The sequence below is a fragment of the Ictalurus furcatus genome, chromosome 29 (genome assembly GCF_023375685.1).
Source record: "Ictalurus furcatus strain D&B chromosome 29, Billie_1.0, whole genome shotgun sequence".
NCBI classification, from domain to species: Eukaryota; Metazoa; Chordata; class Actinopteri; order Siluriformes; family Ictaluridae; genus Ictalurus; species Ictalurus furcatus.
In genome coordinates this window covers 4,649,986-4,938,343 of record NC_071283.1, presented here as the reverse complement: position 1 = coordinate 4,938,343, position 288,358 = coordinate 4,649,986, and the positions used below count along the sequence as shown (strand labels likewise).

Sequence of the window (288,358 nt, the reverse complement as noted above, 5' to 3'; positions counted from 1 at the left end):
ACAGTCCAGACACCAGAGAATCAGACAACAAAAACGTCTTCACATATTTTCCTCAAAACATAAACACTTGTACACAGCAGCTAATGACAGAGAGCTGGAAGAATTAAAACCCTTAGTGTGATGCTTACTACTTTGCAATCGTAAGCACGCGGACGTCGAATCGATTAGCGTCTCGTTTGATGAACGTCTAGACCGAATGCCTTCTCAAAGGATTTCATGCCACCTTTTAATTGCTTTGTCTTCAGAAAGTGAAATGCATGCATGCATGTATGTTCAATAGGGTTCAAGTCATCCCAGAATTTTACAGCCCATTATGTACATTTTTAAGCAGACTGCAGCCTGGCTTTTATGTTCTTAAGGTTCACCAGGTGTTTTGCATCTTGTGGCAAACTCTTAAAAAGGACCTACTGGTGTAATGTTCTATCAATAGGAGCTCACCAGCGTGTTCTTGCTAGTCAGTACCGTACCGAAAGTCTGATTTAGACTAGAATGATGTTAAAACACCTCGATTGCCTTCGTCGTTGACCCGATCTCAAGCCTGTGCGATACCCCGGCACACTGAAATGTCAAAGAGATGCGAATACCGAATAATCGCACCTTTTTACATTGGTGATTGAACGATCAGAGTGCACACAGGTCACATAAAGAAGTCAAAACACGTTTTAAGTGCCGTAATATCTGACCAGATGAGCAAGGCAGGTCAGAGGGATGCAGGTTTTGCTTGCCAGGAGCGTGTAGATGAAGTCCAGGTAGTAAAATTCATTCTGATTTGCCAGTGCCAGCAAACTGACACTTTAAGCCAGCTTCAAAATCTGCTGACTAATAAGATGCCAGTTTGGAAACAGCACAGCTAGCCAAGAACCCAACTCAGAGGTTAGACTTAGTTGACACATCTAGGCAATCGGGTTATGTTTTTGTGCGTTAACTACAACACGGTCTAACATGTACACCTCTAGATCTAGGCAGTATACGATCTAGGTAGTTAATAATCGTAGCTAATTTGTGTTTTCTATCGAAAAATGGCTAGTTAGCTAGAACAACTAGCTTCGAATATGCTGCGTTGAATACTAACAGGAAAATCATTTTTTTAAAGATATCCGCAGCACCATAGCCGTCAACTGATGCTTGATTGTTTTTTTTTTTTTTTTAAATCTGACATTGCTTTACTAACTACAGCCACTTGTAATGTAATACATCAGCGCTTTTATTCAAGATATTTTTAGCTTACCGGTTAGCCAAATACATTCTTAGCTAGCCAGCGGCTTTGTCCCTAAACTCACTCGATAATACACAGCCATAACAAAAAAAAAAAAAAAAGGGTTCGTTAAACGAATCGCTACATGTGATCTGATCAGCTGGCTCTAGGCCCTAAAAGTTAGTGTTAATAATACTTGCCAACTAAGTAATAACAACGGCGAGCACTCGAATGCAAGCCAAGGCCTTGTTATGTAGACCGAGGTATTTAAAAATTCACAGCTGATCACACAGCCCCCACCCGTTCAACGCCAGCTAGCTAATGTTAGCTAATGTTAGCTAGCTTTGCAGGACATCGGCCCCCTTTCCCCTGGCTCTACCTGAGGCGGTGTACCAGCTGCCGGCGTGGCTCGCTTCTCTGCACACCATTCGGTTCGACATCTTGGTACCCGAGCCGCCTATCTTGGTCAGATTAAAAAAAAAAAAAAAAAAAAATTTAAAAAAAAAATAAAACTCTGATTTGTCAGTAGGGAGGAAACTCAATAATACTTGGGGAACAATAGCCAAACCGCTAGCTAGCAACAGAATGAACAAAGTAGTTTGGGAAAAGCCGCACACGAACGCAGAGGATGTCAGAAAACCTAACAAGTACTTTTACGTGGAAAAAGAAAACAGGAAGGTCATATCAAAAAGCCGAAAGAAAGGTCACTTGATATAATTGATGGCTTTGTAGAACAAAGCACGGAGTAGTTCATCCCCTCGCAAGCAAGTTCGAGCGGTATCCGGATGGGTTGGTTTGCCAACACTCTACTGAGGTCCTGTCAGAAAGACTGCGAATCTTATTGGGCCATGAAGTTAAAGACATACTGACTTCTGATTGGTCGACGAAAGTAAAAGGGCGTATCGGAGTGTTGTTGAATACCCAATCAGCGCTTTCGTGAGACCCCGAATAGCCGGAATCTATTATAGGTCTTTTTTTTTTTTATACTTATTTAAAAGAAGGGCTCACAGGAACTATGAAAGTAAAAAGTAATATATATATATATATATATATATATATATATATATATATATATATATATATATATATATATATATATATATATATATATATATTGCATTTATATATATAAATTGCATTCCTTTGTTTAATTACATTTTATTATCTGATAAGAAACGGGATTACCCAATTGGGATATATTTATCCTACTACTGTTTGAAAGCTAAACAAGACATATAGCTAAACAAGACACATAAACACAGACATATAGAGGTGAGAGCTGGTGAAGTAGTTTGCTAAAGTTTACTGCAAAGAAAAGTATATCATGGTAATATAAGGTGTAGTTTTTCCTTATTATTAACGTTCTTTTAGGTTCCCTGGTGGACTAGTGGCCAGCACGCGGCATTCTCACAGTTGCGGCCCCGGCTCGAGCCCCACTGCATGCGCTAGTCCCAAACCCGGAAACGTGGAGGGTTACGCCAGGAAGTGCATCCGGTGTAAAACTTCTGCCATTATCAAAATATTCGGACGGGTGATGGATGATCAGCTGTGGTGACGCCGAACGGGAGAATCCGGTGCGGGAAATGATGTCACTCATTTTGAACGAATCTTTAATATGACTCGGGAACAACGTGTCGTCTCAGAGAGTGATTCGTTCATTTTTGAACGCGCATGCGCAGCAACATCCCCATAGGTTCTGTACAGGAAACATAAATGATTAGTTCATCTCTCGAGTCTTCGTCGTTCGGTCTTCCCGTGACCGCCCCATACCCCCAGCACAGTATACCGTATATAAAACCTTTAATCAGTTGAACAGTTTCTGTTCATGTCCTATTCTACTGTCATGACAACATGTGCTAAATACTTCTGACATACATAAATACTTCTATCATACCTCCTAGAGTGGGATGTCATGGTAGATGCTGGGCATTCAGCTCATCTGGAGGAGAAATCCACCACATGATTGTCCAGTCTTTGACAGATGAACAGTTGGTCTCAGGTGCATAGCAGACAAAACAAGAAATACACTGTAGGCTTACCTTCATAGAAAGCTGCAAGGTCAATCAATTGATTTACAAACTTGCATGCTATGAATTGGGCAGAAATCCTGAGTAACACAAGGTCACCCCAGTCATCTGGCCACAAACACATGCAAGGAGAGCTTAGTGCCAGAGCATGCAATTTTCTCACTCTTTTCACTGAAGTAAGTAATAAAAAGACAGTTTTTAGAGACATTAATTCCGGATCAAATCTTGCATAAACGAGCAGTAAGGGGTAGATTCCATGCTAGGCTCTTAGATAAACATTGTGGACACGTGCCATGCCTCTTTCAGAAAAGTTCTTGAGTTTATGAGACCCAAGAGAGATGCCATCCTTGGGAACTTGTGTGTGTGTGTGTGTATATATGTGTATATGTGTGTGTGTGTGTATATATATATATATATATATATATATACACACACACACACACACACACACACATATATATATATATATATATATATATATATATATATATATATATATATATATGGGGGTCGTGGACTAGCAGTCACTATTGATAGATTAATTAACTGCAAAAACATAAAACCACATTGTTGCATGTATACTGGTATGACTGGTATACTTTGCTTTTGTTATCTAAAGGAAAAAGACTCTCGTGTTGAAAGCAGTGACTTCCTTGTGCTGGAATCAAAACTACAGTCTAGATAACATGTATCATCATGTTTATTTCATCTTTGTTGTTTGTTAAGGTCCCCTGGTAGACAGTTTACTTCTGTATTTTCTGGTGCAAAGTCCAGGAGATTATTGAGTTATTGTCATCCTTGGTGTGATTAAATTGAAATTCTGGAAGATGTGTACAAATATACATGCAAATAATTGTCGTGTTATGGCACGTAATGGGGGTTAGGACGGATGCCAATGCAGATAAGAGCCTCATTAGAGTAGAGAGAGGCGGACAAATCCAAAACGTGAGAAAATAGCGTGGTCAAAAACAGGTAATGGGTCAGGCGATCTGCAAACGGGCATTAAACAGGCAAGGCAACAGCATGAAACGAGAAATGAGAAGCAAGATCACAGAATATGAAACAAAACGAGGAACAAGGTACAGAGGCTTGGTACGTGGAAATCTCACGCAATACTTTGCGACGAACAAAGAGACACGAAGGGTTTAAATACCAAACATAATCAGGGGTGAAACACAAAACAGCTGAGACTAATTACACATACAGGAAACAACAAATGACAATACATGGGTGGAGTCAGGACATAAATCATAACAGATGCACGTGTAGACAGTAAACAAAGCCAATGTCACTGAAAACACAGAAGTGCGTGCTTGCTCTTCGGCTCGCACTGTGTGCTCCAGCACTTAGCACGAGGGGAAATCGTGACAATAACGAATGAACAGATTGCATTTAAAGTAGTCACAGTCAATCAGTATGTTTTAATTTCTACTTCCATCTTTGATAGACATAAAATTATGGTTTACAATGACTTAGATGTGTGTAATGTTTTCTGGGAACACATATTTCACTGTTGGCATGTATAATAATATACGTATATATATATATATATATATATATATATATATATATATATATATATATATATATATATATAAAATAGGTATAATAATTATGTGGGTTACTGTCTGCTCCATTAGTCTTCTCTAAGCCTCTATTTGCATTCCTGTATGCAGAATCCATGTCTTGAATTTTATGTTGCACTGGAGGAAGCATGTTACTTCCTTACACTGTTTGTGTACATTTATAGATCATCTGTAATACTCCTTGGTGTTAAATGTTTGCTCAATTAGTAAAAACATAAACAGTTAGATTCAGTTGCCTGGTAATGTAATCTGTGTGAAACATCTACAGTAGGTGCTATTCCAGCTCTATCATTAATAATTAATACTTTATCGTCATGTTTATTCACCCTGCCATCTACACTCAACCTCAACTTCAACAATCCTCACCCTCCCTTAATCTCTTACCACACACTGGTAAAGAATGCCTGATACAAGACTGCTCCTATTATAAGTTCTTATATCAAGTGAAAGCAAAGCAAAAAAAAAAGAGTGATCTGCATTAGAGTGACTTTTCCCTTTCAAAGCAAGTGAAGTTCCAACTATACTCAGCAAAAAAAGAAACGTCCCTTTTTCAGGAGTCTGTATTTTAAAGATAATTTTGTAAAATCTAAATAAGTTTTACAGATCTTTATTGGAAAGGGTTTAAACGATGTTGTTCATGCTTGTTCAATGAACCATAAACAATTTTTGCACATGCACCTGTAGAACAGTCCTTAAGACACTAACAGTTTACAGGCAGTTGGTGATTAAGATTGCAGTTACAATAAGTTAGGACACTAAAGAGACCTTTCTACTGACTCTGAAAAACACCAGAAGAAAGATGTCTAGGGTTCCTGCTCACCTGCGTGAACATGCCATAATCCTGCTGCAGGGAGGCATGAGGACTGCAGATGTGTCCAGAGCAATAAACTGCAATGTCTGTAATGTAAGATGACTAAGACAGTGCTACAGGGAGACAGGAAGGACAGCTGATTGTCCTTGCAGTGGAAAATTGCAGGTATGCATGTGTCCCCAGACGTGATCGAGAACTTGCAAATGTCTTGGTGGAAGAGTGGAGAAACATCTCACAGCAAGAACTGACAAATCTGGTGCAGTTCATGAGGATGAGATGCACTGTAGTACTTAAAGCAGCTGGTGGAAGCACCACATACTGACTGTTGCTTTTGATATTGACCCCCCCCCCCACCTTTGTTCAGGGATTTCATTTCTGTTCGTCAAATGTATGTGAAACTTCTTCAGTTTATGTTTCGGTTGTTGAACATTTTTATGTTAATACAAATATTGACACGTTAAGAAATTTGCTGGAAATAAAAGCAGTTGAATGTGAGAGGACGTTTCTTTTTTTTTTTTTTTTGCTGAGTATATATGACATGAAAAGTCATCGTGCTACATGTACATTTTACTTGTATTGCTGGAACTCTAATTCACTTTTTATTATTGAGCGTGATGTTTGTCTTTTAAATGTGTTAGATGTTCACATCGGTCTTTAATGTGTTTATTAGATTTTAACATTCAGGTTTAATATGGAAAGATATTTGACCTAGATCTTACTATACTGATGTAGTATTAAATGCATACAGTCAGCATGTGTATAAATTAGTCTACAAATCTTTATTCAAGGAACAATGTAATAAAAAATAGTGAGGCATAAAAATGACAAGATTTAACAAAAGACTAAACAGGAGGCTTGGAAACCAAACCCAAAATATATTTGCAAATCTGATATATTACTACCCATCCATAAAGTACGAACACTGGCAAATGGCCTATTGGCTTAAAATCATTTCAAAACAATCTTTGGTTTATTACCTAACAGATGTATATGACTTGCAGTGTGCATCCTATTATAGTTTGGAAAATAGTGACTATAAAAGTTCTTCCAAGAAATAACACAACAAAATACAGATGGTGTGCCTTAAAACTCACATTCTATCTCACATTGTGGTGGACATACTAATCAAGCACTGAATGTATACATAGAACTGTGTATACATAGAACTGTTTAATGCATATTTAAAAGAAAGAAAATAATAGTTACTATTAAAATTTCAAATGTCTGTAGTTGGTGTAAACAAATAAATAATTATATACAATATCCTGCAACATCTAGACATATTCTCATGAAATTGCCACATAAATAATTTACAAAAGAAAAAAAATCTTAATATTAACATCTCCAGTGCAAAAGGCACTACAATATTCATAAGGTCCTTGCTAGAATGTACATGCTCCCAAACTTACAAAATAATGTAAACTACAAACTAAAAAAATCTAGATTAACCTAAAAAAACCCGAAAATTTCTAATACAAAAACATCTTGTGAGTAGTGTGGCGACTGATTTGCTTAGTTCGGCCTGAGCAGGCAGAAACTAAAACCTGACACTTCATTGACACTTTGAACTTGAAAGCCCAATCTACTGAATATTTGCCCTTTAGAAAAATCTCATAAAGCCTGTTGCAGCAAGTTGGAAAAACAGATGTGCTGTAAACATAATACTGACTCAAAAAACAACCTTTTTCTTTTAATAAACACATTTTAATTATTATTCAGGTGTTTATTAGATGACTAGTTTATGAATAATTTAATGATACAGATTATGGATACAACATGAAAACATAATTCAGAAATGCTATTGGCCTATAAACTAGCAATTTACATGTATTTTCAGTGGCAAACAGGTGAAAGAACCATATAACACATAAAAATAGATCTGAAGCAAGAAAAACTTGCTTCATGTGCTCAAGACTGGATGTGAAGAAGAATACTGATTTTTTTTATGGGTGCTGATTTGAAGGTTTGTAAAGATGGTGTAGTAGTGGTGCAAGTTTCTATGTCCTGTGTGAATTTTGGTTCCATCGCATTGTACTTCACCTCTTTCCATCAGTTCTACTGATATAAACACAGACATTTCATGTAGCTGAAAAAAATCCTTAGTAACCATAACTTGTCGTCTTCAATTATCTAGGGAGAAAAAGAGCTCTATGTTTATATTGCAATTGTTGGCATAATGAATTATGGCTCATACTGAAATGTTCTTGATTATTAGCAGACAGGAAGCCCTTTAAATTTGTGAACCCTTGTGGAGTTTTCTATATTTCTGCATAAATATGACCTAAAACATCATCAAATGTCAGATGACATTTCACACAAATCTATAGACAAAGAGAACCCAATTAAATAAATGAGACAAAAATATTATACTTCATCATTTATTAATTGAGGAAAATGCTCCAATGTTACATATCTGTGAGTGACGAAAGTATGTGAACTTCTAGGATTAGCAGTAAATTTGAAGATGAAATTAGAGTCAGGTGTTTTCAATCAATGGGATGACAATCAGGTGTGATTGAGATTAAAATCCTGTTTAATTCAAAGAACAGGATCGATCAAAGTCTGATCTTCACAACACATGTTTGGGTTGTATCATTATGTATCATGGCATGAATAAAGGAGATTTCTGAGGACCTCAGAAAAAGAGTTGTTGATTCTCATCAGGCTGGAAAAAAGTTACAAAACCATCTCTAAAGAGTTTGGACTCCACCAATCTACAACCAGACAGATTATGTACAAATGGAGGAAATTCAAGACCATTCTTTCCCTCCTAGGAGTGGTTGCACAACAAAGATCACTCTAAAAGCAGATGTGTAATAATCCATGAGGTCACAAAGGAACCCACGGTAACATCTAAACAACTAAAGGCCTCTCTCACGTTGGCAAATGTTAATGTTCATGAGTCCACCATCAGGAGAACACGGAACAACAACGGTGTGCCTGGCAGGGTTGCTAGGCCACTGTTCTTCAAGAAGAATGCTGCTGCCTGTTAGCAGTATACTAAAGGTCGCATGGACAAGGCTATTGTAAAAATGTTTTGTGGATGGTTGAGACCAAAATGGAAGATTTTGGTTTAAATGAGAAATATTTGGAGAAAGGAAAACACTGCATTCCAGCTTAAGAACCTTATCCCGTCTGTGAAACATGGTTTGGGCCTGTTTTGCTGTGTCTTGGCCAGGACGACTTGCCATCATTGATGGAACAATGAATTCTGAATTATTCCAACGAATTCTAAAGGAAAATTTCAGGACATCTGTTCATGAGCTGAATCTCAAGAGAAAGTGGATCATGCAGCATGACAACGACCCTAAACACACAAGCCGTTCTACCAAAGAATGGTTAAAGAAGAATAAAGTTAATGTTTTGGAATAGCCAAGTCAAAGTACTGACCTTAATCCAATAGAAATGTTGTGGAAGGACCTGAAGCAAGCAGTTCATGTGAGGAAACCCACCAACATCCCAGAGTTGAAGCTGTTCTGAACAGTGGGCTAAAATTCCTCCAAGCCAATTTGCAGGACTGAACAACAGTTACCATAAACTTTTAGTTGTAGTTACTACTGCACAAGGGGGTCACACCAGATACTGAAAGCCAAGGTTCACATACTTTTGCCACTCACAGATATGTAATATTGGATAATTTTCCTCAAATAAATAAATGACCAAGTATAATATTTTTGTCTCATTTGTTTAATTGGGTTCTCTTTATCTACTTTTAGAACATGTGTGAAAACCTAGTGATGTTTTAGGTCATATTTATGCAGAAATATAGAAAACTCAACATGGGTTCACAAACTTTCGAGCACTACTGCATGTCTGATGGACATGTAAAGGTTTGAAAATTTTAAACATCCCTCAGTTTTCTCCATTTTTACTCCATGCAGGTATGTATCAATGCTGGGACTGTTACATGCTTAAAATTATCTTAATATTACATTACTCAGATATAATGGCAAGGTAGTGAATTACTTACCTTGACATTCATATTTAAGGTCAGAAAAGAAAACCAGTTCCTGCGAGAAGACAAATAACCCCAATCGTCCTCCTGCAAATGTCTTATCATAGACTGGGCCAGAGTCTGCCATGATCTGTTTCCCCTCATATACTACCACTCTGAAAAAAGGCATAAATAATGTTTTTGAAAAAAAAAAAAAAGTTTAAAAAAATAAAATAAAATAAAATTTTTAAAAAATTCCTCAAACCATTCCTGTACAATTTTTACAGTGTGGCAGGGCACATTATACTGTTGAAAGAGGCCACTGCCATTAGGGAATACCGTTGCCATGAAGGGGTATACTTGGTCTGCAACAATGTTTAGGTAGGTAGTATGTGTCAAACATCCACATGAATGCCTGGACCCAAAGATTCCCAGCATAACATTGCCCAGAGCATCACAATGCCTCTACTGGCTTGCCTTCTTCCCATAGTGTATCCTGTTCCCATCTCTTCCCCAGGTAAGCAACGTGCACACACCCAGCTGTCCGTATGATGTAAAAGAAAACATGATTCATGGCGTTTTCGGAAGTGGACAGGGGTCAGCATAGACACTCTGTTCACTTTCTGCCTACTATATCCCACCCCTTGACAGATGCCATTGAATAACATGTTATTGAATAACATGTTATTCACGTTACCTTTCACTAGTTTTAATGTTATGACTGATTGGTGTGTGTGTGTGTGTGTGTGTGTGTGTGTGTGTATAAAAAGTATAGCAAAATATATATGTATATGCAAAAAAGTTATCCAATACCAACTGGGCCTGTGTGAAAATGTATTTGGCCCATAGTTACTAATTCCCCAAATCTATGAAACTGCATTCATAATGGGATTCAGCTGGACTAGAGACAACCAGACCTGATTACTGCAAACCCTGTTCAATCAAATGAACCTTTAACTAGAACATTTTCAACAGCATGAAGTCGGTTAAAAGGTCTTACCCAGTAACACACTATGCCAAAATTTTTAGAAATTCCAGAAAAGATGAGGAAGAAGGTGATTGAAATACATCAGTCTGGGAAGGGTTATAAAGCTATTTCAAAGGCTCTGGGACTCCAAAGGACAACAGTGAGAGACATTATCTCCAAATGTAAAAACCCGGCACAGTAGTGAACCTTCCCAGAAGTGGCTGACCTTCCAAAATTACTCCAAGAGCACAGCAATGACTCATCCAGGAAGTCACAAAAGAGCCAAGGACATCATCAAAAGATGTACATCAATAAAGGTCACTGTTCATGACTCCACTATCAGAAAGACACTGGGCAAAAATGGCATCCATGGAAGAGTGGCGAGGTGAAAACCACTGCTAACCCAGAAGAACATTAAGGCTCGTCTGAATTTTGCCAAAACACACCTTGATAATCCTCAAACCTTTTGGGAGAATGTTCTGTGGATTAACGAGTCGAAAGTGGAACTGTTTGGAAGACAGGGGTCCCGTTACATCTGGTGTAAACCAGACACAGAATTCCACAAACAGAACATCATACCTTCAGTCAAGCATGACTTGAGCACGGTGGAAGAGTGATGGTGTGGGGATGTTTTGCTGCTTCAGGGCCTGGGCAACTTGCAATAATTGAGGGAAACATGAATTCTGCTCTCTACCAGAAAATCCTAAAGGAGAATATCCAGTCTTCAGTCCGTCAGTTGAAACTCAAGCGCAACTGGATTAAGTAAGTGAAAGACTATTGGAAAGACTTTCTCAGTTATTGGAAGCGTTTGGTTGCAGTTATTGCTGCTAAAAGTGGCACAACCAGATTTTAAGATTAAGGGGGCAATTAGTTTTGTACATGGTTGATAGATATTGGATCGCTTGGATATATATATATATATATATATATATATATATATATATATATATATATATATATATATATATATATATTACATTGACATTTATGGCAGTTGGCAGACGTGCTTATCCAGAGCAACTTACAGAAGTGCTTTGAAGTCATTATCAATAAATACATCCCGATACTAGTTCACGGACTAAGAATATCTTCAGTCTAAAAACTTTGTTTGGAGGTAATATAGTAAGAAAAACACACAAACAGCACAACTTTTTTTTAAATGAAAAGTGCTAATTTAAAGTTGAAAACAAGTTTAGCAGCTGCATTCTGGATCATTTGCAGAGGTCAAATGGCGCTACTTGGAGGGAGTTGCAGTAGTCCAGTCTCGAAATGACAAGAGACTGAACCAGCACCTGAGTGGTCTGTATGGATAGAAATGGACGAATCCTTCTGGTGTTGTAAAGGAGAAATCGACATGAGCATGTCAGATTAGCAGTGTGGTGGGATCAGAGAGTTGTCCAGGGAGATCAGAAGATCCTGACATGGTGATGAATCACCTGGGATGAACAGCAGTTCAGTTTTGCTGGGATTCATTTTTAACCGATGAGCTGCCATCCATAATGAGATGTCTGCTAGACATGCTGAGATCTGAGCAGAAACAAGAAGATCTGAGGGAGGGAACGAGAGGATGAGTTGAGTGTCATCCACATAGCAGTGGTACGAGAACCCATTTGAGGATATGACTTCACCAAGAGATCGAGTATAGAGGGATAACAGAAGAGGACTGAGCCTTGTGGGACACCAGTGGAGAGTCTGTGGGGAGCAGATGTGGATCCCATCCACGTCAACTGGTATGAGTGACCGTTCAGGTAGGAAGCAAACCACTGCCATGCTGCACCCTGAATTCCGAGACTCATGAGGGTGGACAAGAGAGTCTTGTGGTTGCCTGTGTCAAACACTGCTCAAAGGTCGAGGAGGATGAGGACTGATGACAGCTTGGCTAATCTAGCAGCATGTAGCTTCTCAGTGACAGCCAAAAGGGCAGTCTCTGTGGAATGTGCCGCTTTGAAGCTGGACTGGTTAGGATCTTGGAGGTTGTTATGTGAGAGGTAGAAAGACAGTTGATTGTACACAATGCATTTGAGGATTTTAGAAAGAAAAGAGAGAAGTGATACCGGTTGGTAGTTGCCGATGTCAGAAAGATCCAGAGTGGGTTTCTTCTGGATGGGGATGACCCTTGCTCCCTTGAATGCAGTTGATACATGACCAGATGATATGGAGCCATTGATGATAGTCGTGATGAAGGGGAGGAGATCTTGTAAGATGGTCTGGAGCAATGTGGAAGGGATTGGCTCCAACGGGCAGGTGGTAGGATTGCAGGACAAGATGACCTGCAGGATCTCTTCTGCTATTAGATTAGAAAAATGTGCCAGTGAAGGAGAAGGGGAAACCTCAGTGGGTAATGTAGGAGTTGTGGTAGAAGTGAAGGTCTTCCCATCATAAAAGGCAGCAAAGTCTTCAGCAGTCAGGTCAGATGGAGCAGGAGGAGCTGGTGGGTTGAGTAGTGAAGAAAAGATGTTGTGAAGCTTGCAAGGGTCTTGTGTAGAAGTTTCCAGCTTGTAGAAGGCAGTCTTATCAGAAGTAACTTCAGATGAGATTTTGGACAGGAGAGTGTGGTAAGACTCAAGATCTGTGTTGAGTTGTGATTTCTTCCACTTTCTCTCTGCTGCTCTTTGTTCTCTCTGACTGCAGCATAACACATCCGACAGCCAAGGAACAGGGAAAGAAATCTTCCAGGGTTTAGAACATAGAGTTCAGAGGAGGTCCATGGATGAGAAAGTGAGGAGAGGAAAGTGTCTGTGGCTAACTGCAATAGAGTCAGGGTCTGGAAGGGATGATAAGGTGTACGAAGCTATGGAGGAAGGAGAGATAGAATGGAGGTTTTCACGAGTACTAGAGAAGCATTGATAGCTGGTTTTAGCCAGGATGGGGAGGGTGATGGTGAAGGATACCAAGTGATTATTGGAGGTGTGGAGTGGGCTAGCATTGATGTCTGTAGCCTGAGAGGGGTGGCTAAAGAACAGGTCCAGGACATTTCCTCCCTTGTGTGTGGGTGGGCAGCTGTTGAATGTCAAGAAGGTATGCAGAAGAGGGAGAAGGCACAAGGACTCGAGCTTGTCAGTGGGGAGGTTGAAGTCTCCAAAGACTGTGAGAGGGGTGCTGTCAGTAAGGAAAAGGCTGAGGAGCATGTCCATTTCTTCAAGAAAGTCTCCTAAGGGGACCAGAAGGGCGGTAGATAACAATGATGAGAAAGTTGATCTGGGAGGTAACTTTAACTGCATGGAATTCGAAGGATGAGATGTTGCAATAAGACTGGGAGAGAGGTATGAAGCACCATCTCCGAGACAACAGCAGACCTGTACCACCACCCCTGCCAGTTTCTCATGGAGTGTAAAAGAAAGCATAAGCAGAGGATAAAGCAGCCAGTGTAGTTGAGTTTTGTGGAGATATCCAGGTCTCAGTTATCTAAAGCTGAGATGAAATCAGATTTCTTTACAACAGACTGGCAATTCCAGAGCTGACCTACCACTGCTGTTTGAGACTGAGACAACAGAGGAGGGTAGATGAGGTTACTGGTAGTTCAGCCTCTGGTTTGTTGATGAAAGCTTCTAGGTCTGAGAGAGGTGACAGAGATAGGTTGTCTGCAGCCTAGTCAGGAATGAAGTTAGTGAAGATAGTGCTGAGAGGGAACTGGTAAAACTTGAACAAAAAGAAATAAATGCTACTAAACTTGATACTTTATCTAAATTTATGCTTATAACCACTACAGACACTAGATAACCTTTTTGATATATCTTAATAAACCCTGCTCACAATTCACACCTTAAGGGAGACTGAAATTACTCTTGATTAACCAACTGAGATAACTAATTAGCATAGACTAAAACAATTCCAAACAACACTACATAATCAACAATACTATACAATATAACAATTCTAGTGGCAATAATCTAGATTCAACTGAGTCAAGTAGATAGTACACAAAGTCAGAATCCTACCTTACCAGTAGAGAATACAAGATAGAACAACTTAAAGCACACACACACACACACACACACACACACACGTACACACACATTATATACATATACAGTGCCATCTACTAATACTGACACCTTTGGGGTAAATATGAGCAAAGAATGCTGTGGAAAAAATTCTTTATTGTTTAACCTTTTGATGTTTTCAAGTTTTAAAAATTTCAACAAAAATACTCTGTTCTCATGAATATCAAACAATTGCAAACACAACACAGGTTTATAAACAAATATCTTAAACAAATGTAGGTGTACACCAATTCTTGGCACCCCTATGAATTCATATGATAAAAGTATATTTGAATTATATACCCATTGATATTTAATCATCTTTAGTACACCTGGGTGACTAGGAACATGAAATTGTTCAACCATGACTTCCTGTTTCACAGGGGTATAAATATGAGATAACACATAGGCCAAATTCCCTTAGTCATTCATAACAATGGGTAAGGCCAAGGAATATAGCTGTGCTGTGTGGCAAAATGTTATTCAGCTTCACAAAATGGGAAGTGGCTATAAGAAAATAGCACAAGCAGTGAAAATGGCAATTTCCACCATCAGGGCAATAATTAAGAAGTTCCAGTCAACCGGTAATGTTATGAATCAAACTGGAAGAGGACGTTTGTCTATACTGTCTTGACACACTAAGAGGATGGTTCGAGTGGCCAAAATATCTCCACAGATCACAGCTGGAGAATTGCAGAAGTTAGTTGCGTCTTGGGGTCAGAAAGTCTCCAAAACTACAATACGAACTCACCTACATCACCACAAGTTGTTTGGAAGGGTTTCAAGAAAAAAGCCTCTACTCTCATCCAAAACAAACTCAAGGATCTTCAGTTTGCAGACACTACTGGAACTTCAAATGGGATCGGGTTCTATGGTCAGATGAAACAAAAATAGTGCTTTTTGACAATGAACACCAGAGGTGGTTTTGGCACACAAAGAGAGGTAGCCATATGGAAAAGTACCTCATGTCCACAGTTAAATATGGTGGTGACTCTTTAATATTTTGGGGCTGTTTTTCTGCCAGAGGATCTGGACATTTTGTCAGGACACATGGCATCATGGACTCTATCAAATATCAACAGATATTAAATGAAAACCTGTCTGCCTCTGCCAGAAAGCTTAAAATAGGCCATGGTTGGATCTTCCAGCAGGACAATGATGCAAAACATACATCAAAATCAACACAAAAATGGTTTACTGACCACAAAATCAAGGTCCTGCCCTGGCCATCCCAGTCCCCTTGTTACTTAACGTAGACTGGAGGCAGATGCAGGTGCAGGTCAAAGTCTTTATTAACAGTAGACAAACAAACACAGGAAACACGGTCTTCACCAGGAAAACAAGAAACTGGTATCGTGGCTTGAAACTAGAGCAGGGCATGAAACCAGACCGCTTAACATGCTAACGCATTCACTATCGTACTCAAACATAAATGGGAACCGCATCAGACGTTTGGTACAAACTATACCAACTATAATACTGCGCGAAGTGCGCAGTCACACGGGGGGTTTAAATAGCAAACCTAATCAAACCAAAACATGGACACCTGAGGCAAATCAGAGACATGATCAAACTTAATTCAATGTCCAAGCGGGAAGCGAACGAAAACAAAAGAGTCACGTGACCAGTCAGAAGCCGTGCTGCAGTGCCATCTGCTGGCCGTGGCGTAACAGAACCCCCCTCCAAAGGGTGCTCCTCCCGGAGCACCAAGAACCCCCCTCCGACGGGGGTCCCGGGCCCCTGTGCGAGCTGTCTCTCGCTGCCACGGAACGCGAGGCAGCCTCCGTCGGGCAGCAGAGGGGCGGAGCAGCACCCCCACCGGGGTTGAAAGTCAGAGCACCGCCCCCGGCGGCGCTGAAAGTGGAATGCAGAGCGCCGCCCCCGGCCGCTCTGGAACGCAGGGCGCTGGCTCTGGAATGCAGGGCGCCGCCCCCGGCAGCTCAGGAACTGAAACACTGGGCGCCGCCCCCGACAGCACTGGAACGTTGGGCGACGTCCCCAGTGGGGCTGAAGGGCTGGGCGGCGTCCCCAGCGGGACTGGAGGGCTGGGCGGCGTCCCCAGTGGGACTGGAGGGCTGGGCGGCGTCTCCAGCGGGACTGGAGGGCTGGGCAGCGTCTCCAGCAGGACTGGAGGGCTGGGCGGCCTCCTTGGCCGGGCAAGGCAGCAGGACAGCTTCCTCGGCTGTGCAGGGCAGCGGGACGACCTCCTCGGCTAGGCTGGACAGCAGGACAGCTTCCTCAGCCGTGCAGGACTGCAGGACGGCCTCCTCTGTTGGGATGGACAGCAGGACAGCTTCCTCGGCCGTGCAGGGCAGCGGGACGACCTCCTCGGCTGGGCTGGACAGCAGGACAGCTTCCTCAGCCGTGCAGGGCAGCAGGACGGCCTCCTCTGTTGGGCTGGACAGCAGGACAGCTTCCTCGGCCGGGCAGGGCAGCGGGACGGCCTCCTCAGCCGCCTCAAGCTGTCGCTCTGAGGTCGCCATGTTGACCTCAGGTGGGAGCTCCACAGCTGAGACCTCCCCGTAGGCCTCAGGCTGGAGCTCTGCTGTCCTCGTTGCCCCCCCCCAAAAAAATTTCTGGGCCAGCCTTCACCTCTGGACTGCGCAGCATGGTGCACCTCCCCTGCAGCGGGAAGCCCCAGATGCTCACGTCACTTTGCTGGCTGCGTGGCGCTGTACAGTTCCCCTGCCATGGGAAGCCCCAGATGCTCAGATCATTTTGCTGGCTGCATTGCACGGCGTCGCTCTTCGGCGGTGGGGATGGGGTAAATGGCGCGAGGGACGACGCGGCACGCAGCTCGGCTTTGCACTGAGCAATTTCCTCTTCTAGCTGTTTACTCATCTCCAGGGACAAACGGCAAAGTGCCCAAATCCTGGCCTCTTCGGCAGCGCTCATGGTTACTTGCTGCCTCCGCATTTTGGGTGCAGTATCCTGTTACGAACGTAGACTGGAGGCGGATGCAGGTGCAGGTCAAAGTCTTTATTAACAGTAGAAAAACAAACACAGGAAACACGGTCTTCACCAGGAAAACAAGAAACTGGTATCGTGGCTTGAAACTAGAGCAGGGCATGAAACCAGACCGCTTAACATGCTAACGCATTCACTATCATACTCAAACATAAACGGTAACCGCATCAGACATTTGGTACCAACTATACCAACTATACCAACTATAAGACTGCGCGAAGTGCGCAGTCACACGGGGGGTTTAAATAGCAAACCTAATCAAACCAAAACACGGACACCTGAGGCAAATCAGAGACATGATCAAACTTAATTCAATGTCCAAGCGGGAAACGAACGAAAACAAAAGAGTCAGTGACCAGTCAGAAGCTGTGCCGCAGTGCCATCTGCTGGCCGTGGCATAACACCCCTGACTTGAACCACATAGAAAACCGGTGGGGTGAACTGAAGAGGAGAGTCCACCAGCGTGGACCTCGAAATGTGAAGGATCTGGAGAGATTCTGTATGGAGGAACGGTCTCAGATCCCTTGCCATGTATTCTCCAACCTCATCAGGCATTATAGGAGAAGACTCAGAGCTGTTATCTTCGCAAAGTAAGGTTGCACAAAGTATTGCCTAAAAGGGTGCCAATAATTGTTGCACACCTATATTTAACAAAGATATATATTTTTTGATAAACCTGTGTTTTGTTTGCAATTGTTTGATATCCATGAGAGCAGAGTATTTTTTTCACAATCTTCTTTGCTTATATATACACCAAGGGTGCCAATATTAGTGGAGAGCACCATATATATGATATTAATGAGATATTATTTGGTGTTGTTTTTCTCACCTAATGAATCCAGTCTTAGGTCTATGAATGAGATGCCACCTATATGCAGTATAGTCCTTCCAGCCAATGTTCTTAGGGTCATGCCACAGTGTGTGAACCTGGAAGAATTTGATTATCATTTATTAAACAACATTTTTACTTCTAATGATCTAATGATATTCAGTCTATTAAGCACATGAATAATAAGTCATGAATAAAGTTAAACACACATACACACACACAGTCATAAGTAGTCCATAAGTAGTTGGTGGACAGTGACTCAATGTTTGCACAATGGATTTGAAATAAAGCAATCAAGATTTCATTGAAGTGTATACTTTAAGCTTTAATTCAAGGAGTTAACAAAAATATTTCATTAACTGTTTAAGAATTACAGCCATTTTTTCAGAGTCCCTCCATTTTCACAGACTCAAAAGTAATTGGACAATCTACTGATAAGCAGTTTCATGGCCAGGTGTGGCTGGTTTCCATGTTATTTTTTATCTACAAATTAAGTAGATAAAAGGTATGGAGTTGATTCCAAGCCTTGAAATTGCATTTGGGAGCTGTTCCTGTGAACTCTCAATATACAGTCCAAAGAGATGTTGATCGTGACAGAGGCCATCATTAAGCTGAAAAAAACAAAACAGACCTATGAGAGATCATCAATTTGGTACATTCTTAAAAAGCAGGAGTGCACTGGCGAGCTCAGCAACACCAAAAGGCCTGGCAGATCATGGAGACAATTAAAGTCGATGAATGCTGAATTCTTTCCATGTTGAAGAAAAAAGTTTCACAACATCTATCCAAGTCAAGAGCACTCTGGAATAGGTAGGTGTACCTTCATGAATGTAAATACAGTTGGTTTACCTCAAGATGCAAACCACTGGTAACAAGAGCAGATTAGACTTTGCTAAAAAAAAAAAAAAATAGAGCCTGACCAGTTCTGATGCAAGATTAACTTGTACAAGAATGATGGGAAGGAAGATTATGGAGAAGGACTGGAAGGGCTCATGTTCCAAAGCATACCACATCATCTGTCAAACACGTTGAGTCAGTGTTATGGCATGGTCATCTATGGCTGCCAATGGAACTGGGTCACTGGTGTTTATTGGTGAGGTGACTGCTGATAGAATTAGCAGGATGAACTCTAAAGTGTATAGAACTATACTTTCTGCTCAGATTCAATCAAATGCTGCAAAACTGAGAGGACGGTACTTCACAGTACAGATGGGCAATGACCCAAAACATACTGTGAAAGCAACCCACTGGCTTCTTAAGGCAAAAAAAAAAATGTTCTTAAATATCCAATGACCTCAACCGCATTGGGCATGCTTTTCACTTACTGAAGACAAAACTGAAGACAGAAAGACCCACAAACAAGCAGCAACTGAAGGCAGCTGCAGTGAAAGCCTGGCAAAGCATCTCAAGGGAGGAAACTCAACATTTGGTAAAGTCCATGTGTTCCAGATTTCAGTGCAAAGGATTTGCATCCAATTATTAAAAATAATCCTAATATTTATGATTGTTAGTTTGTCCAGTTACTTTTGAGCCTGTGAAAATGGAGGGACTCCATAATTCCTACACGGTTAATGCAATATTTTTGTTAAACTCCTTGAATTAAGGTGAAAGTCTACACTGCAATCACATCTTGAAGTGGCTAGGTCATTCAAAAACATTGACTTCTTTTGATTAAGCCATTCATTTGGTCTAATCAGAAATTAACACATTTTGCCACAGGGTTTGGAATGATTTAGTTGCGCTTGGAAGTTTTTTTGTGAGAGAGGGCTTCCGTCTAGCCACCCTACCCCATATCCCAGACATGTGAGAGACTGTTGTCACATGCAGAGCATAATCAGTACTTGTCAGATATTCCTGCAGCTCCTTTAATGTTGCCATAAGTCTCTTAGCAGCCTCCCTAGGAAGTTTTTGTCTTGTCATTTTATAAATTTTGAAAAGACACCTGTTCTTGGTGATGTTACTGTAGTGCTCTCTGTATTTCTTTGCAAATTCTAATCTGCCTTTCCGATTCTTACTGTTGATCAGTGGTTGCATCTTGTGGTATTACCTCTATATTTCTGCTCTCAAAGTCTTTTCGATCGGTGCATTGTGATACCTTCACCCCTGCCCTGTGGAGGTTCTGGGTGATATCACTGACTGTTGTTTTTGGATTTTTCTTTACAGCTCTCACAATGTGTCTGTCATCAGCTGTTGCTTGTGTCCTTGACCTACCCATTCAGTGTCTGTACATCAGTGTTTTCTTTCTTTTTCAGATCATTCCAAATTGTTGTTTTGGCCATGCCCAATGTTTGTGCAACGTCTCTGATTTTCCATCTTTTCTCAGCTTCAAATGGCTTGCTTTTCTCCCATAGACAGCTCTCTGGTCTTCATGTTGGCTTATCCTTTTAAACAACAAATGCAGTCTTCACTGGTGAAACTGAAGGCTAAAACCAAGAGTAGATGTTCAAACCCATTATTAGAAGTAGGCACAACATTTCTTCCAGATGAAAGAAAATTCGGTTTTATCTTTACAAAAAAAAAACCCTTTCACAAGGCTTTCATATGAAGAAAAAGAGGATAAAGGCGCTTGGTCCAGATTGATCCAACAAGTGACAAGTGATCACGGATGAGCTTACACCCAGGGTTTCTCCTGCACTTGTTATGGGAGATGGAGTTGGCTAGCTGGATGCGATATAAGTCATGCATTTTATTGTTTTCCTTGTTTGCCGTTTCAAAGTCCTGGCACCGAACGTCGTGGACAACAACGGGGGTACGAGACTTAAAACATCTTTCTGAAAAATACAAACTATGTAAAAGTAGCCGCAGCCATCTTGACAATGCTATGAGGCTAATTTTTTTGGGAAGCTTAGCATTGCTGAAAAGCTAGCTGTAGGCTACAGGATTAGCATTAGAAGTCAAGGGCAAAATTTATTTTCAAGTAGTGCGGCTATTGTTTAGGCAACATTACAGTGTTTATTTGAGTGATTACCTTGATTACTTTATTACTGATAATAAACCCACATTAAACTCAAATTCACTGATTTGTGGTACCTTATTGCATGCTTTAACAGTTGAATTTTCATCGCATGCTGCCATGGCTGGGGGTTCAATTCCCGTCGCTTCCCTGTGTGTGAGGAGTTTGCATGTTCAACCCGTGCTGTAGGGTTTCCTCTGGGTACTCTGGTTTCCTCCCACAGTCCAAAAACATGCATGGTAGGCTGATTGGCATGTCCAAATTGTCCATAGTGTATGAATAGGTGTGTGAATGTGTATGTGTTTGTGCCCTGTGATGGATTGGCAGCCTGTCCAGAGTGTACCCCACCTTGTGCCCCATGCCTCCTGGGATAGGCTCCAGGTTCATGCGACCCAGAAGGATAAGAGGTATAGAAGATGGATGGATGGAGCTAAGCAGTGATGATACATTGTTATATCACCTGTTAAATTGCTATTTAACAATTATATTCAGTCCCACATTACTAATGGTGTTATTTTCAGTTTGTTTGCACCCAAAATTTTTAGCACCAGCCACCACTGATCTCAAATCCAAATGTCTTCAGTCTACAGCAAAAACAATTGGCTTTGCCATCTTAATAGTTTTGGAAGGGACTATAGGACAATATATATATATATATATATATATATATATATATATATATATATATATATATATATATATATATTTGTCCTATAGTCCCTTCCAAAACTATTAAGATATATATATATATATATATATATATATATATATATATATATATATACAGTGCATCTGGAAAGTATTCACAGCGCTTCACTTTTTCCACATTTTGTTATGTTACAGCCTTATTCCAAAATGGATTAAGTTCATTATTTTCCTCAAAATTCTACAAACAATACCCCATAATGACAACGTGAAAGAAGTTTGTTTGAAATCTTTGAAATTTATTAAAAATAAAAACAAAAAAAGCACTTGTACATAAGTATTCACAGCCTTTGCCATGACACCCAAAATTGAGCTCAGGTGCATCCTGTTTCCACTGATCATCCTTGAGATGTTTCTACAATTTGATTGGAGTCCACCTGTGGTGAATTCAGTTGACTGGACATGATTTGGAAAGGCACACACCTGTCTATATAAGGTCCCACAGTTAACAATGCATGTCAGAGTACAAACCAAGCCATGAAATCCAAGGAACTGTCTGGAGACCTCCGAGACAGGATTGTATCAAGGCACAGATCTGGCGAAGGGTACAGAAACATTTCTGCAGCATTGAAGGTCCCAGTGAGCACAGTGGCCTCCATCATCCGTAAATGGAAGAAGTTTGGAACCACCAGGACTCTTCCTAGAGTTGGCCGCCCAGCCAAACTGAGCGACCAGGGGAGAAGGGCCTTAGTCAGGGAGGTGACCAAAAACCCGATGGTCACTCTGACAGAGCTCCAGCGTGTCTCTGTGGAGAGAGGAGAACCTTCCAGAAGAACAACCGTCTCTGCAGCACTCCACCAATCAGGCCTGTATGGTAAAGCGGCCAAACGGAAGCCACTCCTCAGTAAAAGGCACATGACAGCCCGCCTGGAGTTTGCCAAAAGGCACCTGAAGGACTCTCAGACCATGATGAAACAAAGATTGAACTCTTTGGCCTGAATGGCAAGCGTCATGTCTGGAGGAAACCAGGCACCACTCATCACCTGGCCAATACCATCCCTACAGTGAAGCATGGTGGTGGCAGCATCATGCTGTGGGGGTGTTTTTCAGTGGCAGGAACTGGGAGACTAGTCAGGATCGAGGAAAAGATGAATGCAGCAATGTACAGAGACATCCTTGATGAAAACCTGCTCCAGAGCGCTCTGGACTTCAGACTGGGGCGAAGGTTCATCTTCCAACAGGACAACGACCCTAAGCACACAGCCAAGATATCAAAGGAGTGGCTACAGGACAACTCTGTGAATGTCCTTGAGTGGCCCAGCCAGAGTCCAGACTTGAACCTGATTGAACATCTCTGGAGAGATCTGAAAATGGCTGTGCACTGACGCTCCCCATCCAACCTGATGGAGCTTGAGAGGTCCTGCAAAGAAGAATGGGAGAAACTGCCCAAAAATATGTGTGCCAAGCTTGTAGCATCATTCTCAAAAAGACTTGAGGCTGTAATTGGTGCCAAAAGGTGCTTCAACAAAGTATTGAGCAAAGGCTGTGAATACTTATGTACATGTGCTTTTTTGTTTTTTATTTTTAATAAATTTGCAAAGATTTCAAACAAACTTCTTTCATGTTGTCATTATGGGGTATTGTTTGTAGAATTTTGAGGAAAATAATGAATTTAATCCATTTTGGAATGAGGCTGTAACATAACAAAATGTGGGAAAAGCGCTGTGAATACTTTCTGGATGCACTGTATATATAAACTACTAAAATTTCCATGAGTCATTTTCACACTTGATTACTTTAAGTATAACGTACTGTCTTCATATGCTAGCTGTCCTCTATAATGTTGCTGGTCTATAATACCAGGGGCTGTATTTAGAGGAGTTAATACTGAAATTGTGCATATCAGTATTTAGACCTCAGACATTACTACAGTGAATTTAACAAATCTACATACCTCTGTTAAAATTGTAGGTTTTTGTGATTTAAAAAGTTAAACCAAGATAAATCATGCCAGATCTTTTTCTACGTTTACTATCGTTAACCAAAAAAATCAAGTTTAAAAAATCAAAAAACAAAACACTTATGAGGGGAAAAACCCCTACAATAACCTGGTTGCACAAGTGTGCACACCCCTTAACTAATACTTTGTTAAAACACCTTTTACTTGTAATGTAACACTCTTTTTGGGTAAGGGTCTACCAATTTAGCAGAAATCTTGATTTGGCAATTTTATTCCACTCTTCCTTGCTTCAGATCTATCAAATTGCAGGGGGATCTTCTGTGCACAGCCCTCTTCAAGTAATTCCACAGGACTGGAGTCAGTGTGCTTGGGGAACCAGCATACTGGCTGGCCTAGACTGGAGTCAGGGTGCTTGGCGAGAGGCAGGACAATGACAGCATCCGCAAAGTCAGCATGAAGTGGGGCAATGGCATTATCCACAAAGTCAGCAGGAAGTGGGGCAATGGCATTATCCACAAAGTCAGCAGGAAGTGGGGCAATGGCATTATCCACAAAGTCAGCAGGTGTTGGCGTGATGACATCCTCTGTAAAGTCAGCCACTGTAAAAGCGACAACTTTCTCCATGGCATCAGAGAGGGCAAAATGATGACTGCTTTTCCCAAAGTCAGAAGACAGAGCCAGGGACATGGGAAGGCATTTTACATTGGGGGTGCTGGAATTTTAAGCACCAGACATGTGGTGTGTTCTATGACATCACAACCAAATGATAGTCAAATCATTTTTCTTTTAACAGAGAATGTGTTGATTACAATGATATATACCACAGCATGCTTAAATTATCGAATCAGAAGGCATGAATTAATTTTATATAAGAGCACAGCACTGACAATAGCATGGAGGTTAGTTCCTGTTCTTGATTGTTATAGTAGCTATGCACAGTCATTCCCTCATCTTTTTTCTCTCTCTTGAATTTAAAGAGATAAAAAAAGGCATCTTGTCATGTTACTAAGAAACTGGAAAGCACAAACTGTGTACAGGGGCACTATCGTGCAGGAACATGTTTGGGCTATACCCCATAGTTCCAGTGAAGGGAAATTGTAGTGCTACACCATGCAGAGGCATCCTACACATTGTTTGCTTCCAAATTTGTGGCAACAGTTAGGGGATGGTCCACATATGGGTGCGTATGATCAGGTGTCCACAAATGTTTTTGGCTATATAGTGTTGGTTCAGGTGTTTTCTTTGAAATTGTTTCTATTACTAAACACAACAAATTTTTTGCTATACCAATACAAATTATGGCAGAGGTGTCAAACTCAAATTCTGCCTGGGCCAAATCAGCATTTTATGAAACCTTCAAGGGTCATAATCACAGTCTATAATTTATTATTTTTCTTTACTTATTCTATCAATTAATGCCAATAACCTAGGCTCTAAATCTGCTGTGAATACTAGATAGTGTAAAAAAAAAATTGAGCAGTAGTGTACTACAGTCTGTTTCAGTATTATTTTTTTCAAATTCATGCAGGTCGAATGAAACAAGGCTGCAGGCAGCATTTGGCCTTGTCTTTGACACATGTATTATGACATTCCATAAACACTAAAAGGGCTTTTAGATTAACAAATATACCAAGACAAAAAAATCAGATAATTTGAATTTTCAGTGTAATTTCTGTCTTGAGAAAATGAGTACATATGGCTCACCTGGCCAGGGGTGTCACCAGTGTGCCAGAGGGCATTGCGTAAGTTTTCCCCACTGCCTGTGGTGGAGTTAACCACTTTGAGGGAGACACCTGAGATTCCAAAGGCCTTTGATGGCTTCTCTTCCCAGTATGTTTGGGTGATCTGCTTCCACATAACCACATAGAAGCGCCCACTTGACTGGTAACCAAACACAAAGCCAGCATAGTCATCATCTCTGTCTGTGTTCACATAGAAGGTGCCGCTGAAGTCCACAGCATTGAACTCATCATAGCCTAGAGAAGAAATCCCACCATTTGAAGATACCAGCCCACATTGAGGCTATGAGGTGCTATTTGAGGACTTTTGAACTTACCTACTGCAATTCCAGGGTCTGAATTGGCAGTCTGGACCAGTTCCTTACCCTGATGCTTGACTACCCAGTTTGGATCAATTTGAGTGGTCCCTTTGGGATCCAAATGCACCATCTGGAACTTTCTGAAGTCGGTTATACTTATAGCATTGTTCTCTGGGCACATGTCCAAAATGTCAGGGATGCTGTCATTATCAAAATCATCCTGGCAGACATCACCTCGACCATCACCTATAAAAAGTTACATTTTGTCAAACTATATTGTCATAATATTATAAATGATATAGTTGTTAAATGCTTAAACAAAAAAAATTAATACACTAAAATGAAATTCCTGGATCAACTACACTAACAAAAAATATGCCATTAGCCAAAATCATAATAGGTCCAGAGCTTGACATCAAGTTAGATAAGGTATTATAGGTTAAAATGACACGAAATTCTTGAAAACATAGTGCCTCTATAGAAACTATTTTCCTCATCAGACATTTTGTGGCAGCAGGGATATGGTTGAGCATCAGCTGTGGACTGAGAGGAGGTGAGTTATGATTCTGACCTGTGTCTTTTTACCATCAGGCTATATATTTGTGTCTGTTTGTGCTTTCAGGGCAAGAGAGTGGCATAGCTGCCAGAGCTTGCAAGACATGCTCACAGACACACAGCGTGAATATGAACCTTGAACTTGAATGAAGCGAAAGCTGTGAGCGGCCCGTAGTGACGGCCCGTTTTGTATTGGTCCCATTTTGATGATTTTTGGAAAGTCCGCTGACAATAATCGTGAGCCCTGAACTCTACCCAAGTCTTGGTCCCCACATATCCACACCGGGGTTCTACAGTGGTGCCAAAACCCAGGCTCTGGCATTGGCACTTCCCTACTGGGTGAGATTGTCATTGTCAGCCTCCACCAAACCCAACACCAAATGCTTCTCAACCTGCACCACAAGCAGGAGTTGCACTTCAAAGCCCTCATGCAGGAGTAAGCCGAGAGCTAGTGGGCACTCCAGAAGTTTCTGTAGCCCACCATGTCTCCAGCTGTGTCCCCTGCAACAGTGCTACATGTGACCCTCTTGGATGATCCGGATGCATTCTCGGAGCCATTCGAGGATGTGGCAGCTGTGTGGGAATGGCCAGAGGAGGAATGGACTCTGCAACTCCTCCACTTGCTATTGGGAGAAGCCCAGATTGCCGCCCAACAGCTGCTGCCTCAGACACAGCTGGAGTATTCAAGCATCAAGAGGGCAGTCCTGTAGTGCTTCGGCTGGACACTTGAGGAACACCACTGACAATTCCGATCGCTGTTGCTCCCTGAAGTTGGCCACCTGTTCATGCACCAGCTGAAAGACTCCTGTCACTGGTGGCTGATGGCAGAGGAGCGGGACATGGAACAGATCATCAATCTGGTGGTACTGGAGCAATTTGTCACTTGACTCCCAACATGAACAGCGGTATGGGGCCAGTGCCATCATCCCACATCTCTGGATGAAGCCATTCAGTTGGCGGAGGATCACCTGGTGGCAGTTGTGGTCCAGCTGTCTCCCCCCCTCTTCTACTTCTCCCTCAGTTCCAGCTTCCCAGAACAGAGGTGCAGGGACCACAAAACCGGCCCCAAACCCAGTTTCCTCCCTGCTTTTCCTCTCCCCCTTCCACTTCACCTCTGATATCTCTTTCAAATGAATTTGAATAGACCTCATCGGGCCATTAGAATTGACTGCAGGAGCACATCCCTTTGTGTTTTAGTGGACTACACAACGCAATACCCAGAAGCCGTGGCTCTTTGCAACATCTCAGCATGCAGCATTGCAGAGGCACTCATCCGTGTTACCGAGTCTGGATCCCAAAAGAGACCCTTACTGACCAGGGCCTGTCCTTTACGTTAAGCACTATTCACAAATTGACTGAATTATAAGGGATTTAAAAAATTTGCACCAGTGTTTACTATCTGAAGACGACAGGGCATGTCAAATGGTTTAATCGAATGCTTAAAAATATGATTTGTAAGTTTGTTCACAATAATGCTCAGAATTGGGATAAATGGCTCAAACCTCTGTTGTTTGAGTATTAGAGGTTCTACTTTCCCAATTTGAATTATTGTATTGGCACAAGCCTTGTGGCATGTTAGATAACATCAAGGAACACTGGGAGGAGGTACTTTCTAAAAGCAAAAACAAAATTCTGTACCTTCTGGACCTGAGTGCAAAACTTCATACCTTAAGTCAACTAACACAGGAGAATTTGTGTCAAGCCCAAAAAATGACATCTCTGACTGTACGACAGAGGTACTCAAATATGGAGAAGTCGACTATGAGGTCAGGTAAACAGATAGAAGTGAAGAACATCAAATGTACACACACAGACATGTGTGGAGTGTGAAAGTGAATCTTGTGTTATAGCCATAGACTTACACTGAATGTCTAACTTAAAGCTCATAGAGCTAATCATTTATAGTCCATAGAGTTATGCTATGATTGTTTTAGACAATTTTTTAAAGTTAAGCCTTTATGGAACTGCTAATGCTGTGAATAATAGAAGGATTGCTGAAAGTCTAGATGACACTTTGACCCACCATCTGAGTCCATCTGTTCTTTGTTGGCTACCAGCCTGCAGTTGTCTTTGTCATCAGGAATTCCATCATTATCATCATCAAAGTCACAAGCATCTCCTTTTCCATCCTTGTCATGATCTGCCTGGTTGGCATTAGGAACATAAGGGCAATTGTCTAGGTTGTTCTGATGGCCGTCCTCATCAATATCCTGGTTGTTGTCACACTGATCTCCTACAAGGTCATTATCTGTATCAGCCTGTTGGGCATTAAAAATACATTAGCTAAAGTGGTCATATCTCACTTCTGTGAGAATGTACATACAAAAAATATAACAATTTTCAAAACTAATAACTATTACATAAGAATATTTTACATATTACAATCTAATGATCAGCCATAACATTAAAACCACTGGCAGGTGAAGTGAACAAAATTGATTATCTCATTACAGTGGCACCTGTCAAAGGGTGGGATATATTAAGCAGCAAGTTAAGTAATTTCTCAAAGTTGATATGTTAGAAGCAGGAAAAATGGCCAAGCGTAAGTATCTGAGCGACCTTGACAAGGCTCAAATTGTGATGGCTAGATGACTGTTAAAGCATCTCTAAAATGGCCGGTCTTGTGGGGATTTCCCAGTTTGCAGTGGTTAGTACCTACCAAAAGTGGTCCAAGGAACTGGCGACAGGGTCATGGGCACCCAAGGCTCATTGCAAGGCACATTATTCTGCTGATAATGCCATTAATACCTAAAAAAACATCTGCAACAAAGTTTATGTAAGTGATGCATACACACCTGGCCTTCCACATGACATAAAAGAAAATGTGATTTGTCAGACCAAGCCACCTTCTTCCATTGCTCCATGGTCTAGTTCTGATGCTCACATGGTCAGTGTAGGCGCTTTCATGGGTGGACAGGGGTCAACATGGGCACTCTGACCACTCTGTGACTACTCAACCCAAAATGCAGCAAGCTGCAATGCACTGTGTATTCTGAAACCTTTCTATCATGGTCAGCATGAACTATTTCAGCAGTTTGTGCTACAGTAGCTCTTCTGTGGGATCGGATCAGACAGGCTAGCCTTTGCACCCTACACACATCAATGAACCTTGGATGTCACCGGTTCACTGGTTGTGCTTCCTCGGACCACTTTTGGTAGGTACAAACCCCTGCAAACCGGGAACACTCCCCCAGAAGTTGAGCCATCACAACTCTGCCCTTGTCAATGTTACTCAGCTCTTTCCGCTTGTCCATTTTTAATGCTTCCAACACATCAACCTCAAGAACTGACTGTTCACTTGCTGCCTGATATATCTCACCCTAATATAATATATTATATTACATTCCATCCATCCATCCATCCATCTCCTATAACTATGTACCATTAGTACCTGATCAGGGTTATGAAGCAGAGGACAATTGTCACACTGGTCTCCCACTCCATCCATGTCGGTGTCCTTCTGATCACTGTTGTATCCATACACGCAGTTGTCATTTTCATTTAGGATGCCTGGAATACAAAGAGTAAGAGTCCACATGCAATAAAGATTTTCTTTGTCATACTCATAGATGAAGTTCAAGCTTTAGGGATATCATAACCAAAGCTGTCTGTAATCTTGGCAATGCTTCTAAAGCCAGTTTTAGATTGTGTAATTACAGCTGACTTTTAAGATTTATTACTTGTAACAGTGTATGTGATTATAGTAATAATTCAATAACAAACTGGGCGATAATCTGTTCCCCATGTCAGATTATACGCTGAAGACCCTCTAATGACAAACCTGTGATTAAAGAAAATTCTTTAGTTACATTGCATAAAACTATGTCCTTTTTACATCATCAATCAGTAATACGAATTGTTTCTGTGCATTACCATGCGTAGTAACATTGCAATACACTGTTTAAGGGGCCAGACATATAGGCTGGTAAGATTATATAAATTAATGTGATTAATTTGTACTTGTATTTGCAGTTTGCCCATGAGTTTCATGTCATCCTTTGCCATTCTCCTTTTGACTTTTACACAAGCATCATAGCAGTGGTTACACTCTTTGATTTTAATTTTTAAAAAAAATACTGTAGAACTTTGCTCTCCTTGGATGCAATGCTAATAAATTGGCTGTCAATGTGCATGTCACAGAACTAAAGACCCAGTGTTGTAAAATGAATATTTAAAATCGAAATTTTTTTTTACAAATGTTGGTTTCCCAATTATATTGGACTTTATTGTAAATTACAGGGTTAGGCCATACCATCCCCATCAATGTCAACAGCACAGGCATCTCCTTCTCCATTGTTATCTGTATCTATTTGAGCTGGATTGTGTTCATATGGGCAGTTATCACACCGATCACCCACATCATCCTTATCATAATCAAACTGCCTGGGATTAAACAGCAGAGGGCAGTTGTCCTGTTGGGAGCAAGAAATTTCAGTTCACAAACAGAGGAAAGACAGATTTACTGAGCTGAAGGAAAGATCATATTAAAGTATCATGACTAGAAACTGGGTGACTTGCTGACAGTCTTCAATACTTGATGTAGGTAAGTAATTTGTAAGTAATAAAAATGGCAAACAGTTCTGAGGGTTATAAAGCAAAATATATTCCTAGGCTTTACCCATTCCATGCATGCACATCTTGGAATTATGTAATAGCAGTGCGCTAACATTACAATTGAATTAAAACACATTTATATCTTTAAAAGACTAGCTGACAAGATCTCTCACCCTCTCATCCATAATTCCATCGTTATCATCATCCTTGTCACATGCATCGCCTTGTCCATCCTTGTCAAAGTCCTCCTGGCCAGAATTTGGAAGGCTGGGACAATTATCCTAGAGGATAAAAGGCAACAAGTAATCAAAACCATCAGTGAATCATATCTCCTCAAAATCAGTATATTGTTATGTATCATGTATTATCCACTTACCTTCTTGCAATGGTAGGTGGCATTAGCTCTACACACCAAGTTCTGGTTGGGCCAACCATCCAGATCAGAATCTTCTCCACAGATAAAGCCATCTCCTGCGTAGCCAATCTTACAGTGACATTTATACATAGGATCACTGAAGTGGCTAAGGTAGATGCATTCAGCAAATCTATGACAATTATGTGTCTTGTCCTTGCAAGGGTTGTCAGGTTCACAAATCTGTGGGATTAAAAAGATGTCAGGTGTTAGGTCTACTCACATCATGAACTCCACTTCCAGCCTGCACCGCGGTCTACACTCTTACACTCTCACCTTCATTTTAATCACCTGCATCCAATTCACATCACAGTCACAGCCACAGTATAAAAGGACTTTCATTTCACTCACTTTTTGTGAAGCATACGCTTCATTCATTGTGTTTGTGACGATACTAAGCCTGCTTTTCTCTCTGTTCACATTTTCGTTATTGACCCTGTGTTGCCTCGTGTTTTTGATATTGTCTTGCACTCAATAAACTCCCCAACCTGCATTTGCATCCGTCTGCCTGTTCATCACATGACATGAATACTACGCCTCTCCTGTGGATGCAGCAGGCGAGCCGAGCTGGTGGTGGCTCACGGCTACCTTACAAGAGTGCAGCGCCTACTCATCATAGAGCTCAACGCCAAGGTAAATTGTTATTGATCGTTATTTGCTGAGTGTTTTTGATAGTGTCTTGCCTCTGACTCTAGCCTTTAATCTCTAGTTGGATTAAAAGTGAAGAATAGCCAGGTCAGTTGAAATATTTATTAAACAACTTTTAATATACCTTATTAGTAAAACAGTCCAAAGCTCAGATTTTTTAAACACATAATATGAACGTTTTCTGTTAATAAATGCACAAAAAGTTTGTGTTAATATCAGAAGAAAACGCACCATAGTCTGAACACACGGAAGTTGGACATGTTAGTCTGTGACTTGAGGAGAAAGAAAGCCGCAGACAATATGGACTATGTCCATACTGTGGAAGAAATGTATATTTTTGGAGCCAATTGCATTTTGAGACCTGAAAACAAACAACATGGCAAGGTGACCACTTGATAACCCCCATGCTAGAAAATTTCAAAATCATGTTGCTTGTTTTTTTTTTTTTTTGTCCTGGTGTTTACAATCTAATTTCTTCCCACCACTCATCGATTTTTGAATTGGCAGGCAACTTCTTGAATGAAAAAAATGTTGATTCACAAATGAAATTCTTCTTGTCCCACTCAAAGGTTCAACAGTAATGCATACACTGGATGGTTTGCCACTGGGTCCAGGAAATAATACCTAAAGTACCATTCCTCTACTGAACCATCTCATTCATGATCACCAAGTCTTCCCAGAACCTGGTGATCCTATGCTCACCTTGGCTCACAATGCACAACCCAAATCATCTCCTGGAAACATGGTGAGCTAGCATCATGGTGAGCTAACATCATCCACATTGTTTTAATTCCTGTCTATCTCTCCTTTGCCATGCAACCCAGATTGAATGTCCTGAAGTTGCAAATATGGTGGAGTTTCTCAAACTCTATTAGATTCTGGCAGAGTCCACCGAATTACCACCTCAGTGCTCTTGTAATTGCATGACATTAGAGAAGGTGATGAATAGATGTCCACCATATGGCCATGCCATATGGACTCACAAAGGTTCCTTCAGTTTTCCAGGTATTCATTAACGAGGTGTCTTCCAGATTAATTCCTCACCCTGTTTGTGATAGCGTACATTTACATTATTCAATTTTTTTTTTAATCCTCAGAAAAGAAGTCATGTATGTCATGAAATTCAGGGAGAATCAGGTCTTCATAAGGCAGGAGTGAGTTTCATCATCCCTCAGTATAGTCCTGTGGTTATATCCTCTCCAAGAATGGAGTGGAGATGGACAAATTGAAGGTCAATATTCTAACATCTCAGTCTCAACCCATCACCTGAAGGAACGTCAAAAATTCCTGGGGTGTGCCAACTTTTACTGAGGTTTCAGCTCGGTGATCACTCTGTTGACTTTATTCCTAAAGGGTTTAGCGAGAACTTTGAGATGGACCAAAGAAGCCATGTAAGCATTCAAGAATCTGAAGGAATTATTTACCAGCCCCAATTCTCCATCACCCAGATCCTTTGCTCCTATTTATTGTCAAAGTAGATGACTCCAAAAGTGGAATTGGAGCCATCCTCCCAAGACAAGACAATCTGCACAAAAATCATCCATTTGAGTCCTGCAGAAAGAAATTATGAAACTCCTAGCAATCAAAGAAGAACTCCTGGTAATCAAAGCCTTCAAAATCTGGAAATCTGTCTGAATATCTTCCAAAACACTGAATCCTCAACAAGACAGGTGGACCCTCTTTTTTACTTACTTTAAGTTTCTTCTTACTTACAGACCATGATGTAAGAATATTAAAGCTTCCATCATCATTTATCATGGAGCACATCCAACATGCACAACAAGAGGACCCAGCCTCCTCAGGGCGAGGCGATACCTCACTCGTTTTGGACACCCAAGCATTCATAGAAACATCAAGTTCATTTAAAACAAATTAGGTTGTTATGATTTCTCAAGGTTTTCAAGAATGTCTCAAGATTTGCCAAGCCTTGCACACTTGGATTACTGTCACGTACCCCCAAGGACTCCTGGAACCTCTACCCATCCCACAGCAGCCTTGGTCTTACATACACTATATGCCCAAGAAGTTTGTGGCCACCTGACCACCATACTCGTATGTGCGTTTTGAACATCTCATTTCAGATTTGGAGCCCCTTTGCTGTTATAATAACCTCCACTCTTCTGAGAAGGCTTTCCACTAGATTTTGGAGAGTGGCTGTGGGGACTTTCCCATTGAGCCACAAGAGGATTAGTGAGGTCAGGCACTGATGCCAGTCAAGAAGGGGTGCAGTCCAGAGAAGCAAATTAGTAAATGAATCACATGTAAATGAATCATACGTAAATGAATCTCATGAAAATGTATCACTTGAATATGAATCTCATGAAAATGAATCATACGTAAATGAATCACATGTAAATGAACCATATGAAAATGAATAAATAAATTAAAGACAAGAAGGGGTGCAGTCAACATTCCAAATTATCCCAAAGGTATTTAGTGGGGTTTAGTGGGGTTGACTTCTTCCACTCCGACCTTGGCAAACCATGTCTTCACAGGCCTTGCTTTATGCACAGGGCCATTATCATGCTGGAAGATGTTTGGGGTAGCCCCCACACAGGTCTCTTTAACAAACAAAAGTAAAAAATTAAAATAAATAAATAAACTAATAAATATAGCTGCAAGAGGCAATCCGTGGGGTCCAAGCACTCCTCGCAAATAGCACCCACAGTGGCCAGTTCTTGCCAAGACACTGGAGACCATGCAGTGCTGTGAAGTATTTTTTCCTGATTTTTTTCCCATTTTTTGTGTATATCTCATACTAAATAGTATTAGATTTTCAAATGAAATACAACATAAACCAAAGGCAACCTGAGTAAATACATAATACAGTTTTTATTCAGTTATTTATTTATTTTATTGATGCAAAAAAAGTTATCCAACACCCATCACCTATGTGAAAAACTAATTTCCCCCATAAACTTAAAATCTGATTGTGCCACCTTTAGCAGCAATACCTACAACCAAATGCTTCCGATAACTGGAGATCAGTCTTTCACAGCGCTGTGGTGGAATTTTGGCCCACACTTCTTTGCAGAACTGCTTTAGTTCTGAAGACTTTAAGAAGACTTTAAGAAGACTTTAAGAAGACTTTAAGACTTCATTCTCCTTTAGGATTTTCTGGTAGAGAGCAGAATTCATATTTCCCTCAATTATTGCAAGTTGCCCAGGCCCTGAAATAGCAAAGCATCCCCACACCATTACACTGCCACCATCATGCTTGACTGCTTATATATATATATATATATAGGATAGAAAGCACATGCTGTAGACTCGAACACAGATCTCAAAGCCTTGCTGTTTGTTCTCAGTCATGTAAGTTCTGAGCCACTGAATTTTACCTTGCTCTATGTGTATGACCTTGCTTTGTTTCTCTGATATCCCATTTGGATTATCCTTCGGGATTTAGCAATTTGTCTGTGTTTATGGTGTTTTGACCTGTGCCCGGCTTCTGACTATTTTTTTGGATCTCCCTGTTGGTACAGTTTACTCTGAGATATATCTGTGTATGTTTTCATTTTAAAACACTCTCCATCTACACTGGCGTTTTCATTTTCCAAAAACTGCTCATCCACACTGAAATGTGCAAGAACACTTAAACACTTCCCTATACTGCTCATAAAAACGTAAGAAGCTTTGGCCTGCGTCATTTCCATCAGGCATTTAAAAATGCAATCTGAAGGTTGTATAAAGTGACATTAATCTTTAACAATGCTATCAAACTGGATAGCAGGCACAACAAGTGCAGTACAACATCGTCCACTATCTTGTTTGTTTTGAGTTTGAATGGGTCACATGACTGCATCAAATGATTAAAAATACTTTTTTTTTTTTTTTTTTTTTTTTTTTTTAAATATCTCAGTTTTCTCAAACGGAGAATGGCATTTTCAAATTCATCCACTTGGGAGAGCGTTTTTGAAAAGCTCTGTTTTCATTGGACAAAAATTCGCAACATGGATAGAAGGCCAAAACGTAGAGAACAGATGAATTTTCAAATTTATCTGAATTAATATGGATGTAGCCTTAGATTGTGCATTTATGGATCATAATCTTGCCCCTGAGTCCTCTACATTACACTATCCTTGTGCCAAGGGTTTTCCAGGAAAGAAACCATTTTCAAGTAAGTGGAATCTTTTATATTGTTAAATATCACTAAATAACACTGTTTCCGCTGACCACACACTGTCAACCATCATGAAATCTGATATGCTATCTAACCATTCTACCATTGTCAACTATCAATCATATTAACTGATTGTCAAAATCAGAAAATTACTTTCATAGCTCAAAATAAGTCTTTTGACAATAAATACTTCAGAGCTGTGATTAAGTTGCTGTTCTTTTGTAGAAGAACAGATTAAGCTACTGAACATGTGCAGTGTCACCACTGTCGTTTTGCTGATTGGAGCAATTGCTAATGTTATAACAGGTGTTACAGGTGACCCCACTCTCCCCTACTTGACAACCACTGTAAAAGATGAACCATATAAAATAACATTCAGCTGTAAATTGTAATCTCTGGATTATTCAAAGTAAATTCTTGTCTTTTGTCTATAAAAATGGCGAGGTAGGGCCCTTGTTGCCTTCTTTTTAAACACGGGACCGCTACTGAGGCTTAAACCACAAGTATGTGCTTGTTAATTTTTTAATTGCTTCTGTCTTCAGTTAATTCAATTTTATTTGTACAGACATTGTCATAAACCAGCTTTAAAGAAGTCTGAAAGTATATTTATATCCCTAATGAGCAATCATTACTTTTTCACAATTGTATGCGATGGAGTCAAGCAATACTGAGTGTGTTAACTTGGAAGGATGTTCAGTATGAAGCATGATGGTCTTTATGATTAAAGAAACAGTTTGGTTACAGGTGTACAGGTAAAAAAAAACAAAAAAACAAAAAAAAAAAAACCTGAGAAAACAAAGCTGTTAATACTGAAAAACTATTATACCTTCATTGTTTTAATAAAACTATTCAAATAGCATTTGTATTTAATTAGAGTTCCAACCTGCCCCTTATAATATAGGAATTGTATTTGGTGTCATTTTTATGCATCTGTTCTAGCAAATTTATCCATTAGAAACTCAGTTTATATTTGGAAATGCACTTGGTTTATCACACCATTACTATATTTTGTACATTTTTAAATGTTTTCTATATTGATATGCAAAGTGCTAACATATATTGCTAGTGTACTTTTATGTGTAATGAAAACTGATTAGGGAATAAAATATTTTTACTTACATGTGTACATACACACTAAGAAACATTTTTAATCCTTCAAGTTATTTTCTTTATGTGCAAGTGTATACCCTGTAGTAAACTGTATATTTTATATAATTTGTGACAGCATATTAATCCCTTTAATAATTTCCTTTGGAGTGCTATTTTACGAATGTATTTAAAAAATTTAATTTTATTTATAACCATATTAAAAAAAATAATGGATTATTTAGCAAGGGATGGTTATTAGGGGGAAGTGAAAATATGACACAGTAGTGCCAAAAGACGCATGTTTGGATTGGTTTCTTCTCTTACCTGAGGGCCTTTAACAGCTTACCCACTCATGAGTGGAAATTCAAGATTCTAACAGTACAGTCACCTGCAGTGAAAGTCCAGTTACTACCGCTATACAATGGTGCCAAGGCGTTCCTAACCTGCTTATTGTTCCTGGCAAATTCCACTCCCATGCCAAAGGGCTGGTTTCCTTTGTAACGGGCAGGACAAGGAAGGCAGTGGAATCCTGGGTCAGTGTTCATGCAGCGCTGTTTCCCAGTGACTTTAAAGCACAAATCAGGCACCAGATCACACTACAGATGAAACACATGCATGCGCACACACACACACACACACACACGGAGATGGCAGTGAAATCAGGAACATTTTGGACAAAATAAAACAAAAGTGTGACATTATTCTTAGGCATTTTGTTGCACTTGTCACGTTTCTCCTGCAAAGAACAGACTGTTTATCAAAGTGTACTGATCGGTGCATACTGAAAAAATACAGGGTCTTTCACACCATGCAGACTGCATTAACACATTCTTTCCAGCTTCCTTTGTCTCTCACCTTACCTCATTTACATCCTCGCAAAATGTTCCATTGCCCCAGAAACCAGCGGGGCAGGGACCACATTCCCATGAGCCATCAGGTGTGCTGGTGCATTCCACCCCTCCAAAGCAGGGATTGGACAGACAGCCATCTGATAAAGAGAGAAACAAAAAGAAAGAAAGAATGACCTAAAACCTTTTTTAAAGAGTGCATTAGAAGAATAGACATAATAATAAATAAATAAATAAATAAAATCAGAAATCAATGCATCCAGGAATATGGTTTAACACACAACACCTTTTTTTCAGGTTACTACCTAATGTGTAAGTAGTGTGAACAGTATATGACAGGAACATGTGAAACATACAATAAATTCATTGCACAGTACAAGTAATTGGATTATACAAAATGACAACAGAGAACAACAGGAGCAGTGTCAGGATAAACTAGATAGCAAACAGAAGTCACCACCATAAACATACCAGCAGGACAATCCTGCTTGTTGCATGTCCCCGTCTGTTCGGCTTCTCCTGAGCACCATCTTCCTCCATACTGTGGCAGAGGGCTATTACACACACGTATTCGACTCCGCACTCCTCCACCACATGTCAATGAGCATATAGCCCATGGGGACCATGGGCCCCATCTTCCATCAACTGCAAGAATGTGAGGTCAAAAAAGTTCTTTAATAATGCAATAGTTTGTGTGTATATATGTCTGTGAATGGTTTCCAGTGTTCCAGTTCTTTTCAATGTCCAGTAGTAGCAATTGCCAAATTATGTGGACACCTGACCATTACGCCCTTATGTGTATGTTCAAGTCAAGTCAAGTCGAACAGGTTTTTATTGTCATTCCTCTATATAGCGTGTATACATTGGAATGAATTGATGTTCCTTCAGGACCATGGTGCAACACAGAACAGTATGCAAGACTACATAAAGTGCAATACACAACAGTGTCAGACAAGTGCAAAACAATAAATACACAGACCAAAACAATAAATACACAGGACAGTAAATACATAGAACATAGACTGTAAAGTATTGTATAATGTAGCACAATAGCTTACAGCTTACACTATTACCTGCACTCACACACATCTTTAACACATCCCCCTCTACTGACACATAACCTACCTCATTTAATCAGGCCCGGGTTACCCCACTGCTTAAAAAACCATCACTTAACCATGCTGTGTTTGACAACTACAGACCTGTTTCCCTCCTCCCTTTTCTTTCCAAAACTCTTGAAAGAGCCGTTTTTAATCAACTCTACAATTTTCTCAAACAGAACAACCTCCAGAACACCAAGCAGTCTGGCTTCAAGAGCAATCACTCCACGGAGACTGCTCTGCTTTCTGTCACTGAAGTCTTACGACTAGCAAGATCAACCTCAAGATCATCTGTACTCATCCTACTCGACCTCTCTACTGCTTTCGACACTGTGAACCATCAGATCCTCCTGTCAACTCTCTCCAGCCTGGGCATCACCGGAACAGTTCTGCGCTGGGTGGAATCCTATCTCTCAGACAGATCCTTCAAAGTATCATGGAGGGAAGGTATTTCTGAAACTCAGCAACTCACAACTGGTGTTCCACAGGGGTCAGTTCTGGGTCCACTGCTCTTTTCTATCTTCACTACATACCTAGGGCAGGTGATTGAGTCTTATGGCTTCTCATATCATTGCTATACTGATGACACCCGGTTCTATTTGTCCTTCCAGCGTGACGATCCATCCGTCTCTGCAAGCATCTCTGCTTGCCTATCGGACATCTCGGTCTGGATGAGGGAACACCACCTTAAGCTCAACCTGGCAAAATCTGAGCTTCTTGTCATCCCAACCTGTCCCTCAATCAACTACAACCTCACTGTACAGCTCGGCTCAACCACACTCAAGCCAACTAGGACAGCCAGGAACCTTGGGGTGATTCTCGATGACAGCTTGACCTTTACAGACCTTTACATCTCAACAACTGCATGGTCCTGTAGGTTCATCCTGTACAACATCAACAAAATCAGACCCTACCTCACCGAACAAGCTACACAGATACTAGTCCAGGCTCTTGTTATTTCAAAACTGGACTACTGTAACTCACTACTCTCGGGCCTCCCGGCCAGCTCCATCAAACCCCTCCAAATGATTCAGAATGCAGCAGCACGTCTCATCTTCAACCAGCCCAAGAGAACCCATGTCACACCCCTCTTCATCTCCCTCCACTGGCTTCCTGTAGCCGCCCATATCAAATTCAAGGCCTTGATGCTCACCTACAAGACCTGGAACAGCACCCTTCTACCTCAACTCTCTCCTGAAGGATTACGTTCCCTCATGCAATCTGCGATCAATCGACGACCGACGCTTAGTACTACCTACTCAGCGTGGCTCAAAGTCCCTTTCAAGAACCTTCAAACTAACTGTTCCTCAGTGGTGTAATGAACTTCCAACCTCAATCCGGACCGCAGAATCTCTCACCCTCTTCAAAAAAAAAGCAGCTAAAGACCCACCTCTTCTGTGAACACCTAACCAATCTATAAAAAAAAAAAAAATAAATTTAAAATTTACTCTGGCACTTACACCTCTACTCTGTGCACTTTGCTTCTTCTGGAACTCAATTAATGGATCTTGTATAGTAGCACTACTTGTATTGTTCTCTGCTTGATATATCGCTTTGCTTGTATTTTCTCATTTGTAAGCCGCTTTGGATAAAAGCATCTGCTACATTAATAAATGTAATGTAAATGTAAATGTAGCAGCAGAATTATAACAGCAATATTCGCAGCAAAAATGAGTTCCATAATATAAAGCGACTGATGCAGCTATGTAACGTGCAGTGTGCAGTGGTACTGAGTCTTACTGGGTTAGGTGTTTGACTAGTCCAGGTGAGCACTGCGGGGCAGCAGGGAGAAACTGTTGAGGAGTCTGCTGGTGGGGGCATGGATGCTCTTGTACCTTCTGCCAGATGGCAGGAGGGTGAATAGTCCATGAGTGGGGTAAGAAGGGTCGTCCGCAATACTGGTGGCTTTGCAGATGCAGCAGTTGTTGAAAGAGGTATCAATGGTGGGTAGAGAGACCCTGATGATCTTTTCAGCTGTCTTCACAATCCGCTGTAGGGTCTTGTGTACAGCGATATTGTGTGGGTCTTGTGTAGGGTCTGTACAGCGATCGGAGGCTGTGCAGTTCCCGTACCACACGGTGAGACAGCTGGTCAGGATGCTCTCTGTCATCCTTCTGTAGAAGGAGGTGAGGATGGGAGGGGGGAGTTTGGCTCTCTTCAGCCTCCGGTGCTGCTGGGCCTTCTTGACTAGGCAGGTGGTGTTGAAGAGTCCAGGAGAGGTCCACAGTAATGTGCACACCAAGAAACCTGTAGCATTTTACTCTCTTTTGACAGTCATGCGTCAGCAGGGTAAACAGCAGTGGACTGAGTAAACAGCCCTGGGTGGCACCAGTGTTCAATGTGGGGGTGTTGGAGGTGGAGCTGCCGAATTCTGACTGACTGGGTCGGAAAGTCCAGGATCCAGAAGGAGGTGTTTAAACTCAGCTTTGTTGTGAGTTGTTGTGGGATGACTGTGTGAGTGTAACAGGCCAGTAGTCATTCAGGCAAGACACAGATGATTTCTTCGGCACAGGAATGATGGTGGTTGTCTTGAAGCACATTGGGACAACTGCTTGGCTCAGACAAATGTTGAAGATGTCTGTGAGGACGTCTGCAAGCTGATAAGCTTGCAGACGTCTGCAGCTTTCTGTGGGTTAACTCTGCATAGAGTTTTCCTGATGTCTACTGCAGACAGACTAAGTACTTGTTCGGTGGGAGTTGGGGTAGTCTTCCTCGCTGGCATGTGTTCTGTGCTTCAAACCATGCATAGAAATTGTTTAGTGCATCTGTGAGCGAGGCGTCATCATCACAGCCAGGTGGTGTAGCTTTGTAGTCTATGATGTCCTGAATGCCTTGCCACATAGGCCTTGTGTCCTTGGTGTTTATTTGATGTAATGGTGGATTCTTTCTTTGTAGTTCTGTTTTGCCTCTATGATAGTCTGGGACAGATTGGTCCTTGCTGTGCGGAGGGCTGCCTTGTCATCGGACCTGAAGGCTTCAGCGAGCACACTTCGGCAATCATCCATGGTTTCTGGATTGTGCGTGTGGTGATGGTCGTGAAGGAAGTTACATCAGCTATGCACTTGCTGATGTAGCCAGTCCACTTGCTGATGCTGTGTATTCCTCCAAGTCTGTGTTGTGGTGTATAGCAGTCTATCTGAACATATGTTCAGGCTGTGTGGTCAAAACAGTCCTGAAGTGCTGAGCTGGCTCCCTCAGACCAGGTTCATATCTGTTTCAGAACCGGTCTGTATCCTGGGATTAACATAACAGAGATGTGGTCCGAGCCGCTGAGGTGGGGACAGGAGGCAGCCTTGTAAGCATTGTGAATGTTTGTGTAAACAAGGTCTAAAGTGTTTGTACCATGGGTTGCAAAACCAACATGCTCGTGGAATTTTGGTAGCAATGATTTCAGATTTGCGTGGTTAAAATCTCCAGTGACAATGAAAAAATCATTTGGAGTGCACTGTCTGTAAGTTACTGATGGCCCCGTAAAGTTCACTTAGTTATAAACTCCACCAGCAACGAACAGTAGCTTGAAACCACAATGGCATTCCTGCACCATTTGTTGTTTATGTAAACACACTGCCGCAGTTGATCATTCCATTACAGATTTAGTCCCCTTTTGCTGTTATAAGAACCTTTCTTCTTTTGTAGAATTTCCACTATATTTTGGAGCATGGTTATGGGGATTTGTGCCCATACAAGATCATTAGTGAGGTCAGGCACTGATGTTGGACAAGAAGTCCTGGTGCACAGTCAGCACTCTAATTCATCAAATGTGTTCAGTGTTGAGGTCTAGGCTCTGTGCAGGCCACTCAAGTTCTTCCGCCCAACCGTGGCAAATAATGTTTTTATGGACCTAGTTTTGTGCACAAGGGCATTGACATGCCTAAACAGGTTCGGGCTAGGCCTCTTAGTTCTAGGTTTGGGCTAGGCCTCTTAGTTCCAGTAAAGAGGAACTATTAATGCTACACCATACAAATACATTCTAGACATTTGTGTGCTTCAAACGTTGTGGCAACAGTTTGGGGAAGACTCACATATGGGTGTGATGGTCAAGTGTCCACATACTTTTGGCCATATAGTGTACTGTATATCTTGTCATGTGCATACACCATCAGCCATAACATTAAAAACACTGACATGTGAAGTGAATAACACTGATTATCTTGTTATAGTGGTATATATTAGTTAAATGGTGCACTTATATAGCGCTTTTATCCAAAGTGCTTTACACTGTGTCTCATTCACCCATTCACACACACACTCACACACCACTGGTAGCAGAGCTGCCATGCAAGGTGCTAACCTGCCATCGGGATCAACTTGGGGTTCAGTTCTTGCCCAAGGACACTTCGGCATGTGGAGTCATGCGGGCCGGGAATCAAACTGCCAACCCTACAATTAGTGGACAACCTCCTCTACCAACTGAGCCACAGCTGCCCCGGAAGGGGGTTCTACCTATATTATGTAGCAAGTGAAGCAGGGAAAATGGACAAATGTAAAGATCTGAGTGACTTTTTGACAAGGGCCAAATTGTAATGGCTAGATGATGGGTCACAGCATCTCCAAAAGGGCAAGTCTTGTGGAGTGTTCCTGGTATGCAGTGGTTAGTACCATCTGGTCCGAGCCCTCAGAAGAGCTACCGTAGCAGAAATTGCTGAAAAGGTCAATGCTTTGATAGAAAAGTGTCAGAACACAGTGCATCGCAGCTTGCTGCGTATGGGGCTGCAGACCAATCAGAGTGCCAAAGCTGACCCCTGACCCCAGCCAAATCACCTACAGTGGTCATGTGAGCATCAGAACTGGACCATGGAGCAATGGAAGAAGGTGGCCTGGTCTGATGAATCACATTTTCCTTTAAATCATGTGGACAGCAGGTGCGTGTGCATCGCTTACCTGGGAAAGAGATGGCACCAGGATGCACTAGGGGAAGAAGACAAGCCAGTAGAGGTGGTGTGATGCTCTGAGCAATGTTCTGCTGGGAAACCTTGGGCCCTGGCATTCATGTGGATGTTACTTTGACATGTACTACCTACCTAAACATTGCTGCAGACCAAGAATACCCCTTCATGGCAACAGCATTCCCTAATGGCAGTGGCCTCTTTCAGCAAGATAATGCGCCTGTTACACTGCAAAGATTGTTCCGGAATGGTTTGAACAAAGGGTTCAAGTTGGCTTGGCCTCCAAATTCCCCAGATCTCAATCTGATTGAGCATCTGTGGGATGTGCTGGACAAACAAGTCCGATCCATGGAGGCCCTTCCTCGCAACTTACAGGACTTACAGGACAGGTCTTTGTGCCACATGCCATAGCAGACATTCAGAGGTCATGTGGAGTCCAAGCCTCGAAGGGTCAGAGCTGTTTTGGTGGCCCAAAGTGGACCTACACAATATTATACAGGTGTTATGTTTTAATGTTATGGCTGATCAGTGTATATAAGGCAATATTTAATATTATCTCCATATGAAGGTATCATTATTTTAATCAGTGACTCACTCAACATATTGACTATATTTGGGATGTCAAGAGTTAAATGCAAAGGAAGAGCTCATCAAAAATGAATCACTTTCTTCATTGAATATATAAAGCCAGATCATATGAAACTTAAGAAGTGTGAATGCTGTCACTCACCAGGGCATGGCTTGGAATCACAACGTTGTGTCTCTCTGCCACTTCCTTCACAGTCCATCCCCCCCAACTGGGGTACTGGTGAGTTGCAGTGGCGAATTCTGGTAATCTGGCCTTCACCACATGTTACTGAACAGGAGGACCAAGGAGACCACAGGCTCCATCCTCCATCCTGACGAACTGAATACCACAGTAGCATTTATTATTTTCAAGACATTAGACAATCCAGTACACACTTATTATTGCTTGTAGAGGTAAATAAATGCAAAAACAGATGTCACAAAGTCTCCAGAAGAACTGTGGTTGACTCTCCAAGATGCTTAGAAACAAAATACCAGCCAAATTCCTTGTAAAACTGCACAAAATGTACCTGAGATTACTGATGTCTTTTTAAAGACTAATGGTTGTCATCCCAAAATATTGACTTTTGTGTAATTTAGTGTTTATTGCTTCTTAGGTAAACTTTTTTTAATGTATAATAAATGTAATTTAATAATTTTTGGAAAATATTTGCTTTACAGCATTTCTTTACACACTTTTGTACACTTATATGTTTGCATTTTGCGTATTTATATATTTCCAACATGCCGACATTATGTGTTACACACAAAACTATTTAGTCAATTTAGCAGGTTTAAAACATTACCGGATTACCACAACTAAATACAGTGCATGTAAGGAAAAAATATCTATCAACTCTGCATGCCAGAGTCAGTATTAAAGCAGAGATAAAAAAAATAAAATGAAATGACCTATTAGCACCACTGTTAGCACTGAAAGATCAGTGAGGTAAACTGAGGTTTTATATTCCTACCTACCTGAGTGTTTTTAACGAGACTGATTGAACAGTAATGATCAGCTGTCTGGTTGAGTGACTTGAATGTGGGAATGGAATATGGAAAGTAATATGGATGCATCAGTAGCAGTCTGCATATATCTGCAATCTTCAGAAAAGCCATAAGAAATAATGTACTTTCTCACCTCTACTGTCACATTTAGCCAAGCTACATGTGCGCGTCTGGATAGAAGGACCACTACAGGGGTTGCTGGTCGCATCACATGACCTGCCTCTCTGCTGGGTGCCCATACCACATGTAACTGTGCATTCTGTCCACTCAGACCAGGGTGACCAGCCATCCTCACTGTCCTTAGCTGCAAACAGTCACATACAAGAAACAATACAAATCTACAAAGTTTTTTTCAGATCCTGCTAACAGTATAACTATAAGTGCAACCAAACCCTGGCAGAGGTTGGATAATGTTGACCTCACCTCAGCCTCTGCAGTCCTTTTCATTGTGGGAATGTGGGAGCCTATCCCGTTAACACTGGGCACAGGATAGGACAGTTCACATTGGATGGGACACCAGTCCATCACACCAGTCCATCACAGGGCACCATTCACACACATATTCACACACTCATTCACACCTAGGGACAATTTATCTTAGACAATCCACCTAACTGCATGTTTTGGACTATGGGAGGAAACTGGAGAACCCATAGGAACATGGGGAGAACGTGTGAAACTCCACACAGAACGTAGGTCATCCAGGATCGAATCCTGGAGCTGGAGGTGGCAATGCTACCCGCTATGCCACCCTGCTAGCTAACGTAATATCTAGCATGACACCCTGCTAGCTAACTTAATATCTTCAATTTCACACTCTAGTCTGAACAGATGGTACGGTTGATATACTGAAGGCCTACCTCAGAGTGTGAAAGGAAACAGATTCTGTTGTGTCCAACTAATCAAAAATAATTCTACTTACGTAGACACATTGGACAGCACTCTCCATCCAGGAACACTGGAACGGCACAGGCCACAGGAGGACAAGTAATCTGGTGACACACAATCTTCGACTCCTACCAACAAAAAGAAAGGCTCAGAAAGGGGAACACTAACATTTAAAGCCTATATACGCCAAATCTCTTACATCTATGTCTTCTACCTGACAAGTGCATTTGGTGCAGCTATCCACCACCCAGTCTTCTTTATCCTCAAACAAGCGGCCATCTTGCCAGCACATACGGTTGTGTTTGATATTCTTAATGTTGCCCAGAGCTTTCTTCATGACTGAGTTTTCCTCACTCTGAGAGAAAGACAAGCACAATGGCATAGAATCCATAATGATTCTTATAAAAACAGTGAACTGTGGATATGTGACTGGATTTATAGCTAATATCGCTAATAATCACAAAATCAGGAAAGATTTTCAAAGTGAGAAATATCTGACAGTTCTGTAGAATATAAGGTCCACACAAATAGTGGAGCTAAACTATTTCCTTGGTAGCTGATAACAGAGGAATCTAATGGGCAGTGTATATATTTCTGTGACACATTTGAGTATATATCTGGTGGATAGAGGAATAAAAGACTGAGAAAGGTGGATAATCAGAGAGATGCTGGTTGTAATATCCACTTCTAATCTGCAGTTATTTATTCTGTGATAGATGCAGGTTTATGAGCGAGTATATGCTAAAACAGGCATGTGTGTGTAATTGTGTGGAAAAAGACTTAAGAAATTAACAGCATGTGTTTTAGAGTGTGTGTGTTAGAAAAAGAATAACATAGAGAGAGAAAGACGGAGAGTGGTGTGAATCCAAAGTGGCACACCACTTGGTCTGCAAGAGCCTCAGGGACCAAGTGTGTTCAGCAGCAGCTGAATTTCCCAGAGATCGTGCCAAAACTCTTTCACTGCTGGGATGCTCCCAAAGGAAAAAAAAGAGAGTGATGTTTAAACACAGCCAGACATGTCTCGGCTCCCACTCACAAACAGGGGAACACTTACTGTGTCCTGATTAAATAAATCATAAAAACCCAACTGCCGCTGGAATTCTATTATTTAAGCTTAGTTAACCTCAAGTACTGTTCAGTAATAACTTTGAATAAAAGCAGATTAACATATTTATGCTTACACATGCCAGGAGTCATTTCTGGGTGAGGTTTAATGTGGTTTTGTTCTCTACACTCAATAAAATTATGAGTGCTACATTAACTCATACAGAACTGATCAAATTCAATATTTAATGTGCATAACTATATATAAGCATTAATAAAAAAAAAATTAAGTTTGTGTGTGCATGTATCCAGTAAACATCCGGACAAAACCTATTAGTTAGGAGCTATTAGTTACTTAATATGTTCTGTCCTGTTGTAACAATAAAGAAATTACTTTTATAACTCTAATTCTTTCTCTTAATGCACTTACACTTAAAGAATTGTGTAATGGCTGAAGACACTAAAATCATCATTTAGACAAGAGACTTCTCATGACAGTTAAAAGAAGATCATTCACAATTGAGGGTTGAGAAGGCAGCTTACCACTTTCTGTAGGCCATCCATTAGGTTTCCGACCACTATGCGGAGTCCGTTGAGCTCCTGCAACATGGAGCTGAGCTGTTCGCACGAGTGCTTACACGTGTTTATTTCCTCCATATCTTGCCTGATAAAGTTAGTAGAAATGGCTGGACTGACTTCCATGATGTCTTCACCCTTGTCTACCATGTGCATGTCATCTGAGAGATTTCCAATTTACGCACACGCACACATTCAGATACACACACATATACACACATATACACACACACACACACACACACACACACACACACACACACACACACACACACAAAGAGACAGAGAGGCAGACAGAAAGATAGATAGATATAGACATAAAAAAAACATTAGCTAGAGATGAATTAAATTTTTGTAGTGTGATAGAATACTTTTGTTCTTTCACAATCTCTCAGAAATAACAATGGAACGTGTCTCATTCTGGTTGATAGGTGTAAACAATATTTCTCCATTAGGCTGTACAAATCTAGACCTAAAATTCAGCAGTATTGCACTTGGTAACTGGCTGATTTATCATTTCCTTTTGGCAACTTAGGTAGGGGACCAAACAAGAGTAACAACTGCAGATGCTAGAATGACAAGTGAGAATTTACAAGTGAGGATTTGAAAGTACCAAAATAAACACCCTGACAATATTTGGAAATAATTCAGACTCCCAGATTTATTACTCCTTTTCCCCTCCAGCTTATAAATGATAAATATTCTGTAGAAGCTTCGAAGCTTCATAGAAACACTTTTTAATTAACCAAGAGACCAAAGGCCTGGCCTAAGAGATGGAGAATATGAAAAAGTAAAGGAATTATGATCACTAATCCAAGACTTGCATTATTTGGGGAAGCAATCCAAGAAAAGAGGAAACAGGAAACTTTAGTTCACACAGCCAGATACCAATATGTGTGTTTGTGTGTGTGTGAGGACAACTTCACAGCTATCTTTGGAGGTACTCAAAGTCTGTTATTCTTGAAAGACATGTTTATATGAAGAAGGCACTCCTAAATATATCTTTGAACACAAGGCTTGTTATTATGGTGTGTATACAGGGTGCTAAAATACTAAAATAAAGACAATTAAAGAGAAAAAAATGTGCATGTTGTGCAGACTAGTGTTCATCTGTAAGTAACAATGACAGAGTATTGTCAGTCAGTCTGGTCCACAGTTTGACGTGGCACTGTTAACTGGACCATTTCAAGGTACCTGAATAAAGGGTTTAGGAAACCTTCACATCTATATATTTAGCGGAAGGAAACTAGAAGCCACAGTTACTTTAAAAGCTCAATGCAGAAACATTCAATGCAACGTTAACTGCACTATAAGCACCCCCATGTACAATTCTTCATGTAGTTATGGTAAGACAGTCTAAATTTCATTAAAAGGAAATTAAATCTATGTCAGATGATGTTTTTTGGACAAAAGGGAAGGCAAATCCAAATGGTATTGATTTAGCTGGGTGTATGGACGTTCCTGGCCTGCTCCAAATGTGAGCAAAGGACCACAAGGCATAATGCCCAGTGTAAGTGTTAGCATGGAGTCAGCCAATGCATGAGGTCACTGCCTGTGTGTTTATCTGTGAGCATGTATAAAGGGTAAGTAAAAGGAATCTTAACTCTATAATATTCAGTGGCTTTTCCCCAAAATGGCTATAGCACATAATTGTAATATAAATCTTTGGAATAAAACTCTTCTTAAAACTTCTTTATAGTATGTGCACCCTGGTTGACCTCAGTGTAGTTCACAACCACAGTCAATTCCAATAAACTTGACATAATACAGGCTGATCCACAGGCTTTGTGAAACACTTTTGCAAATGCCCGTAAGATTTAGAATGGAAACAGTCCAGCAAAAAGAAACCCCAAACATGTAAATTAAAACAAACATAATCTTCATCACAAAAAAAAAAACAAAAAACAAAAAACAAAAAATAAACCAAGGAAACTGCATGATAAAAGTAAAGGAATTATGTAGCCCTTGATCATTTTCCTTGATCAAGCAGTTATAGGCTGTTTAAAGGCCCAAAAATCTTGAAGCAAATCAATATTCTGCAAATAAGCACATACTAATTCATTCTAATAAACATGTCCATATGGTTAGTCTCATTAACATTTTAAAAATCTTTTAGGCATTGTTATTCCATTCTTACCAGGCTTGGAAATCTCACAGCCCTTTTTTCTCAGAATATCTTCGACAGGTGTATCAAAGATGAAACAAACATTCTGCAACAAACCCTGCAAGATGTTAGAGGTGTTAGTACTGGGGTAATCTATTACACCAATATTCTTTATATAATTTTCTGATAAATTACTATTAGTCTTTTAAGTAGAGAAAAATATAATACATTTTCGACAAAGACAATCTATCAGTCATTCTGAACAGAAAGTTCAACGTACATACTGTAGCAGAGTTGCCTGAAACAGATGCATATTAATGGAGTTTAAACCACTAGCAATTGTAAGACTATGATGTAATGCTGTGAGCAACTGAGCAACTCTGATAAGGGAATATGTAATCTTTAGTTATAGTGGGTTTGAAAAGTACTCAGACCCTTTCAGTTTTTGCATACTTTGATGAGCTATAGATTTAAATAGATTAAATGTACTTTTTTGCCCATTAAGCTACACACAATAATCAACAATCACAAATCAAATACACATTTTTATTCTTGCAACTGTATTAACAACCAGAAATTAAAATATCTAATCTAACTAAGTATCAGAACCTTTAATAAAGTACTCATGTGATTTGATTATCGTTTGTCTCTAGAACTTCACCGCAGTCAAATTGCCACTTGTGGTACATTCATGGTACAAACATTTGTGTATAAGGTCTCACAGTTCACAGTGCATGTCCAAGTAACTCTCTGTAGACTGCCACAATCAAATTGTGGTGAGAGATGGACCTGAGCAAGGGTGTAAAACCATTTCTAAAATTTGGAATGTTCCCAGGAGCACAGTGGGCTCCATCATTGTAAAATCAAAGCAGTTTGGAACCATCAAACTACCACAAACTACTTCCTACTTCTGGCCATCCAGTTACCAGAATACAAAGCAAGGGTTAGAGAGGTGACCATGATCCTAATTACCACTCTAACAGACCTTCAGAAGTCCTATTCAGAGATGGTAGAACATGCTGGAAAAACAACCATCTCAGAAATACTCCATCAATCATGCCTTTATGGTAGAGTGAGTTGATAGAGGCCACTCATGAGTAAAAAGCAGGCACATGAAGGACTCTGAGATGATGAGGAAAAAGATTCTACCCAAAGCCCAGACTCCAACCCCATAGAATATCAGTGAAGAGATTGGAAGGTAGCAAATCACACACTCTCCATCCAGTTTTCATTGAGCTTGAGTCAATCTTCCGGGAAGAATGGGAGAAATTGCCCAAATCCAGGTGTACAAAGCTTGTACAGACTGAAGAAGGTACAAAGATGTGAATGCTGCTGTAAAAGGTGCTTCTACAAAGTACTGAATATTTACATAAATGAAGGTCTAAATATTTATATAAATGAGATTTCAGGGGTTTCTTTATTTTTTAATACATTTGCCAAAAAAGAAAAACTTGCCTTTTTTTTTGTTTTTGTTATTGTTATTTGTTATTGTTAGTTATTGTGTGTAGATTAATAGACAAAAAAGTCAATGAATCCATTTTAAAATCAAATCTATAATACAAAAAAGTGTGAAAAAACTAAAGGGTTTGAATGACATTTTCCTTTAGAATTCATTGGTATAATTTAGAACTCATTGTTCCATCAATGATGTCAAGCCATCCTGGCCCAGATGCATCAAAACAGGCCCAAACCATGATACTACCACCACCATGTTTCATGGGATATGGTTCTTATGCTGGAATGCAGTGTTTTCCTTTCGCCAAACATGACACTTCTCAAAAAGTTCTATTTTGGTCTCATCCATCCACAAAAACCTTTCCAATAGCCTACTGGCTTGTTCACATGATCTTTGAACTGCAGACGAGCAGCAGTGTTCTTTTTGGAGAGCAGTGGTTTTCTCCTTGTAACCCTGCCATGCACACCGTTGTTGTTCAGTGTTCTCCTGATGGTGGACTCATGAACATTAACATTAGCGAATGTGAGACAAGCCTTTAGATGCTTAGGTCACACAGGAACCCTGAGTTCCTGTGTGACCTTATGGATTATTACATGTCTTACTCTTGGAGTGATCTTTGTTGGTCTTCACGCCTGTATATGGCAACAGTGGTCTTGAATTTCCTCCATTTGTACACAATCTGTCTGACTGTGGATTGGTGGAGTCCAAACTATTTAGAGATGTTTTTTTTAACCTTTTCCAGCCTGATGAGCATCAACAACTCTTTTTCTGAGGTCCTCAGAAATCTCCTTTGTTTGTGCCATTATACACTTCCACAAACATGTGTTGTGACGATCAGACTTTGATAGATCCCTGTCCTTTAAATAAAACAGTTGGTTCACTCACACCTGATTGTCATCCCGTTGATTTAAATCACCTGACTCTAATGTTAGCTTTAAATTAAACTGCTAATCCTAGAGGTTCACATACTTTTTGTCACTCACAGATATGTAATATTGGATCATTTTCCTCAATAAATAAATGACCAAGTATAATATTTTTGTCTCATTTGTATATTTGTGTTCTCTTTGTCTACTTTTAGGACTTGCGTGAAAATCTGATGATGTTTTAGGTCATATTTATGCAGAAATGTAGAAAATTCTAAAGGGTTCACAAACTTTCAAGGAAGACTGCAGACATAATGAGGACTGTATACATGTTGTAAACTGATTGGCCAGATGAGAAAGAGACTAGGCTTCTGAAGATTTTATATGTGGGGTGATTAATTCAAGTCTGGAATAAACAGTAACAAATCAAGTTAGCGTGGCCTTTAATAGACTGGTGTCCCATCTGTGGGGTGTGTTCTTGAATCCCACCTACTATTCCCAGAATAAATTCCAGATTGAGATGAACTCTGACCAGGATAAAGCATGAATGAATGAATGAACTAGGTAGCAGCAAAAATAACACAGTATAAAGGCTCATAATTAGACAAAGGGTCAGGATTAGACTTCACAGAAAAGGGTGCTGGAGGAAAGACACTATCTGAGAATAAGAGAAATGTCTCTTACCCTGAAGTGACTCTCCCTGTTAGATCCCTTGGCCACATACATGTAGCTGCTGTCAGCTTGCAAGTGGTCATAAAAAGACTCATCCAGGGTAAAGCTATCAATGAGGCTGCAGTCCACATAAAGGTTGGCATTCTCTCCATGCACATGCAATGTGATGTTCTTCCATTGTGAGTCTGACAGATCCACATCCTCAAAGGACACTACGTTCTGGGAGCCCTCCACCCAGTAGACCAGGTCCAAACTATTGGCACGTCCATTAGAGATGATCTCGAAATGTCGACGACCACCAGAATCCTCTAAGCCCACAAGAGTGCCACGAGACGCTCGATCCTGACGTATGGAAGCCACAAACACAAAGCCGACATTGTTCTGGATCTGTCTTAGGAGCTGCTGGAGGACAGAGGGGCTGACTGGAGGAATGTGGTCAAAGCGGATGAAGCGGTACGCTGGAGAATCCCATTCATGACCCTTGAAGACTTTAGCGCCAATCGTCTTTCTGGTGATGTTGCTGATCTCAAACAAGTTAAAACTGGATTCATTGTCCACTTGGCCTCCTTGAGAGTAAATATAATTTAGACCTCTTACCATTTACTGAGCAATGCGCCACGATACTAAGATTATCGAAGCAAATACTCTAAGATATTGGCTCAACAGCTCATCATGCATACAGTAAAATCATTCTAAACATCTAAAAATCCTAGACTTAACTTAACTATTGAGTTATTGAGAAATATATATATATCAATCATTATATAAAGCATACAGTACATAGATAGGAACCATATGCCAATCATGTCAACCAAAAATAATGGAAAACCTTATTTTAATAATGGAAAATTCTTTAGAATTTTTTGTCATAATGATACGGAAAATAAGTAGGTTATGCATTTACCTTGTGGTATTGCTGTGGTGCGCAGTAACAGCACTGGTAGCAAGATATGAATTATCCTGAGTATCATAACTCCTTAAAAGAACAGATTTTTTTTTTTCTAATTAGATTTCATCAAATATTCAGCATTTCAGGGTGAATATTAACCACTTGTTCAAGTTGTGTTCTAAGTACAATATTGAGGAAAATAATACCTCATGCAATAGTGAGTAATATCTATGCCTCTAATAAATTCTTGTAGTCTTATATATTTATCAAAAAACGACACGATGTACAAGCTGGAAGAAAAACTCAGCAATGATAGTTGAAAAAAAAATATCCATATACCTGTTAAAAATGAAATCCCAAAAAAGGCAAATTATCCTCTGGGGGGGAAAAAATGAAAACATATATATGTTCTACTAAAAAATATAGATATTCATTTAGTTTGCTTTTTTTTAAAATATATATATATATATATTAAATAAAATATAGGCTAGATAAACCGAGAGAAAAAAAAGAAAGTAAAAAATGGACTAAAAGAAGTTATGCAGTAGACACAAAATGTTATCCAGAATGCACAAAAATAACAGACCAGCCTTAAAATAAAAATACCGATGCCTCACATGCAAAATCCAAGAAGTCCCCTAAATCCACATGAGCGCAGGGGTGAGGGAAATGCACTGAGCGTCATCGACCCGTCTTATATACAGTGTGAAAAGGGCACGTCAGTTGGATGTATATGGAATCTGCGTCTACCGTAGATCTTTCGTAATTCCGATATTATAATAAACCCAAAGCCCACTACGGTTTGGCTCCCTCCTACTGTATCCAATAACAAATTCATCTTTGTGAAATCTTCTTGAAGGAGGAGCATGAAAGGAAAACGAAGACGTCTTAAAGGCGTACTACCGTTCTGAATAATATAGGCTACTAATTAGTATTGCGCCATATATTAGTATGCGCCATAGTAATGCGCCATATATTAGTATGCGCCATAGTATTGCGCCATATATTAGTATGCGCCATAGTAATGCGCCATATATTATCCTAATCAGTAGGCTATGGCTTCACCATAGTTTATGCCTAAACAAAAAAGCCTTTTGGACTACTGTTCAGGCATAACAATGTATAGGCTAGGTGTGCTTATGACATGGATGTGAATTCATTTATATAGGGTTGGTTTTAATTAGACAGAGTTTCTACATTGTCTGAGCTATGTGTTAGTAAGTAAAACAACATGCATGATATACTGTATTATGTAAAAATTCTCAACGTGTTGACTATTTAAATTTGAAAGAAAAAAAAAAAGTATATCATATTATATAGGAGCATGACAGCCTTTTTCAATACTGACTGGAAACCATTTTTAATGACATGTTTGGTAAAATTTTTTCCATAGATATATAGATAGATTAGATTTTCCCTAACAATTTATTGATAAAAAAAATTGTAGGCTATCATAATCCATGATCAACATATTCTAATATTGTATGAACAGAGTAGACTGTTACAATAACATGGTTTAGAAATCACACTTATGAGGAGAGTGGTGACTTGGCGGTTAAGGCTCTGGGTTACTGCTCAGAAGGTCAGGGGTTCAAGCCCCAGCACTGCCAAACTGCCACTGTTGGGCCCTTAACCCTCTCTGCTCCAGGGGTGCTGTATCATGGCTGTGCTCTGACCCCAGCTTCTTGACAGGATGTGGTATACAAAGAAAACAATTTCACTGTGCTCTACTGTATATACAACCAATAAAGACTTATCATTAAGAATCTTGAATCAAATTATTAGATTGATGGATGGTTGGTAAGGTGGGTCTTTTGGAAATGGATAAAGAGAATTGTGAGTTTATAATTTTTGAATATTAATGACCTTGAGAAACAATCAATGTATTTACTGCCTCTGTAATACAGAATGCCAAATTTACAGATAACATCTGTTTATTGAAATGATATTATATATATATATATATATATATATATATATATATATATATATATATATATAAATATATATAAATATATATATATATCCCCTCTGGGTACTCCAGTTTCCTCCCCCAGTCCAAAGACATGCATGGTATGCTGATTGGCATGTCCAAAGTGTCCGTAGTGTACGGATGACTTTGTAGGCAATTCATATTTGCTTTTTCAGTAGATGTGCCAGGAAATCAAGAACTAGAAAATGCAGACCTTTAAAGATGATAACATTCTTTCAGATGGGTGGGAGCATAATTTAGTGGGAATCTGCAGCAGGAGCATGGAGGAGTGGACAATTAACATGGCACATCTGTTGCTTATTTGTGTGTGGGCTATATTAACAGGCGTTTTGTCTCTCCTTCTCTCTTAATTTTGTTTGTTTTGGATAGTCGAAAAAGAGCACATACAACCACATGACACTTCTAGCATGTGAGAGCAGTCCTAAAATCTTTGAGATGGGCTGAACTCACAGCAAACTTGGTGAAATGTGTGATTGGATTCGTGGAGGTACAGTAGCTACTCATCCAGAATGCTTTTACTGCCACTGTGGTTGCCACTGCATTTTTTTCATTTGCTACGGCAAATCGCTGAGTGGAGCTATAATCATAGAATTTCTATAGGCAGGAGCTGAATGCATCTAAACTCATTCTGCGAGTGGCAGGTCAAGTTAAAGAGGTTGTTTTACCTAAACAAAACTTCCACTGAAGTTAATATACTGCACAATATGGTTCTTATTTCGTTATTTTTGAGGGAAAGAAATTCCTAACGTTACAGGGATTTATTTTTATAACCATAAACTAAACTTTGTTGACAGCCTTATAAGAACTTACACAAAATGTTCACTTATGGTCATTTGTAGGTTTTATTATTATAATATACATTATTTTTTATAACTACAAAAGTTCCTAAGAATGGAAAGTCATTTCATATATAATATAGTTATATTGTGCCCTGCAATGGATTGGCACCCTGTCCAGGGTGTACCCTGCCTTGTGCCCGATGCTCCCTAGGATAGGCTCCAGGTTCCCCGTGACCCTGAAAAGGATAAGCAGTATAGAAGATGGATGGAGAAATAGTTTATACATATATAAAAAATACATGACAATTCAAACTCTTGATCATTCTAACTAATGCCATTCATTACGAAGTATAGCTACTGCTTATGCATTGCTGCAGTGGTTTTCAGGTAAAATGGTGCTGAACAAAAGACAACTTTATAAAAAAAAAAAGGGAAAAAAAAAAAAAAAAAAAGAAGCTTAAACCAATATCTGTGGGTTTATTTGTTTGCTTCAAACAAACAGTGTGAAAATGGAATATATTTGTTGCTGAAGTGCAATTGTTTTATGGACCATTAACATCTTAACTTTGACAGCCTTAATATAAATTAATTTGCCATTTCAGATTTCTTTACCATCACTGACCAACATCCAATACATTCATTACTTTGTGTGTTTTCTGTTCTTTAATTATTGTAAGCACCATGTACCCATTTAATCTAAAGCTTCAGTTGACTAACCAATGTTAGCACATAACTCGATATCAAGCGTTAGGTTTTCCTATTCTTTGTTGTACTTGAAATGAAATAGTAGGCTATTGTGGTCAAGTAGTTTATTTGCTAATTAATGGCAACTAGACTCTTGCTTTAGTCAGGTGATCTGCCCAGAAAGTCACGATGGCCTGAAGAGGCTTATCTTTACTACTTGGTTTGTCTTCACATCTGACAAACTCCTTCAGTGTGCGCCAAACCAGCTCAGTTTGGTTGAGATCTGGTGACCTGCAGACAAATAAATAAGAGTTATTCATTTGACTTGCTCACACTTCATAAATGAGTTCACGTAATTGGCTACCCACGAAAGACAGACAGATAAGAAACATTCTCGGCTGGTGTTTTCATCCAGTTAACCCTGTTCTCAGCAATACACTGTCTGACTGCTGTATGTTTCTGGTCATTGTCTTGATCACAGAAACATTAGAAAACACATAACTGATGTAATTGATGTGCTAATATAATTGAAATAAGATACAAAAAGGAACTGCTCATTGTGGTCAGTTGTGTAGTCATGAACTTTTTATGTTGAAAGAAGCGATGAGGCCCTTTGAAATGTTACCATACGTGTGATGTCAAGTTGGATTTTATGATGCATTCTTGGTCAAATTCAGATACATCAGAGATACAGTTGTAAATGAATAAAATTACAATAGTAAACACAAAATGATTCAACATAGCTATATTGAGTTGAACTAACATTCAGTGACAACTAGTGGTCCCGCTCCCTGATGGGATATGGATCCCCAAACGTGAAGTTTAATAGGGTGCTTAGCTTTTGGTTTCACGACACAAAACTTTTTTTCCATACAACACATCAAAGCGAATCATTCCAAAGCAACTGTTGATGCGTCAAAGGTCTCTTTGGCAGCCATTCACTGCTGAACTCAGGGAAGACACAGGGCCTTGTTGTGGTCATCGATCACAGGGTCTATCCTACAAATCTATAAGCTGCATTGCACAGGAACATTCTGCTCACCGGGCTTTGCCATATGTGCACCCAAGTTTCTTTACACATCTCCTGATGGTGCTGGTTGATTCTTGCAATTGCAATCAGGACTCTGAATATTTCTAGCAGACTACTCATCATCCTCATACAGTAGATCATCAAGAGCTTATAGTACTATAAGCAAACATACACAAAGTTGTATACGTTATCAGTTTGATCAAGATTGTATACAGATCAGATGGATTGAGAAGAGAAGCATACCCATACCTGTTCATTTTCAGTACAGTTGATTTTTTTAGTTGTAGGACTCTGACGATGACTGTCATTTAATCATGCTGTCGATGACGCATATACCTGACTGCAACAAGAAACCCCTGATGTCAGTCATGAAGTGTCCGGCTCTCCACATAGACCTGATCTTGTCACTAATCTCAAGGGAGATCTTTATCATAGCTGAAAGTCTTGTCTGGTAGAAAGGCTTTTAAGACCCAAGCACTATTAATAGGGGTCATGTTGAACTTCCAGTGACCAATATAAGGGAGTGTAAGAGTGATGACACCAAATTTAACACACCTGCTCCCCATTTACACCTGAAACTTGTAACACTAACAAGTCACATGACACCGGGGAGGGAAAATGGCTAATTGGGCCCAATTTGGACATTTTCACTTAGGGGTGTACTCCCTTTTGTTGTCAGCGGTTTAGACATTAATAGCTGTGTGTTGAGTTATTTTGAGGGGACAGCAAATCTACATTGTTACACAAGCTGTACACTCACTACTTTACAATGTAGCAAAGTGTCATTTCTTCAGTGTTGTCACATTAAAAGAGATAATCAAATTTTCACAAAAATGTACTCACTTTTGTGAGACACTATCTCTCTCTCTCTCTCTCTCTCTCTCTCTCTCTATATATATATATATATAATTTTAAAAAATCAAACTGTGAAGAAGAAGGGAAATTTTGATAGTTGTTTTAGGTACATAAGTGTTACTGGTAGGAGCACACGGTGGCTTAGTGGTTAGCACGTGGTTAGCACGTTTGCCTCACACCGCCAGGGTTGGGGTTCAATTCCCATGGCCCTGTGTGTGCGGAGTTTGCATGTTCTCCCCGTGCGGCGGGGGTTTTCTCTGGGTACTCTGCTTTCCTGCATGGTAGGCTGATTGGCGTGTCTAAAGTGTCCATAGTGTATGAATGGGTGTGTGATTGTGTCCTGCGATGGACTGGCACCCTGTCCAGGGTGTACCCCGCTTGTGTCCGATGCTCCCTGGGATAGGCTCCAGGCTCCCCTGCGACCCTGAGTAATCAAAGTAAGCAGTTGAAGATGGATAGAAGTGTTACTGGTTGTAGAACAAAAAAAACAGGCCTCAAATTTTAAAGAGTTCCACATGGCTATCAATTTTGTTCCCTACAGAAGGGACCCTTCAGAGTTTTCACTGTAGATGTTGGAGCTTCAGAGTGAATAGGGCATAGTCATGAGCCCCTCAGATGCTACAGTTCATTGAGAAGTTCTGAAACTTACGCAGAGTGATTTAAAGCGGGGCTACCCACAGCAGTTATTTGTAGGGTTGATCCAAATTAAAGTGATGATTAAAGTCTTTATCCTGCATGGAAAAATGGCTGCAACAACAAATGTTAAATGTAGGTCAAATCCAAGTAAGAAACATTAGATTTAGTAATAAGTAAGCTCTTTGGAGGATTTATGCATTTTTTTTTTTTTTTTTTTATCAATGTGTTTGTTTAAAATTTGTTTGGGATTGACTTCACTATTCATCAATTTGTGAGCGACACTGATGCCAGTGACAGCAGCACTTAGGTAAAAGATAAAACTTGAAAGAACCAATTGAACAATCTCAGTAGCAACAGCTGCATGAGAACAGCTGTTATTTATTTTGGTATATACAGTCAGGTCCATAAGTATTTGGACAGAATTGTTGTACATTTGCCTTTGTACACCACCACAATGGATTTGAAATCAAACAATCAAGATGTAATTGAAGGGTAGACTTTCAGTTTTAATTCATGTGGCTTAACAAAAATATTGCATTAACTATTTAGGAATTACAGACTTTTAAAAAAAAAAAAAAGAGTCCCTCTATTTTAACAGGGTCAAAAGTTGGACAAACTAACATAATTATAAATATAAGGATTATTTTTTAAATATTTGGATGCAAATCCTTTGCAGTCAATGACTGCCTGAAGTCTGGAACCCATGGACATTGCCAAATGCTGAGTTTTCTCCCCTGATATGCTTTGCCAGGCCTTTACTGAAGTACCTTCAGTTGCTGCTCGTTTGTGGCCTTCAGCTTTCGTTTCTGCCTTCAGCTTTGTCTTCAGTAAGTGGAAATCATGCTCAATTGGGTTGAACATTATTTAAGAACATTTAATTTCTTTGCATTAAGAAGCGATTGGGTTGCTTTTGCGGTATGTTTTGGGTCAGTTTTGAAGCATTTGACTAAATCTGAACAGAAAGTACCATTCTATACACTTCATATACAATACAAGCTGCTACTTCTATCAGCAGTCACATCATCAGTAAACAGTGACCCAGTTCCATTGGCAGCCGTACATGCCTATGCCATAACATTACCTCTGCATGTTTGACAGATGATAGGGTATGCTTTGGATCATGAGTCCTCCCTTTCCTTCTCCATACTCTTCTCATCATTCTGGTACAAGTTAATCTTGCATCAGAACTGGTCAGTTTTTATTTATTTATTTAGCAAAGTCTAATCTAGCCTTTCTGTTTTTGAGTGTGTTACCAGTGGTTTGCATCTTGAGGTAAAGGTATTTACATTCATGAAGGTGTCTCTTGATTGTAGACATTTAAAAAGAAACGCCTACCTCCTCCAGAGTGTTCTCGACTTGGCTAGATGTTGTGAAGCGGTTTTTCCTTCAGCAAGAAAGAATTCTGCATTCATCCACTTTAGTTGTCTTCCATGATCTTCCAGGCCTTTTGGTGTTGCTCAGCTCGCCAGTTCATTCCTTCTGTTTAAGAATGTACCAAATTGTTGATTTGGCCACTCCTAAAGTTTCTGCTATCTGTCTTATAGGTCTGTTTTTTTTCCAGCCTAATGATGACCTGCTTTTCTTGTACCATCACCTCTTTGTACAGCATATTGAGAGTTCTGATGAACAGCTACCAAATGCACATTCAATGCTTGGAATCAACTCCAGACCTTTTATCTCCTTAATTTCTCATAAAATAATGAGGAAACAGGCCACAACTGGCCATGAAACTGCTTATCAGTCAATTGTCCAATTAATTTTGAGCCTGTGAAAATGGGGGGACTCTGTAAAAAATGGCTGTAATTCCCAAATGGTTAATACAATATTTTTTGTTAATCCCCTTTAATTAAAGCTGAAAGTCTACAATTCAATCAAATTTTGATTGCTTCATTTCAAATCTACTGTGGTAGTGTACAGAGGCAAAATGACAAAAATTGTGTTACTGTCCAAATACTTATGGAACTGACTTCATATAGGATAAATACATTGGCCAAGTTGTATATATTAAAGATCTGCCGATGAAAATATCATAATTGATTTACTTTACATCACTCATTATCTTCACTCTGGCACTGGCTTTGTAATAAGTATTTTCTCTTAATTATGGAAGGCAATTCACAAAGAGCGGTAATAAAACCAGTGCTGAAAGCAGAATTTGTTCAGACAAAATTAGAAATGCAAGCATGTCAAGCTTAATCCAAATAAGTGCCCAAAAGAAACCAGTCAGGCCAAATGTGCAATACCTTCGTGCAAAATGATTATGGAAAATACTAGTATATGCATGCTTTATGAGCAGATCAGCACAAGAATGATTTCCTTCACTGTGTGTGTGTGTTTGAGTAAGAGAGAGAGAGCGAGCGCACAAGGGAGAAAGAGTAATACAGAGGTGGAGCTTTGGACTTGGGTCCCTGGGCTCAGAAGGGGCTGCAATGCTGCATAAAAATCTCTCTCTCTTTCTCTCTCTGTCTCAATATTCCTTTGTTTAATAACTTTACTCCAGCACAACCACAGAACACAACATTTTCCATTATCTAAGTTTATCATCACAAGGTTAAGGTTTTAGTGACATTTTTGTCCTTTGCTAAACACAGTGCTCTAATCTTTCCAAACACAAAGTAACACCACAAACTGTAAAAATACATTTGCCACTTTTACAGTTACACTTTTTGAGGAAAGAGAGAGAGAAAAAAACTTACATTGATGATTTAGAACTACATTGAAATATTTGTATTTGGTGGGAGAACTAAAATAAATTTTAGTCAGCTATTGTAGTATAATTTTTTAAAGCTCTAGTACAATGAGTAAGTGGCAGATATAGGTCTCTGGGACAAAATAAAGGAAACCATTCTGGCATCTCTGACCAGCTGAAAAATAACCCCTATTTAGTCAAGTTGAGCTCTTGAAGCAGATGCTATGCATTACGTAAATACATTGTCTTTGGGCCAAGGTAAGTAAATTTAAATGACCCATATCTGAAAGCATGACATGGCTTGGCCTAAATTCTGAAACTAGTTGTGTTTCTTTTTGTAATTTTCTGTTAGGTGGGAGTGTTCAGTTGCTGGAATTTGCTGCTTTGTAATGTTAGGAGCTACTCAGTACATTCTGGGACAGCCGTGCTGTTGTGTTCATGTTACATTTACATTGAATTTTACATTTCTTCATTTAGCAGACCCGTTTATCCAAAGCGACTTACAAATGAGGAAATACAAGCAAAGCGATTATATCAAGCAGAGAATACAAGCAGTGCTACCATGCAAGATTTCTAATTGAGTTCTAGAGAAGCAAAGTGCACAGAGTAATTAAATTATTCTAATTTTTTTAAAAATAATGTGGGGGTTGGCATTTTAAGGGTAGGTTAAGTGCTCACGGAAGAGGTGGGTCTTTAGCTGTTTTTTGAAAATAATGACACATTCTGCGGTCCGGATTGAGGTTGGAAGTTCATTCCACCACTGAGGGACAGTTAGTTTGATGGTTCTGGATAGGGACCTTGAGCCATGCTGAGTAGGCACTACTAAGCGTCGGTCGTTAATCGATCGCAGATTGCGTGAGGGAATGTAAACCTTAAGGAGAGAGTTGAGGTAGGAGGGTGCTGTTCCAGACAAGGTCTTGTAGGTGAGCATAAAGGCCTTGAATTTGATGCGGGCGGCTACAGGAAGCCAGTGGAGGGAGATGAAGAGGGGTGTGACGTGGGTTCTTTTGGGCTGGTTGAAGACGAGGTATGCTGCTGCATTCTGAATCCTCTTGAGGGGTTTGATGGAGCTGGCTGGGAGGCCCGAAAGTAGTGCATTGCAGTAGTCCAGTTTTGAAATAACAAGAGCCTGGACTAGTAACTATGTAGCCTGTTCGGTGAGGTAGGGTCTGATTTTCTTGATGTTGTACAGAATGATCTTACAGGATCATGCAGTTGTTGAAATGTGGTCTGTGAAGGTCAAGTTGTCATCAAAAGTTACCCCAACGTTTCTGGCTGTCCTGGTTGGCTTGAGTGTGGTTGAGCTGAGCTGTACAGTGAGGTTGTGGTTGATTGAGGGGCAGGCTGGGGTGACGAGAAGCTCAGTTTTAGCCAAGCTGAGCTTAAGGTGGTTTTCCCTCATCCAGTTTGAGATGTCAGACAGGCAAGCAGAGATTCGTGCAGAGACGCATGGATCATCAGGCTGGAAGGGCAAATAGAGCCGGGTGTCATCAGCATAACAATGATATGAGAAGCCATGAGACTCAATCACAGGCCCCAGAGATGTAGTACAAATAGAAAAGAGCAGTGGACCCAGAACTGACCCCTGGGGAACCCCAGGTGTGAGTTGTTGACTTTCAGAATCCCCTCATCCCCACAATACCTTGAAGGATCTGCCTATCAGTTATGATTCCACCCAGCGCAGATCCATTCCAGTGATGCCTAGGCCGGAGATAGTTGACAGGAGGATCTGATGATTCACAGTGTTTAAAGCAGTAGAGAGGTTGAATAGGATGAGTACAGATGATCTTGAGGTTGATCTTGCTAGTCGTAAGGCTTCAGTGATGGAAAGCAGAGCAGTCTCCGTGGAGTGACTGCTTTTGAAGCCAGACTGCTTGGTGTCCAGGAGGTTGCTCTGTGTGAGAAAAATGGAGAGTTGACTAAAAACAGCTGTTTCAAGGTTTTTGGAAAGAAAAGGGAGGAGGGAAACATGTCTGTAGTTGTTAACCGCAGCAGGGTTAAGTGACGTTTTTTTAAGCAGTGGGGTAACCCAGGCCTGCTTAAATGAAGTAGGGTATGTGCCAGTAGAGAGGGATGTGTGTGAGTGCAGGTAATAGTTTGGGAGAGATGGACAGAAGAAGGTGAGAAGGGATAGGGTCAAGAGGACAGGTTGTGGGATGGCTAGAGAGGAGGAGTTTAGAGACATCAGTCACTGAGGGAGGAGAGAAGGACAGTTGAGAGTTACATGGAGGAGGAGCCAGTCTATGCATGGCTGGGGTTGAGAACTGGTTCCTGATTGATGTAACCTTGTTGGAAAAGAAAGTGGCAAAGTCATCTGCAGTGAGAGACATAGGGGAAGGGGGAGGAGGGGGACAGAGAAGAGAAGAAAAGGTTTTGAAGAGAGTATGGGTGTTGGAAGAGCTGCCAATTCTCTCTTGGTAGTGTGTGGCTTTAGCAGTGGAGATGCTGTTGGAAAAAGAGGAGAGAAGTGTTTGGTAATTTGTTAGGTCAGTCAGATTGTTAGATTTATGCCATTTCCTTTCAGCTGCTCTTAGTTTGATCTGGGTTGTTACGCAGAGCTTCTGAGAGCCAAGGACTAGGGGGTGATGTGCCAGCTGGTCTGGAGGTTAGGGGCAGATGCTGTCAAGAGAAGATGTTATGGTGTTACATAGCATGCCAGTTGTGGTGTTTAAGTCCAGTGAGGAGAGGTGGCTATCAGAGGGAAGTGAAGTTGTGACAATGGAGGAGAAGTGTGAGGGGGAAAGGGAGCGAAGATTGCAATGAATGGAGATAGAAGGTGGAGACAGTGAGGAGGTGAGGGGAGAGAAATAGAAAACTGGATAAAGAAATGGCCAGAGGTGTGGAGAGGAGTAATAAGAAGATTTTGTGTGGTGCAGTTACGTGTGAGGATGAGGTCAAGCTGTTTGCCAGCCTTGTGAGTTGCTGGGTAGCGAACTGCTTGAGGTCAAACTTGGGAATCAGTGCAAGAAAATCAGCTGCATGCAGCTTGTCTAGGTGAATGTTGAAGTCATCAAGGACCACAAGAGGAGTTCCGTCATCTGGGATGGTGGACAGCAGCATGTCAAACTCTTCATTGAATTTGCCTAGTTGACCTGGAAGGCGATAAATAACAAGAAAGTGCATTCTGGCAGGGTCAATAACTGTAACAGCATGAAATTCAAAGGAAGTGTTGGAAGGGGGAGAAGGACATGTGAATTTCCATGTTTTGTAGAAAAGCAAACCTATACCACCTCGTATGTTGGGGCGCGCTGTATGGGAGAAGTTGAAGTTGAAGTTGGAGGCTAGGGCAGCGGGTGTTTCAGTGTTCTCAGTACGGATCCAGGTCTCAGTCAGAACCAGCATGCTGAGGTTCGAGTGGGTTGCAAAGGCAGGAATGAAATCTGCCTTGTTGACAGCATACTGGCAGTTCCAAAGCCTGAATGAGAATGGTCTGCAGAGGCAATCTGCAGAGAGTGTAGGTTGTCTAAATTGCGTACTTTTCTAAGAGTGTGCCGTGATCTGCGTTAGTAGTAAGTAACAGGGATAAACTGATGACGCATGTTAGTATGTAAACAGATAAACAGTGAGGGAAAAAGAGAGGAGGAAAATGTGGAGAGGGAGAGAAAATTATACTTAGCAGCGTGAGTGGTGTCTTGCCTTGTTCGGTAGACTCGCAGGTCTTTACACGAGCTCAGTGTTCACACGATGAGGGTTTCATGTGAGGGCTGACACTTCTGCCTCAGCGTTTCATAGTTCTTAAGTACTGTGGTGGGGGTGCTTCACAGTGGAGCACACCTCTTTAATTAGCAAAACAAAGTGTAATCGCATGAATGAGCGACTCCCTACCGAAAGTGAATATGAATATCTGAATTAGCTCTAATCTAGCAATGTGTAAACAGCTCGTAGCAACAAGTAAGCGCAGTTACAGCTTCTATCTGACAGCCGATGCTAAAACTAGTTTCAACTAAAATCAAGAAAGAAACACTTACCAGATACTGTTCGCCCTGAGTTAATAATTGCTTAATAATGTTAAGCCTACAGATTGGCAAAGTTCCTGAAATGTGTGTTTTTTACCTTGCTGCTAGTGCTTGACGCTCCTTAATAGCTGCTTACAGTTATATTTAGGGGTCCAAGCACCGAAGGTGCTGGAACTTTGTTGTTTTTGTTAGGATTTTTAGGGGGCCAATTAATACTCCATTAATACTGATTGTGCAGACCAAATCATAGGTCCAATGAAACTTGGTCAGTATGTAGTACTCCCTCCCAGTACTCAGGCATGAGAGATGAGCCTGATTGGCCTAATGGTGGTGCTATAGTGAGACATTTTACATTTTGGTGTCAAACTACTCAGCAGAATGTGAATCTCAAATTACCAAAACATGTTTACATTTATAAACAATATGGCTGCCACATGTCAATTAATTCTAATGAGGCAGAGCATAATTTACACAAACAGCTCTAACTCATGACATTTTGCATGGATTTGCAGGAATCTTGAACCATATATACAGGACACAATTTTGTGGTCATATCCAACGTTTTGGGGTGGACAAATATAAGGGTGGGGCTAATTTTGGATAACTGTTTCTCAAGAACCATACATCTGATCGAGCTGAAACTTGGTATAATTGGTATAATGGTCTCCTTACTCCCTAAAATGTGCCTTTTGGACCATTTATTACCATTCACTCAAAGTACTCAGCTGAGTGTGAATCTGAATAATTATCAAAAACATACTGATAAATATCAAAAACATACTGTCTCATGTTCTCTTTTTACATAGTCCCTCAATTTTTACAGGTTCAAAAGTAATTGGACAATTGACTGATAGCAGTTTAATGGAGAAGTGTGGCCTGTTTCCTAATTATTTCATGAAACATTAAGGAGACAAAAGGTCTGGAGTTGATTCCAAGTGTTCAATTTGCATTTGGTAGCTGTTCATGGGAACTCTCAATATGCAGAACATTCTTAAAAAAGAAGGAATGCACTGACAAGCTCAGAAGCACCAAAAGGCCTGGAAGACCACAGAAGACAACTAAAGTGGATGATCACAATCATTTCCTTGGTGAAGAAAAACCCCTTCACAAGCCAAGAACACTCTCAAGGAGGTAGGTGTATCATTACAAAGTCTATCAAGAGATGCCTTAATGAATGTAAATACAGAGGGTTTACCTCAATATACAAACCACTGGTAACACTCAAGAACAGAAAGGCCAGATTAGCCTTGACTAGAAAGCATCAAAACATCAACAAAAAAAAAAGCCTGCCCAGATCTGGACAAGATTCTTTGGACAGATGAAACCCAGATTAATTTGTACCAAAAGGATGGGAAGAGATGAATATGAAGAAGGAAAGGAAGGGCTCATGATCCAAAGCATAGCACATCATCTGTCAAGCATTGTGGAGGAAGTGTTATGCCATGGGCATGTATGGATGACAATGGATCTGGGTCACTGGTGTTTATTGATGATGTGCCTGCTGAAGTACCAGGATGAATTTTGAATTGTATATCATTATATTTTCAGCTCAGATTCAGTCAAATGCTAAAAAAAAAAATTGATTGGACAGCACTTCACAGTACAGACCCATAACATGCCACGAAAGCAACCCAAGAAATAAATGCAAAGTATTTGAATGTTTCAGTTAGTTACCTGACCTCAACCCAATTGAGCATGCTTTTACTGAAGACAAAACTGAATGCAGAAAGACACACAAACCAGTTGCAAGTGAAGGTGGCTGCAGTAAAGGTCTGGCAAAGCATCAGACAGTCATTGACTACAAAAGGATCAAAGTATTTAAAGTAATCCTTATATTTATAAATGTTAGTTTGCCCAATTACTTTTGAGCCTGTGAAAATGGAGGGACTATGAAAAAAAATGGCTGTAATGCCTAAACAGTTAATGTAATATTTTAGTTAAACCCCTTGAATTAAAGCTGAAAGTCTACACTTCAATCAGATATTGAATATATCAATGTATATATTGATTACTTCATTTCAAAACCATCATGGTGGTGTACAGAGGCAAAATTATGAAACTTGGGTCACTCTTCAAATACTTATGGACCTGACTGTACTTGTGAAGTGTTTCTAAATAAAAGTCTGTTTGCTTCATAACTTTACCAGCCTTGCTAAGCAGCCTGTCTGCATGCTAGCAATTACTGAAATGGTTTAGCCAATGCCTTATGAGTAATATGTTGAAGTTGGATAAAAAGTTCATGATTTTTTTTTTTGTTTTTTTTTTTAGCTGTGGGTTTTTTTTGTTGTTGTTCCTAGCTGCTGCATGCACACTGCGTCAATCACACATGTTGACCTCATGTCTGAGAACAGTCTACGCTCAAACTCTATTAGGAACACCTGTACTCATTCATTCAATTATCTAATCAAGCAGCAGTGCAATGTATAAAATAATGCATTGGTGGAGCCTAAGTTACTCAAACTAATTAATAGTATTAATAGTGCATTTTCTTTTTTCTCATAATGTTTTGGCTGAACACTTTAAAAAAATGCCTTTTGGACCATTTAGCTTCACCCTCTCAAATTTATGACAAATTGCATGATGAGCTAAATACACTCAAAACGTGCTTTGCCTCAATTCTTCATGGCATGAATTCCCCAAGATGTTGGAAACATTCCTTTGAGATTCTGGTCCATGTTGACATGATTGCATCACACAATTCTACCACATGCCAAAGGTGTTCTACTGGATTCAGATCCAGTGAGTGGGAAGGCCACTGAAGAACATTGAACTCATGGTCATGTTCACAAAACCAGTTTGAGACTACTTTTGCTTTGTGAAAGGGTGCATTATGCTGGAAATAGCCCTTAGAAGATGAGTAATTTGTGGCCATGAAGGGATGCACATGGTCAGCAACAATACTCAAATAAGCTGTGGCATTCAAGTGATGATTGACTGGTATTATCGGGCCTGAAGGGTGCCAAGAAAACATTCTCCACACCATTACACCACCGCCGCCACCAGCCTGGACTGTTGACACAAGGCAGGTTGGGTACATGGATTCCTCCTGTTGGTGCCAAATTCTGACCCTACCATCTGTGTGCCTCAGCAGAAATCCAGATTAATCAGAAAAGGCTACATTTTGTAGTCTGTGCCCGATGCAGCCTCAGCTGTCTGTTATTGGCTGACAGAAACGGAACCCGACGTGGTCTTCTGCTGTTCTATCACATCCCCATCAAGGTTTGATGTGTTGTGCATTCTGAGATGCTTTTCTGCTCACCACAATTGTACAGAGTTCCGATAGCCTTTCTGTCAGCTTGAACCAGTCTGGCCATTACTCCCTTGATCTTGACTCCTCTCATCAATAAAACGTTACTGTCTGCAGACCTGCTGCTCACTGGATATTTTTTTACATTATTGCACCATCTGAGTAAACTCTAGAGATTGTTGTGTATGTGTGTATAAAAAGCCTAGGAGATCAGCAGTTATAGAAATACTCAAACCAGCCAGTCTGGCACCACAGACAAAATCACTGAGATCATATGTTTTCCCCATTTTGATGGTTTATATAAATATCACCCTGAAGCAGCTGGCCCGTATCTGCATGATTTTATGCATTGCATTGCTACACATGATTGGATGATTAGATAATTGCATGAATGAGTAGGTGTACAGGTGTTCATAATAAAGTGTTCTGTGAGTATCTAATTTTGCTTACTAGTCCTAGGATTTTTTTTTGCCTGTTTCCAATTTTTTTTAAAAAAAACAAAATTACATAGCAGAGTTTAATATTCAATAATTACCAAAAACATGTTGAAATTTGCAAACAGCTTCCAGATGATAATCAATCCAAGTGGAGTGGAGCTTGATTTAGTAAAACATCTAACTGAGGACTAGTTGAATCCATGCAAAACTTGAAAGGCATCTTCAGGCCAGTGTTATGAGGAGATGCCTTTCATGCTTTGTGTAGCGCCATACAACTAGTCCTCAGTGCAATGTTTGGATTATGGATGTGGACAGGGGTCTGAATTAAGTTCAAATAGCTGTTTCTTAGGAATTGTAGGTATGATTGCGCTGAAATTTGGTGTGCTGAATTGTTCTATTATTCTGTAACTGATTTAATTTCTATTGGGTTATCTCAAAAAGCATGGCTGTCTTCAGTCAAATAGCTTTCAGCAATATTTCATACTTATTAAGCTTTGTGAGCAGTCCTCAAAAAACTTGATAAGCATGTTCATCTATGGAATCTTTGTAGTTCTCTGTAACTTGCCAAGAGGCCACTGGGGGTGATGTTTGCTGAAGGTTCTTGGCCCTATTATTATTATTATTATTATTATTATTATTATTATTATTATTATTATTGCACATGGAAGTCTATGGCCATAGAATGCTTTGTATGCCTTTTTAATGAAATTTGGTACAGGGATAGAGGGCTGTCTCAGCTACCTTCACAGCAATTTTGACATATGCCAATCAAGCCCTCCAGCACCACCAATATGGCACATTTGGACATATTTTTACAATAATAACTCCACAACAGAATGTCATAGAAACACAATTCTACTTTCCTCTGATTCTTTGGTTCAAGCTGAAAACAGTTTTCCCCTTCTTCTCCCAAAAACATTGTCTAATAATCACCAAATTTGAAACAATGCCTCATGAGACTATAAAAAATAATAAATAAATAAAAATATGGGGAGATTATACTCTAGACACTGCTGTGTGTGAAAATCCCAGGAGATTAGCAGTTTCTGAAATACGCAAACCAGTCCATCTGGCATGAACGACCATGCCACGATAAATGATAAATAAATGGTCCACACTTATGTAGCATCTTTTAACCTTAGTGGTTCTACAAAGCACTTTACACTGTTTCTCATTCACCCACACACTAAGGCAAGGCGCTAGCCTGCCATTGGGAGCAAGTTGGGGTTCACTGTCTTGCCCAAGGACACTTCGGCATGTGAAGGCATGTAGGCCAGTAATTGAACCACCAACCTTACAGTTAGTGGACAACCACCTTATGTCATGATCAAAGTCACAGAGACCATACTTTTTAATTCTGATGTTTGATAAAAACACAAACTGAAGCTCCTGACCTGTATCTGCATGATTTTGTGTGTTACTGCCACATGATTGAATAACTGCATAAATGAGCAGGTGTATAGGTGTTCCTATTAAAGTGGAGGGTGAGTGTGTATTACAAATTTCAATATTAGTCACATTTTGAATGCAAACACCACACAACATGTTGTGGACAGACGCTGCTACAAGTTAGGCCAAAAGTTTACATACACCTAGGCTAAAGATATTCAATCTTGGTTTTTCACAATTCCATACGTTTCTTGTCAAATCAATTAGGCCATCTATGTTATTCACATCACAGGTAGTTTCTGAATGAGCAATTAAAGAGAGATTTATTTCAGCTTTAATTCTCTATTTGATAATTTTACATATCCCAAGTGGACTGTCTCTTTAAACAGTCTGGAAGATTCCAGAAATTGATGTAATGGCTTTTAGATGCTTCTGCTTGGCCACTTGTCATAATTGAGGCATCTAATCTAAAGAACACCATTCCAACTTTGAATAATGAGGCTGGCAACCTCATGGGGGTGTTTTGCTGGAAAAAGGACTGTTGCACTTCAGAAAATAGAAGGCATCATGAGGAAGGAGGACTATCTAGAAATACTGAAGCAACTCCTCAAAACATCAGCCAGAAAGTTAAAACTTTGTCAAAACTGGGTCTTCCAGCAGGACATTAATCCTAAGCATACCTCCAAAATTGTAACAAAATGGCTTAAAGACAACAAAGTGAAAGTATTGGAGCAGGCATCACAAAGCCCTGACCTGAATCCAATAGAACATTTGTGGACTGAAAAAAGCATGTCTGATCATGGAGGCCCAAACATCTGACCAAGTATCTTTCTTTCAAATTCCAGTATTTTGAAAAGCTTGTGGAAGCCTACCCCAAGCATTTTATTCAAGTCCACTGAAAATCTGACAAACAGTGAATATAAAAGTCTATGCACCCCTGTTAATTTGTAGGTTTTTGAAACCAATTCAACTGAAAAACAAATAGAAACATTTTAGGAGGAAAAAAAAAAAAGAAAAAACTTAAAATAACAAAGCCCTAATCCCAGACAAAGAGAAGTAGCTCCATAGCATTATACTACCAGCACCATGTTTCACTGTGGGTATGGTGTTCTTTGGGTGATAAGCTTGTGTTTGCACCAAATATATCTTTTAGAATTATGCCCAAATAGTTCTACCTTGGTTTCATCTGACCATAACACATACCACACAGTTTTAGCAAAATGTAGGTAGACTTGGATGGGGTTTTGTTTTCATGTGAAAGGGCTTCTGTCTAGGCACCCTCCCTTAAAGCCCAGATATATGAAGAATAGGGGAGACTGTTGTCACATGGAGGGAGTGACCAGTACTTGCTAGATATTTTTGCAGCTCTTGTCCTTTTCATCAATTTTGAAGGATCCAATGTTTTTGAAATTCATTTGTACCTCATTCATTTGTACTCTCCTGATTGATATCTTTGGCAAGATCCTGTAGATGCTTTGTAAGCTCTTTGCAGACCATGGCTTTCGCAGACACGTAAAACAAGATCAAGATCAATAAAATCCAACAGAAACAGCTGATTGTAACACCCAGCGCAGACATTTCTCCTCCAGACCGCCAGAGGGTACCCTCCCCTGAATTTTGAACCACTTCTTCAGCTGCCCAGGGCTGTGTGCCTAGTCCACTGTTGTTTACATTGCTGACTCATGACTGTGCTGTAGAGTACCACTCCAGTCACAGCTTCAAACATCATCAAGTCTGCTGAAGATACTACAGCAACAATGGTGAATCAGCATACACTGAGGAAGTGGGGCAACTCACATGAATGGTACAGAGACAAAAATCTATCCATGAATATCGATAAAACCAAAGAAATGATTGTTGACTTCAGGAGGACCCAAGTGAACCACTCACGCTGCATATTAACAGAGCAACTATGGAAAGAGTTAAAAGTTTCTTGGTGTGCACATGACAGATGACCTGCCCCTTCCCATCCTCAACACCTTCAACAAAGGGACTGCAAGACCATACAGCAAATTGTGTGAACAGCTAAAAAAAAAAAAAGTTTTAATCATTGTGGACAACCCCTCCCACCACTCTCATGGACTCTTCATCAAGATTCTAAAAAGCCCACAGAAAAACATCTGCTGTAATCATAAGACCATGAAGCTCACACCAAAGCTATGTCACAAAAAAGTTTATTTTCAAACTGCCTTAGTGCAGTGAGTTGCTCTAATGCTTGCAGTGGCATCTTCTGAGCTTTCCATTGCAGATGAAAAAAGTGCAGATAGTGCTCTGTTTGAATATATGCTGCACAAGGGAAACTTTCAAGAGACATTTTTTCCAGTCTGTTCTACGTTCAGTAGCTGCACCATTGGATGAGCTTGGATCAGAATCCTTGTTTAATTTCACATGATTAAAAATATCACCCAAGTAGACAAGTTTTAAACACCACTCCTCATCTGAAATCAACCATGAATTCAGATTATTGTTACAATTAGAAACGTTTTCAATTCTTCCCTCAGTTCATAAACTTGTGCTAAAACCTTGCTTTTGGTTTTTGTGTTGATTGTCCATATGAATAAAATACTCTGCCTCCTATGGGTGATTTGTTGTCAGATGTGTAAAGTTTGTTTGGAACCACAGTTTGATTGAAAAGTTTATCCCCCCACACAAAACACCAGGGAGATATGCAAGATGACTATCCAGCCTTTTACTGGCTTCATCTTCTTGCAGCTGCCCTCAGCCACCTGATTGGGTTTGCTGCAGGAGGATGAAGGTGAAGGTTCAGAATCAGAAGAAGAGGTGTCTCCAGCCTCAACAAATATGTGACATGCCAGAATTAAATGAATGTTATAGTTCGTATTTATTACGTAATCTGTATTTTAATTTATGGGCTTCTGTGATTTTAATTTGGTAATTTAATATTCTTTTCATTATATTTAGACATTTTCAAAATATTTAAAGGTAGTTTTTCCACAGTGAACAATGAAACCACATTCATCATCTTTCGTGCATGACCCTAGCCATACAGCCTGAAATAAACATTCCTACAAATAACTACATATGTGTACTGGGATCCTTTTACATCACATACAGTGTATACTTTTAAGTTTATAGTTAATTAATTGTCACAGTTACATTGTCAAAATCTTTAGTCGATTTTGAAAAACATATACATTTGTAATCATTTGTAAGTAAATATAATATAGTCCTGAAATGAATTACAAGCTTTGTGATATCCAGAAGGAACAGATATGATAACCAAGAAAAAATGTGCCATGGTGTTCCAGTAAACTGTCTTATGTCTTCAGAACACTTAAGCTCACACAGGCAAGCTGGTGCATTCCTTTTAGACTCACTCACACACAGGCGCTAACACGTGCTACAGCAAGACTTCATTTGGATTTTCTTCTTTAAACATGCACAGACACACATGTATACGTGTATACCTTTATGCGTTTAAGTAAGTATGGAAAACAAAACTTGCAACGATATCAGGGGTTGAATATAAAAATATACATATTCAAACCAGTGTGATATGCCAATGTATGGTCCTTAATATATTTTGTGTCTCAAGTTTTATTACTTACCACAGACTGGCCTGGATTTCAGGGTTGTTTCAATCTAATGGAATGTTCTTTAATCAGATTTATACAAAACAACCAAATCCCTTGAAACATCTTTAGTGTTAAACACCCTGCTTCAGATTAGCAGTAATCCTCAATGCTGCTTTTCAAAACAGACAACTCTGGTGTAATTGATCAGCAATAACATTATATTAAATTAGTACATTAATTGAATAAATAAATTTATATTAGAGTTAATTTAAACTCTCTCTCTCATATATATATATATATATATATATATATATATATATATATATATATATACACATACATATGTATACACACTCTAAAATATGAGGGCTAATCCCCTCATGTGAATCTCCCAGTTTGGTGTTGGTATTTAGTATCCATCCATCTTCTATACCACGGGGAATCCTGGAGCCTATCCCAGGGAGCATCAGGCACAAGGCGGGGTACACCCTGGACAGGGTGCCAATCCCTCGCAGGACACACTCACACACTCATTCACACACCCATTCATACACTACGGACACTTTGAACATGCCAATCAGCCTACCATGCATGTCTTTGGACCGGGGTAGGAAACCGGAGTACCCGGAGGAAATCCCCGCAGCACATGCAAACTCTGCACATGCAAACTCTGCACACACAGGGCCACGGTGGGAATCGAACCCCCAACCCTGGAGGTGTGAGGTAAATACCTTATTAGAAACAAAGACCTCAAAAGTCTGACCTTATGAAAAACTACGAGACATCCTCAGCGGAGCAGGAAGGCGGAGCAATGTCTGTAGAGAAGCCTGGCATAGGGACTTCCAAGGAAAAGTAGGGAAGCAAAGCGGAGCTCTTGGCTGCAATGAGAGGCGGAGAAACTTCCTCAGCTGAAGAAAGAGGTTGAGTGGCAGCCTTAGCTGTATAGGGATGCTGAGCAGCATCCTCAGTCCCGCAGAGCGGCTGAGCATCATTCTCCATCGACTCTGCAGGCTGAGCTTGGTTGGCCATGACGCCGGCTTCGGGCGTGAGCAGAACTTGGTCGACCTGGAACTTGGCCTGGAAGGCCGCCTGGGAGGCCGCCTGGTCGACCTCGGACAGGGACATGGCCTGGGAGGCAGCCTGGTCGACCTCGGACAGGGACATGGCCTGGGAGGCAGCCTGGTCGACCTCGGACAGGGACATGGCCTGGGAGGCAGCCTGGTCAACCTCGGACAGGGACTTGACTTTATGCTGGACCTCTGTAGAAGAGACCACCTCATGGGTCTTGTGCTGGAGCTCTGAGGAGGAGGTCACCATATTCAACTATGACAGGAGCTTGGCAGGTGAGACCACATCCTGGGTCTCAGTTTGGAGCTCTGGTGTGGGGGCCACCCTCTTTGCTTGCATATAATAGGTGGTGAAAGGCAGGGTAGGTTTATCCAAAGTTTTCATTTGGGATAAACAGGCTTGCTGGCCTTGCTGTTCGAATACTTTTGGAAGAGCAGTGTTATGTCATACCTGCATTTTGAGCCCTGATTTGTTCAATTCTAACCCGATAAATTAATATTAAAAATAAATATTGCTGGCTGTTGAACTCCTCACAAGCCCAACATATGATTTGTGACAAGTTACATTTTGAAGTGAGAAAACATTTGTCTCACTGAATAAGCTTTCAGTGTATACCACGTTTATTTTTATCCCACTGAGCTGTCATAATATGTACTGACTTTTTGCCCAAATTTGCATTATATATATAGATAATATTTTCAGATCTTTTCTAGTCACTCTTTATGGTAGCATGTATGCACAATCAAAATTTCAATCAAAAGTGTTGTAAGTGCAGTGACACAGCATGCGCCACAGTGTGCTTCATAACACAGTCCAACTAATCGATAATAAAATGGGCTACTTGCACAAACAACTTTGCATTCATTTAAGTGTGGTTCCTGCATTTCCAGCACATTCACTATATTCATAATTGCTGCATTTTGCAGTCGGTCTTTGCAAGAGCTCTCGTAGATGAATGTCAATGACTTTCAAAGGATATGTAACACATATAGAACACTTGCCCCTTCTAGCAAGCTGGAGAAAGGCTTCAAACTGCACAACACATACACAACTATGAAGGTAAGAAAATACCTGTTAACAGGGGCAACTAAGCTAATGTTAGCCCACACAGTTCACTGCAAACTCACTTGTGCAACTGCTAACTGAGTGTCTTCAGTTGAAAATAATGTCTCTGGTGGTGCCCTCTAGTGGCTAGCAGTTCAGTTTTTAACCCCAGCCAATACCGTGTTAGTTAATGGGACCCAGAATAAACTTCTACATTTAATTTACACCATATTCACAAAGTGTTTTTGAAAATAGTGTTCTTTTGTTTTTACAACTTCAGCTGACCTTATCTTCCCCAATATTTTTTCTTATGTTTAATAAAAGGGCATGATTAATGAGGTGATTGACAGTCTGTCATGTTACTTATGTAGTGGAGGTTAGGACGTATGCAAGTGCAGTTAACAAGGTTTATTATAGAGAGAGAGACACAGGCAGACAAATCCAAAATGGCAAACAAAAGGCATGGTCAAATAACATGCCAAAGGTCAGGCGATCGGCAGACAGTCAAACAGGGCAAGGCAAAACACGAAACCAGAAACAAAGTCAATAAACATGAATCGAGAACGAGAACTGTGGAACAACCACTTGGTAATGAGATAAACTCAATACTACGTGATGTGGAAAGAGACACGAGGAGTTTAAATGACAAACTTAAATGTAAACGTTCTCCAAAAAGAACATTGCTACCCATCTGCAGTTTGCTAAAGATCATGTAGACAAGACAGAAGGCTAATGGAAAAGGTTTTGTGGATGGAAGAGATCAAAATAGAACTTTTTTGGTTTAAATGAGAAGCGTTATGTTTGGAGAGAGTAAAACACTGCATTCCAGCATAAGGACCTTATCCAATCTGTGAAACATGGTGGTGGTTGTTGTGGATAAAAATGACATTAAATAAACATGAGGGAGACCTAGTATGAGTAATATGTAATTTTATTGAAAATTCCCAGGACTGGTGGGTGTGTAATCCTGAGGAGAGCAGTAGGGGGAAGAAAATGGGGGGCGTCCTGGGAACATGGGTTAGCCAGCAAGGGTGAAATAAGGAGAATACTAAGAGTACGGCGGACTGACGGGTGAAAAGAGGGAAGAATGGTCAGAGCCCAGAACAGAGAAGGCGATATCCTCAGACTGAAAGCTGGAGGGAGGGTCAGGCAGAGGGTCTGTTTGTGTAGAGGCGTCAATACACACATTCGCGGGGTGGATTCTGTATCTGAGGTGGGGGGGGGGGACCCAGCATTTCCATTTCCAGAGGGGGTGCTGCGAAGAACGTCAAGTAGCACCATGATGTCAGCAGTGAGATGCGCGAGCTGATAGTGAGTGTTCAGATCCAAATCCAGCCCCTCCAGTAAAGGAGAGAAGGAAAAATGACGACGGGCACCTAGACACACAGAAGCAGTATTAGGCGGATATTGACGAATTGGATTCACACTTTAAGATCTTTAAGAGTAACACACTATGGTTTATTAGTCACAGAGAAATATAAGAGCTGATGAGTGCAGGCTGAGAAACACACACACTCGTACAGTCAAGGGCGGGCGTGCAGACATAACACACCCAAAGGCCCCAACGCACACACAACATTATGAGATAACATGAGACCAAGGTCTCTCTAAATTGTTCTCTCTCTCCCACTTTCAATCCTAAGGGTAGTCAGAAAGTCCTCTTTCAAAACATCATGGTAAATTTGATAAGCCTTTTTTTAAACATCATGGTAATGTAGATGGGCTCTTTTTAACCCTATTGGTATTGATATAGTCTTTCTAAAATATATTGGTTATTTACTGTGTAAATACAGTATAAATACTGGAGCTTGAGCTCCAGGTGTCAGATCACTTCTGAGAATTCTCACTAGTGTGGATCTCGTGAGGTGGAAATAAAATCTGGACCCTTGCTTCTTCTCACTCACGGCTGGTGTCTTTTTTTCTATCTCCAACTGGGTTTACAGATGTGAGTATTTGCTTCCATGTTGAATTTTAAGTGTCTTTGGGTAATAGGCTAAATTTGGGCCAGCATTGTAGTATCATGGTTTGGATCCGTTTTGCTGCATCTGGGTATGGACGGCTTGCCATCATTGATGGCAATTCAATTCAGCCAAATTCTGAATTATACCAGCGAATTCTAAAGGAAAATGTCAGGACATCTGTCAATGAACTGAATCTCAAGAGAAAATAGGTTATGCAGCAAAACAACAATCCTAAACACCTTGGCCATTCCAAAACATTAACTTTATTCTTCTTTAACCATTCTTTGGTAGAACGACTTATGTGCATAAGTCGTTCTACTAAAGAAAGGTTAAAGAAGAATCAAGTGAATGTTTTGGAATGGCCAAATCAAAGTCCTGACATGAATCCAATAGAAATGTTGTGGAAGGACCTGAAGCAAGCAGTTCATGTGAGGAAACCCACCAACATCCCAGAGTTGAAGCTGTTCTGTACTGAGGAACGGGCTAAAATTCCTCCAAGCCGATGTGCAGGACTGATCAACAGATACCACAAACATTTAGCTGCAGTTATTGCTGCACAAGGGGGTTACACCAGAGACGAAAAGTAAAGGTTCACATACTTTTGCCACTCACAGATACGTAATATTGGCTCATTTGCCACAATAAAAGATACCAAGTATAAAATGTGTCTCATTTGTTTAACTTGGTTTTTTTTTTTATCTACTTTTAGGACTTTAAAAAATATATAATAAAAAAATCTTGTTTTATTTATGTCATATTTATTCAGAAATGTAGAAAATTCTTTCACAACTTTTAAGCACCACTGTTTTGACATGACAGAAAGGAAGAGATACTGTCTAGCAGTGGTAGACAGATTCTGTAGATGGGTAGAGGGCTTTCTATGTAACCATAATGATGCACAGATTATTAAATGACATATTAAATGTTTAGCAGGGGAGATAATTCCAAGATTTGGCATACCTAAAATGATTAGCTCAGATAATAGCAACTATTTTGTAAACAGCATAATTAGCTGCCTAACAAAACAATTGGGCCTCAAACATAAGCTCTCAGTGTGCATCAGCCACAATCTAGGGGAGTAGTAGAAAGAGCAAGTGAAACAACTATATCTAAAATTGGCAAAACCTTCAGGTTGAATTGGGTAGCAGCATTACCCCTTGTCCTGATGAGCATGACATACTCAAGAAACTGTAGCACACATTTGACCCCACAATAAAGCCTTACTGGAAGACCAATGCTAATCCCCTTCGCATGACCAGAGTATCTAGGCCCACAACCAGAACAACTGGAGAATGAGCCGTCAAACTAACTTCTATACTTCAGTCCCTGTATTACCAGGTGAAGGAAGCCAGCTGACCTTACAACGAACCTGAGAACCTGCCCAAGCCACACAGAGGCTGCATCCAAAATCGCATTCTGTGATAGTACCTACTGCATTTGATTCAGTACCTACTGCAGTATAAGTGGTAAGCATGAATAAAAGCCTGACGTACTTCGCGGTGTGGATTCTGACAGCTCTTCCACACCAGTCCTATTGCCTTATGAGATCCACAGTGTCCAAGGGTTCAATACTGCAGAACCTCGGCAGAAGCAGTAGGTCATCCAGGTATCACCTACTGTTTTACAAATACTGAGAATTCAGACATACTACTCCTTTGTCAACTCACTTTTCACCTACTGTGCAGTAGGGATATTCAGATGCAGCCAGAGCACATACTTCACATTGGGTGAATGCACGGAGAGTCCTTATATAGAAACACTGAGAAATCCTGTGCATTTGTACTGACTACATATGTGTATTTTTATGACGCCTTGTTGCACCATAACTAACTAGGCCATATGTTGTTGTTTTTGCTGCAGTGGGTAGCATTGCCATGTCACAGCTCCATGGGCATGCTGGGTTTGATCGTGAGCTCGAGTGACTGTCTATATTGGGTTTTCACATTGAATTTATTAAATCGTGTTAGCTGTACAAAAACAAATTATGCAAACTGCATTAACACAGTGTTTGTGTAAATCACTCATAAATGTGAATCGATTATTTTTTCAATTAATCAGCTACAGGGAAAAACAAATTTTCAGTTACAAAAACAGTTGCTTGCCCACAGCCCATAGCTGAGGAACATTTCTCTTCAGGATTCACAGTATGGTGAAAGAAGGGCAAATATGCATGGATAAGAGATTTAATCATGTTAGCAACCCAGAGGGCCTGAGAACCTAGAGAAGCGAAAACTAACATACCTGCGTAATGTGGAAGGCCAGGAGGACCAGGGGATAAAACTGGAAGTGCAGATATTTCCAAGAGACATTTGCAAGAGACCAAGAGAAAGTAGTAATACCAGACTAGGCTTGGGAGCACAACTAAGATTTATAAAAGAAGCTCTAATGTAATGGTTTATCTTTTCTTTTCTTTTATTTAATAAAGACTCATAAAATGATATTCAGTATGTTTGCAAGTGTCATACCGTTTATAAACCACAGTTCTATAAACAAGAAATTAATATTGATCAACTGACATTTCAGACACAATATGCCTAAATAATTTGTTAAATTGATGCTCGGGCAATGAAAATAGTTCCCAAAGAAACTACAGCTGGGTAGAGTGTTGCATGTTATCATGCAATGCACAGAGTGACTAACAGTAAGTGTAGTAATGGTTTCAGTGTAACAAACTGTTGCTAGAATTGGAATTTTACGTAGCAAACACAGACAAACGGAGTGAAAGAAACAGTTAAATGTACCAGCGCTCTTATACTAAATATCAAATTCTCAGAATGCCGCTTATCCAGTGAAATTTGTGGACTGGAATTAACTTGTTCTCACAAACAAATGTAATTTCTGTTGTAAATTGTTCATTATGCTAATATGCTCTCTATATAAATACTGTCTAACTGCACCTATTTATGCTGTTCAATGTATAGCAGAAAATAGTATTGGCCTTGCTGTTCGAATACTTTTGGAAGAGCGGTGTTATGTCATACCTGCATTTTGAGCCCTGATTTGTTCAATTCTAACCCGATAAATTAATATTAAAAATAAATATTGCTGGCTGTTGAACTCCTCACAAGCCCAACATATGATTTGTGACAAGTTACATTTTGAAGTGAGAAAACATTTGTCTCACTGAATAAGCTTTCATTGTATACCACGTTTATTTTTATCCCACTGAGCTGTCATAATATGTACTGACTTTTTGCCCAAATTTGCATTATATATATAGATAATATTTTCAGATCTTTTCTAGTCACTTATTAGGTAGCATGTATGCACAATCAAAATTTCAGTCAAAAGTGTTGTAAGTGCAATGACACAGCATGCGCCACAGTGTGCTTCATAACACAGTCCAACTAATCGATAATAAAATGGGCTACTTGCACAAACAACTTTACATTCATTTAAGTGTGGTTCCTGCATTTCCAGCACATTCACTGTATTAATAATTGCTGCATTTTGCAGTCGGTCTTTGCAAGAGCTCTCGTAGATGAATGTCAATGACTTTCAAAGGATATGTAACACATATAGAACACTTGCCCCTTCTAGCAAGCTGGAGAAAGGCTTCAAACCGCACAACACATACACAACTATGAAGGTAAGAAAATACCTGTTAACAGGGGCAACTAAGCTAATGTTAGCCCACACAAGTTCACTGCAAACTCACTTGTGCAATTGCTAACAGAGTGTCTTCAGTTGAAAAAATGTCTCTGGTGGTGCCCTCTAGTGGCTAGCAGTTCAGTTTTTAACCCAGCCAATACCGTGTTAGTTAATGGGACCCAGAATAAACTTCTACATTTAATTTACACCATAATTCACAAAGTGTTTTTGAAAATATTGTTCTTTTGTTTTTACAACTTCAGCTGACCTTGATACCTTCCCCAATATTTTTTTCTTATGTTTAATAAAAGGGCATGATTAATGAGGTGATTGACAGTCTGTCATGTTACTTATGTAATGGAGGTTAGGACGTTATGCAAGTGCACTTAACGAGGTTTATTATAGAGAGAGACAGGCAGACAAATCCAAAATGGCAAACAAAAGGCATGGTCAAATAACATGCAAAAGGTCAGGCGATCGGCAGACAGTCTCAAACAGGGCAAGGCAAAACACGAAACCAGAAACAAAGTCAATAAACATGAATCGAGAACGAGAACTATGGAACAACCGCTTGGTAATAGATAAACTCAATACTACGTGATGTGGAAAGAGACACGAGGAGTTTAAATGACAAACGTAGATGTAAACGTCTCCAAAAAGAACATTGCTGCCCATCTGCAGTTTGCTAAAGATCATGTAGACAAGCCAGAAGGCTAATGGAAAGGTTTTGTGGATGGATGAGATCAAAATAGAACTTTTTGGTTTAAATGAGAAGCGTTATGTTTGGAGAGAGGAAAAACACCGCATTCCAGCATAAGGACCTTATCCAATCTGTGAATCATGGTGGTGGTAGTATCATGGTTTGGATCCGTTTTGCTGCATCTGGGTATGGACGGCTTGCCATCATTGATGGCAATTCAATTCAGCCAAATTCTGAATTATACCAGCGAATTCTAAAGGAAAATGTCAGGACATCTGTCAATGAACTGAATCTCAAGAGAAAATAGGTTATGCAGCAAAACAACAATCCTAAACACCTTGGCCATTCCAAAACATTAACTTTATTCTTCTTTAACCATTCTTTGGTAGAACGACTTATGTGCATAAGTCGTTCTACTAAAGAAAGGTTAAAGAAGAATCAAGTGAATGTTTTGGAATGGCCAAATCAAAGTCCTGACATGAATCCAATAGAAATGTTGTGGAAGGACCTGAAGCAAGCAGTTCATGTGAGGAAACCCACCAACATCCCAGAGTTGAAGCTGTTCTGTACTGAGGAACGGGCTAAAATTCCTCCAAGCCGATGTGCAGGACTGATCAACAGATACCACAAACATTTAGCTGCAGTTATTGCTGCACAAGGGGGTTACACCAGAGACGAAAAGTAAAGGTTCACATACTTTTGCCACTCACAGATACGTAATATTGGCTCATTTGCCACAATAAAAGATACCAAGTATAAAATGTGTCTCATTTGTTTAACTTGGTTTTTTTTTTATCTACTTTTAGGACTTTAAAAAATATATAATAAAAAAATCTTGTTTTATTTATGTCATATTTATTCAGAAATGTAGAAAATTCTTTCACAACTTTTAAGCACCACTGTTTTGACATGACAGAAAGGAAGAGATACTGTCTAGCAGTGGTAGACAGATTCTGTAGATGGGTAGAGGGCTTTCTATGTAACCATAATGATGCACAGATTATTAAATGACATATTAAATGTTTAGCAGGGGAGATAATTCCAAGATTTGGCATACCTAAAATGATTAGCTCAGATAATAGCAACTATTTTGTAAACAGCATAATTAGCTGCCTAACAAAACAATTGGGCCTCAAACATAAGCTCTCAGTGTGCATCAGCCACAATCTAGGGGAGTAGTAGAAAGAGCAAGTGAAACAACTATATCTAAAATTGGCAAAACCTTCAGGTTGAATTGGGTAGCAGCATTACCCCTTGTCCTGATGAGCATGACATACTCAAGAAACTGTAGCACACATTTGACCCCACAATAAAGCCTTACTGGAAGACCAATGCTAATCCCCTTCGCATGACCAGAGTATCTAGGCCCACAACCAGAACAACTGGAGAATGAGCCGTCAAACTAACTTCTATACTTCAGTCCCTGTATTACCAGGTGAAGGAAGCCAGCTGACCTTACAACGAACCTGAGAACCTGCCCAAGCCACACAGAGGCTGCATCCAAAATCGCATTCTGTGATAGTACCTACTGCATTTGATTCAGTACCTACTGCAGTATAAGTGGTAAGCATGAATAAAAGCCTGACGTACTTCGCGGTGTGGATTCTGACAGCTCTTCCACACCAGTCCTATTGCCTTATGAGATCCACAGTGTCCAAGGGTTCAATACTGCAGAACCTCGGCAGAAGCAGTAGGTCATCCAGGTATCACCTACTGTTTTACAAATACTGAGAATTCAGACATACTACTCCTTTGTCAACTCACTTTTCACCTACTGTGCAGTAGGGATATTCAGATGCAGCCAGAGCACATACTTCACATTGGGTGAATGCACGGAGAGTCCTTATATACTGTGGTAGTGAAATTGAGTCCAGGTGTGCATGATTAGTAATGAGGTGAGTTTGAAAATGTGTGATGGGAATTGGACGCCTTGGTGGCCATGTTGGTAGGCCACATGGTGTTGTGGGTACTGTATTTGGACGTCAATTCCAGCATAGACATGACACTGGGATATTCTAAAAAATTGCTAAAGGAATTTTCACGATGAGGAACAAAAACTTTACTAGGAGCAGAATCCCACCCATATACACTACAACAAACTGTGAAATAAAGGAAACTTTACATGAAGGAATAGCCTAATGGACAGAAGTAAAGTAAAGACTAAGAGAAAGAAAGTATTTTAAGTATTATAGAGATTTGAACAATTGTAAATGTTCCTAAAACATTCCTGTTTGCACAGAAGAGGGAGCAGAGTTATTTTCGTATTACATATTCAGAGAGACTAAAGCAATTGAAAGGGATCCCCTAATTCATTTGAACAATGACCCAACAAAATCCTTGGTTTCAAACTGTTATAATAAACTGCTGGTTACCTAATATGACACAACGTGTTGATACCATTTATGGCAATGCATTTGGAAATAAAGGAAAAACAACACCAATTTAGCATTTTTAAAATCTTGGTTCTAAACGTACTATAATTATTGTTTTTTTTGTTTTGTTTTGTTTTTTTTTTTTTTAAGTAACATGCAGAAGTAAAGTTGCCCTTTAAGATTAGCATCTGAGTCCATTCTGGATTCTATTGTTATTACGCAGAATTTCCAAGACCTGACTCTGATTTTAGGTGTTGATGTTTAACATATCTAATCTCTTTCTTGACTGGTGAATTTCAGGTGTGCACAAACTCTAACACTAAGTCGAGCTCACATATTGGCCAAATTATCCATAGATAAAATTTACCCTGGAGGGCAGTGGTTGCTTAGCGGGTAAGGCTCTGCGTTACTGGTCGGAAGGTCGGGGGTTCAAGCCCCAGCACTGCCAAGCTGCTCTCTCTGTTCCAGGGGCGCTGTATCATGGCTGACCCTGCGCTCTGACCCCAGCTTCCTAACATGCTGGGGTATGCAAAGAAAACAATTCTACTGTATATGTGACCAATAAAGACTCATTATCATTACCCCGCCTTGTGCCTGATGCTCCCTGGGATAGGCTCCAGGTTCCCCATGAGCCTGAAAAGGAGTAAGTGGTAGAAGATGGATGTAAGGTATAGTATGCAATTATGTGCACTATAACATTATGTATATATTTATAGTTTCTGATTACAAAAAGTCTGCAGGCGTCATAATCCAATAATATTTTTATTCAAGTTCTGTTGGTTATAAATAGGTGCACGACTGCTGTTCACCGTGTACTGTAGAAGCCATGTTTGTAGGACATGCTGTTATCTGTTAGTTGAGTCCGATGCTGATTCTGGCATGCCACAAAGAGCTTACTCCATGAGCAGGGTTCTTTCTGGGCTTACTGCGTGGACATGGCCCAGGACATTCATGGTGTCATGCATGGAACTCACTGTAGAGGAGAGAATCAAGAATGTTGTGAGCTGGGACCCAGCTTCCCTCTTCCAGACTGTACCTCTTTCACTCACTAAGGTATTGCAATTTTCCATCCTTGTGTCTGGAATTCAAGATTTCTTTAATTACATAAACAGCTTGTCCTTCAATGTCCAGATGTGCCGAGGTGTTAAAAGGATACATAAAATCCTCAGAAAGACTGCAGTGTCATTCTAGATCCAACTTGTATGTTACTTTGTTGATGCATTGTTGGATTTCGGAAGGCCCAATGCACCATTGTGTCGGTTTTCTACACCCCTGGGATACCTTAATGTCTTTCATAGACAGCCAGACTTGATCTCCAGGTTCATAGTGGGGTGTTTCACAGTGTCTGTCTGCAAACTCTTTGTTGGTCTGAGCTACCTGTTCAAGACATTGGTGGTGCCTTCCCATACCTGCTCAATCCACCTAAATCATTTGAGTCAGTAAGGTTAGTCTTCCAAGGGAACAGGGGGTTGGTAGCCCAGGGTTGGAATTTACATCGTATCTGAAAGGTGAGAGAGTTACAAAATAAAATCTTACCACTGTGAAACGTTCAAGTCCTGTTTGCAAACTTCTTTCTGCATGATCATCTGCATTTTCTGAATTGGGCTCAACTGATACGGTAAAACCAACGACCAAAGTTAATTCTAAAGCTAAAGCTAAGGGGCGCTACTCGTCCGACACACGCAAAGCTTTTGGCCAAACACAATGCAACGGGTCAGCAGGCCAATCAGAGCACTCTGGACTTATTCGGAAGAAGGGGCTTTAGTGAAATCAGAGCATTTCAAGCAGCCTCAGAATAGAGGTACTTCAATAATGTACAGTATTAGACAAATAACGTGCTTTTTGAACATTAAAGCATGCTAACCTATTCTATTACACACAATAAACAACATAATTAATGTTTTAAGATGTTTAAAAATCATGATATAACTCCTTCAAATAAAATGCATAACTGCAATTGCATCTGTCTCCACTTGCCATTCATGATATGCCTCCCCAATTCTAATTTGTCTTACTCACTCCAACTCTCTTTACTGTCGCTAGATCCCTTTAGATCACCCATTTGCCTTTTATCTTATCTAAAGCAAGCAAGGCCGACGAGGATGCACCAGGTCAAGCTGACCTAGATGTCTCAACTTCCCTGCTTATCGATATTTGATGCACTGTGTGTTCTGCCTTACAATCTATCATCTGCCTGTTAATCTATAATCTGTCTCATCATTTTAAAGAGTCTTCTGCATAACCTTGTACAAACTAAATTTATTAAACTTACTAGCGCCTGCCTAGGCAATGTTATGTGTTTGTTTCCGTCTTCTGCTGATCTTGATGTGCACGCTCTGCAATAAGTACTAGGAATTAAGGCCATTTGATAGCATATAACTTGTTTTTCTCAAGTCAGGTTGCCCTTTGCACGTAGGCCTCAGTTCAGTATTCCTTTTTGAATCACATTAAGAGAAACGTTATAAAACAGATTAAATGCAGTAAAAAATAGTTAGTATGAAAATATCAAATGTATTTTCTTATTATTTTCCACAATTCCCCTTTGATCAATCTATTGATGATATAATTTCCTTAATCAATAATAATCAGAATGCTAATAAAGAGATGATTCGTAACATGATCTGTAGACCCCTCATTCCCCAGAGACGGCTAAAATTTCAAATAATCAAAGAGGGAGAAAATTCCCATCTTACCTGCTCTGTGCACAATAGTGGATTCACCACCTGAGTTCAGCAGAGGACTATGACCAGGGGTGCCGCTAGGGTTTCTGGGCCCCCTGGCTAATCACAACTGTGAAGTGCCGTATTTCTGAATAATCCGTGTATGTCTTAAGGGGACACACACATGCACTTGGCACAGTCTGAGGGCATTCATGATAGCATGCTTCTTAATAGATGATTATGCAAAGAGGCCATTTAAATACCAAAATTATACAGGAAAGTGTGGGGTTCTGCTGGGCCCCTGTTTGCCTTAGAATCGTTATATTTCAATCGTATAGATTCAAGATTATTATCCTTCACTAAAGCATAAATACTTATTTCATAATTAGACAGAAACATATATTCTTGTAGTATGAATGGGTGTGTGAGTGTGTATGTGATTGTGCCCTGTGATGGACTGGCACCCTGTGCAGGGTGTACCCCACCCTGTGCCCGATGTTCCCTGGGATAGGCTCCAGGTTCCCCCGTGACCCTAAAGAAGGACTAAGCGGTAGAAGATGGATGGATGGATGGATATATTCCTGTAATCATCTGGAAAAAGTATCAATGTTAAGTTACACATTTGTTTCTGTGGGCTCAATTAAGGGGCTTCCCATAATTAGACAATTCCCATCTCTGGTTTTCCCTTGTCTGATTGATGTTGGTTCAGGTGAGTTACAATCTCCAGGAGATGGTCTCTTCTCAGGGTTTGAAATTCTGACCCATGAAGCAACTTGCATCTTACTGATAAGATTTAAAAAAAAAAAAAATCTTTTAGATCTCCGTACAGGAAAATAGTCCCGGGAAAGTAACTTTAGAATAACCCTAAACAACATGTGTATGTAATGCATTCAGCAAAAAATGGCACACACAGTATAGGCTAGTTAGTTCTGTATTCAGAATTCATATAATTAGTCCATCTGTGTACAAGTGTCACATGAACTCAGTATAAATACACATTTTCCTAGAAGGCTCCAGAGTTTGGTAGACAACATACCTAAACAAACAGCATCATGGAGACCAAGGAGCTACCAAAAACATCTGGGTGAGTTGTAAAGTTTCCTTACAGAAATCCATGGTTTCAGTTAATCTGATTATATACAGGTGTGCATTCAAAACTGCATGGTCTGACCCATGAAGCAATTTCTCATTAAGATCTTGTGCTGAGCTAACTGGCCAGTGAGGCTATGTTGAAAATGCCCAAGGTCATGACAAGTAAAATTAGACGTGCTTTTTACAGATGAGATTTAAAAAAATATATTTTTGTTCTCCAAACGGAGCATTGCAGAAACCCTCTTATTTGTCAAAATCCCATAAACGTTACGGGGGTTCGCACTTTTTCTTGTAATTTACCGTATCACACTTTACCTGTGTGTAAGTAAATTGTCACGTGATCTCAGTATTAAAACACCTCTTCCTGGAAATCTCCAGAGTTTGTTACACAACATAGCTAAACAAACAGCATTATGGAGACCAAGGAGCTACTTTAAAAGTTCGGGACTCAGGGTTTGGTTTTGGACAACCTGTCAGATGTAAATCCATGATTAACAATTGAACGAATATGGCACAACACCAACTTTGCCTAGACGAGACCATCTACCAAATTCAGGGTATGGAGAACCAGGTAAGGAGGACATTAGTCAGGGAAGCACACAAGTGTTAAAGTGTCATTCTCAAGCGGATTGAGAGATCTGCAACTCAGATTAGAGACGCTAGACAACCATAACCTGGACACTCCACAAAGCTGCGATTTATGAGAGATTGGTGAGCCATATGAAATCCCACATGGAGTTTGGAAAAAGGGATGCTGGAAACGCACCAAACATGGAAAAAGGTTCACATGTTGAATGAAACCAAAGACCCTTAGTACAAACACTACATTTAGTGGAAAGCATCAGTGATCCTCATCCCGAGAACACCATTCACACAGTGAACCATGGTGGTGGAATCATGTTGTGAGGATGCTTTTCATCAGCAGAGATTCTGAAACTGGTCAGAGTTTGGGGGAAATTGGAAAAGAAGCATACTGGCAAAGCCAGTTTGAATGTTTTAGAATGTCCCAGTGAATGCCCAGACCTCAAACCAATTGAGAATCGATGGCACAATTTGAAAATGGCGCTTCAGGTAGTTACATGAATACAACTACAATTGCAGCTTGCATATGTAAAGGGCTGCAGTGCCTTTCAGTCAAGGAAAAACTTCTTAATATCCTGTACAACAGCCAGTCATCTTCTCTGGCTTGTTGTAGGAAATCAGTTACAGACAGACAGAACATCATGGTGGATAACTTTAGCTGGCCAGTACAGGGATTGAACCCATGACCTTGGCGTTATTAGCACCAATAGCACCAATTACATCAATACATCTAAGCAAATACAAAACAAAATGAACCAAAAAAATGCAAGTCCTCACTCCTCCTCCCCTTTAAAAAAAGAAAATAAATGAATCAACAATTTTGCCACTCTTTTTTATTCCCTTCGTCACAGTTAAATCAGATGCACTTATGACAAAGAACTGCACAGATGCAGAAGTCACGGCTGTGGATTTGAGGGGAGCTGACTGCTGGAAGTCAAAGATGTCGTATTTAAGTTTATGTTCTGCTTGTTCAACAGTTGATTGATAAATTGCTATTAAACACATTCAGACAGATTTGAAGAGATAGTTTTATTCTCAATTCTTATTGTTTTGTTTATGGGGCATCAGAAATTCAGGAAAAAATGGTATACTGTTTTCTAACAGTAAAACTAATGCTGTTTTCTAGCTGTAATTCTAACGTGACAACAAGCCAACTACAACATGGCAAGCACAACATCACACACGACACTGTTGGCAAACTTATTAATACATTCAAAAAGACTGGAAGTGTTGCAGACCGACAGAGAAGTGGACGTCCAGGAACACCCACTGACGAAGGCATAACCGACCTTGTGCTGTGTACATAGTCCCCTATGTATGGACACTTTTGGGACACTATGTATTTTCAAAAACTGTTTTTACACTTCACTAATCTGTATACTACATGTGATACCATATGTATCACATGAATGTAATACAGTAAATATGATATAAATGTAATCTTCACTGTTAAATTCCATTACAGGAGAGTTATTAGTTGTTCTAACTGCTTTGAATAAATGTCATAGGCCAAAATCAATGCACATTTTAATTGCTGTTTTACTAAGCAGTTTAGGTTTAATTATCTAGAAAATAACACACTACTGAGTTACATCCACAAAAAATACATCAATATTTTCATTAAATAAACATTTCTATCTCTTTTTTTTTTGTTTATGTGTGAACACATCTATATGAAATGTGAATGATGTGTTTTCAAATGATGCATTTTTAAGCACATTTGTGTAGTAGCACCAATGAAAACTTTATGAATGTGCATCTAAACATTCATAACTTCCTTATGAATGTGACTGTGTTGTGCATTGGGATTATGTCATTATGTTGTGCAGAAAATATGATATTTCTCACATGATAATGACTTAAATGTTTTGAGTTTACAAGAATTGATAGTGAAGTAAGGGGGAGGGGGGAGGTTGCTAGGTGCTGGAGGTATTGTTTTTTGAATATTAGAATATTTTTTGAATATTTACAACTTCTGACGTATTCCAACTCACAACTCGCCTGCGATCGGATCCTTTCAGCAAACCTCGCATCTCTTGAGCAAATCTTTACATTTCTGAACATCTCTATTCACCTTTTTAACATCTTTACCACTAATCTGAGCATTTTCCTGCACGAATGTCATCTTCTGAAGAAATGGTAAGCTTTGAGCAGACAGAGTAGTGTTATAAATAAGGCCGTTAAGCGATTTTTGAAACGTCGTTTTGTAAAACTTAACGGTAACTATTCATATGTAGTTTTATTGTTAGGAAGGACAGGGGTTATTGAAATATTCACTATCTCTGTGACAATTTCCGTTCTCTCCAAGAGGGGGCGACCAATCCTTAATCACGAAGACTGAACAGAAACGATACATCCTTGTAGTACACGAAGTGAAATATCTAGATCTGTGTAGAGTGAATCATTTCGGTGGTGACTGTGTACCGTGTGAAAAGGCTTTCTGAACATATAGAGCAACTGAGTAAAGGAGATAAGGATTTTCCCCTCAGCATCCCAGCTTTTTAAATGACTGAATCACTCCAATATCATATCGTTCTCCTTTCTCATTAACATGAGGCCTAAGATGACTGGAAATAAACAGCCATGAAGTCGTTTTCCTCTTTTCCCAGCAGCCTAATATATCTCTTCTGTCCTGATGCTCTGTCGTTTGGGAGTTATTCGGCTCCGTTGATTCGGCTCCTTTGAGCTGAATGTTGAAGTCATCTCGCATATATGAGCTTTTTCTGTAGTTGTGCACTCTTTGTAATCAAATCAAAACATTTAACTATCATAATATAGTTTAAAATACTCCGGTTTAGTTTAAAATGGCACTACGCTGTATGGGAGTCGGCTCTTATCGGCGAGCCGAGCAAAATGATTTGACTCATTGATTCCCAACACTATGCTGTGCACACAGGAAACCTCCTGATCGTTTCCCGGGTTACTTATCCATATTTCTGTCTTTTTCTCTAGAGTTGTATTCTCACATTACATCAGTTAGGCTAATTAAAACTTCCTGCAGTGGGAATTCATCTGTCCTACTGTAACTAGGTCTCTAGCATTCAACAAATGTTGAAAGAACTCTGATGGCAGACGTTTCTTTTTGTAGCTTAGCTGGAGGCTAGAACTTGAAATGTAAAATCAGTAGTCTTTAAAGTCTAAACTAAAAACCTTGATTGTTTCTTCCCACCACAGCCACTTTTCTCCATCTGGGATTCCATCTGGGATTCCAGCTCTGGACCGCGGGTTGAGGCTGGTGACCTGCAACACCTTGTCCCGGCCCCCCATGTGTACCACCAGGAGCAGCACTTTACTCCCAGCACTCAGGGCCAGGTTTATACCAACCTGCCTGACCAGGTATTAGACCATATTTATTCTAACTATAGGACTGTTTGAGTTCAGAAGTTATGTTTTTATACAAATATTGTATTTGCACTGTAGAACCTAAATAAAAATTGCAGAAATAAGATTATTTTAATCCTGCTCTACATTTTTATGACAAATGTAGCAAACCTCAGACAAAACAAATATTGTCCTGTTTTGAAGTAGAAAATGTTTTGACTCTTTATTTTGTCTGTAAATAAACTTCAAGACTTCCCTCAAACATCAATAGTTTAAATCTTTTTTGTGTGTTTGATTTTGTAATCAGACATACAACACTCCCACACACACACACACACACACACACACACACACAAATATATTTATTGACTTTTCTCTCATGCTTTATTACAATACTACCTGCCTTCATTAAAAAGTTCAGCAAAGGGAATTGATACTCCTATTTATGTCTCCAAAGCCTAACTTACCCCTGTTTATTTCTTCCCCTCCTGCCACAGCCGGATTACGCAAGCTGGGATTCGTCCAACTCTGGACCGTGGGTTGAGACTGGTGACTTCCAGCACCTTGTCCCTGCCCCCCACGTTTACCACCAGGAAGAGCAGTTCACCCCAAGCACTCAGGGCCAGGTGTATTACATCCTGCCTGCCCAGGTATTAGACTGTTTTCTTCTTCTTCTTCTAATTGTAGGACTGTTTAAATTCAGAAATTATGTTTTCATGCCAATATAGAATTTTCATTTAATAACATAATTATTTTTGTCTTTTCTCTCATTCTGTATTCCATCTCTACATTAAAGAGTTCTACAGAGTGAGTTAATTGATACTCCTATTTAGGTCTCTTAAGCCTAACCCAAACCTTGCTTGTTTCTTCCCGTCCTGCCACAGCCGTATTACGCAAGCTGGGATTCGTCCAACTCTGGACCGTGGGTTGAGGCTGGTGATGTCCAACACGCTGTCCCTGACCCCCACTTTTACCACCTGGAACAGCAGTTCGCCCCCAGCACTCAAGGCCAGGTGTATTACATCCTGCCTGCTCAGGTATAAGACCGTTTTTATTCTAATTGTAGACCTGTTTAAGGTCAGAAATTATGTTTTTATACCAATCTTGAATGTGCAGTTAATAACAGAATTATTTATGTCTTTTCTCTCATTCTGTATTACTATACATTATTACATCAATACATTAAAGAGTTCTACAGAGGAAGTTAACTGATTATCCTAGTTAGGTCTCTTAAGCATAACCTAAACTCTTTTTGTTTCTTCCCGTCCTGCCACAGGTGTATTACCCCAGCTGGGACACTATTTCCTGCTCTGGACCGTTGGTTGAAGCTGGTGACCTGCCACACCCTATCCCATCCTCCCACGTATACCACCAGGAGCAGATATTCACTCCCAGCGCTCCGGGCCAGGTATAACAAGTGTTTAAGTATTATGATGTTGATTCATACACTACCTACACTACACCACAGTGTATCACATTACTGCTTGCTTTATGTTCAGCAGATAGAGCTTCCAGGGATGGCTGGACTGTCAGAGGACCAATATTGCACCTTCATGTCTGGTAAGAACTATTTAAATGACAACATCCAACTCCAGTCAGTGTCCCTGTCCTATTAATAATAATAATAATAATAATAATAATAATAATAATAATATATTTAGTAGATATTTAAACACAGTAGACATTTTTTTGCATATACATTTATTGCATTAGGCAGACACCCTTATTCAGAACAACTTACAGAAATGATTTGTTATCTCTATGAAAAAAAAAAAGGATTTTATATATAACATCTTTTAGTGTTGTATAGCTGTAATATTTATAATTTGACATGTGGCCAGGTGTTACCTGATTACCTGTTGGTCTTTTGTCTTCTTTCAGCTGGAGAGTATCCTGTTGATGGATTGTACGGCCCTGCTGATATTCCTCCTGTACAAGAACAAGTCCTTCCTCCTCTGGACAAGCAGGAGCACACACTGGTAATAAATCAAAAAGCATTGCACTAAAAATGTATGTACTTGTTATGTAACGGGCGAGCAGGCGAGATATATCCATGACAGTACTTATAATGATTTCCTAACATGTACTGACATTAGGATGTACTTAGCAATTCACATCCACCTCCCCATAACTGGGGTGACATTCGGTCTCAGGAGAAAGGGATGGCCAGAAGGGAGATACTTAGAGGAACTTTAAAATGTTGTATACTTATATGTAGTACAATTGCATTTAGTATTGCACTTTGCTATACAAGAAATAATTACATTAATACCAACTGGTGAGCCGTTAAGCATTATTCTAAGTACATGGAGTGTCAATATGCAATTTTAATGAAATGCGGGGGGGATCAGGTTTAAATAGTTTTACTAAACAAATAAACAAAGCCATGTGCTGCTGCTTCATTGTTTTCTGGCTTTAAAAATGGTCCTGTTTGAAATGACAAAATTTAAGCAGATTCCCTGGACTTAAGTCAATTTGAAGAAAAGCAATAACCAACAACTAGGATTGGTTAGTTTAGATGTGTCCTCTTTTGTGTTAGATGTGTTCTTTTTGTGATGTTTCTAATGCTATAAATATGGCTCTCTTGTGTGTACAACAGAATATCTGGGGACCTAGTAGAAGACATCAGGGCCACAGATCCACAGATCCAAGTCCCTAATGAAGGAATTAAATATAGATCTACATCGTCAAAACAAAGCTTCCAAGATTTATCATGCTTACAATACTTGCACATCACACACAACACTGTTGCCCAACTTATAACCAAATTCAAATAGACTGCGGACCAACCGAGAAGTGGACATCCACGAACATCCACCAACGAAGGCACAACCGACGTGGTGCTGGCGTACATAGTCCCTTATGTATGGAGACTTTTGGAACAACCTGTATATTCCCCAAAGAAAAATAATTTACTACAAATCAACGACAGACAAACAAACAAACAAAAAATAACAATAAAATCTGGATTAAAAAACCTCTGGTGTTTCTAATGTTTTTTTTTTTTTTTTTTTTATGTTTTCTGAAACACTATCCCAGAGGTTAAGATAATTCTTTATTGTCTGAATTGTGGGTAATCAGGATGAACAGTGCCTCAGATGAGTGAAGCACTCAGAATGGACCAGGATGCTTCAAGACATCAGAAAAATCTTTGAAGCAAAACAATTTGGATCTTTATAGTCTTTTTTATACTTTGTAGTCAAGCCAAACTTAAAAGGCAAATGTAATGTGTTTTAGTTCATGTAAATGTTGTACTTTTTTTCTTGGTAAGGAAGGTGAACTAGACAAACTAGGTGAATGTTACATATGAATAGTTTAATCTAGACATTTTAAAATTGGGAATTTAAAGTAACACCAATAGACACCAAAACTGATATTCTTTTTTTTTTTTTCTCAGATGAATGGTATTTATATTTAATACCTATTTTAAAAGGAACCTGTGCATTTCATTTGTAGCTTGAGCTGTAGTACACACTATACGAAAATGATAATTGAATGACTGAGAAGAAATTTTACAGTGAAATAGCTTTTGTATTTTCAGTCTTCCTTTTTGACTTGGCCAAAAGACAGCTCACTTGTGTGAAAAACATGATCCAGTGAATTGAAACATTCCCACTACATGGGATGCTAGATTTCCAGATTAAAATGGATTTTGTCAGACTAAGAAAGTCTTGAACAAAACCTGAAGTAACTTCAGTTGGTAAACTTGGTGACCCACAGATGCCTAATGGCTAGTATAGTGAACAAGACAATCTAAAATTCTTTATTGAGAACTTTGTTTACAATTCCAATATGCTGAGTATAATTTGATATTCATTGCAGAAACTGAACTGGATTTGTACTGGTATTGTATTGTATTGGTATTACAAAATATGTTTTGATATGTACAAACACCAAACACCAACCCTGGTCCAAGATTCTACAGGAATACTTCTTTGGATAATTAGGGGCTCCTTGCTTCCTGAAGTGGTTCTACTGGAATTGCCTATGAGTTTAATAAAGTATTATCTTATCTTGTCTACTTAGAACCTGCTATGATAGTGAAGCAATCTAGTTTCGACACAAGGTTCTACACAACCTTTTAGGCTTTCCACACAGGGACAGACTGAAGCAACCTTTAAAGTTCTGGATTAAAAAAGTACAGTTGCGTAGTAGAAATAGTATTAATAGATGCAGGCAGATTCCTTCCCCAGGTGATGTTTTTCTAGTATTCAACTGTCCAGTTTGGGTGAGTCTATGCCCACTGTAGACTCAGGTTCCTGTTCTTGGCTGATAGGAGTGGAACCTTCTGCTGTTGTAGCCAATCAGCCTCAAGGGTTGATGTATTGTACATTCTGATATGCATTTCTGCACACAGTGGTTGTAAAGAGTGTTTTTTTTAGTTACCGTAGCCTCCTGTCAGCGTGAACCATATTCCTCTGACCTCTTTCATCAATAAAGTGTTACTCTCCACAGAACTACCACTCACTGATTTTTGTTTCTCATCCTTGTATGCAAACTCATGAAATCTGAAAATGTATCTGAAAATCACAGGAAATCAGCAGTTTCGGAAATACTCATACCAGCCCATCTGGCATCAACAAACTTGCCACGGTCAAAGTTACTGAAATCACATATTTTTCCAAATTCTAATGTTTGATGAACATTAACCGAAGCTCTTGACCTGTATCTGCATGATTTTATGCATTGTGAACCAAATGACTGACTGATTGGATAATTGCAATGACAAGCAGGGATACTGGTGTTCATATTTAAGTAATTGATGACTGTGTGTGTATATATATGGCTATAGAAGGCGTATAGGGTAGGGTTAATATGTTCCATGCTAGAGGTGAACAAAACACAGTTTCTGTGAATCATACTGACATGACTTATGCAATGCACATATAGAAAGAGGAACCTTTTGGGCACCATGGAGCCCCAGAGCTAACAGTACCAAATGGAATTTCATATGGCTCACCAATCTCTCATAAAGCCCAGATTTGTGGAGTGATTTTAAAGAATTAGAGTGTTTCTGCAATTCTCTGTTCCTGTAGGGAACTCTGTATGGAATGGGTTAGCTCAATTGGTTAGCGCACGGTCCTAACAATGTGAAGGTCGTAGGTTTGAGCTACATACTTGCCACTAAAAATGATCCATTGTGATGTCATGTTAGCCTGAAACAAATTTCCCACAAAAACAACTGTGTGTTATACAGGATATTATGGAGATTTCCTTGATTGAAAGCACTGCAGCCTGTTGTAGCTGTATTCATGTAACTACCTGAAGCCCCATTTTCAAAATGTGCCATAGATTGTCAATTGGATTCAGGTCTGCACATTTATTGGGACATTCTAAAACATTCAAACTGGATTTGCCAGTATGCTTCTTCTCCATGTCCCCCAAAACTCTGACCAGTTTCCCATTCTCTGCTGATGAAAGCATCCTTACAACATGATTCCACCACAATGCTTCACTGTGAGAATGGTGTTCTCTAGATGAAGATCAGTGATGGTTTCCACCAAATGGAGTGCTTTGTACTAAGGGTCATTGGTTTCATTCAACCTGAGAACCTTTTTCCACATTTGGTGAGTTTCCAGCATCCCTTTCTCCAAACTCCCAATGGGATTTAATATGGCTCACCAATCTCTCATAAGTCCCAGCTTTGTGGAGTATCCAGGCTATGGTTGTCCAACATCTCTAATCTGAGTTGCAGATCGCTCAAGCTGCTTGAGAATTAAACTTTAATGCTTGTTTGCTTCCCTGACTAATGTCCTCCTTGCCTGGCTCTCCTTGCCCTGAATTTGGTGGATGGTCTCGTCTAGGCAATGTTAAAGTTGTCCACCATGATGTGCTGTCTGTCTATAACTGATTTCCCACAACATGCCAGAGAAAATACCTGCCTGTTGAGAGAGTTTTTCCACCCTTGGTGAGTTTCCAGCATCCCTTTCTCCAAACTCCCAATGGGACTTAATATGGCTCACCAATCTCTCATAAGTCCCAGCTTTGAGGAGTATCCAGGCTATGGTTGTCCAACGTCTCTAATCTGAGTTGCACATCTCTCAAGCTGCTTGAGAATTAAACTTTAATGCTTGTTTGCTTCCCTGACTAATGTCCTCCTTACCTGGTTCTCCTTGCCCTGAATTTGGTGGATGGTCTCGTCTGGGCAATGTTAAAGTTGTCCACCATGATGTGCTGTCTGTCTATAACTGATTTCCCACAACATGCCAGAGAAAATACCTGCCTGTTGAGAGAGTTTTTCCACCTTTGGTGAGTTTCCAGCATCCCTTTCTCCAAACTCCCAATGGGACTTAATATGGCTCACCAATCTCTCACAAGTCCCAGCTTTGAGGAGTATCCAGGCTATGGTTGTCCAACATCTCTAATCTGAGTTGCACGTCTCTCAAGCTGCTTGAGAATTAAACTTTAATGCTTGTTTGCTTCCCTGACTAATGTCCTCTTTACCTGGTTCTCCTTGCCCTGAATTTGGTGGATGGTCTCGTCTAGGCAATGTTAAAGTTGTCCACCATGATGTGCTGTCTGTCTATAACTGATTTCCCACAACATGCCAGAGAAAATACCTGCCTGTTGAGAGAGTTTTTCCACCCTTGGTGAGTTTCCAGCATCCCTTTCTCCAAACTCCCAATGGGACTTAATATGGCTCACCAATCTCTCATAAGTCCCAGCTTTGAGGAGTATCCAGGCTATGGTTGTCCAACGTCTCTAATCTGAGTTGCACATCTCTCAAGCTGCTTGAGAATTAAACTTTAATGCTTGTTTGCTTCCCTGACTAATGTCCTCCTTACCTGGTTCTCCTTGCCCTGAATTTGGTGGATGGTCTCGTCTAGGCAAAGTTAAAGGCACACAGGTAAAGTGTCACACAGGTACATCACAAGAAAAACTGAGATATCCTGTTTGTACTGACTACATATGTGTATTTTTATGACAACTTGTTGCACCATAACTAACTAGCCCATATGTACAAATTTTTGCTGATTGCATTACATTCACATGTTGATTAAGGTTATTCCGAGGTTACTTTTATGGGATTTTGAAGAATTGGAGTGTTTCTGCAATGCTCTGTTCCTGTAGGGAGATCTAAAAGATTTTTTTTTATCTGTTAAAATCCAAGTCTAATTGTACGTGTCATGGTCCCAGCCAGGGACATTTTCTTCATATGCATTCAGGCCGGTTAGCTCAGTTGGTTAGAGCGTGGTGCTAATAACGCCAAGGTCATGGGTTCAAGCCCCATACTGGCCAGCTTAAGTTGTCTTCCATGATGTGCTGTCTGTCTTTAACTGACTTCCCACAAGAAGTTGGAGAAAATAACTGCCTGTTGTGAACATGTTTCCAGCATCCCTTTCTCCAAACTCCCAATAGGACTTAATATGGCTCACCAATCTCTCATAAGTCCCAGCTTTGAGGAATATCCAGGCTATGGTTGTCCAACATCTCTAATCTGAGTTGCACGTCTCTCAAGCTGCTTGAGAATTAAACTTTAATGCTTGTTTGCTTCCCTGACTAATGTCCTCCTTACCTGGTTCTCCTTGCCCTGAATTTGGTGGATGGTCTCGTCTAGGCAAAGTTAAAGGCACACAGGTAAAGTGTCACACAGGTACATCACAAGAAAAACTGAGAAATCCTGTTTGTACTGACTACATATGTGTATTTTTATGACAACTTGTTGCACCATAACTAACTAGCCCATATGTACAAATTTTTGCTGATCGCATTACATTCACATGTTGATTAAGGTTATTCCGAGGTTATTTTATGGGATTTTGAAGAATTGGAGTGTTTCTGCAATGCTCTGTTCCTGTAGGGAGATCTAAAAGATTTTTTTTAATCTCTTAAAATCTCTTAAAACACAGGTACATCACAAGAAAAACTGAGAAAGTTTGTCTACCATGATGTGCTGTCTGTCTATAGCTGATTTCCCACAACATGCCAGAGAAAATACCTGCCTGTTGAGAGAGTTTTTCCACCTTTGGTGAGTTTCCAGCATCCCTTTCTCCAAACTCCCAATGGGATTTAATATGGCTCACCAATCTCTCATAAGTCCCAGCTTTGAGGAGTGTCCAGGCTATGGTTGTCCAACGTCTCTAATCTGAGTTGCAGATCTCTCAAGATGCTTGAGAATTAAACTTTAATGCTTGTTTGCTTCCCTGACTAATGTCCTCCTTGCCTGGCTCTCCTTGCCCTGAATTTGGTGGATGGTCTCGTCTGGGCAATGTTAAAGTTGTCCACCATGATGTGCTGTCTGTCTATAACTGATTTCCCAGAACATGCCAGAGAAAATACCTGCCTGTTGAGAGAGTTTTTCCACCCTTGGTGAGTTTCCAGCATCCCTTTCTCCAAACCCCCAATGGGACTTAATATGGCTCACCAATATCTCATAAGTCCCAGCTTTGAGGAGTATCCAGGCTATGGTTGTCCAACATCTCTAATCTGAGTTGCACGTCTCTCAAGCTGCTTGAGAATTAAACTTTAATGCTTGTTTGCTTCCCTGACTAATGTCCTCCTTACCTGGTTCTCCTGGCCCTGAATTTGGTGGATGGTCTCGTCTAGGCAAAGTTAAAGGCACACAGGTAAAGTGTCACACAGGTACATCACAAGAAAAACTGAGAAATCCTGTTTGTACTGACTACATATGTGTATTTTTATGACAACTTGTTGCACCATAACTAACTAGCCTATATGTACAAATTTTTGACGATTGCATTACATTCACATGTTGATTTAGGTTATTCCGAGGTTACTTTTATGGGATTTTGAAGAATTGGAGTGTTTCTGCAATGCTCTGTTCCTGTAGGGAGAGCTAAACGATTTTTTTTAATCTGTTAAAATCCAAGTCTAATTGTACGTGTCATGGTCACAGCCAGGGACATTTTCTTCATATGCATTCAGGCCGGTTAGCTCAGTTGGTTAGAGCGTGGTGCTAATAACGCCAAGGTCATGGGTTCAATCCCCATACTGGCCAACTAAAGTTGTCTTCCATGATGTGCTGTGTATCTTTAACTGATTTCCCACAAGAAGCTGGAGAAAATAACTGCCTGTTGTGAACATGTTTCCAGTATCCCTTTCTCCAAACTCCCACTAGGACTTAATATGGCTCACCAATCTCTCATAAGTCCCAGCTTTGAGGAATATCCAGGCTATGGTTGTCCAACATCTCTAATCTGAGTTGCATGTCTCTCAAGCTGCTTGAGAATTAAACTTTAATGCTTGTTTGCTTCCCTGACTAATGTCCTCCATACCTGGTTCTCCTTGCCCTGAATTTGGTGGATGGTCTCGTCTAGGCAAAGTTAAAGGCACACAGGTAAAGTGTCACACAGGTACATCACAAGAAAAACTGAGAAATCCTGTTTGTACTGACTACATATGTGTATTTTTATGACAAGTTGTTGCACCATAACTAACTAGCCCATATGTACAAATTTTTGCTGGTCGCATTACATTCACATGTTGATTAAGGTTATTCCGAGGTTATTTTATGGGATTTTGAAGAATTGGAGTGTTTCTGCAATGCTCTGTTCCTGTAGGGAGATCTAAAAGATTTTTTTTAATCTCTTAAAATCTCTTAAAACACAGGTACATCACAAGAAAAACTGAGAAAGTTTGTCTACCATGATGTGCTGTCTGTCTATAGCTGATTTCCCACAACATGCCAGAGAAAATACCTGCCTGTTGAGAGAGTTTTTCCACCTTTGGTGAGTTTCCAGCATCCCTTTCTCCAAACTCCCAATGGGATTTAATATGGCTCACCAATCTCTCATAAGTCCCAGCTTTGAGGAGTGTCCAGGCTATGGTTGTCCAACGTCTCTAATCTGAGTTGCAGATCTCTCAAGATGCTTGAGAATTAAACTTTAATGCTTGTTTGCTTCCCTGACTAATGTCCTCCTTGCCTGGCTCTCCTTGCCCTGAATTTGGTGGATGGTCTCGTCTGGGCAATGTTAAAGTTGTCCACCATGATGTGCTGTCTGTCTATAACTGATTTCCCAGAACATGCCAGAGAAAATACCTGCCTGTTGAGAGAGTTTTTCCACCCTTGGTGAGTTTCCAGCATCCCTTTCTCCAAACTCCCAATGGGACTTAATATGGCTCACCAATATCTCATAAGTCCCAGCTTTGAGGAGTATCCAGGCTATGGTTGTCCAACGTCTCTAATCTGAGTTGCACGTCTCTCAAGCTGCTTGAGAATTAAACTTTAATGCTTGTTTGCTTCCCTGACTAATGTCCTCCTTACCTGGTTCTCCTGGCCCTGAATTTGGTGGATGGTCTCGTCTAGGCAAAGTTAAAGGCACACAGGTAAAGTGTCACACAGGTACATCACAAGAAAAACTGAGAAATCCTGTTTGTACTGACTACATATGTGTATTTTTATGACAACTTGTTGCACCATAACTAACTAGCCCATATGTACAAATTTTTGACGATTGCATTACATTCACATGTTGATTTAGGTTATTCCGAGGTTACTTTTATGGGATTTTGAAGAATTGGAGTGTTTCTGCAATGCTCTGTTCCTGTAGGGAGATCTAAAAGATTTTTTTTTATCTGTTAAAATCCAAGTCTAATTGTACGTGTCATGGTCCCAGCCAGGGACATTTTCTTCATATGCATTCAGGCCGGTTAGCTCAGTTGGTTAGAGCGTGGTGCTAATAACGCCAAGGTCATGGGTTCAAGCCCCATACTGGCCAGCGTAAGTTGTCTTCCATGATGTGCTGTCTGTCTTTAACTGACTTCCCACAAGAAGTTGGAGAAAATAACTGCCTGTTGTGAACATGTTTCCAGCATCCCTTTCTCCAAACTCCCAATAGGACTTAATATGGCTCACCAATCTCTCATAAGTCCCAGCTTTGAGGAATATCCAGGCTATGGTTGTCCAACATCTCTAATCTGAGTTGCACGTCTCTCAAGCTGCTTGAGAATTAAACTTTAATGCTTGTTTGCTTCCCTGACTAATGTCCTCCTTACCTGGTTCTCCTTGCCCTGAATTTGGTGGATGGTCTCGTCTAGGCAAAGTTAAAGGCACACAGGTAAAGTGTCACACAGGTACATCACAAGAAACACTGAGAAATCCTGTTTGTACTGACTACATATGTGTATTTTTATGACAACTTGTTGCACCATAACTAACTAGCCCATATGTTCAAATTTTTGCTGCAGTGGGTAGCATTGCCATGTCACAGCCAGTGGGTAGCATTGCCATGTCACAGCTCCATGGGCATGCTGGGTTTGATCGTGAGCTCGAGTGACTGTCTATATTGGGTTTTCACATTGAATTTATTAAATCGTGTTAGCTGTACAAAAACAAATTATGCAAACTGCATTTAACACAGTGTTTGTGTAAATCACTCATAAATGTGAATCGATTATTTTTTCAATTAATCAGCTACAGGGAAAAACAAATTTTCAGTTACAATAACAGTTGCTTGCCCACAGCCCATAGCTGAGGAACATTTCTCTTCAGGATTCACAGTATGGTGAAAGAAGGGCAAATATGCATGGATAAGAGATTTAATCATGTTAGCAACCCAGAGGGCCTGAGAACCTAGAGAAGCGAAAACTAACATACCTGCGTAATGTGGAAGGCCAGGAGGACCAGGGGATAAAACTGGAAGTGCAGATATTTCCAAGAGACATTTGCAAGAGACCAAGAGAAAGTAGTAATACCAGACTAGGCTTGGGAGCACAACTAAGATTTATAAAAGAAGCTCTAATGTAATGGTTTATCTTTTCTTTTCTTTTATTTAATAAAGACTCATAAAATGATATTCAGTATGTTTGCAAGTGTCATACCGTTTATAAACCACAGTTCTATAAACAAGAAATTAATATTGATCAACTGACATTTCAGACACAATATGCCTAAATATTTTGTTAAATTGATGCTCGGGCAATGAAAATAGTTCCCAAAGAAACTACAGCTGGGTAGAGTGTTGCATGTTATCATGCAATGCACAGAGTGACTAACAGTAAGTGTAGTAATGGTTTCAGTGTAACAAACTGTTGCTAGAATTGGAATTTTACGTAGCAAACACAGACAAACGGAGTGAAAGAAACAGTTAAATGTACCAGCGCTCTTATACTAAATATCAGAATTCTCAGAATGCCGCTTATCCAGTGAAATTTGTGGACTGGAATTAACTTGTTCTTCCAAACAAATGTAATTTCTGTTGTAAATTGTTCATTATGCTAATATGCTCTCTATATAAATACTGTCTAACTGCACCTATTTATGCTGTTCAATGTATAGCAGAAAATAGTATTGGCCTTGCTGTTCGAATACTTTTGGAAGAGCGGTGTTATGTCATACCTGCATTTTGAGCCCTGATTTGTTCAATTCTAACCCGATAAATTAATATTAAAAATAAATATTGCTGGCTGTTGAACTCCTCACAAGCCCAACATATGATTTGTGACAAGTTACATTTTGAAGTGAGAAAACATTTGTCTCACTGAATAAGCTTTCATTGTATACCACGTTTATTTTTATCCCACTGAGCTGTCATAATATGTACTGACTTTTTGCCCAAATTTGCATTATATATATAGATAATATTTTCAGATCTTTTCTAGTCACTCTTTATGGTAGCATGTATGCACAATCAAAATTTCAGTCAAAAGTGTTGTAAGTGCAATGACACAGCATGCGCCACAGTGTGCTTCATAACACAGTCCAACTAATCGATAATAAAATGGGCTACTTGCACAAACAACTTTACATTCATTTAAGTGTGGTTCCTGCATTTCCAGCACATTCACTGTATTAATAATTGCTGCATTTTGCAGTCGGTCTTTGCAAGAGCTCTCGTAGATGAATGTCAATGACTTTCAAAGGATATGTAACACATATAGAACACTTGCCCCTTCTAGCAAGCTGGAGAAAGGCTTCAAACCGCACAACACATACACAACTATGAAGGTAAGAAAATACCTGTTAACAGGGGCAACTAAGCTAATGTTAGCCCACACAGTTCACTGCAAACTCACTTGTGCAATTGCTAACGGAGTGTCTTCAGTTGAAAATAATGTCTCTGGTGGTGCCCTCTAGTGGCTAGCAGTTCAGTTTTTAACCCCAGCCAATACCGTGTTAGTTAATGGGACCCAGAATAAACTTCTACATTTAATTTACACCATATTCACAAAGTGTTTTTGAAAATATTGTTCTTTTGTTTTTACAACTTCAGCTGACCTTGATACCTTCCCCAATATTTTTTCTTATGTTTAATAAAAGGGCATGATTAATGAGGTGATTGACAGTCTGTCATGTTACTTATGTAATGGAGGTTAGGACGTATGCAAGTGCACTTAACGAGGTTTATTATAGAGAGAGACAGGCAGACAAATCCAAAATGGCAAACAAAAGGCATGGTCAAATAACATGCAAAAGGTCAGGCGATCGGCAGACAGTCAAACAGGGCAAGGCAAAACACGAAACCAGAAACAAAGTCAATAAACATGAATCGAGAACGAGAACTATGGAACAACCGCTTGGTAATAGATAAACTCAATACTACGTGATGTGGAAAGAGACACGAGGAGTTTAAATGACAAACGTAGATGTAAACGTTCTCCAAAAAGAACATTGCTGCCCATCTGCAGTTTGCTAAAGATCATGTAGACAAGCCAGAAGGCTAATGGAAAAGGTTTTGTGGATGGATGAGATCAAAATAGAACTTTTTGGTTTAAATGAGAAGCGTTATGTTTGGAGAGAGGAAAACACCGCATTCCAGCATAAGGACCTTATCCAATCTGTGAATCATGGTGGTGGTAGTATCATGGTTTGGATCCGTTTTGCTGCATCTGGGTATGGACGGCTTGCCATCATTGATGGCAATTCAATTCAGCCAAATTCTGAATTATACCAGCGAATTCTAAAGGAAAATGTCAGGACATCTGTCAATGAACTGAATCTCAAGACAAAATGGGTTATGCAGCAAGACAACAATCCTAAACACCTTGGCCATTCCAAAACATTAACTTTATTCTTCTTTAACCATTCTTTGGTAGAACGACTTATGTGCATAAGTCGTTCTACTAAAGAAAGGTTAAAGAAGAATCAAGTGAATGTTTTGGAATGGCCGAGTCAAAGTCCTGACATGAATCCGATAGAAATGTTGTGGAAGGACCTGAAGCAAGCAGTTCATGTGAGGAAACCCACCAACATCCCAGAGTTGAAGCTGTTCTGTACTGAGGAACGGGCTAAAATTCCTCCAAGCCGATGTGCAGGACTGATCAACAGATACCACAAACATTTAGCTGCAGTTATTGCTGCACAAGGGGGTTACACCAGAGACTGAAAGTAAAGGTTCACATACTTTTGCCACTCACAGATACATAATATTGGCTCATTTTCCACAATAAAAGATACCAAGTATAATATTTGTCTCATTTGTTTAACTGGGTTCTTTTTATCTACTTTTAGGACTTTTTTTTTTTTTTTAATCTTGATGTTTTAGGTCATATTTATTCAGAAATGTAGAAAATTCTTTCACAAACTTTTAAGCACCACTGTTTTGACATGACAGAAAGGAAAAGATACTGTCTAGCAGTGGTAGACAGATTCTGTAGATGGGTAGAGGGCTTTCCATGTAACCATAATGATGCACAGATTATTAAATTACAGATATAAAATGTTTAGCAGGACAGGTAATACCAAGATTTGGCATACCTAAAATGATTAGCTCAGATAATGGCAACTATTTTGTAAACAGCATAATTAGCTGCCTAACAAAACAATTGAGCCTCAAAAATAAGCTCTCAGTGTGCATCACCCACAATCTAGGGGACTAGTAGAAAGAGCAAGTGAAACAACTATATCTAAATTGGCAAAACCTTCAGGTTGAATTGGGTAGCAGCATTCCCCTTCGCATGACCAGAGTATCTAGGCCCACAACCAGAACAACTGGAGAATGAGCTGTCAAACTAACTTCTATACTTCAGTCCCTGTATTACCAGGTGAAGGAAGCCAACTGATCTTACAATGAACCTGAGAACCTGCCCAAGCCACACAGAGGCTGCATCCGAAATCGCATTCTGTGACAGTACCTACTGCATTTGATTCAGTACCCACTGCTCGGCCGTTGATACAGTACGTACTGATCAGTATAAGTGGTAAGAATGAATAAAAGCCTGACGTACTTCGTGGTGTGGATTCTGACAGCTCTTCCGCACCAGTCCTATTGCCTTATGAGATCCACAGTGTCCAAGGGTTCAATACTGCAGAATCTCGGCAGAAGCAGTAGGTCATCCAGATATCACCTACTGTTTTACGAATACTGAGAATTCAGACATACTACTCCTTTGTCATATCACTTTTCGCCTACTGTGTAGTAGGGTAGTAGGGATATTCAGATGCAGCCAGAGCACATACTTCACATTGGGTGAGTGCATGGAGAGTCCTTATATACTGTGGTAGTGAAATTGAGTCCAGGTGTGCATGATTAGTAATCAGGTGAGTTTGAAAATGTGTGATGGGAATTGGACTCCTTGGTGGCCATGTTGGTAGGCCGCATGGTGTTGTGGGTACTGTATTTGGACGGCAATTCCAGCATAGACATGACACTGGGACATTCAAAAAATTGCTAAAGGAATTTTCACGATGAGGAACAAAAACTTTACTAGGAGCAGAATCCCACCCATATACACTACAACAAACTGTGAAATAAAGGAAACTTTACATGAAGGAAAAGCCTAATGGACAGAAGTAAAGTAAAGCCTAAGAGAAAGAAAATATTTTAAGTATTATAGAGATTTAAACAATTGTAAATGTTCCTAAAACATTCCTGTTTGCACAGAAGAGAGTTATTTTTGTATTACATATTCAGAGAGACTAAAGCAATTGAAAGAGATCCCCTAATTCATTTGAACTATGACCCAACAAAATCCTTGGTTTCAAACTGTTATAATAAACTGCTGGTTACCTAATATGACACAATGTGTTGATACCATTTATGGCAATGCATTTGGAAATAAAGGGAAAACAACACCAATTTAGCATTTTTAAAATCTTGGTTCTAAACATACTATAATTATTGTTTTGTTATTTTTTAAAGTAACATGCAGAAGTAAAGTTGCCCTTTAAGATTAGCATCTGAGTCCTTTCTGGATTCTGTTGTTATTACGCAGAATTTCCAAGACCTGACTCTGATTTTAGGTGTTGATGTTTAACATATCTAATCTCTTTCTTGACTGGTGAATTTCAGGTGCGCACAAACTCTAACACTAAGTCGAGCTCACATACTGGCCAAATTATCCATAGATAAAATTCTTCAAATGATTTATGGATTCAATTTCTAATGTCAACAACTGACAGTGTAGCACAAACTCACGTGAGAAAAACAAGTATTTAAGATCTACTGTAAGGTATAGTGGACTGGCACCCTGTCCGGGGTGTACCCCGGAGGGCAATGGTTGCTTAGCGGGTAAGGCTCTGGGTTACTGATCGGAAGGTCGGGGATTCAAGCCGCAGCACTGCCAAGCTGCCCTCTCTGCTCCAGGGGCGCTGTATCATGGCTGACCCTGCGCTCTGGCCCCAGCTTCCTAACGTGCTGGGGTATGCAAAGAAAACAATTTCACTGTGCCCTACTGTATATGTGACCAATAAAGACTCATTATCATTACCCCGCCTTGTGCCCGATGCTCCCTGGGATAGGTTCCCCATGAGCCTGAAAAGGAGTAAGTGGTAGAAGATGGATGTAAGGTATAGTATGCAATTACATGCACTATAACATTATGTATATATCTATAGTTTCTGATCACAAAAAGTCTGCAGGTGTCATAATCCAATAATATTTTTATTCAAGTTCTGTTGGTTATAAATAGGTGCACGACTGCTGTTCACCATGTACTGTAGAAGCCATGTTTGTAGGACATGCTGTTATCTGTTAGTTGAGTCCGATGCTGATTCTGGCATGCCACAAAGAGCTTACTCCAGGAGCAGGGTTCTTTCTGGGCTTACCTCGTGGACATGGCCCAGGACATTCATGGTGTCATGCATGGAACTCACTGTAGAGGAGAGAATCAAGAATGTTGTGAGCTGGGACCCAGCTTCCCTCTTCCAGGCTGTACCTCTTTCACTCACTAAGGTATTGCAATTTTCCATCCTTGTGTCTGGAATTCAAGATTTCTTTAATTACATAAACAGCTTGTCCTTCAATGTCCAGATGTGCCGAGGTGTTAAAAGGATACATAAAATCCTCAGAAAGACTGCAGTGTCATCCTAGATCCAACTTGTATGTTACTTTGTTGATGCATTGTTGGATTTCGGAAGGCCCAATGCACCATTGTGTCGGTTTTCTACACCCCTGGGATACCTTAATGTCTTTCATAGACAGCCAGACTTGATCTCCAGGTTCATAGTGGGGTGTTTCACAGTGTCTGTCTGCAAACTCTTTGTTGGTCTGAGCTACCTGTTCAAGACATTGGTGGTGCCTTCCCATACCTGCTCAATCCACCTAAATCATTTGAGTCAGTAAGGTTAGTCTTCCAAGGGAACAGGGGGTTGGTAGCCCAGGGTTGGAATTTACATCGTATCTGAAAGGTGAGAGAGTTTCAAAATAAAATCTTACCACTGTGAAACGTTCAAGTCCTGTTTGCAAACTTCCTCCTGCTTGATCATCTGCATTTTCTGAATTGGGCTCAACTGATACGGTAAAACCAACGACCAAAGTTAATTCTAAAGCTAAAGCTAAGGGGCGCTACTCGTCCGACACACGCAAAGCTTTTGGCCAAACACAATGCAACGGGTCAGCAGGCCAATCAGAGCACTCTGGACTTATTCGGAAGAAGGGGCTTTAGTGAAATCAGAGCATTTCAAGCAGCCTCAGAATAGAGGTACTTCAATAATGTACAGTATTAGACAAATAACGTGCTTTTTGAACATTAAAGCATGCTAACCTATTCTATTACACACAATAAACAACATAATTAATGTTTTAAGATGTTTAAAAATCATGATATAACTCCTTTAAATAAAATGCATAAGTGCAAATGCATCTGTCTCCACTTACCATTCATGATATGCCTCCCCAATTCTAATTTGTCTTACTCACTCCAACTCTCTTTACTGTCGCTAGATCCCTTTAGATCACCCATTTGCCTCTTGTCTTATCTAAAGCAAGCAAGGCCGACGAGGATGCACCAGGTCAAGCTGACCTAGGAGATGTCTCAACTTCCCTGCTTATCGATATTTGATGCACTGTGTGTTCTGCCTTTCAATCTATCATCTGCCTGTTAATCTATAATCTATCTCCTCATTTTAAAGAGTCTTCTGCATAACCTTGTACAAACTAAATTTATTAAACTTACTAGCGCCTGCCTAGGCAATGGAATGTGTTTGTTTCCGTCTTCTGCTGATCTTGATGTGCACGCTCTGCAATAAGTACTAGGAATTAAGGCCATTTGATAGCATATAACTTGTTTTTCTCAAGTCAGGTTGCCCTTTGCACATAGGCCTCAGTTCAGTATTCCTTTTTGAATCACATTAAGAGAAACGTTATAAAACAGATTAAATGCAGTAAAAAATAGTTAGTATGAAAATATCAAATGTATTTTCTTATTATTTTCCACCATTTCCCTTTGATCAATCTATTGGTGATATAATTTCCTTAATCAATAATAATCAAAATGCTAATAAAGAGATGATTCGTAACATGATCTGTAGACCCCTCATTCCCCAGAGACGGCTGAAATTTCAAATAATCAAAGAGGGAGAAAATTCCCATCTTACCTGCTCTGTGCACAATAGTGGATTCACCACCTGAGTTCAGCAGAGGACTATGACCAGGGGTGCCGCTAGGGTTTCTGGGCCCCCTGGCTAATCACAACTGCGAAGTGCCGTTTTTCTGAATAATCCGTGTATGTCTTAAGGGGACACACACATGCACTTGGCACAGTCTGAGGGCATTCATGATAGCATGCTTCTTAATAGATGATTATGCAAAGAGGCCATTTAAATACCAAAATTATACAGGAAAGTGTGGGGTTCTGCTGGGCCCCCTGTTTGCCTTAGAATCGTTATAATCGTTATATCGTTATAATAAAAGTAGCAATGTTAAGTTATACATTTGTTTCTGTGGGCCCAATTAAGGGGCTTCCCATAATTAGACAATTCCCATCTCTGGTTTTCCCTTGTCTGATTGATGTTGGTTCAGGTGAGTTACAATCTCCAGGAGATGGTCTCTTCTCAGGGTTTGAAATTCTGACCCATGAAGCAACTTGCATCTTACTGATAAGATTTAAAAAAAAAAAATCTTTTAGATCTCCGTACAGGAAAATAGTCCCGGGAAAGTAACTTTAGAATAACCCTAAACAACATGTGTATGTAATGCATTCAGCAAAAAATGGCACACACAGTATAGGCTAGTTAGTTCTGTATTCAGAATTCATATAATTAGTCCATCTGTGTACAAGTGTCACATGAACTCAGTATAAATACACATTTTCCTAGAAGGCTCCAGAGTTTGGTAGACAACATACCTAAACAAACAGCATCATGGAGACCAAGGAGCTACCAAAAACATCTGGGTGAGTTGTAAAGTTTCCTTACAGAAATCCATGGTTTCAGTTAATCTGATTATATACAGGTGTGCATTCAAAACTGCATGGTCTGACCCATGAAGCAATTTCTCATTAAGATCTTGTGCTGAGCTAACTGGCCAGTGAGGCTATGTTGAAAATGCCCAAGGTCATGACAAGTAAAATTAGACGTGCTTTTTACAGATGAGATTTAAAAAAATATATTTTTGTTCTCCAAACGGAGCATTGCAGAAACCCTCTAATTTGTCAAAATCCCATAAACGTTATGGGGGTTCGCAGTTTTTCTTGTAATTTACCGTATCACACTTTACCTGTGTGTAAGTAAATTGTCACGTGATCTCAGTATTAAAACACCTGTTCCTGGAAATCTCCAGAGTTTGTTACACAACATAGCTAAACAAACAGCATTATGGAGACCAAGGAGCTACTTTAAAAGTTCGGGACTCAGGGTTTGGTTTTGGACAACCTGTCAGATGTAAATCCATGATTAACAATTGAACGAATATGGCACAACACCAACTTTGCCTAGACGAGACCATCTACCAGATTCAGGGTATGGAGAACCAGGTAAGGAGGACATTAGTCAGGGAAGCACACAAGTGTTAAAGTGTCATTCTCAAGCGGATTGAGAGATCTGCAACTCAGATTAGAGACGCTAGACAACCATAACCTGGACACTCCACAAAGCTGCGATTTATGAGAGATTGGTGAGCCATATGAAATCCCACATGGAGTTTGGAAAAAGGGATGCTGGAAACGCACCAAACATGGAAAAAGGTTCACATGTTGAATGAAACCAAAGACCCTTAGTACAAACACTACATTTAGTGGAAAGCATCAGTGATCCTCATCCCGAGAACACCATTCACACAGTGAACCATGGTGGTGGAATCATGTTGTGAGGATGCTTTTCATCAGCAGAGATTCTGAAACTGGTCAGAATTTTGGGGAAATTGGAAAAGAAGCATACTGGCAAAGCCAGTTTGAATGTTTTAGAATGTCCCAGTGAATGCCCAGACCTCAAACCAATTGAGAATCGATGGCACAATTTGAAAATGGCACTTCAGGTAGTTACATGAATACAACTACAATTGCAGCTTGCATATGTAAAGGGCTGCAGTGCCTTTCAGTCAAGGAAAAACTTCTTAATATCCTGTATAACAGCCGGTCATTTTCTCTGGCTTGTTGTAGGAAATCAGTTACAGACAAACAGAACATCATGGTGGATAACTTTAGCTGGCCAGTACAGGGATTGAACCCATGACCTTGGCGTTATTAGCACCAATAGCACCAATTACATCAATACATCTAAGCAAATACAAAACAAAATGAACCAAAAAAACGCAAGTCCTCACTCCTCCTCCCCTTTAAAAAAAGAAAATAAATGAATCAACAATTTTGCTACTCTTTTTTATTCCCTTCGTCACAGTTAAATCAGATGCACTTATGACAAAGAACTGCACAGATGCAGATGTCACGGCTGTGGATTTGAGGGGAGCTGACTGCTGGAAGTCAAAGATGTCGTATTTAAGTTTATGTTCTGCTTGTTCAACAGTTGATTAATAAATTGCTATTAAACACATTCAGACAGATTTGAGGAGATAGTTTTATTCTCAATTCTTATTGTTTTGTTTATGGGGCATCAGAAATTCAGGGAAAAAATGGTATACTGTTTTCTAACAGTAAAACTAATGATGTTTTCTAGCTGTAATTCTAACATGACAAGAAGCCAACTACAACATGGCAAGCACAACATCACACACGACACTGTTGGCAAACTTATTAATACATTCAAAAAGACTGGAAGTGTTGCAGACCGACAGAGAAGTGGACGTCCAGGAACACCCACTGACGAAGGCATAACCGACCTTGTGCTGAGTACATAGTCCCCTATGTATGTTCAAAAACTGTTTTTACACTTCACTAATCTGTATACTACATGTGATACCATATGTATCACATGAATGTAATACAATAAATATGATATAAATGTAATCTTCACTGTTAAATTCCATTACAGGAGAGTTATTAGTTGTTCTAACTGCTTTGAATAAATGTCATAGGCCAAAATCAATGCTCATTTTAATTGCTGTTTTACTAAGCAATTTAGGTTTAATTATCTAGAAAATAACACACTACTGAGTTACATCCACAAAAAATACATCAATATCTTCATTAAATAAACATTTCTATCTTTTTCTTTTGTTTATGTGTGAACACATCTATATGAAATGTGAATGATGTGTTTTCAAATGATGCATTTTTAAGCACATTTGTGTAGTAGCACCAATGAAAACTTTATGAATGTGCATCTAAACATTCATAACTTCCTTATGAATGTGACTGTGTTGTGCATTGGGATTATGTCATTATGTTGTGCAGAAAATATGATATTTCTCACATGATAATGACTTAAATGTCTTGAGTTTACAAGAATTGATAGTGAAGTAAGGGGGAGGGGGGAGGTTGCTAGGTGCTGGAGGTATTGTTTTTTGAATATTAGAATATTTTTTGAATATTTACAACTTCTGACGTATTCCAACTCACAACTCGCCTGCGATCGGATCCTTTCAGCAAACCTCGCATCTCTTGAGCAAATCTTTACATTTCTGAACATCTCTATTCACCTTTTTAACATCTTTACCACTAATCTGAGCATTTTCCTGCACGAATGTCATCTTCTGAAGAAATGGTAAGCTTTGAGCAGACAGAGTAGTGTTATAAATAAGGCCGTTAAGCGATTTTTGAAACGTCGTTTTGTAAAACTTAACGGTAACTATTCATATGTAGTTTTATTGTTAGGAAGGACAGGGGTTATTGAAATATTCACTATCTCTGTGACAATTTCCGTTCTCTCCAAGAGGGGGCGACCAATCCTTAATCACGAAGACTGAACAGAAACGATACATCCTTGTAGTACACGAAGTAAAATATCTAGATCTGTGTAGAGTGAATCATTTCGGTGGTGACTGTGTACCGTGTGAAAAGGCTTTCTGAACATATAGAGCAACTGAGTAAAGGAGATTAGGATTTTCCCCTCAACATCCCAGCTTTTTAAATGACTGAATCACTGCAATATCATATCGTTCTCCTTTCTCATTAACATGAGGCCTAAGATGACTGGAAATAAACAGCCATGAAGTCGTTTTCCTTTTTTCTCAGCAGCCTAATATATCTCTTCTGTCCTGATGCTCTGTCGTTTGGGAGTTATTCGGCTCCGTTGATTCGGCTCCTTTGAGCTGAATGTTGAAGTCATCTCGCATATATGAGCTTTTTCTGTAGTTGTGCACTCTTTGTAATCAAATCAAAACATTTAACTATCATAATATAGTTTAAAATACTCCGGTTTAGTTTAAAATGGCACTACGCTGTATGGGAGTCGGCTCTTATCGGCGAGCCGAGCAAAATGATTTGACTCATTGATTCCCAACACTATGCTGTGCACACAGGAAACCTCCTGATCGTTTCCCGGGTTACTTATCCATATTTCTGTCTTTTTCTCTAGAGTTGTATTCTCACATTACATCAGTTAGGCTAATTAAAACTTCCTGCAGTGGGAATTCATCTGTCTTACTGTAACTAGGTCTCTAGCATTCAACAAATGTTGAAAGAACTCTGATGGCAGACGTTTCTTTTTGTAGCTTAGCTGGAGGCTAGAACTTGAAATGTAAAATTAGTAGTCTTTAAAGCCTAAACTAAAAACCTTGATTGTTTCTTCCCACCACAGCCACTTTTCTCCATCTGGGATTCCATCTGGGATTCCAGCTCTGGACCGCGGGTTGAGGCTGGTGACCTGCGACACCTTGTCCCGGCCCCCCATGTGTACCACCAGGAGCAGCACTTTACTCCCAGCACTCAGGGCCAGGTTTATACCAACCTGCCTGACCAGGTATTAGACCATATTTATTCTAACTATAGGACTGTTTGAGTTCAGAAGTTATGTTTTTATACAAATATTGTATTTGCACTGTAGAACCTAAATAAAAATTGCAGAAATAAGATTATTTTAATCCTGCTCTACATTTTTATGACAAATGTAGCAAACCTCAGACAAAACAAATATTGTCCTGTTTTGAAGTAGAAAATGTTTTGACTCTTTATTTTGTCTGTAAATAAACTTCAAGACTTCCCTCAAACATCAATAGTTTAAATCTTTTTTGTGTGTTTGATTTTGTAATCAGACATACAACACTCCCACACACACACACACACACACACACATACACAAATATATTTATTGACTTTTCTCTCATGCTTTATTACAATACTACCTGCCTTCATTAAAAAGTTCAGCAAAGGGAATTGATACTCCTATTTATGTCTCCAAAGCCTAACTTACCCCTGTTTATTTCTTCCCCTCCTGCCACAGCCGGATTACGCAAGCTGGGATTCGTCCAACTCTGGACCGTGGGTTGAGACTGGTGACTTCCAGCACCTTGTCCCTGCCCCCCACGTTTACCACCAGGAAGAGCAGTTCACCCCAAGCACTCAGGGCCAGGTGTATTACATCCTGCCTGCCCAGGTATTAGACTGTTTTCTTCTTCTTCTTCTAATTGTAGGACTGTTTAAATTCAGAAATTATGTTTTCATGCCAATATAGAATTTTCATTTAATAACATAATTATTTTTGTCTTTTCTCTCATTCTGTATTCCATCTCTACATTAAAGAGTACTACAGAGTGAGTTAATTGATACTCCTATTTAGGTCTCTTAAGCCTAACCCAAACCTTGCTTGTTTCTTCCCGTCCTGCCACAGCCGTATTACGCAAGCTGGGATTCGTCCAACTCTGGACCGTGGGTTGAGGCTGGTGATGTCCAACACGTTGTCCCTGACCCCCACTTTTACCACCTGGAACAGCAGTTCGCCCCCAGCACTCAAGGCCAGGTGTATTACATCCTGCCTGCTCAGGTATAAGACCGTTTTTATTCTAATTGTAGACCTGTTTAAGGTCAGAAATTATGTTTTTATACCAATCTTGAATGTGCAGTTAATAACAGAATTATTTATGTCTTTTCTCTCATTCTGTATTACTATACATTATTACATCAATACATTAAAGAGTTCTACAGAGGAAGTTAACTGATTATCCTAGTTAGGTCTCTTAAGCATAACCTAAACTCTTTTTGTTTCTTCCCGTCCTGCCACAGGTGTATTACCCCAGCTGGGACACTATTTCCTGCTCTGGACCGTTGGTTGAAGCTGGTGACCTGCCACACCCTATCCCATCCTCCCACGTGTACCACCAGGAGCAGATATTCACTCCCAGCGCTCAGGGCCAGGTATAACAAGTGTTTAAGTATTATGATGTTGATTCATACACTACCTACACTACACCACAGTGTATCACATTACTGCTTGCTTTATGTTCAGCAGATAGAGCTTCCAGGGATGGCTGGACTGTCAGAGGACCAATATTGCACCTTCATGCCTGGTAAGAACTATTTAAATGACAACATCCAACTCCAGTCAGTGTCCCTGTCCTATTAATAATAATAATAATAATAATAATAATAATAATAATAATATATTTAGTAGATATTTAAACACAGTAGACATTTTTTTGCATATACATTTACTGCATTAGGCAGACACCCTTATTCAGAACAACTTACAGAAATGATTTGTTATCTCTATCAAAAAAAAAAAGGATTTTATATATAACATCTTTTAGTGTTGTATAGCTGTAATATTTATAATTTGACATGTGGCCAGGTGTTACCTGATTACCTGTTGGTCTTTTGTCTTCTTTCAGCTGGAGAGTATCCTGTTGATGGATTGTACGGCCCTGCTGATATTCCTCCTGTACAAGAACAAGTCCTTCCTCCTCTGGACAAGCAGGAGCACACACTGGTAATAAATCAAAAAGCATTGCACTAAAAATGTATGTACTTGTTATGTAACGGGCGAGCAGGCGAGATATATCCATGACAGTACTTATAATGATTTCCTAACATGTACTGACATTAGGATGTACTTAGCAATTCACATCCACCTCCCCATAACTGGGGTGACATTCGGTCTCAGGAGAAAGGGATGGCCAGAAGGGAGATACTTAGAGGAACTTTAAAATGTTGTATACTTATATGTAGTACAATTGCATTTAGTATTGCACTTTGCTATACAAGAAATAATTACATTAATACCAACTGGTGAGCCGTTAAGCATTATTCTAAGTACATGGAGTGTCAATATGCAATTTTAATGAAATGCGGCCGGATCAGGTTTAAATAGTTTTACTAAACAAATAAACAAAGCCATGTGCTGCTGCTTCATTGTTTTCTGGCTTTAAAAATGGTCCTGTTTGAAATGACAAAATTTAAGCAGATTCCCTGGACTTAAGTCAATTTGAAGAAAAGCAATAACCAACAACTAGGATTGGTTAGTTTAGATGTGTCCTCTTTTGTGTTAGATGTGTTCTTTTTGTGATGTTTCTAATGCTATAAATATGGCTCTCTTGTGTGTACAACAGAATATCTGGGGACCTAGTAGAAGACATCAGGGCCACAGATCCACAGATCCAAGTCCCTAATGAAGGAATTAAATATAGATCTACATTGTCAAAACAAAGCTTCCAAGATTTATCGTGCTTACAATACTTGCACATCACACACAACACTGTTGCCCAACTTATAACCAAATTCAAATAGACTGCGGACCAACCGAGAAGTGGACATCCACGAACATCCACCAACGAAGGCACAACCGACGTGGTACTGGCGTACATAGTCCCTTATGTATGGAGACTTTTGGAACAACCTGTATATTCCCCAAGAAAAATAATTTACTACAAATCAACGACAGACAAACAAACAAACAAAAAATAACAATAAAATCTGGATTAAAAAACTTCTGGTGTTTCTAATGTTTTTTTTTTTTTTTTATGTTTTCTGAAACACTATCCCAGAGGTTAAGATAATTCTTTATTGTCTGAATTGTGGGTAATCAGGATGAACAGTGCCTCAGATGAGTGAAGCACTCAGAATGGACTCAGAAATGTTGTACTTTCTTTTCTTGGTAAGGAAGGTGAACTAGACAAACTAGGTGAATGTTACATATGAATAGTGTAATCTAGACATTTTAAAATTGGGAATTTAAAGTAACACCAATAGACACCAAAACTGATATTCTTTTTTTTTTTTTCTCAGATGAATGGTATTTATATTTAATACCTATTTTAAAAGGAACCTGTGCATTTCATTTGTAGCTTGAGCTGTAGTACACACTATACGAAAATGATAATTGAATGACTGAGAAGAAATTTTACAGTGAAATAGCTTTTGTATTTTCAGTCTTCCTTTTTGACTTGGCCAAAAGACAGCTCACTTGTGTGAAAAACATGATCCAGTGAATTGAAACATTCCCACTACATGGGATGCTAGATTTCCAGATTAAAATGGATTTTGTCAGACTATGAAAGTCTTGAACAAAACCTGAAGTAACTTCAGTTGGTAAACTTGGTGACCCACAGATGCCTAATGGCTAGTATAGTGAACAAGACAATCTAAAATTCTTTATTGAGAACTTTGTTTACAATTCCAATATGCTGAGTATAATTTGATATTCATTGCAGAAACTGAACTGGATTTGTACTGGTATTGTATTGTATTGGTATTACAAAATATGTTTTGATATGTACAAACACCAAACACCAACCCTGGTCCAAGATTCTACAGGAATACTTCTTTGGATAATTAGGGGCTCCTTGCTTCCTGAAGTGGTTCTACTGGAATTGCCTATGAGTTTAATAAAGTATTATCTTATCTTATCTACTTAGAACCTGCTATGATAGTGAAGCAATCTAGTTTCGACACAAGGTTCTACACAACTTTTTAGGCTTTCCACACAGGGACAGACTGAAGCAACCTTTAAAGTTCTGGATTAAAAAAGCACAGTTGCGTAGTAGAAATAGTATTAATAGATGCAGGCAGATTCCTTCCCCAGGTGATGTTTTTCTAGTATTCAACTGTCCAGTTTGGGTGAGTCTATGCCCACTGTAGACTCAGGTTCCTGTTCTTGGCTGATAGGAGTGGAACCTTCTGCTGTTGTAGCCAATCAGCCTCAAGGGTTGATGTATTGTACATTCTGATATGCATTTCTGCACACAGTGGTTGTAAAGAGTGTTTTTTTTTAGTTACCGTAGCCTCCTGTCAGCGTGAACCATATTCCTCTGACCTCTTTCATCAATAAAGTGTTACTCTCCACAGAACTACCACTCACTGATTTTTGTTTCTCATCCTTGTATGCAAACTCATGAAATCTGAAAATGTATCTGAAAATCACAGGAAATCAGCAGTTTCGGAAATACTCATACCAGCCCATCTGGCATCAACAAACTTGCCACGGTCAAAGTTACTGAAATCACATATTTTTCCAAATTCTAATGTTTGATGAACATTAACCGAAGCTCTTGACCTGTATCTGCATGATTTTATGCATTGTGAACCAAATGACTGACTGATTGGATAATTGCAATGACAAGCAGGGATACTGGTGTTCATATTTAAGTAATTGATGACTGTGTGTGTATATATATGGCTATAGAAGGCGTATAGGGTAGGGTTAATATGTTCCATGCTAGAGGTGAACAAAACACAGTTTCTGTGAATCATACTGACATGACTTATGCAATGCACATATAGAAAGAGGAAACTTTTGGGCACCATGGAGCCCCAGAGCTAACAGTACCAAATGGAATTTCATATGGCTCACCAATCTCTCATAAAGCCCAGATTTGTGGAGTGATTTTAAAGAATTAGAGTGTTTCTGCAATTCTCTGTTCCTGTAGGGAGCTCTGTATGGAATGGGTTAGCTCAATTGGTTAGCGCACGGTCCTAACAATGTGAAGGTCGTAGGTTTGAGCTACATACTTGCCACTAAAAATGATCCATTGTGATGTCATGTTAGCCTGAAACAAATTTCCCACAAAAACAACTGTGTGTTATACAGGATATTATGGAGATTTCCTTGATTGAAAGCACTGCAGCCTGTTGTAGTTGTATTCATGTAACTACCTGAAGCCCCATTTTCAAAATGTGCCATAGATTGTCAATTAGATTCAGGTCTGCACATTTATTGGGACATTCTAAAACATTCAAACTGGATTTGCCAGTATGCTTCTTCTCCATGTCCCCCAAAACTCTGACCAGTTTCCCATTCTCTGCTGATGAAAGCATCCTTACAACATGATTTCACCACAACGCTTCACTGTGAGAATGGTGTTCTCTAGATGAAGATCAGTGATGGTTTCCACCAAATGGAGTGCTTTGTACTAAGGGTCATTGGTTTCATTCAACCTGAGAACCTTTTTCCACATTTGGTGAGTTTCCAGCATCCCTTTCTCCAAACTCCCAATGGGATTTAATATGGCTCACCAATCTCTCATAAGTCCCAGCTTTGTGGAGTATCCAGGCTATGGTTGTCCAACATCTCTAATCTGAGTTGCAGATCGCTCAAGCTGCTTGAGAATTAAACTTTAATGCTTGTTTGCTTCCCTGACTAATGTCCTCCTTGCCTGGCTCTCCTTGCCCTGAATTTGGTGGATGGTCTCGTCTAGGCAATGTTAAAGTTGTCCACCATGATGTGCTGTCTGTCTATAACTGATTTCCCACAACATGCCAGAGAAAATACCTGCCTGTTGAGAGAGTTTTTCCACCTTTGGTGAGTTTCCAGCATCCCTTTCTCCAAACTCCCAATGGGACTTAATATGGCTCACCAATATCTCATAAGTCCCAGCTTTGAGGAGTATCCAGGCTATGGTTGTCCAACGTCTCTAATCTGAGTTGCACATCTCTCAAGCTGCTTGAGAATTAAACTTTAATGCTTGTTTGCTTCCCTGACTAATGTCCTCCTTACCTGGTTCTCCTTGCCCTGAATTTGGTGGATGGTCTCGTCTAGGCAAAGTTAAAGGCACACAGGTAAAGTGTCACACAGGTACATCACAAGAAAAACTGAGAAATCCTGTTTGTACTGACTACATATGTGTATTTTTATGACAACTTGTTGCACCATAACTAACTAGCCCATATGTACAAATTTTTGACGATTGCATTACATTCACATGTTGATTAAGGTTATTCCGAGGTTACTTTTATGGGATTTTGAAGAATTGGAGTGTTTCTGCAGTGCTCTGTTCCTGTAGGGAGAGCTAAACGATTTTTTTTAATCTCTTAAAATCCAAGTCTAATTGTACGTGTCATGGTCACAGCCAGGGACATTTTAGTCACATGTCTCTAGGCCAGTTAGCTCAGTTGGTTAGAGCGTGGTGCTAATAATGCCAAGGTCATGGCTTCAATCCCCATACTGGCCACTTAAAGTTGTTTTCCATGATGTGCTGTGTATCTTTAACTGATTTCCCACAAGAAGCTGGAGAAAATAACTGTCTGTTGTGAACATGTTTCCAGCATCCCTTTCTCCAAACTCCCAATGGGATTTAATATGGCTCACCAATCTCTCATAAGTCCCAGCTTTGTGGAGTATCCAGGCTATGGTTGTCCAACATCTCTAATCTGAGTTGCAGATCGCTCAAACTGCTTGAGAATTAAACTTCAATGCTTCCCTGACTAATGTCCTCCTTGCCTGGCTCTCCTTGCCCTGAATTTGGTGGATGGTCTCGTCTAGGCAATGTTAAAGTTGTCCACCATGATGTGCTGTCTGTCTATAACTGATTTCCCAGAACATGCCAGAGAAAATACCTGCCGGTTGAGAGAGTTTTTCCACCCTTGGTGAGTTTCCAGCATCCCTTTCTCCAAACTCCCAATGGGACTTAATATGGCTCACCAATATCTCATAAGTCCCATAAGTCTCATAAGACCTGGTTCTCCAAACTCCCAATGGGACTTAATATGGCTCACCAATCTCTCATAAGTCCCAGCTTTGAGGAGTATCCAGGCTATGGTTGTCCAACGTCTCTAATCTGAGTTGCACATCTCTCAAGTTGCTTGAGAATTAAACTTTAATGCTTGTTTGCTTCCCTGACTAATGTCCTCCTTACCTGGTTCTCCTTGCCCTGAATTTGGTGGATGGTCTCGTCTAGACAAAGTTAAAGGCACACAGGTAAAGTGTCACACAGGAACATGTTGTGGATAAAAAATGTCATAAAATAAACATAAGGGAGACCTAGCATCCAGCAAAGGGGAGAAGAAGAAAAGACGGGCACCTAGACACATAGAAGCGGGATTAGGCGGACATTGACAAATTGGAATTACACTTTAAAGATCTTTAAGAGCAGTAATAGTCAAACAAAGTCAAAAAGAGGTATACGAGCTGAGCTGAGGAGGGCTAAAACACACACACACACACACACACACCCTCGTACAGTCAAGGGCGGGCAAGTAGACATAACACACACACACACCATCTCTCTCACACATACTATTATAACTTTATAAGAATAATAAAAAGGAATATTAAGATATTATAAGGCTAATGTCTTATAATAAAAAGTATATATATATATATACTTTTTATAAAAATGCTATTAAGAAGTAGGAAGTACAGTAAACTGGTTTTTCAAGCAGCATATATAATAAGAGATATAGAGTAAATCTGAAAATAAAAACTAGAAATACCGGAAAATATAACTTACTCATGATTCAGATGGTGAAGATTCTCGTCTCGCAAGGAAGGCCTTAATTTTAAGAGAACCATGAAGAGAGCCAGTTATAAGGGTGGCTGGGTCAAACTGCCCCCCCTCGAGATAACGATAAGACCAAGGTCCCTCTAGGTTGTTTAGTCTTGTCCACGTTCTATCCTCTGGGTAATTGAAAAGTGAAGTTTCTGATGCCCTAAGGTAACTGAAAATTCTGGTTTCTGATGCCCTAAGGTAACTGAAAATTCTGGTTTCTGATCCTCTGAGTAACTAGAAACTCTGGGTTTTTATTTTCTGGGTTATTAGAAATGCCTGGGTTCTGATTTTATGTGTAAATTAAAACCCCTGGTTTCAATTCTATGTGTAAGTGAAATAGCCCTTTTCTGGAACATAAGAGTAAGGTAAATGAGCTCTTTATTAACCCTACTGGTAGTGAGATCATAGTCTTCTTGAAACATATGGGTTATTTAGTGTGTAAATACAGTATAAATACTGGAGCTTAAGCTCAGGGTATTGGGATCACTTCTGAGAATTCTCATCGGTGTGGATCTCGTGTGGTGGAGTGGAACAATAAAGCTGGACCCTTGCTTCTTCTCACTCATGGCTGGTGTATTTTTTTCTATCTCCAACTGGGCTCAGAGGTAGATGTGAGTATTGGCTTCTATGTTGAATTTTAAGTGTTTTTGGGTAATAGGCTAAATTTGAGCCAACAAACATCACAAGAAAAACTGAGAAATCCTGTTTGTACTGACTACATATGTGTATTTTTATGACAACTTGCTGCACCATAACTAACTAGCCCATATGTACAAATTTTTGCTGATTGCATTACATTCACATGTTGATTAAGGTTATTCCGAGGTTACTTTTATGAGATTTTGAAGAATTGGAGTGTTTCTGCAATGCTCTGTTCCTGTAGGGAGAGCTAAAAGATTTTTTTTAATCTCTTAAAATCCAAGTCTAATTGTACGTGTCATGGTCACAGCCAGGGACATTTTAGACCTGTGTATGCAGGCCGGTTAGCTCAGTTGGTTAGAGTGTGGTGCTAATAACGCCAAGGTCATGGGTTCAATCCCCATACTGGCCAACTAAAGTTGTCTTCCATGATGTGCTGTGTATCTTTAACTGATTTCCCACAAGAAGCTGGAGAAAATAACTGCCTGTTGTGAACATGTTTCCAGCATCCCTTTCTCCAAACTCCCACTAGGATTTAATATGGCTCACCAATCTCTCATAAGACCCAGCTTTGAGGAATATCCAGGCTATGGTTGTCCAACATCTCTAATCTGAGTTGCACGTCTCTCAAGCTGCTTGAGAATTAAACTTTAATGCTTGTTTGCTTCCCTGACTAATGTCCTCCTTACCTGGTTCTCCTTGCCCTGAATTTGGTGGATGGTCTCGTCTAGGCAATGTTAAAGTTGTCCACCATGATGTGCTGTCTGTCTATAACTGATTTCCCACAACATGCCACAGAAAATACTTGCCTGTTGAGAGAGTTTTTCCACCTTTGGTGAGTTTCCAGCATCCCTTTCTCCAAACTCCCAATGGGATTTAATATGGCTCACCAATCTCTCATAAGTCCCAGCTTTGAGGAGTGTCCAGGCTATGGTTGTCCAACGTCTCTAATCTGAATTGCACATCTCTCAAGCTGCTTGAGAATTAAACTTTAATGCTTGTTTGCTTCCCTGACTAATGTCCTCCTTGCCTGGCTCTCCTTGCCCTGAATTTGGTGGATGGTCTCGTCTTGGCAATGTTAAAGTTGTCCACCATGATGTGCTGTCTGTCTATAACTGATTTCCCAGAACATGCCAGAGAAAATACCTGCCTGTTGAGAGAGTTTTTCCACCCTTGGTGAGTTTCCAGCATCCCTTTCTCCAAACTCCCAATGGGACTTAATATGGCTCACCAATATCTCATAAGTCCCAGCTTTGAGGAGTATCCAGGCTATGGTTGTCCAACGTCTCTAATCTGAGTTGCACGTCTCTCAAGCTGCTTGAGAATTAAACTTTAATGCTTGTTTGCTTCCCTGACTAATGTCCTCCTTACCTGGTTCTCCTGGCCCTGAATTTGGTGGATGGTCTCGTCTAGGCAAAGTTAAAGGCACACAGGTAAAGTGTCACACAGGTACATCACAAGAAAAACTGAGAAATCCTGTTTGTACTGACTACATATGTGTATTTTTATGACAACTTGTTGCACCATAACTAACTAGCCCATATGTACAACTTTTGCTGATTGCATTACATTCACATGTTGATTAAGGTTATTCCGAGGTTACTTTTATGGGATTTTGAAGAATTGGAGTGTTTCTGCAATGCTCTGTTCCTGTAGGGAGATCTAAAAGATTTTTTTTTATCTGTTAAAATCCAAGTCTAATTGTACGTGTCATGGTCCCAGCCAGGGACATTTTCTTCATATGCATCCAGGCCGGTTAGCTCAGTTGGTTAGAGCGTGGTGCTAATAACGCCAAGGTCATGGGTTCAAGCCCCATACTGGCCAACTAAAGTTGTCTTCCATGATGTGCTGTCTGTCTTTAACTGACTTCCAACAAGAAGTTGGAGAAAATAACTGCCTGTTGTGAACATGTTTCCAGCATCCCTTTCTCCAAACTCCCACTAGGACTTAATATGGCTCACCAATCTCTCATAAGTCCCAGCTTTGAGGAATATCCAGGCTATGGTTGTCCAACATCTCTAATCTGAGTTGCACGTCTCTCAAGCTGCTTGAGAATTAAACTTTAATGCTTGTTTGCTTCCCTGACTAATGTCCTCCTTACCTGGTTCTCCTTGCCCTGAATTTGGTGGATGGTCTTGTCTAGGCAATGTTAAAGTTGTCCACCATGATGTGCTGTCTGTCTATAACTGATTTCCCACAACATGCCACAGAAAATACCTGCCTGTTGAGAGAGTTTTTCCACCTTTGGTGAGTTTCCAGCATCCCTTTCTCCAAACTCCCAATGGGATTTAATATGGCTCACCAATCTCTCATAAGTCCCAGCTTTGAGGAGTGTCCAGGCTATGGTTGTCCAACGTCTCTAATCTGAGTTGCACATCTCTCAAGCTGCTTGAGAATTAAACTTTAATGCTTGTTTGCTTCCCTGACTAATGTCCTCCTTGCCTGGCTCTCCTTGCCCTGAATTTGGTGGATGGTCTCGTCTAGGCAATGTTAAAGTTGTCCACCATGATGTGCTGTCTGTTTATAACTGATTTCCCACAACATGCCAGAGAAAATACCTGCCTGTTGAGAGAGTTTTTCCACCCTTGGTGAGTTTCCAGCATCCCTTTCTCCAAACTCCCAATGGGACTTAATATGGCTCACCAATCTCTCATAAGTCCCAGCTTTGAGGAGTATCCAGGCTATGGTTGTCCAACATCTCTAATCTGAGTTGCACGTCTCTCAAGCTGCTTGAGAATTAAACTTTAATGCTTGTTTGCTTCCCTGACTAATGTCCTCCTTGCCTGGCTCTCCTTGCCCTGAATTTGGTGGATGGTCTCGTCTAGGCAATGTTAAAGTTGTCCACCATGATGTGCTGTCTGTCTATAACTGATTTCCCACAATATGCCAGAGAAAATACCTGCCTGTTGAGAGAGTTTTTCCACCCTTGGTGAGTTTCCAGCATCCCTTTCTCCAAACTCCCAATGGGACTTAATATGGCTCACCAATCTCTCATAAGTCCCAGCTTTGAGGAGTATCCAGGCTATGGTTGTCCAACATCTCTAATCTGAGTTGCAGATCGCTCAAGCTGCTTGAGAATTAAACTTTAATGCTTGTTTGCTTCCCTGACTAATGTCCTCCTTGCCTGGCTCTCCTTGCCCTGAATTTGGTGGATGGTCTCGTCTAGGCAATGTTAAAGTTGTCCACCATGATGTGCTGTCTGTCTATAGCTGATTTCCCACAACATGCCAGAGAAAATACCTGCCTGTTGAGAGAGTTTTTCCACCTTTGGTGAGTTTCCAGCATCCCTTTCTCCAAACTCCCAATGGGATTTAATATGGCTCACCAATCTCTCATAAGTCCCAGCTTTGAGGAGTGTCCAGGCTATGGTTGTCCAACGTCTCTAATCTGAGTTGGACATCTCTCAAGCTGCTTGAGAATTAAACTTTAATGCTTGTTTGCTTCCCTGACTAATGTCCTCCTTACCTGGTTCTCCTTGCCCTGAATTTGGTGGATGGTCTCGTCTAGGCAAAGTTAAAGGCACACAGGTAAAGTGTCACACAGGTACATCACAAGAAAAACTGAGAAATCCTGTTTGTACTGACTACATATGTGTATTTTTATGACAACTTGTTGCACCATAACTAACTAGCCCATATGTACCAATTTTTGCTGATTGCATTACATTCACATATTGATTAAGGTTATTCCGAGGTTATTTTATGGGATTTTGAAGAATTGGAGTGTTTCTGCAATGCTCTGTTCCTGTAGGGAGATCTAAAAGATTTTTTTAATCTCTTAAAATCTCTTAAAACACAGGTACATCACAAGAAAAACTGAGAAAGTTTGTCTACCATGATGTGCTGTCTGTCTATAGCTGATTTCCCACAACATGCCAGAGAAAATACCTGCCTGTTGAGAGAGTTTTTCCACCTTTGGTGAGTTTCCAGCATCCCTTTCTCCAAACTCCCAATGGGATTTAATATGGCTCACCAATCTCTCATAAGTCCCAGCTTTGAGGAGTGTCCAGGCTATGGTTGTCCAACGTCTCTAATCTGAGTTGCAGATCTCTCAAGATGCTTGAGAATTAAACTTTAATGCTTGTTTGCTTCCCTGACTAATGTCCTCCTTGCCTGGCTCTCCTTGCCCTGAATTTGGTGGATGGTCTCGTCTGGGCAATGTTAAAGTTGTCCACCATGATGTGCTGTCTGTCTATAACTGATTTCCCAGAACATGCCAGAGAAAATACCTGCCTGTTGAGAGAGTTTTTCCACCCTTGGTGAGTTTCCAGCATCCCTTTCTCCAAACTCCCAATGGGACTTAATATGGCTCACCAATATCTCATAAGTCCCAGCTTTGAGGAGTATCCAGGCTATGGTTGTCCAACGTCTCTAATCTGAGTTGCACGTCTCTCAAGCTGCTTGAGAATTAAACTTTAATGCTTGTTTGCTTCCCTGACTAATGTCCTCCTTACCTGGTTCTCCTGGCCCTGAATTTGGTGGATGGTCTCGTCTAGGCAAAGTTAAAGGCACACAGGTAAAGTGTCACACAGGTACATCACAAGAAAAACTGAGAAATCCTGTTTGTACTGACTACATATGTGTATTTTTATGACAACTTGTTGCACCATAACTAACTAGCCCATATGTACAACTTTTGCTGATTGCATTACATTCACATGTTGATTAAGGTTATTCCGAGGTTACTTTTATGGGATTTTGAAGAATTGGAGTGTTTCTGCAATGCTCTGTTCCTGTAGGGAGATCTAAAAGATTTTTTTAAATCTCTTAAAATCTCTTAAAACACAGGTACATCACAAGAAAAACTGAGAAAGTTTGTCTACCATGATGTGCTGTCTGTCTACAGCTGATTTCCCACAACATGCCAGAGAAAATACCTGCCTGTTGAGAGAGTTTTTCCACCCTTGGTGAGTTTCCAGCATCCCTTTCTCCAAACTCCCAATGGGACTTAATATGGCTCACCAATCTCTCATAAGTCCCAGCTTTGAGGAGTATCCAGGCTATGGTTGTCCAACATCTCTAATCTGAGTTGCAGATCGCTCAAGCTGCTTGAGAATTAAACTTTAATGCTTGTTTGCTTCCCTGACTAATGTCCTCCTTGCCTGGCTCTCCTTGCCCTGAATTTGGTGGATGGTCTCGTCTAGGCAATGTTAAAGTTGTCCACCATGATGTGCTGTCTGTCTATAACTGATTTCCCACAACATGCCAGAGAAAATACCTGCCTGTTGAGAGAGTTTTTCCACCTTTGGTGAGTTTCCAGCATCCCTTTCTCCAAACTCCCAATGGGACTTAATATGGCTCACCAATATCTCCTAAGTCCCAGCTTTGAGGAGTATCCAGGCTATGGTTGTCCAACGTCTCTAATCTGAGTTGCACGTCTCTCAAGCTGCTTGAGAATTAAACTTTAATGCTTGTTTGCTTCCCTGACTAATGTCCTCCTTACCTGGTTCTCCTTGCCCTGAATTTGGTGGATGGTCTCGTCTAGGCAAAGTTAAAGGCACACAGGTAAAGTGTCACACAGGTACATCACAAGAAAAACTGAGAAATCCTGTTTGTACTGACTACATATGTGTATTTTTATGACAACTTGTTGCACCATAACTAACTAGCCCATATGTACAAATTTTTGCTGATTTCATTACATTCACATATTGATTAAGGTTATTCCGAGGTTACTTTTATGGGATTTTGAAGAATTGGAGTGTTTCTGCAATGCTCTGTTCCTGTAGGGAGATCTAAAAGATTTTTTTTTATCTGTTAAGATCCAAGTCTAATTCTACGTGTCATGGTCCCAGCCAGGGACATTTTCTTCATATGCATCCAGGCCGGTTAGCTCAGTTGGTTAGAGTGTGGTGCTAATAACGCCAAGGTCATGGGTTCAAACCCCATACTGGCCAACTAAAGTTGTCTTCCATGATGTGCTGTCTGTCTTTAACTGACTTCCCACAAGAAGTTGGAGAAAATAACTGCCTGTTGTGAACATGTTTCCAGCATCCCTTTCTCCAAACTCCCAATAGGACTTAATATGGCTCACCAATCTCTCATAAGTCCCAGCTTTGAGGAATATCCAGGCTATGGTTGTCCAACCTCTCTAATCTGAGTTGCACGTCTCTCAAGCTGCTTGAGAATTAAACTTTAATGCTTGTTTGCTTCCCTGACTAATGTCCTCCTTACCTGGTTCTCCTTGCCCTGAATTTGGTGGATGGTCTCGTCTAGGCAAAGTTAAAGGCACACAGGTAAAGTGTCACACAGGTACATCACAAGAAAAACTGAGAAATCCTGTTTGTACTGACTACATATGTGTATTTTTATGACAACTTGTTGCACCATAACTAACTAGCCCATATGTACAAATTTTTGCTGATCGCATTACATTCACATGTTGATTAAGGTTATTCCGAGGTTATTTTATGGGATTTTGGAGAATTGGAGTGTTTCTGCAATGCTCTGTTCCTGTAGGGAGATCTAAAAGATTTTTTTTAATCTCTTAAAATCTCTTAAAACACAGGTACATCACAAGAAAAACTGAGAAAGTTTGTCTACCATGATGTGCTGTCTGTCTATAGCTGATTTCCCACAACATGCCAGAGAAAATACCTGCCTGTTGAGAGAGTTTTTCCACCTTTGGTGAGTTTCCAGCATCCCTTTCTCCAAACTCCCAATGGGATTTAATATGGCTCACCAATCTCTCATAAGTCCCAGCTTTGAGGAGTGTCCAGGCTATGGTTGTCCAACGTCTCTAATCTGAGTTGCAGATCTGTCAAGATGCTTGAGAATTAAACTTTAATGCTTGTTTGCTTCCCTGACTAATGTCCTCCTTGCCTGGCTCTCCTTGCCCTGAATTTGGTGGATGGTCTCGTCTGGGCAATGTTAAAGTTGTCCACCATGATGTGCTGTCTGTCTATAACTGATTTCCCAGAACATGCCAGAGAAAATACCTGCCTGTTGAGAGAGTTTTTCCACTCTTGGTGAGTTTCCAGCATCCCTTTCTCCAAACTCCCAATGGGACTTAATATGGCTCACCAATATCTCATAAGTCCCAGCTTTGAGGAGTATCCAGGCTATGGTTGTCCAACGTCTCTAATCTGAGTTGCACGTCTCTCAAGCTGCTTGAGAATTAAACTTTAATGCTTGTTTGCTTCCCTGACTAATGTCCTCCTTACCTGGTTCTCCTGGCCCTGAATTTGGTGGATGGTCTCGTCTAGGCAAAGTTAAAGGCACACAGGTAAAGTGTCACACAGGTACATCACAAGAAAAACTGAGAAATCCTGTTTGTACTGACTACATATGTGTATTTTTATGACAACTTGTTGCACCATAACTAACTAGCCCATATGTACAACTTTTGCTGATTGCATTACATTCACATGTTGATTAAGGTTATTCCGAGGTTACTTTTATGGGATTTTGAAGAATTGGAGTGTTTCTGCAATGCTCTGTTCCTGTAGGGAGATCTAAAAGATTTTTTTTAATCTCTTAAAATCCGTCTAATTGTATGTGTCATGGTCCCAGCCAGGGACATTTTAGTCACCTGTATCTAGGCCGGTTAGCTCAGTTGGTTAGAGCGTGGTGCTAATAACGCCAAGGTCATGGGTTTAAGCCCCATACTGGCCAACTAAAGCTGTCTTCCATGATGTGCTGTGTATCTTTAACTGACTTCCCACAAGAAGCTGGAGAAAATAACTGTCTGTTATGAACATGTTTCCAGCATCCCTTTCTCCAAACTCCCAATAGGACTTAATATGGCTCACCAATCTCTCATAAGTCCCAGCTTTGTGGAGTATCCAGGCTATGGTTGTCCAACATCTCTAATCTGAGTTGCACATCTCTCAAGCTGCTTGAGAATTAAACTTTAGTGCTTGTTTGCTTCCCTGACTAATGTCCTCCTTACCTGGCTCTCCTTGCCCTGAATTTGGTGGATGGTCTCGTCTAGGCAAAGTTAAAGGCACAAAGGTAAAGTGTCACACAGGTACATCACAAGAAACACTGAGAAATCCTGTTTGTACTGACTACATATGTGTATTTTTATGACAACTTGTTGCACCATAACTAACTAGCCCATATGTTCAAATTTTTGCTGCAGTGGGTAGCATTGCCATGTCACAGCTCCATGGGCATGCTGGGTTTGATCGTGAGCTCGAGTGACTGTCTATATTGGGTTTTCACATTGAATTTATTAAATCGTGTTAGCTGTACAAAAACAAATTATGCAAACTGCATTTAACACAGTGTTTGTGTAAATCACTCATAAATGTGAATCGATTATTTTTTCAATTAATCAGCTACAGGGAAAAACAAATTTTCAGTTACAATAACAGTTGCTTGCCCACAGCCCATAGCTGAGGAACATTTCTCTTCAGGATTCACAGTATGGTGAAAGAAGGGCAAATATGCATGGATAAGAGATTTAATCATTTTAGCAACCCAGAGGGCCTGAGAACCTAGAGAAGCGAAAACTAACATACCTGCGTAATGTGGAAGGCCAGGAGGACCAGGGGATGAAAATGGAAGTGCAGATATTTCCAAGAGACATTTGCAAGAGACCAAGAGAAAGTAGTAATACCAGACTAGGCTTGGGAGCACAACTAAGATTTATAAAAGAAGCTCTAATGTAATGGTTTATCTTTTCTTTTCTTTTATTTAATAAAGACTCATAAAATGATATTCAGTATGTTTGCAAGTGTCATACCGTTTATAAACCACAGTTCTATAAACAAGAAATTAATATTGATCAACTGACATTTCAGACACAATATGCCTAAATATTTTGTTAAATTGATGCTCGGGCAATGAAAATAGTTCCCAAAGAAACTACAGCTGGGTAGAGTGTTGCATGTTATCATGCAATGCACAGAGTGACTAACAGTAAGTGTAGTAATGGTTTCAGTGTAACAAACTGTTGCTAGAATTGGAATTTTACGTAGCAAACACAGACAAACGGAGTGAAAGAAACAGTTAAATGTACCAGCGCTCTTATACTAAATATCAGAATTCTCAGAATGCCGCTTATCCAGTGAAATTTGTGGACTGGAATTAACTTGTTCTTCCAAACAAATGTAATTTCTGTTGTAAATTGTTCATTATGCTAATATGCTCTCTATATAAATACTGTCTAACTGCACCTATTTATGCTGTTCAATGTATAGCAGAAAATAGTATTGGCCTTGCTGTTCGAATACTTTTGGAAGAGCGGTGTTATGTCATACCTGCATTTTGAGCCCTGATTTGTTCAATTCTAACCCGATAAATTAATATTAAAAATAAATATTGCTGGCTGTTGAACTCCTCACAAGCCCAACATATGATTTGTGACAAGTTACATTTTGAAGTGAGAAAACATTTGTCTCACTGAATAAGCTTTCATTGTATACCACGTTTATTTTTATCCCACTGAGCTGTCATAATGTGTACTGACTTTTTGCCCAAATTTGCATTATATATATAGATAATATTTTCAGATCTTTTCTAGTCACTCTTTATGGTAGCATGTATGCACAATCAAAATTTCAGTCAAAAGTGTTGTAAGTGCAATGACACAGCATGCGCCACAGTGTGCTTCATAACACAGTCCAACTAATCGATAATAAAATGGGCTACTTGCACAAACAACTTTACATTCATTTAAGTGTGGTTCCTGCATTTCCAGCACATTCACTGTATTAATAATTGCTGCATTTTGCAGTCGGTCTTTGCAAGAGCTCTCGTAGATGAATGTCAATGACTTTCAAAGGATATGTAACACATATAGAACACTTGCCCCTTCTAGCAAGCTGGAGAAAGGCTTCAAACCGCACAACACATACACAACTATGAAGGTAAGAAAATACCTGTTAACAGGGGCAACTAAGCTAATGTTAGCCCACACAGTTCACTGCAAACTCACTTGTGCAATTGCTAACGGAGTGTCTTCAGTTGAAAATAATGTCTCTGGTGGTGCCCTCTAGTGGCTAGCAGTTCAGTTTTTAACCCCAGCCAATACCGTGTTAGTTAATGGGACCCAGAATAAACTTCTACATTTAATTTACACCATATTCACAAAGTGTTTTTGAAAATATTGTTCTTTTGTTTTTACAACTTCAGCTGACCTTGATACCTTCCCCAATATTTTTTCTTATGTTTAATAAAAGGGCATGATTAATGAGGTGATTGACAGTCTGTCATGTTACTTATGTAATGGAGGTTAGGACGTATGCAAGTGCACTTAACGAGGTTTATTATAGAGAGAGACAGGCAGACAAATCCAAAATGGCAAACAAAAGGCATGGTCAAATAACATGCAAAAGGTCAGGCGATCGGCAGACAGTCAAACAGGGCAAGGCAAAACACGAAACCAGAAACAAAGTCAATAAACATGAATCGAGAACGAGAACTATGGAACAACCGCTTGGTAATAGATAAACTCAATACTACGTGATGTGGAAAGAGACACGAGGAGTTTAAATGACAAACGTAGATGTAAACGTTCTCCAAAAAGAACATTGCTGCCCATCTGCAGTTTGCTAAAGATCATGTAGACAAGCCAGAAGGCTAATGGAAAAGGTTTTGTGGATGGATGAGATCAAAATAGAACTTTTTGGTTTAAATGAGAAGCGTTATGTTTGGAGAGAGGAAAACACCGCATTCCAGCATAAGGACCTTATCCAATCTGTGAAACATGGTGGTGGTAGTTTCATGGTTTGGATCCGTTTTGCTGCATCTGGGTATGGACGGCTTGCCATCATTGATGGCAATTCAATTCAGCCAAATTCTGAATTATACCAGCGAATTCTAAAGGAAAATGTCAGGACATCTGTCAATGAACTGAATCTCAAGACAAAATGGGTTATGCAGCAAGACAACAATCCTAAACACCTTGGCCATTCCAAAACATTAACTTTATTCTTCTTTAACCATTCTTTGGTAGAACGACTTATGTGCATAAGTCGTTCTACTAAAGAAAGGTTAAAGAAGAATCAAGTGAATGTTTTGGAATGGCCGAGTCAAAGTCCTGACATGAATCCGATAGAAATGTTGTGGAAGGACCTGAAGCAAGCAGTTCATGTGAGGAAACCCACCAACACCCCAGAGTTGAAGCTGTTCTGTACTGAGGAACGGGCTAAAATTCCTCCAAGCCGATGTGCAGGACTGATCAACAGATACCACAAACATTTAGCTGCAGTTATTGCTGCACAAGGGGGTTACACCAGAGACTGAAAGTAAAGGTTCACATACTTTTGCCACTCACAGATACATAATATTGGCTCATTTTCCACAATAAAAGATACCAAGTATAATATTTGTCTCATTTGTTTAACTGGGTTCTTTTTATCTACTTTTAGGACTTTTTTTTTTTTTTTTTTTTTTTAATCTTGATGTTTTAGGTCATATTTATTCAGAAATGTAGAAAATTCTTTCACAAACTTTTAAGCACCACTGTTTTGACATGACAGAAAGGAAAAGATACTGTCTAGCAGTGGTAGACAGATTCTGTAGATGGGTAGAGGGCTTTCCATGTAACCATAATGATGCACAGATTATTAAATTACAGATATAAAATGTTTAGCAGGACAGGTAATACCAAGATTTGGCATACCTAAAATGATTAGCTCAGATAATGGCAACTATTTTGTAAACAGCATAATTAGCTGCCTAACAAAACAATTGAGCCTCAAAAATAAGCTCTCAGTGTGCATCACCCACAATCTAGGGGACTAGTAGAAAGAGCAAGTGAAACAACTATATCTAAATTGGCAAAACCTTCAGGTTGAATTGGGTAGCAGCATTCCCCTTCGCATGACCAGAGTATCTAGGCCCACAACCAGAACAACTGGAGAATGAGCTGTCAAACTAACTTCTATACTTCAGTCCCTGTATTACCAGGTGAAGGAAGCCAACTGATCTTACAATGAACCTGAGAACCTGCCCAAGCCACACAGAGGCTGCATCCGAAATCGCATTCTGTGACAGTACCTACTGCATTTGATTCAGTACCCACTGCTCGGCCGTTGATACAGTACGTACTGATCAGTATAAGTGGTAAGAATGAATAAAAGCCTGACGTACTTCGCGGTGTGGATTCTGACAGCTCTTCCGCACCAGTCCTATTGCCTTATGAGATCCACAGTGTCCAAGGGTTCAATACTGCAGAATCTCGGCAGAAGCAGTAGGTCATCCAGATATCACCTACTGTTTTACGAATACTGAGAATTCAGACATACTACTCCTTTGTCATATCACTTTTCGCCTACTGTGTAGTAGGGTAGTAGGGATATTCAGGTGCAGCCAGAGCACATACTTCACATTGGGTGAGTGCATGGAGAGTCCTTATATACTGTGGTAGTGAAATTGAGTCCAGGTGTGCATGATTAGTAATCAGGTGAGTTTGAAAATGTGTGATGGGAATTGGACTCCTTGGTGGCCATGTTGGTAGGCCGCATGGTGTTGTGGGTACTGTATTTGGACGGCAATTCCAGCATAGACATGACACTGGGACATTCAAAAAATTGCTAAAGGAATTTTCACGATGAGGAACAAAAACTTTACTAGGAGCAGAATCCCACCCATATACACTACAACAAACTGTGAAATAAAGGAAACTTTACATGAAGGAAAAGCCTAATGGACAGAAGTAAAGTAAAGCCTAAGAGAAAGAAAATATTTTAAGTATTATAGAGATTTAAACAATTGTAAATGTTCCTAAAACATTCCTGTTTGCACAGAAGAGAGTTATTTTTGTATTACATATTCAGAGAGACTAAAGCAATTGAAAGAGATCCCCTAATTCATTTGAACTATGACCCAACAAAATCCTTGGTTTCAAACTGTTATAATAAACTGCTGGTTACCTAATATGACACAATGTGTTGATACCATTTATGGCAATGCATTTGGAAATAAAGGGAAAACAACACCAATTTAGCATTTTTAAAATCTTGGTTCTAAACATACTATAATTATTGTTTTGTTATTTTTTAAAGTAACATGCAGAAGTAAAGTTGCCCTTTAAGATTAGCATCTGAGTCCTTTCTGGATTCTGTTGTTATTACGCAGAATTTCCAAGACCTGACTCTGATTTTAGGTGTTGATGTTTAACATATCTAATCTCTTTCTTGACTGGTGAATTTCAGGTGCGCACAAACTCTAACACTAAGTCGAGCTCACATACTGGCCAAATTATCCATAGATAAAACTCTTCAAATGATTTATGGATTCAATTTCTAATGTCAACAACTGACAGTGTAGCACAAACTCACGTGAGAAAAACAAGTATTTAAGATCTACTGTAAGGTATAGTGGACTGGCACCCTGTCCGGGGTGTACCCCGGAGGGCAATGGTTGCTTAGCGGGTAAGGCTCTGGGTTACTGATCGGAAGGTCGGGGATTCAAGCCGCAGCACTGCCAAGCTGCCCTCTCTGCTCCAGGGGCGCTGTATCATGGCTGACCCTGCGCTCTGGCCCCAGCTTCCTAACGTGCTGGGGTATGCAAAGAAAACAATTTCACTGTGCCCTACTGTATATGTGACCAATAAAGACTCATTATCATTACCCCGCCTTGTGCCCGATGCTCCCTGGGATAGGTTCCCCATGAGCCTGAAAAGGAGTAAGTGGTAGAAGATGGATGTAAGGTATAGTATGCAATTACATGCACTATAACATTATGTATATATCTATAGTTTCTGATCACAAAAAGTCTGCAGGTGTCATAATCCAATAATATTTTTATTCAAGTTCTGTTGGTTATAAATAGGTGCACGACTGCTGTTCACCATGTACTGTAGAAGCCATGTTTGTAGGACATGCTGTTATCTGTTAGTTGAGTCCGATGCTGATTCTGGCATGCCACAAAGAGCTTACTCCAGGAGCAGGGTTCTTTCTGGGCTTACCTCGTGGACATGGCCCAGGACATTCATGGTGTCATGCATGGAACTCACTGTAGAGGAGAGAATCAAGAATGTTGTGAGCTGGGACCCAGCTTCCCTCTTCCAGGCTGTACCTCTTTCACTCACTAAGGTATTGCAATTTTCCATCCTTGTGTCTGGAATTCAAGATTTCTTTAATTACATAAACAGCTTGTCCTTCAATGTCCAGATGTGCCGAGGTGTTAAAAGGATACATAAAATCCTCAGAAAGACTGCAGTGTCATCCTAGATCCAACTTGTATGTTACTTTGTTGATGCATTGTTGGATTTCGGAAGGCCCAATGCACCATTGTGTCGGTTTTCTACACCCCTGGGATACCTTAATGTCTTTCATAGACAGCCAGACTTGATCTCCAGGTTCATAGTGGGGTGTTTCACAGTGTCTGTCTGCAAACTCTTTGTTGGTCTGAGCTACCTGTTCAAGACATTGGTGGTGCCTTCCCATACCTGCTCAATCCACCTAAATCATTTGAGTCAGTAAGGTTAGTCTTCCAAGGGAACAGGGGGTTGGTAGCCCAGGGTTGGAATTTACATCGTATCTGAAAGGTGAGAGAGTTTCAAAATAAAATCTTACCACTGTGAAACGTTCAAGTCCTGTTTGCAAACTTCCTCCTGCTTGATCATCTGCATTTTCTGAATTGGGCTCAACTGATACGGTAAAACCAACGACCAAAGTTAATTCTAAAGCTAAAGCTAAGGGGCGCTACTCGTCCGACACACGCAAAGCTTTTGGCCAAACACAATGCAACGGGTCAGCAGGCCAATCAGAGCACTCTGGACTTATTCGGAAGAAGGGGCTTTAGTGAAATCAGAGCATTTCAAGCAGCCTCAGAATAGAGGTACTTCAATAATGTACAGTATTAGACAAATAACGTGCTTTTTGAACATTAAAGCATGCTAACCTATTCTATTACACACAATAAACAACATAATTAATGTTTTAAGATGTTTAAAAATCATGATATAACTCCTTTAAATAAAATGCATAAGTGCAAATGCATCTGTCTCCACTTACCATTCATGATATGCCTCCCCAATTCTAATTTGTCTTACTCACTCCAACTCTCTTTACTGTCGCTAGATCCCTTTAGATCACCCATTTGCCTCTTGTCTTATCTAAAGCAAGCAAGGCCGACGAGGATGCACCAGGTCAAGCTGACCTAGGAGATGTCTCAACTTCCCTGCTTATCGATATTTGATGCACTGTGTGTTCTGCCTTTCAATCTATCATCTGCCTGTTAATCTATAATCTATCTCCTCATTTTAAAGAGTCTTCTGCATAACCTTGTACAAACTAAATTTATTAAACTTACTAGCGCCTGCCTAGGCAATGGAATGTGTTTGTTTCCGTCTTCTGCTGATCTTGATGTGCACGCTCTGCAATAAGTACTAGGAATTAAGGCCATTTGATAGCATATAACTTGTTTTTCTCAAGTCAGGTTGCCCTTTGCACATAGGCCTCAGTTCAGTATTCCTTTTTGAATCACATTAAGAGAAACGTTATAAAACAGATTAAATGCAGTAAAAAATAGTTAGTATGAAAATATCAAATGTATTTTCTTATTATTTTCCACCATTTCCCTTTGATCAATCTATTGGTGATATAATTTCCTTAATCAATAATAATCAAAATGCTAATAAAGAGATGATTCGTAACATGATCTGTAGACCCCTCATTCCCCAGAGACGGCTGAAATTTCAAATAATCAAAGAGGGAGAAAATTCCCATCTTACCTGCTCTGTGCACAATAGTGGATTCACCACCTGAGTTCAGCAGAGGACTATGACCAGGGGTGCCGCTAGGGTTTCTGGGCCCCCTGGCTAATCACAACTGCGAAGTGCCGTTTTTCTGAATAATCCGTGTATGTCTTAAGGGGACACACACATGCACTTGGCACAGTCTGAGGGCATTCATGATAGCATGCTTCTTAATAGATGATTATGCAAAGAGGCCATTTAAATACCAAAATTATACAGGAAAGTGTGGGGTTCTGCTGGGCCCCCTGTTTGCCTTAGAATCGTTATAATCGTTATATCGTTATAATAAAAGTAGCAATGTTAAGTTATACATTTGTTTCTGTGGGCCCAATTAAGGGGCTTCCCATAATTAGACAATTCCCATCTCTGGTTTTCCCTTGTCTGATTGATGTTGGTTCAGGTGAGTTACAATCTCCAGGAGATGGTCTCTTCTCAGGGTTTGAAATTCTGACCCATGAAGCAACTTGCATCTTACTGATAAGATTTAAAAAAAAAAAAATCTTTTAGATCTCCGTACAGGAAAATAGTCCCGGGAAAGTAACTTTAGAATAACCCTAAACAACATGTGTATGTAATGCATTCAGCAAAAAATGGCACACACAGTATAGGCTAGTTAGTTCTGTATTCAGAATTCATATAATTAGTCCATCTGTGTACAAGTGTCACATGAACTCAGTATAAATACACATTTTCCTAGAAGGCTCCAGAGTTTGGTAGACAACATACCTAAACAAACAGCATCATGGAGACCAAGGAGCTACCAAAAACATCTGGGTGAGTTGTAAAGTTTCCTTACAGAAATCCATGGTTTCAGTTAATCTGATTATATACAGGTGTGCATGCAAAACTGCATGGTCTGACCCATGAAGCAATTTCTCATTAAGATCTTGTGCTGAGCTAACTGGCCAGTGAGGCTATGTTGAAAATGCCCAAGGTCATGACAAGTAAAATTAGACGTGCTTTTTACAGATGAGATTTAAAAATATATATTTTTGTTCTCCAAACGGAGCATTGCAGAAACCCTCTAATTTGTCAAAATCCCATAAACGTTACGGGGGTTCGCAGTTTTTCTTGTAATTTACCGTATCACACTTTACCTGTGTGTAAGTAAATTGTCACATGATCTCAGTATTAAAACACCTGTTCCTGGAAATCTCCAGAGTTTGTTACACAACATAGCTAAACAAACAGCATTATGGAGACCAAGGAGCTACTTTAAAAGTTCGGGACTCAGGGTTTGGTTTTGGACAACCTGTCAGATGTAAATCCATGATTAACAATTGAACGAATATGGCACAACACCAACTTTGCCTAGACGAGACCATCTACCAGATTCAGGGTATGGAGAACCAGGTAAGGAGGACATTAGTCAGGGAAGCACACAAGTGTTAAAGTGTCATTCTCAAGCGGATTGAGAGATCTGCAACTCAGATTAGAGACGCTAGACAACCATAACCTGGACACTCCACAAAGCTGCGATTTATGAGAGATTGGTGAGCCATATGAAATCCCACATGGAGTTTGGAAAAAGGGATGCTGGAAACGCACCAAACATGGAAAAAGGTTCACATGTTGAATGAAACCAAAGACCCTTAGTACAAACACTACATTTAGTGGAAAGCATCAGTGATCCTCATCCCGAGAACACCATTCACACAGTGAACCATGGTGGTGGAATCATGTTGTGAGGATGCTTTTCATCAGCAGAGATTCTGAAACTGGTCAGAATTTTGGGGAAATTGGAAAAGAAGCATACTGGCAAAGCCAGTTTGAATGTTTTAGAATGTCCCAGTGAATGCCCAGACCTCAAACCAACTGAGAATCGATGGCACAATTTGAAAATGGCACTTCAGGTAGTTACATGAATACAACTACAATTGCAGCTTGCATATGTAAAGGGCTGCAGTGCCTTTCAGTCAAGGAAAAACTTCTTAATATCCTGTATAACAGCCGGTCATTTTCTCTGGCTTGTTGTAGGAAATCAGTTACAGACAAACAGAACATCATGGTGGATAACTTTAGCTGGCCAGTACAGGGATTGAACCCATGACCTTGGCGTTATTAGCACCAATAGCACCAATTACATCAATACATCTAAGCAAATACAAAACAAAATGAACCAAAAAAACGCAAGTCCTCACTCCTCCTCCCCCTTAAAAAAAGAAAATAAATGAATCAACAATTTTGCTACTCTTTTTTATTCCCTTCGTCACAGTTAAATCAGATGCACTTATGACAAAGAACTGCACAGATGCAGATGTCACGGCTGTGGATTTGAGGGGAGCTGACTGCTGGAAGTCAAAGATGTCGTATTTAAGTTTATGTTCTGCTTGTTCAACAGTTGATTAATAAATTGCTATTAAACACATTCAGACAGATTTGAGGAGATAGTTTTATTCTCAATTCTTATTGTTTTGTTTATGGGGCATCAGAAATTCAGGGAAAAAATGGTATACTGTTTTCTAACAGTAAAACTAATGATGTTTTCTAGCTGTAATTCTAACATGACAAGAAGCCAACTACAACATGGCAAGCACAACATCACACACGACACTGTTGGCAAACTTATTAATACATTCAAAAAGACTGGAAGTGTTGCAGACCGACAGAGAAGTGGACGTCCAGGAACACCCACTGACGAAGGCATAACCGACCTTGTGCTGAGTACATAGTCCCCTATGTATGTTCAAAAACTGTTTTTACACTTCACTAATCTGTATACTACATGTGATACCATATGTATCACATGAATGTAATACAATAAATATGATATAAATGTAATCTTCACTGTTAAATTCCATTACAGGAGAGTTATTAGTTGTTCTAACTGCTTTGAATAAATGTCATAGGCCAAAATCAATGCTCATTTTAATTGCTGTTTTACTAAGCAATTTAGGTTTAATTATCTAGAAAATAACACACTACTGAGTTACATCCACAAAAAATACATCAATATCTTCATTAAATAAACATTTCTATCTTTTTCTTTTGTTTATGTGTGAACACATCTATATGAAATGTGAATGATGTGTTTTCAAATGATGCATTTTTAAGCACATTTGTGTAGTAGCACCAATGAAAACTTTATGAATGTGCATCTAAACATTCATAACTTCCTTATGAATGTGACTGTGTTGTGCATTGGGATTATGTCATTATGTTGTGCAGAAAATATGATATTTCTCACATGATAATGACTTAAATGTCTTGAGTTTACAAGAATTGATAGTGAAGTAAGGGGGAGGGGGAGGTTGCTAGGTGCTGGAGGTATTGTTTTTTGAATATTAGAATATTTTTTGAATATTTACAACTTCTGACGTATTCCAACTCACAACTCGCCTGCGATCGGATCCTTTCAGCAAACCTCGCATCTCTTGAGCAAATCTTTACATTTCTGAACATCTCTATTCACCTTTTTAACATCTTTACCACTAATCTGAGCATTTTCCTGCACGAATGTCATCTTCTGAAGAAATGGTAAGCTTTGAGCAGACAGAGTAGTGTTATAAATAAGGCCGTTAAGCGATTTTTGAAACGTCGTTTTGTAAAACTTAACGGTAACTATTCATATGTAGTTTTATTGTTAGGAAGGACAGGGGTTATTGAAATATTCACTATCTCTGTGACAATTTCCGTTCTCTCCAAGAGGGGGCGACCAATCCTTAATCACGAAGACTGAACAGAAACGATACATCCTTGTAGTACACGAAGTAAAATATCTAGATCTGTGTAGAGTGAATCATTTCGGTGGTGACTGTGTACCGTGTGAAAAGGCTTTCTGAACATATAGAGCAACTGAGTAAAGGAGATTAGGATTTTCCCCTCAACATCCCAGCTTTTTAAATGACTGAATCACTGCAATATCATATCGTTCTCCTTTCTCATTAACATGAGGCCTAAGATGACTGGAAATAAACAGCCATGAAGTCGTTTTCCTTTTTTCTCAGCAGCCTAATATATCTCTTCTGTCCTGATGCTCTGTCGTTTGGGAGTTATTCGGCTCCGTTGATTCGGCTCCTTTGAGCTGAATGTTGAAGTCATCTCGCATATATGAGCTTTTTCTGTAGTTGTGCACTCTTTGTAATCAAATCAAAACATTTAACTATCATAATATAGTTTAAAATACTCCGGTTTAGTTTAAAATGGCACTACGCTGTATGGGAGTCGGCTCTTATCGGCGAGCCGAGCAAAATGATTTGACTCATTGATTCCCAACACTATGCTGTGCACACAGGAAACCTCCTGATCGTTTCCCGGGTTACTTATCCATATTTCTGTCTTTTTCTCTAGAGTTGTATTCTCACATTACATCAGTTAGGCTAATTAAAACTTCCTGCAGTGGGAATTCATCTGTCTTACTGTAACTAGGTCTCTAGCATTCAACAAATGTTGAAAGAACTCTGATGGCAGACGTTTCTTTTTGTAGCTTAGCTGGAGGCTAGAACTTGAAATGTAAAATTAGTAGTCTTTAAAGCCTAAACTAAAAACCTTGATTGTTTCTTCCCACCACAGCCACTTTTCTCCATCTGGGATTCCATCTGGGATTCCAGCTCTGGACCGCGGGTTGAGGCTGGTGACCTGCGACACCTTGTCCCGGCCCCCCATGTGTACCACCAGGAGCAGCACTTTACTCCCAGCACTCAGGGCCAGGTTTATACCAACCTGCCTGACCAGGTATTAGACCATATTTATTCTAACTATAGGACTGTTTGAGTTCAGAAGTTATGTTTTTATACAAATATTGTATTTGCACTGTAGAACCTAAATAAAAATTGCAGAAATAAGATTATTTTAATCCTGCTCTACATTTTTATGACAAATGTAGCAAACCTCAGACAAAACAAATATTGTCCTGTTTTGAAGTAGAAAATGTTTTGACTCTTTATTTTGTCTGTAAATAAACTTCAAGACTTCCCTCAAACATCAATAGTTTAAATCTTTTTTGTGTGTTTGATTTTGTAATCAGACATACAACACTCCCACACACACACACACACACACACACACACAAATATATTTATTGACTTTTCTCTCATGCTTTATTACAATACTACCTGCCTTCATTAAAAAGTTCAGCAAAGGGAATTGATACTCCTATTTATGTCTCCAAAGCCTAACTTACCCCTGTTTATTTCTTCCCCTCCTGCCACAGCCGGATTACGCAAGCTGGGATTCGTCCAACTCTGGACCGTGGGTTGAGACTGGTGACTTCCAGCACCTTGTCCCTGCCCCCCACGTTTACCACCAGGAAGAGCAGTTCACCCCAAGCACTCAGGGCCAGGTGTATTACATCCTGCCTGCCCAGGTATTAGACTGTTTTCTTCTTCTTCTTCTAATTGTAGGACTGTTTCAATTCAGAAATTATGTTTTCATGCCAATATAGAATTTTCATTTAATAACATAATTATTTTTGTCTTTTCTCTCATTCTGTATTCCATCTCTACATTAAAGAGTTCTACAGAGTGAGTTAATTGATACTCCTATTTAGGTCTCTTAAGCCTAACCCAAACCTTGCTTGTTTCTTCCCGTCCTGCCACAGCCGTATTATGCAAGCTGGGATTCGTCCAACTCTGGACCGTGGGTTGAGGCTGGTGATGTCCAACACGTTGTCCCTGACTCCCACTTTTACCACCTGGAACAGCAGTTCGCCCCCAGCACTCAAGGCCAGGTGTATTACATCCTGCCTGCTCAGGTATAAGACCGTTTTTATTCTAATTGTAGACCTGTTTAAGGTCAGAAATTATGTTTTTATACCAATCTTGAATGTGCAGTTAATAACAGAATTATTTATGTCTTTTCTCTCATTCTGTATTACTATACATTATTACATCAATACATTAAAGAGTTCTACAGAGGAAGTTAACTGATTATCCTAGTTAGGTCTCTTAAGCATAACCTAAACTCTTTTTGTTTCTTCCCGTCCTGCCACAGGTGTATTACCCCAGCTGGGACACTATTTCCTGCTCTGGACCGTTGGTTGAAGCTGGTGACCTGCCACACCCTATCCCATCCTCCCACGTGTACCACCAGGAGCAGATATTCACTCCCAGCGCTCAGGGCCAGGTATAACAAGTGTTTAAGTATTATGATGTTGATTCATACTCTACCTACACTACACCACAGTGTATCACATTACTGCTTGCTTTATGTTCAGCAGATAGAGCTTCCAGGGATGGCTGGACTGTCAGAGGACCAATATTGCACCTTCATGCCTGGTAAGAACTATTTAAATGACAACATCCAACTCCAGTCAGTGTCCCTGTCCTATTAATAATAATAATAATAATAATAATAATAATAATAATAATAATAATAATAATATATTTAGTAGATATTTAAACACAGTAGACATTTTTTTGCATATACATTTATTGCATTAGGCAGACACCCTTATTCAGAACAACTTACAGAAATGATTTGTTATCTCTATCAAAAAAAAAAAGGATTTTATATATAACATCTTTTAGTGTTGTATAGCTGTAATATTTATAATTTGACATGTGGCCAGGTGTTACCTGATTACCTGTTGGTCTTTTGTCTTCTTTCAGCTGGAGAGTATCCTGTTGATGGATTGTACGGCCCTGCTGATATTCCTCCTGTACAAGAACAAGTCCTTCCTCCTCTGGACAAGCAGGAGCACACACTGGTAATAAATCAAAAAGCACTGCACTAAAAATGTATGTACTTGTTATGTAACGGGCGAGCAGGCGAGATATATCCATGACAGTACTTATAATGATTTCCTAACATGTACTGACATTAGGATGTACTTAGCAATTCACATCCACCTCCCCATAACTGGGGTGACATTCGGTCTCAGGAGAAAGGGATGGCCAGAAGGGAGATACTTAGAGGAACTTTAAAATGTTGTATACTTATATGTAGTACAATTGCATTTAGTATTGCACTTTGCTATACAAGAAATAATTACATTAATACCAACTGGTGAGCCGTTAAGCATTATTCTAAGTACATGGAGTGTCAATATGCAATTTTAATGAAATGCGGCCGGATCAGGTTTAAATAGTTTTACTAAACAAATAAACAAAGCCATGTGCTGCTGCTTCATTGTTTTCTGGCTTTAAAAATGGTCCTGTTTGAAATGACAAAATTTAAGCAGATTCCCTGGACTTAAGTCAATTTGAAGAAAAGCAATAACCAACAACTAGGATTGGTTAGTTTAGATGTGTCCTCTTTTGTGTTAGATGTGTTCTTTTTGTGATGTTTCTAATGCTATAAATATGGCTCTCTTGTGTGTACAACAGAATATCTGGGGACCTAGTAGAAGACATCAGGGCCACAGATCCACAGATCCAAGTCCCTAATGAAGGAATTAAATATAGATCTACATCGTCAAAACAAAGCTTCCAAGATTTATCATGCTTACAATACTTGCACATCACACACAACACTGTTGCCCAACTTATAACCAAATTCAAATAGACTGCGGACCAACCGAGAAGTGGACATCCACGAACATCCACCAGCGAAGGCACAACCGACGTGGTGCTGGCGTACATAGTCCCTTATGTATGGAGACTTTTGGAACAACCTGTATATTCCCCAAAGAAAAATAATTTACTACAAATCAACGACAGACAAACAAACAAACAAAAAATAACAATAAAATCTGGATTAAAAAACCTCTGGTGTTTCTAATGTTTTTTTTTTTTTATGTTTTCTGAAACACTATCCCAGAGGTTAAGATAATTCTTTATTGTCTGAATTGTGGGTAATCAGGATGAACAGTGCCTCAGATGAGTGAAGCACTCAGAATGGACCAGGATGCTTCAAGACATCAGAAAAATCTTTGAAGCAAAACAATTTGGATCTTTATAGTCTTTTTTATACTTTGTAGTCAAGCCAAACTTAAAAGGCAAATGTAATGTGTTTTAGTTCATGTAAATGTTGTACTTTCTTTTCTTGGTAAGGAAGGTGAACTAGACAAACTAGGTGAATGTTACATATGAATAGTTTAATCTAGACATTTTAAAATTGGGAATTTAAAGTAACACCAATAGACACCAAAACTGATATTCTTTTTTTTTTTTCTCAGATGAATGGTATTTATATTTAATACCTATTTTAAAAGGAACCTGTGCATTTCATTTGTAGCTTGAGCTGTAGTACACACTATACGAAAATGATAATTGAATGACTGAGAAGAAATTTTACAGTGAAATAGCTTTTGTATTTTCAGTCTTCCTTTTTGACTTGGCCAAAAGACAGCTCACTTGTGTGAAAAACATGATCCAGTGAATTGAAACATTCCCACTACATGGGATGCTAGATTTCCAGATTAAAATGGATTTTGTCAGACTAAGAAAGTCTTGAACAAAACCTGAAGTAACTTCAGTTGGTAAACTTGGTGACCCACAGATGCCTAATGGCTAGTATAGTGAACAAGACAATCTAAAATTCTTTATTGAGAACTTTGTTTACAATTCCAATATGCTGAGTATAATTTGATATTCATTGCAGAAACTGAACTGGATTTGTACTGGTATTGTATTGTATTGGTATTACAAAATATGTTTTGATATGTACAAACACCAAACACCAACCCTGGTCCAAGATTCTACAGGAATACTTCTTTGGATAATTAGGGGCTCCTTGCTTCCTGAAGTGGTTCTACTGGAATTGCCTATGAGTTTAATAAAGTATTATCTTATCTTGTCTACTTAGAACCTGCTATGATAGTGAAGCAATCTAGTTTCGACACAAGGTTCTACACAACCTTTTAGGCTTTCCACACAGGGACAGACTGAAGCAACCTTTAAAGTTCTGGATTAAAAAAGTACAGTTGCGTAGTAGAAATAGTATTAATAGATGCAGGCAGATTCCTTCCCCAGGTGATGTTTTTCTAGTATTCAACTGTCCAGTTTGGGTGAGTCTATGCCCACTGTAGACTCAGGTTCCTGTTCTTGGCTGATAGGAGTGGAACCTTCTGCTGTTGTAGCCAATCAGCCTCAAGGGTTGATGTATTGTACATTCTGATATGCATTTCTGCACACAGTGGTTGTAAAGAGTGTTTTTTTTAGTTACCGTAGCCTCCTGTCAGCGTGAACCATATTCCTCTGACCTCTTTCATCAATAAAGTGTTACTCTCCACAGAACTACCACTCACTGATTTTTGTTTCTCATCCTTGTATGCAAACTCATGAAATCTGAAAATGTATCTGAAAATCACAGGAAATCAGCAGTTTCGGAAATACTCATACCAGCCCATCTGGCATCAACAAACTTGCCACGGTCAAAGTTACTGAAATCACATATTTTTCCAAATTCTAATGTTTGATGAACATTAACCGAAGCTCTTGACCTGTATCTGCATGATTTTATGCATTGTGAACCAAATGACTGACTGATTGGATAATTGCAATGACAAGCAGGGATACTGGTGTTCATATTTAAGTAATTGATGACTGTGTGTGTATATATATGGCTATAGAAGGCGTATAGGGTAGGGTTAATATGTTCCATGCTAGAGGTGAACAAAACACAGTTTCTGTGAATCATACTGACATGACTTATGCAATGCACATATAGAAAGAGGAACCTTTTGGGCACCATGGAGCCCCAGAGCTAACAGTACCAAATGGAATTTCATATGGCTCACCAATCTCTCATAAAGCCCAGATTTGTGGAGTGATTTTAAAGAATTAGAGTGTTTCTGCAATTCTCTGTTCCTGTAGGGAACTCTGTATGGAATGGGTTAGCTCAATTGGTTAGCGCACGGTCCTAACAATGTGAAGGTCGTAGGTTTGAGCTACATACTTGCCACTAAAAATGATCCATTGTGATGTCATGTTAGCCTGAAACAAATTTCCCACAAAAACAACTGTGTGTTATACAGGATATTATGGAGATTTCCTTGATTGAAAGCACTGCAGCCTGTTGTAGCTGTATTCATGTAACTACCTGAAGCCCCATTTTCAAAATGTGCCATAGATTGTCAATTGGATTCAGGTCTGCACATTTATTGGGACATTCTAAAACATTCAAACTGGATTTGCCAGTATGCTTCTTCTCCATGTCCCCCAAAACTCTGACCAGTTTCCCATTCTCTGCTGATGAAAGCATCCTTACAACATGATTCCACCACAACGCTTCACTGTGAGAATGGTGTTCTCTAGATGAAGATCAGTGATGGTTTCCACCAAATGGAGTGCTTTGTACTAAGGGTCATTGGTTTCATTCAACCTGAGAACCTTTTTCCACATTTGGTGAGTTTCCAGCATCCCTTTCTCCAAACTCCCAATGGGATTTAATATGGCTCACCAATCTCTCATAAGTCCCAGCTTTGTGGAGTATCCAGGCTATGGTTGTCCAACATCTCTAATCTGAGTTGCAGATCGCTCAAGCTGCTTGAGAATTAAACTTTAATGCTTGTTTGCTTCCCTGACTAATGTCCTCCTTGCCTGGCTCTCCTTGCCCTGAATTTGGTGGATGGTCTCGTCTAGGCAATGTTAAAGTTGTCCACCATGATGTGCTGTCTGTCTATAACTGATTTCCCACAACATGCCAGAGAAAATACCTGCCTGTTGAGAGAGTTTTTCCACCTTTGGTGAGTTTCCAGCATCCCTTTCTCCAAACTCCCAATGGGACTTAATATGGCTCACCAATATCTCATAAGTCCCAGCTTTGAGGAGTATCCAGGCTATGGTTGTCCAACGTCTCTAATCTGAGTTGCACATCTCTCAAGCTGCTTGAGAATTAAACTTTAATGCTTGTTTGCTTCCCTGACTAATGTCCTCCTTACCTGGTTCTCCTTGCCCTGAATTTGGTGGATGGTCTCGTCTAGGCAAAGTTAAAGGCACACAGGTAAAGTGTCACACAGGTACATCACAAGAAAAACTGAGAAATCCTGTTTGTACTGACTACATATGTGTATTTTTATGACAACTTGTTGCACCATAACTAACTAGCCCATATGTACAAATTTTTGACGATTGCATTACATTCACATGTTGATTAAGGTTATTCCGAGGTTACTTTTATGGGATTTTGAAGAATTGGAGTGTTTCTGCAATGCTCTGTTCCTGTAGGGAGAGCTAAACGATTTTTTTTAATCTCTTAAAATCCAAGTCTAATTGTACGTGTCATGGTCACAGCCAGGGACATTTTAGTCACATGTCTCTAGGCCAGTTAGCTCAGTTGGTTAGAGTGTGGTGCTAATAATGCCAAGGTCATGGGTTCAATCCCCATACTGGCCACTTAAAGTTGTTTTCCATGATGTGCTGTGTATCTTTAACTGATTTCCCACAAGAAGCTGGAGAAAATAACTGTCTGTTGTGAACATGTTTCCAGCATCCCTTTCTCCAAACTCCCAATGGGATTTAATATGGCTCACCAATCTCTCATAAGTCCCAGCTTTGTGGAGTATCCAGGCTATGGTTGTCCAAAATCTCTAATCTGAGTTGCAGATCGCTCAAACTGCTTGAGAATTAAACTTTAATGCTTCCCTGACTAATGTCCTCCTTGCCTGGCTCTCCTTGCCCTGAATTTGGTGGATGGTCTCGTCTAGGCAATGTTAAAGTTGTCCACCATGATGTGCTGTCTGTCTATAACTGATTTCCCACAACATGCCAGAGAAAATACCTGCCTGTTGAGAGAGTTTTTCCACCCTTGGTGAGTTTCCAGCATCCCTTTCTCCAAACTCCCAATGGGACTTAATATGGCTCACCAATCTCTCATAAGTCCCAGCTTTGAGGAGTATCCAGGCTATGGTTGTCCAACGTCTCTAATCTGAGTTGCACATCTCTCAAGCTGCTTGAGAATTAAACTTTAATGCTTGTTTGCTTCCCTGACTAATGTCCTCCTTACCTGGTTCTCCTTGCCCTGAATTTGGTGGATGGTCTCGTCTAGGCAATGTTAAAGTTGTCCACCATGATGTGCTGTCTGTCTATAACTGATTTCCCACAACATGCCAGAGAAAATACCTGCCTGTTGAGAGAGTTTTTCCACCCTTGGTGAGTTTCCAGCATCCCTTTCTCCAAACTCCCAATGGGACTTAATATGGCTCACCAATCTCTCATAAGTCCCAGCTTTGAGGAGTATCCAGGCTATGGTTGTCCAACGTCTCTAATCTGAGTTGCACATCTCTCAAGCTGCTTGAGAATTAAACTTTAATGCTTGTTTGCTTCCCTGACTAATGTCCTCCTTACCTGGTTCTCCTTGCCCTGAATTTGGTGGATGGTCTCGTCTAGGCAATGTTAAAGTTGTCCACCATGATGTGCTGTCTGTCTATAACTGATTTCCCACAACATGCCACAGAAAATACCTGCCTGTTGAGAGAGTTTTTCCACCTTTGGTGAGTTTCCAGCATCCCTTTCTCCAAACTCCCAATGGGATTTAATATGGCTCACCAATCTCTCATAAGTCCCAGCTTTGAGGAGTGTCCAGGCTATGGTTGTCCAACGTCTCTAATCTGAGTTGCACATCTCTCAAGCTGCTTGAGAATTAAACTTTAATGCTTGTTTGCTTCCCTGACTAATGTCCTCCTTGCCTGGCTCTCCTTGCCCTGAATTTGGTGGATGGTCTCGTCTAGGCAATGTTAAAGTTGTCCACCATGATGTGCTGTCTGTCTATAACTGATTTCCCACAACATGCCAGAGAAAATACCTGCCTGTTGAGAGAGTTTTTCCACCCTTGGTGAGTTTCCAGCATCCCTTTCTCCAAACTCCCAATGGGACTTAATATGGCTCACCAATATCTCATATTTCCCAGCTTTGAGGAGTATCCAGGCTATGGTTGTCCAACGTCTCTAATCTGAGTTGCACGTCTCTCAAGCTGCTTGAGAATTAAACTTTAATGCTTGTTTGCTTCCCTGACTAATGTCCTCCTTACCTGGTTCTCCTTGCCCTGAATTTGGTGGATGGTCTCGTCTAGGCAAAGTTAAAGGCACACAGGTAAAGTGTCACACAGGTACATCACAAGAAAAACTGAGAAATCCTGTTTGTACTGACTACATATGTGTATTTTTATGACAACTTGTTGCACCATAACTAACTAGCCCATATGTACAAATTTTTGACGATTGCATTACATTCACATGTTGATTTAGGTTATTCCGAGGTTACTTTTATGGGATTTTGAAGAATTGGAGTGTTTCTGCAATGCTCTGTTCCTGTAGGGAGAGCTAAACGATTTTTTTTAATCTCTTAAAATCCAAGTCTAATTGTATGTGTCATGGTCATAGCCAGGGACATTTTCTTCATATGCATCCAGGCCGGTTAGCTCAGTTGGTTAGAGCGTGGTGCTAATAACGCCAAGGTCATGGGTTCAATCCCCATACTGGCCAACTAAAGTTGTCTTCCATGATGTGCTGTGTATCTTTAACTGATTTCCCACAAGAAGCTGGAGAAAATAACTGCCTATTGTGAACATGTTTCCAGCATCCCTTTCTCCAAAGTCCCACTAGGACTTAATATGGCTCACCAATCTCTCATAAGTCCCAGCTTTGAGGAATATCCAGGCTATGGTTGTCCAACATCTCTAATCTGAGTTGCACGTCTCTCAAGCTGCTTGAGAATTAAACTTTAATGCTTGTTTGCTTCCCTGACTAATGTCCTCCTTACCTGGTTCTCCTTGCCCTGAATTTGGTGGATGGTCTCGTCTAGGCAAAGTTAAAGGCACACAGGTAAAGTGTCACACAGGTACATCACAAGAAAAACTGAGAAATCCTGTTTGTACTGACTACATATGTGTATTTTTATGACAACTTGTTGCACCATACCTAACTAGCCCATATGTACAAATTTTTGCTGATTGCATTACATTCACATATTGATTAAGGTTATTCCGAGGTTACTTTTATGGGATTTTGAAGAATTGGAGTGTTTCTGCAATGCTCTGTTCCTGTAGGGAGATCTAAAAGATTTTTTTTTATCTGTTAAGATCCAAGTCTAATTCTACGTGTCATGGTCCCAGCCAGGGACATTTACTTCATATGCATCCAGGCCGGTTAGCTCAGTTGGTTAGAGTGTGGTGCTAATAACGCCAAGGTCATGGGTTCAAGCCCCATACTGGCCAACTAAAGTTGTCTTCCATGATGTGCTGTCTGTCTTTAACTGACTTCCCACAAGAAGTTGGAGAAAATAACTGCCTGTTGTGAACATGTTTCCAGCATCCCTTTCTCCAAACTCCCAATAGGACTTAATATGGCTCACCAATCTCTCATAAGTCCCAGCTTTGAGGAATATCCAGGCTATGGTTGTCCAACATCTCTAATCTGAGTTGCACGTCTCTCAAGCTGCTTGAGAATTAAACTTTAATGCTTGTTTGCTTCCCTGACTAATGTCCTCCTTACCTGGTTCTCCTTGCCCTGAATTTGGTGGATGGTCTCGTCTAGGCAAAGTTAAAGGCACACAGGTAAAGTGTCACACAGGTACATCACAAGAAACACTGAGAAATCCTGTTTGTACTGACTACATATGTGTATTTTTATGACAACTTGTTGCACCATAACTAACTAGCCCATATGTTCAAATTTTTGCTGCAGTGGGTAGCATTGCCATGTCACAGCTCCATGGGCATGCTGGGTTTGATCGTGAGCTCGAGTGACTGTCTATATTGGGTTTTCACATTGAATTTATTAAATCGTGTTAGCTGTACAAAAACAAATTATGCAAACTGCATTTAACACAGTGTTTGTGTAAATCACTCATAAATGTGAATCGATTATTTTTTCAATTAATCAGCTACAGGGAAAAACAAATTTTCAGTTACAATAACAGTTGCTTGCCCACAGCCCATAGCTGAGGAACATTTCTCTTCAGGATTCACAGTATGGTGAAAGAAGGGCAAATATGCATGGATAAGAGATTTAATCATGTTAGCAACCCAGAGGGCCTGAGAACCTAGAGAAGCGAAAACTAACATACCTGCGTAATGTGGAAGGCCAGGAGGACCAGGGGATAAAACTGGAAGTGCAGATATTTCCAAGAGACATTTGCAAGAGACCAAGAGAAAGTAGTAATACCAGACTAGGCTTGGGAGCACAACTAAGATTTATAAAAGAAGCTCTAATGTAATGGTTTATCTTTTCTTTTCTTTTATTTAATAAAGACTCATAAAATGATATTCAGTATGTTTGCAAGTGTCATACCGTTTATAAACCACAGTTCTATAAACAAGAAATTAATATTGATCAACTGACATTTCAGACACAATATGCCTAAATATTTTGTTAAATTGATGCTCGGGCAATGAAAATAGTTCCCAAAGAAACTACAGCTGGGGAGAGTGTTGCATGTTATCATGCAATGCACAGAGTGACTAACAGTAAGTGTAGTAATGGTTTCAGTGTAACAAACTGTTGCTAGAATTGGAATTTTACGTAGCAAACACAGACAAACGGAGTGAAAGAAACAGTTAAATGTACCAGCGCTCTTATACTAAATATCAGAATTCTCAGAATGCCGCTTATCCAGTGAAATTTGTGGACTGGAATTAACTTGTTCTTCCAAACAAATGTAATTTCTGTTGTAAATTGTTCATTATGCTAATATGCTCTCTATATAAATACTGTCTAACTGCACCTATTTATGCTGTTCAATGTATAGCAGAAAATAGTATTGGCCTTGCTGTTCGAATACTTTTGGAAGAGCGGTGTTATGTCATACCTGCATTTTGAGCCCTGATTTGTTCAATTCTAACCCGATAAATTAATATTAAAAATAAATATTGCTGGCTGTTGAACTCCTCACAAGCCCAACATATGATTTGTGACAAGTTACATTTTGAAGTGAGAAAACATTTGTCTCACTGAATAAGCTTTCATTGTATACCACGTTTATTTTTATCCCACTGAGCTGTCATAATGTGTACTGACTTTTTGCCCAAATTTGCATTATATATATAGATAATATTTTCAGATCTTTTCTAGTCACTCTTTATGGTAGCATGTATGCACAATCAAAATTTCAGTCAAAAGTGTTGTAAGTGCAATGACACAGCATGCGCCACAGTGTGCTTCATAACACAGTCCAACTAATCGATAATAAAATGGGCTACTTGCACAAACAACTTTACATTCATTTAAGTGTGGTTCCTGCATTTCCAGCACATTCACTGTATTAATAATTGCTGCATTTTGCAGTCGGTCTTTGCAAGAGCTCTCGTAGATGAATGTCAATGACTTTCAAAGGATATGTAACACATATAGAACACTTGCCCCTTCTAGCAAGCTGGAGAAAGGCTTCAAACCGCACAACACATACACAACTATGAAGGTAAGAAAATACCTGTTAACAGGGGCAACTAAGCTAATGTTAGCCCACACAGTTCACTGCAAACTCACTTGTGCAATTGCTAACGGAGTGTCTTCAGTTGAAAATAATGTCTCTGGTGGTGCCCTCTAGTGGCTAGCAGTTCAGTTTTTAACCCCAGCCAATACCGTGTTAGTTAATGGGACCCAGAATAAACTTCTATATTTAATTTACACCATATTCACAAAGTGTTTTTGAAAATATTGTTCTTTTGTTTTTACAACTTCAGCTGACCTTGATACCTTCCCCAATATTTTTTCTTATGTTTAATAAAAGGGCATGATTAATGAGGTGATTGACAGTCTGTCATGTTACTTATGTAATGGAGGTTAGGACGTATGCAAGTGCACTTAACGAGGTTTATTATAGAGAGAGACAGGCAGACAAATCCAAAATGGCAAACAAAAGGCATGGTCAAATAACATGCAAAAGGTCAGGCGATCGGCAGACAGTCAAACAGGGCAAGGCAAAACACGAAACCAGAAACAAAGTCAATAAACATGAATCGAGAACGAGAACTATGGAACAACCGCTTGGTAATAGATAAACTCAATACTACGTGATGTGGAAAGAGACACGAGGAGTTTAAATGACAAACGTAGATGTAAACGTTCTCCAAAAAGAACATTGCTGCCCATCTGCAGTTTGCTAAAGATCATGTAGACAAGCCAGAAGGCTAATGGAAAAGGTTTTGTGGATGGATGAGATCAAAATAGAACTTTTTGGTTTAAATGAGAAGCGTTATGTTTGGAGAGAGGAAAACACCGCATTCCAGCATAAGGACCTTATCCAATCTGTGAAACATGGTGGTGGTAGTTTCATGGTTTGGATCCGTTTTGCTGCATCTGGGTATGGACGGCTTGCCATCATTGATGGCAATTCAATTCAGCCAAATTCTGAATTATACCAGCGAATTCTAAAGGAAAATGTCAGGACATCTGTCAATGAACTGAATCTCAAGACAAAATGGGTTATGCAGCAAGACAACAATCCTAAACACCTTGGCCATTCCAAAACATTAACTTTATTCTTCTTTAACCATTCTTTGGTAGAACGACTTATGTGCATAAGTCGTTCTACTAAAGAAAGGTTAAAGAAGAATCAAGTGAATGTTTTGGAATGGCCGAGTCAAAGTCCTGACATGAATCCGATAGAAATGTTGTGGAAGGACCTGAAGCAAGCAGTTCATGTGAGGAAACCCACCAACATCCCAGAGTTGAAGCTGTTCTGTACTGAGGAACGGGCTAAAATTCCTCCAAGGCGATGTGCAGGACTGATCAACAGATACCACAAACATTTAGCTGCAGTTATTGCTGCACAAGGGGGTTACACCAGAGACTGAAAGTAAAGGTTCACATACTTTTGCCACTCACAGATACATAATATTGGCTCATTTTCCACAATAAAAGATACCAAGTATAATATTTGTCTCATTTGTTTAACTGGGTTCTTTTTATCTACTTTTAGGACTTTTTTTTTTTTTTTTTTTTTTTTAATCTTGATGTTTTAGGTCATATTTATTCAGAAATGTAGAAAATTCTTTCACAAACTTTTAAGCACCACTGTTTTGACATGACAGAAAGGAAAAGATACTGTCTAGCAGTGGTAGACAGATTCTGTAGATGGGTAGAGGGCTTTCCATGTAACCATAATGATGCACAGATTATTAAATTACAGATATAAAATGTTTAGCAGGACAGGTAATACCAAGATTTGGCATACCTAAAATGATTAGCTCAGATAATGGCAACTATTTTGTAAACAGCATAATTAGCTGCCTAACAAAACAATTGAGCCTCAAAAATAAGCTCTCAGTGTGCATCACCCACAATCTAGGGGACTAGTAGAAAGAGCAAGTGAAACAACTATATCTAAATTGGCAAAACCTTCAGGTTGAATTGGGTAGCAGCATTCCCCTTCGCATGACCAGAGTATCTAGGCCCACAACCAGAACAACTGGAGAATGAGCTGTCAAACTAACTTCTATACTTCAGTCCCTGTATTACCAGGTGAAGGAAGCCAACTGATCTTACAATGAACCTGAGAACCTGCCCAAGCCACACAGAGGCTGCATCCGAAATCGCATTCTGTGACAGTACCTACTGCATTTGATTCAGTACCCACTGCTCGGCCGTTGATACAGTACGTACTGATCAGTATAAGTGGTAAGCATGAATAAAAGCCTGACGTACTTCGCGGTGTGGATTCTGACAGCTCTTCCGCACCAGTCCTATTGCCTTATGAGATCCACAGTGTCCAAGGGTTCAATACTGCAGAATCTCGGCAGAAGCAGTAGGTCATCCAGATATCACCTACTGTTTTACGAATACTGAGAATTCAGACATACTACTCCTTTGTCATATCACTTTTCGCCTACTGTGTAGTAGGGTAGTAGGGATATTCAGGTGCAGCCAGAGCACATACTTCACATTGGGTGAGTGCATGGAGAGTCCTTATATACTGTGGTAGTGAAATTGAGTCCAGGTGTGCATGATTAGTAATCAGGTGAGTTTGAAAATGTGTGATGGGAATTGGACTCCTTGGTGGCCATGTTGGTAGGCCGCATGGTGTTGTGGGTACTGTATTTGGACGGCAATTCCAGCATAGACATGACACTGGGACATTCAAAAAATTGCTAAAGGAATTTTCACGATGAGGAACAAAAACTTTACTAGGAGCAGAATCCCACCCATATACACTACAACAAACTGTGAAATAAAGGAAACTTTACATGAAGGAAAAGCCTAATGGACAGAAGTAAAGTAAAGCCTAAGAGAAAGAAAATATTTTAAGTATTATAGAGATTTAAACAATTGTAAATGTTCCTAAAACATTCCTGTTTGCACAGAAGAGAGTTATTTTTGTATTACATATTCAGAGAGACTAAAGCAATTGAAAGAGATCCCCTAATTCATTTGAACTATGACCCAACAAAATCCTTGGTTTCAAACTGTTATAATAAACTGCTGGTTACCTAATATGACACAATGTGTTGATACCATTTATGGCAATGCATTTGGAAATAAAGGGAAAACAACACCAATTTAGCATTTTTAAAATCTTGGTTCTAAACATACTATAATTATTGTTTTGTTATTTTTTAAAGTAACATGCAGAAGTAAAGTTGCCCTTTAAGATTAGCATCTGAGTCCTTTCTGGATTCTGTTGTTATTACGCAGAATTTCCAAGACCTGACTCTGATTTTAGGTGTTGATGTTTAACATATCTAATCTCTTTCTTGACTGGTGAATTTCAGGTGCGCACAAACTCTAACACTAAGTCGAGCTCACATACTGGCCAAATTATCCATAGATAAAACTCTTCAAATGATTTATGGATTCAATTTCTAATGTCAACAACTGACAGTGTAGCACAAACTCACGTGAGAAAAACAAGTATTTAAGATCTACTGTAAGGTATAGTGGACTGGCACCCTGTCCGGGGTGTACCCCGGAGGGCAATGGTTGCTTAGCGGGTAAGGCTCTGGGTTACTGATCGGAAGGTCGGGGATTCAAGCCGCAGCACTGCCAAGCTGCCCTCTCTGCTCCAGGGGCGCTGTATCATGGCTGACCCTGCGCTCTGGCCCCAGCTTCCTAACGTGCTGGGGTATGCAAAGAAAACAATTTCACTGTGCCCTACTGTATATGTGACCAATAAAGACTCATTATCATTACCCCGCCTTGTGCCCGATGCTCCCTGGGATAGGTTCCCCATGAGCCTGAAAAGGAGTAAGTGGTAGAAGATGGATGTAAGGTATAGTATGCAATTACATGCACTATAACATTATGTATATATCTATAGTTTCTGATCACAAAAAGTCTGCAGGTGTCATAATCCAATAATATTTTTATTCAAGTTCTGTTGGTTATAAATAGGTGCACGACTGCTGTTCACCATGTACTGTAGAAGCCATGTTTGTAGGACATGCTGTTATCTGTTAGTTGAGTCCGATGCTGATTCTGGCATGCCACAAAGAGCTTACTCCAGGAGCAGGGTTCTTTCTGGGCTTACCTCGTGGACATGGCCCAGGACATTCATGGTGTCATGCATGGAACTCACTGTAGAGGAGAGAATCAAGAATGTTGTGAGCTGGGACCCAGCTTCCCTCTTCCAGGCTGTACCTCTTTCACTCACTAAGGTATTGCAATTTTCCATCCTTGTGTCTGGAATTCAAGATTTCTTTAATTACATAAACAGCTTGTCCTTCAATGTCCAGATGTGCCGAGGTGTTAAAAGGATACATAAAATCCTCAGAAAGACTGCAGTGTCATCCTAGATCCAACTTGTATGTTACTTTGTTGATGCATTGTTGGATTTCGGAAGGCCCAATGCACCATTGTGTCGGTTTTCTACACCCCTGGGATACCTTAATGTCTTTCATAGACAGCCAGACTTGATCTCCAGGTTCATAGTGGGGTGTTTCACAGTGTCTGTCTGCAAACTCTTTGTTGGTCTGAGCTACCTGTTCAAGACATTGGTGGTGCCTTCCCATACCTGCTCAATCCACCTAAATCATTTGAGTCAGTAAGGTTAGTCTTCCAAGGGAACAGGGGGTTGGTAGCCCAGGGTTGGAATTTACATCGTATCTGAAAGGTGAGAGAGTTACAAAATAAAATCTTACCACTGTGAAACGTTCAAGTCCTGTTTGCAAACTTCCTCCTGCTTGATCATCTGCATTTTCTGAATTGGGCTCAACTGATACGGTAAAACCAACAACCAAAGTTAATTCTAAAGCTAAAGCTAAGGGGCGCTACTCGTCCGACACACGCAAAGCTTTTGGCCAAACACAATGCAACGGGTCAGCAGGCCAATCAGAGCACTCTGGACTTATTCGGAAGAAGGGGCTTTAGTGAAATCAGAGCATTTCAAGCAGCCTCAGAATAGAGGTACTTCAATAATGTACAGTATTAGACAAATAACGTGCTTTTTGAACATTAAAGCATGCTAACCTATTCTATTACACACAATAAACAACATAATTAATGTTTTAAGATGTTTAAAAATCATGATATAACTCCTTTAAATAAAATGCATAAGTGCAAATGCATCTGTCTCCACTTACCATTCATGATATGCCTCCCCAATTCTAATTTGTCTTACTCACTCCAACTCTCTTTACTGTCGCTAGATCCCTTTAGATCACCCATTTGCCTCTTGTCTTATCTAAAGCAAGCAAGGCCGACGAGGATGCACCAGGTCAAGCTGACCTAGGAGATGTCTCAACTTCCCTGCTTATCGATATTTGATGCACTGTGTGTTCTGCCTTTCAATCTATCATCTGCCTGTTAATCTATAATCTATCTCCTCATTTTAAAGAGTCTTCTGCATAACCTTGTACAAACTAAATTTATTAAACTTACTAGCGCCTGCCTAGGCAATGGAATGTGTTTGTTTCCGTCTTCTGCTGATCTTGATGTGCACGCTCTGCAATAAGTACTAGGAATTAAGGCCATTTGATAGCATATAACTTGTTTTTCTCAAGTCAGGTTGCCCTTTGCACATAGGCCTCAGTTCAGTATTCCTTTTTGAATCACATTAAGAGAAACGTTATAAAACAGATTAAATGCAGTAAAAAATAGTTAGTATGAAAATATCAAATGTATTTTCTTATTATTTTCCACCATTTCCCTTTGATCAATCTATTGGTGATATAATTTCCTTAATCAATAATAATCAAAATGCTAATAAAGAGATGATTCGTAACATGATCTGTAGACCCCTCATTCCCCAGAGACGGCTGAAATTTCAAATAATCAAAGAGGGAGAAAATTCCCATCTTACCTGCTCTGTGCACAATAGTGGATTCACCACCTGAGTTCAGCAGAGGACTATGACCAGGGGTGCCGCTAGGGTTTCTGGGCCCCCTGGCTAATCACAACTGCGAAGTGCCGTTTTTCTGAATAATCCGTGTATGTCTTAAGGGGACACACACATGCACTTGGCACAGTCTGAGGGCATTCATGATAGCATGCTTCTTAATAGATGATTATGCAAAGAGGCCATTTAAATACCAAAATTATACAGGAAAGTGTGGGGTTCTGCTGGGCCCCCTGTTTGCCTTAGAATCGTTATAATCGTTATATCGTTATAATAAAAGTAGCAATGTTAAGTTATACATTTGTTTCTGTGGGCCCAATTAAGGGGCTTCCCATAATTAGACAATTCCCATCTCTGGTTTTCCCTTGTCTGATTGATGTTGGTTCAGGTGAGTTACAATCTCCAGGAGATGGTCTCTTCTCAGGGTTTGAAATTCTGACCCATGAAGCAACTTGCATCTTACTGATAAGATTTAAAAAAAAAAAATCTTTTAGATCTCCGTACAGGAAAATAGTCCCGGGAAAGTAACTTTAGAATAACCCTAAACAACATGTGTATGTAATGCATTCAGCAAAAAATGGCACACACAGTATAGGCTAGTTAGTTCTGTATTCAGAATTCATATAATTAGTCCATCTGTGTACAAGTGTCACATGAACTCAGTATAAATACACATTTTCCTAGAAGGCTCCAGAGTTTGGTAGACAACATACCTAAACAAACAGCATCATGGAGACCAAGGAGCTACCAAAAACATCTGGGTGAGTTGTAAAGTTTCCTTACAGAAATCCATGGTTTCAGTTAATCTGATTATATACAGGTGTGCATGCAAAACTGCATGGTCTGACCCATGAAGCAATTTCTCATTAAGATCTTGTGCTGAGCTAACTGGCCAGTGAGGCTATGTTGAAAATGCCCAAGGTCATGACAAGTAAAATTAGACGTGCTTTTTACAGATGAGATTTAAAAATATATATTTTTGTTCTCCAAACGGAGCATTGCAGAAACCCTCTAATTTGTCAAAATCCCATAAACGTTACGGGGGTTCGCAGTTTTTCTTGTAATTTACCGTATCACACTTTACCTGTGTGTAAGTAAATTGTCACATGATCTCAGTATTAAAACACCTGTTCCTGGAAATCTCCAGAGTTTGTTACACAACATAGCTAAACAAACAGCATTATGGAGACCAAGGAGCTACTTTAAAAGTTCGGGACTCAGGGTTTGGTTTTGGACAACCTGTCAGATGTAAATCCATGATTAACAATTGAACGAATATGGCACAACACCAACTTTGCCTAGACGAGACCATCTACCAGATTCAGGGTATGGAGAACCAGGTAAGGAGGACATTAGTCAGGGAAGCACACAAGTGTTAAAGTGTCATTCTCAAGCGGATTGAGAGATCTGCAACTCAGATTAGAGACGCTAGACAACCATAACCTGGACACTCCACAAAGCTGCGATTTATGAGAGATTAGTGAGCCATATGAAATCCCACATGGAGTTTGGAAAAAGGGATGCTGGAAACGCACCAAACATGGAAAAAGGTTCACATGTTGAATGAAACCAAAGACCCTTAGTACAAACACTACATTTAGTGGAAAGCATCAGTGATCCTCATCCCGAGAACACCATTCACACAGTGAACCATGGTGGTGGAATCATGTTGTGAGGATGCTTTTCATCAGCAGAGATTCTGAAACTGGTCAGAATTTTGGGGAAATTGGAAAAGAAGCATACTGGCAAAGCCAGTTTGAATGTTTTAGAATGTCCCAGTGAATGCCCAGACCTCAAACCAACTGAGAATCGATGGCACAATTTGAAAATGGCACTTCAGGTAGTTACATGAATACAACTACAATTGCAGCTTGCATATGTAAAGGGCTGCAGTGCCTTTCAGTCAAGGAAAAACTTCTTAATATCCTGTATAACAGCCGGTCATTTTCTCTGGCTTGTTGTAGGAAATCAGTTACAGACAAACAGAACATCATGGTGGATAACTTTAGCTGGCCAGTACAGGGATTGAACCCATGACCTTGGCGTTATTAGCACCAATAGCACCAATTACATCAATACATCTAAGCAAATACAAAACAAAATGAACCAAAAAAACGCAAGTCCTCACTCCTCCTCCCCCTTAAAAAAAGAAAATAAATGAATCAACAATTTTGCTACTCTTTTTTATTCCCTTCGTCACAGTTAAATCAGATGCACTTATGACAAAGAACTGCACAGATGCAGATGTCACGGCTGTGGATTTGAGGGGAGTTGACTGCTGGAAGTCAAAGATGTCGTATTTAAGTTTATGTTCTGCTTGTTCAACAATTGATTAATAAATTGCTATTAAACACATTCAGACAGATTTGAGGAGATAGTTTTATTCTCAATTCTTATTGTTTTGTTTATGGGGCATCAGAAATTCAGGGAAAAAATGGTATACTGTTTTCTAACAGTAAAACTAATGATGTTTTCTAGCTGTAATTCTAACATGACAAGAAGCCAACTACAACATGGCAAGCACAACATCACACACGACACTGTTGGCAAACTTATTAATACATTCAAAAAGACTGGAAGTGTTGCAGACCGACAGAGAAGTGGACGTCCAGGAACACCCACTGACGAAGGCATAACCGACCTTGTGCTGAGTACATAGTCCCCTATGTATGTTCAAAAACTGTTTTTACACTTCACTAATCTGTATACTACATGTGATACCATATGTATCACATGAATGTAATACAATAAATATGATATAAATGTAATCTTCACTGTTAAATTCCATTACAGGAGAGTTATTAGTTGTTCTAACTGCTTTGAATAAATGTCATAGGCCAAAATCAATGCTCATTTTAATTGCTGTTTTACTAAGCAATTTAGGTTTAATTATCTAGAAAATAACACACTACTGAGTTACATCCACAAAAAATACATCAATATCTTCATTAAATAAACATTTCTATCTTTTTCTTTTGTTTATGTGTGAACACATCTATATGAAATGTGAATGATGTGTTTTCAAATGATGCATTTTTAAGCACATTTGTGTAGTAGCACCAATGAAAACTTTATGAATGTGCATCTAAACATTCATAACTTCCTTATGAATGTGACTGTGTTGTGCATTGGGATTATGTCATTATGTTGTGCAGAAAATATGATATTTCTCACATGATAATGACTTAAATGTCTTGAGTTTACAAGAATTGATAGTGAAGTAAGGGGGAGGGGGGAGGTTGCTAGGTGCTGGAGGTATTGTTTTTTGAATATTAGAATATTTTTTGAATATTTACAACTTCTGACGTATTCCAACTCACAACTCGCCTGCGATCGGATCCTTTCAGCAAACCTCGCATCTCTTGAGCAAATCTTTACATTTCTGAACATCTCTATTCACCTTTTTAACATCTTTACCACTAATCTGAGCATTTTCCTGCACGAATGTCATCTTCTGAAGAAATGGTAAGCTTTGAGCAGACAGAGTAGTGTTATAAATAAGGCCGTTAAGCGATTTTTGAAACGTCGTTTTGTAAAACTTAACGGTAACTATTCATATGTAGTTTTATTGTTAGGAAGGACAGGGGTTATTGAAATATTCACTATCTCTGTGACAATTTCCGTTCTCTCCAAGAGGGGGCGACCAATCCTTAATCACGAAGACTGAACAGAAACGATACATCCTTGTAGTACACGAAGTAAAATATCTAGATCTGTGTAGAGTGAATCATTTCGGTGGTGACTGTGTACCGTGTGAAAAGGCTTTCTGAACATATAGAGCAACTGAGTAAAGGAGATTAGGATTTTCCCCTCAACATCCCAGCTTTTTAAATGACTGAATCACTGCAATATCATATCGTTCTCCTTTCTCATTAACATGAGGCCTAAGATGACTGGAAATAAACAGCCATGAAGTCGTTTTCCTTTTTTCTCAGCAGCCTAATATATCTCTTCTGTCCTGATGCTCTGTCGTTTGGGAGTTATTCGGCTCCGTTGATTCGGCTCCTTTGAGCTGAATGTTGAAGTCATCTCGCATATATGAGCTTTTTCTGTAGTTGTGCACTCTTTGTAATCAAATCAAAACATTTAACTATCATAATATAGTTTAAAATACTCCGGTTTAGTTTAAAATGGCACTACGCTGTATGGGAGTCGGCTCTTATCGGCGAGCCGAGCAAAATGATTTGACTCATTGATTCCCAACACTATGCTGTGCACACAGGAAACCTCCTGATCGTTTCCCGGGTTACTTATCCATATTTCTGTCTTTTTCTCTACAGTTGTATTCTCACATTACATCAGTTAGGCTAATTAAAACTTCCTGCAGTGGGAATTCATCTGTCTTACTGTAACTAGGTCTCTAGCATTCAACAAATGTTGAAAGAACTCTGATGGCAGACGTTTCTTTTTGTAGCTTAGCTGGAGGCTAGAACTTGAAATGTAAAATTAGTAGTCTTTAAAGCCTAAACTAAAAACCTTGATTGTTTCTTCCCACCACAGCCACTTTTCTCCATCTGGGATTCCATCTGGGATTCCAGCTCTGGACCGCGGGTTGAGGCTGGTGACCTGCGACACCTTGTCCCGGCCCCCCATGTGTGCCACCAGGAGCAGCACTTTACTCCCAGCACTCAGGGCCAGGTTTATACCAACCTGCCTGACCAGGTATTAGACCATATTTATTCTAACTATAGGACTGTTTGAGTTCAGAAGTTATGTTTTTATACAAATATTGTATTTGCACTGTAGAACCTAAATAAAAATTGCAGAAATAAGATTATTTTAATCCTGCTCTACATTTTTATGACAAATGTAGCAAACCTCAGACAAAACAAATATTGTCCTGTTTTGAAGTAGAAAATGTTTTGACTCTTTATTTTGTCTGTAAATAAACTTCAAGACTTCCCTCAAACATCAATAGTTTAAATCTTTTTTGTGTGTTTGATTTTGTAATCAGACATACAACACTCCCACACACACACACACACACACACACACACACATACACAAATATATTTATTGACTTTTCTCTCATGCTTTATTACAATACTACCTGCCTTCATTAAAAAGTTCAGCAAAGGGAATTGATACTCCTATTTATGTCTCCAAAGCCTAACTTACCCCTGTTTATTTCTTCCCCTCCTGCCACAGCCGGATTACGCAAGCTGGGATTCGTCCAACTCTGGACCGTGGGTTGAGACTGGTGACTTCCAGCACCTTGTCCCTGCCCCCCACGTTTACCACCAGGAAGAGCAGTTCACCCCAAGCACTCAGGGCCAGGTGTATTACATCCTGCCTGCCCAGGTATTAGACTGTTTTCTTCTTCTTCTTCTAATTGTAGGACTGTTTAAATTCAGAAATTATGTTTTCATGCCAATATAGAATTTTCATTTAATAACATAATTATTTTTGTCTTTTCTCTCATTCTGTATTCCATCTCTACATTAAAGAGTACTACAGAGTGAGTTAATTGATACTCCTATTTAGGTCTCTTAAGCCTAACCCAAACCTTGCTTGTTTCTTCCCGTCCTGCCACAGCCGTATTACGCAAGCTGGGATTCGTCCAACTCTGGACCGTGGGTTGAGGCTGGTGATGTCCAACACGTTGTCCCTGACCCCCACTTTTACCACCTGGAACAGCAGTTCGCCCCCAGCACTCAAGGCCAGGTGTATTACATCCTGCCTGCTCAGGTATAAGCCCGTTTTTATTCTAATTGTAGACCTGTTTAAGGTCAGAAATTATGTTTTTATACCAATCTTGAATGTGCAGTTAATAACAGAATTATTTATGTCTTTTCTCTCATTCTGTATTACTATACATTATTACATCAATACATTAAAGAGTTCTACAGAGGAAGTTAACTGATTATCCTAGTTAGGTCTCTTAAGCATAACCTAAACTCTTTTTGTTTCTTCCCGTCCTGCCACAGGTGTATTACCCCAGCTGGGACACTATTTCCTGCTCTGGACCGTTGGTTGAAGCTGGTGACCTGCCACACCCTATCCCATCCTCCCACGTGTACCACCAGGAGCAGATATTCACTCCCAGCGCTCAGGGCCAGGTATAACAAGTGTTTAAGTATTATGATGTTGATTCATACTCTACCTACACTACACCACAGTGTATCACATTACTGCTTGCTTTATGTTCAGCAGATAGAGCTTCCAGGGATGGCTGGACTGTCAGAGGACCAATATTGCACCTTCATGCCTGGTAAGAACTATTTAAATGACAACATCCAACTCCAGTCAGTGTCCCTGTCCTATTAATAATAATAATAATAATAATAATAATAATAATAATAATAATAATAATATATTTAGTAGATATTTAAACACAGTAGACATTTTTTTGCATATACATTTATTGCATTAGGCAGACACCCTTATTCAGAACAACTTACAGAAATGATTTGTTATCTCTATCAAAAAAAAAAAGGATTTTATATATAACATCTTTTAGTGTTGTATAGCTGTAATATTTATAATTTGACATGTGGCCAGGTGTTACCTGATTACCTGTTGGTCTTTTGTCTTCTTTCAGCTGGAGAGTATCCTGTTGATGGATTGTACGGCCCTGCTGATATTCCTCCTGTACAAGAACAAGTCCTTCCTCCTCTGGACAAGCAGGAGCACACACTGGTAATAAATCAAAAAGCACTGCACTAAAAATGTATGTACTTGTTATGTAACGGGCGAGCAGGCGAGATATATCCATGACAGTACTTATAATGATTTCCTAACATGTACTGACATTAGGATGTACTTAGCAATTCACATCCACCTCCCCATAACTGGGGTGACATTCGGTCTCAGGAGAAAGGGATGGCCAGAAGGGAGATACTTAGAGGAACTTTAAAATGTTGTATACTTATATGTAGTACAATTGCATTTAGTATTGCACTTTGCTATACAAGAAATAATTACATTAATACCAACTGGTGAGCCGTTAAGCATTATTCTAAGTACATGGAGTGTCAATATGCAATTTTAATGAAATGCGGCCGGATCAGGTTTAAATAGTTTTACTAAACAAATAAACAAAGCCATGTGCTGCTGCTTCATTGTTTTCTGGCTTTAAAAATGGTCCTGTTTGAAATGACAAAATTTAAGCAGATTCCCTGGACTTAAGTCAATTTGAAGAAAAGCAATAACCAACAACTAGGATTGGTTAGTTTAGATGTGTCCTCTTTTGTGTTAGATGTGTTCTTTTTGTGATGTTTCTAATGCTATAAATATGGCTCTCTTGTGTGTACAACAGAATATCTGGGGACCTAGTAGAAGACATCAGGGCCACAGATCCACAGATCCAAGTCCCTAATGAAGGAATTAAATATAGATCTACATCGTCAAAACAAAGCTTCCAAGATTTATCATGCTTACAATACTTGCACATCACACACAACACTGTTGCCCAACTTATAACCAAATTCAAATAGACTGCGGACCAACCGAGAAGTGGACATCCACGAACATCCACCAGCGAAGGCACAACCGACGTGGTGCTGGCGTACATAGTCCCTTATGTATGGAGACTTTTGGAACAACCTGTATATTCCCCAAAGAAAAATAATTTACTACAAATCAACGACAGACAAACAAACAAACAAAAAATAACAATAAAATCTGGATTAAAAAACCTCTGGTGTTTCTAATGTTTTTTTTTTTTTATGTTTTCTGAAACACTATCCCAGAGGTTAAGATAATTCTTTATTGTCTGAATTGTGGGTAATCAGGATGAACAGTGCCTCAGATGAGTGAAGCACTCAGAATGGACCAGGATGCTTCAAGACATCAGAAAAATCTTTGAAGCAAAACAATTTGGATCTTTATAGTCTTTTTTATACTTTGTAGTCAAGCCAAACTTAAAAGGCAAATGTAATGTGTTTTAGTTCATGTAAATGTTGTACTTTCTTTTCTTGGTAAGGAAGGTGAACTAGACAAACTAGGTGAATGTTACATATGAATAGTTTAATCTAGACATTTTAAAATTGGGAATTTAAAGTAACACCAATAGACACCAAAACTGATATTCTTTTTTTTTTTTCTCAGATGAATGGTATTTATATTTAATACCTATTTTAAAAGGAACCTGTGCATTTCATTTGTAGCTTGAGCTGTAGTATACACTATACGAAAATGATAATTGAATGACTGAGAAGAAATTTTACAGTGAAATAGCTTTTGTATTTTCAGTCTTCCTTTTTGACTTGGCCAAAAGACAGCTCACTTGTGTGAAAAACATGATCCAGTGAATTGAAACATTCCCACTACATGGGATGCTAGATTTCCAGATTAAAATGGATTTTGTCAGACTAAGAAAGTCTTGAACAAAACCTGAAGTAACTTCAGTTGGTAAACTTGGTGACCCACAGATGCCTAATGGCTAGTATAGTGAACAAGACAATCTAAAATTCTTTATTGAGAACTTTGTTTACAATTCCAATATGCTGAGTATAATTTGATATTCATTGCAGAAACTGAACTGGATTTGTACTGGTATTGTATTGTATTGGTATTACAAAATATGTTTTGATATGTACAAACACCAAACACCAACCCTGGTCCAAGATTCTACAGGAATACTTCTTTGGATAATTAGGGGCTCCTTGCTTCCTGAAGTGGTTCTACTGGAATTGCCTATGAGTTTAATAAAGTATTATCTTATCTTGTCTACTTAGAACCTGCTATGATAGTGAAGCAATCTAGTTTCGACACAAGGTTCTACACAACCTTTTAGGCTTTCCACACAGGGACAGACTGAAGCAACCTTTAAAGTTCTGGATTAAAAAAGTACAGTTGCGTAGTAGAAATAGTATTAATAGATGCAGGCAGATTCCTTCCCCAGGTGATGTTTTTCTAGTATTCAACTGTCCAGTTTGGGTGAGTCTATGCCCACTGTAGACTCAGGTTCCTGTTCTTGGCTGATAGGAGTGGAACCTTCTGCTGTTGTAGCCAATCAGCCTCAAGGGTTGATGTATTGTACATTCTGATATGCATTTCTGCACACAGTGGTTGTAAAGAGTGTTTTTTTTAGTTACCGTAGCCTCCTGTCAGCGTGAACCATATTCCTCTGACCTCTTTCATCAATAAAGTGTTACTCTCCACAGAACTACCACTCACTGATTTTTGTTTCTCATCCTTGTATGCAAACTCATGAAATCTGAAAATGTATCTGAAAATCACAGGAAATCAGCAGTTTCGGAAATACTCATACCAGCCCATCTGGCATCAACAAACTTGCCACGGTCAAAGTTACTGAAATCACATATTTTTCCAAATTCTAATGTTTGATGAACATTAACCGAAGCTCTTGACCTGTATCTGCATGATTTTATGCATTGTGAACCAAATGACTGACTGATTGGATAATTGCAATGACAAGCAGGGATACTGGTGTTCATATTTAAGTAATTGATGACTGTGTGTGTATATATATGGCTATAGAAGGCGTATAGGGTAGGGTTAATATGTTCCATGCTAGAGGTGAACAAAACACAGTTTCTGTGAATCATACTGACATGACTTATGCAATGCACATATAGAAAGAGGAACCTTTTGGGCACCATGGAGCCCCAGAGCTAACAGTACCAAATGGAATTTCATATGGCTCACCAATCTCTCATAAAGCCCAGATTTGTGGAGTGATTTTAAAGAATTAGAGTGTTTCTGCAATTCTCTGTTCCTGTAGGGAACTCTGTATGGAATGGGTTAGCTCAATTGGTTAGCGCACGGTCCTAACAATGTGAAGGTCGTAGGTTTGAGCTACATACTTGCCACTAAAAATGATCCATTGTGATGTCATGTTAGCCTGAAACAAATTTCCCACAAAAACAACTGTGTGTTATACAGGATATTATGGAGATTTCCTTGATTGAAAGCACTGCAGCCTGTTGTAGCTGTATTCATGTAACTACCTGAAGCCCCATTTTCAAAATGTGCCATAGATTGTCAATTGGATTCAGGTCTGCACATTTATTGGGACATTCTAAAACATTCAAACTGGATTTGCCAGTATGCTTCTTCTCCATGTCCCCCAAAACTCTGACCAGTTTCCCATTCTCTGCTGATGAAAGCATCCTTACAACATGATTCCACCACAACGCTTCACTGTGAGAATGGTGTTCTCTAGATGAAGATCAGTGATGGTTTCCACCAAATGGAGTGCTTTGTACTAAGGGTCATTGGTTTCATTCAACCTGAGAACCTTTTTCCACATTTGGTGAGTTTCCAGCATCCCTTTCTCCAAACTCCCAATGGGATTTAATATGGCTCACCAATCTCTCATAAGTCCCAGCTTTGTGGAGTATCCAGGCTATGGTTGTCCAACATCTCTAATCTGAGTTGCAGATCGCTCAAGCTGCTTGAGAATTAAACTTTAATGCTTGTTTGCTTCCCTGACTAATGTCCTCCTTGCCTGGCTCTTCTTGCCCTGAATTTGGTGGATGGTCTCGTCTAGGCAATGTTAAAGTTGTCCACCATGATGTGCTGTCTGTCTATAACTGATTTCCCACAACATGCCAGAGAAAATACCTGCCTGTTGAGAGAGTTTTTCCACCTTTGGTGAGTTTCCAGCATCCCTTTCTCCAAACTCCCAATGGGACTTAATATGGCTCACCAATATCTCATAAGTCCCAGCTTTGAGGAGTATCCAGGCTATGGTTGTCCAACGTCTCTAATCTGAGTTGCACATCTCTCAAGCTGCTTGAGAATTAAACTTTAATGCTTGTTTGCTTCCCTGACTAATGTCCTCCTTACCTGGTTCTCCTTGCCCTGAATTTGGTGGATGGTCTCGTCTAGGCAAAGTTAAAGGCACACAGGTAAAGTGTCACACAGGTACATCACAAGAAAAACTGAGAAATCCTGTTTGTACTGACTACATATGTGTATTTTTATGACAACTTGTTGCACCATAACTAACTAGCCCATATGTACAAATTTTTGACGATTGCATTACATTCACATGTTGATTAAGGTTATTCCGAGGTTACTTTTATGGGATTTTGAAGAATTGGAGTGTTTCTGCAATGCTCTGTTCCTGTAGGGAGAGCTAAACGATTTTTTTTAATCTCTTAAAATCCAAGTCTAATTGTACGTGTCATGGTCACAGCCAGGGACATTTTAGTCACATGTCTCTAGGCCAGTTAGCTCAGTTGGTTAGAGCGTGGTGCTAATAATGCCAAGGTCATGGGTTCAATCCCCATACTGGCCACTTAAAGTTGTTTTCCATGATGTGCTGTGTATCTTTAACTGATTTCCCACAAGAAGCTGGAGAAAATAACTGTCTGTTGTGAACATGTTTCCAGCATCCCTTTCTCCAAACTCCCAATGGGATTTAATATGGCTCACCAATCTCTCATAAGTCCCAGCTTTGTGGAGTATCCAGGCTATGGTTGTCCAACATCTCTAATCTGAGTTGCAGATCGCTCAAACTGCTTGAGAATTAAACTTTAATGCTTCCCTGACTAATGTCCTCCTTGCCTGGCTCTCCTTGCCCTGAATTTGGTGGATGGTCTCGTCTAGGCAATGTTAAAGTTGTCCACCATGATGTGCTGTCTGTCTATAACTGATTTCCCACAACATGCCAGAGAAAATACCTGCCTGTTGAGAGAGTTTTTCCACCCTTGGTGAGTTTCCAGCATCCCTTTCTCCAAACTCCCAATGGGACTTAATATGGCTCACCAATCTCTCATAAGTCCCAGCTTTGAGGAGTATCCAGGCTATGGTTGTCCAACGTCTCTAATCTGAGTTGCACATCTCTCAAGCTGCTTGAGAATTAAACTTTAATGCTTGTTTGCTTCCCTGACTAATGTCCTCCTTACCTGGTTCTCCTTGCCCTGAATTTGGTGGATGGTCTCGTCTAGGCAATGTTAAAGTTGTCCACCATGATGTGCTGTCTGTCTATAACTGATTTCCCACAACATGCCAGAGAAAATACCTGCCTGTTGAGAGAGTTTTTCCACCCTTGGTGAGTTTCCAGTATCCCTTTCTCCAAACTCCCAATGGGACTTAATATGGCTCACCAATCTCTCATAAGTCCCAGCTTTGAGGAGTATCCAGGCTATGGTTGTCCAACGTCTCTAATCTGAGTTGCACATCTCTCAAGCTGCTTGAGAATTAAACTTTAATGCTTGTTTGCTTCCCTGACTAATGTCCTCCTTACCTGGTTCTCCTTGCCCTGAATTTGGTGGATGGTCTCGTCTAGGCAATGTTAAAGTTGTCCACCATGATGTGCTGTCTGTCTATAACTGATTTCCCACAACATGCCACAGAAAATACCTGCCTGTTGAGAGAGTTTTTCCACCTTTGGTGAGTTTCCAGCATCCCTTTCTCCAAACTCCCAATGGGATTTAATATGGCTCACCAATCTCTCATAAGTCCCAGCTTTGAGGAGTGTCCAGGCTATGGTTGTCCAACGTCTCTAATCTGAGTTGCACATCTCTCAAGCTGCTTGAGAATTAAACTTTAATGCTTGTTTGCTTCCCTGACTAATGTCCTCCTTGCCTGGCTCTCCTTGCCCTGAATTTGGTGGATGGTCTCGTCTAGGCAATGTTAAAGTTGTCCACCATGATGTGCTGTCTGTCTATAACTGATTTCCCACAACATGCCAGAGAAAATACCTGCCTGTTGAGAGAGTTTTTCCACCCTTGGTGAGTTTCCAGCATCCCTTTCTCCAAACTCCCAATGGGACTTAATATGGCTCACCAATATCTCATATTTCCCAGCTTTGAGGAGTATCCAGGCTATGGTTGTCCAACGTCTCTAATCTGAGTTGCACGTCTCTCAAGCTGCTTGAGAATTAAACTTTAATGCTTGTTTGGTTCCCTGACTAATGTCCTCCTTACCTGGTTCTCCTTGCCCTGAATTTGGTGGATGGTCTCGTCTAGGCAAAGTTAAAGGCACACAGGTAAAGTGTCACACAGGTACATCACAAGAAAAACTGAGAAATCCTGTTTGTACTGACTACATATGTGTATTTTTATGACAACTTGTTGCACCATAACTAACTAGCCCATATGTACAAATTTTTGACGATTGCATTACATTCACATGTTGATTTAGGTTATTCCGAGGTTACTTTTATGGGATTTTGAAGAATTGGAGTGTTTCTGCAATGCTCTGTTCCTGTAGGGAGAGCTAAACGATTTTTTTTAATCTCTTAAAATCCAAGTCTAATTGTATGTGTCATGGTCATAGCCAGGGACATTTTCTTCATATGCATCCAGGCCGGTTAGCTCAGTTGGTTAGAGCGTGGTGCTAATAACACCAAGGTCATGGGTTCAATCCCCATACTGGCCAACTAAAGTTGTCTTCCATGATGTGCTGTGTATCTTTAACTGATTTCCCACAAGAAGCTGGAGAAAATAACTGCCTGTTGTGAACATGTTTCCAGCATCCCTTTCTCCAAAGTCCCACTAGGACTTAATATGGCTCACCAATCTCTCATAAGTCCCAGCTTTGAGGAATATCCAGGCTATGGTTGTCCAACATCTCTAATCTGAGTTGCACGTCTCTCAAGCTGCTTGAGAATTAAACTTTAATGCTTGTTTGCTTCCCTGACTAATGTCCTCCTTACCTGGTTCTCCTTGCCCTGAATTTGGTGGATGGTCTCGTCTAGGCAAAGTTAAAGGCACACAGGTAAAGTGTCACACAGGTACATCACAAGAAAAACTGAGAAATCCTGTTTGTACTGACTACATATGTGTATTTTTATGACAACTTGTTGCACCATACCTAACTAGCCCATATGTACAAATTTTTGCTGATTGCATTACATTCACATATTGATTAAGGTTATTCCGAGGTTACTTTTATGGGATTTTGAAGAATTGGAGTGTTTCTGCAATGCTCTGTTCCTGTAGGGAGAGCTAAACGATTTTTTTTAATCTCTTAAAATCCAAGTCTAATTGTATGTGTCATGGTCATAGCCAGGGACATTTTCTTCATATGCATCCAGGCCGGTTAGCTCAGTTGGTTAGAGCGTGGTGCTAATAACACCAAGGTCATGGGTTCAATCCCCATACTGGCCAACTAAAGTTGTCTTCCATGATGTGCTGTGTATCTTTAACTGATTTCCCACAAGAAGCTGGAGAAAATAACTGCCTGTTGTGAACATGTTTCCAGCATCCCTTTCTCCAAAGTCCCACTAGGACTTAATATGGCTCACCAATCTCTCATAAGTCCCAGCTTTGAGGAATATCCAGGCTATGGTTGTCCAACATCTCTAATCTGAGTTGCACGTCTCTCAAGCTGCTTGAGAATTAAACTTTAATGCTTGTTTGCTTCCCTGACTAATGTCCTCCTTACCTGGTTCTCCTTGCCCTGAATTTGGTGGATGGTCTCGTCTAGGCAAAGTTAAAGGCACACAGGTAAAGTGTCACACAGGTACATCACAAGAAAAACTGAGAAATCCTGTTTGTACTGACTACATATGTGTATTTTTATGACAACTTGTTGCACCATAACTAACTAGCCCATATGTACAAATTTTTGACGATTGCATTACATTCACATGTTGATTAAGGTTATTCCGAGGTTACTTTTATGGGATTTTGAAGAATTGGAGTGTTTCTGCAATGCTCTGTTCCTGTAGGGAGAGCTAAACGATTTTTTTTAATCTCTTAAAATCCAAGTCTAATTGTACGTGTCATGGTCACAGCCAGGGACATTTTAGTCACATGTCTCTAGGCCAGTTAGCTCAGTTGGTTAGAGCGTGGTGCTAATAATGCCAAGGTCATGGGTTCAATCCCCATACTGGCCACTTAAAGTTGTTTTCCATGATGTGCTGTGTATCTTTAACTGATTTCCCACAAGAAGCTGGAGAAAATAACTGTCTGTTGTGAACATGTTTCCAGCATCCCTTTCTCCAAACTCCCAATGGGATTTAATATGGCTCACCAATCTCTCATAAGTCCCAGCTTTGTGGAGTATCCAGGCTATGGTTGTCCAACATCTCTAATCTGAGTTGCAGATCGCTCAAACTGCTTGAGAATTAAACTTTAATGCTTCCCTGACTAATGTCCTCCTTGCCTGGCTCTCCTTGCCCTGAATTTGGTGGATGGTCTCGTCTAGGCAATGTTAAAGTTGTCCACCATGATGTGCTGTCTGTCTATAACTGATTTCCCACAACATGCCAGAGAAAATACCTGCCTGTTGAGAGAGTTTTTCCACCCTTGGTGAGTTTCCAGCATCCCTTTCTCCAAACTCCCAATGGGACTTAATATGGCTCACCAATCTCTCATAAGTCCCAGCTTTGAGGAGTATCCAGGCTATGGTTGTCCAACGTCTCTAATCTGAGTTGCACATCTCTCAAGCTGCTTGAGAATTAAACTTTAATGCTTGTTTGCTTCCCTGACTAATGTCCTCCTTACCTGGTTCTCCTTGCCCTGAATTTGGTGGATGGTCTCGTCTAGGCAATGTTAAAGTTGTCCACCATGATGTGCTGTCTGTCTATAACTGATTTCCCACAACATGCCAGAGAAAATACCTGCCTGTTGAGAGAGTTTTTCCACCCTTGGTGAGTTTCCAGTATCCCTTTCTCCAAACTCCCAATGGGACTTAATATGGCTCACCAATCTCTCATAAGTCCCAGCTTTGAGGAGTATCCAGGCTATGGTTGTCCAACGTCTCTAATCTGAGTTGCACATCTCTCAAGCTGCTTGAGAATTAAACTTTAATGCTTGTTTGCTTCCCTGACTAATGTCCTCCTTACCTGGTTCTCCTTGCCCTGAATTTGGTGGATGGTCTCGTCTAGGCAATGTTAAAGTTGTCCACCATGATGTGCTGTCTGTCTATAACTGATTTCCCACAACATGCCACAGAAAATACCTGCCTGTTGAGAGAGTTTTTCCACCTTTGGTGAGTTTCCAGCATCCCTTTCTCCAAACTCCCAATGGGATTTAATATGGCTCACCAATCTCTCATAAGTCCCAGCTTTGAGGAGTGTCCAGGCTATGGTTGTCCAACGTCTCTAATCTGAGTTGCACATCTCTCAAGCTGCTTGAGAATTAAACTTTAATGCTTGTTTGCTTCCCTGACTAATGTCCTCCTTGCCTGGCTCTCCTTGCCCTGAATTTGGTGGATGGTCTCGTCTAGGCAATGTTAAAGTTGTCCACCATGATGTGCTGTCTGTCTATAACTGATTTCCCACAACATGCCAGAGAAAATACCTGCCTGTTGAGAGAGTTTTTCCACCCTTGGTGAGTTTCCAGCATCCCTTTCTCCAAACTCCCAATGGGACTTAATATGGCTCACCAATATCTCATATTTCCCAGCTTTGAGGAGTATCCAGGCTATGGTTGTCCAACGTCTCTAATCTGAGTTGCACGTCTCTCAAGCTGCTTGAGAATTAAACTTTAATGCTTGTTTGCTTCCCTGACTAATGTCCTCCTTACCTGGTTCTCCTTGCCCTGAATTTGGTGGATGGTCTCGTCTAGGCAAAGTTAAAGGCACACAGGTAAAGTGTCACACAGGTACATCACAAGAAAAACTGAGAAATCCTGTTTGTACTGACTACATATGTGTATTTTTATGACAACTTGTTGCACCATAACTAACTAGCCCATATGTACAAATTTTTGACGATTGCATTACATTCACATGTTGATTTAGGTTATTCCGAGGTTACTTTTATGGGATTTTGAAGAATTGGAGTGTTTCTGCAATGCTCTGTTCCTGTAGGGAGAGCTAAACGATTTTTTTTAATCTCTTAAAATCCAAGTCTAATTGTATGTGTCATGGTCATAGCCAGGGACATTTTCTTCATATGCATCCAGGCCGGTTAGCTCAGTTGGTTAGAGCGTGGTGCTAATAACACCAAGGTCATGGGTTCAATCCCCATACTGGCCAACTAAAGTTGTCTTCCATGATGTGCTGTGTATCTTTAACTGATTTCCCACAAGAAGCTGGAGAAAATAACTGCCTGTTGTGAACATGTTTCCAGCATCCCTTTCTCCAAAGTCCCACTAGGACTTAATATGGCTCACCAATCTCTCATAAGTCCCAGCTTTGAGGAATATCCAGGCTATGGTTGTCCAACATCTCTAATCTGAGTTGCACGTCTCTCAAGCTGCTTGAGAATTAAACTTTAATGCTTGTTTGCTTCCCTGACTAATGTCCTCCTTACCTGGTTCTCCTTGCCCTGAATTTGGTGGATGGTCTCGTCTAGGCAAAGTTAAAGGCACACAGGTAAAGTGTCACACAGGTACATCACAAGAAAAACTGAGAAATCCTGTTTGTACTGACTACATATGTGTATTTTTATGACAACTTGTTGCACCATACCTAACTAGCCCATATGTACAAATTTTTGCTGATTGCATTACATTCACATATTGATTAAGGTTATTCCGAGGTTACTTTTATGGGATTTTGAAGAATTGGAGTGTTTCTGCAATGCTCTGTTCCTGTAGGGAGATCTAAAAGATTTTTTTTTATCTGTTAAGATCCAAGTCTAATTCTACGTGTCATGGTCCCAGCCAGGGACATTTTCTTCATATGCATCCAGGCCGGTTAGCTCAGTTGGTTAGAGTGTGGTGCTAATAACGCCAAGGTCATGGGTTCAAGCCCCATACTGGCCAACTAAAGTTGTCTTCCATGATGTGCTGTCTGTCTTTAACTGACTTCCCACAAGAAGTTGGAGAAAACTGCCTGTTGTGAACATGTTTCCAGCATCCCTTTCTCCAAACTCCCAATAGGACTTAATATGGCTCACCAATCTCTCATAAGTCCCAGCTTTGAGGAATATCCAGGCTATGGTTGTCCAACATCTCTAATCTGAGTTGCACGTCTCTCAAGCTGCTTGAGAATTAAACTTTAATGCTTGTTTGCTTCCCTGACTAATGTCCTCCTTACCTGGTTCTCCTTGCCCTGAATTTGGTGGATGGTCTCGTCTAGGCAAAGTTAAAGGCACACAGGTAAAGTGTCACACAGGTACATCACAAGAAACACTGAGAAATCCTGTTTGTACTGACTACATATGTGTATTTTTATGACAACTTGTTGCACCATAACTAACTAGCCCATATGTTCAAATTTTTGCTGCAGTGGGTAGCATTGCCATGTCACAGCTCCATGGGCATGCTGGGTTTGATCGTGAGCTCGAGTGACTGTCTATATTGGGTTTTCACATTGAATTTATTAAATCGTGTTAGCTGTACAAAAACAAATTATGCAAACTGCATTTAACACAGTGTTTGTGTAAATCACTCATAAATGTGAATCGATTATTTTTTCAATTAATCAGCTACAGGGAAAAACAAATTTTCAGTTACAATAACAGTTGCTTGCCCACAGCCCATAGCTGAGGAACATTTCTCTTCAGGATTCACAGTATGGTGAAAGAAGGGCAAATATGCATGGATAAGAGATTTAATCATGTTAGCAACCCAGAGGGCCTGAGAACCTAGAGAAGCGAAAACTAACATACCTGCGTAATGTGGAAGGCCAGGAGGACCAGGGGATAAAACTGGAAGTGCAGATATTTCCAAGAGACATTTGCAAGAGACCAAGAGAAAGTAGTAATACCAGACTAGGCTTGGGAGCACAACTAAGATTTATAAAAGAAGCTCTAATGTAATGGTTTATCTTTTCTTTTCTTTTATTTAATAAAGACTCATAAAATGATATTCAGTATGTTTGCAAGTGTCATACCGTTTATAAACCACAGTTCTATAAACAAGAAATTAATATTGATCAACTGACATTTCAGACACAATATGCCTAAATATTTTGTTAAATTGATGCTCGGGCAATGAAAATAGTTCCCAAAGAAACTACAGCTGGGGAGAGTGTTGCATGTTATCATGCAATGCACAGAGTGACTAACAGTAAGTGTAGTAATGGTTTCAGTGTAACAAACTGTTGCTAGAATTGGAATTTTACGTAGCAAACACAGACAAACGGAGTGAAAGAAACAGTTAAATGTACCAGCGCTCTTATACTAAATATCAGAATTCTCAGAATGCCGCTTATCCAGTGAAATTTGTGGACTGGAATTAACTTGTTCTTCCAAACAAATGTAATTTCTGTTGTAAATTGTTCATTATGCTAATATGCTCTCTATATAAATACTGTCTAACTGCACCTATTTATGCTGTTCAATGTATAGCAGAAAATAGTATTGGCCTTGCTGTTCGAATACTTTTGGAAGAGCGGTGTTATGTCATACCTGCATTTTGAGCCCTGATTTGTTCAATTCTAACCCGATAAATTAATATTAAAAATAAATATTGCTGGCTGTTGAACTCCTCACAAGCCCAACATATGATTTGTGACAAGTTACATTTTGAAGTGAGAAAACATTTGTCTCACTGAATAAGCTTTCATTGTATACCACGTTTATTTTTATCCCACTGAGCTGTCATAATGTGTACTGACTTTTTGCCCAAATTTGCATTATATATATAGATAATATTTTCAGATCTTTTCTAGTCACTCTTTATGGTAGCATGTATGCACAATCAAAATTTCAGTCAAAAGTGTTGTAAGTGCAATGACACAGCATGCGCCACAGTGTGCTTCATAACACAGTCCAACTAATCGATAATAAAATGGGCTACTTGCACAAACAACTTTACATTCATTTAAGTGTGGTTCCTGCATTTCCAGCACATTCACTGTATTAATAATTGCTGCATTTTGCAGTCGGTCTTTGCAAGAGCTCTCGTAGATGAATGTCAATGACTTTCAAAGGATATGTAACACATATAGAACACTTGCCCCTTCTAGCAAGCTGGAGAAAGGCTTCAAACCGCACAACACATACACAACTATGAAGGTAAGAAAATACCTGTTAACAGGGGCAACTAAGCTAATGTTAGCCCACACAGTTCACTGCAAACTCACTTGTGCAATTGCTAACAGAGTGTCTTCAGTTGAAAATAATGTCTCTGGTGGTGCCCTCTAGTGGCTAGCAGTTCAGTTTTTAACCCCAGCCAATACCGTGTTAGTTAATGGGACCCAGAATAAACTTCTACATTTAATTTACACCATATTCACAAAGTGTTTTTGAAAATATTGTTCTTTTGTTTTTACAACTTCAGCTGACCTTGATACCTTCCCCAATATTTTTTCTTATGTTTAATAAAAGGGCATGATTAATGAGGTGATTGACAGTCTGTCATGTTACTTATGTAATGGAGGTTAGGACGTATGCAAGTGCACTTAACGAGGTTTATTATAGAGAGAGACAGGCAGACAAATCCAAAATGGCAAACAAAAGGCATGGTCAAATAACATGCAAAAGGTCAGGCGATCGGCAGACAGTCAAACAGGGCAAGGCAAAACACGAAACCAGAAACAAAGTCAATAAACATGAATCGAGAACGAGAACTATGGAACAACCGCTTGGTAATAGATAAACTCAATACTACGTGATGTGGAAAGAGACACGAGGAGTTTAAATGACAAACGTAGATGTAAACGTTCTCCAAAAAGAACATTGCTGCCCATCTGCAGTTTGCTAAAGATCATGTAGACAAGCCAGAAGGCTAATGGAAAAGGTTTTGTGGATGGATGAGATCAAAATAGAACTTTTTGGTTTAAATGAGAAGCGTTATGTTTGGAGAGAGGAAAACACCGCATTCCAGCATAAGGACCTTATCCAATCTGTGAATCATGGTGGTGGTAGTATCATGGTTTGGATCCGTTTTGCTGCATCTGGGTATGGACGGCTTGCCATCATTGATGGCAATTCAATTCAGCCAAATTCTGAATTATACCAGCGAATTCTAAAGGAAAATGTCAGGACATCTGTCAATGAACTGAATCTCAAGACAAAATGGGTTATGCAGCAAGACAACAATCCTAAACACCTTGGCCATTCCAAAACATTAACTTTATTCTTCTTTAACCATTCTTTGGTAGAACGACTTATGTGCATAAGTCGTTCTACTAAAGAAAGGTTAAAGAAGAATCAAGTGAATGTTTTGGAATGGCCGAGTCAAAGTCCTGACATGAATCCGATAGAAATGTTGTGGAAGGACCTGAAGCAAGCAGTTCATGTGAGGAAACCCACCAACATCCCAGAGTTGAAGCTGTTCTGTACTGAGGAACGGGCTAAAATTCCTCCAAGCCGATGTGCAGGACTGATCAACAGATACCACAAACATTTAGCTGCAGTTATTGCTGCACAAGGGGGTTACACCAGAGACTGAAAGTAAAGGTTCACATACTTTTGCCACTCACAGATACATAATATTGGCTCATTTTCCACAATAAAAGATACCAAGTATAATATTTGTCTCATTTGTTTAACTGGGTTCTTTTTATCTACTTTTAGGACTTTTTTTTTTTTTTTTTTTTTTTAATCTTGATGTTTTAGGTCATATTTATTCAGAAATGTAGAAAATTCTTTCACAAACTTTTAAGCACCACTGTTTTGACATGACAGAAAGGAAAAGATACTGTCTAGCAGTGGTAGACAGATTCTGTAGATGGGTAGAGGGCTTTCCATGTAACCATAATGATGCACAGATTATTAAATTACAGATATAAAATGTTTAGCAGGACAGGTAATACCAAGATTTGGCATACCTAAAATGATTAGCTCAGATAATGGCAACTATTTTGTAAACAGCATAATTAGCTGCCTAACAAAACAATTGAGCCTCAAAAATAAGCTCTCAGTGTGCATCACCCACAATCTAGGGGACTAGTAGAAAGAGCAAGTGAAACAACTATATCTAAATTGGCAAAACCTTCAGGTTGAATTGGGTAGCAGCATTCCCCTTCGCATGACCAGAGTATCTAGGCCCACAACCAGAACAACTGGAGAATGAGCTGTCAAACTAACTTCTATACTTCAGTCCCTGTATTACCAGGTGAAGGAAGCCAACTGATCTTACAATGAACCTGAGAACCTGCCCAAGCCACACAGAGGCTGCATCCGAAATCGCATTCTGTGACAGTACCTACTGCATTTGATTCAGTACCCACTGCTCGGCCGTTGATACAGTACGTACTGATCAGTATAAGTGGTAAGAATGAATAAAAGCCTGACGTACTTCGTGGTGTGGATTCTGACAGCTCTTCCGCACCAGTCCTATTGCCTTATGAGATCCACAGTGTCCAAGGGTTCAATACTGCAGAATCTCGGCAGAAGCAGTAGGTCATCCAGATATCACCTACTGTTTTACGAATACTGAGAATTCAGACATACTACTCCTTTGTCATATCACTTTTCGCCTACTGTGTAGTAGGGTAGTAGGGATATTCAGGTGCAGCCAGAGCACATACTTCACATTGGGTGAGTGCATGGAGAGTCCTTATATACTGTGGTAGTGAAATTGAGTCCAGGTGTGCATGATTAGTAATCAGGTGAGTTTGAAAATGTGTGATGGGAATTGGACTCCTTGGTGGCCATGTTGGTAGGCCGCATGGTGTTGTGGGTACTGTATTTGGACGGCAATTCCAGCATAGACATGACACTGGGACATTCAAAAAATTGCTAAAGGAATTTTCACGATGAGGAACAAAAACTTTACTAGGAGCAGAATCCCACCCATATACACTACAACAAACTGTGAAATAAAGGAAACTTTACATGAAGGAAAAGCCTAATGGACAGAAGTAAAGTAAAGCCTAAGAGAAAGAAAATATTTTAAGTATTATAGAGATTTAAACAATTGTAAATGTTCCTAAAACATTCCTGTTTGCACAGAAGAGAGTTATTTTTGTATTACATATTCAGAGAGACTAAAGCAATTGAAAGAGATCCCCTAATTCATTTGAACTATGACCCAACAAAATCCTTGGTTTCAAACTGTTATAATAAACTGTTGGTTACCTAATATGACACAATGTGTTGATACCATTTATGGCAATGCATTTGGAAATAAAGGGAAAACAACACCAATTTAGCATTTTTAAAATCTTGGTTCTAAACATACTATAATTATTGTTTTGTTATTTTTTAAAGTAACATGCAGAAGTAAAGTTGCCCTTTAAGATTAGCATCTGAGTCCTTTCTGGATTCTGTTGTTATTACGCAGAATTTCCAAGACCTGACTCTGATTTTAGGTGTTGATGTTTAACATATCTAATCTCTTTCTTGACTGGTGAATTTCAGGTGCGCACAAACTCTAACACTAAGTCGAGCTCACATACTGGCCAAATTATCCATAGATAAAATTCTTCAAATGATTTATGGATTCAATTTCTAATGTCAACAACTGACAGTGTAGCACAAACTCACGTGAGAAAAACAAGTATTTAAGATCTACTGTAAGGTATAGTGGACTGGCACCCTGTCCGGGGTGTACCCCGGAGGGCAGTGGTTGCTTAGCGGGTAAGGCTCTGGGTTACTGATCGGAAGGTCGGGGATTCAAGCCGCAGCACTGCCAAGCTGCCCTCTCTGCTCCAGGGGCGCTGTATCATGGCTGACCCTGCGCTCTGGCCCCAGCTTCCTAACGTGCTGGGGTATGCAAAGAAAACAATTTCACTGTGCTCTACTGTATATGTGACCAATAAAGACTCATTATCATTACCCCGCCTTGTGCCCGATGCTCCCTGGGATAGGTTCCCCATGAGCCTGAAAAGGAGTAAGTGGTAGAAGATGGATGTAAGGTATAGTATGCAATTACATGCACTATAACATTATGTATATATCTATAGTTTCTGATCACAAAAAGTCTGCAGGTGTCATAATCCAATAATATTTTTATTCAAGTTCTGTTGGTTATAAATAGGTGCACGACTGCTGTTCACCATGTACTGTAGAAGCCATGTTTGTAGGACATGCTGTTATCTGTTAGTTGAGTCCGATGCTGATTCTGGCATGCCACAAAGAGCTTACTCCAGGAGCAGGGTTCTTTCTGGGCTTACCTCGTGGACATGGCCCAGGACATTCATGGTGTCATGCATGGAACTCACTGTAGAGGAGAGAATCAAGAATGTTGTGAGCTGGGACCCAGCTTCCCTCTTCCAGGCTGTACCTCTTTCACTCACTAAGGTATTGCAATTTTCCATCCTTGTGTCTGGAATTCAAGATTTCTTTAATTACATAAACAGCTTGTCCTTCAATGTCCAGATGTGCCGAGGTGTTAAAAGGATACATAAAATCCTCAGAAAGACTGCAGTGTCATCCTAGATCCAACTTGTATGTTACTTTGTTGATGCATTGTTGGATTTCGGAAGGCCCAATGCACCATTGTGTCGGTTTTCTACACCCCTGGGATACCTTAATGTCTTTCATAGACAGCCAGACTTGATCTCCAGGTTCATAGTGGGGTGTTTCACAGTGTCTGTCTGCAAACTCTTTGTTGGTCTGAGCTACCTGTTCAAGACATTGGTGGTGCCTTCCCATACCTGCTCAATCCACCTAAATCATTTGAGTCAGTAAGGTTAGTCTTCCAAGGGAACAGGGGGTTGGTAGCCCAGGGTTGGAATTTACATCGTATCTGAAAGGTGAGAGAGTTTCAAAATAAAATCTTACCACTGTGAAACGTTCAAGTCCTGTTTGCAAACTTCCTCCTGCTTGATCATCTGCATTTTCTGAATTGGGCTCAACTGATACGGTAAAACCAACGACCAAAGTTAATTCTAAAGCTAAAGCTAAGGGGCGCTACTCGTCCGACACACGCAAAGCTTTTGGCCAAACACAATGCAACGGGTCAGCAGGCCAATCAGAGCACTCTGGACTTATTCGGAAGAAGGGGCTTTAGTGAAATCAGAGCATTTCAAGCAGCCTCAGAATAGAGGTACTTCAATAATGTACAGTATTAGACAAATAACGTGCTTTTTGAACATTAAAGCATGCTAACCTATTCTATTACACACAATAAACAACATAATTAATGTTTTAAGATGTTTAAAAATCATGATATAACTCCTTTAAATAAAATGCATAAGTGCAAATGCATCTGTCTCCACTTACCATTCATGATATGCCTCCCCAATTCTAATTTGTCTTACTCACTCCAACTCTCTTTACTGTCGCTAGATCCCTTTAGATCACCCATTTGCCTCTTGTCTTATCTAAAGCAAGCAAGGCCGACGAGGATGCACCAGGTCAAGCTGACCTAGGAGATGTCTCAACTTCCCTGCTTATCGATATTTGATGCACTGTGTGTTCTGCCTTTCAATCTATCATCTGCCTGTTAATCTATAATCTATCTCCTCATTTTAAAGAGTCTTCTGCATAACCTTGTACAAACTAAATTTATTAAACTTACTAGCGCCTGCCTAGGCAATGGAATGTGTTTGTTTCCGTCTTCTGCTGATCTTGATGTGCACGCTCTGCAATAAGTACTAGGAATTAAGGCCATTTGATAGCATATAACTTGTTTTTCTCAAGTCAGGTTGCCCTTTGCACATAGGCCTCAGTTCAGTATTCCTTTTTGAATCACATTAAGAGAAACGTTATAAAACAGATTAAATGCAGTAAAAAATAGTTAGTATGAAAATATCAAATGTATTTTCTTATTATTTTCCACCATTTCCCTTTGATCAATCTATTGGTGATATAATTTCCTTAATCAATAATAATCAAAATGCTAATAAAGAGATGATTCGTAACATGATCTGTAGACCCCTCATTCCCCAGAGACGGCTGAAATTTCAAATAATCAAAGAGGGAGAAAATTCCCATCTTACCTGCTCTGTGCACAATAGTGGATTCACCACCTGAGTTCAGCAGAGGACTATGACCAGGGGTGCCGCTAGGGTTTCTGGGCCCCCTGGCTAATCACAACTGCGAAGTGCCGTTTTTCTGAATAATCCGTGTATGTCTTAAGGGGACACACACATGCACTTGGCACAGTCTGAGGGCATTCATGATAGCATGCTTCTTAATAGATGATTATGCAAAGAGGCCATTTAAATACCAAAATTATACAGGAAAGTGTGGGGTTCTGCTGGGCCCCCTGTTTGCCTTAGAATCGTTATAATCGTTATATCGTTATAATAAAAGTAGCAATGTTAAGTTATACATTTGTTTCTGTGGGCCCAATTAAGGGGCTTCCCATAATTAGACAATTCCCATCTCTGGTTTTCCCTTGTCTGATTGATGTTGGTTCAGGTGAGTTACAATCTCCAGGAGATGGTCTCTTCTCAGGGTTTGAAATTCTGACCCATGAAGCAACTTGCATCTTACTGATAAGATTTAAAAAAAAAAAATCTTTTAGATCTCCGTACAGGAAAATAGTCCCGGGAAAGTAACTTTAGAATAACCCTAAACAACATGTGTATGTAATGCATTCAGCAAAAAATGGCACACACAGTATAGGCTAGTTAGTTCTGTATTCAGAATTCATATAATTAGTCCATCTGTGTACAAGTGTCACATGAACTCAGTATAAATACACATTTTCCTAGAAGGCTCCAGAGTTTGGTAGACAACATACCTAAACAAACAGCATCATGGAGACCAAGGAGCTACCAAAAACATCTGGGTGAGTTGTAAAGTTTCCTTACAGAAATCCATGGTTTCAGTTAATCTGATTATATACAGGTGTGCATGCAAAACTGCATGGTCTGACCCATGAAGCAATTTCTCATTAAGATGTTGTGCTGAGCTAACTGGCCAGTGAGGCTATGTTGAAAATGCCCAAGGTCATGACAAGTAAAATTAGACGTGCTTTTTACAGATGAGATTTAAAAATATATATTTTTGTTCTCCAAACGGAGCATTGCAGAAACCCTCTAATTTGTCAAAATCCCATAAACGTTACGGGGGTTCGCAGTTTTTCTTGTAATTTACCGTATCACACTTTACCTGTGTGTAAGTAAATTGTCACGTGATCTCAGTATTAAAACACCTGTTCCTGGAAATCTCCAGAGTTTGTTACACAACATAGCTAAACAAACAGCATTATGGAGACCAAGGAGCTACTTTAAAAGTTCGGGACTCAGGGTTTGGTTTTGGACAACCTGTCAGATGTAAATCCATGATTAACAATTGAACGAATATGGCACAACACCAACTTTGCCTAGACGAGACCATCTACCAGATTCAGGGTATGGAGAACCAGGTAAGGAGGACATTAGTCAGGGAAGCACACAAGTGTTAAAGTGTCATTCTCAAGCGGATTGAGAGATCTGCAACTCAGATTAGAGACACTAGACAACCATAACCTGGACACTCCACAAAGCTGCGATTTATGAGAGATTGGTGAGCCATATGAAATCCCACATGGAGTTTGGAAAAAGGGATGCTGGAAACGCACCAAACATGGAAAAAGGTTCACATGTTGAAAGAAACCAAAGACCCTTAGTACAAACACTACATTTAGTGGAAAGCATCAGTGATCCTCATCCCGAGAACACCATTCACACAGTGAACCATGGTGGTGGAATCATGTTGTGAGGATGCTTTTCATCAGCAGAGATTCTGAAACTGGTCAGAATTTTGGGGAAATTGGAAAAGAAGCATACTGGCAAAGCCAGTTTGAATGTTTTAGAATGTCCCAGTGAATGCCCAGTCCTCAAACCAATTGAGAATCGATGGCTCAATTTGAAAATGGCACTTCAGGTAGTTACATGAATACAACTACAATTGCAGCTTGCATATGTAAAGGGCTGCAGTGCCTTTCAGTCAAGGAAAAACTTCTTAATATCCTGTACAACAGCCGGTCATTTTCTCTGGCTTGTTGTAGGAAATCAGTTACAGACAAACAGAACATCATGGTGGATAACTTTAGCTGGCCAGTACAGGGATTGAACCCATGACCTTGGCGTTATTAGCACCAATAGCACCAATTACATCAATACATCTAAGCAAATACAAAACAAAATGAACCAAAAAAACGCAAGTCCTCACTCCTCCTCCCCCTTAAAAAAAGAAAATAAATGAATCAACAATTTTGCTACTCTTTTTTATTCCCTTCGTCACAGTTAAATCAGATGCACTTATGACAAAGAACTGCACAGATGCAGATGTCACGGCTGTGGATTTGAGGGGAGTTGACTGCTGGAAGTCAAAGATGTCGTATTTAAGTTTATGTTCTGCTTGTTCAACAGTTGATTAATAAATTGCTATTAAACACATTCAGACAGATTTGAGGAGATAGTTTTATTCTCAATTCTTATTGTTTTGTTTATGGGGCATCAGAAATTCAGGGAAAAAATGGTATACTGTTTTCTAACAGTAAAACTAATGATGTTTTCTAGCTGTAATTCTAACATGACAAGAAGCCAACTACAACATGGCAAGCACAACATCACACACGACACTGTTGGCAAACTTATTAATACATTCAAAAAGACTGGAAGTGTTGCAGACCGACAGAGAAGTGGACGTCCAGGAACACCCACTGACGAAGGCATAACCGACCTTGTGCTGAGTACATAGTCCCCTATGTATGTTCAAAAACTGTTTTTACACTTCACTAATCTGTATACTACATGTGATACCATATGTATCACATGAATGTAATACAATAAATATGATATAAATGTAATCTTCACTGTTAAATTCCATTACAGGAGAGTTATTAGTTGTTCTAACTGCTTTGAATAAATGTCACAGGCCAAAATCAATGCTCATTTTAATTGCTGTTTTACTAAGCAATTTAGGTTTAATTATCTAGAAAATAACACACTACTGAGTTACATCCACAAAAAATACATCAATATTTTCATTAAATAAACATTTCTATCTATTTCTTTTGTTTATGTGTGAACACATCTATATGAAATGTGAATGATGTGTTTTCAAATGATGCATTTTTAAGCACATTTGTGTAGTAGCACCAATGAAAACTTTATGAATGTGCATCTAAACATTCATAACTTCCTTATGAATGTGACTGTGTTGTGCATTGGGATTATGTCATTATGTTGTGCAGAAAATATGATATTTCTCACATGATAATGACTTAAATGTCTTGAGTTTACAAGAATTGATAGTGAAGTAAGGGGGAGGGGGGAGGTTGCTAGGTGCTGGAGGTATTGTTTTTTGAATATTAGAATATTTTTTGAATATTTACAACTTCTGACGTATTCCAACTCACAACTCGCCTGCGATCGGATCCTTTCAGCAAACCTCGCATCTCTTGAGCAAATCTTTACATTTCTGAACATCTCTATTCACCTTTTTAACATCTTTACCACTAATCTGAGCATTTTCCTGCACGAATGTCATCTTCTGAAGAAATGGTAAGCTTTGAGCAGACAGAGTAGTGTTATAAATAAGGCCGTTAAGCGATTTTTGAAACGTCGTTTTGTAAAACTTAACGGTAACTATTCATATGTAGTTTTATTGTTAGGAAGGACAGGGGTTATTGAAATATTCACTATCTCTGTGACAATTTCCGTTCTCTCCAAGAGGGGGCGACCAATCCTTAATCACGAAGACTGAACAGAAACGATACATCCTTGTAGTACACGAAGTAAAATATCTAGATCTGTGTAGAGTGAATCATTTCGGTGGTGACTGTGTACCATGTGAAAAGGCTTTCTGAACATATAGAGCAACTGAGTAAAGGAGATAAGGATTTTCCCCTCAACATCCCAGCTTTTTAAATGACTGAATCACTCCAATATCATATCGTTCTCCTTTCTCATTAACATGAGGCCTAAGATGACTGGAAATAAACAGCCATGAAGTCGTTTTCCTTTTTTCTCAGCAGCCTAATATATCTCTTCTGTCCTGATGCTCTGTCGTTTGGGAGTTATTCGGCTCCGTTGATTCGGCTCCGTTGAGCTGAATGTTGAAGTCATCTCGCATATATGAGCTTTTTCTGTAGTTGTGCACTCTTTGTAATCAAATCAAAACATTTAAGTATCATAATATAGTTTAAAATACTCCGGTTTAGTTTAAAATGGCACTACGCTGTATGGGAGTCGGCTCTTATCGGCGAGCCGAGCAAAATGATTTGACTCATTGATTCCCAACACTTTGCTGTGCACACAGGAAACCTCCTGATCGTTTCCCGGGTTACTTATCCATATTTCTGTCTTTTTCTCTAGAGTTGTATTCTCACATTACATCAGTTAGGCTAATTAAAACTTCCTGCAGTGGGAATTCATCTGTCCTACTGTAACTAGGTCTCTAGCATTCAACAAATGTTGAAAGAACTCTGATGGCAGACGTTTCTTTTTGTAGCTTAGCTGGAGGCTAGAACTTGAAATGTAAAATCAGTAGTCTTTAAAGTCTAAACTAAAAACCTTGATTGTTTCTTCCCACCACAGCCACTTTTCTCCATCTGGGATTCCATCTGGGATTCCAGCTCTGGACCGCGGGTTGAGGCTGGTGACCTGCAACACCTTGTCCCGGCCCCCCATGTGTACCACCAGGAGCAGCACTTTACTCCCAGCACTCAGGGCCAGGTTTATACCAACCTGCCTGACCAGGTATTAGACCATATTTATTCTAACTATAGGACTGTTTGAGTTCAGAAGTTATGTTTTTATACAAATATTGTATTTGCACTGTAGAACCTAAATAAAAATTGCAGAAATAAGATTATTTTAATCCTGCTCTACATTTTTATGACAAATGTAGCAAACCTCAGACAAAACAAATATTGTCCTGTTTTGAAGTAGAAAATGTTTTGACTCTTTATTTTGTCTGTAAATAAACTTCAAGACTTCCCTCAAACATCAATAGTTTAAATCTTTTTTGTGTGTTTGATTTTGTAATCAGACATACAACACTCCCACACACACACACACACACACACACACAAATATATTTATTGACTTTTCTCTCATGCTTTATTACAATACTACCTGCCTTCATTAAAAAGTTCAGCAAAGGGAATTGATACTCCTATTTATGTCTCCAAAGCCTAACTTACCCCTATTTATTTCTTCCCCTCCTGCCACAGCCGGATTACGCAAGCTGGGATTCGTCCAACTCTGGACCGTGGGTTGAGACTGGTGACTTCCAGCACCTTGTCCCTGCCCCCCACGTTTACCACCAGGAAGAGCAGTTCACCCCAAGCACTCAGGGCCAGGTGTATTACATCCTGCCTGCCCAGGTATTAGACTGTTTTCTTCTTCTTCTTCTAATTGTAGGACTGTTTAAATTCAGAAATTATGTTTTCATGCCAATATAGAATTTTCATTTAATAACATAATTATTTTTGTCTTTTCTCTCATTCTGTATTCCATCTCTACATTAAAGAGTTCTACAGAGTGAGTTAATTGATACTCCTATTTAGGTCTCTTAAGCCTAACCCAAACCTTGCTTGTTTCTTCCCGTCCTGCCACAGCCGTATTACGCAAGCTGGGATTCGTCCAACTCTGGACCGTGGGTTGAGGCTGGTGATGTCCAACACGTTGTCCCTGACCCCCACTTTTACCACCTGGAACAGCAGTTCGCCCCCAGCACTCAAGGCCAGGTGTATTACATCCTGCCTGCTCAGGTATAAGACCGTTTTTATTCTAATTGTAGACCTGTTTAAGGTCAGAAATTATGTTTTTATACCAATCTTGAATGTGCAGTTAATAACAGAATTATTTATGTCTTTTCTCTCATTCTGTATTACTATACATTATTACATCAATACATTAAAGAGTTCTACAGAGGAAGTTAACTGATTATCCTAGTTAGGTCTCTTAAGCATAACCTAAACTCTTTTTGTTTCTTCCCGTCCTGCCACAGGTGTATTACCCCAGCTGGGACACTATTTCCTGCTCTGGACCGTTGGTTGAAGCTGGTGACCTGCCACACCCTATCCCATCCTCCCACGTGTACCACCAGGAGCAGATATTCACTCCCAGCGCTCAGGGCCAGGTATAACAAGTGTTTAAGTATTATGATGTTGATTCATACTCTACCTACACTACACCACAGTGTATCACATTACTGCTTGCTTTATGTTCAGCAGATAGAGCTTCCAGGGATGGCTGGACTGTCAGAGGACCAATATTGCACCTTCATGCCTGGTAAGAACTATTTAAATGACAACATCCAACTCCAGTCAGTGTCCCTGTCCTATTAATAATAATAATAATAATAATAATAATAATAATAATAATAATAATAATAATATATTTAGTAGATATTTAAACACAGTAGACATTTTTTTGCATATACATTTATTGCATTAGGCAGACACCCTTATTCAGAACAACTTACAGAAATGATTTGTTATCTCTATCAAAAAAAAAAAGGATTTTATATATAACATCTTTTAGTGTTGTATAGCTGTAATATTTATAATTTGACATGTGGCCAGGTGTTACCTGATTACCTGTTGGTCTTTTGTCTTCTTTCAGCTGGAGAGTATCCTGTTGATGGATTGTACGGCCCTGCTGATATTCCTCCTGTACAAGAACAAGTCCTTCCTCCTCTGGACAAGCAGGAGCACACACTGGTAATAAATCAAAAAGCACTGCACTAAAAATGTATGTACTTGTTATGTAACGGGCGAGCAGGCGAGATATATCCATGACAGTACTTATAATGATTTCCTAACATGTACTGACATTAGGATGTACTTAGCAATTCACATCCACCTCCCCATAACTGGGGTGACATTCGGTCTCAGGAGAAAGGGATGGCCAGAAGGGAGATACTTAGAGGAACTTTAAAATGTTGTATACTTATATGTAGTACAATTGCATTTAGTATTGCACTTTGCTATACAAGAAATAATTACATTAATACCAACTGGTGAGCCGTTAAGCATTATTCTAAGTACATGGAGTGTCAATATGCAATTTTAATGAAATGCGGGGGGGATCAGGTTTAAATAGTTTTACTAAACAAATAAACAAAGCCATGTGCTGCTGCTTCATTGTTTTCTGGCTTTAAAAATGGTCCTGTTTGAAATGACAAAATTTAAGCAGATTCCCTGGACTTAAGTCAATTTGAAGAAAAGCAATAACCAACAACTAGGATTGGTTAGTTTAGATGTGTCCTCTTTTGTGTTAGATGTGTTCTTTTTGTGATGTTTCTAATGCTATAAATATGGCTCTCTTGTGTGTACAACAGAATATCTGGGGACCTAGTAGAAGACATCAGGGCCACAGATCCACAGATCCAAGTCCCTAATGAAGGAATTAAATATAGATCTACATCGTCAAAACAAAGCTTCCAAGATTTATCATGCTTACAATACTTGCACATCACACACAACACTGTTGCCCAACTTATAACCAAATTCAAATAGACTGCGGACCAACCGAGAAGTGGACATCCACGAACATCCACCAGCGAAGGCACAACCGACGTGGTGCTGGCGTACATAGTCCCTTATGTATGGAGACTTTTGGAACAACCTGTATATTCCCCAAAGAAAAATAATTTACTACAAATCAACGACAGACAAACAAACAAACAAAAAATAACAATAAAATCTGGATTAAAAAACCTCTGGTGTTTCTAATGTTTTTTTTTTTTTATGTTTTCTGAAACACTATCCCAGAGGTTAAGATAATTCTTTATTGTCTGAATTGTGGGTAATCAGGATGAACAGTGCCTCAGATGAGTGAAGCACTCAGAATGGACCAGGATGCTTCAAGACATCAGAAAAATCTTTGAAGCAAAACAATTTGGATCTTTATAGTCTTTTTTATACTTTGTAGTCAAGCCAAACTTAAAAGGCAAATGTAATGTGTTTTAGTTCATGTAAATGTTGTACTTTCTTTTCTTGGTAAGGAAGGTGAACTAGACAAACTAGGTGAATGTTACATATGAATAGTTTAATCTAGACATTTTAAAATTGGGAATTTAAAGTAACACCAATAGACACCAAAACTGATATTCTTTTTTTTTTTTCTCAGATGAATGGTATTTATATTTAATACCTATTTTAAAAGGAACCTGTGCATTTCATTTGTAGCTTGAGCTGTAGTACACACTATACGAAAATGATAATTGAATGACTGAGAAGAAATTTTACAGTGAAATAGCTTTTGTATTTTCAGTCTTCCTTTTTGACTTGGCCAAAAGACAGCTCACTTGTGTGAAAAACATGATCCAGTGAATTGAAACATTCCCACTACATGGGATGCTAGATTTCCAGATTAAAATGGATTTTGTCAGACTAAGAAAGTCTTGAACAAAACCTGAAGTAACTTCAGTTGGTAAACTTGGTGACCCACAGATGCCTAATGGCTAGTATAGTGAACAAGACAATCTAAAATTCTTTATTGAGAACTTTGTTTACAATTCCAATATGCTGAGTATAATTTGATATTCATTGCAGAAACTGAACTGGATTTGTACTGGTATTGTATTGTATTGGTATTACAAAATATGTTTTGATATGTACAAACACCAAACACCAACCCTGGTCCAAGATTCTACAGGAATACTTCTTTGGATAATTAGGGGCTCCTTGCTTCCTGAAGTGGTTCTACTGGAATTGCCTATGAGTTTAATAAAGTATTATCTTATCTTGTCTACTTAGAACCTGCTATGATAGTGAAGCAATCTAGTTTCGACACAAGGTTCTACACAACCTTTTAGGCTTTCCACACAGGGACAGACTGAAGCAACCTTTAAAGTTCTGGATTAAAAAAGTACAGTTGCGTAGTAGAAATAGTATTAATAGATGCAGGCAGATTCCTTCCCCAGGTGATGTTTTTCTAGTATTCAACTGTCCAGTTTGGGTGAGTCTATGCCCACTGTAGACTCAGGTTCCTGTTCTTGGCTGATAGGAGTGGAACCTTCTGCTGTTGTAGCCAATCAGCCTCAAGGGTTGATGTATTGTACATTCTGATATGCATTTCTGCACACAGTGGTTGTAAAGAGTGTTTTTTTTAGTTACCGTAGCCTCCTGTCAGCGTGAACCATATTCCTCTGACCTCTTTCATCAATAAAGTGTTACTCTCCACAGAACTACCACTCACTGATTTTTGTTTCTCATCCTTGTATGCAAACTCATGAAATCTGAAAATGTATCTGAAAATCACAGGAAATCAGCAGTTTCGGAAATACTCATACCAGCCCATCTGGCATCAACAAACTTGCCACGGTCAAAGTTACTGAAATCACATATTTTTCCAAATTCTAATGTTTGATGAACATTAACCGAAGCTCTTGACCTGTATCTGCATGATTTTATGCATTGTGAACCAAATGACTGACTGATTGGATAATTGCAATGACAAGCAGGGATACTGGTGTTCATATTTAAGTAATTGATGACTGTGTGTGTATATATATGGCTATAGAAGGCGTATAGGGTAGGGTTAATATGTTCCATGCTAGAGGTGAACAAAACACAGTTTCTGTGAATCATACTGACATGACTTATGCAATGCACATATAGAAAGAGGAACCTTTTGGGCACCATGGAGCCCCAGAGCTAACAGTACCAAATGGAATTTCATATGGCTCACCAATCTCTCATAAAGCCCAGATTTGTGGAGTGATTTTAAAGAATTAGAGTGTTTCTGCAATTCTCTGTTCCTGTAGGGAACTCTGTATGGAATGGGTTAGCTCAATTGGTTAGCGCACGGTCCTAACAATGTGAAGGTCGTAGGTTTGAGCTACATACTTGCCACTAAAAATGATCCATTGTGATGTCATGTTAGCCTGAAACAAATTTCCCACAAAAACAACTGTGTGTTATACAGGATATTATGGAGATTTCCTTGATTGAAAGCACTGCAGCCTGTTGTAGCTGTATTCATGTAACTACCTGAAGCCCCATTTTCAAAATGTGCCATAGATTGTCAATTGGATTCAGGTCTGCACATTTATTGGGACATTCTAAAACATTCAAACTGGATTTGCCAGTATGCTTCTTCTCCATGTCCCCCAAAACTCTGACCAGTTTCCCATTCTCTGCTGATGAAAGCATCCTTACAACATGATTCCACCACAACGCTTCACTGTGAGAATGGTGTTCTCTAGATGAAGATCAGTGATGGTTTCCACCAAATGGAGTGCTTTGTACTAAGGGTCATTGGTTTCATTCAACCTGAGAACCTTTTTCCACATTTGGTGAGTTTCCAGCATCCCTTTCTCCAAACTCCCAATGGGATTTAATATGGCTCACCAATCTCTCATAAGTCCCAGCTTTGTGGAGTATCCAGGCTATGGTTGTCCAACATCTCTAATCTGAGTTGCAGATCGCTCAAGCTGCTTGAGAATTAAACTTTAATGCTTGTTTGCTTCCCTGACTAATGTCCTCCTTGCCTGGCTCTCCTTGCCCTGAATTTGGTGGATGGTCTCGTCTAGGCAATGTTAAAGTTGTCCACCATGATGTGCTGTCTGTCTATAACTGATTTCCCACAACATGCCAGAGAAAATACCTGCCTGTTGAGAGAGTTTTTCCACCTTTGGTGAGTTTCCAGCATCCCTTTCTCCAAACTCCCAATGGGACTTAATATGGCTCAATGGGACTTAATATGGGACTTAATTAAAAAATATTTTTTTTAATCTCTTAAAATCCAAGTCTAATTGTACGTGTCATGGTCACAGCCAGGGACATTTTAGTCACATGTCTCTAGGCCAGTTAGCTCAGTTGGTTAGAGCGTGGTGCTAATAATGCCAAGGTCATGGGTTCAATCCCCATACTGGCCACTTAAAGTTGTTTTCCATGATGTGCTGTGTATCTTTAACTGATTTCCCACAAGAAGCTGGAGAAAATAACTGTCTGTTGTGAACATGTTTCCAGCATCCCTTTCTCCAAACTCCCAATGGGATTTAATATGGCTCACCAATCTCTCATAAGTCCCAGCTTTGTGGAGTATCCAGGCTATGGTTGTCCAACATCTCTAATCTGAGTTGCAGATCGCTCAAACTGCTTGAGAATTAAACTTTAATGCTTCCCTGACTAATGTCCTCCTTGCCTGGCTCTCCTTGCCCTGAATTTGGTGGATGGTCTCGTCTAGGCAATGTTAAAGTTGTCCACCATGATGTGCTGTCTGTCTATAACTGATTTCCCACAACATGCCAGAGAAAATACCTGCCTGTTGAGAGAGTTTTTCCACCCTTGGTGAGTTTCCAGCATCCCTTTCTCCAAACTCCCAATGGGACTTAATATGGCTCACCAATCTCTCATAAGTCCCAGCTTTGAGGAGTATCCAGGCTATGGTTGTCCAACGTCTCTAATCTGAGTTGCACATCTCTCAAGCTGCTTGAGAATTAAACTTTAATGCTTGTTTGCTTCCCTGACTAATGTCCTCCTTACCTGGTTCTCCTTGCCCTGAATTTGGTGGATGGTCTCGTCTAGGCAATGTTAAAGTTGTCCACCATGATGTGCTGTCTGTCTATAACTGATTTCCCACAACATGCCAGAGAAAATACCTGCCTGTTGAGAGAGTTTTTCCACCCTTGGTGAGTTTCCAGCATCCCTTTCTCCAAACTCCCAATGGGACTTAATATGGCTCACCAATCTCTCATAAGTCCCAGCTTTGAGGAGTATCCAGGCTATGGTTGTCCAACGTCTCTAATCTGAGTTGCACATCTCTCAAGCTGCTTGAGAATTAAACTTTAATGCTTGTTTGCTTCCCTGACTAATGTCCTCCTTACCTGGTTCTCCTTGCCCTGAATTTGGTGGATGGTCTCGTCTAGGCAATGTTAAAGTTGTCCACCATGATGTGCTGTCTGTCTATAACTGATTTCCCACAACATGCCACAGAAAATACCTGCCTGTTGAGAGAGTTTTTCCACCTTTGGTGAGTTTCCAATGGGACATTTTCTTCATATGCATCCAGGCCGGTTAGCTCAGTTGGTTAGAGCGTGGTGCTAATAACGCCAAGGTCATGGGTTCAATCCCCATACTGGCCAACTAAAGTTGTCTTCCATGATGTGCTGTGTATCTTTAACTGATTTCCCACAAGAAGCTGGAGAAAATAACTGCCTATTGTGAACATGTTTCCAGCATCCCTTTCTCCAAAGTCCCACTAGGACTTAATATGGCTCACCAATCTCTCATAAGTCCCAGCTTTGAGGAATATCCAGGCTATGGTTGTCCAACATCTCTAATCTGAGTTGCACGTCTCTCAAGCTGCTTGAGAATTAAACTTTAATGCTTGTTTGCTTCCCTGACTAATGTCCTCCTTACCTGGTTCTCCTTGCCCTGAATTTGGTGGATGGTCTCGTCTAGGCAAAGTTAAAGGCACACAGGTAAAGTGTCACACAGGTACATCACAAGAAAAACTGAGAAATCCTGTTTGTACTGACTACATATGTGTATTTTTATGACAACTTGTTGCACCATACCTAACTAGCCCATATGTACAAATTTTTGCTGATTGCATTACATTCACATATTGATTAAGGTTATTCCGAGGTTACTTTTATGGGATTTTGAAGAATTGGAGTGTTTCTGCAATGCTCTGTTCCTGTAGGGAGATCTAAAAGATTTTTTTTTATCTGTTAAGATCCAAGTCTAATTCTACGTGTCATGGTCCCAGCCAGGGACATTTTCTTCATATGCATCCAGGCCGGTTAGCTCAGTTGGTTAGAGTGTGGTGCTAATAACGCCAAGGTCATGGGTTCAAGCCCCATACTGGCCAACTAAAGTTGTTTTCCATGATGTGCTGTCTGTCTTTAACTGACTTCCCACAAGAAGTTGGAGAAAATAACTGCCTGTTGTGAACATGTTTCCAGCATCCCTTTCTCCAAACTCCCAATAGGACTTAATATGGCTCACCAATCTCTCATAAGTCCCAGCTTTGAGGAATATCCAGGCTATGGTTGTCCAACATCTCTAATCTGAGTTGCACGTCTCTCAAGCTGCTTGAGAATTAAACTTTAATGCTTGTTTGCTTCCCTGACTAATGTCCTCCTTACCTGGTTCTCCTTGCCCTGAATTTGGTGGATGGTCTCGTCTAGGCAAAGTTAAAGGCACACAGGTAAAGTGTCACACAGGTACATCACAAGAAACACTGAGAAATCCTGTTTGTACTGACTACATATGTGTATTTTTATGACAACTTGTTGCACCATAACTAACTAGCCCATATGTTCAAATTTTTGCTGCAGTGGGTAGCATTGCCATGTCACAGCTCCATGGGCATGCTGGGTTTGATCGTGAGCTCGAGTGACTGTCTATATTGGGTTTTCACATTGAATTTATTAAATCGTGTTAGCTGTACAAAAACAAATTATGCAAACTGCATTTAACACAGTGTTTGTGTAAATCACTCATAAATGTGAATCGATTATTTTTTCAATTAATCAGCTACAGGGAAAAACAAATTTTCAGTTACAATAACAGTTGCTTGCCCACAGCCCATAGCTGAGGAACATTTCTCTTCAGGATTCACAGTATGGTGAAAGAAGGGCAAATATGCATGGATAAGAGATTTAATCATGTTAGCAACCCAGAGGGCCTGAGAACCTAGAGAAGCGAAAACTAACATACCTGCGTAATGTGGAAGGCCAGGAGGACCAGGGGATAAAACTGGAAGTGCAGATATTTCCAAGAGACATTTGCAAGAGACCAAGAGAAAGTAGTAATACCAGACTAGGCTTGGGAGCACAACTAAGATTTATAAAAGAAGCTCTAATGTAATGGTTTATCTTTTCTTTTCTTTTATTTAATAAAGACTCATAAAATGATATTCAGTATGTTTGCAAGTGTCATACCGTTTATAAACCACAGTTCTATAAACAAGAAATTAATATTGATCAACTGACATTTCAGACACAATATGCCTAAATATTTTGTTAAATTGATGCTCGGGCAATGAAAATAGTTCCCAAAGAAACTACAGCTGGGTAGAGTGTTGCATGTTATCATGCAATGCACAGAGTGACTAACAGTAAGTGTAGTAATGGTTTCAGTGTAACAAACTGTTGCTAGAATTGGAATTTTACGTAGCAAACACAGACAAACGGAGTGAAAGAAACAGTTAAATGTACCAGCGCTCTTATACTAAATATCAGAATTCTCAGAATGCCGCTTATCCAGTGAAATTTGTGGACTGGAATTAACTTGTTCTTCCAAACAAATGTAATTTCTGTTGTAAATTGTTCATTATGCTAATATGCTCTCTATATAAATACTGTCTAACTGCACCTATTTATGCTGTTCAATGTATAGCAGAAAATAGTATTGGCCTTGCTGTTCGAATACTTTTGGAAGAGCGGTGTTATGTCATACCTGCATTTTGAGCCCTGATTTGTTCAATTCTAACCCGATAAATTAATATTAAAAATAAATATTGCTGGCTGTTGAACTCCCACAAGCCCAACATATGATTTGTGACAAGTTACATTTTGAAGTGAGAAAACATTTGTCTCACTGAATAAGCTTTCATTGTATACCACGTTTATTTTTATCCCACTGAGCTGTCATAATGTGTACTGACTTTTTGCCCAAATTTGCATTATATATATAGATAATATTTTCAGATCTTTTCTAGTCACTCTTTATGGTAGCATGTATGCACAATCAAAATTTCAGTCAAAAGTGTTGTAAGTGCAATGACACAGCATGCGCCACAGTGTGCTTCATAACACAGTCCAACTAATCGATAATAAAATGGGCTACTTGCACAAACAACTTTACATTCATTTAAGTGTGGTTCCTGCATTTCCAGCACATTCACTGTATTAATAATTGCTGCATTTTGCAGTCGGTCTTTGCAAGAGCTCTCGTAGATGAATGTCAATGACTTTCAAAGGATATGTAACACATATAGAACACTTGCCCCTTCTAGCAAGCTGGAGAAAGGCTTCAAACCGCACAACACATACACAACTATGAAGGTAAGAAAATACCTGTTAACAGGGGCAACTAAGCTAATGTTAGCCCACACAGTTCACTGCAAACTCACTTGTGCAATTGCTAACAGAGTGTCTTCAGTTGAAAATAATGTCTCTGGTGGTGCCCTCTAGTGGCTAGCAGTTCAGTTTTTAACCCCAGCCAATACCGTGTTAGTTAATGGGACCCAGAATAAACTTCTACATTTAATTTACACCATATTCACAAAGTGTTTTTGAAAATATTGTTCTTTTGTTTTTACAACTTCAGCTGACCTTGATACCTTCCCCAATATTTTTTCTTATGTTTAATAAAAGGGCATGATTAATGAGGTGATTGACAGTCTGTCATGTTACTTATGTAATGGAGGTTAGGACGTATGCAAGTGCACTTAACGAGGTTTATTATAGAGAGAGACAGGCAGACAAATCCAAAATGGCAAACAAAAGGCATGGTCAAATAACATGCAAAAGGTCAGGCGATCGGCAGACAGTCAAACAGGGCAAGGCAAAACACGAAACCAGAAACAAAGTCAATAAACATGAATCGAGAACGAGAACTATGGAACAACCGCTTGGTAATAGATAAACTCAATACTACGTGATGTGGAAAGAGACACGAGGAGTTTAAATGACAAACGTAGATGTAAACGTTCTCCAAAAAGAACATTGCTGCCCATCTGCAGTTTGCTAAAGATCATGTAGACAAGCCAGAAGGCTAATGGAAAAGGTTTTGTGGATGGATGAGATCAAAATAGAACTTTTTGGTTTAAATGAGAAGCGTTATGTTTGGAGAGAGGAAAACACCGCATTCCAGCATAAGGACCTTATCCAATCTGTGAAACATGGTGGTGGTAGTTTCATGGTTTGGATCCGTTTTGCTGCATCTGGGTATGGACGGCTTGCCATCATTGATGGCAATTCAATTCAGCCAAATTCTGAATTATACCAGCGAATTCTAAAGGAAAATGTCAGGACATCTGTCAATGAACTGAATCTCAAGACAAAATGGGTTATGCAGCAAGACAACAATCCTAAACACCTTGGCCATTCCAAAACATTAACTTTATTCTTCTTTAACCATTCTTTGGTAGAACGACTTATGTGCATAAGTCGTTCTACTAAAGAAAGGTTAAAGAAGAATCAAGTGAATGTTTTGGAATGGCCGAGTCAAAGTCCTGACATGAATCCGATAGAAATGTTGTGGAAGGACCTGAAGCAAGCAGTTCATGTGAGGAAACCCACCAACATCCCAGAGTTGAAGCTGTTCTGTACTGAGGAACGGGCTAAAATTCCTCCAAGCCGATGTGCAGGACTGATCAACAGATACCACAAACATTTAGCTGCAGTTATTGCTGCACAAGGGGGTTACACCAGAGACTGAAAGTAAAGGTTCACATACTTTTGCCACTCACAGATACATAATATTGGCTCATTTTCCACAATAAAAGATACCAAGTATAATATTTGTCTCATTTGTTTAACTGGGTTCTTTTTATCTACTTTTAGGACTTTTTTTTTTTTTTTTTTTTTTTAATCTTGATGTTTTAGGTCATATTTATTCAGAAATGTAGAAAATTCTTTCACAAACTTTTAAGCACCACTGTTTTGACATGACAGAAAGGAAAAGATACTGTCTAGCAGTGGTAGACAGATTCTGTAGATGGGTAGAGGGCTTTCCATGTAACCATAATGATGCACAGATTATTAAATTACAGATATAAAATGTTTAGCAGGACAGGTAATACCAAGATTTGGCATACCTAAAATGATTAGCTCAGATAATGGCAACTATTTTGTAAACAGCATAATTAGCTGCCTAACAAAACAATTGAGCCTCAAAAATAAGCTCTCAGTGTGCATCACCCACAATCTAGGGGACTAGTAGAAAGAGCAAGTGAAACAACTATATCTAAATTGGCAAAACCTTCAGGTTGAATTGGGTAGCAGCATTCCCCTTCGCATGACCAGAGTATCTAGGCCCACAACCAGAACAACTGGAGAATGAGCTGTCAAACTAACTTCTATACTTCAGTCCCTGTATTACCAGGTGAAGGAAGCCAACTGATCTTACAATGAACCTGAGAACCTGCCCAAGCCACACAGAGGCTGCATCCGAAATCGCATTCTGTGACAGTACCTACTGCATTTGATTCAGTACCCACTGCTCGGCCGTTGATACAGTACGTACTGATCAGTATAAGTGGTAAGAATGAATAAAAGCCTGACGTACTTCGTGGTGTGGATTCTGACAGCTCTTCCGCACCAGTCCTATTGCCTTATGAGATCCACAGTGTCCAAGGGTTCAATACTGCAGAATCTCGGCAGAAGCAGTAGGTCATCCAGATATCACCTACTGTTTTACGAATACTGAGAATTCAGACATACTACTCCTTTGTCATATCACTTTTCGCCTACTGTGTAGTAGGGTAGTAGGGATATTCAGGTGCAGCCAGAGCACATACTTCACATTGGGTGAGTGCATGGAGAGTCCTTATATACTGTGGTAGTGAAATTGAGTCCAGGTGTGCATGATTAGTAATCAGGTGAGTTTGAAAATGTGTGATGGGAATTGGACTCCTTGGTGGCCATGTTGGTAGGCCGCATGGTGTTGTGGGTACTGTATTTGGACGGCAATTCCAGCATAGACATGACACTGGGACATTCAAAAAATTGCTAAAGGAATTTTCACGATGAGGAACAAAAACTTTACTAGGAGCAGAATCCCACCCATATACACTACAACAAACTGTGAAATAAAGGAAACTTTACATGAAGGAAAAGCCTAATGGACAGAAGTAAAGTAAAGCCTAAGAGAAAGAAAATATTTTAAGTATTATAGAGATTTAAACAATTGTAAATGTTCCTAAAACATTCCTGTTTGCACAGAAGAGAGTTATTTTTGTATTACATATTCAGAGAGACTAAAGCAATTGAAAGAGATCCCCTAATTCATTTGAACTATGACCCAACAAAATCCTTGGTTTCAAACTGTTATAATAAACTGTTGGTTACCTAATATGACACAATGTGTTGATACCATTTATGGCAATGCATTTGGAAATAAAGGGAAAACAACACCAATTTAGCATTTTTAAAATCTTGGTTCTAAACATACTATAATTATTGTTTTGTTATTTTTTAAAGTAACATGCAGAAGTAAAGTTGCCCTTTAAGATTAGCATCTGAGTCCTTTCTGGATTCTGTTGTTATTACGCAGAATTTCCAAGACCTGACTCTGATTTTAGGTGTTGATGTTTAACATATCTAATCTCTTTCTTGACTGGTGAATTTCAGGTGCGCACAAACTCTAACACTAAGTCGAGCTCACATACTGGCCAAATTATCCATAGATAAAATTCTTCAAATGATTTATGGATTCAATTTCTAATGTCAACAACTGACAGTGTAGCACAAACTCACGTGAGAAAAACAAGTATTTAAGATCTACTGTGAGGTATATTGGACTGGCACCCTGTCCGGGGTGTACCCCGGAGGGCAGTGGTTGCTTAGCGGGTAAGGCTCTGGGTTACTGATCGGAAGGTCGGGGATTCAAGCCGCAGCACTGCCAAGCTGCCCTCTCTGCTCCAGGGGCGCTGTATCATGGCTGACCCTGCGCTCTGGCCCCAGCTTCCTAACGTGCTGGGGTATGCAAAGAAAACAATTTCACTGTGCTCTACTGTATATGTGACCAATAAAGACTCATTATCATTACCCCGCCTTGTGCCCGAAGCTCCCTGGGATAGGCTCCAGGTTCCCCATGAGCCTGAAAAGGAGTAAGTGGTAGAAGATGGATGTAAGGTATAGTATGCAATTACATGCACTATAACATTATGTATATATCTATAGTTTCTGATCACAAAAAGTCTGCAGGTGTCATAATCCAATAATATTTTTATTCAAGTTCTGTTGGTTATAAATAGGTGCACGACTGCTGTTCACCATGTACTGTAGAAGCCATGTTTGTAGGACATGCTGTTATCTGTTAGTTGAGTCCGATGCTGATTCTGGCATGCCACAAAGAGCTTACTCCAGGAGCAGGGTTCTTTCTGGGCTTACCTCGTGGACATGGCCCAGGACATTCATGGTGTCATGCATGGAACTCACTGTAGAGGAGAGAATCAAGAATGTTGTGAGCTGGGACCCAGCTTCCCTCTTCCAGGCTGTACCTCTTTCACTCACTAAGGTATTGCAATTTTCCATCCTTGTGTCTGGAATTCAAGATTTCTTTAATTACATAAACAGCTTGTCCTTCAATGTCCAGATGTGCCGAGGTGTTAAAAGGATACATAAAATCCTCAGAAAGACTGCAGTGTCATCCTAGATCCAACTTGTATGTTACTTTGTTGATGCATTGTTGGATTTCGGAAGGCCCAATGCACCATTGTGTCGGTTTTCTACACCCCTGGGATACCTTAATGTCTTTCATAGACAGCCAGACTTGATCTCCAGGTTCATAGTGGGGTGTTTCACAGTGTCTGTCTGCAAACTCTTTGTTGGTCTGAGCTACCTGTTCAAGACATTGGTGGTGCCTTCCCATACCTGCTCAATCCACCTAAATCATTTGAGTCAGTAAGGTTAGTCTTCCAAGGGAACAGGGGGTTGGTAGCCCAGGGTTGGAATTTACATCGTATCTGAAAGGTGAGAGAGTTTCAAAATAAAATCTTACCACTGTGAAACGTTCAAGTCCTGTTTGCAAACTTCCTCCTGCTTGATCATCTGCATTTTCTGAATTGGGCTCAACTGATACGGTAAAACCAACGACCAAAGTTAATTCTAAAGCTAAAGCTAAGGGGCGCTACTCGTCCGACACACGCAAAGCTTTTGGCCAAACACAATGCAACGGGTCAGCAGGCCAATCAGAGCACTCTGGACTTATTCGGAAGAAGGGGCTTTAGTGAAATCAGAGCATTTCAAGCAGCCTCAGAATAGAGGTACTTCAATAATGTACAGTATTAGACAAATAACGTGCTTTTTGAACATTAAAGCATGCTAACCTATTCTATTACACACAATAAACAACATAATTAATGTTTTAAGATGTTTAAAAATCATGATATAACTCCTTTAAATAAAATGCATAAGTGCAAATGCATCTGTCTCCACTTACCATTCATGATATGCCTCCCCAATTCTAATTTGTCTTACTCACTCCAACTCTCTTTACTGTCGCTAGATCCCTTTAGATCACCCATTTGCCTCTTGTCTTATCTAAAGCAAGCAAGGCCGACGAGGATGCACCAGGTCAAGCTGACCTAGGAGATGTCTCAACTTCCCTGCTTATCGATATTTGATGCACTGTGTGTTCTGCCTTTCAATCTATCATCTGCCTGTTAATCTATAATCTATCTCCTCATTTTAAAGAGTCTTCTGCATAACCTTGTACAAACTAAATTTATTAAACTTACTAGCGCCTGCCTAGGCAATGGAATGTGTTTGTTTCCGTCTTCTGCTGATCTTGATGTGCACGCTCTGCAATAAGTACTAGGAATTAAGGCCATTTGATAGCATATAACTTGTTTTTCTCAAGTCAGGTTGCCCTTTGCACATAGGCCTCAGTTCAGTATTCCTTTTTGAATCACATTAAGAGAAACGTTATAAAACAGATTAAATGCAGTAAAAAATAGTTAGTATGAAAATATCAAATGTATTTTCTTATTATTTTCCACCATTTCCCTTTGATCAATCTATTGGTGATATAATTTCCTTAATCAATAATAATCAAAATGCTAATAAAGAGATGATTCGTAACATGATCTGTAGACCCCTCATTCCCCAGAGACGGCTGAAATTTCAAATAATCAAAGAGGGAGAAAATTCCCATCTTACCTGCTCTGTGCACAATAGTGGATTCACCACCTGAGTTCAGCAGAGGACTATGACCAGGGGTGCCGCTAGGGTTTCTGGGCCCCCTGGCTAATCACAACTGCGAAGTGCCGTTTTTCTGAATAATCCGTGTATGTCTTAAGGGGACACACACATGCACTTGGCACAGTCTGAGGGCATTCATGATAGCATGCTTCTTAATAGATGATTATGCAAAGAGGCCATTTAAATACCAAAATTATACAGGAAAGTGTGGGGTTCTGCTGGGCCCCCTGTTTGCCTTAGAATCGTTATAATCGTTATATCGTTATAATAAAAGTAGCAATGTTAAGTTATACATTTGTTTCTGTGGGCCCAATTAAGGGGCTTCCCATAATTAGACAATTCCCATCTCTGGTTTTCCCTTGTCTGATTGATGTTGGTTCAGGTGAGTTACAATCTCCAGGAGATGGTCTCTTCTCAGGGTTTGAAATTCTGACCCATGAAGCAACTTGCATCTTACTGATAAGATTTTAAAAAAAAAAATCTTTTAGATCTCCGTACAGGAAAATAGTCCCGGGAAAGTAACTTTAGAATAACCCTAAACAACATGTGTGTGTAATGCATTCAGCAAAAAATGGCACACACAGTATAGGCTAGTTAGTTCTGTATTCAGAATTCATATAATTAGTCCATCTGTGTACAAGTGTCACATGAACTCAGTATAAATACACATTTTCCTAGAAGGCTCCAGAGTTTGGTAGACAACATACCTAAACAAACAGCATCATGGAGACCAAGGAGCTACCAAAAACATCTGGGTGAGTTGTAAAGTTTCCTTACAGAAATCCATGGTTTCAGTTAATCTGATTATATACAGGTGTGCATGCAAAACTGCATGGTCTGACCCATGAAGCAATTTCTCATTAAGATCTTGTGCTGAGCTAACTGGCCAGTGAGGCTATGTTGAAAATGCCCAAGGTCATGACAAGTAAAATTAGACGTGCTTTTTACAGATGAGATTTAAAAATATATATTTTTGTTCTCCAAACGGAGCATTGCAGAAACCCTCTAATTTGTCAAAATCCCATAAACGTTACGGGGGTTCGCAGTTTTTCTTGTAATTTACCGTATCACACTTTACCTGTGTGTAAGTAAATTGTCACGTGATCTCAGTATTAAAACACCTGTTCCTGGAAATCTCCAGAGTTTGTTACACAACATAGCTAAACAAACAGCATTATGGAGACCAAGGAGCTACTTTAAAAGTTCGGGACTCAGGGTTTGGTTTTGGACAACCTGTCAGATGTAAATCCATGATTAACAATTGAACGAATATGGCACAACACCAACTTTGCCTAGACGAGACCATCTACCAGATTCAGGGTATGGAGAACCAGGTAAGGAGGACATTAGTCAGGGAAGCACACAAGTGTTAAAGTGTCATTCTCAAGCGGATTGAGAGATCTGCAACTCAGATTAGAGACACTAGACAACCATAACCTGGACACTCCACAAAGCTGCGATTTATGAGAGATTGGTGAGCCATATGAAATCCCACATGGAGTTTGGAAAAAGGGATGCTGGAAACGCACCAAACATGGAAAAAGGTTCACATGTTGAAAGAAACCAAAGACCCTTAGTACAAACACTACATTTAGTGGAAAGCATCAGTGATCCTCATCCCGAGAACACCATTCACACAGTGAACCATGGTGGTGGAATCATGTTGTGAGGATGCTTTTCATCAGCAGAGATTCTGAAACTGGTCAGAATTTTGGGGAAATTGGAAAAGAAGCATACTGGCAAAGCCAGTTTGAATGTTTTAGAATGTCCCAGTGAATGCCCAGTCCTCAAACCAATTGAGAATCGATGGCTCAATTTGAAAATGGCACTTCAGGTAGTTACATGAATACAACTACAATTGAAGCTTGCATATGTAAAGGGCTGCAGTGCCTTTCAGTCAAGGAAAAACTTCTTAATATCCTGTACAACAGCCGGTCATTTTCTCTGGCTTGTTGTAGGAAATCAGTTACAGACAAACAGAACATCATGGTGGATAACTTTAGCTGGCCAGTACAGGGATTGAACCCATGACCTTGGCGTTATTAGCACCAATAGCACCAATTACATCAATACATCTAAGCAAATACAAAACAAAATGAACCAAAAAAACGCAAGTCCTCACTCCTCCTCCCCCTTAAAAAAAGAAAATAAATGAATCAACAATTTTGCTACTCTTTTTTATTCCCTTCGTCACAGTTAAATCAGATGCACTTATGACAAAGAACTGCACAGATGCAGATGTCACGGCTGTGGATTTGAGGGGAGCTGACTGCTGGAAGTCAAAGATGTCGTATTTAAGTTTATGTTCTGCTTGTTCAACAGTTGATTAATAAATTGCTATTAAACACATTCAGACAGATTTGAGGAGATAGTTTTATTCTCAATTCTTATTGTTTTGTTTATGGGGCATCAGAAATTCAGGGAAAAAATGGTATACTGTTTTCTAACAGTAAAACTAATGATGTTTTCTAGCTGTAATTCTAACATGACAAGAAGCCAACTACAACATGGCAAGCACAACATCACACACGACACTGTTGGCAAACTTATTAATACATTCAAAAAGACTGGAAGTGTTGCAGACCGACAGAGAAGTGGACGTCCAGGAACACCCACTGACGAAGGCATAACCGACCTTGTGCTGAGTACATAGTCCCCTATGTATGTTCAAAAACTGTTTTTACACTTCACTAATCTGTATACTACATGTGATACCATATGTATCACATGAATGTAATACAATAAATATGATATAAATGTAATCTTCACTGTTAAATTCCATTACAGGAGAGTTATTAGTTGTTCTAACTGCTTTGAATAAATGTCACAGGCCAAAATCAATGCTCATTTTAATTGCTGTTTTACTAAGCAATTTAGGTTTAATTATCTAGAAAATAACACACTACTGAGTTACATCCACAAAAAATACATCAATATTTTCATTAAATAAACATTTCTATCTATTTCTTTTGTTTATGTGTGAACACATCTATATGAAATGTGAATGATGTGTTTTCAAATGATGCATTTTTAAGCACATTTGTGTAGTAGCACCAATGAAAACTTTATGAATGTGCATCTAAACATTCATAACTTCCTTATGAATGTGACTGTGTTGTGCATTGGGATTATGTCATTATGTTGTGCAGAAAATATGATATTTCTCACATGATAATGACTTAAATGTCTTGAGTTTACAAGAATTGATAGTGAAGTAAGGGGGAGGGGGGAGGTTGCTAGGTGCTGGAGGTATTGTTTTTTGAATATTAGAATATTTTTTGAATATTTACAACTTCTGACGTATTCCAACTCACAACTCGCCTGCGATCGGATCCTTTCAGCAAACCTCGCATCTCTTGAGCAAATCTTTACATTTCTGAACATCTCTATTCACCTTTTTAACATCTTTACCACTAATCTGAGCATTTTCCTGCACGAATGTCATCTTCTGAAGAAATGGTAAGCTTTGAGCAGACAGAGTAGTGTTATAAATAAGGCCGTTAAGCGATTTTTGAAACGTCGTTTTGTAAAACTTAACGGTAACTATTCATATGTAGTTTTATTGTTAGGAAGGACAGGGGTTATTGAAATATTCACTATCTCTGTGACAATTTCCGTTCTCTCCAAGAGGGGGCGACCAATCCTTAATCACGAAGACTGAACAGAAACGATACATCCTTGTAGTACACGAAGTGAAATATCTAGATCTGTGTAGAGTGAATCATTTCGGTGGTGACTGTGTACCGTGTGAAAAGGCTTTCTGAACATATAGAGCAACTGAGTAAAGGAGATAAGGATTTTCCCCTCAGCATCCCAGCTTTTTAAATGACTGAATCACTCCAATATCATATCGTTCTCCTTTCTCATTAACATGAGGCCTAAGATGACTGGAAATAAACAGCCATGAAGTCGTTTTCCTCTTTTCCCAGCAGCCTAATATATCTCTTCTGTCCTGATGCTCTGTCGTTTGGGAGTTATTCGGCTCCGTTGATTCGGCTCCTTTGAGCTGAATGTTGAAGTCATCTCGCATATATGAGCTTTTTCTGTAGTTGTGCACTCTTTGTAATCAAATCAAAACATTTAACTATCATAATATAGTTTAAAATACTCCGGTTTAGTTTAAAATGGCACTACGCTGTATGGGAGTCGGCTCTTATCGGCGAGCCGAGCAAAATGATTTGACTCATTGATTCCCAACACTATGCTGTGCACACAGGAAACCTCCTGATCGTTTCCCGGGTTACTTATCCATATTTCTGTCTTTTTCTCTAGAGTTGTATTCTCACATTACATCAGTTAGGCTAATTAAAACTTCCTGCAGTGGGAATTCATCTGTCCTACTGTAACTAGGTCTCTAGCATTCAACAAATGTTGAAAGAACTCTGATGGCAGACGTTTCTTTTTGTAGCTTAGCTGGAGGCTAGAACTTGAAATGTAAAATCAGTAGTCTTTAAAGTCTAAACTAAAAACCTTGATTGTTTCTTCCCACCACAGCCACTTTTCTCCATCTGGGATTCCATCTGGGATTCCAGCTCTGGACCGCGGGTTGAGGCTGGTGACCTGCAACACCTTGTCCCGGCCCCCCATGTGTACCACCAGGAGCAGCACTTTACTCCCAGCACTCAGGGCCAGGTTTATACCAACCTGCCTGACCAGGTATTAGACCATATTTATTCTAACTATAGGACTGTTTGAGTTCAGAAGTTATGTTTTTATACAAATATTGTATTTGCACTGTAGAACCTAAATAAAAATTGCAGAAATAAGATTATTTTAATCCTGCTCTACATTTTTATGACAAATGTAGCAAACCTCAGACAAAACAAATATTGTCCTGTTTTGAAGTAGAAAATGTTTTGACTCTTTATTTTGTCTGTAAATAAACTTCAAGACTTCCCTCAAACATCAATAGTTTAAATCTTTTTTGTGTGTTTGATTTTGTAATCAGACATACAACACTCCCACACACACACACACACACACACACACACACACACAAATATATTTATTGACTTTTCTCTCATGCTTTATTACAATACTACCTGCCTTCATTAAAAAGTTCAGCAAAGGGAATTGATACTCCTATTTATGTCTCCAAAGCCTAACTTACCCCTGTTTATTTCTTCCCCTCCTGCCACAGCCGGATTACGCAAGCTGGGATTCGTCCAACTCTGGACCGTGGGTTGAGACTGGTGACTTCCAGCACCTTGTCCCTGCCCCCCACGTTTACCACCAGGAAGAGCAGTTCACCCCAAGCACTCAGGGCCAGGTGTATTACATCCTGCCTGCCCAGGTATTAGACTGTTTTCTTCTTCTTCTTCTAATTGTAGGACTGTTTAAATTCAGAAATTATGTTTTCATGCCAATATAGAATTTTCATTTAATAACATAATTATTTTTGTCTTTTCTCTCATTCTGTATTCCATCTCTACATTAAAGAGTTCTACAGAGTGAGTTAATTGATACTCCTATTTAGGTCTCTTAAGCCTAACCCAAACCTTGCTTGTTTCTTCCCGTCCTGCCACAGCCGTATTACGCAAGCTGGGATTCGTCCAACTCTGGACCGTGGGTTGAGGCTGGTGATGTCCAACACGCTGTCCCTGACCCCCACTTTTACCACCTGGAACAGCAGTTCGCCCCCAGCACTCAAGGCCAGGTGTATTACATCCTGCCTGCTCAGGTATAAGACCGTTTTTATTCTAATTGTAGACCTGTTTAAGGTCAGAAATTATGTTTTTATACCAATCTTGAATGTGCAGTTAATAACAGAATTATTTATGTCTTTTCTCTCATTCTGTATTACTATACATTATTACATCAATACATTAAAGAGTTCTACAGAGGAAGTTAACTGATTATCCTAGTTAGGTCTCTTAAGCATAACCTAAACTCTTTTTGTTTCTTCCCGTCCTGCCACAGGTGTATTACCCCAGCTGGGACACTATTTCCTGCTCTGGACCGTTGGTTGAAGCTGGTGACCTGCCACACCCTATCCCATCCTCCCACGTGTACCACCAGGAGCAGATATTCACTCCCAGCGCTCAGGGCCAGGTATAACAAGTGTTTAAGTATTATGATGTTGATTCATACACTACCTACACTACACCACAGTGTATCACATTACTGCTTGCTTTATGTTCAGCAGATAGAGCTTCCAGGGATGGCTGGACTGTCAGAGGACCAATATTGCACCTTCATGCCTGGTAAGAACTATTTAAATGACAACATCCAACTCCAGTCAGTGTCCCTGTCCTATTAATAATAATAATAATAATAATAATAATAATAATAATAATAATAATAATAATAATAATAATATATTTAGTAGATATTTAAACACAGTAGACATTTTTTTGCATATACATTTATTGCATTAGGCAGACACCCTTATTCAGAACAACTTACAGAAATGATTTGTTATCTCTATCAAAAAAAAAAAGGATTTTATATATAACATCTTTTAGTGTTGTATAGCTGTAATATTTATAATTTGACATGTGGCCAGGTGTTACCTGATTACCTGTTGGTCTTTTGTCTTCTTTCAGCTGGAGAGTATCCTGTTGATGGATTGTACGGCCCTGCTGATATTCCTCCTGTACAAGAACAAGTCCTTCCTCCTCTGGACAAGCAGGAGCACACACTGGTAATAAATCAAAAAGCATTGCACTAAAAATGTATGTACTTGTTATGTAACGGGCGAGCAGGCGAGATATATCCATGACAGTACTTATAATGATTTCCTAACATGTACTGACATTAGGATGTACTTAGCAATTCACATCCACCTCCCCATAACTGGGGTGACATTCGGTCTCAGGAGAAAGGGATGGCCAGAAGGGAGATACTTAGAGGAACTTTAAAATGTTGTATACTTATATGTAGTACAATTGCATTTAGTATTGCACTTTGCTATACAAGAAATAATTACATTAATACCAACTGGTGAGCCGTTAAGCATTATTCTAAGTACATGGAGTGTCAATATGCAATTTTAATGAAATGCGGGGGGGATCAGGTTTAAATAGTTTTACTAAACAAATAAACAAAGCCATGTGCTGCTGCTTCATTGTTTTCTGGCTTTAAAAATGGTCCTGTTTGAAATGACAAAATTTAAGCAGATTCCCTGGACTTAAGTCAATTTGAAGAAAAGCAATAACCAACAACTAGGATTGGTTAGTTTAGATGTGTCCTCTTTTGTGTTAGATGTGTTCTTTTTGTGATGTTTCTAATGCTATAAATATGGCTCTCTTGTGTGTACAACAGAATATCTGGGGACCTAGTAGAAGACATCAGGGCCACAGATCCACAGATCCAAGTCCCTAATGAAGGAATTAAATATAGATCTACATCGTCAAAACAAAGCTTCCAAGATTTATCATGCTTACAATACTTGCACATCACACACAACACTGTTGCCCAACTTATAACCAAATTCAAATAGACTGCGGACCAACCGAGAAGTGGACATCCACGAACATCCACCAGCGAAGGCACAACCGACGTGGTGCTGGCGTACATAGTCCCTTATGTATGGAGACTTTTGGAACAACCTGTATATTCCCCAAAGAAAAATAATTTACTACAAATCAACGACAGACAAACAAACAAACAAAAAATAACAATAAAATCTGGATTAAAAAACCTCTGGTGTTTCTAATGTTTTTTTTTTTTTTTTTTATGTTTTCTGAAACACTATCCCAGAGGTTAAGATAATTCTTTATTGTCTGAATTGTGGGTAATCAGGATGAACAGTGCCTCAGATGAGTGAAGCACTCAGAATGGACCAGGATGCTTCAAGACATCAGAAAAATCTTTGAAGCAAAACAATTTGGATCTTTATAGTCTTTTTTATACTTTGTAGTCAAGCCAAACTTAAAAGGCAAATGTAATGTGTTTTAGTTCATGTAAATGTTGTACTTTCTTTTCTTGGTAAGGAAGGTGAACTAGACAAACTAGGTGAATGTTACCTATGAATAGTTTAATCTAGACATTTTAAAATTGGGAATTTAAAGTAACACCAATAGACACCAAAACTGATATTCTTTTTTTTTTTTTTCTCAGGTGAATGGTATTTATATTTAATACCTATTTTAAAAGGAACCTGTGCATTTCATTTGTAGCTTGAGCTGTAGTACACACTATACGAAAATGATAATTGAATGACTGAGAAGAAATTTTACAGTGAAATAGCTTTTGTATTTTCAGTCTTCCTTTTTGACTTGGCCAAAAGACAGCTCACTTGTGTGAAAAACATGATCCAGTGAATTGAAACATTCCCACTACATGGGATGCTAGATTTCCAGATTAAAATGGATTTTGTCAGACTAAGAAAGTCTTGAACAAAACCTGAAGTAACTTCAGTTGGTAAACTTGGTGACCCACAGATGCCTAATGGCTAGTATAGTGAACAAGACAATCTAAAATTCTTTATTGAGAACTTTGTTTACAATTCCAATATGCTGAGTATAATTTGATATTCATTGCAGAAACTGAACTGGAATTGTACTGGTATTGTATTGTATTGGTATTACAAAATATGTTTTGATATGTACAAACACCAAACACCAACCCTGGTCCAAGATTCTACAGGAATACTTCTTTGGATAATTAGGGGCTCCTTGCTTCCTGAAGTGGTTCTACTGGAATTGCCTATGAGTTTAATAAAGTATTATCTTATCTTGTCTACTTAGAACCTGCTATGATAGTGAAGCAATCTAGTTTCGACACAAGGTTCTACACAACCTTTTAGGCTTTCCACACAGGGACAGACTGAAGCAACCTTTAAAGTTCTGGATTAAAAAAGTACAGTTGCGTAGTAGAAATAGTATTAATAGATGCAGGCAGATTCCTTCCCCAGGTGATGTTTTTCTAGTATTCAACTGTCCAGTTTGGGTGAGTCTATGCCCACTGTAGACTCAGGTTCCTGTTCTTGGCTGATAGGAGTGGAACCTTCTGCTGTTGTAGCCAATCAGCCTCAAGGGTTGATGTATTGTACATTCTGATATGCATTTCTGCACACAGTGGTTGTAAAGAGTGTTTTTTTTAGTTACCGTAGCCTCCTGTCAGCGTGAACCATATTCCTCTGACCTCTTTCATCAATAAAGTGTTACTCTCCACAGAACTACCACTCACTGATTTTTGTTTCTCATCCTTGTATGCAAACTCATGAAATCTGAAAATGTATCTGAAAATCACAGGAAATCAGCAGTTTCGGAAATACTCATACCAGCCCATCTGGCATCAACAAACTTGCCACGGTCAAAGTTACTGAAATCACATATTTTTCCAAATTCTAATGTTTGATGAACATTAACCGAAGCTCTTGACCTGTATCTGCATGATTTTATGCATTGTGAACCAAATGACTGACTGATTGGATAATTGCAATGACAAGCAGGGATACTGGTGTTCATATTTAAGTAATTGATGACTGTGTGTGTATATATATGGCTATAGAAGGCGTATAGGGTAGGGTTAATATGTTCCATGCTAGAGGTGAACAAAACACAGTTTCTGTGAATCATACTGACATGACTTATGCAATGCACATATAGAAAGAGGAACCTTTTGGGCACCATGGAGCCCCAGAGCTAACAGTACCAAATGGAATTTCAAATGGCTCACCAATCTCTCATAAAGCCCAGATTTGTGGAGTGATTTTAAAGAATTAGAGTGTTTCTGCAATTCTCTGTTCCTGTAGGGAACTCTATACGGAATGGGTTAGCTCAATTGGTTAGCGCACGGTCCTAACAATGTGAAGGTCGTAGGTTTGAGCTACATACTTGCCACTAAAAATGATCCATTGTGATGTCATGTTAGCCTGAAACAAATTTCCCACAAAAACAACTGTGTGTTATACAGGATATTATGGAGATTTCCTTGATTGAAAGCACTGCAGCCTGTTGTAGCTGTATTCATGTAACTACCTGAAGCCCCATTTTCAAAATGTGCCATAGATTGTCAATTGGATTCAGGTCTGCACATTTATTGGGACATTCTAAAACATTCAAACTGGATTTGCCAGTATGCTTCTTCTCCATGTCCCCAAAAACTCTGACCAGTTTCCCATTCTCTGCTGATGAAAGCATCCTTACAACATGATTCCACCACAACGCTTCACTGTGAGAATGGTGTTCTCTAGATGAAGATCAGTGATGGTTTCCACCAAATGGAGTGCTTTGTACTAAGGGTCATTGGTTTCATTCAACCTGAGAACCTTTTTCCACATTTGGTGAGTTTCCAGCATCCCTTTCTCCAAACTCCCAATGGGACTTAATATGGCTCACCAATCTCTCATAAGTCCCAGCTTTGAGGAGTATCCAGGCTATGGTTGTCCAACATCTCTAATCTGAGTTGCAGATCGCTCAAGCTGCTTGAGAATTAAACTTTAATGCTTCTTTGCTTCCCTGACTAATGTCCTCCTTGCCTGGCTCTCCTTGCCCTGAATTTGGTGGATGGTCTCGTCTAGGCAATGTTAAAGTTGTCCACCATGATGTGCTGTCTGTCTATAACTGATTTCCCACAACATGCCAGAGAAAATACCTGCCTGTTGAGAGAGTTTTTCCACCTTTGGTGAGTTTCCAGCATCCCTTTCTCCAAACTCCCAATGGGACTTAATATGGCTCACCAATCTCTCATAAGTCCCAGCTTTGAGGAGTATCCAGCCTATGGTTGTCCAACGTCTCTAATCTGAGTTGCACATCTCTCAAGCTGCTTGAGAATTAAACTTTAATGCTTGTTTGCTTCCCTGACTAATGTCCTCCTTACCTGGTTCTCCTTGCCCTGAATTTGGTGGATGGTCTCGTCTAGGCAAAGTTAAAGGCACACAGGTAAAGTGTCACACAGGTACATCACAAGAAAAACTGAGAAATCCTGTTTGTACTGACTACATATGTGTATTTTTATGACAACTTGTTGCACCATAACTAACTAGCCCATATGTACAAATTTTTGACGATTGCATTACATTCACATGTTGATTAAGGTTATGCCGAGGTTACTTTTATGGGATTTTGAAGAATTGGAGTGTTTCTGCAGTGCTCTGTTCCTGTAGGGAGAGCTAAAAGATTTTTTTTTAATCTCTTACAATCCAAGTGTAATTGTACATGTCATGGTCACAGCCAGAGACATTTTATTTAGGTGCATTCAGGCCGGTTAGCTCAGTTGGTTAGAGCGTGGTGCTAATAACGCCAAGGTCATGGGTTCAATCCCCATACTGGCCAACTAAAGTTGTCTTTCATGATTTGTTGTCTGTTTTTAACTGATTTCCCACAAGAAGCTGGAGAAAATAACTGCCTGTTGTGAACATGTTTCCAGCATCCCTTTCTCCAAACTCCCAATGGGACTTAATATGGCTCAGCAATCTCTCATAAGTCCCAGCTTTGAGGAGTATCCAGGCTATGGTTGTTCAACATCTCTAATCTGAGTTGCAGATCGCTCAAGCTGCTTGAGAATTAAACTTTAATGCTTGTTTGCTTCCCTGACTAATGTCCTCCTTGCCTGGCTCTCCTTGCCCTGAATTTGGTGGATGGTCTCGTCTAGGCAATGTTAAAGTTGTCCACCATGATGTGCTGTCTGTCTATAACTGATTTCCCACAACATGCCGGAGAAAATACCTGCCTGTTGAGAGAGTTTTTCCACCTTTGGTGAGTTTCCAGCATCCCTTTCTCCAAACCCCCAATGGGACTTAATATGGCTCACCAATATCTCATAAGTCCCAGCTTTGAGGAGTATCCAGGCCATGGTTGTCCAACGTCTCTAATCTGAGTTGCACATCTCTCAAGCTGCTTGAGAATTAAACTTTAATGCTTGTTTGCTTCCCTGACTAATGTCCTCCTTACCTGGTTCTCCTTGCCCTGAATTTGGTGGATGGTCTCGTCTAGGCAAAGTTAAAGGCACACAGGTAAAGTGTCACACAGGTACATCACAAGAAAAACTGAGAAATCCTGTTTGTACTGACTACATATGTGTATTTTTATGACAACTTGTTGCACCATAACTAACTAGCCCATATGTACAAATTTTTGACGATTGCATTACATTCACATGTTGATTAAGGTTATGCCGAGGTTACTTTTATGGGATTTTGAAGAATTGGAGTGTTTCTGCAGTGCTCTGTTCCTGTAGGGAGAGCTAAAAGATTTTTTTTTAATCTCTTACAATCCAAGTGTAATTGTACATGTCATGGTCACAGCCAGAGACATTTTATTTAGGTGCATTCAGGCCGGTTAGCTCAGTTGGTTAGAGCGTGGTGCTAATAACGCCAAGGTCATGGGTTCAATCCCCATACTGGCCAACTAAAGTTGTCTTTCATGATTTGTTGTCTGTTTTTAACTGATTTCCCACAAGAAGCTGGAGAAAATAACTGCCTGTTGTGAACATGTTTCCAGCATCCCTTTCTCCAAACTCCCAATGGGACTTAATATGGCTCAGCAATCTCTCATAAGTCCCAGCTTTGAGGAGTATCCAGGCTATGGTTGTTCAACATCTCTAATCTGAGTTGCAGATCGCTCAAGCTGCTTGAGAATTAAACTTTAATGCTTGTTTGCTTCCCTGACTAATGTCCTCCTTGCCTGGCTCTCCTTGCCCTGAATTTGGTGGATGGTCTCGTCTAGGCAATGTTAAAGTTGTCCACCATGATGTGCTGTCTGTCTATAACTGATTTCCCACAACATGCCGGAGAAAATACCTGCCTGTTGAGAGAGTTTTTCCACCTTTGGTGAGTTTCCAGCATCCCTTTCTCCAAACCCCCAATGGGACTTAATATGGCTCACCAATATCTCATAAGTCCCAGCTTTGAGGAGTATCCAGGCCATGGTTGTCCAACGTCTCTAATCTGAGTTGCACATCTCTCAAGCTGCTTGAGAATTAAACTTTAATGCTTGTTTGCTTCCCTGACTAATGTCCTCCTTACCTGGTTCTCCTTGCCCTGAATTTGGTGGATGGTCTCGTCTAGGCAAAGTTAAAGGCACACAGGTAAAGTGTCACACAGGTACATCACAAGAAAAACTGAGAAATCCTGTTTGTACTGACTACATATGTGTATTTTTATGACAACTTGTTGCACCATAACTAACTAGCCCATATGTACAAATTTTTGACGATTGCATTACATTCACATGTTGATTAAGGTTATTCCGAGGTTATTTTATGGGATTTTGAAGAATTGGAGTGTTTCTGCAATGCTCTGTTCCTGTAGGGAGATCTAAAAGATTTTTGTTAATCTCTTAAAATCTCTTAAAACACAGGTACATCACAAGAAAAACTGAGAAAGTTTGTCTACCATGATGTGCTGTCTGTCTATAGCTGATTTCCCACAACATGCCAGAGAAAATACCTGCCTGTTGAGAGAGTTTTTCCACCTTTGGTGAGTTTCCAGCATCCCTTTCTCCAAACCCCCAATGGGACTTAATATGGCTCACCAATATCTCATAAGTCCCAGCTTTGAGGAGTATCCAGGCTATGGTTGTCCAACGTCTCTAATCTGAGTTGCACATCTCTCAAGCTGCTTGAGAATTAAACTTTAATGCTTGTTTGCTTCCCTGACTAATGTCCTCCTTACCTGGTTCTCCTTGCCCTGAATTTGGTGGATGGTCTCGTCTAGGCAAAGTTAAAGGCACACAGGTAAAGTGTCACACAGGTACATCACAAGAAAAACTGAGAAATCCTGTTTGTACTGACTACATATGTGTATTTTTATGACAACTTGTTGCACCATAACTAACTAGCCCATATGTACAAATTTTTGACGATTGCATTACATTCACATGTTGATTAAGGTTATGCCGAGGTTACTTTTATGGGATTTTGAAGAATTGGAGTGTTTCTGCAGTGCTCTGTTCCTGTAGGGAGAGCTAAAAGATTTTTTTTTAATCTCTTACAATCCAAGTGTAATTGTACATGTCATGGTCACAGCCAGAGACATTTTATTTAGGTGCATTCAGGCTGGTTAGCTCAGTTGGTTAGAGCGTGGTGCTAATAACGCCAAGGTCATGGGTTCAATCCCCATACTGGCCAACTAAAGTTGTCTTTCATGATTTGTTGTCTGTTTTTAACTGATTTCCCACAAGAAGCTGGAGAAAATAACTGCCTGTTGTGAACATGTTTCCAGCATCCCTTTCTCCAAACTCCCAATGGGACTTAATATGGCTCAGCAATCTCTCATAAGTCCCAGCTTTGAGGAGTATCCAGGCTATGGTTGTTCAACATCTCTAATCTGAGTTGCAGATCGCTCAAGCTGCTTGAGAATTAAACTTTAATGCTTGTTTGCTTCCCTGACTAATGTCCTCCTTGCCTGGCTCTCCTTGCCCTGAATTTGGTGGATGGTCTCGTCTAGGCAATGTTAAAGTTGTCCACCATGATGTGCTGTCTGTCTATAACTGATTTCCCACAACATGCCGGAGAAAATACCTGCCTGTTGAGAGAGTTTTTCCACCTTTGGTGAGTTTCCAGCATCCCTTTCTCCAAACCCCCAATGGGACTTAATATGGCTCACCAATATCTCATAAGTCCCAGCTTTGAGGAGTATCCAGGCCATGGTTGTCCAACGTCTCTAATCTGAGTTGCACATCTCTCAAGCTGCTTGAGAATTAAACTTTAATGCTTGTTTGCTTCCCTGACTAATGTCCTCCTTACCTGGTTCTCCTTGCCCTGAATTTGGTGGATGGTCTCGTCTAGGCAAAGTTAAAGGCACACAGGTAAAGTGTCACACAGGTACATCACAAGAAAAACTGAGAAATCCTGTTTGTACTGACTACATATGTGTATTTTTATGACAACTTGTTGCACCATAACTAACTAGCCCATATGTACAAATTTTTGACGATTGCATTACATTCACATGTTGATTAAGGTTATTCCGAGGTTATTTTATGGGATTTTGAAGAATTGGAGTGTTTCTGCAATGCTCTGTTCCTGTAGGGAGATCTAAAAGATTTTTGTTAATCTCTTAAAATCTCTTAAAACACAGGTACATCACAAGAAAAACTGAGAAAGTTTGTCTACCATGATGTGCTGTCTGTCTATAGCTGATTTCCCACAACATGCCAGAGAAAATACCTGCCTGTTGAGAGAGTTTTTCCACCTTTGGTGAGTTTCCAGCATCCCTTTCTCCAAACCCCCAATGGGACTTAATATGGCTCACCAATATCTCATAAGTCCCAGCTTTGAGGAGTATCCAGGCTATGGTTGTCCAACGTCTCTAATCTGAGTTGCACATCTCTCAAGCTGCTTGAGAATTAAACTTTAATGCTTGTTTGCTTCCCTGACTAATGTCCTCCTTACCTGGTTCTCCTTGCCCTGAATTTGGTGGATGGTCTCGTCTAGGCAAAGTTAAAGGCACACAGGTAAAGTGTCACACAGGTACATCACAAGAAAAACTGAGAAATCCTGTTTGTACTGACTACATATGTGTATTTTTATGACAACTTGTTGCACCATAACTAACTAGCCCATATGTACAAATTTTTGACGATTGCATTACATTCACATGTTGATTAAGGTTATTCCGAGGTTACTTTTATGGGATTTTGAAGAATTGGAGTGTTTCTGCAGTGCTCTGTTCCTGTAGGGAGAGCTAAAAGATTTTTTTTAATCTCTTAAAATCCAAGTCTAATTGTACATGTCATGGTCACAGCCAGAGACATTTTATTTAGGTGCATTCAGGCCGGTTAGCTCAGTTGGTTAGAGCGTGGTGCTAATAACGCCAAGGTCATGGGTTCAATCCCCATACTGGCCAACTAAAGTTGTCTTTCATGATTTGTTGTCTGTTTTTAACTGATTTCCCACAAGAAGCTGGAGAAAATAACTGCCTGTTGTGAACATGTTTCCAGCATCCCTTTCTCCAAACTCCCAATGGGACTTAATATGGCTCAGCAATCTCTCATAAGTCCCAGCTTTGAGGAGTATCCAGGCTATGGTTGTTCAACATCTCTAATCTGAGTTGCAGATCGCTCAAGCTGCTTGAGAATTAAACTTTAATGCTTGTTTGCTTCCCTGACTAATGTCCTCCTTGCCTGGCTCTCCTTGCCCTGAATTTGGTGGATGGTCTCGTCTAGGCAATGTTAAAGTTGTCCACCATGATGTGCTGTCTGTCTATAACTGATTTCCCACAACATGCCGGAGAAAATACCTGCCTGTTGAGAGAGTTTTTCCACCTTTGGTGAGTTTCCAGCATCCCTTTCTCCAAACCCCCAATGGGACTTAATATGGCTCACCAATATCTCATAAGTCCCAGCTTTGAGGAGTATCCAGGCTATGGTTGTCCAACGTCTCTAATCTGAGTTGCACATCTCTCAAGCTGCTTGAGAATTAAACTTTAATGCTTGTTTGCTTCCCTGACTAATGTCCTCCTTACCTGGTTCTCCTTGCCCTGAATTTGGTGGATGGTCTCGTCTAGGCAAAGTTAAAGGCACACAGGTAAAGTGTCACACAGGTACATCACAAGAAAAACTGAGAAATCCTGTTTGTACTGACTACATATGTGTATTTTTATGACAACTTGTTGCACCATAACTAACTAGCCCATATGTACAAATTTTTGACGATTGCATTACATTCACATGTTGATTAAGGTTATTCCGAGGTTATTTTATGGGATTTTGAAGAATTGGAGTGTTTCTGCAATGCTCTGTTCCTGTAGGGAGATCTAAAAGATTTTTGTTAATCTCTTAAAATCTCTTAAAACACAGGTACATCACAAGAAAAACTGAGAAAGTTTGTCTACCATGATGTGCTGTCTGTCTATAGCTGATTTCCCACAACATGCCAGAGAAAATACCTGCCTGTTGAGAGAGTTTTTCCACCTTTGGTGAGTTTCTAGCATCCCTTTCTCCAAACTCCCAATGGGATTTAATATGGCTCACCAATATCTCATAAGTCCCAGCTTTGAGGAGTATCCAGGCTATGGTTGTCCAACGTCTCTAATCTGAGTTGCACATCTCTCAAGCTGCTTGAGAATTAAACTTTAATGCTTGTTTGCTTCCCTGACTAATGTCCTCCTTACCTGGTTCTCCTTGCCCTGAATTTGGTGGATGGTCTCGTCTAGGCAAAGTTAAAGGCACACAGGTAAAGTGTCACACAGGTACATCACAAGAAAAACTGAGAAATCCTGTTTGTACTGACTACATATGTGTATTTTTATGACAACTTGTTGCACCATAACTAACTAGCCCATATGTACAAATTTTTGACGATTGCATTACATTCACATGTTGATTAAGGTTATGCCGAGGTTACTTTTATGGGATTTTGAAGAATTGGAGTGTTTCTGCAGTGCTCTGTTCCTGTAGGGAGAGCTAAAAGATTTTTTTTAATCTCTTAAAATCCAAGTCTAATTGTACATGTCATGGTCACAGCCAGAGACATTTTATTTAGGTGCATTCAGGCCGGTTAGCTCAGTTGGTTAGAGCGTGGTGCTAATAACGCCAAGGTCATGGGTTCAATCCCCATACTGGCCAACTAAAGTTGTCCACCATGATGTGCTGTTTGTCTTTTACTGACTTCCCACAAGAAGTTGGAGAAAATAACTGCCTGTTGTGAACATGTTTCCAGCATCCCTTTCTCCAAACTCCCAATGGGACTTAATATGGCTCACCAATCTCTCATAAGTCCCAGCTTTGAGGAGTATCCAGGCTATGGTTGTCCAACATCTCTAATCTGAGTTGCAGATCGCTCAAGCTGCTTGAGAATTGAACTTTAATGCTTGTTTGCTTCCCTGACTAATGTCCTCCTTGCCTGGCTCTCCTTGCCCTGAATTTGGTGGATGGTCTCGTCTAGGCAATGTTAAAGTTGTCCACCATGATGTGCTGTCTGTCTATAACTGATTTCCCACAACATGCTGGAGAAAATACCTGCCTGTTGAGAGAGTTTTTCCACCTTTGGTGAGTTTCCAGCATCCCTTTCTCCAAACCCCCAATGGGACTTAATATGGCTCACCAATATCTCATAAGTCCCAGCTTTGAGGAGTATCCAGGCTATGGTTGTCCAACGTCTCTAATCTGAGTTGCACATCTCTCAAGCTGCTTGAGAATTAAACTTTAATGCTTGTTTGCTTCCCTGACTAATGTCCTCCTTACCTGGTTCTCCTTGCCCTGAATTTGGTGGATGGTCTCGTCTAGGCAAAGTTAAAGGCGCACAGCTATATCAAACGATAAACTGCGAAATCTTGTTTGGACTGACCATTTATTTTGAATTCTGATGACATCTTGTGTTGGAAATTATGTAGGAAAGTTATATAGAAATTTAGAGTAATAAATATAAAGAATTGAAGCCTCATTTGACGTGTAAAAGCTGCTGAAAATCAGTGTTAAGGTGAATAGGTTTGTGAAGTCTATGTGTTTGTGTAGGTCGCTATGTGTACATTCAAATGGGCAAAGGAGCAGTGGGGCCACAGGCACAGCCAAAGTATGTATGCATGGGCAGTCAAAAGTACACACACACTCTCACACACACACACACACACACACACACACACAGAGAAATGGGTTTGAAACAGGATTCGTGTATTAGTAAAAGTATACATGAAATTATTAATTTTAACAACAACGGGTTTCACATAAGATCTTGGGAGAAACAGTTTTTCTGTTCACTGTCCAGGGGATCTGGGTAGCCTGGGTACACTTGGACGTAGAGGGACACTGAGGTGTCTGTGTACCACAAGACACTCGATAACATGTCTGAGCGGACGCATCCACATATCTCTTCTTTAGACGCGGCACAGTAAGCCGTGTCTGAGTTGAGTTCCACCTTTCTCTTTTTAAGAAGAGGTCCGGTGAAGCATGTTTGAGTGATAATCCATCTTTTTCTTCTTAATGGGAGGACCAGGGTTCTGCCTAGAAGAACCAGGATTGATGGATCTTACATCTAGAAGCAGGAAAGCACATAAAGACATTAAAAAATGCAAGCCGCAAAACACATAGAGCAGATATGAGCACTCACCCAAGACTCAGCAGGAAAGGAACTCACTCACTCACTCACTCATGACTCAGCAGAAAAGGAAGGAACTCACTCACCCATGACTCAGCAGAAAAGAGAGATATGAGATGCCATAAGTACAGGAATAGATAAGGAAGGAACTCACTCCCCCATGACTCAGCAGAAAAGAGAGATATGAGATGCCATAAGTACAGGAATAGATAAGGAAGGAACTCACTCACCCATGACTCAGCAAAAGAGAGATGAAGGGGTGATGCCTTCACTCATCCTTGGTAAGAGAGGGCCTCAAGAGTAAATAAACAGTAAGCAAAATGGTAGAAAACATATAGGCCCTTTAGTGCAATGACACAAACAGTGACGTTCGCGGGAGGGAAAAGTACACCAAGAAAAAGATCATGGGAAATCCACAGCTGCATTAACTGGAAAAACTTGGGGCCCATTAGAAATAATGGGAAATTATGTAACTGGGATACATGTGGAAGATTGTGATAGGACGCACCCAAAAGGGAACTGTGAATGATTGGTTAAAACTAGATGTGGTGCCATGGCTGAAACGTATATAAAGAGCTTTGTAACCAACGGTACTTTGGTGCAAGTTACATCTTCATGTGGCGTGTATCCCTGGGACCAGTTCGGGTTGTTTGCTGTCTTGCTGACTGCTAAATAAACTTGCTTCGTCTGAATCCAGTCTTCGTGAGTTCTGTTGTGTTATTTCTCCAAAGAACAAGTCAGATAGCTTAATTAAGTTTATAGTTTAAATTTGTGAGCTAGCAGGGCCAGTGTAGGGTGAAGAGGCAAAATAACTGCACCATAACAAACTAGCCCATATTTGCTCATTTCTGCTGATTGCATTACATTCACATGTCGTTTAAGGTTATTCCGAGGTTACTTCGATGGGATTTTGAAGAATTGGAGTGTTTCTGTAGTGCTATGTTCCTGTAGGGAGATCTAAAAGGTTTTTTTTTATCTGTTAAAATCAAGTCTAATTGTACTTGTCATGGTTCCAGCCAGGGACATTTTACCTATCTACATCTAGGCCGGTTAGCTCAGTTGGTTAGAGTGCGGTGCTAATAACGCCATGGGTTCAATCCCCATACTGGCCAGCTAAAGTTATCCACCATGATGTGCTCTGTAGTCCTATGGCAGTGGGGGCAGGGGAAATTGTGTGGGAGGCAACATGGTGCCTGGCTTGTGGCAGCAGTGCTCTTTGCTCCAGTAAGCAATCTGATCTAGGTGTTTGTTTATCACATTACTCTGTTCGTAGAACGATTGCCACTCTGCAAATGAGGTGGCCCTGGTGGCGTCCATGTTTATCTGCTGCTTCCGCGTTGTAGGTGCAGTATTCTCTTATGGAACGGACATGGAAGCAGAAGCAATTGCAGATGAAAGTCTTTATTTACACACCAGAACTCAAACAGGAATCGCGGTCTAAACTGGAAAAGATATACTCGAGGTCTTAAACATGGAACTGGATTCAAAGCGAGGAACAAACACATGACACGAAGACATGACCCCTTAGCATCCAGGTGGCTAACACATACACAACGGAGTTAGCTAGTTCAACATTGATAATACTGCACGAAGTGCGCAGCAACACAAGGGCCATAAATAACTCACGTAATCAAACTTTAACTCAGGCAGCTGGAAATAATAGAGACACAAACTCGAATATCCTCCAATAACTAAACAGGGAGGAGACAGAACAGAAATCAAAACAAACACACGTGTCCAATGTAAACAAAGTCACCATAGTTCATACGCAATCCCAGAGTGTGTGCTTGCTCTGGTTCGTGCATGCATGCGCCCTCTGGCTCTCCGTGCACATCACCGCCGCCACGCCATCTGCAGGCGAGATCGTGACAACGTGGAGGAAACCCCTGTTAATTTTATGGGATTTTTTGAGGAATTACAATGTTTCTGCAATGCTCCGTATGGAGAACTAAAATATATATTTTTTAATCTTATCTGTAAAAAGCACGTCTAGTTTTACTTGTCATGGTTCTGGCCTTGGACATTTTCAACATAGCCTCACTGGCCAGTTAGCTCAGCACAACATCTTAATGAGAAATTGCTTCATGGGTCAGACCATTCTGTTTTGATTGCACACCTGTATATAATCAGATTGACTGGAACCATTAATTTCTGTAAAGAAAGCTCATTTACAACTCACCCAGACGTTTTTGGTAGCTCCTTGGTCTCCATGATGCTGTTTGTTTAGGTATGTTGTCTACTAAACTCTGGAGCCTTCCAGGAACAGATGTATTTATACTGAGTTCATGTGACACTTGCACACAGATGGACGAATTATATGAATTCTGAATACAGAACTAACTAGCCTATACTGTGTATACCAATTTTTGCTGATTGCATTATCAGTTACTTTCATGGGACTCTTTTCCTGTATGGAGATCTAAAAGATCTCCAAAAAGCGGAAGTCAGCTAGATGCTGTCACGTCGCGAGATGTAATGGAGTTGAGTACGGAAGCAGGTCCAGGTAAAGACGTTTATTTTTATTTAAAGGGCAGGCAGACAAATCTAAATCATAATCCAAAAACGTAGTCAAGACAGGCAAAGGGTCGGGCGATTGGCAAACAGGCATAAACGGGGCAAAGCAGGAATAAAAGTCGCAGTCGCAGAAAACAGGGTCAAAACACAAAACAAGAAACATGAACTATTACTATAAACCGGGAGCGGAAAAATCAGCGTGGACTAAATGGACTAATCTATTCCATTCTATCAAGGCAACTTAAACAACGTATCTAACTATACTAATATTCCGCACCGTGTGCAGAGAGGCACGCGGTATATACCAAACATACGGTAAATGGCGCACTTATATCCAAAGCACTTTACACTGTGCCTCATTCACCCTTTCACACACACAACAATGGTAGCAGAGCTGCCATGCAAGACACTAACTTGCCATCGGGAGCAACTTAGGGTTCAGTGTCTTGCTCAAGAAGCAAGACAGCACGTGGAGTCATGTGGGCCAGGAATCGAACCACCAACCCTACGATTAGTGGATAACCCACTCTACCACCTGAGCCACAGCCACCCATATAATCAGTGTTAAGTGCTGACAGCTGAAAACACTGAAGACACACCCTTGAACCACAACCAATGACAGAACAGGAAGAAGACAGAAAAGAAACAAAAGAAATGCACGTGTCCACAGTAAAAAATAGCTGCATTTACATGGACAACAATAATCCACTCTTAACCCGATTAAGACCATACTTTGATTAAGAAACTACCATGTAAACAGCAATTTTTACTTACCTTAATCTAATTAAGGTCATACTTGAATTAAGCTCTAATCAAATTAAGACAGGTGGAGTATTCCTGTTTTAGTCGCATTATGGACGTATAGTACAGACATGTAAACACCTTAATCACATTATGAACGTCGTGTGAGAGTTTGCACCGCATTTTGCGACAGAACACGATCACACACGGCAGTGCTCAACATTTTATGGCAAACAAGAGAGTTCGGTTGCGTCCCAAACCGCATACTTGCCTTCTATAGGCCTGTAGTGGGTAAAAATACATGTATCTCGGCTACTATATAGACGGTAAGTACGTGGTTTGAGACACAGCCCACGGCTTCAAGCAGTTGTCTATTAGCACGTATAGCATGATAAATAATTAACTGCACTTAAAACGTTCGTAAAAAAAAATTAAATAAAAACACCCAAAACTGTATACGGTACCATAATGAAGATGAACTGTATTTCGATATGTGAAATTCTTGAGGGACGTTGGTCGGCGTGGCGCGGTGACGTAATGATGTGTGCCGTTAATCTAATTATGTTCTATAACATGTAAGACGGGAACATGACAGGAGTATTCTAAAAGCGACTCATGTAAACACCTTAAACACATTATTATCTTAATCAGAGTAAGGTCAATAATTAGATTACTGCTGTCCATGTAAACATAGTCAGTGTCACAGTTTCCAGATCCGCAGAGCATGCGCTCGCTGAGCACTCGTGCACGTAGCTCGTGCATGTGCGCGCCCTCTCATCTCTCCAAGTGCACTGCCAGAAGGGGAGATCGTGACAGATGCTATGGGATGGGATCATCAAAGAGTCCGCCAGCCCCTGGTTCAGCCACATTGTGGTGGTCCCGAAACCTGATAGCAGGTATTAAGTATAAATACCATTAATCTGAAAAAAAAAGAATCTATCAAGTTTGGTGTCTATTGATGTTATTTTCAATTACCATGGTTCTATTCACAGGATTAATCACACACTCTGTTTATTCTGATGTTTAGCATTAATGTGAGCAAGGACGTTACAGATCCAATCACAGCTGCAGCATAGACAACCTGCCACAAATGAATTATGCGTTGTACCATGAGGAGACAGAGTTCAACTTGACCTAATGACTGATGGCTTAAATATAAATCTGAGCTTCACCTTGTATAATGTAGTATCTCATATGAGAAAAACAATCATTACAAAATCTATCCTATGGTACAGTGAAGAATTTAACAAATCTCTCAACAAGGTGAGTTAAGAGGACCAAAAAGCTGGAAGTCTTCTTAAAAGCATGGACACAATCTCTAAATAATTGTCATCAGACCCTTGTTTCAGCCATTAATTTGTTATTTAACATGATATTTAAATTAATAAATGATTGGGCCATTTTCAGTGAAACCAGGACTTCAATGGCTTATCACAATGGTTTTCAAAGTGGGGGCCAAAGTTGGGGGCCGCCAGGGGGCGCCCTGGGGGCCTCAACAATTTGGTGTGAAAAATAAATAAATACATGATTTTCTCTTTCTCACTCTCAGACAACCACACACACACACAATCAATTCCTAATCTAATGTAATGTAAAAATGTAAGATGTAATTATTATTTTTTTAAAAAAGGGGGGGGGGGGATATATTCAGAAGTCTGTATTTTTAATGTGTTTAAAAGACATCTTGCAAAAGGGGGGCCTCGGTCAAATGTTGATGCCATTTGGGGGGCCTTGCCTTGGAAAAGTTTGGGAACCCCTGGCTTATCACATAAGTCAGACATTTTATCCATACAACTGCATTTAAAAAATAAAAAATAAAAATCCCAAAATAATGCATTTACTATTCCTACATGATGCTGGGAATCTATTGCTTTTAAAATGTCTAGATTACACTGTTCATATGTAACATTTACCTAGTTCGTCTAGTTCACCTTCCTTACCAAGAAAAGAAAGTACAACATTTACATGAACTAAAACACATTACGTTTGCTTTTGTTAAGTTTGGCTTGACTACAAAGTCTTATTTATAAAGATCCAAGTGCTTCAAAGATTTTTCGGATGTCCTGAAGCATCCTGGTCCATCCTGAGTGCTTCACTCATCTGATGCACTGTTAATCCTGATTACCCACAATTCAGACAATGAAGAATTTTCAATCTTAACCTCTGGGATAGTGTTTCAGAAAACATAAAAACATTAGAAACACCAGATGTTTTTTAATCCAGATTTTGTTATTTTTTGTTTGTTTGTTTGTCTGTCATTGATTTGTAGTAAATCAGTTACTTGGGGAATATACAGGGGGTTCCCAAAAGGGACTATGTTTGCCAGCACCATATGGGTTGTGCCTTCATCAGTGGATCTTCATGGACGTCCACTTCTCGGTTGGTCTGTAGTCTATTTGAATTTGTTAATAAGTTTGGCAACAGTGTCATGTGTGATGTGCTTGCCATGTTTCCTGTTAGAGTCCAATATGTTTCAATATGTTCTTTAAATATATATATATATACAGTGGCAAGAAAAAGTATGTGAACCTTTTGGAATGTCATGGTTTTCTGCATAAATTTGTCATAAAATGTGATCTGATCTTCATCTAAGTCAAGGGTATTGACAAATATAATGTGTCTAAAATAATAACACACAAAAAAAATTCTGATCTTTCATGTCTTTATTGAGAACAACCAAAAAAACCTCATAGTGCTTGTGGAAAAAGTATGTGAACCCTTGAGTTAATGACCTGAAAAAAGCTAATTGGAGTCAGGTTTTAGCACACCTGGAGTCTCGTTAAGAAAATGAGTTTGGAGGTGTGGACTACAGCTACTTTGACTGGTAAAAACCCCTCAAACTTTTGGAGTTTGCGCTGCACAAGAACCACACGCTTATGTGAGCCATGCCTCACCAAAAAGAGCTTTCGGAAGATCTACGATCAAGAATTGTTGATTTACATAAAGCTGGCAAGGGTTACAAAGTGATTTCAAAGACTTTTGAAACAGTTAGGCAAACATTCTACAAATGGAGACACTTTGGGACTGTTGCTATTCTACCAAGAAGTGGGCGCCCAGTCAAAATGACACCAAGAGCACAACAAAGACTCATCAATGAGGTAAAGAAATAACCCCGAATGACAGTCAAAGATTTCAAGGCATCATTGGAACTGGCTAACATTTCTGTTCATGAGTCTACAATATGTAAAACATTGAACAAGCAGGGTATCTATGGCAGGACACCACGAAGGAAGCCACTGCTTACTAAAAAGAACATTGCTGCACGGCTAAAGTTGGCAAAAGAGCACACTGACACTCCACAGCGGTATTGGCAAAATGTTTTGTGGACTGATGAAACTAAGATTGAATTATTTGGAAAAACCACACAGCACTACATCTGGCGTAGAAAGGGCACGGCATATCATCATGAAAACATCATCCCAACCATAAAGTATGGTGGTGGAAACATCATGATTTGGGCCTCCTTTGCTGCATCAGGGCCTGGCCAGCTTGCAATCATTGAGCTGAAGATGAATTCCCAAGTATATCAGACAATTCTTCAGGATAATGTGAGAATGTCTGTACGTCAGCTGAAACTGTGTAGAAGTTGGGTGATGGGACAGGACAACGACCCAAAACACCGGAGCAAGTCCACAACAGAATGGCTTCAGAAAAACAAAATCCGCCTTTTGGAGGGGCCAAGTCAGAGCCCAGACCTCAACCCAATAGAGATGCTATGGCATGACTTGAAGAGAGCCATACACATGAGACGTCCAAAGAATATGACCAAGCTAAAGCATTTCTGCCAGGAAGAATGGGTTAAAATTCCTACTGAACGATGTGCAGGTCTGATCCACAGCTACAGGAAGCGCCTGGTCGAGGTTATTGCTGCCAAGGGAGTGGGGGGGGGGGGTTCAACCATTTATTAATTCTAAGGGTTCACTTACTTTTTCCACTGCCGTTTTGAATGTTGAATGAGTGTGTTCAATAAAGACATGAGGGATCAGAATTTATTTATTTATTTTGTGTTTTTATTTTAGGCACATCATATTTGTCAATACCCTTGACTTACATGAAGATCATATCACATTTTATGACAAATTTATGCTGAAAACCATGAAATTCCAAAAGATTCACATACTTTTTCTTGCTACTATGTATATATATAAAGTCTTGTAAGCATGATAAATGTTGGAAGCTTTGTTTTGACGATGTAGATCTATATTTAATTCATTCACTAGGGACTTGGATCTGTGGATCTGTGGCCCTGATGTCTTCTACTAGGTCCCCAGTTATTCTGTTGTACACACAAGAGAGCCATATTTAAAGCATTAAATACATTTTGTCATTTCAAATAGGACCACTTTTAAAGCCAGAAAACAATGAAGCAGCAGCACATGGCTTTGTTTATTTGTTTAGTAAAACTATTTAAACCTGCCCCCCCCCCCCCCCCCCATTAAGAATAATGCTTAATGGCTCACCAGTTGGTATTAATGTAATTATTTGTTGTACAGCAAAGTGCAATACTAAATGCAATTGTACTACATATAAATATATAACATTTTAAAGTTCCTCTAAGTATCTCCCTTCTGGCCATCCCTTTCTCCTGAGGCCGAATGTCACCCCAGTTATGGGGAGGTGGATGTGAATTGCTAAGTACATGCTAATGTCAGCACATGTTAGGACATCATTATAAGTACTGTCATGGATATATTTCGCCTGCTCGCCCGTTACATAACAAGTACATACATTTTTAGTGCAATGCTTTTTTATTTATTACCAGTGTGTGCTCCTGCTTGTCCAGAGGAGGAAGGACTTGTTCTTGTACAGGAGGAATATCAGCAGGGCCGTACAATCCATCAACAGGATACTCTCCAGCTGAAAGAAGACAAAAGACCAACAGGTAATCAGGTAACACCTGGCCACATGTCAAATTATAAATATTACAGCTATACAACACTAAAAGATGTTATATATCAAATCCATTTGTTTTTGATAGAGATAACAAATCATTTCTGTAAGTTGTTCTGAATAAGGGTGTCTGCCTAATGCAATAAATGCATATGCAAAAAAATGTCTACTGTGTTTAATGTTTAAATGTGTTTAAATATCTACTAAATATTATTATTATTATTATTATTATTATTATTATTATTATTATTATTATTAATAGGACAGGGACACTGACTGGAGTTGGATGTTGTCATTTAAATAGTTCTTACCAGGCATGAAGGTGCAATATTGGTCCTCTGACAGTCCAGCCATCCCTGGAAGCTCTATCTGCTGAACATAAAGCAAGCAGTAATGTGATACACTGTGGTGTAGTGTAGGTAGTGTATGAATCAACATCATAATACTTAAACACTTGTTATACCTGGCCCTGAGCGCTGGGAGTGAATATCTGCTCCTGGTGGTACACGTGGGAGGATGGGATAGGGTGTGGCAGGTCACCAGCTTCAACCAACGGTCCAGAGCAGGAAATAGTGTCCCAGCTGGGGTAATACACCTGTGGCAGGACGGGAAGAAACAAAAAGAGTTTAGGTTTTGCTTAAGAGACCTAACTAGGATAATCAGTTAACTTCCTCTGTAGAACTCTTTAATGTATTGATGTAATAATGTATAGTAATACAGAATGAGAGAAAAGACATAAATAATTCTGTTATTAACTGCACATTCAAGATTGGTATAAAAACATAATTTCTGACCTTAAACAGGTCTACAATTAGAATAAAAATCGTCTTATACCTGAGCAGGCAGGATGTAATACACCTGGCCCTGAGTGCTTGGGGTGAACTGCTCTTCCTGGTGGTAAACGTGGGGGGCAGGGACAAGGTGCTGTAAATCACCAGCCTCAACCCACGGTCCAGAGCCGGACGAATCCCAGCCTGCGTAATCCGGCTGTGGCAGGACGGGAAGAAATAAACAGGGGTAGGTTAGGCTTTAGAGACATAAATAGGAGTATCAATTCCCTTTGCTGAACTCATTAATGAAGGCAGGAAGTATTGTAATAAAGCATGAGAGAAAAGTCAATAAATATATTTGTGTGTGTGTGGGGTGTGTGTGTGTGTGTGTGTGTGTGGTGTGGTGTGTTGTATGTCTGATTACAAAATCAGACATTCAAAAGATTTAAACTATTGATGTTTGAGGGAAGTCCTAAAGTTTATTTACAGACAAAATAAAGAGTCAAAACATTTTCTACTTCAAAACAGGACAATATTTGGTTTGTCTGAGGTTTGCTACATTTGGCATAAAAATGTAGAGCAGGATTAAAATAATCTTATTTCTGCAATTTTTATTTAGGTTCTACAGTGCAAATACAATATTTGTATAAAAACATAACTTCTGAACTCAAACAGTCCTATAGTTAGAATAAATATGGTCTAATACCTGGTCAGGCAGGTTGGTATAAACCTGGCCCTGAGTGCTGGGAGTAAAGTGCTGCTCCTGGTGGTACACATGGGGGGCCGGGACAAGGTGTTGCAGGTCACCAGCCTCAACCCGCGGTCCAGAGCGGGTTGAGGTTAAACAAAGGTTAAACAAACAAGGTTTTTAGTTTAGGCTTTAAAGACTACTAATTTTACATTTCAAGTTCTAGCCTCCAGCTAAGCTACAAAAAGAAACGTCTGCCATCAGAGTTCTTTCAACATTTGTTGAATGCTAGAGACCTAGTTACAGTAGGACAGATGAATTCCCACTGCAGGAAGTTTTAATTAGTCTAACTGATGTAATGTGAGAATACAACTCTAGAGAAAAAGACAGAAATATGGATAAGTAACCCGGGAAACGATCAGGAGGTTTCCTGTGTGCACAGCATAGTGTTGGGAATCAATGAGTCAAATCACTTTGCTCGGCTCGCCGATAAGAGCCGACTCCCAAACAGCGTAGTGCCATTTTAAACTAAACCGGAGTATTTTAAACTATATTATGATAGTTAAATGTTTTGATTTGATTATAAAGAGTGCACAACTACAGAAAAAGCTCATATATGCGAGATGACTTCAACATTCAGCTCAAAGGAGCCGAATCACATTTCATATAGATGTGTTCACACATAAACAAAAAAGATAGAAATGTTTATTTAATGAAGATATTGATGTATTTTTTGTGGATGTAACTCAGTAGTGTGTTATTTTCTAGATAATTAAACCTAAACTGCTTAACAAAACAGCAATTAAAATGTGCATTGATTTTGGCCTATGACATTTATTCAAAGCAGTTAGAATAACTAATAACTTTTCTCTAATGGCATTTAACAGTGAAGATTACGTTTATATCATCTTTACTGTATTACATTCATGTGGTACATATGGTATCACATATAGTATACAGATTAATGAACTGTAAAAGCAGTAATTTTTGAAAATACAGGGTGTCCCAAAACTCTCCATACATAGGGAACAATGTACGCCAGTGTGATGCCTACAAATGTATTGTCACAATTGTTAAGTTGTTTTGTGTGTTGGCCTGTATAAAAGGAACAATTTGAATGTATTTTTGCAATGGATTTGAGTAGTATTTTTGAGGGTGCAATGGCTTGATTATGCCACAAGGGGTTCACTTATGTGAGCGCTAGTAGGTCTGCACGATGCTTCCGCTCCTCAGACAGAGAACAGCCTGCTGAGCGATCACAAGTAACATCTCCTGTGTCTGATTTTCCTGTACAAAACAGGTTAGTAGTGTGTGATATTTTGCTGCAATACATTTCTAAGGAATTTTAAAGCCTTAATTATGTTGTTCTGATAATGTTTTATGTGTAAAAGAGTGGTTTATTCAGTAGAGACCTTGAATTGAAGTGTAGCTAGCTCCCGTGTAAAAAGTGTAAGTGACATTGCGGCCTTGTGCACCTTTCTCTGTATTTGTTAAAGCTAAAGTTTATAAAGTACGGTTATTTCAATGGTTGTGTATATATAGTTGTAATGTGTTGGTAAGGTTAAAGAGACAGAGGCATTTTGTACAATGTAGGCCTCTGTATTTTTATATTTTGTATTTGAAAATGTACTAAAAGTGTGAAACAAGCAGGCTTAACAGTATTAAAGCTACTGGATGTATATGATTTCAGAGCTGGTAATAGCAGTAACTTGAGTCATAGTACCAGTTAAGACTGGGATAGGTGAAGTACATATAAGATTTTTTTTTTAATCTTGTAGATCTCCAGGAACAGAGCATTGCAGAAACACTCTAATTCATCAAAATCCCATCAAAGTAACCTCAGAATAACCTTAAACTGTCACCTGATTCACGTTTTGGTTAATGAGCACTCATGTGTATATATAGCCATTGTCTGCACTGATTCACGGTCTTTCGTTGTCTTAGACTCCCGTTGTTCATGTCTTGATGTTTGTTTCTTGCCACAGTGTGTTTCAAGGTTGTCATAGTGTATTTGTTTCTTAGTACGTTTCTTTAAATAAATGTCTTTATCTGCATCTGTATCTGCACCTGCTTCTGGCTCAACCTCGAATTGTGACAGAACGAAAGACCAACAATCAGAAGCAGCAGATCGCCAAGATGGATAACTGGGGCATCAGGATGCCACCAATGTTAGTGGAGTACTTTGCCACGTTGCGCCAACAGTCGGACAATTACCAAGCTGCGCTACGAAAGCAGCAGGACGCCAGGAATTACCTGGGCTTCAACTTACCGCCTATGTTCATGCAGGACTACGCCATGCCACGCCAACAGGAGGAGGAGTCCAGGTACAAGGGGGAGTTTGTGTTCAGTACAGAGACCCAGCCCGGGACCGACAGGGTGACCTCAGAGCTTGAACCTGAGCCCCACGAGGTGGGCTCGCCTGCCGAGCTCCAGCAAAGGGTCAGCGGGGAGGCACTAGCACCAGGCTTTGATGTCCGAGTCCCAGTCAAGTCTCAAGTCCCTAAGGTCCCAGCCAAGCCTCGCGTCCCTGAGGTCCAAATCAAGTCTCGCGTCCCTGAGTTCACGTTCAGGCCTACTGACCCAAATGACCAAATTCCGCTCACGCCACAGTCCGCGGACACGCACCGCCAAGCTCCGCTCACGCCACAGTCCGCCGACACGCACCGCCAAGCTCCGCTCACGCCACAGTCCGCCGACACGCACCGCCAAGCTCCGCTCACGCCACAGTCCGCCGACACGCACCGCCAAGCTCCGCTCACGCCACAGTCCGCCGACACGCACCGCCAAGCTCCGCTCACGCCACAGTCCGCCGACACGCACCGCCAAGCTCCGCTCACGCCACAGTCCGCCGACACGCACAGCCAAGCTCCGCTCACGCCACAGTCCGCCGACACGCACCGCCAAGCTCCGCTCACGCCACAGTCCGCCGACACGCACCGCCAAGCTCCGCTCACGCCACAGTCCGCCGACACGCACCGCCAAGCTCCGCTCACGCCACAGTCCGCCGACACGCACCGCCAAGCTCCGCTCACGCCACAGTCCGCCGACACGCACAGCCAAGCTCCGCTCACGCCACAGTCCGCCGACACGCACAGCCAAGCTCCGCTCACGCCACAGTCCGCCGACACGCACAGCCAAGCTCCGCTCACGCCACAGTCCGCGGACACGCACAGCCAAGCTCCGCTCACGCCACAGTCCGCCGATACGCACCGCCAAGCTCCGCTCACGCCACAGTCCGCGGACACGCACCGCCAAGCTCCGCTCACGCCGCAGTCTGCCTTGCAACACAGCCAGCAGAGTAACCTGAGCATCTGGGGCTTTCCACTGCAGGGGAGGCACACCTTGCTGCGCAGTCCAGAGGTGAAGGCTGGCCCAGAAATTTTTTTGGGGGGGGCAATGAGGACAGCAGGGCTCCAGCCTGAGGCCTACGGGGAGGTCTCAGCTGTGGAGCTCTCACCTGAGGTCAACATGGCGACCTCAGAGGGACAGGCCGAGGAGGCTGTCCCGCTGCCCTGCACAGCCGAGGAGGCTGTCCCGCTGCCCTGCACAGCCGAGGAGGCTGTCCCGCTGCCCCGTTCAGCTGCGGACGTCGCTCAGCCCGCCTGCTCCATGGCAACTAGCGTTTCCCCCCTTCTGCTTCGAGGAGACCCACGCTCCTCTCCCTGGCCGCACGGGGGACTTCTCTCGGCCTTCCAGTTCAGCTGGGGACGTCGCGCCGCTTTCATGCTCTGCCGAGGAAATATCTCAGCCTCCCTGTGCCATTGTAGAAGCCGCCCGGCCTCCTGATTTTGCGGGGGGACATTTTCTCCAGGGGGCCAGGACCACCAGATGGAGGACGTATAATTTTGGGCGCTCCGGGAGTAGCGCCCTTGGGGGAGGGTTCTGTCACGTATCAGGAAGCTCTGGACTCCACTTCCCATCAGCCACTGCACTGCACTACATGTCACATGACCACCTGCACCTGATTCACGTTTTGGTTAATGAGCACTCGTGTGTGTGTGTGTGTGTGTGTGTGTGTGTGTGTGTGTGTGTGTGTGTGTGTGTGTGTGTGTGTGTATATATAGCCATTGTCTGCACTGATTCACTGTCTTTCGTTGTCTTAGACTCCCGTTGTTCATGTCTTGATGTTTTTCTTGCCACAGTGTGTTTCAAGGTTGTCATGGTGTATTTGTTTCTTAGTACGTTTCTTTAAATAAATGTCTTTATCTGCATCTGTATCTGCACCTGCTTCTGGCTCAACCTCGAATTGTGACATTAAACATGTGAATGTAATGCAGTCAGCAGAAATTTGTACATATGAGCTAGTTAGTTATGGCACAACAAGTTGTCATCAAAATTCACATAAGTAGTCAGTCCATACAGGATTTCGCAGTATTTTTTTTGTGATACACTTGTGTGACACGTTACCTGTGTGTAAGTAAATTGTCACATGACCTCAGTATAAAAACACCTGTTCCTGGAAGGCTCCAGAGTTTCTGGGACGACATAGCTAAACAAACAGCATTATGGAGACCAAGGAGCTACTTTAAGAGTTCGGTAATAGTATCACCCATAAAAGTAGCCTTAGAATAACCTTAAACAACATGTGTTGCATGGTGAAGCATGGTGGTGGCATTATGTTATTATTTATTACTTCTTAATGTCCTGTGCAACAGCCAGTTGTTTCCATTGGCTTGTCGTAAGTTATAAATTACAGGCAAACAACTGTCATGATGGAAAATTCTACTTGGCCCATTCAGGGCTCAAACCTGTGACCTTGGCATTATTAGCACCATGCTCTAACTCCATACAGGAAACGAGCATTGCAGAAACACTCTAATTTCCCAAAATCCCATGAAAGTAACTTTAGAATAACCCTAAACAACATGTGTATGTAATACATTCAGCAAAAATTGGTACACACAGTATGGGCTAGTTAGTGCTGGATTCAGAATTCATATAATTCGTCCATTTGTGTGCAAGTGTCACATGAACTCAGTATAAATACACCTTTTTCCTGGAAATCTCTAGAGTATGTTAGACAACATACCTAAACAAACAGCATCATGGAGACCAAGGAGCTATCAAAAACGTCTGGGTGAGTTGCTGATGAGTTGTACAAATGAGCTTTATTTACAGAACGTCATGGTTCCAGTTAATCTGATTATATACAGGTGTATATTCAAAACTGAATGGACAGGTTAGTGGCTAATAATGCCATCATTAACAGAAAAAACCCCACCAAAAACAGATACCCGTCAAAAACAAAGAGCAAAGTCCTTTGATGTATTCTACTCTTAATTTAGTAATTTCTCATTAAGATGTTGTGCTTGAGTATCCATTTAGAAAAGCCAAGGAAAGGGGATGGAGAGAGCAGATTCTCAGTGTCTCCTTCTTATCCTTCTTATTATAATTCTGTGTAAGTCTGCAGTAACTTTTTGCTCTTTGAGAACAAAGCTCAGTTGTGGAGATTCATTCAAATCATTCATTGTTGTAAGGTATCCTTCACAGGCAAACAGCACACGGTGGAAAACGCTACTTCTCAGGACAACCATAACCTGGACACTCCACAAAGCTTGGCTTTATGAGAGAGATTGGTGAACCATATGAAATCCCATTAGGAGTTTGGAAAAAGGGATGCTGGAGACTCACCAAACATGGAAAAAGGTTCTCAGGTTGAATGAAACCAAAGACGCTTAGTCTTTTGTGCTTAGTACAAAGCATTACATTTGGTGGAAACCATCACTGATCTTCATCCTGAGTACACCATTCACATAATGAAGCATGGTGGTGGTGGTATCATTTTGTGAGGATGCTTTTCATCGGCAGAGACTGGGAAACTGGTCAGAGTTTAGGGGAAAAATGGAGAAGAAGCATACTGGCAAAGCCAGTTTGAATGTTTTAGAATGTCCCAATAAATGCCCAGACCTCAATCCAGTTGAGAATCTATGGCATAATTTGAAAATGGAGCTTCAGGTAGTCACATCAATATAACTACAATGGCAGCTTGTGAGGGAGTTGTGGTGACTTTCAGTCAAGGAAATCTTACTATCCTGTACAACAGCCAGTTGTTTCCTCTGGCTTGTTCTGAGAAATCATTTACAGGCAGACAACATGTCGTGGTGGAGAATTTTACTTGGCCAGTATGGGTATCAAACCTGTATATGAAGCCATAATAAAGGTTTACTCTTTTAAGCTGTTCTTTGCTGTTTTTGTGTGTATTTAAACAGTGGAAGTCATTTTGACCCATGACATAATGGATGTAACTTTTTTCCCCAACATAATAGGAGGGTTAAACAGTGTGTGTGTGTGTGTGTGTGTGTGTGTGTGTGTGTGTGTGTGTGTGTGTGTGTGTAATGCGATCAGAATTTTTTAACATATAGGCTAGTTATAAGTTTCACATGGAATTTTGCTTTTATCATGTCTTGGAAACAAACTCTTTAATAGAGCTTATATTCTGTCGTGTATGTTTATAGTGTTTTGTGCCATATATAATTTTTTAATAACATAATATAATATAACATAATATAATTGTGTATTTCCAATCAGAGGTAAATCTTGCAAAACACCAAACCAACAGTTATTAGCTTAAACTTTGCATTAGTGAATGTATATATCTGATTATATAATGGCCCTGTTCAAAAATAGATGGTTTAAAAAAAAGTGACAGTACTATATGAGTGTAAATGGACTAAAAGATTCAACTGAGAGCAGTGGTTTATCATTTCTTTATGAGAAACTGTATTTCATGTTGTGCTTTTGTTTTGATTTAGCCATATCCTTAATGGCACCCTCAGCTAATTCCTCCAGCACTGGTCTGGTTGTAAGGCTCATTATGTCCAGCGTTGCTGCTTAGAGATGTCTAGATCATGAAGACATCACTCGTATAGTTCATTTTCATGACACTGATGATCAAAGTAGTGTTGTTTCCGTCAACTTCTGCACAGCATGTTTCTAAATCCAACTGCAGCTAAGGATGGCCTCTGGATTTGATTTTGTAGCTAGAGGTCGAATGAGGTCAGAGAAGATTTGGATTAGTTCCATGACAGAGGGTGCATGTGTTTTTTTCTTCTTCCATCTCACATTCCCACTCATCAAATCTTCAGGCTCAATATTTTCCCAATAAAATCTGAATCAGAAGACGGCCAGGCCTGCGGTCATTGATCCCACTGCGGTCCTCGTACTCATCCACCCCCGTTGGCTCTATCATGCTTAAACAGCTGCACTTTTAGAAAACACTGAAGCTGGACTCCCTGACAGGGGGAGACAGAGAGACAGAGAGGGAGGAATAGAGAGAGAGAAACAGACAGGTACACATACAGTAGGGTGAAAGATGGGAGGGGGGGTATATTTTGATCCTTATTTAGATCATTCTGTTAGATGAACCATTCCTTCTTGCTCTCGTCGATGGTCTCTGTGAAATTGGGCTCAGTGCCGATGATAGCCGTGTCAGCTGACTCGGAGTGCTCTTCTTCTTTGGACTCATTGGTGTGGTGCGTTCTCTTGTGTCGAATCATGTAACGAATCAGGAACACCAGAGTGCACAAGATGCTGAAGATCACCACAGCAATAATGCCTAAATATCAAGAAGGGATTATCAGGTGACGTAGACATGAGCTTGAAACTTTGCCGATCTCTATGAAAGGCAAGATAAGATCTAATACTTCTTACCTCCGATGATTGCCGAATTCCTGTTCACCCCACCTGATATGACTCTCTCTTCATTGAATGGGAAACCAACACCTAGAGGGGAAAAAAAACACATTATATGTCTTATTATCACTTTGACAGTTGTACACAAAGTGCAGGTACTGTTTACCACGCCAGAGTCATTTGCTCACAGGAATGTTTTTTTAAAAATTATTATTAATTAAAGATAATACTTTTGGATACATCTATAGTTACTTATAATGTTGTGGAAAACAAACAACAAAACAAGTTATCACTTATGCTATAGCAGCTATAAACACTCATTCCTTCACCAGCCTCTTCCATAAAGTTAAAACAAAATAAAGCCCAAATCTCAACATCTTGAAGACTTTTTAACAAAGTTACAGCTTTAAACTCTAAAACGTCACCATATCAACAATTACGCACGTTAAAATTAGTTCATATAGAGCTTCCGCCATACAAGTCCATGTGAAGGAGTTACTATAGAAACAATAACTTATTTGAATGAGCACACTAGTATAAACCTTTCAGCTGGAACTACTGTCAAAGCTGCTGTTCTACAGAATTAATCAACACCTTCTAACCAATGAGTCATGCACTTAATAATCAATGTTCTGTGCTTTTCTAAGGTGATCTGAAAGCACAGATTGAATCAAAGGCTTCAGTCCAAATGCTCCAATAGTGAGAAAGCAAATGTTTCTCCTGGTGTTTTTAAGGCTTTGCAGCTTGGACAGAGCTGACATTTTAAAATGCTCATGTCTGCAAGTGCAATGCCACAGTTATTTCTTGTATGCCACGTTATCAATTTAAGCTGCATTTTCAGCACCAGTCATTTTACATGCTCTAATAGTAATAAGTGAAAGTGTCTGGACTTGGGTTCAAATGTCTTCACTCGTCAGACCTGATGAAGCTCATGAGATAATCATAAAATAAATTGTTATTATTATATTATTATTGGGTGGCCCGGTTCCTGACCTTTACCTCCATTCAGGTGCCAGGGTTGAGTGGCGGTTGACATTGGTGAGACGGTGAGAGGTGAAGGACTGCAGTCGGACTTGGTGGAGCAAGTGATGAGCGGAAAAGCTGCTTTCAGACGCTGTTAAACTGCACACGAGACTGGCAGTCTATGGAGCCTTCTCAATAATCAATCCCAAGCAATGAATGTGACCAGTTTCTGCAGGACGTGGAGAAACAGAGGAGTCAGGATATATAGTGTAGCAATCACCATCATCAAAGTCCTCAAGCAAAATCTCATTACATAAGTAATAGTAATTCTGTTATTCTTCGGTATTGTCTGATAATCTGTCCGTTGTTTGTCCATTTCAAAATGCACAAAATAAATCACACCCAAATGATACCGACAAGTGAAGAGTCGTGTGCGTTTGTGTGTACCCAACAATTATTAGCCTGTGTACTGAACTAAATGATAACTTCATATTCAGTAGCATTCGCAAAAAAGCGCACAAAGTGGGAGAATTTACCCCGGATGGGACCCCAGTCCCAGGAGACTTTTCACACACAAGAGTAATTTAGTGTACTCAATTTTTTTTGGACAGTGGGAAGAAACCAGAGAACCCAGAGGAAACCCATGCAAACATGAGAACAACATGAGAAAGAGAAATCCTGCTTACTGCGCCACTGTACCACGCTCATTACAATTTATTACTTAAATTTACAGAACAAAATCTACACTACATTATCACTGCTGCTGCATTGTGCTGCATTTGTTCTGTATAAAGTGACTATTTTATCGGATGCAGCTTGAATTTCAGTGGCCACTTATTGATTCTGCAATCCTGGAATGCTGCTTCCTTTAAATGCTTTCTCAGAACTTTCAGTGAAAGGTACTGCTTGTCCAGTCATCAATGCAGACGTATTATCTAATTCAGAGAACTGCAGTGGACTGAGTCACCATGGTATGTTAGGTAAGCACAGATTCTTGAAAATAAGCTCTATTTTATGAAGCGAACACATCGGCTAAGACGCAATATTTTATTATTTACACTTTATAAGAAAGGGGCATGTGAAGTGGACTATTGGACCACAGCACACTCATTACACTACATACATATAATTGCATCACATACATATTTTATGAAGCAATACAGGAAGATTGGTGCCAGGTGTATGTCAAAACCCCACTGCTATTAGCATTACTTCTCATTACTATTAGCACAATCTGTTGAATTCTTGTTTCGTATTGGTCAGAAGGTGTTGAGGCAAATCACAGGTTTATATTATATTCATGCACTCTCTTTCATATATTATCACGTCTGTAGTAACTGTGAATTAGACCAGGTCTTATATGGTGTGTGGATTTGAGAAGTCTATTTCGCATTTCTGGAAGTTTCCAGTGTCAGCTCTTTCTAACAGTGAAATGTAAAGATTAAATACAATTAGAAAAAAAACTTTTGTCAACTTAAACCTGTGAAAAGTGAGCTCACAATTTTTTTTTAAATATAAACCCTTTATAAATTCTTCAGCTTTGCTTTCTAAAAGGTTTATGCACGGCTTATGAATGTGTTATAAAGACTCTCTTACCAAAAATAACATAAGAACATAACAGTCTTCCTAAACCTCCTTCCTGTTTATTAGACCAGCTATTATTATTAGTAGTAGTAGTAGTAGTAGTAGTAGTAGTAGTATTTATAACACCAGACATTAAATACAGTCAGTTCTGCCTTAAAAGCCTTTATATGCTTCAGTAATAAATAGGTTAGATTCAGCGAGAGTAAAAACAGACCTTTCTTCCTTCATTACCTAAAGAAATAGCAACATACATTACAAAATCCAAATGAATCAGTGGCAGGAAGCTATAAGGGCATGCTATCAATCTCTACATAGTAAAATGCCAGATAAAACACTTGCTCAGTGTTGATGTCAGTCTATGTCATTAGACTGCTTCATTTAAATGTGTGTGAGGTCCCTTGATATTACTTCACAATATGAGAAAAGCTGACCTGGTGGTCTTTTTTTTTTTTTTAAATAAGCTGAGGCCATGAATGCTTCTCAAGATCTAGTTTGTGGCCACAAAGTACTTTTTTTAATGAGAGGAATCAATGGAAATCGTTCATCGTGGCTATAGGAACCGAAGTATGGAGATGACTGATAACATTATAACATTATTATAACATTATTACTTTATATCAATCTTGGAAAGATGTAATGGAGTCACTGGCATTACAACATGGATACCATTAGCCTGTGTCATCTTAAGCACTTTTTATTATTTTTTTCACTTGTTCTCATCAAAGAATTCACTGTAGTGCGTGGATTCAATTAGAACCTTCCCACATCATGTTAAATCCTGGGCTCAAGTTACAAATTTAGTGGCCACAACATAGCAAATATTGACTCATGGCATCAATATATTAATTTGTGGCCATGCCTTATTAGAAAATAACCACCATGTTAGCTTAGAAGCTCGGTAAAATACTGCTAATCTGCTTAAATCCACATGAATATTGCCTTTATAGTGAAATACTGAAGGGGAATCCAGCAGTATGCAGTGCTTAATTATTTTTCTACTGGCTCTCCATCCATCCATCCAGCCTCCTTATCAGCCTGCTCGCTATCTTCTCAGCAATCCTTCATAGGCTTAATCACTTAAACACAGCACCTCACCTCTAGATGTCCCTTTCTCTATGAGACAATCTCACACTCTATTCAAAACGTTCAGTTTTCCCAAAAAGTACAGTCCATCCAACGTCTGTCTCTCCCACAAAACCACCGTGTCAGGAATAAACACTTAGGGACATGGTGTTACAGGAAAATAATGAATGACAGTGTGGAGTTATGTGGCCTGACACAAAGTGGAGTAACCGTTACCCCTCAAATGTTGATTAGTTTCCAATTAACCACACATGCGGAAGTGGTTTATTCCTCTTAAGTTTACACTAAGTCTGCAGAACAAGTTCCTGTTCCTGTTATCACTTACATTATAGCAGCTACAAACAATCATCCCTTCACCAGCCTCTCTTTTTTCTCTCTTGAAGCATAAGACCCCCCCAAAAAAACCCCACAGCGTATCATGTTCCTGAGAAATCCCGAAGACATTTTAGTGGCAGAAAACATAACGAGTGTTTCAAAAAGCTGGCACTGGAGACTCCTTCCATAAATGCTGAATAAGCATCTTCTCACACTTACAATATCAACAATTATACATGCTTCTTTGTTAAATAACATGTTTTAAATCCATTTACTGGGCTTCACTTATAAGTCTTAATGTTTTCAAAGGCCAGACTGAACAAAAAAAAAATTTCTCACCACATTTAGAAAAGATTTGGTAGGATTTTCTTTGTACTCATGGGCATAAGTTGATGCATTTCAAGCAAGCTGATTTACATTTAGTGACAGCCAAACTCATAGCAGAAAACCACAAAATGATGACTAAATGGTGAAAGAGCGCTTCCTAAGTGTGCCGTGTGTCTTCCTCAGCCATTGCAGTGTTTCGGCTACCATAGACACACACTAAGGTGCCATTACTTTTGTTCTAATTAAATGGCTAGTCTTACTTGTCTTAATTGCTGTTTGTCAAGTCGTTAATATGAAACGACTGCGTTTCAAAACATATTCATTAAAAATTGGTGTGTAATTGAAATAAATAAGCCAGTACGTATAGGATATTTGTTTTTTGTTTTTTTGTGATTGTTGCGATGCACCTTGCTGAGTTTTTGTGCTTTTTTATTTGTAGAAAACTACTTGAATTGGAAAATGAGACCTTTTTGCTGTAATCATGTTCGATGCACATGAATCGAAGAGGGCTTTGGCTGAATGCATGCTGTGATCAGATGACGCGTCTTGGCTCAAATCTGCCGAAAATCTGCGGTATTTTTGAAAAAGTGGAAGCTCCCCTGAACATTGCGACGTTTCCTTGATTTTGTTTTCATTTCTGCAATCGCAAAATCACAAAATCCTGGAAGGACCGATAAGCGATTTATACTTGACCGTGTAATCCGTGTATTAAATTGCAGTAACTCATAGAAATGATACAATTTGGAGCCAGTCAGTCGAGGTTCACGTTAGTGAGTGAATCAACATCTTCTGACCAGTCTGATTTGCGATTGAATTCAACAGAGCTGTGGTATAAAATAAAATAATTTTTAAAAAATCACACTTTGTAAACATGTCTTTATATACAGTACATGCGTGTAATGTGTGATATTTTTATTCACTGAGTGCCTTTGGCCTAACGAAAAAAAAGCCCTACATGAATAATAATGTATTGTTATTGCATTTGAGTAGTTCTGATTACATTTGAGGATGTTGGGGTGTTAAGATGGTGGTTAATGAGATTCAAGGTCAAAAGCAGCTCAAAGCTGAGATGTTGATCGTGATCGATATGCCAGTGGAGCACTGTATCAGATATTACGTAGAAAAAGGTCAGTTAAAAAAAAAACCCTACTGTCTCTTGTTCCAGCTCACAGTAATTATGATGTGAAATTAATTCATTAGCAAATAAACAGCACTACAGGCAATATCTATAACAGATAACACATCCGTTTTAAATATTAGCATTTAAATTTCAATTAGCGTGCTATATACCAAAGATTGCTAATATTTCTGTAAACTTTGTTTTAATGGTCTGTCTATGTCTTTTATTTAGACACATGATAAACGCTAAGATTACAATGTCCATCTGTAGTAAGGTTAAAATCCAGTCTGTTTCATTACAGAAAAGAGATCGGCCTTGGCTTAATTGCATTTCGACAAAACAGTACTCTCGGGGGAAAAAAGGAGCAAAACTGTACTTTTCCTTGTCATCTTGATACCTTTAGTATGTATCTTTTATTCAGGAAGGTGCATGTGGTGTACCTTTAAATAGCTTTTAGAGTAAAGGCATGCACCAATTATGTATAAGTATAAAGATACAGTGAAAAGGAAAATGACCATTTTAGTACCTTTATTTCTGAAAGTGAGACAAAGAGAGTGAGATGAGAGTAGAATATACTACATATTATTACATTTCTACACATTGCAGTTCTTCTATTTTTCTATTTTATTTTGGTATTAGTCTCGTCCTTCTGTCACTACTATTTTTCATTTATAGAATGTTTATTATTTGCTTATTTTGCAATTTAATTAGTTAATTTTGTTTTCTCTTTCTTTCTCTCTCTCTCTCTCTCTCTCTCTCTCTCTCTCGCTCTTTTACATTATACAGTAAAGCATGTTGAGCCTCATTTTAAATATTTGAAAGGTGTCAATGACAAAGTGAGATACATTTTAATAGGACAGTGTGTGGATTTTTTTTTATATACCTAATAGAACTCTTTAGAAATGTTCTTCTTTCTTGGAGGCACTTCAAGAGTCTGAAATGTTCATTCATTCCTTTCTGTCACAAACACTAATAATAATAATAATAATAATATAAACTAGAGCTGAAAGCAGTAATTAAGGGTCCAAGCATTTTCTGGCCCCACCTTTTATCAACTCATGGGATTTTGCCTCACTTCCGGTTTTCAGTTAAATCCGAGCTTGTTTGTTAACATCAGCTCATGTTGTCAAGTTTAGTGTCACATCGTTGCCAAGACATTCCCTCACTTCCTGTTTGGGGACTTCACCAAACTTGTTGGTGCATAATGGACAAACTGTTCTACATATTAAAAATCTGAGAAGCAGGTTTTGTTTGGGTTGGTCTTACAATGCTGTGATTCAAATTTTGTCATGATTGACCAACATTTGTCAGAGAAGAAATGAACCAATGCTGAAGAAAGTGGAACCATGTTTCTATGATGTTGTATTGCAGACTTGTTGATAAGATAACAATTCCCTCATTACAGCAGCTCAATTACACACACAAAATAATCCGATAGGAATGAATACACATTAAATAGGAATAGAATTGAAAAAAAAAATGTCTAAAAATATATATACAATAGGAATAGAATAATGCAAACGTATGTCCAAATTTGGCCTATTGGTGGCGCAAGAGTGCTTGAGGGACATACATAAAAATTGCCGTCGAGGTAACTGAGACTGTCCTCTATGACTGTGCCAAATTTCATAATAAAGGATGCAAAGCATTCTATGGGCTGCCATAGATTACTATGTGGAAGTATAATAATAATAATAATAATAATAACAACAACAACAACAACAATAATAATAATCATAATCATAATCATAATAATAAGAAAGTAGAAACATACAGTTACAAACAATAAGGTGGATACAAAACTCTGGTGCTTGGCCCCCTAATAATAAGAACACAAAGCAGAAAATGATGCTGCATTAGTGAGAAGGCAATTTGTAATCTTAATACGTTGTGCGTGTGACTTTTAGTGTTGCTTCTTCAGCCCATTATTAATAAAGTAATTAATTTTATTGACCATTAATTTATTCATTAAAATATTATTATTATTATTATTTTAAAACAGATATTTAGATAAGCATGGCCACACCAGCACCTTTGCAGTCACCACTGCAGAGGTGAGTGAGAGAAAAAGGGGAGCAGAGAGAAGGGGGTGGTTAAAAAGGGGGTGCTTTCAAAAGGGTTGCCATGGAAACAAATGGAAGTTTATGCAGCAGGAGTAGAGAAATGGAGCAAGAGAGGAAGCGATAATGAGTCTCCATCACCCCCATCAACACAAACATTCATTTCACACACCCCGTTCATCCTGCTAACTCAAATTTGCTCTTGCAAATCTGTCTTATCATATTCTGTGGTAGCAGCAGGACGGGGGGGAGGAGGATTCGGTCGGGAGGGGCAACAAACCCGGGTATTGCTGTCTGACCAAGCATGAATAGATTGTGTGTAAATTATATATATGATACACAGTTATCACGGACATATTTCATGTATTGCTGCAGAGATGGAGATGAAAGGGAACTGAGGTGATAATATGATGGCGAGAAGAAAGATCAATTAGAGTGTTCAAACTAATGAGAACTAAATAAGGATAAATGTATCGAATAAATATTATTACTGAGTATAGACCTGCCTGTGCGTGCCTGTCCTTCCAGCAACCTTCTAATGCATCTTTGCTAATTCTTTGCTATCTATCGCTCCCTCTTTCTCTCTCAGACACACTCACACACACACACACACACACACACACGAGATCTGAGCAATGCAGGACAGCTGCAGAGCAATCTCTCACACCGACAGCACTAACCATTAGTTCACAGCTACATCCTCCGATATATAGAGATGCGATGCGGGAGCATATAGCTATAAATAACATGCAAGACAAATAATCATTATCATAATAAGTCATAATAAAAAGCGAGCGTTACCTATAGCGGTGGTACGTAGCAAGGTAACCTCTCAACTAACCTGTGTGTTTCTGTTCTCCTCCACACCAGCTGCTGTGTGTATGTGTATGCGTGTGTATGCGTGTGTATGCGTATGTGTGTGTATGTGTATGCATGTGTGTGTCTGCAGCTCCCATTCAGCTTCTGCAGCTGGAAGAAAACCTGGACAGTAGACGTACCTACAGCCCGGATCTGGAGTCTAATCTCACCCTCTGATGATGTCAAGCTGGCCTGTAACAAAGACCACACAAATACACACACACACACACACACACATTTATAAAGCAAATCCTACTTACAGAGTGCTGAGATTGACCAGACAGATCGAATCAAGATGCCAGACAGAGCAGCTAAAGATAATCTGCACACTGCAGTGTGGTTTGATTTATTTTTGAACCATCTGGGCATCTGGAAGGGGCATGTGGGCATTTATGCCAGGACGCACTGTTGCAGAATGAGTATTAATCACGTTGGCACAACATTCTACATAAAATACACACACAAAGACTTACTATGATATACAGTAATATATACAGTAGGTAACACAAAGAACTTTGTCCTGAAGACTGTCAGTTCCATTTGCAGCTTTTAACTCGGACCGTTTTGAAGCGCTGACACTGGAGACTCCTTCCAAAAGTGCTAAATAAACATCACCTCACGTAACACCTCACTAGCATGAAATTGACTGCAGATTATCTTGTGAATTATTGCACTCCTACACTCGACACCCTGCATTTAGCCACCATGTTTACACATATTACTGCATTTATATTTTGCTACTGCTATATATGACTACTCACTGCTATTACCAGAATTGGTGCAGTGAATAATAGGTTGGTGTGTCCTGCATTCAGATGATGTGAGCAGAGTTTAGCTGATGAGATCCTCTGGTGCTCAAATGCTTTTTCCCTTCACTTGCACTATTGGTGCTATTCATTTCAAACGACAAGCAAATATTAGTGAAGAGGCATTCATGGGAAGACCTGTACCTGCACATTCATTCACATTCAGGTCAAGAGTTTCCGTTAACATTCACATCAAACATCATAATGGGGAAAGATGTGCTCTTTAAGTATGGCATGGTTGGTTGTTTCCAGAGGATCTAGGACCACCATTTCACCTAGTGGAGAGAAAGTATATAATTGTATGGGATATAATTATATACTCGCTTCATAGCTGGGAACCAGGAGGTAATCCTCACAGAAATGTGATTCTTGTGATAACATACCGCAGTAGGCAAGATCGACAATGCCATCAGGAAAAAGAGTGATGATGTCCTCAAACCTGTCCTTGGACTGGACCTCCACACAGACCTCGAACAGGACAGGGAAGACCTCTCTCCGCATCATTTCTTACACTCACCTGGGGCTCAGCTAACCACCTGTAATGATTTCATAGACTGTATCTCATAGACTGAGTCTGCTTTCAGAATTGAAGGGTAGCAACACGAGACGATGATGCAGTAGATAGCGTTGCCGCCTCAGAGCTCCAGGGTCCCTGGTTCCTCCAGTCCACCCAAAAACATGCCAATAGGTGGATTGGCAAAGATAAATTGCTGTTAAATGTAAGTGCTTGTGTAATAGTGTGTCTGTATGGTGCCCTGACAAGGACTAATGTCACATCTATGAGGTATTCCCTCTTCACGCCCAGTGTTCCTGGAATAGGCTTCAGGTCCACCATGACCCTGACCAAGATAAAGCAGTTACTGAAAACGATGGGAATGAAAGAGCACCAGATAAAATAATTTTGTTTATGGCCTTTTTTTCACATTCAAGAAACAATGAATAGACTTGCTCCTGGCTCATACAGTATACTGCTATCTGTGTTAGAGAAGGGTGGAACGACCTTGACAAAGTCCCACACTGGTGGGCAGCATTTGTCTCAGATCCCTCGAGCTAACAGCTGCCCTGATAAGCATCTGGGGTTTTCAGATGCACAGTAGATCAGCTCACACTGTGAGATGAGAAGCTCAATGAGAAGCTTAATTCAAGTTTATTCATCCCACCGTGACACAAAACCCTAGTTATGCCTACGATTGGATCTTCATTCAGTACATTTCTGATCACATGACCTTGGACGGATCATCAGGTGATCTTGGTCTCTAAAGCTGTCTTATTAAAGTATACAAGTCAGACAGGCTGGATTATTTATGCTCCCTCAGTGAGAGCAGAAAAATCCCAAATGCTATGATGCAGGTACAACTGCTGAAACCTCCAAGAAATGTCCCACTTACTGATGAAGCTGCAACAGCAAATGGGTGTGCACTGAAGACACTTGAGCCCTGATGTAAGCCTCCAACATGGTACACCAAGGAGGAATGTCTTTTATTCATGAGCCTGAGGCTGTCATGCAGACATCAACGAGACACAATGGTACTTCATTGTCTCAACTGTGACTGTGAAGGTCAGCCGACTGTACACCACAGAGACTATTAGAAACGTCCCGCGTGAACTGTTAGCTAGTTCGTTTTCTCAGGCTGACACACAGCGTCTCATTTTCAAGACGTAGGCCTCTGGTTTGTGTAGCTTAAATGATACACTGCCCCTGTTTGTTTGTTTGTTTTTTTGGCCGCATAAGATCAGTTCTGCTTTCGGAAGATGCACCTCTGAGTCTATATGCTTCAATACTGAAGAGCTTTTAAGTTTTAAGAGAATGTGTCCTCAGGCACAGTCTTTTCATGTGTAATCTTACTAATGGGGGGAGAGAAACACCATTAACATGACTGTCTCGGTAGAATAAATGATCTTTTATACCTTTTACACCTCTGAATTAGGAAATATGTTTGATACAGCAGGTGAGTTTCCCATCACAATGTCTGAGGCACATGCATAAGCGCTAATATCAGTACCCAGGGTTGCCAGGTTTGAGCAAAATTTCTACAGACCTATATTTCAAAAACTATACAAAAAACCTGAAACTATCCCCAAAATTTCAGCATTGGAAAATGGAAATCTTATTTTCCCTCAGCCTTTACAGAGATCATGACAAGATCATTATGGTGCGCGTGCGTTTCTGATGCAAGGACATTATCCCCTCAATAACCCCCCTTTTCATCTCCTAAACTTTGTATACACCTTATAATAGAAATGGTACTGTATATCATAGACACACTGTCTGCACTTACACTTTGCCTTTGTTTGCATAAATGTAAGCTATTATTTGCTAGATCTTGGCATCCATGTTGTATTTAAACTAGCTGGAAAAGTTGCTTGGCTCCTGAAAAAGGTTCGGCAGAAATATGACCTTGAACACTTACAGATAAATGGAAATTCCTTTATGCCAGGTCCATTATGATAAAGTGCTCTGGAGTCCTCAGTAATCCTTAGTATGGACTCTCTTGAATGAGCACCATTAAGACTTACTTCACAAAAATGGAAATATCTGGTTCATAGATATAACATTCACTACAGACCACAGAGGGAATTCATAGCATTCAAACAACAACAACACACATCACTTAAAACCCCACCTACAGCAAAATTGCTCAAAAGCCTCAAAAGAGTTAATTACAAAAGACTGCTTTCATTTCCTTAAACTTCATTTTCATATTCTTATGATGCTTATGTTGATGCTTCTAATTCTTCTAAACGTCTGTCTGCATATTCTGGTCACATGCCATTTCTTGCACGGTCTATATTAATCTTTGTTAAATATATGTGTGCAACAATTATTGGCACCCCTATGAATTCATATGAGAAAAATATATTTGAATTATATTCCCACAGATAGTTTTTTTTAGTACACCTGGGTGACTAGGAACAGGAAATTGTTCAACCATGACTTCCTGTTTCACAGGGGTATAAATATGAGGTAACACATAGGCCAAATTCCCTTAGTCATTCATAACAATGGGTAAGACCCAGGAACATAGCTGTATTTGCGGCAAAAAGTTGTTGAGCTTCACAAAATGGGAAGTGGCTATAAGAAAATAGCACAAGCATTGAAAAAGCCCATTTACACCATCAGGGTAATAATTAAGAAGTTCCAGTCAACTGGAAATGTTATGAATGAACCTGGAATTAGACCTGTATCTATATTGTATTGACGCACTGTGAAGAGGTTTGTTCGAGTGGCCAAAAATCTCCAAGGATCACAGCTGGAGAATTGCGGAAGTTAGTTGCGTCTTGGGGTCAGAAAGTCTCCAAAATTACAATCCGAAGTCACCTACATCGCCACAAGTTGTTTGGAAGGGTTTCAAGAAAAAAAGCCTCTACTCTCATCCAAAAACGAACTCAAGCATCTTCAGTTTAAGATTCAAATGGGATCGGGTTCTATGGTCAGATGAAACCAAAAGATATTAGAATGAGTGTATTAATATAAACCTGTGATTTGCCTTGTAGACAGCACTACTGTCAGAGCACCAATGAAATAATCAACACCTTTTGACCAATCAGATTTGAGAATTCAACAGCAAATCAACTGTCATATAAATGAAATGATTGTCTCAATGTTATCTCATTTATCTGTCAGCAAAAAAAGAAATATGAAATACTACAAAGATCACGTGTGCAAATATGTATCTGTTCACAATACATTATACAACATCTTGTATTAAAATATGAACTAGGAAACATTCTGGAAGTTCATTTTGCTTTTTGACTTTGGGCTCCATCTGCTGGAGAACTGCTTTCTTTGCAGTTAAATCCACGAGCACTTTGAATTTTAACAAGTTCCTCATCACTTTGAAACTGTATGCATTCTCCGAGTTATCATATACTAAATGTGATATAAAGTTGATCTGCAGTGTGTGTTACAAGGAAAATATTCTAATTGACCTGAGGTGTTCAATTGACTTGGCGGTTTCATTCTCAGCTACATAACATTCTTGCTAGTTTCACTGTAGTTAATGCATAATTCATGGTAGTTATTGAATAACATGCTCTAGGATGAATAATAAGCCAAAAGTTTAAGGGGGGTTTGACTATAAGTGAATCTGAGGGAGTGGGGCAGTTGATTCCACTCATTTGTGTTTAGGTTGGAGAAATTGTGAATGATACCTCCCTCTCAGGGATGAATTAGTAAATCCTGGAACCTCTCAGGGATGAATTAGTAAGTCCTGGACCCTCTCAGGGGTGAATTAGTAAATCCTGGATCCTCTCAGGGATGAATTAGTAAGTCCTGGACCCTCTCAGGGATGAATTAGTAAATCCTGGAACCTCTCAGGGATGAATTAGTAAGTCCTGGACCCTCTCAGGGATGAATTAGTAAATCATGGACCCTCTCAGGGATGCATTAATAAATCCTGGACCCTCTCAGGGATGAATTAGTAAATCCTGGACCCTCTCAGGGATGAAGTAGTAAGTCCTGGACTCTTCCCATCCCACTATTCAACCCAACACATACAAAATAAAAAAATTAAAATAAAAAAACACATGCATTACTACATTAGACATCCATTAGGAGTTTCATCCACCAAATTCCAGTTCTTTATCAAGCTTCCCGTTTTCATTTTTCTTTTCATCGATACACTTAGAGTGGGTTTATGGTTATTCCCCCACCCCATCCACTTATCTAGCTCCAGTCAACAAGTGATTCGTTTCAAATTTGTATCCACACACCCAAAACAAATTTCCAATTTCTTTCCACTTACATTCATTGGATTATTTTCTGTGCATTTTGTGGTGTGTGACAGCGCAATAGTGTGATCATTCATTTCAAACCTACGCTCTTTGAGGGCCCCCTGGTGGCCAGGGATCCTGGGCATGTGCTCAGTAAACCCACTCAGTAATCCATGCTTACACCAATTCCTTTCCAGGTGTGATCTAAAACTGCACTGATGAGGAGCCAGTGGAATAATAACGAAATTAAGCTGTTACCTTAACTAAGGCGACTACAGGCTGGCCCTGAGAGCGATTAACCACCATGAAAACCATCTCCGGGGGACTAAACGGGTTTTAAAGACCCTTGCTAGAGATAAGAGATAACACTCCAGTTCGGTCTGGGAGATAAACAAGGGCCGTTTTTATTATATATTTCATTACATTTTAAAATTGTATTAACTTTATCCCCAAGAGGGCACTAAAAGGAATCTGGACTATCATTAATTATTAAAGGCCTGACTGGGGCAGTTTGACAGTTTAATGACCCTCTGGTCACTTGTAATGGCACCACACTGAGGGAGTTTCAAAGGCTATAGTGCTTGATGATGTCAGTTTCATTCGTGTGCGTACTGAGATCCCCCTCCTACACACTTTCTAACACATGGAAGTATAGATATGATTCACGCTTACTCAATCCCTGTTCAGAAAATTTCATTACACAATCAACAGTGGATAAGTCAGCAGTGGAATATACCATTGTGGCATATGATGTGTGTCTGGATCTCTCGTTCCTTACACTGTTGCTGGCCAACATTGGCCATTTAATGGTCTTCCCTCAACAACAAAAACAAAAACACATTCTCCGGAAATAGAAAAGACAATTTGCGCTACTACAAATGCTCTCAGTTTTCAGTTTGAATACTTCTAATGATTCCAACCATGACGTAGTGGCTCAGATGTGGCTGGATTTGCTGACAAGCCTCACTCATTCCCATTCCAGGATCAATCACGCAATCAACATGTGTAGTCTTCATCTTTCCCACTTGCTTCGTCTTTGTAATAGGATCTCCAAACAGAACAACGAAAAAAATGATACACAACCTCATATTTTCTCATTTTGTTTTGTTTTGGCACAACACGTGCCCCATAATACTGCAGCCACTAGAATCAGACTCATCATTAAATTCCTCGTTTTAGATCCAAATGTGTCTATTTCATTTAAATAAATTGAATCTATGACAAAAAAACATGCGTTTGTGTCAGATCTCGTTGAATAATTGCTTTAAAACAGTGTTTTATGTCATAATAAATTGTGTTTCCCAAAACATTCAGTCTAGGGGTTTGCATTAATGTTCCTACGACGAAATATTACAGCAACGTTATAAGAATAATAACATTTCAAATACGTTCTTTTTTTTTTCTTCAGTGCGCTATTTAAATAAAAAACCTTTATAGAGGATAACCCTATATAGCTGGACATATATTATTTATTTATTCAAAAATTACAAATATTCTGAATCTTCCATATCGTCACACTTCAATTCTTCCATGCTCCCTTTTTTTTTGCTTGTTTTTTTTTTTTTTTTTTTTGGTTTTTATTTGCATTAATAATAATTCTACAAAGTGATTAATTTAGATTAAAGTGGAATGCTGCTGCAGTTCTTTCAAGATGGAGATCTGTCTACACAGAATGAGCCGATTCAATGCACTTTTATCATTAAAATGACGTAACATACACAAATATAATAGCGTGTCGACTCAGACGTCGTTACACACACGTTACACATGAACAATGAAACGTTTTCTTCTACAACATACAACCTTTTGTACAGGACAGCTGGTGTGCAGAGTTCAATATTCCTGCCAGGACAGTCTATTTTGCTCCTGTGTATTTCTACTCAAGTTTGGAGTCTATGTATTTATTTATTTATTTATTTCAGTACAGTAAATCATCTCCTGTTGTAGTAGGTTCCTCTGGTTTTTTGGTTTGTATTTTGGGCAGATGAATTTTGCTTGAAGCGACCACCAGAATATTGGCTCCATGTGAGACGGTGCTGGCAACACAGAGCCAAAACGAGAATCCCAGGTTCTCTTCTAAAACCACCAGGTGGAACAGATTTTCATGAAAGTTCGCCACACGTTCTGTTAACCGGTGACACCGAACTGCTGCGATGAAACAGGCGAAGCCAAGAGAACAGAACAGAGCTGAGGAGGAGAGAGTGGGCGCCAGTGAATACAGTGTTTTATTTTAAAAAACAAACAAACAACGCATTTGTCGTAATTATTGGCACCCCGACAATATTTATGAACAAAAACAAACCGTAACTGAAGCACGCTGCGGTGTATTACATGTGTTTCACGTGTATTTTTATTGAATTTACTTTTTCACTTAAGTGTTTAGTCAGCAATGACCTCCTATTTCACTGGGCTACATATATAAGGTGACACCGGTTTTTATGTGATTGCTGCGGCTATTTTCATTTAATTTTCATTTGTGGAAAACTACTTGAATTGGCAAAATTGCAGTTGCACGAAATTAATTTGCACGGCCTTTCGCATTGATGTTTATTGGTAAATAAGACCTTTCAGCTGTACTCATGTTCGCACGTGAATCGAAGAGGGCTTTGACCGAATGCGCATGATGATGTCACATGACGCGTCTTGGAACAAATCTGCGGAAAATCTGCAGAAATTTTAAGAAATTGCGAGCTCCTCCGAATATTGCGGCGTTTGCTTGATTTTGTGTTAATTTTTGCGATCGCAAAATCCTTAGTCATTCATCAACATGGGGAAGATTAGAGAATACAACCGATGAAATGAGACATTAATAAAGCATACCTGAGACAATGGCTATGAAAATGCCCATGTCCAGTGTTAGGGCAATAATTAAGAAGTTTGAAACAACTGGTGCTCTAAAGGATCAGCCTGAGAGAGGATGCGAGTGTATTTACCCCCATGCACAGTGAGGAGGGTCAGGGTTGGAGATTTGTCACCAGTTAAATATACAATTAGATGCCACCTATATGAACCTAAATAACCTATTTAGAAAGCATGCCAGAGGAAAAGCCTTTGCTTTCATCTAGACACAAATGTAAGCACTAGATACTTCTGGAACTGGGTTCTGTGGTCAGTTAAGACAAAAATAAAGCTCTTAAGCAACACTCAGGGTGAGTTTGGCATAAAAAATGGATGGTTATACAGAAACTAAACCAATTCCAAGTGTTAAGTATGGTGGAAGCTCAGTTTTTCCTCCAAAGACCCTGGGAACTGTGTTAGAATACACGGCTTCTTGGCTACCTCTGCCAAGAAGCTACATCTGGGATGTGATTGGATCTTATAGCAGGACGATGATCCAAAACATGTCCAAAAATGGTTCAGTGACCACAGAATCAACCTTTGATATGGCCATCCCAGTCACATGAAGTAAAACCTGTGGAGTGAGCCAAAGAGGAGAGTCCACAAGAGAAAACCTAGGTACTGGTGGATCTGAAGAGATTCTGGATTAAGGAGTGGCCTCAAATTCCTTGCTCTGTAATCTCCAATCTCATCATGCATTATAGGAGGACACTCAACGCCGGTATGTTGGGTAAGAGAGGTTGCACAAAGTACTACTGTAAATGGAGGGGTACCAATTATTGTTTTTGTTTTTTTCTGAGAAAAAATTGACTTCAGTGAAATGTTAGATACCTTTCATGTGAGAATAAGGTACTTAACCACGAACACATTTTCATACTATTTAAACCCTTCATGACCAAATGTGTCATTAATGATGGAACTGACTATAGATGTACTATATAAAGAAAATACATAATACACTATTCGGTAGTTATTGGTAACCCACCTGCTATGAAGTTCCAGAGATAGAGGCCTAAAGGTCCTTTGATGGACTGGTAAGGCACTTTTCTGGCATTGTAAATGCAGAACGCCAGACTCACAAGTGCAAAGCCAATAGCAAAGAAGAGGAAGAAAATGATGATCATATGAAGACCACTGTTGACTTTCCTAATCAGTTTTGGGAAAACTGAAAAGAGAAGAAAAAACACTGTTAAATCTTACAATATACACAATATGGCCAAAATTATGTGGACACCTGACCAACATGGCCATATGTGTTTTCCCCCCAAACTGCTGCCACAAAGTTGGAAGCACGCAGTTGTATAGAATTGTATAGAATGTCTTTGCATGCTGTAGAATTACAATTCCCCTTTACTGGAACTAAGAGGCCCAAACCTGTTCCAGCATGACGATGCCCCTGTGCACAAAGCAAGTCTATGGTCGGGGGTTCAAGCCCCAGCACTGAAAGCTCAGGGTTACAGATCGGAAGGTCAGCGCCACTAAGCTGCCCCTGTTGGGGCCTTGAGCAAGGCTCTTAACCCTCTCCGCTCCAAGGGTGCCGTATAACGGATGACCCTGTGCTCTTACCCCAACTTCCTAACATGCTGGGATATGCGAAGAAAAAAGAATTTCACTGTGCTGTAATGTATATGTGATTGATAAAGACTCATTATTATCATTATCGTTATCATTACGAAGACATGGTTTGCCAAGGTTGAAGTAGAAGAACTCGAGTGTCCTGCAAAGAGTGCTGACCTCAACCCCACTGAACACCTTTGGGATGAACGGGAACACCGACTGCACCCCAGGCCTCCTCACCTGACATCACTACCTGACCTCACTAATGATCTTGTGGCTTAATGGGAAAATCCCCATTGCCATGCTCTAAAATCTAATGGAAAGCCTTCCCAGAAGAGTGGAGATTATTATAACAGCAAAGGGGGACTAAATCTGGAATAGGATGTTCAACAAACACATATGAACGCGATGATTCATTATCCACAAAATTTTGCCCATTTAGTATATTCATATTGTACTGTGCATCACACCCTTATAGTACATGGGCACATACTTAAATTGCTGAAATACATATAAAGTGTGTAACTTTTAACATGTACCAGTCTATAATATAATTGACAAAGTGAGCAACTAAATAAATAACTATAGATGGTTACAAAGAAAGAAGTGTCATTCATTAATCGATTAAAATTTGTCATTGTTGGCAAATTGCTGTGGTATAAGCGGGATAAAATACGCCAGGGCATGCTGTTATAGTTAAATAAGCCACTTTACTTCCTGTCGGGCCACATCACACCATCCTGAATATTTTCCTATATCAACACGCCCCAATAAAAGTGTAACATGTTTTGATATGCAAATCATCATAACATTTCAATTCATATGCAAAGTAGCTGATGATGTACTCTGGTGCCTTCTAGTGACTTTTTTTTTTTTGAGCATGCTACTTTGGTAACACTGGTGGTAATTCGGGAACCTGTTTTCTTTCCATCATTCTACCAGCTGGCAAAGATAGTCCACCAGTTTTGGGAGCTGCTCACATTAAACTGTGCATTCTTAAAAACACTTAAAATCCTCACTGTAAATTTTGTAACTACGACTGCCGAGACCGCATTTCCGTGTTTTGCCGCCTTGAAAAAGCCCGTAGTACATATCTCCAGTGAATTGCTCGAGCTCCGGCTTCGACGCGTTCACTAGATCAACCCCAGTTTGACACAGGATGGTCGCAGTGATCCAGCGCTCGGTGGAGAGCGCCACAACCAGGAGCACCACCGAGCCGATACTCAGTATGCAGCCTACCGAGAACACGATACGCTTCCACAGAGTCGGCATGGCTCCTTTCACACGCACTGTCCCGCCACATTCCTCCTCGATACTGCTATTCCAGACATCCACTGCTGAAAAAAGTCATGGAATTAGTCCACAGTCAGTCCATAAATACTTCCTTTTGGGATGTTTTGCTCAGGTAAATAAAGCAAGGTAAACTCTGTAGCTTGACACTAAATGAGGTAAAGACGAGGAAACCGAAGCCGAGTCGGGTCAAACGCAGCTCTCTCTCACTCCCTCAAAATGAAACCTTACACTTTAGCTGCGCTTCAGTTCCAAGCCAGGGGTTTTAATGCCCTCAGCCTCACACACACACACCCACACCCACCCACACACACACACACACACAAAGAGACAAATATTCCTATCCTTGTGGGAACATTTGGTCCTCACCAAGATATAAAAAGAACTTGGACAGTTGGTTGATATAAAAACATGACACACACCCACATCTACCGACCCACACTCTCCCGTCCATTTTCGATACCCCTTATCCTACACAGGGTTGCGGGGAAGCCTAGAGTCTATCCTAGGGAGCTGTACGGGGTGCCAACTTATCACAGGGCACAATCGCACACACTATGGACAATCAGCCTACAACGCATGTCTTTGGACTGGGGAAGGAAACCAGAGCACCTGGAGCAAACCCCTCACAGGGAGAACATACAAGCTCTGCACACGAAGGATGGAGGTGCGATTCAAACCCCTGACCCCGGAGGTGCGAGGCAAACTTGCTAAGCCACTAAGACACCATGCCCCCCCCCCCTCACATGCAATGCAAATGAATCCTCTTAATGACCTTATGCTTGGGTGCACAAATTTTACACAATGCACTCTTTTGATATTATTCATCGTTTAGCTCATAAACCTCGCCTATAGTCTATATCTAATAAACTATGGCGTACAGCATATCAGCGCACAGCGTAAGGTCTTTATATTTCAGCCTCATAACCTTGTCAAGTGAATGGTGAAGATAAAGGTCAGACGTAAGTGGGTCTTGGTCATGTCGAATAGATAGAAATGCTTCACTACAATGGCAGTCATGAAACTGGCTTGCATGTGAAATGTCCTTTAGCACAACGAGTGTGCTAGTACTGTTCCTTCTTCCTCATGCTTCACTCCAAAAAATGACATCTTAGCAAATACATATATGTTGAATATCGGCAAAAATCAAGATTTCACAAGAATTGTTTTTAAACCAATATAGTATTATTAAGTCTATTTCTAGATATAGTTTCTCAGTTTGAGAAGCTTGGAATGGGTTTTTCTTTTTGCCATGGTCAGATAGCTTTCAAGGATTTATTTCTAGAAAGAAACTTACTTCTTTGAAATTTACTGGGCAAGTAACATCGTCCAGTGTGATATATGCAAAGTACAGATGAGCTGTATGTACACAATAAACAACAGTTCTGAACATCAGTTCTGTTGAGGCCAAAACGTAGTCTAAAGATATTCAATCTCGGTTTTTACAACTCAGAAGCAATATTAAAACAACCAATTAGATACAGCTTTATTGCTGTTTATATCAGAATTCCAGGGGGTCAAAAGCTTACACGCACCAAGTTGCCTGTCTCTTTAAACAATGTGGAAGATTCCTAACATTTATTTAATGACTTTAAAAAGCTTCTGATTGGCCAATTGTCTTAATTGGGAGTTAACTGGCGGTAACTCAAAAAATGTCTAATCTCAACATTGTGTCCGATACCTCTTTAGGAACAATTTCCAAACAACTGAAAGTACCACGAGTATCTATACAAATATAAAAACCTTGGGAGCACATAGACACTGCATCGCTTAGGAAAGAGGCACAATTGAACTCCCAGGGATGAACAAACTTTGGTCTGAAAGAATCCACTGAACCCCAAGATAACAACAACTGGTGAAGGAGTTGGAGGCATCAGGTGCCCAATATGTACATCCAACATTAAGAGAGTCCTACATCACCATGGCTGGAAGGCTGTCATGCAAGGAAGAAGCAATTTACTCCAAGACTGGCATAAAAAAAGCTAGACTAAAGTTTGCAGGTGGAGGAGTATGGTACTATATTTTCAGATGAAAGAAAAATGTATCTTTTTGACCATAATACTCAACAATATGTAAGGAGAAACCACCATTGTAACTGTGAAGCATGGGGGTGGCAGCATCATGGTGTGGATTTTTTTATTATTATTTTTTTCTGGAAAAGTGACTGGCGCACCTTAGAAAATAGATGGCATAATGAAGAAGAAGGATGATCTTCAAGCAACACTTGAAGACATCAGCCAGAAAGTAGAACTTGGTCAGAACAGGGTCTTCCAGCAGGACAATCCTCCAAAGCAAAGCATCAAGAAATTGGAGTGGCCTTAACAAAACCTTGACCTGAATTCCATATAAAATGTGTGGACCGAACTGAGCAAGGAGGCCCACAAACCTGACTATGTTACACCAATTACACCTGTCAGGAAGAATGGGCAAACATTCCAGGAAAGTATTTTGAGAGTAACTTGTGAAACTTTTGATCCACTACAAATCTGATATAGTAAAACAAACATGTTTCTTAGCTATTATTTCAAAATGACCTCTTATGGGAATCAAGTAGAAACCCTAATTGACTTAGCACTGAAAATTACATGACATGAGTGGAGCTGTGAAAAATTTAGTTTGAATGTCTTTAACCTCAGTGTATGTAAACATTTGTAAAGGTAAGTATGTGTCTAAATTTATGAATGTCATATAGATTGAGATGATTTGCTATATTATACAGTGCTTATAGTTTTGCACATATACAACAAAGCCTTGTCCATCTAAACTATGGCCTGGTCTGATGAATCACATTTTTTTTTACATCATGTGGACGGCCGGTGCGTGTGCGTCACTTACTTGGAGAAGAGATGGCACCAGGATGCACTATGGAAAGAAGGCAAGTCGGTGGAGGCAGTGTGATGCTCTGGGTAATGTTCTACTGGGAAACCTTGAGTCCTGGCATTTATGTGGATGTTACTTTGACACGTACCAACTACCTAAACATTGTTGCAGACCAAGTACATCCCTTCATGACAACAGTATTCCCTAATAGCAGTGGCCTCTTTCAGCAGGATAATGCGCCCTGACACACTTACAGGATCTGCTGCTAACGTTTTGGTACCAGATACCAGAACACACCTTCAGAGTTCTCATGGAGTTCATGCCTCGACGGGTCAGAGCTGTTTTGGCATTACAAGCTGACCTACACAATATTAGGCAGGCGGATTTAATGTTATGGCTGATCAACTAGTCGAAGTTTTTCTGATTACCATGACATAACCACAGTCATAATAATAATGGATAAAAGACAAACAATGAACCACACAACAACCAAGACAATGTCAGCACATTGGAAATGATCCACAGTGCCTCCCAGTTCTAGCCTGTTGGTTGTTTTAATCACAAGAGGGAGACATTTGATCACAGATCCTTTCACATTCTTCCATAATCATTTGTTATACGGATTCAAACATTTTGTACCGCACGTTCTCGAGTCTAATTTACTATAACAGCAGCTCTGACAGTAGTGCCGGCTGTAATACATATCACATGTTTATAATAATCCGCATCTTCTAATACGTTATCGTTTCTATAGTAACAACTGACTTGTAATGGCAGATGTAAACAGATCAAAATCATGCTGTTCATTTAACAAGAAAAAAAAATTCACTGATTATATGCTGAAGTTTTCTGTAAAGAGATGTTTATTTCATTATGTTTAAATCTACCGTGTCAGCACTTTGTAAGTGTTAGTAAGTTTGTGCCCCCCCACCCCCACCCCCCCAACCCCCACCCCCCACACCCCCAACCCCCACCTCATAGGAAACTCTTCAGGATAGGTGACTTTGCACTTTCTGGTTTCTCGGTAACGTGACAAACTGCATTTTCTGGTCTTCAACTTCAAGAAAGAAAGACAAAAACAGCAGGAACAACTGTTCATAGCAGCTATAACGTAAATGGAAACAAGAACTCAGTTTATAGCAACTGATGTTCCACAACATTCAGTTGTAACGGCATCACATTGATCAGCGTTGATTATCTTCCTTACATAACAGAAGCACTAACAGCAGCTGTATATCCAGCTGTGAGGTTTATATTAATGCGCTCCATCTAATGCTTTATCCTTTCTGTGGTAACAACTTACATAGGGACTTGTTTTCGCGGATGCTAACATGCTAACATGTAACTAGAAATGAATGAAAAAGTATGACGTATTATTCTTTAATTAATCAAAAGTGGAGGCGCACGGTGGCTTAGTGGTTAGCGCATTCACCTCACACCTCTAGGGTCGAGGGTTTGATTCCCACTGTGGCCCTGTGTGTGCGGAGTTTGCATGTTCTCCCTGGGCTGCGGGGGTTTCCTCCGGGTACTCTGGTTTCCTCCCCCAGTCCAAAGACATGCATGGTAGGCTGACTGGCGTGTCTAAAGTGTCTGTAGTACATGAATGGGTGTGTGAATGTGTATGTGATTGTGCCCTGTGATGGATTGGCACCCTGTCCAGGGTGTACCCTGCCTTGTGCCCGATGCTCCCTGGGATAGGCTCCAGGTTTCCCCGTGACCCTGAAGGAAGGATAAGTGGTATAGAAGATGGATGGATAATCAAAAGTGCTGTGGTGTACAAGGTATAAAACACTACACTGGATAATCCTCACCTTTTAACAATTACTTTACTATCATTTTATAGAGTTTTATTCCTGACTTGTTACTGTAGCACATTTTATTTGTCTAATTACAATAACACCAATGTCACACGATTAGATAAGATTTCATATTTCTTCTACCTCAGCTCTATGTTTGTATATAACCAATATATAAACAATCCTTGACTTCAGCAACTACCCTATCAATGCCTACCTTGGTAAAGTATGCACACTACAACTTGTTTTTTTTTGTGGTTATGGTGTCTTGTAATAATCGATCGCGAAGTGGAAATATATTGACCAGAAGAGCAGCAAGCGGTGCCGTCTAAGCTAACGGTGCAAGTCAAATGACTGGCCTTGTGGTTTGGCAGTAGTTTATGCGTTTAATGCATGCTAGTACGTGTTTGAATGCTTTTTAATGCAGTTATGAGAAAAGTTATAAAAGCTTCTAGATGGTTCAGTGATAATGTAAACAGGCCAGTGTAATTACTCTCATGGTTCTTTTTGTACTAATGTATTCCTTGTCTCTTTTTCTCCTCCTCCTTCCATACACCTTTATTTTTCAGTTGATCGACTATACGAAGTCTCTCTCATCTCTCATCACTAACTACTCTTTCTTTCCCTCAATTAATTATGCATGCATTTTTATTTACAGCATTTACACCTGGTTTTCCTTATTATTTTGTGTATCATGAGGTGATAAAATGATAAAATTCTTCTTCTTGTAACACAAAACCTTCTTCTTTTAACACAATTGGAAAAAGGTATTGTGGGGCAAAATACTCAAAAGAAGAAGAAAAAAAGAGGCTGTAAAGATACTCTAACTTTGGTCTTGTCCAGTGCAGGTCAATTGAGTTCACGAACATCTATGGAAAGTGGACCACAAAACCAATGCTCTCTCAGTCCGAAGACATGTAAACACTTAAAAACCACCATGGAAGACACTATCCTATACCCTGATTATGTTGTAATGGGATGTAGGGCTTGATGGGCTTTGGATTTTGGTAGACTGGGGTCTTATGCAGTGTCAGCAATAACCCAACAGGGCAAACTTCATTAGGTTACCATCATCCTCCATTAAACCAGGTCTCATCAATGGCCTCTCTACTCTAGCATTGCTTGAGTAGAGTGTAGACATGGGGGTGAAAGAAGGGATAACAAAGAGACATGGAAAGCTTTCCAGTGTGAAGAGTAGCTGCATGAGGGCTTCGTGAGTTCCCATTTCTCATGAAATACATAGTGAGTCTAGAAATTGTCCAAAACAGTAGACAGTGGATGTGTCCACAGTGGAATGGTTAAGAAAAGTGAAATGAAATATTAAAAACAAGTTCGTTAAGCACAGAAATATCATATCATAACCAGAATAAAATGAGAAAATAATGAGTTCATCATCTGTCAATCTGAATTCTTCTAGATTGTAATTCTGTTCCTCAAAATAAACAGTTCTAATGCAGAGCATGTAAATTTACATTTGTAGGTCTTCACTTTGCTGTCACTTTTTAGTCACATTGTTCATTTGAAAGTAATGATAATGCTCTGGATCTGGATAGTACACCTAATGACGCCATGTAATTACTGTAATTAATATATACAGTATTCTTTTTGACAGCGATTGGCACATTTTACACGACTAATTATTGGTGAAGGTATATTACTTCTTTGTTACCTCGCCACTCTTTATAGAAATGATAAGATTACGCAAATGAACCAGTTCCAATCTCATGGACTTAAATCTTGTGAAATTTTTGAAAATGATGTTAGTGTTCTATCCATCTGTCAAAAGATGAATATGAATTTAGAATTTCAGCTTTGATCTCCTGGTATTTATTGGTATTGGAGATGTGATAAACGACATAGAACATAGTACATTTTGTATCAGACCACCCAATTTGTAGGCGAGCAAAAATATTGGAACATGTGACTGACAGGTGTTTCTTGTTACCCAGGTGTGTCCTGTTAGATTATCTGTTTAAACAATAAATAGCTCTGAACATCTATGTCATATATCAAGGAGGTAACTCTGGACTTCAGTTCCCATCAGCCACTGCACTGTACTACAACATGTCACATGACCACCTGCACCTGAATCATGTTTCTGTTAATGAGCACACTTATATATAGCCATTGTTTGCACTGCTTCTGTCTTACATTTGTCTTAGAGCACCGTGTTCCATGTTACCATGTTTATTGATCTTGTTAGTTTATGTTTAGTTTTTGCCACAGTATTATGAAAAGTTGTCTTAGTGTCTTTGTTTTGTTGTTTGATTGTTTAATAAACTGTTTGAAAATCTGCGATTGCTTCCGCATCAACCTTGATTCGTGACAATCTACTCTTGGTTTCACCTGTGAAGACTGCATTTGTTGTTAAAAAGGATAAGTCAACATGAAGATCAGAGAGCTGTCTATGGGAGAAAGTCACCTGACTTGAACCCCATAGAAAATCTCTGGTGGGATTTGAAGAAGGCGGTTGCAGGACGCAAACCCAAGAATATTACTGAACTGGAGGCTATTGCTCATGAGGAATTGGATAAGACTCCTCAGGAACGCTGCCAGGAGCTATGCATCTCGTTCGCAGCAGATCATAACAGCAAAAGACTATTCTACTAAGTACTAACGATGCTTGCCATGAAGGGGTTGAATAATTTAGAAACTGGAGAAATCATTATAAGTTGCGTTTTCAATTAAATTTAAGGAAACCACTTGAAGCATTCATTGTGTTGAACTATTTCAACTGCTTTTGTTTGATTTGTTCATTGCAAACAGCTCAAAGTCTGTAAATTTGGACAATAAACCTGATTTGCAATGGGGGGTGTTGAATAATTTTGATTGCAACTCTATCTAGCTATCTATCTTACTCATACACAGGCTCAGTGTTCAGTAGGCCGATTAATGTGAAATGATATAGTTGTTGTAAACGATAGTGTTTTCTGGGGAGGGGGGAAGGGAGGGAGAAGTGATCATATGCCCATAGAGATTAGAGTGACTCACTGCGAGAGAGTCAGGCAGTGAGTCAGCATCTTCACCTTTCTTTTGTTCTTCCTCTTTCTCTTTCGCTCTCAGCCATGCGGATGTATAGATACACGAACACACACCAGCACTAACGTACCACACATGCACCGGCGCTCTCAGAAATAGACATACAGACAATTCTGCACACTGTAGAAGATGAGTAACATGAAACCTGGTTCTTTCCAAATTAATTATGAAGGTCATGGAGGTAGCTAAGGGGTTAGACATTATTATTATTATAATTATTATTATTCATTGCGATTACCAGTCATATGTTGCGAAATTGAACGATGTGGTAAATCTCGTTCTGATAGCCTATAGTTTGAATAATAACCGAACGCCCACAACAACATCTCTGAGAAGTATGAAAGTTCATTGTGCGAAGGCGAGGAACAAGCTAGTTTATCTAGCTAACAGAAGATGTGAATTCTTCCTTGGCCCCATTGACCACAACAAACAATGATGTTGGATTCATTATTCTAAAGTTCATTATTAGCTACCATTAATTAATAATACTGAATTCATAATGCTAACGTACTTCATAAGATGGCGCCTAATGTTATGTTTGCTATGACTTTTATGTAGCATGTTAGATGGCAGACCAATGTTGCTTGGGTGTGTGAATTTGATGGGGATCCTACTCAGGCCATGCACAGATAGGGGTAGCTACATTACGTCATCGTCTATGGATGTGGATTAGTATTTTGCTGGACCTTATTTAGATTGCCACCCCAATAAAGTCATTGGGTCTAACCTGGCCACCCCATTGTATAATTCTGGCCACGCCTCTACACGTGGTCGCTGTTTCAATTCAAACACAACAACTGAGGTATTTGGTCAGTTTGATACAGAATACCAAACAAATGCAATGGCCAGCATTAATGTATCAGCATTCTCATGCACTCCCCTACCCTACAGATGATATTGACGCAGCAGACCGTCACGTCATCAGTGATGACCTGATATATTAACTTTTTTTTTTTTTTTTTTTTTTGCATGCGCGTGAGCAAGAAGACAGGGCGATTCGTTAAACGGTCAAAAAAAATGTCTTTACAAGACACACACGGTGACTTGTCTGCGGAAAGTGGCGTGAGACGAGCCAAAATCGGACACTTAAGCTAATGAATATCGAGAACAGTTTGTCCAGAGCACAGCTCAGCCCTCATTTCCGGGAAGTGCAGGCACAGTGCCCATGTCCAGTGTGTGGCACACCAACCGGCTGTCCATAACAAAAACACTCCTCATCTCATAGGCCGAGAGCGAGCTCAGGTTTAAGAAATCGTCTGTCTCTCTCACACACACCCACACACACACACACACACACACAGATAGACACACACAAAAAAGGACGCGCGCGCGCCTGAGAGGACGCGGAAAGCGCCGGGAGAGGCGCGAGCGGTCACAACTCTTCGTGCATGGGGCAAAAAAGATGGCACGCGCTTGGATCCTATTCGCTGTGACGCTTTTATTTACCTTACCCACAGGTAAGACTGTCCAAATGTGTGACTTTTATACTCTTGAGCTATTATAGAGGGAGTAATAAAATTGTACATTGTTCTTAACCTTTTCTTTTAGCCTACAAAACAGCCAGGTCATGTTTATTATTTATATTTCTATAATGTGTTTTTGAAGAGAGATGAAATGGGGCAGATATATATACTCTCAGAAAAATAAATTGTGCTAAAATGTAACTTTGCTTGTCCCTGGCTTGGTAACCTTCATCTTATATATATATATATATATATATATATATATATATATATATATATATATATATATATATATATATATATATATATGTGTGTATATATATATAATTTTTAATGATGCATAAACGGAAGTGTAATTAGTTTTTAAGGTAAAGCTTTATGGGAAAGCCCAGTGACAAGGAAAGGTACAGTTTAGTAACGCCCCCCCCCCCCCCCCAAACACACACACACATGCTACTATCATTGTTGATGTTAATAGGTTTGTTACTACAATAGAGCTAATTGGAGCTCTTTGGCTGTTCCAAACACTGTTATTGCTCTTTTGGGAACTGACGCGTAGCCCCTCAGTGTGCTTTGTTAGGTTTCTCAATAATTAATAAGCTTGTAATTAGAGACAAAGTATTAAATGAAGTGGACGCCGTTACGAGCAACAGGATAATTCAGTGTTCCTGTGTAACTAAGCAACAATCTGCACCAATGTTTTATGTCTTATAGCTTATCTGTGGAGAGAGAGAAAAAAATGGGGGACAAAAGCAAAAACAAAAACAAAAACAAGCCCCTACACATTTGTACTTATCTGTCAGTAGACCTGCTAGGTAGGTGAGGCGGCAAGACTTGCTTACCTACCTGTATTTTGGCCAGTTTTCCCACTTCACAGTTCTGATTTGCATAACCAGTCTTAAGATGTCTGAGAGGATTGTTTAAGCAGCATGGCTAACAGCAACAGGTGTAGGGCAGGGCAGTCCCTCCATATAACCCCCCCTTTTTTTGAGGGCAGAAATGAGTAATAACTGGCACTCAGTGAGAGCTTTTAATATTTTAATAGCGTGATTCAGATATATTAGGGCAGCTTTTGAATGTCCACCTTCAAGCTTTCTAAAGCTTCTAAGGCTTTGCTAAAGGCTAAGCCTTGTGGTAAAATTGCTGTTGACTGAAAAACTGAAATTGAACATTTTTGCATATTTGGTCATTTGGAACAAGAAAAAGTCCATATTTACCTCATGTCCCAATATGAATTAGCATGTTATGGCTCATGTTTTTTTGTTTTGTTTTTTTGTTTGTTTGTTTGTTTTCGTGTGTATTTTCTGTCAACTTTATGTTGAAGGTTGTATTTTTCTTTATGTACTGTTCTATTCTGTGAATGTGGTTTTCAAGCCCACGTGACAAATCTTTGCAGTCCGGAGAGAAATGTTGGTATAGGCTTCTAACAGTTATGCAAATGAGAGGATTTATTTTTTGGTCAAAAGTCATACTTTTTTTAAGCATAATGTTAACATAACCTGTGGTTAAGTGCATTTTTTATTGGTTTTCCTGAAAGTGTTCATGTGTTAAATCTTTTGTAAGGTGGGTTAAGAATGTAGACTTAAAGCTATAGCACTAAACATTTGTCATATTTGTGTGTGTGTGTGTGTGTGTGTGTGTGTGTATATATATATATATATATATATATATATATATATATATATATATATAACCTAGTGTGTGTGTGTGTGTGTATATATATATATATATATATATAACCTAGATATGAGAGAGCCGTGGAAATACAGTGCTAGGTAAGGATTACAACAATTCAGGATGTGCTGTTATAGGAAAATAATCCATAAAACATGGTAGTGTGATTACTTATTACCCCCTCAAAGTAAGTTGAGTAATTCTCAATATAACTGACACATGCCTGAAGTGTTTTTCTTTTCTTTTTATACCACAGCAATTTTCCAACAATTACAATTTTCATTTATTAAACAAGTAAGTCTTATACAACATCAGCTATAAACAGTTGTTCCCTAACCAGCCTCTCTTTCTTCTCTCTTAACAAGACTAGTTAACAAGACAACAAAAAAAAATACAGCTTGTTATGTAATGTTGAAACCATCTTCTGGCCTTGAAGACGGTTGTGTATGCGATTGAACTGATAAGGGACATGGAGGTGCTTCAGCTATGCGATGAACTTGATAAGTGAAGTATAGCAATACAGCACTTTTGTGCCTCCACAATACTACAGAATGTTTACCAGGCTCTAACTAGTACTTGTGATATTCTGACTGCCAATCAACCGTGCTAAATACTGAGCTACTGACATTAATCAGAGAGCAATGTGGTCTCTCGTATAGGCTCATTCAAGCCAGTCATCACTCCTGACGTTCCTCACCTGGTCATTCTAAAGGGTGGTCAACTAGAGCTTCGTTGTGAAGACAACACAAGGTTTGATGCCGACAGATTGCGGTGGCACCGGGACAAAGGCAGGAGGATTGAGGGAGAACAAGCGGAAGATGGAGCCACTGTTATCAACCTCGTCTCCGTACAGCTGCAACACATGGGCCGCTATACCTGTGAGAGCACTCAAACAGGAGAAAAGAGCTCCATCTACATTTATGTGAAAGGTGTGCATGTATTTGCATTATTAGAGACCTCACTATGTAATATACAGTACATGTATTTGTAGCCAGTACTACTGAGTTGTTATTTCATCCGGTTCTGGGATTAAGGGCTGAATCAAACTTGTCAGGAATATTAAACTGTTGACTAAAGGTCGAAACCACACCTTAGAATGGGCCTAGCTTTCTTTCTCCGTTGTGTTTGATTTAGCTTGACGTTACTGTTTAGTTTGGTTTATAACGGGTATGGAAATAGTATGTTTGCAAAATGGTTCCTGCTTAGACACACTTATTTCTATATAGAAATCGCTTAGAAAACAGTAGCTGGGTCAAAATTATAGACGTACCTAATAGGTCATTGTACCACATAAGACCACATAAGTTGCATGTGGTTACACTCCTTTCTACTGAATGTCTTCTATAGTATGTACAGTACCTTGTGGAAATGATGTATAGTGGGATAAGAGTTCTTGGCTGGCCACTTGAATACAGCAAATGGGCTACAACAGCAGAAGACCACATTGGGTATCCATTCCTGTCAGCCACTGAGGATGCAGTGGGCACAGGTTCATCTAAACTGGACATTTGAAGATAGGAAAAAGCCCAAGTGATGTTTTTCCAATGTTTAATTCACACTGTATCCTCAGATTCCTGTTTTTGGCCAACAGGAGTGGAACCCGATGTGGTCTTCTGCTGTTGTAGCACATCTGCCACAAGGTTCGACGTGTTGTGCACACTGAGATGCTTTTCTGCTCACCACTGTTGTAAAGAGTGTGGTTATAAGAGCTATCCAGTCCCTCCAGGATTTAGTGATTTTGCAATCGCAGAAATTAACGCAAAATCAAGCAAATTCCACAATATTTGGAGGAGCTTGCAATTTTTCAAAATTACCGCAGATTTTCCGCAGATTTCCGCGTGCCAAGACGTGTCATGTCACGTCATCACTACGCGCATTCACCCAAAGCCTACATACACCTCAATTTAATACAAACTGGTTGTTTGACTACTAGTTTGACCTACTAGTTTTAGTGCACTAGTAGGTCACATAACCTTAATATGCATACGTAGGCTAAACCTATGCTAAACTTAATAAGGAGTTGTCCTTAACATCATCTACGTCACCTATACTTACACTATACACCACTACATACTATACACCTATACTTGTCAGTTTCAACGGGAAATACAGTATATGACTTGGGGTTATTTCTAATGGTCATTTAATAGAAGGAAATCTTTCCATATTTTCCGTAATCTTTTCACAAAGAAAGATTACTGACATGACGGATTTGACAAGACTAAAATCTCAGTAATACTCATGTAATAATTACATTACCCCACCTCCTCATGTAAAACTAATCCAATCCGAATAGGGCTTCAATCTTAATAAATTACCTAGATGTTTTGTATAATTAGACATAAATGCACATGAACCTGGCAAATAGATAAAGCCAGTTTACGGGAAACTTTATTTGGAAGATGTATTAGTACTATGCATACTATACTATACTATACTTTATACTATATACTACTATACATTTGGCTAGTCCATTACAGACTGCTTAGTCAGTGACAGCACCAGAGAATGCTGTCTACAGCACTTAGGCTTCTGTCCAAGGCTTGAAAGTTTTCCAGTTGAAACTGAGGTTGATTTGTTTGATGAGGAGCATGCTTTAATTTCTTAAGACACTAATGTGGTACCAGTGCACAGTTTTTTGTAGCCTCATAGATCCATACGTCCGACAAAATATTTTATAAATAACCCCTCTCATTTTCTCTCCCTGACAGATCCAGAGAGCGCGTTTGTGCGCTCCATGGTGAACGGCCTGCTAGTGAAAGAGGCCGAGGACTGCACTCTGCCATGCTTAGTGACAGATCCAGCTGTAACCCATTTGTCTCTACTGACCTGTAGTGGCACCGCTCTGTCAGCTGGCCTTTCCTTCACGGCTGAACCACAGAAAGGCATCACCATCCATAATGTCACCAAGGCATTCGAGGGATGCTATGTTTGCACCGGTATCATGGATGGAACGACGGTGAAGTCAAGCCAGTACGACGTGACTGTGCGACGAGGTCTGTGAATATGCTAATAGTGAGAGGAAGTGTGGTTTCCATCAGCCTGTTTTTATGCAAATTTAAAATTTGCACATGATTTGGAACTGCTAGAAAATTGTAATACTGCCCAGATATATTGTAAAGGTGTTTGATGAGACAGGCAAGTTGACATAATCCTGTTGGTAGTTTGATAGATGAAGCGTGAAGCGTGATGGAAACATTTTTCAAAGAAATGAAGAAGGTACACACACATTCCACACACATTCGCTCCATGTCTGTGCCCAAAACATGGTGTATATACAGTACATACTATATATATCTGTTTAAAGTTACGTTTAATGTTGTTGACCTTGAAAGAAGTTATTTACTGATATCACTCTTGCTCTGACAGCTATAAAAGTAAACACAGAGTGTACTGTTACATGGAAACTGCAATATATATATATATATATATATATATATATATATATATATATATATATATATAGTGCATCTGGAAAGTATTCACAGCGCTTCACTTTTTCCACATTTTGTTATGTTACAGCCTTATTCCAAAATGGATTAAATTCATTATTTTCCTGAAAATTCTACAAACAATACCCCATAATGACAATGTGAAAGAAGTTTGTTTGAAATCTTTGCAAATTTATTAAAAATAAAAAACAAAAAAAGCACATGTACATAAGTATTCACAGCCTTTACCATGACACTCAAAATTGAGCTCAGGTGCATCCTGTTTCCACTGATCATCCTTGAGATGATCCTTCCAACTTGATTGGAGTCCACCTGTGGTAAATTCAGTTGATTGGACATGATTTGGAAAGGCACACACCTGTCTATATAAGGTCCCACAGTTAACAATGCATGTCAGAGCACAAATCAAGCCATGAAGTCCAAGGAATTGTCTGTAGACCTCCGAGACAGGATTGTATCGAGGCACAGATCTGGGGAAGGGTACAGAAACATTTCTGCAGCATTGAAGGTCCCAATGAGCACAGTGGAACCATCATCCGTAAATGGAAGAAGTCTGGAACCAGCAGGACTCTTCCTAGAGCTGGCTGCTCGGCCAAATTGAGCGATCGGGGGAGAAGGGCCTTAGATAGGGAGGTGACCAAAAACCCGATGGTCACTCTGACAGAGCTCCAGTGTGTCTCTGTGGAGAGAGGAGAACCTTCCAGAAGAACAACTATCTCTGCAGCACTCCACCAATCAGGCCTGTATGGTAGAGTGGCCAGATGGAAGCCAATCCTCAGTAAAAGGCACATGACAGCCCACCTGGAGTTTGCCAAAAGGCACCCGAAGGACTCTCAGACCATGACCAAGACAAAGATTGAACTCTTTAGCCTGAATAGCAAGCGTCATGTCTGGAGGAAACCAGGCACCACTCATCACCTGGCCAATACCATCCCTACAGTGAAGCATGGTGGTGGCAGAATCATGCTGTGGGGGTGTTTTTTAGTGGCAGGAACTGGGAGACTAGTCAGGATCGAGGAAAAGATGAATGCAGCAATGTACAGAGACATCCTTGATGAAAACCTGCTCCAGAGCGCTCTGGACTTCAGACTGGGGCGAAGGTTCATCCAACAGGACAACGACCCTAAGCACACAGCCAAGATATCAAAGGAGTGGCTACAGGACAACTCTGTGAATGTCCTTGAGTGGCCCAGCCAGAGCCCAGACTGGAACCTGATTGAACATCTCTGGAGAGATCTGAAAATGGCTGTGCACCGACGCTCCCCTTCCAACCTGATGGAGCTTGAGAGGTCCTGCAAAGAAGAATGGGAGAAACTGCCCAAAAATAGGTGTGCCAAGCTTGTAGCATCAATCTCAAAAAGACTTGAGGCTGTATTTGGTGCCAAAGGTGCTTCAACAAAGTATTGAGCAAAGGCTGTGAATAATTATGTACATGTGCTTTTTTTGTTTTTTATTTTTAATAAATTTGCAAAGATTTCAAACAAACTTCTTTCATGTTGTCATTATGGGGTATTGATTGTAGAATTGTGAGGAAAATAATTAATTTAATCCATTTTGGAATAAGGCTGTAACATAACAAAATGTGGAAAAAGTGAAGCGCTGTGAATACTTTCCAGATGCACTGTGTATATTTTGTGTGTATATATATATATATATATATATATATATATATATATATATATATATATATATATATATATATATATCTGTGTGTGTGTGTGTGTGTGTATATGTATATATAAATTCACCATTTAAGTTGGTTACTATAGAAACAATAACACATTGTCAGAACTGCTGTTATAGGAAAATAATCAACACCTTCTGACCAGAATCAAGAACTTTAACAGTGCTGTGGTGTTAATTAAAATAGCACACCACCTGTGGTACATGCTGTTTAGTGCGGTAGTGCATTTTGATGAAAACCTATTTAGGAAATATCAACATTGATGCATTTAATGCTGCAGAGACAGTATAGTATTTTATTATGTGAGGTGAGGCATTATATTGTACAATATGTATTTTAAATATTTTTTTTTTGATGTGTAGTTCCAGACTCTGTTCCAGTAATAAGTCTGTCCAGATCAGAAAATGTGATATTGATGAAGGACGAAGCGCTCGAACTCATCTGCAGTACCAGTAACATCAACCACTACTTCCATGTAATGTGGAGCTTCCCTTCAGGAGCGGTGAGATCCCTGCACATTTACATGTACATTAAAGGAAAACCTTGAAACACATTAACTACGCGTATATTTAAATGTTTGGGATGAATTAAGCGATTGTGGTGCTAATTTGGTGGTTGGTGCTATACTTTTTTTTATTATTCCTGAGAGAAGTTAGTGATTGTGTTAGCAGTTTATGAGATGACGAGCACGATGGTGTTGACGGTGGTATTAGCATGAAATTTGAAGCTTTGGAAGGTGATTTGTTTGAGAAGAGTGTACAGACGAGGGGGTGAAAGACCTGGACAGACAAAAGGAATAAAGCGCTTCTGCATCGCTCGCTTTAGTTAGAGTCACTCGCGCCATTAACAGCAGGTAGTCTGTTGGCATTGTGGGTAATGTAGGAAACTGTTAAGTGCAAACAGACCAACATGTCAATGAAAGAGCTCAGAAATTCATTGCAAAATAAATCTCGGATGCCAGAGATGTTAATTAAAAAGATTACTTTGCAAGTCATTTCAGGATAGGATAGAACTCAGCTGGGTTTTCCTTTTAACCTCCTGATGTCTTGTGGTTTCAGAATGCGCTGGAGTCATATGCCTCTCACATCCTGCCTGGTTCCTGGGGTTACAAGCGCTCATCTACACTCTGGATTAGCTCTGCAGCGACAAGCGACTCTGGAATTTATGTCTGCCAAGCCCAGAATGAGAAGGGTGTCTCCACTGCTACCGTTCACCTTGACGTTTACGGTTAGAAACAATAACAATAAAGTCTACATGTGTGTCAATGCAGCATTGTTTTCTAATATTACACACAAGCGGAATTAACAACAAGTTGACTTGTATATCTTTGTGTTGTTGCTTTCACTGAGCCTTCAGATTATGTCCGTACGTTACAGAACGTGGCTTCATTAATGTAACTGAAGGAGAGAACAGGGCCATGGACGTGCGAGAGGGAGAAAGTCTGACGCTGCGGGTGGTGATGACCTCATACCCCAAGCCAAGCGCAGCATACTGGACTTATAACAACCAGCAGCTCAAAAACACGTCTGAGCACGTCATCACGCTACATAACCAGCAATATAGGTAAACACACCTGCATACATTTTATTTAACACTCTTTCTACGTATTATTCTTTAAATTCCACGGCTATGTAATGTAGTCACAATGGGACGCGTTCAGAGTTAGAGAATTACATGTTGCCTTAAGTCCAAAGGTTATGCAGGGAAAGTTATGTATACTCGGAATACAACTACACACGTGTTTAAGTTGATTTTCAGGCACCAAGGTTGCCAGATTTTCTCCAGTAGAATCTTCCAAGACTGGGTTTTCCAATAGAATCTAGATGACCACCTTTAAACACAAACACTAGCCTTTAAACCTGGAAAAAAAAATATATCAGGGGGATAGAAAATACGAACTGAAGAAGGAAATAGGATTTTTTGTCCTTTGCTGTCAAAAGGAAGACCATTTAAAAATGAAAAATAAAAAAAGGTTAATCTGCTGATATATGCATGAGAAGATGGCAGGCATTAAATTAAACATCTAACAGGAATCTAGACAGGAAGTCTAGAATATTCCAAATATATTGCTGTATGAATAGTCACAATTGTAACGATCCCATTAATCACAGCTGCTTTAGTTTAACAATATGGCTTTGACCCTCATTATTCATTCAGCTTACAAAATAGCACTTGATCCAGCACATCCTATTATTTGCATGCATTTTTTTTTTTCATATTACGTACCAACGCTTTATTGTGTACACAACTTAATGAGGTGAATGAGTATATAAGCTATTTTATCACACTTCTAAATTAATACACGATTTTGATTTGACAGATGCAGGGTTTGAAGGATAAGCTGACCGAGCACTCATCTGCTACGCTTACAGTGTTGTTTATACGTTTATCCATAACAATTCCACATAAGCACATGATGCAATTAATTCATTAATAAATAAATTACCGTATGACAAAAATGCACTTAAGTTAAGAAACTGAGACACGCCTCTGTTTTACTTAAACTCCACCCTGTGTGTGCAACAGTCTGTAATTCTGATCATTCTAATGTTATTAAAATATTTCTAGGTACATCAGTGAGCTGAAGTTGGTCCGTGTTCATGGCTCTGAAGGCGGCATCTACACTTTCTCAGCCAGTCATAATTACGCGTCTGTCAATACGTCGTTCTTCGTCCATGTCAATTGTGAGTTCAAAGGAGGAATGGTGTATATATGTTCTCTTCCATTTCCTTTCATCCCATTCTGCATTCTGTTGTTTTGTTTTTTTTGTTTTTTTTTTGCCATATGGGATTATATATTATTATAAACAGAGTAAACCTTTACATTAATTTACCTGTAAACTAGAGTCCATCTCTCTTTCCTGATCAGGCAAGCCGATGATTGTTTCTCAGGAGGGGCCGATCGATGGGCAGGTGAAGTGTGTTGCATCGGGATACCCTGCTCCCAAAATATCCTGGTACTACTGTGAGCCACGACACACAAGGTATGATTCAAATGTGATTATTATACCGCATGTAAAAAGAACTCAGTGGAAAAAGCGAGCGTTTTACGCAATTTGATTTTTGTTTTTTTTTGATGATCACTGAATGAATCAAAATCAGCGGCTGCATTTTTCTCTTAAAATGCAAATGATAATGCAAATTCCTGTTGAACATGTGATATTTCATAGGGGTGGTAATAACAGTCAGGACACGGAAACGGCAGGCTCAGTAATAGCCGAATGTAATCGACAAGAGTTTACAGTAAGACAGAAACACCAGGGTATAGGCAAGGGCCTAATCAAGGGCAAACACAAAACAGGTGAACACAATCAAATAACAAGCCACTGACATGACAGGGGTGGATTCACACATTAATGCAAAAAATTATATTATTTTCAAGCATTTTACTGATTATATTTGTAGGTATGTAATAGTAATTTAGTTATAGTGGACAAATGATTTGCTTTAAATTATATGGACCCTCGGTGAAGCTACAGAATTGCAAACTTTATGCACACTGTTGACGAGATTATACAATCGTACGTGCTAGACGGCTAAAAATAATAATAAATCAAATGCAGAAATGTTAATCCCTTCTTTCAGATGCTCTCAGCTGATGAACGCCACGCAGGAAGATGAGGACACAGCCATAGTGACGCGGTCAGTGTCAAAGTTTGGCCGCACTGAGGTGGAGAGCCGCCTCAACATCACCAAGGGAAGATACCACACCCTGGAGTGTGTGGCAACCACACAGGGAGAACAGGCGTATACACTCTTCTCCATCAGCGGTGAGCTATACCATGCACACATACATCACACACACACACACACACACACTCCTACACATTCCAGTAATGGGAGAAATATGAATCTTATTAACATCGAGGCAGGCACTCAGGTCATGCTAATCCCTTCTTTACTTCACAGACCCACATATAGCACTCAACAGATTTGCAGGGATTATTTTGTGCAGAGTGTGCACAGTACGGATTCATAACCACATTCGGCTCTTCTGAGAGATGCCCACATACATGTGTGACCCTATACAGGGGTGGACAATCATAAATTCATTAGCAAGACCACCGGGCAACTGAAAGCGCTAATGTGCTGCACGCTTCGGTTGCCTGGAAACCTAATCGAATGGGCTAAAAAAAAAAAAAAATTGGAAGCTCACATAATGTAATAATGTATGTTGAGCTACTTAGCTAGTTAAAAGCGTCCGCCCTATCATAAGGAGATCGCAAATTCGAATCCAGAAAATGCTACAGCCATCCATGGTCGGGAACTACGAGAGACTGTGCTCCCTGGGTGGGACGGATGGCGTAGTCTCTTCCCTGTCGATCACAGAGAAACTAGCCAATCGCTAGCATCTTTGAGCTCACGTGGATAGCTCTTTCATTTATAGTCTCAGAGAAAGAAACAAGCAGGTCTTTCATTTTCCATGTTCAGCATGATCTCTTTCTCTTCTCTTCAGCCAACATTAAATAGAATATTTTTGTCGCACATCTTTCTTTTTTTCTTGACCTGTCTAACAATGAGGTTACAACCAGGCAAACTATGAATAAAAAAAATAAAAATAAAACAAATAGCCCGAACATGTAATCTGTAGGTCCATGACTCCCAGTCCTGCAATTACTGTTTATAATTATTATTGTGTTTGTGTTTCTCCATGCAGAGCGAACAGTACCTCATAAACTCTTCACCCCTCTACTGACTGGAGTTGTAACAGCTTCTGTAGTGCTCATGTTGTTTCTAATCATACTCCTCTACAAGTACATGCAGGTAAACATATTTAGTAATATTAATCATTTTAAACGGGTGGGGGGGGGGGGGGGGTAGGACAAGCAAAAACAGGATTGTATTCTTCTTAGAAAAAGTATTACAAAGTTAAAAAGTATCAATTTAGTAACAAGCACACAGACACATACAAATGACTTTTTTTATTTTAGTTTAAAATGATTTTATATCCATTTCTGATTTTTTTTTACATCTTTTTTTTTTTTTTTTAACAAATCAAACTCTCAATAAAGGGATTTTGCATTACATTTCATTTCTCGAAACCTGTGCCCTGACATGTAAAAAAAATATATGTGCCCCAGGAACGATGATAAAATTGACGGTACTCCTCTCACAGAACGCCGATATGAAATCGAAGCTTCACCGAAGCAAATCTCTTACGTATTCCGTATAATACACGCTAATTAAAGATAATACTTTAAGTGCACATAATGTTTAGCACTGAAAATCCAATTGGAAACCATACGAATTCAATTCCCTCAACCTGATTCTCCTTCCTGCCTACTCTTGTGATCAGAAACCCAAGTATGAGATCCACTGGAAGGTGATTGACAGTATCCATGGCAACAACTATACCTATATCGACCCCACCCAGCTGCCTTATGATCCCAAGTGGGAATTTCCAAGAGAGAGGCTGCGTTTTGGTAACTGAGAATTTGTTGTTGTTGTTGTTGTTGATTTTAAATCTTTCCATCTGTCTGCTTGTGTGTGTGTGTGTGTGTGTGGGCAAATCCATCTTGAGCCATATGGAAAAGAGAAATGTCTTAAATTAAGGTTACAAACGAATGCTTTTATGCTTCATGATTTCTTAAAAATTTGTTATAAACTTGTCCTAATGTGTGTTTGTGTATGTGTGTAGGTAAAATCCTTGGCGCTGGAGCATTTGGTAAAGTGGTGGCAGCTACAGCGTATGGTCTTAGCTCACCTGACACAGTCACCACTGTGGCTGTGAAGATGCTCAAGCGTATGTATCTGTGTGTGTGTGTGTGTGTGTGTGTGTGTGTACGCATTTGGATGAGAGTCCATTTTTCACTCCAAGAGCCCTTTCCACTGATTTGATTAACTCCACCCAATGTCTCCTTACCGATTTCTCCTTGTTTTTTTGTTTGTGTGTGGATTTGTATTGCGTGCGCACACGCATGTGTGTGTGTGTGTGTGTGTGGGACCACAGCGAGCGCTCACTCCACTGAAAAGGAAGCTCTGATGTCAGAGCTGAAGGTTCTCAGTTACCTTGGCAACCACATGAATATTGTCAACCTGCTTGGCGCCTGTACTGTAGGAGGTAAGAGGTTAATATGTTCAAAGTTCAGACAGAGTTCAAGTCAGGTTTCTGAATTTGGTCGTTCAGTGAACACTTGGCCTTATATTACTGAGCAAAATCTGCTTCTAGAATGTAAAGGATGACACGAGTAGGTTATAAATACACATACATGCTCAGCAGGACACTGTCTGGGACACTGATTCTCACGGTCCTTTGCGTATAGCAGCTCACTGCAAGATGCATGGTGGCACTCGGGTTATACTAATCCCTTCTTTACTTCTCAGACACACATCTAGCACTCAACAGATTTGCAGAGATTATTTTGCGTAGGGTGTGCCTCAGCATGGTATAAATGGGCTAGTAAGGCTTAACCCTGTTTACAGTGGTGCTCGAAAGTTTGTGAACCCTTTAGAATTGTTTACATTTCTGTAAAGTCCTATAAGTAGACAAAGAGAACCCAAGTAAACAAATGAGACAATAATATTATACTTGGTATTATTTATTGAGGAAAAGGATCCAATGTTACGTATCTGTGAGAGGCAAAAGTATGTGAACCTCCAGGATTAGCAGTTAATTTGAAGGTGAAATTAGAGTCTGGTGTTTTCCATCAATGGGATGACAATCGGGTGTGAGTGAGCGCCCTGTTTTATTTAAAGAAAGGGATCTATCAGAGTCTGATCTTCACAACACATGTTTGCAGAAGTGTATCATGGCAAGATGTATAATAGTCCACGAGGTCACAAAGGAACCCAGGGTAACTTCTAAGCAACTGAAGGCCTCTCTCACATTGGCTAATGTTAATGTTCATGAGTCCACCATCAGGAGAACACTGAACAACAATGGTGTGCATGGCAGGGGTGTAAGGAGAAAGCCACTGCTCTCCAAAAAGAACATTGCTGCCCATCTGTAGTTTGCTAAAGATCACGTGGACAAGCCAGAAGACTGTTGGAAAAATATTTTGTGG

The 288,358-nt window shown here is 39.8% G+C and overlaps 11 protein-coding genes and 25 non-coding genes across 43 annotated transcripts in view; 32 read left to right on the top strand and 4 right to left on the bottom strand.

The window, feature by feature from the left end:
- Positions 1–2,027, bottom strand: part of memo1 (mediator of cell motility 1) — a 14,364-nt gene extending 12,337 nt beyond the window's left edge. For 2 of the 3 annotated variants that reach the window (XM_053619308.1, XM_053619309.1), the window contains exon 1: positions 1–1,702. This exon is cut by the window's left edge. Coding sequence is in view for 1 of the 3 variants with exons in the window: in XM_053619307.1 (XP_053475282.1) it covers positions 1,575–1,635 (61 nt within the window). In the remaining 2 variants the exon portion in view is untranslated. The other variant, XM_053619307.1, reaches the window with a different exon arrangement.
- A 4,169-nt stretch (positions 2,028–6,196) lies between these two features.
- Positions 6,197–55,003, bottom strand: thbs2a (thrombospondin 2a). 2 transcript variants are annotated; one of them, XM_053618990.1, is made up of 23 exons: positions 54,795–55,003; positions 54,517–54,554; positions 54,193–54,264; positions 53,301–53,854; positions 50,328–50,412; positions 48,158–48,351; positions 46,785–46,925; positions 46,605–46,698; positions 45,816–45,986; positions 44,838–45,014; positions 38,593–38,766; positions 38,134–38,261; positions 37,717–37,869; positions 31,381–31,599; positions 31,178–31,285; positions 30,703–30,862; positions 29,842–29,960; positions 28,474–28,708; positions 25,914–26,141; positions 25,562–25,833; positions 18,300–18,397; positions 9,590–9,729; positions 6,197–7,749 (listed from the first exon to the last, which is right to left on the bottom strand). In XM_053618990.1, the coding sequence occupies exons 3-23, from the start codon at positions 54,257–54,259 to the stop codon at positions 7,742–7,744; spliced, it is 3,525 nt and encodes a 1,174-aa protein (XP_053474965.1). In that variant the 5' UTR covers positions 54,260–54,264; positions 54,517–54,554; positions 54,795–55,003; the 3' UTR covers positions 6,197–7,741. The 2 variants fall into 2 exon arrangements, with proteins under 2 accessions (XP_053474965.1, XP_053474966.1); XM_053618991.1 differs by lacking the exon at positions 54,517–54,554.
- A 37,351-nt stretch (positions 55,004–92,354) lies between these two features.
- On the top strand, positions 92,355–96,788 carry LOC128604495 (uncharacterized). Of its 2 annotated transcripts, none has more exons than XM_053619664.1 (8): positions 92,355–92,617; positions 93,653–93,814; positions 94,297–94,449; positions 94,684–94,836; positions 95,076–95,207; positions 95,302–95,359; positions 95,681–95,778; positions 96,399–96,788. In XM_053619664.1, exons 1-8 carry the CDS (start codon positions 92,597–92,599, stop codon positions 96,456–96,458), a joined length of 837 nt encoding a protein of 278 aa, XP_053475639.1. In that variant the 5' UTR covers positions 92,355–92,596; the 3' UTR covers positions 96,459–96,788. The 2 variants fall into 2 exon arrangements, with proteins under 2 accessions (XP_053475639.1, XP_053475638.1); XM_053619663.1 differs by having other exon boundaries at positions 95,299–95,359.
- Positions 96,789–100,964: 4,176 nt separating this feature from the next.
- On the top strand, positions 100,965–101,038 carry trnai-aau (transfer RNA isoleucine (anticodon AAU)). The gene has a single exon. It is a non-coding gene; the product is annotated as a tRNA-Ile (tRNA).
- A 1,646-nt stretch (positions 101,039–102,684) lies between these two features.
- trnai-aau (transfer RNA isoleucine (anticodon AAU)) lies at positions 102,685–102,758 on the top strand. The gene has a single exon. It is a non-coding gene; the product is annotated as a tRNA-Ile (tRNA).
- Positions 102,759–104,404: 1,646 nt separating this feature from the next.
- On the top strand, positions 104,405–104,478 carry trnai-aau (transfer RNA isoleucine (anticodon AAU)). The gene has a single exon. It is a non-coding gene; the product is annotated as a tRNA-Ile (tRNA).
- A 9,990-nt stretch (positions 104,479–114,468) lies between these two features.
- On the top strand, positions 114,469–120,155 carry LOC128604451 (uncharacterized). Its single transcript, XM_053619584.1, has 8 exons — positions 114,469–116,015; positions 117,051–117,212; positions 117,693–117,845; positions 118,080–118,232; positions 118,472–118,603; positions 118,695–118,755; positions 119,077–119,174; positions 119,794–120,155. The coding sequence occupies exons 1-8, from the start codon at positions 115,995–115,997 to the stop codon at positions 119,851–119,853; spliced, it is 840 nt and encodes a 279-aa protein (XP_053475559.1). The 5' UTR covers positions 114,469–115,994; the 3' UTR covers positions 119,854–120,155.
- A 3,401-nt stretch (positions 120,156–123,556) lies between these two features.
- trnai-aau (transfer RNA isoleucine (anticodon AAU)) lies at positions 123,557–123,630 on the top strand. Its single transcript has one exon. It is a non-coding gene; the product is annotated as a tRNA-Ile (tRNA).
- Positions 123,631–125,924: 2,294 nt separating this feature from the next.
- trnai-aau (transfer RNA isoleucine (anticodon AAU)) lies at positions 125,925–125,998 on the top strand. The gene has a single exon. It is a non-coding gene; the product is annotated as a tRNA-Ile (tRNA).
- A 1,338-nt stretch (positions 125,999–127,336) lies between these two features.
- trnai-aau (transfer RNA isoleucine (anticodon AAU)) lies at positions 127,337–127,410 on the top strand. The gene has a single exon. It is a non-coding gene; the product is annotated as a tRNA-Ile (tRNA).
- Positions 127,411–131,408: 3,998 nt separating this feature from the next.
- Positions 131,409–131,482, top strand: trnai-aau (transfer RNA isoleucine (anticodon AAU)). The gene has a single exon. It is a non-coding gene; the product is annotated as a tRNA-Ile (tRNA).
- A 1,643-nt stretch (positions 131,483–133,125) lies between these two features.
- trnai-aau (transfer RNA isoleucine (anticodon AAU)) lies at positions 133,126–133,199 on the top strand. The gene has a single exon. It is a non-coding gene; the product is annotated as a tRNA-Ile (tRNA).
- Positions 133,200–143,796: 10,597 nt separating this feature from the next.
- On the top strand, positions 143,797–151,649 carry LOC128604377 (uncharacterized). The gene is made up of 8 exons (XM_053619480.1): positions 143,797–144,717; positions 145,753–145,914; positions 146,393–146,545; positions 146,780–146,932; positions 147,172–147,303; positions 147,395–147,455; positions 147,789–147,886; positions 148,506–151,649. Exons 1-8 carry the CDS (start codon positions 144,697–144,699, stop codon positions 148,563–148,565), a joined length of 840 nt encoding a protein of 279 aa, XP_053475455.1. The 5' UTR covers positions 143,797–144,696; the 3' UTR covers positions 148,566–151,649.
- A 733-nt stretch (positions 151,650–152,382) lies between these two features.
- On the top strand, positions 152,383–152,456 carry trnai-aau (transfer RNA isoleucine (anticodon AAU)). Its single transcript has one exon. It is a non-coding gene; the product is annotated as a tRNA-Ile (tRNA).
- Positions 152,457–154,469: 2,013 nt separating this feature from the next.
- On the top strand, positions 154,470–154,543 carry trnai-aau (transfer RNA isoleucine (anticodon AAU)). The gene has a single exon. It is a non-coding gene; the product is annotated as a tRNA-Ile (tRNA).
- A 657-nt stretch (positions 154,544–155,200) lies between these two features.
- Positions 155,201–155,274, top strand: trnai-aau (transfer RNA isoleucine (anticodon AAU)). The gene has a single exon. It is a non-coding gene; the product is annotated as a tRNA-Ile (tRNA).
- A 10,597-nt stretch (positions 155,275–165,871) lies between these two features.
- LOC128604489 (uncharacterized) lies at positions 165,872–171,439 on the top strand. Its single transcript, XM_053619656.1, has 8 exons — positions 165,872–166,793; positions 167,829–167,990; positions 168,477–168,629; positions 168,864–169,016; positions 169,256–169,387; positions 169,479–169,539; positions 169,870–169,967; positions 170,587–171,439. The coding sequence occupies exons 1-8, from the start codon at positions 166,773–166,775 to the stop codon at positions 170,644–170,646; spliced, it is 840 nt and encodes a 279-aa protein (XP_053475631.1). The 5' UTR covers positions 165,872–166,772; the 3' UTR covers positions 170,647–171,439.
- Positions 171,440–174,463: 3,024 nt separating this feature from the next.
- On the top strand, positions 174,464–174,537 carry trnai-aau (transfer RNA isoleucine (anticodon AAU)). Its single transcript has one exon. It is a non-coding gene; the product is annotated as a tRNA-Ile (tRNA).
- A 2,013-nt stretch (positions 174,538–176,550) lies between these two features.
- trnai-aau (transfer RNA isoleucine (anticodon AAU)) lies at positions 176,551–176,624 on the top strand. The gene has a single exon. It is a non-coding gene; the product is annotated as a tRNA-Ile (tRNA).
- Positions 176,625–177,281: 657 nt separating this feature from the next.
- Positions 177,282–177,355, top strand: trnai-aau (transfer RNA isoleucine (anticodon AAU)). Its single transcript has one exon. It is a non-coding gene; the product is annotated as a tRNA-Ile (tRNA).
- A 657-nt stretch (positions 177,356–178,012) lies between these two features.
- On the top strand, positions 178,013–178,086 carry trnai-aau (transfer RNA isoleucine (anticodon AAU)). Its single transcript has one exon. It is a non-coding gene; the product is annotated as a tRNA-Ile (tRNA).
- A 2,013-nt stretch (positions 178,087–180,099) lies between these two features.
- On the top strand, positions 180,100–180,173 carry trnai-aau (transfer RNA isoleucine (anticodon AAU)). Its single transcript has one exon. It is a non-coding gene; the product is annotated as a tRNA-Ile (tRNA).
- A 657-nt stretch (positions 180,174–180,830) lies between these two features.
- Positions 180,831–180,904, top strand: trnai-aau (transfer RNA isoleucine (anticodon AAU)). The gene has a single exon. It is a non-coding gene; the product is annotated as a tRNA-Ile (tRNA).
- An 11,055-nt stretch (positions 180,905–191,959) lies between these two features.
- On the top strand, positions 191,960–199,350 carry LOC128604496 (uncharacterized). Of its 2 annotated transcripts, XM_053619665.1 has the most exons (8): positions 191,960–192,419; positions 193,455–193,616; positions 194,093–194,245; positions 194,480–194,632; positions 194,872–195,003; positions 195,095–195,155; positions 195,489–195,586; positions 196,207–199,350. In XM_053619665.1, exons 1-8 carry the CDS (start codon positions 192,399–192,401, stop codon positions 196,264–196,266), a joined length of 840 nt encoding a protein of 279 aa, XP_053475640.1. In that variant the 5' UTR covers positions 191,960–192,398; the 3' UTR covers positions 196,267–199,350. The 2 variants fall into 2 exon arrangements, with proteins under 2 accessions (XP_053475640.1, XP_053475641.1); XM_053619666.1 differs by lacking the exon at positions 194,093–194,245.
- A 325-nt stretch (positions 199,351–199,675) lies between these two features.
- trnai-aau (transfer RNA isoleucine (anticodon AAU)) lies at positions 199,676–199,749 on the top strand. The gene has a single exon. It is a non-coding gene; the product is annotated as a tRNA-Ile (tRNA).
- Positions 199,750–200,884: 1,135 nt separating this feature from the next.
- On the top strand, positions 200,885–200,958 carry trnai-aau (transfer RNA isoleucine (anticodon AAU)). The gene has a single exon. It is a non-coding gene; the product is annotated as a tRNA-Ile (tRNA).
- Positions 200,959–201,615: 657 nt separating this feature from the next.
- trnai-aau (transfer RNA isoleucine (anticodon AAU)) lies at positions 201,616–201,689 on the top strand. The gene has a single exon. It is a non-coding gene; the product is annotated as a tRNA-Ile (tRNA).
- An 11,064-nt stretch (positions 201,690–212,753) lies between these two features.
- LOC128604494 (uncharacterized) lies at positions 212,754–220,041 on the top strand. Its single transcript, XM_053619662.1, has 8 exons — positions 212,754–213,213; positions 214,249–214,410; positions 214,895–215,047; positions 215,282–215,434; positions 215,674–215,805; positions 215,897–215,957; positions 216,300–216,397; positions 217,018–220,041. Exons 1-8 carry the CDS (start codon positions 213,193–213,195, stop codon positions 217,075–217,077), a joined length of 840 nt encoding a protein of 279 aa, XP_053475637.1. The 5' UTR covers positions 212,754–213,192; the 3' UTR covers positions 217,078–220,041.
- Positions 220,042–220,902: 861 nt separating this feature from the next.
- Positions 220,903–220,976, top strand: trnai-aau (transfer RNA isoleucine (anticodon AAU)). The gene has a single exon. It is a non-coding gene; the product is annotated as a tRNA-Ile (tRNA).
- Positions 220,977–221,975: 999 nt separating this feature from the next.
- trnai-aau (transfer RNA isoleucine (anticodon AAU)) lies at positions 221,976–222,049 on the top strand. The gene has a single exon. It is a non-coding gene; the product is annotated as a tRNA-Ile (tRNA).
- Positions 222,050–223,696: 1,647 nt separating this feature from the next.
- On the top strand, positions 223,697–223,770 carry trnai-aau (transfer RNA isoleucine (anticodon AAU)). The gene has a single exon. It is a non-coding gene; the product is annotated as a tRNA-Ile (tRNA).
- Positions 223,771–225,416: 1,646 nt separating this feature from the next.
- trnai-aau (transfer RNA isoleucine (anticodon AAU)) lies at positions 225,417–225,490 on the top strand. The gene has a single exon. It is a non-coding gene; the product is annotated as a tRNA-Ile (tRNA).
- A 1,646-nt stretch (positions 225,491–227,136) lies between these two features.
- Positions 227,137–227,210, top strand: trnai-aau (transfer RNA isoleucine (anticodon AAU)). Its single transcript has one exon. It is a non-coding gene; the product is annotated as a tRNA-Ile (tRNA).
- Positions 227,211–245,223: 18,013 nt separating this feature from the next.
- Positions 245,224–255,091, bottom strand: LOC128604499 (contactin-associated protein-like 2). Of its 2 annotated transcripts, none has more exons than XM_053619668.1 (4): positions 254,364–255,091; positions 246,913–247,105; positions 245,932–246,003; positions 245,224–245,836 (listed from the first exon to the last, which is right to left on the bottom strand). In XM_053619668.1, exons 2-4 carry the CDS (start codon positions 246,947–246,949, stop codon positions 245,637–245,639), a joined length of 309 nt encoding a protein of 102 aa, XP_053475643.1. In that variant the 5' UTR covers positions 246,950–247,105; positions 254,364–255,091; the 3' UTR covers positions 245,224–245,636. The 2 variants fall into 2 exon arrangements, with proteins under 2 accessions (XP_053475643.1, XP_053475644.1); XM_053619669.1 differs by lacking the exon at positions 254,364–255,091 and adding an exon at positions 254,207–254,271.
- Positions 255,092–261,056: 5,965 nt separating this feature from the next.
- On the bottom strand, positions 261,057–265,848 carry clrn2 (clarin 2). Its single transcript, XM_053619670.1, has 3 exons — positions 265,157–265,848; positions 263,566–263,745; positions 261,057–261,929 (listed from the first exon to the last, which is right to left on the bottom strand). The coding sequence occupies exons 1-3, from the start codon at positions 265,407–265,409 to the stop codon at positions 261,661–261,663; spliced, it is 702 nt and encodes a 233-aa protein (XP_053475645.1). The 5' UTR covers positions 265,410–265,848; the 3' UTR covers positions 261,057–261,660.
- A 7,741-nt stretch (positions 265,849–273,589) lies between these two features.
- kitb (KIT proto-oncogene, receptor tyrosine kinase b) overlaps positions 273,590–288,358 on the top strand; it is a 22,159-nt gene continuing 7,390 nt past the window's right edge. The window contains exons 1-13 of one of the 2 annotated variants that reach the window (XM_053619370.1): positions 273,590–274,539; positions 276,879–277,097; positions 278,931–279,215; positions 281,718–281,857; positions 282,414–282,582; positions 282,732–282,918; positions 283,924–284,039; positions 284,224–284,338; positions 284,940–285,124; positions 286,012–286,118; positions 286,651–286,777; positions 286,993–287,097; positions 287,305–287,415. In XM_053619370.1, the coding sequence (XP_053475345.1) occupies positions 274,485–274,539; positions 276,879–277,097; positions 278,931–279,215; positions 281,718–281,857; positions 282,414–282,582; positions 282,732–282,918; positions 283,924–284,039; positions 284,224–284,338; positions 284,940–285,124; positions 286,012–286,118; positions 286,651–286,777; positions 286,993–287,097; positions 287,305–287,415 (1,921 nt within the window). In that variant the 5' untranslated portion in view covers positions 273,590–274,484. Of the gene's footprint in view, positions 274,540–276,878; positions 277,149–278,930; positions 279,216–281,717; positions 281,858–282,413; positions 282,583–282,731; positions 282,919–283,923; positions 284,040–284,223; positions 284,339–284,939; positions 285,125–286,011; positions 286,119–286,650; positions 286,778–286,992; positions 287,098–287,304; positions 287,416–288,358 lie in introns of both variants that reach the window. The other variant, XM_053619369.1, reaches the window with a different exon arrangement.

What these genes read in the sequence shown, in the direction of transcription:
- LOC128604494 (XM_053619662.1), top strand. Translation starts at nt 213,193, where the DNA reads ATGTCATCTTCTGAAGAAATG. An exon ending in ATATTGCACCTTCATGCCTG is followed by an intron (nt 215,958 to 216,299) that starts GTAAGAACTATT and finishes GTCTTCTTTCAG; the next exon opens with CTGGAGAGTATCCTGTTGAT. An exon ending in ACAAGCAGGAGCACACACTG is followed by an intron (nt 216,398 to 217,017) that starts GTAATAAATCAA and finishes TGTGTACAACAG; the next exon opens with AATATCTGGGGACCTAGTAG.
- LOC128604377 (XM_053619480.1), top strand. Translation starts at nt 144,697, where the DNA reads ATGTCATCTTCTGAAGAAATG. An exon ending in TGTCATCTTCTGAAGAAATG is followed by an intron (nt 144,718 to 145,752) that starts GTAAGCTTTGAG and finishes TTCCCACCACAG; the next exon opens with CCACTTTTCTCCATCTGGGA. An exon ending in CTCCCAGCGCTCAGGGCCAG is followed by an intron (nt 147,304 to 147,394) that starts GTATAACAAGTG and finishes CTTTATGTTCAG; the next exon opens with CAGATAGAGCTTCCAGGGAT.
- clrn2 (XM_053619670.1), bottom strand. Translation starts at nt 265,409, where the DNA reads ATGCCGACTCTGTGGAAGCGTATCGTGTTCTCGGTAGGCTGCATACTG. An exon ending in TCGTAGTTACAAAATTTACA is followed by an intron (nt 263,746 to 265,156) that starts GTGAGGATTTTA and finishes TTCTCTTTTCAG; the next exon opens with TTTTCCCAAAACTGATTAGG. An exon ending in TCTCTGGAACTTCATAGCAG is followed by an intron (nt 261,930 to 263,565) that starts GTGGGTTACCAA and finishes TCTCCTCCTCAG; the next exon opens with CTCTGTTCTGTTCTCTTGGC.
- LOC128604496 (XM_053619665.1), top strand. Translation starts at nt 192,399, where the DNA reads ATGTCATCTTCTGAAGAAATG. An exon ending in TGTCATCTTCTGAAGAAATG is followed by an intron (nt 192,420 to 193,454) that starts GTAAGCTTTGAG and finishes TTCCCACCACAG; the next exon opens with CCACTTTTCTCCATCTGGGA. An exon ending in ATTACATCCTGCCTGCCCAG is followed by an intron (nt 194,246 to 194,479) that starts GTATTAGACTGT and finishes GTCCTGCCACAG; the next exon opens with CCGTATTACGCAAGCTGGGA.
- LOC128604499 (XM_053619668.1), bottom strand. Translation starts at nt 246,949, where the DNA reads ATGTCAACCGCCACTCAACCCTGGCACCTGAATGGAG. An exon ending in ACCCTGGCACCTGAATGGAG is followed by an intron (nt 246,004 to 246,912) that starts GTAAAGGTCAGG and finishes TTTCCCCTCTAG; the next exon opens with GTGTTGGTTTCCCATTCAAT. An exon ending in GAATTCGGCAATCATCGGAG is followed by an intron (nt 245,837 to 245,931) that starts GTAAGAAGTATT and finishes CTTGATATTTAG; the next exon opens with GCATTATTGCTGTGGTGATC.
- LOC128604489 (XM_053619656.1), top strand. Translation starts at nt 166,773, where the DNA reads ATGTCATCTTCTGAAGAAATG. An exon ending in ATTACATCCTGCCTGCTCAG is followed by an intron (nt 169,017 to 169,255) that starts GTATAAGCCCGT and finishes GTCCTGCCACAG; the next exon opens with GTGTATTACCCCAGCTGGGA. An exon ending in ACAAGCAGGAGCACACACTG is followed by an intron (nt 169,968 to 170,586) that starts GTAATAAATCAA and finishes TGTGTACAACAG; the next exon opens with AATATCTGGGGACCTAGTAG.
- thbs2a (XM_053618990.1), bottom strand. Translation starts at nt 54,259, where the DNA reads ATGATACTCAGGATAATTCATATCTTGCTACCAGTGCTGTTACTGCGC. An exon ending in TTGCCAGGAACAATAAGCAG is followed by an intron (nt 31,600 to 37,716) that starts GTTAGGAACGCC and finishes TTAATCCCACAG; the next exon opens with ATTTGTGAACCTGACAACCC. An exon ending in TGCTTCATAACCCTGATCAG is followed by an intron (nt 28,709 to 29,841) that starts GTACTAATGGTA and finishes AATGCCCAACAG; the next exon opens with GCTGATACAGATAATGACCT.
- LOC128604495 (XM_053619663.1), top strand. Translation starts at nt 92,597, where the DNA reads ATGTCATCTTCTGAAGAAATG. An exon ending in ATATTGCACCTTCATGTCTG is followed by an intron (nt 95,360 to 95,680) that starts GTAAGAACTATT and finishes GTCTTCTTTCAG; the next exon opens with CTGGAGAGTATCCTGTTGAT. An exon ending in ACAAGCAGGAGCACACACTG is followed by an intron (nt 95,779 to 96,398) that starts GTAATAAATCAA and finishes TGTGTACAACAG; the next exon opens with AATATCTGGGGACCTAGTAG.
- LOC128604451 (XM_053619584.1), top strand. Translation starts at nt 115,995, where the DNA reads ATGTCATCTTCTGAAGAAATG. An exon ending in ATTACATCCTGCCTGCTCAG is followed by an intron (nt 118,233 to 118,471) that starts GTATAAGACCGT and finishes GTCCTGCCACAG; the next exon opens with GTGTATTACCCCAGCTGGGA. An exon ending in ATATTGCACCTTCATGCCTG is followed by an intron (nt 118,756 to 119,076) that starts GTAAGAACTATT and finishes GTCTTCTTTCAG; the next exon opens with CTGGAGAGTATCCTGTTGAT.